The following is a 283,428-nucleotide window of genomic DNA, read 5'->3' on the forward strand; positions in this document are numbered from 1 at the left end:
GGTGTTCAGGGGACCATATGGGATGCTGGGAATCGAACCCAGGTCGGTCGCGTGCAAGGCAAACAAACGCTCTACCCACTGTGCTATCACTCCAGCCCCAAGAGAACTCGGGCTTCTTCAAGGGCTAAGAAAGCCCCTACACACACCCCAGCATTAGATAGGAAAACATAAAAGTACACGTCTCAAGAGAGATGCTGGCGACACATGTGCTCAGACACTGCATGTACTTGGCCACGTGGGCGCAAGCAGCACACAGGTTGGGGCAGCATATACGCACCCTTCCTTTGTTCACGGTGGCTTTTATAGGCTCTTTGTGGGTTGTCTGGGCTGGAGCGATAGCACAGCGGGTAGGGCATTTGCCCTGTACGTGGCTGACCCGGGTTGGATTCCTCCATCCCTCTCGGAGAGCCTGACAAAGTACCGAGAGTATCCCACCAGCACAGCAGAGCCTGGCAAGCTCCCCGTGGCTTATTTGATATGTCAAAAACAGTAACAACAAGTCTCACGCTGGAGACGTTACTGGTGCCCACTTCAGCAAATCGATGAACAACGGGACAACAGTGCTACAGTGCGGGTTGTCTTGATCCGGAAGATCTGGAGTCTTCTCAGGGCTGAATCACTAAAGTTAGTTAATCGGATTAAAGGAGAGGTCTGAGGATTTTCAAGAGAGGAACTTCATGGGAGGGGTCCAATCTCCTCAGGGTCTGCTGAAGGTCCTATCTGGTCTCTGTTTTCCATATCCACAGAGTGAATCAATCTTAAAATTTTCCTTCCCAGAAGTTTTGTTGACCTAAGTTTCATTGCTGAGGGCCTTTCTCTGTCTACCTGCCTACATCAGTAGGACGCAGGGATCGAAACCAGGGTGCAAGACAAGTACCCAACCCATTGCACTATCTTTCCACTACACTTTGTTTGAATTTTAACTAATGTTTCTCCATGAGAAAAATGGTTTTCAGGTAGCTAAGCTTTGTTTTTTGCCCCATAAAAATCAGATTTCTGGGCCGGAGTGATAGTACAACAGATAGGGCGTTTGCCTCGTATGTGGCCAACTCAGGTTTGATCCCCAGTATCCCATGTGGTCCCCTGAGCACTGCCAGGAGTGAATCCTGAGTACAGAGCCAGGAGTAACCCCTGAGCATTTCTGGGTGCAACCCAAAAAGCAAAAAAAAAAAATCAAATTTCTCTAGTCAGATAATAAAAATCTAATTTTTAGATCTGGAAGTAGCTCAGTGGTAGAATATTTGCCTTGCATGGGTGAGGGGCTGGGTTCAACTCCTGATGCCTCATAGTCACCCTGAGTACCAAGAGGTGTTGCCAAAAAATTTTTTAAAAATTTATTAATGTTTGGTTGTGGGGCTAGAGTGATAGCACAGCGGGTAGGGCGTTTGCCTTGCATGTGGCTGACCCAGGTTCGACTGCCAGCATCCCATATGGTCCCCTGAGCACCGCTAGGGATAATTCCTGAGTACAAAGCCAGGATTAACCCCTGTAGTGCCTCTCCGGGTGTGATGCAAAAAGCAAAAAAAAAGAATTTAAAAAAATGCTTGGCTGTAATTTTTAGCTTAAAAAGAGTTTAAGAGCAAAAGAGATACTACTAGGAGTAAAGTAGTAGCTTGCATGCAGCTCAAAGCCTTCTCTTGGGTTTCTTCTCCGAGAGAAAAGAGAAGGGAAAAGCTGAGATATGAACAGAGTACTAGAACAAATGCACTGGCTGTGCATAGCACCCAGGTGCCCCTTCTGTCTAGAATCTTCCATTGGACTCCCCCAGCAAGCAGGGGGCTCCCAGCCCCAAACCCTCCTTGAGTGATGCCATCCTTCAAGTTCAGAGTTCAGGGCTGGGGAGACCACTCCAAGGGGCTGAGCCCAGGCTTTGCATGTGGGAGCTCCAGGTTTCATCCCCAGCACCACCCTATGCAGTGAACTGGCCCCAGCACTGCCCATTGCAGGCCAAAATTTAAAAAAGAAATCACAGCAACTATTCTACTCCAAAATAATTGTGCAAGGCCAAGTTGTAGTGCGGAGGTCAATCACATGTCTTGAAAGTAGAAAACCTGGATTTGATCCCTGAGGCAAAAAACAAACACAAATAAACAAAAGAGATTGTAACAAGAAATAGGGAAGCCTGGCTTTTGAAGTCCCTTACAGATTTCTCATTTCCACTTTCTCAGGGATGAGCCTTCAGCTCCTCGAGGTTTAAGTTCATTGTCAGGTAGCAGAAGTGAATACATCAAAATATCTTTTGTTGGGGCTGGAGCGATAGCACAGCGGGTAGGACGTTTGCCTTGCACGCGATCGACCTGGGTTCGATTCCCAGCATCCCCTGTGGTCCCCTGAGCACCGCCAGGAGTGATTCCTGAGTGCATGAGCCAGGAGTACCCCCTGTGCATCGCTGGGTGTGACCCAAAAAGCAAAAAAAAATAAGTCTTTTGTTGTTTGGGGAGACTTTTTTGTTTGTTGGGGTTTTTGTTTTGTTTTGCTTAATCTTGGTATTGGGTCACTCTCAGATGTGCTCCAGTGCTTAGCCTTGACTTTGTGCAGGGATCATTTCTGGTGGGTTTTGGGGACTCTAAGGGGTGCCAGGGATCAAACCCAAGTCAACTGTGTGCAAGGTAAATGCTCTACGCACTGTACTTCCGCCCACTTCATAATATCTTTTCACACAGTCCTTGGTCACTTTGGTTGTTGTTTTTTTTTTTTAGTGAATCACCCTGAGGAACAGTTACATACTTACAAACTTTCATGCTTTCGTTTCAGTCATACAATGATCGAGTACCCATCCCTTCACCAGTGCCCATTTTTCACCACCAATGATCCCAGTATCCCCCCCTCCCCACCCCGCCTCTCTTTTGTTCTCTTTTTCCTTTTGGGTGTTGTAGTTTGCAATAGAGGCATTGAGTGGCATTGAGTAGCCATTTTCTTTGGTCTATAGTTTACATTCGGCACTCTGCTCCCAACCCAAACGGGTCCTCCAAACACCCTTTACTTGGTTTTCCCTTCTTTATCTGAGCTGTTTCCCTCAGCATTTGAGGCCAGCTTCCAAGCCATGGAGTAAACCTCCTGGTCCTTATCTTTATTATTCTTGGGTGTTAGTCTCCCATTCTGATACGTTATATTCCACAGAAGAGTGGAATATAAAGTGGAATCTTTCTATGTCTGTCCCTCTCTTTCTGACTCATTTCACTTAACATGATACTTTCCATATTGATCCACTTATATGCAAATTTCATGACTTCATCTTTTCTAACAGCTGCATAGTATTCCATTGTGTAGATGTACACTTTGGTTATCTCTTACATCCTATTTTGTCCTCTATCTGGTTCACCTTTGTTTTGCTAGCATTCTCCCAATAAATCAAATCAAGTGGAACATTATTTATTCTAGAAAGGGACTCTGGGCAGTAACTAAACAACTGTGACTGTGCCAGTATATCTATAAGATTCCCGTCTTGTATCTTGTCAAGGTTCATATGCCAGGTGACTGCTGATACCAACAGAGGCCCATCACAGCCTTCCTCCTGTTACCCATCCCCTCTTCATTCCCGATTTGTGTGTGTGTGTGTGTGTGTGTGTGTGCTTATGAACCACAAAGAGCTGGAGTTAGTTCTGAGACATGGGTACTTTATGCACAGATAAAAGTCATGAACAAGTTCAATGTTTGGGGGCCAGAGTGATAGCACAGTGCGCATTTGCCTTTCATATAGCCAACCCGGGTTGGATCCCCGGCATCCAATATGGTCCCCTGAGCACCACAAGGAGTGATTCCTGAGTGCAGAGCCAGGAGTAACCTCTGAGCACTGCTGAGTGTGACCCAAAAACAAAATGAGCAACAACAAAAAATTTCTAAAAGAAAAAAAAGAGGTTAGATTCTGGAGGAAGACAAGAAGCTGCCTTTGGGAGGTAGAATTTCAGGAAGATGGAGAGCAATTGAGAGACAACAAGCCACAGAGCAAAGAAAGGTGAAAGGGATCAGGATCTTGGCTCAGTGCCTTGGTGGTAGGGCATTTGCCTTACGAGTTTTGAGACTCTAGGTTCCATCCTGGAACTAGCTTTTGTTGTTACTGCTGCCAGTTTATTTTAAGGTGGGGAAATGGTTCAAAAGGTCTGGGGGGAGGGTCCAAAGAGATAGCACTTGCTTTGCATGTGGAAGTCCCAGGTTAGATCCCTGGCACCACGTGGTAACCCAGCATCGCTAGGGACTGTCCCCAAGCATTGCAGGTATGACCAAAAGAAGACGGGCGGAAAAAAACCTGCCCTGTCTTCTGTTTTCTTGTAGCCTTCGAAGAAATTAGTAGAAAGAAGCTCAGAGTCTTGGAAGATGGCAGAGTGAGTGCTGGTTTCTAAGTTAGGACCCAGTGCCATACTGTCTCTGTTCCCGGTGCACTTCAAGCAGACATTTAACTGGAAGACATTCGGGAAAACTCTCCAAAATACAAAGAATGAATCATTTTTTTGGATGTCACAGTTCATCTTGATTCCATGTTTCCTTGTGGGAAACAGATTGCTCCACGTCCCACGGACAAAGTCTGCAGAACCATCAGGAAGATGAGTCAGGGAGCAGCCGGTTCCCCCGGCTGGCTCAGGCAGCAGCTGCCCGACCCGCAGGCTCACAGCGCCCCCTGCTGTTAAACCGCAGAGGTCCCGATGCGGAACGGAGCCCTCCGCAGAGTTCCAGAAGGGAACAAGAACTGAAAAAATTCAGAATCAGCTTTCTTGCAGAACCTTAGGAAGTGCTAAGATATGGCAATAAGAATGAAGCAAAGTAAACCTGTGTAAATGATTTTTTTTCATTTTCCGTTTCTCCAAGCGGAGTGGAAATCCCCCATTCTATCCACAGCCAGGTTCCAGAACAGGAAAAATAAAACAAAAAAAACCTTGTTTAGCACCATTCATAAAAACACGTGGACACAGTTGCCATAGAGATTGAGCCCAGAGTCACAGAAAGGGGGACACAGTCAGGTTTGGAATTACATGGAGGGAACTGGGGGGGTTCCTGTTTTGAACTACAGAAGAAATCTCTTGTTTTTCAATTACAGCATTATAACATGTGTACCAGTCCTCCGAGAGGTAAAATCAGAGACTGCGTTACAATGGAAGGGTTTCTCTTCTATTTATAACTTGCTTATTTAATCCTTTTTTGCTTGCCAAAAGGCACCAGACGGCTTCAAGATCCTTAAATGGCCCCGTCCTAAAATCACATAGTAGTTAACTGCAGGAGAGATGCTCTTTCATAAAAGAGGAACAAGATGTAGGCCACATATAATTGGGATAATCTTTTTGTTTTTGTCCCTGGTGGTACTCAGGGGCTACTCCCCCAAATTTATGTTCTTTTGCTCTTGGCCATTCTGAGGGGGAGCCAAGTTCTGGGTTCTGGAGATTGAACCCAGGACTCCTGTCCCGGCCCCGTATAATCTTTGGGAAAGTACGGTAACAGACATCCAGGAACCACACAGCACTCCGGAGCTTGGAGGCTGCGTCTCCCTGCTGAAACACTGCCCGAGCTTCAGGCTCTTGGCCCGAAAGTAGACTATGAATTCACATCTACAGAAAGCAGCAATGTTCTGAAGTAACTCAATTAGGATGTTTTTGAGTCACTTATGCAAGAAATCATTAGTTGACAAAGAAAGGGAAAGAGAGCCACAGTCTGGGCACTGTGGTGTCCCTCACGCCTGCCCAGGGCCCTGGTTCAGTGCCCTAAGGAGTGAGGGGAGCAGCGGGAGAACGAGGGGGCTCATGAACAGGGGAAGGGCTAGGCCTTCGCTCTGGAAGTTCACCAGAAACCCAAGTGGAATGAGACGAGTTATGCCTTAGGATACTATTAAAGGAGCCTACGGGATGATTAGCCCAAAATGAGTGTTTATGCACACACCCACATAGAATATACATTCTGGAACATTCCTTTAACCCCCAGAGAAACAGTGAGAAGGGGCACCCTCTGGTCTTTAAGGTTTGATCAGGAAAATACCCATGGCTGCTTAAGGTGTGCAAGCTGTGGTCAGGCAGAGCGGGGGTCCCTGCGGGCCACGAGCACATTTGATGTGGACGACACATTCACAGGAATCGGCACCTACTGACCCAAGCCCACCCCCTCCCCTTTAGTCCCAAGTGGCTGCCCTGCCATGCCAGAGGCCACGTTGCTCCCTTAATAAGAGCTTAGATGATTAAAGAAACTCCAGCCACCCTAGAAACACAGCGGGTACCACACCCTCCTCAGAAACACTCCTGCAGACAGCGGCTATCTCCTGCCCCTTCCGGATCTGTCCCAGCTCTAACCACAGCACAGCCAGGGTCACTCAGGAGAGTGATAGGGAACTTTCCTCCTCTTTTATTTATTTTTTGGGGTGGGGGTAGGGCCACACCTGCAAGTGCTCAGGGGTTACTCCCAGCTCTGCCTACATGGATCATTCCTGTTGGGGCTTTGGGAACAATCTGAGGTGCCAGGGATGTATTTTTTTTATTTTATTTTTTTGCTTTTTGGGTCACACCTGGCAACGCACAGGGGTTACCCCGGCGGTGCTCAGGGGACCATATGTGATGCTGGGACTCAAACCCGGGTCGGCCGCATGCAAGGCAAACGCCCTACCTGCTGTGCTATTGCTCCAGCCCCAAGAGGTGCCAGGGATGTAACCTGGGTCTGCCAAATACTAGGCAAGCACCCTAGCTGCTATACTATCACTCCTCCACGCCTGTTAGGAGTGATCCCTGAGCACAGAGCCAGGAGTAAGTCCCGAGTACCACCATGAAGCCTACCATACCCCCCAGCAAAAAATAAAAAGCAAGTTAGTGTGCGTTTGCCGCCCCGGCCCACGGGCTGCCCGAACACATATTGCCCACATCTCCCCTCTCGAGATGTGGACTTCCATATCTAATGCTAGGATGTGTCCTGGGGCTCCCAGTCCACCCTGGAGAAGCCCACACTCTCTATACTCTCTCTTGAGCATCTCTCTCCCTGCCACCCCCAGAAGCCCATGTTCTCTCAAGCATTCACCCCTCAGAACTTCCAAATAAAGTTTTTACTTTAAAAAAAAAAAAGCAAATTAGAAACACTTCCTTTTCCCTTTTTGGTGGGGGAGGCCTGACAGGGGGAGTTCAGGGTTCCCAGGACCCCTCCCTGGGATTCCCGGCCCACCACAGTAGTGGTTCAGTGCCAGGGCTGGAGGATGTGGGCCTGCAGGATTGCCCAGGCCACCCAGGGGCCCTCGGGGCCACACTCAGCAGTCCTCTGCATTGTGATGCCACAGAGGGACCAGAGTTGGCCCCAAACAGGGCAGGTGCCTTAGCCCCGGGCTATCTCACCAGTCCCTCACTTTCTTCAGTCTTATCCTCTCTTGATGCACGAAGCCCAAAATTCTACTCAAGTCCATGATAAGTCCAAAGCCTCCTCTCCTAATCTCGGGACAGTGTGGTCTCCTGTTCTACCCACTGTTCCGAAGTGCTGGGCACCCTCCTCCCTGGACTTCCATCTCCTTTCAGACTTGACAATGTCCGTTATTATTTCTGTGGTGCCAAGGATCGAACCCAGGGCCTCCCAGGTGCATGGCAAATCTTTCCCACTGACAGATTCCGTCCCTGGCCCGTCTTGAGTCTATTTCAAGTATTTGTTTATTGGGGTGGGGGCGGGGAGGCGGGGGCCCTGGGAAGCTGATGCTCTCCCTCTGAGCTACATCCCAGCCCCCCTCGTGTGTTTAGCGGTTCTGAGATTGCAGCAGAGGGAAAAGGATCTGGTCTTCCTCTTCCTTGGGCCATGCAGTCGGGAGCTCTCCTCTCCCGCGGGGCCCGTGTGCCCTGGCATCAGGCTCCCCTTTCAATGCCCCCTGGGTGAAGCTGGAGCCTCTGTCCACTTGATAAGTTTTATGGCTTCTTGATCTATTGGCAAAGCTGCTGATACTTTTTGGGTCTGACACACAAGAATAGAAAACAAAAGACAAAAAAAGAAAATTAAGTTAAAAAAAAAGAAAACGAAAGACAAAAGGAGATATTTTCTTTTAGTAGATGTGAGGAACAAAGATTCCCTCACCCACGGAAGGAGTCTAAGGCTGGGGCAATATGCAGCCAGGCCCTGCATGCTCCTCGCCCCCCCCACCCACCAAGTCACTGCCTGTCGCAGCCCCACTGAGCCTGTCCACACTCCAGGCTCCTCCTGGGCCTGAGGCAGGCCTCAGAGGGGCCGACAGAAAGCCGGCTATTTACTCCCTACTTGGCGCACTCTGGAGAGCGGCATGAACTGTTCCTATGTGGCCCCACGCCAAACTATTTTATTGTCCGAGAGACTGTGGGTCCAGGAGGCCCGTCCACGCTCACTCCTCGGAGCTCTGCCTGCTGACGTAGTCCTGGAGAAGCGCCTGCACTTCCGCCCGCTGACTCATCCTGGTGGCCTTGCCCTGAAAGCGGCCTTTCTTGCCCGCACCTTTGCCTTCCAGGATCTCAGCCACCCTGGAATGGAGAGAGACAACCGGGTCTAGGAGGGAAAATCCGGGGCCAGTCCTGACTCTTCCCCGGGGGACCCGGGAAGGGGAGGAGAAAGGCAGGTGGTTTCTAAGAATCCACGTTAGAGACGGTTGGCAGGGGGCCACAGTGAGGGTACAAGGGTTAAGGCACTTGCCTTGCATGCAGGCTGCTGATACCTGTTTGATGCCTGGCACCATAGATGACCCCTTTCCCCCCACCCCTGCCGAGGACCACCAGGAGTGATCCCTGAGCATAGAAGCTGGAGTAAGCCCTGAGCATGGTGGGCTGCGGCCCCTCCCCCCAGCACAACAATACTCGCATTAGAGTCCCGGATTGGATGCCCAGAAGCCATGAGCCCGATATCTGCCAGGACCCACCCCAAAGCGCCAAGCCAGGGGTAGCCCCGAGCACCCCAGCTAAAAATGTGTGAACATCACAGCTAGGCATGACCCCAGCCACTGCAATAACCATTACAAAAGAAGATGAAGAGGGGGAGGAGGAAAGAAAAATAAATAAGTAACGCTATAGTTTTGGTTTGGGAGGCCACACTTGGCAGTGCTCAGGGCTTACTCTTGGCTCTGTGCTCATGCTCAAGGATCACTCCTGGCAGGGCTTGGGGGGACCCTACGGGGATGGTAAGAACGGAACCCGGGTTGGTCGTGTGCAAGGCAAGCATCCTGCCCACTGTGCTGTCTCTCAGGCAGCCCAAAATAACACTATTGGGTTTCAGAGATGGCTGAGATCATGGACGTGGCCTCTCCCTGGGAATGGGCTATTGGTGAGGTTGCCTGGCTCCCCCACCCAGAAAAGGGGGTCCCCACAGATTACCTGGGTCCCAGGGTCTCCACGGCCTCTGCGGGCCCAGCCAGGAGGAAGAGGCCTGCGCCTCTCTCCTCGCCCACGGTCAGGAACAGGAGGGTCCCCTAGGAGGTGACACAGGACGAAAGCCCTACGCTGAAGGCTTTCAGTGCCATCACTAAGCCTTCAGGCAGCCTACACCCACCCTATACCCCAAACTCTATTCAGTCTCAAGAACGGATTTGTGGGGCTGGAGTGATAGCACAGCGGGTAGGGCATTTGTCTTGCACGCAGCCAACCCGGGTTCGATTCCCAGCATCCCATAAGGTCCCTGAGCACTGCCAGGAATAAATCCTAAGTGCATAGCCAGGAGTAACCCCTGTGCATTGCCGGGTGTGACCCAAAAAGCAAAAAGAAAAAAAAAAAAAGGAACAGATTCGTGTTCCCCTAAGCCGTGAGTTTCCTAAAGCAGCTCATCCACGCTGGTGCCCCCGAGCCAAGAACCTTCTCACACAGGAAGAAGGCAAAAGCTGCTAACCCTAACCAGCACAGGAACTTTTTATTTTATTTGGGAAGGGTCACCCCCAGTGGTGGTCAGGGCTTACTCCTGTCTCTGCACTCACGCATCACTCCTGGAGGTGCTCGAGGGACCATAACCAATATGGGGAATCAAACCCGGGTCAGCTGTATGCAAGGCGAGTGCCCTACCCACTGTACTCTCTCCCCGTATTTGTATGTTTTGGGAAAGGGAGTATTCCCAGATGGGCTTGGGACAGAGGCTGTTAGGACTATGTTGGGAGGTGTCTGGGGAAACGTCACGTAGTTCCAGGGATGAGCTCGAGCGCTGAGCTGTATCTCTCCCAGCCCCTGTCTCCAGCTTTGCTCATTCGAAGCCAGAAACCTCAATACACATGGCTGTCCCCCAGGAGAGCCATTCCACGCTGCAAGGAACAGGAAGAATAAACAAGAAGAGAGGGCCCAGGCGATAGTCCAGCGGGGAGGACACTTGCCTTGCATCGGGTTCGATCCCTGGAGTCCCATATGGTTCCCCAAGCACCTACCAGAAGTGATTCCTGAGTGCAGAGTCAGAAGTCAACCCTGAGCATTGCTGGGTGTGATTCAAAAACCAAAGAGGAAAAAACCAGGAAGCGAGAAACAGAGGGACCAGAGCAGGCATCCGAAAGGGGTTTCTGAGGTCAGTGCCATCACTAAGCCGCAGGGATGTGGCAGTCCCAGTTGGGGCCAGAGGCAAAGGCAAAGGGAGTCACTCCCGGCAGGGCTCAGGGGGCCATCTGGGGTGCTGGAGTTCAAACACGGGTTGGCTGCAGGCAAGGCAAACATTCTGAACTTCTTCCTTCCAGGGGCCTGGTGAGCCCCAGAGTCCTAAAACCAGGCCCTTGGCACACAGACACTGGGACCTCAGCCCGGGTGGCGCTCCAACGCCGAGAAAAGGATCTGTGGAAAAGGCACGGCCCCCAGCGGGCCACAGCACAGACCTCGCTTCATCCCTACACAGAGCTTGCTTCATGGGCAGATCTCAGGCAGTCATCCTGGGGACGCGGGGATGCCTCACAGGGTCAGAGCACATGAGTGCCAAGGGAGGGGCCTGGACCCAGTCCCCAGCACACACCAGAGGCAGTCTCTGAGCACCAGGTGGAACCCCCAAGATTATATTTTAATAAAAAAAAAAGTAGGGTAAAGAGAAATAGTACAGTGGGGAGGGTGTTTGCCTTACACGCGGCCAACCCAGGTTCAATCCCCAGCATCCCATATGGTTCCCCAAACACCACCAGGAATAATTCCTGAGTGCAGAGCCAGGAGTAACCCCTAACCCCCGACCACTGCCAGGTGTGACCCAAAAAGCAAAAAAAAAAAAAAAAAAGGTAAGAAATTTCTAGTCGTGGCTTCAGCAAACCTAACCACCCCCGCCTCCCTCTCCCCCACGCCGCCTCACTTAGGCCGCCAGCACGGGGAACACTCCTCTTACCTCTGACCCGATCTCGTTGGCGATGATATTCATGAACTCGGAATCACCCTCCTTCCTACAAGAGACAGACGGGAACAGGATAGTGCTGGGAACAGGAAGCCGCAGCAAGCCCGGCACCTCCAGGGGGAAGCTGGTGTCCAACCACTGTCTCTGGGCAAATTCCCCAGGCCCTTAGCAGAGAGAGAGGCCAGCAGGGACACGCCAGATACCAGAGGGTGGGCGCCTGCCTTGTGCCTGGCCACGCCAGGAGCACTGCTGGGTGTGAACCCTCCCCGCCACCCCCATCAAGAGAATAATACGACGGGCCAGCAGGGTCCCTTTGGGTCTCAGCAGTCAGCAGCTCCCGACAAGCTTTGGGCTTGTTTCTAATGTGCCTTGGGCACACCAGTTGGGCACTGTGCAGGGCGAGGCCCCCCTTACTTGTGCAGCATGACCACCCCGCCCCAGTCCGGGCTGCTCCTGAGGCTGCGGGCAGTGTGCACGGCCAGGTCCCGGAGCAGGCTCAGATTGTTCTGGAAGAGACATGGGAACTGAGCGGCCAGGCACGACTCCCCCACAACTCCTCCCTGCTCCTCACCCTGACCAGCCACAGCCTGGGGAGGGGGAGTGGGGGGTCCACGTCCGGGGGCCCCTCCAGGCGAGGCGCCTGCGCCCTCCCTCCTGCCCTCCCCCGCAGAGCGGTCACCTTCTGCAGGAGCTTGGTGGAGTTCTGCAGCTTCTGCACTGCGTCCACATGCTCTTCTGGTCCACACCTGCAAGAGAAAGGTCAGTGCCGGGCGCCGCAAGGGGCTCTGGGAGGATCAAAGCGGTTCAGTTGCCTTATCAACAATTTTAAAGAGAAAAAGCAGCACGGGAGAAAGGGGAGAGGGGGAGAAATCGCTAAGGGACCGTGCTGACAAAAATGCTCAGAGTCCCAAAGGTAGAGGCAACACAGTAGAGACTGGACACACTCCATGCACAACACACCCAGGAAAGCCACAGGTGCCAGCAGCCAGCAGGTCTGGGACACAGGGCCAGCCGGAATGACTCTCTCAGTGGTAGGGTGCAGACTTCACAGGCCTGAGACCCTTGGTTTGAAAGCCGGAATCAAAATTAAAAAACCAGAGCAAATGGGGCTGGAGCGATAGCACAGCGGGTAGGGCATTTGCCTTGCATGCGGCCGACCCGGGTTCAATTCCCAGCATCCCATATGGTCCCCTGAGCACCGCCAGGAGTAATTCCTGAGCGCAGAGCCAGGAGTGATCCCTGTGCTTCACCGAGTGTGGCCCAAAAAGAAAAAAAAAATGGGGCAAAGAGATAAGTGGGTAAAGACACTTGCTTAGCACACGACTGGCCCAGATTTGATCCCTGGCACTCTATATGGTCCCATATAAGGAGCACTGAGCCACAAGTAAGTTCTGAGCACAAACAGGTTTACTGCAACCCCTGCTCCCTCCCCAGCCGCCAAAATAATAATAATAAAAAAACAAAGAGAAAACAACCACAAAGGAGGAATCCACTGAGGGCTGCAGCGCTTCTGTCTCCCTGAGCAGTGAGGAAGCCAGACCCCTGGGGTTCAAGATGGGAAGAAACGGCCCGAGAGGGACATACTTCAGCAGCCCGGTCAGCACTTTCTCAGTCCCATGGCTCCTCTCCATCCACTTCAGAACGCGGTTCCCAGCCAGAAATACCAAGTTGGTCTTGTTCTTTTTCCCCTTCTCAAGTCCCAGGATTTTAATGACCTACAATGAGCCCAGTGAACAACCGACGCTGTCACAGCCGTGAAGCAATAAAGGAGTGATTTCACTTAGGGACACCGCAGCTGTGTCCACTCCCAGGCCTGTCATATGCACCCCCCTCCTCTGGCACCAGCCCCGTACCTGGAGGTCACTGAGATTGTTCACGTGGGTGCCACAGCACATGTTGGAGTCAACGCTCTCGATGGTGACGACTCGGATGGGCCCAGCGTGGTCATCTGGTAAGCCCCGGCCCCTGACCTGGCAGTTTTGGAGAAGGGCTATCTGCGTGCTGGCCAGGGGCCCTCGGAGGGGCCGTTCCCACGTCCCCACCCCCTGGGCTCTCTCTCTCACCTGCTCCACCTCGGGATCGTCCAGGCTGAGTTCTCGAACTGTCACCGGCAGCCTCGCTCTGATTTTCTCGTTGACGCTCCGCTCGATGGCAGAGACTTGCTCCGCGGTCACAGAGGGGCTGTCCAGCTCCACCACGCATCGCAGTCGCCCTAACTCCCTATCAGGAGAGCAGTCACCAGACACTGGAGGCAGCGGCCCGGGAGCACCCTCAGGTCCTGGGGGAGCCTCTAGCCTGTGGGGAATCCTGGTCTCTGGGCCTGGCCCACGGCACACAGACACGGGAGCTTCATACCCGGCTGTTGTGTGAACCATGAACGTTATAAACATCCAAAGGGCCCTGGGCAGAAAAAAAGGTCCCCCACCCCCGACAGAAATGATCCTACTGGGCTCAGAGAGATACACAGCAGGTAGGGGGCCTGCCTTGCATGTGGCCGAGCCAGGTTTGATCCCTGGCACCCCATAAGGTCCACTCAGCAACACCAGAACCGATTCCTGTGTGCAGTGTCAGGAGTAAGCTCTGAGCACCACCAGGTGTGGCCCCAAAATAAAAACAAACCAAAAAATGTTCTTACCCTCAGGCTGGAGCTGCGGTATCGAAGGCAGGGTGCTTGCCTTGCACACCGCCAACCTAGGTCTGGGGTCGATCCCTGGGACCCCATTCTGTTTCATTCCCCGAGTCTGCCAGGAAGTGATCCCTGAGCACAGAGGCAGGGGTAAACCCTAAGCACTGCCTGCTGTGGCCCAAAAATAAACAAACGCACAAAAAAGTAATGACCTGACTTCATCCTCACTCACAAACCCTCAGAACAGGAGCTGCCATTTCCATGTTAGAGTTGAGAGTGAGAAGGGAACATGACCAAAACACAAGGCCACAGACTCTGACTCCACATTCCATATTCAGGCAAGAACAGGAGTACAGCAGGTAGGAAAATAAAAAAGTCAGGTATATGGGGCTAGAGCAATAGCACGGTGGGTAAGGCGTTTGCCTTGCACGCAGCCAACCCGGGTTCGATTCCCAGCATCCCATATGGTCCCCTGAGCACCGCCAGGGGTAATTCCTGAGTGCAGAGCCAGGAGTAACCCCTGTGCAACGCCGGGTGTGACTCAAAAAGCAAAAAAAAAAAAAAAAAAAGTCAGGTATGGTTCCCAAACAAACAAAACAAACCCCACACTAATTCGGCAGCAAGGGCTCTCCTCTCCTCTCCTCCTGGTGCTTCCCCTGGACTCAGGCTTATCCGGCCACTGATGGAGCTCACAGCCAATGGAGAACAGGACCCCCCCACCCGTCACTCCCCACCTTGGAGCTGGTACTGGGCGGGGGGGAAGCCTGTCCCTGGGTGGCCTGCGCCCCTACTCACCACGATGTTGTTTTCAGCCCAAACAGACTGTCGGCCACCGCGGTGATGAGATGCTGGCCTGGGCGGGGGGAAGGGGCAGGAGGAGGCTGAGAGGGTGGGACATGCCGCTCTGACGCCCTCTCAGAGACACAGCACAGTGGGGTCTCGGGGGCCTGCCAGGCACCGTGCAGAGGAGCTGGGGAGATGCTTAGAGATTCTTTTCCCATTTCTGTTGTTAGTGTCACTAAAGGCTGGAGAGATAGTGCAGCAGGTAGGACACTTGCCTCGAATGCAGCCGACCGGTTCAATGCCCAGCACCCCATGTGGCCCCTGCCCAAGCACCATCAGGAGTGATCCCTGAGTGCAGAGCCAGGAGTAACCCCTGAGCATCGCTGGGTGTGGCCCAAAAAGCAAGAATCCCTGAGCCAGGAGCCAGATGTCACAGGGCAGAGGTCTGGACTCACCTGCCATGCAAAGGCAAGTAGAGTCATGAGTTCATGTCCCCAGTGTGGGCCAGAGAAAAAGTACAGCGGGTAAGGCCCTTATCCTACATGCAGTCGACCTGGGTTCTATCCCTTTATTTATTTATTTTTTGGCTCATACCAGGCAATGCACAGGAGTTACTCCTGGCTCTGCACTAAGAAATTACTCCTGGCAGTGCTCGGGGGACCATATGCGATGCTGGGGATTGAACCCAGGTTGGTCTCGTGCAAGGCAGATGCCCGACCCGCTGAACTATTGCTCCAGCCGCCCCCCCCACCTCCCCCGCCGTTCAATCCTTGGCACCCTATATGGTCCCCCATGTCCTCCAGGAGTGATTTCTAAGTGAAGAGCCAGGAGTAGCCCTGGAGCACTGCTGGGTGTGGTGACTCCCCCCCCCCGCCACCCCCCCAAAAAATATAGCAACCAATGAGCAACCAATACTTAAATTCAAGTTGCTCTGACACTTTGTTTTTGCTTGACACTTTTACTTTACTTGTTCATCATTACCATTCTGCCTGAATCCAAGCTGATTCTATGTGTGTGTGATTTCATGTTTTGTTTTGGGGCCACAACTGCCAGTACTCAAGGGTTACTCCTGGTTCTGTGCTTAGGAATCACTCCTGACAGGGCTCGGGGGACCATATGTGGCGCCAATGATCGAACTCGGGCTGGGTTTGAGCAAGACACTTTGCCCACTGTACTCTCTCTCTAGCCCCCCACACTGACTCTAAAAGGCTAACTTCTAACCACCCAAACCGCATTTCCAAGACAAGGCAATGGCCCCACCTACCTGAATGCTGCTGCATGTGGTCAAACCTCCGGTCCCAGTCCACCCGGACCTGGACCTTGCTCCCAGGGGTCAGGGGGGTCAGTGTGAAATGATCAGCCTGGGCACCCCGACGGGTCACTCTCAGCACATTGATGTTATCGATTGTACCATGGTCATCAGGCTGGGACAAAGAAGTGAAGGAAATCAATGGGGCGGGCAGGGCGCACCCCAACTTCCTAAAGACCGTGCAGGGGGGCCAGAAACATCATATAGTGGACAGGGCACTTGCCTTACATGTAGTTGACCCACTTTGATCCCCGGCATCCCAGATGGTCCCCAGAGCACTGCCAGGAGTAATTCCTGAGTGCAAAGCCAGGAGTAACCCCTGAACATAACCAGGAGTCACCCCTGAACATAACCCAGTCACTGTCATCCCGTTGCTCATCGATTTGTTCGAGCAGGCACCAGTGTGACCAAAAAAAAAAAAAAAAAACCACCAAAAAGGTTTTCACGACCCTCATATTCAGTTACACTACTCCATGTGGGCTGGCAAGCACAGTTGGCAAGAAGCTAGGATCTACAACATGCCATAATATGAAAAGTTATATTTTCCAGGAGGTGCTCGAGGGAATGAAACTTAAAGAGTCTTAGAAAAATCAAGGACGACTTCCTGAAAGATGTGATGAATACATGAGACTTTCTACAGATATTAAAGGTCATGGGTGGGGCTGGAGAGATAGCACAGCGGGTAGGGTGTTTGCCTTGCAAGCGGCCGACCCGGGTTCAAATCCCAGCATCCCATATGGTCCCCTGAGCACAGCCAGGGGTAATTCCTGAGTGCAGAGCCAGGAGTAACCCCTGTGCATCGCCAGGTGTGACCCAAAAAGCAAAATAAATAAATAAATAAAATAAAGGTCGTGGGTTTCCCTTTGAAGTTCTGGAAGCCTCCCCTTTTAGGAAATCCAGTTACTAGTAATGGATAGTGATGCAAAACAGGCACCTCCTTACTAGCAAGCTAACTGAACATGTTCTTTGCCTAAGCACCTCCGTTAAGGGCTCACCACAGCTTCTTGAGTGAAGTCCACAGCCGTAAAAGTCTCCTTCAAGGTCTTCTGACCCTGCCCACTGACCTTCCCTATGTCACCTAAATGGATCTTCCCCATCTAATGGAATTAGTTGTAGTTAACTAGACTTCCTCGATGCTTTCAGGCCCCCCAAACTTTCTTTGGGCCATTATTCCTGCTAGAAAGACTCTTTGGGGACTGGAGCAATAGCACAGCGGGTAGGGCGTTTGCCTTGCACACGGCCAACCCAGATTCAATTCTCAGCATCCCATATGGTCCCCTGAACACCGCCAGGAGTAATTCCTGAGTGCAGAGCCAGGAGTGACCCAAAAAAGCCAAAAAAAAAAAGACCCTCTGGAGTCAGCACAGCAGGTAGGGCATGTGCCTTGCAGGTGGCCAACTGGGGTTTGATCCCCAGCACCCCATATGGTCCCCCAGTCCACCAGGCACGATCCCTGAGCCCAGAGTTAGGAGTAATCCCAGAGCACAACCCGGTATGGGGCCTCCTCCCCCCAAAAAAACTCTCTCCGCTGTTCACATTTGGTGGTATTTCCTTTCCTAGTACACACTGGACCTAGTCCCTCCCAGTCAGCTTCTGTGCCTCATCCAGCTCACCTAACTCAGGAGAAACCATTTCCGTCCCAGTCAAATACCATGATTCCTACCTCAGGGCGTTTGCACTTACCATTCACCCCTCCACCACCTGGCACTAAAACATTAGCAGCAGCTCGCCCCTTCACTGCTGTTCCTTTTATTCTTATTTTGCTTTGTTTTTGGCAAAAAGCAATAGCCTTGAGATGCTGCGGGCTACTCTTAGCTCAGTGCTTGGGGCCCCTCCCATGATGCTCTAGGGAATGCCAGGCAAAGCAAGTGCTCTAGGTCCACGGAAAGACCTAGAGAACCCCGCCCCCTCACATCTTCACACCTCCCCCCGTCCCACCCCCCTCTCTGGCTAGGTACACGCTAAGCGACGGCTGGGCCGGACCGGTACCTGCCCGCCGCCCTCGGGGAAAAGCAGCGTGTCTTCCAGCACCACGTGGAAGCCGCTCAGCACCTCCTTCTTGCCGTGGCTCCCTTCGCTCTGCAGCTCGGCGGGCCGGCACGAGACCACGGTGGTGGTGAACTGCGGGACAGGGGGAGGCGCGTGAGCCGGGGCGGCCACCTGCCCCCCGCGTGCACCTGCCCCCGCGACCCCAGCCCCGGGACCCCGCCCGCCCGCCCGCCCGCCCGCCGCACCTCCCGGGCGTAGCTGTCCCTCTGGCACTGGAACGCCATGGTCCGCAGCTCCCAGACGCACAGTGGCCGCGGGGCGGACGGAGAGCGACGCGGGACAATCCTCCTCCTCCTCCCGGGGGCGCGCGCGCGTGCGCCTCTGCGCAGGCGCGAGAGACTGGAGCGAATGGGGTGTGGTTTGAGCCCGAAGGTGGTGAGAACGCCTCTCAGTTTTTCCTGGGTTTGGTTTTGTTTGGGGGTCCACCTCTCGCGATGCTCAGGGTTACTCCCGCCTCTGCACTAAGGAATATTTCCCCTGGCAGCGCTCCAGGGGAACCACATAGGATGCTGGGGATCGAACCTGGGTTGATCGCGTCCACAAAACAGTGGGTAGGGCGTTTGCCTTGCAAGCAGCCAACCTGGGTTTGAGCCTCGGCATCCCATATGGTCCCCGGAGCACCACCAGGTGTGATTCCTGAGTGCAGAGCCAGAAGTAACCCCTGATCATTGCTGGGTGTGATCCAAAAAGCTAATAATAATAATAATAATAATAATAATAATAAATAGTTGTAGTATTCTTAAAAGCAGCAGCAGCAGCAGAAGCCTGAACACCGAACAAAAAACTCCCAAACAGACTGGACAGAGAAACATCATCACCCGAAGACAAGGTCCACGCTGCCTGGTCCAGTGTTCGCATCCTAAGTCTTGTCCCTTATCATCTGCTTGCCTCCAGTGTGCAATGACCTGGTCTTGTCCCTATCCCTTTCTCTCTCCAGTGTTGCTTCCTAGTCTGAAATCTTGCCTCTGGGCCTCTCTATACCAGTGGTTCCCTGTTGTCCTTAGTCCCACCACAGCCACATGCACATGGGTAAGATCCCTGCTGTCTGACCGAGCCACTGAGCGTAGGTGAGTGGGTAGAGGGAGCGCACCAGCCCCATTTTAAGCTGTTGTCTAAATTATTCTCTCAAGAGTGCCCATACCCACATCTCAGTTTTGTACTCTGTATAATAAATCTCTCTGCTGTCATCTAAAAATATATATATAAATAATAAATACAACCACCCATTTATTACTTACATAAATTTTAATTTTTAACGAATCGTTTACTGTGAGGCCAAGAGCAATGTCTGGGCATGGTATTTACATCACTCTTCTACATATTAGGCACTAAAAACAGAATGAATGGAGCCGCAGATGAAAAGAGTATACAGACATAGGCGAAGGGAACCAGCAGAACAGAACAGAACAGAACAAACATGTAAGAGATTTCTTTTTTTCGTTTGTTTTTTGCCACTCTCGGTGATGTTCTGGGGGTTCAGGGGACCATATGGATGCCAGGGATCAAACCTCGATTGGCCAAATTCCAGGCAAACCCCCTACCTGCTGTACTATCACTCTGATCCCCCAAGCAAGAGATTTCTGGAGTGTGCAAGAAGCTGAAGAAGATTTCTGGTTGGTTCTAAGGAGCACAGCATTAGGCAGAAAATAAAACACTGGTTTCTGCTGAGAAATCAGGGTGAAGATCTGTCATGGGGAAGGCCTCGTGCTCCCAACATTTTCTTCTTCTAACCTCAAAAATGATCCATAATACAGTGAGTAAGGCATTTTCCTTGCACATAGCCAACCTAGGTTCATCCTCCAGCATCTTATATTGTCCCCCAAGCCCAGCAGGTGTGATTCCTGAGTACAGCAGGAGTAGCCCCTGAGCATCACCAAGTGTGACCCAAAAACAAAAAATTGAGGGCCAGAATCTCAGACACCCACCTGCCCCTTAACAGGAATCTGAGAGAGAAGGAAGTTTGGCCTCCAGGAGGAAGAAGAAAGAGACAGGACAGTTCCTAGAGATTTATTGACATTTATTGACAAAGTGCCGCTTCTTTGGCTGTTGTCTTGTATACATAACCACATATAGAGGCTCCAAAAATGGAATTGAGCCCTGAGTGGCCCTAAGGCCATGGCCAATCTGTAGGGAGTCGCAGCCCCCCAGTGTGCTGCTCTTACGCAGCAACCATAGTCAAACACATCATGAAGGAGAGCCCTTCACACACATCTCTGAGTTCTGCGGCCCCACTGGACCCTGGAGCACAGTCAAAGAGCTGGCAGGGAGCCAGACCAGAGCTTCAGAGTGACTAGAGGACAGGCGACTTCCTCCGGGTCCTCTCCAGCTTGTCTCTGCAGCCACCAGAAGTTAATTACTTGTTGCTCCTGCACTGTCAGAATCATCCTAAGGGAGAAAAGACAAAACTAACTGTAGAATCTACAGAGAACAAACATTTTGGTTGACAAACTCGGCTCCCTGCATCCTAATCTTCAAGCTCTCTTTTGGGATTTCCTGGACCACATGACTTTTTTCTTCTTTCTTTCTTTCTTTTTGGGTCACACTCAGCAGTGCCCAGGGGTTACTGGCTCAGCACTCAGGAATCACTCCTGGTGGGGCTCAGGGGACCATCTGGGATGCTAGGGATGAAAAGCCGGTCAGCTGCGTGCAAGGCAGCACCCTACCCTCTGTACTATGTCTATGGCTCCAAGTGTCATTTTTATTTGATTTTTTTGTTTGTTGTTTTGTTTGTTTGTTTTGCTTTTTGGGTCACACCTGGCGAAGCACAGGGGTTACTCCTGGCTCTGCACTCAGAAATTACTCCTAGTGATGCTCGGGGAACCATATGGGATGCCAGGAATCAAACCCAGGTTGGCCGCTTGCAAGGCAAATGCCCTACCCTCTGTGCTATCACTCTAGCCCCAGTGTCTTATTTTAAAGACCAACAGAAAAAGTAAGGGTTGAGGGATAAACTTTACTTACATCCAGGTCGTCCATGGCAGGGGGAGGTTTCTTGGTGCTGACCTTGTTCAAAAGCTAGTAGAATTTAAAAAAAAAAGTAATCATAAATGAGAGGGGTACAGGAAAATCAACCTGCATATTAACGGGCCAACCAGACAACTGCCTCATCTTTAATGTCCCTAGTTAATACATCACTGGAATGAAGTAGAGAGAAATCAAAACCTATTTTGTTTCGACTTGGCACCACACCGTGTGCTGGGGATAAAATCCAGACCTCCCACATAGAAAGCATGCACTCAGCCTGTTAAGCTACCTCCAATGGTGCTCAGGGATTATTCCTGACTCTGTGCTCAGGAGTAACCCAGATGACACTCAAGGGATTTATACAGTGCTGGGGAATTGAACTTGGGTCTGCCACCTGCAAGGCAAATAAATACCTTACCCTAGTAAACAGTATCTTGTAAGTAGCAGACTCCAGTTTGATCCCTACTAGCACTGCATGGACCTCCAGTAGGAGTAAACTCTGAGTACAGTTGGGTGTGGTTCAGGCCCTCCCCCTAAAAAAAATTTTCGTGACGTAACAAAATTTAGTTACATCTGATAGTGTTTTTCTTTTTTTCTTTTTTTTTTTTCTCTTTGGGTCACACCCGGCAATGCACAGGGGTTACTCCTGGCTCTGCACTCAGGAATCACTCCTGGCGGTGCTCGGGGGACCATATGGGATGCAGTTCGGGTCAGCCGCATGCAAGGCAAACGCCCTATCTGATGTGCTATTGCTCCAGCCCCACATCTGATAGTGCTTTTGAAGCATGAATAAATAATAATTGGGGGCCGGAGTGATAGTACAGCAGGTAGGGCATTTGCCTTGCACGCAGCTGACCCGGGTTTGATCTCCAGCATCCCATATGGTCCCCCAAGCACCGCCGGGAGTAATTCCTGAGTGCAGAGCCAGGAGTAACCCCTGAGCATCGCTGGGTGTGACCCCAAAAGCAATAAATAAATAAATAAATAGTCATTTTGGGCTTTTTTAGTGTGTGTGGTGTGGGATCCAAGCCAGAGGAAGACAGATTCAGAGGAAAGTGTGCTATCATTATTACATCCCCAGCCCAGAATTTGTTTTCAATTCTGAAACCAAATAATGTATGGCTAGGTGCTATTTATTTGAACCAGGAGAGAGATAGAGACAGACAGACACTGATTGACTGACAGAGACAGACAGACAGAAAGACAGACAGAGAGACAGACGGAGAGACAGACGGAGAGACTAATTATATTCAAGAAGGAAAAGAATTTTCCCAACAATTTTGTTTATTTTTGGGTTTTGGTGACACCTGGTGGTACTTGGGAATCATTCCTGGCAATCCTGGATTGGGGGCTACCTTACAGTGTGAGGACTCAAAACTGGGGCTACATCATACAAAACATGGACTCCAGCCCTTTGAACCCTATCTCCAGACTCAGCTTTACCTCTTTTATTTGTTTGGGTTTTGTCATTGTTGTTGTTTTGAGGTCACACCCAGTGATGCTCAGGGGTTACTCCTGGCTCTGCACTCAGGAATTACTCCTGGTGGTGCTCAGGGGACTATTTGGGATGCCAGAGATCAAACCTGGGTCAGCCTCATGCACAGCAAACACCCTACCCCCTATCTATTGCTCCATCCCCTTTCCTCTTTTTTTTGGCCAAGAGGCTTGGGGCCACACTTAGTGGTACTCAAGAGCTATTCCTGGCTCTGTGCTCAGGAGTGACTCCTGGTGGTGCTCCAGGGACCATATGCTGTGCCTGGGATCAAACCGGGGTCAGCCACAGGCAACGCAAACACCTGACCTCTTGCACTATATCTCTGGCCCTCACTTCTTCTTTTCTTTTTTCTTTCTTTTTGGGTCACACCCGGCGATGCACAGGGGTTACTCCTGGCTCATACACTCAGGAATTACTCTTGGCGGTACTCGGTGGACCATATGGGATGCTGGGAATCGAACCCGGGTTGGCCGAGTGCAAGGCAAACGCCCTACCCGCTGTGCTATCGCTCCAGCCCCCCTTTCTTCTTTTCAAAACACCTCGAATCAACTCTGAATAATGAGTGAATCTAAGTATGCAATATTACTAATGGAATATTCATTTTGGGGCCAAGAATGTAGCTTAGACTATAGCACAGGCCTCTCATGCATGAGTCCCTGAGGTCAATAACCGACCCCACACACAGAAAAGGATACTCATTTCTTTCATTCTTACTAAGGAAACATTGCAAGAAAACAAGTAAAGAATATCAGCACAAAAATAAACACACAACATAAAACAAAACAAATAAATAAGCAAAAGAATATCCGTGCCACTGAGTAGCTGGCCTAGAGAGTTCCCGTGTCTCTGCCTGACCCTGATGACGGATGTCCAGAGGAATATGTGCAGTCAGACAAAAAATGATGCTGACAAGCAGAAATGCGTTACCTCTGCATAATGTTCCACCTGAGCGAGCTCTGCCTCTTCATCTCCCTCCCAGTCTCTCCAGTTATCAAAGTCCACAGACAACCACACTGGCTGCAAGAAAAACAGTCACAGTCAGGAGGGCAAGTGGCCAAAGTACACAGAATAACGTTCATAAGAATGAGCTGGAAGGGGCGGAGGAGAGGGGGGCGGTCAGGTTGGGTCCCTTGACAGAATTCCTTGCTATCATGTCATCTTCATCATTTACAAAGACCTACGAGAAACTCAAGTGCCCAGGCCAATGCCAAGCATTGAGGAGCCTGGTATAGCATTATTAGTCTGCCTTGAGCCAGAAAGGGCTGAAGAAGTAGTACAGTGGGTATGGGCCTTGTATTGCATGCGGCCTACCCAGTTTGATCCCTGGCATCCCAGAGCACGGCCAGGAGTAATTCCTGAGTGCAGAGCCAGGAGTAACCCCCGAGCATTGCCGGGTCAGGCCCCAAAATAAAAAATAAACACAGAAAAAGATAACACACGGTTAAGGCACTTTTCTACGATTGCGGGCTGACACTGAGACCCTGGGTGGAATCCTGACACCCCACATGGATCCTCAAGAACCGCCAAGTGTGAGGGCCAGAGTGATAGCACAGTGGATACAATGTTTGCCTTGCGCATGGCTGCGCCGGGTTCAATCCCTCAATCCCCAGCACCCGTATAGTACCCCAAGCCTGCCAGGAGTGATCCCTGAGTGCAGAGCCTTGAGTAAGCCCAGAGCACAGTTCGCTGTGCTCCCCACCCAATGAAAAGAACTGCCAGGTGTGGTCCTAGAGTATACACCAGGTGTGTCCCCCCTCAAAAAAATATTAGGGGTTAGAGGGGGCTGGAGCGATAGCACAGCGGGTAGGGCGTTTGCCTTGCACGCGGCCGACCCGGGTTCGATCCCCGGCATCCCATATGGTCCCCCAAGCACCGCCAGGAGTAATTCCTGAGTGCAAAGCCAGGAGTAACCCCTGAGCATTGCTGGGTGTGACCCAAAAAGCAAAAAAAAAAAAAAAAAAAAAAAAAAAAAAAAAAAATATTAGGGGTTAGAGAAATAGTCCAGGAGGTAAGGTGCTTGCCTTGAATGCTTTTGGTTTTGTTTTTTGGGTCAAAAAGCAAAATGGGCTGGAGTGATAGCACAGTGGATAGGGCATTTGCCTTGCACATGGCCAACCCGGGTTTGACTCCCAGCATCCCATAGGGTTCCCTGAGCACCGCCAGGGGTATTTCCTGAGTGCAGAAGTGACCCCTGTACATCACCGGGTGTGACCCCTCGCCAAAAAAAAAGCAAAAAGCAAAACATAGACTCCAGCTCTTTGAACCCTATCTCCAGACCTGGTTTTTTTGCCTCTTTTTTTTTTTCTGTTTTTGGGCCACACCTAGTGATGCGCAGGGGTTACTCCTGGCTCTGCACTCAGGAATTACTCTTGGTGGTGCCTGGGGGACCATGAGGTATGCTGGGGATCGAACCCGGGTCAGCCACGTGCAAAGCAAACCCTCAAACTCTTTGTTACTATCACTCTGGCCCCTCTTAGAGTTTCTTAAAGTGGAAGAATATCAAGATTGAAATATGTGCCTTACATCATGCAGAAAGCAGAGAGGGGAACCATGAATTGGTAATGGGGCTAAAAACACACATCTCACCCAGTGATTGGAGGAGGCCTGAATGAGGATGAGACGATGAATTCATTAAGGATGTGAAGTAGGTAGGACAGGGAGAGACTGAGTGGTGGTGGGAGAGGAAGCAAGGTGACCCCAGAGCTGACCCGGGCACCTGGGCACGCAGGGAGAGCATGCAGAGAAAGAGCGGCCCCTCCTCACCTTGTTGTCCTCCTTGGTGAGCCGGGGCCAGGCCACCTTCTCCTTCCACTTCCTCACAAAGCACCGAATGGAGCGGCCAGAGCGCTTATCCTGTGAGTCCTGCACATAAAGAGGCTTCTTAGGGCCTGAGGTTTCGGAAGAGCCTGCAGTTTCCCTGGGCGGCCCTGCCATCCCGCCCTCTGTCCCCACCCATCCTACCTTGCAGTTGACTTTGGCATAGAACTCAATCTCATTGTACAGCTCCACTCCATCCGCGTTCTTGCAGCTGAGGATACAAAGCAGCAGCTGCAAGATGGGAGGCTGGAACTGGGGGCCTCGGGGAGAGAGGGACAGCATCCCAGGAAGCCAGATGGGGGAGGCGTCAGCGTTACCTGAACACGATACGATGGTCTTCAATGAGCACCTGGACATCGGTGCTGTCCTCGACACAAAACTCCATGTACACGTACTTGGGGCGGTCATACCACAAGGTGGGGGCATGCTGCCTGTGAGGAGTTGAGAGGGAGCTTCGTGAGCAAGGGAGAGGGAAGGCGGGGCCTTTGGGAAAGGTGGAGGAAGGGGAGATGGAGGGATGTTTAATGCTACAGCCAGCCAAAGTGAGACAAATCAGAGGGAAGGAGAATGACTGGCGTGGGTATGTGCGGGGCCAAGGGTGAACTGGGGGAGAACGGAAAGTGAGAGAGTAAAGGAGGAGGGAGGAATGGGCTGGAGTGATATACAGCGGGAAGGGCACTTGCCTTGCACAGAGCCCATCGAGATTTGATCCCCAGCATCCCAAAGCCCCCTCTAACCCCCAGCACTCCAGAAATGATCCCTGAGTACAGAACTAGAAATAAGCCCCAACCATTGCCCGGCCTGGACCCAAAAACAAAAACAAACAAAAAAACAGGATCAGAGCAATAGCATAGCAGGTAGGGCACTTGCCTTGCACGCAGCCAGCCCGGGTTCCATTCCTGGCATCCCACATGATCTCCAGAGAAACCCCCCCCCACCCCAGGAAAGGTCCCTAATGCAGAGCCAGGGGTAAGCTCTGAGCACTGCCAGGTGTGGCCCCCGAAACCTAAATAAATATGCTTTATTAATGTCATCGTTTCCGGGATATCTAAAAAATAACAAAACATGCTAATGAAGTTGGGAGTTATGGAGAACATTCAGGCCGCCCCAAAGTTAGGACCTGGGGTGGGGTCTTGTTGTTTTTCATAGAACCTTACAGACCCTGAAGTGCCCTGAAAACTTGAGGGGAGGGCACTTCCAGAGAACAAGGCAACTTACCTTGCCATGGCGGCTCCCCTCCTGCTGGCTGCCCGCTGCCCGCTGGTTAGAGCCAGAGGGACACATGGGTCGCTATCTTTAGACCCTGGGGTACGCCCCCCGCAGCTGCCTCTCCTTATATGGAGGGGGGAAGGCGTGCTTGGAAGGAGGGAAAGGTAGTCAATGGATCTGCATTCCCCAGAGACTCAAGAGAGCATAAACCTTGAAACTTTTTTGAGATCTGGGGCCGGAGCGACAGTATAGCGGGTAAGATGCTCGTCTTGCAAGCGGCCGACCCGGGTTTGATCCCTGGCACTCCACATGGTCCGCCACTCACAATCTTGGAGCCCAGAACCAGGGGTAAGCCTGAGCACCACCGGGTGTATGATCCCCAAACCTAAACTTTTCAGGTCTCCGGATTCGAGAAGAGACGACCCGTCCGAGGGGCCGCGATTGCGATTCACATGCACAGATTTATTTCGCGCTTCATTCATCTGTGTCTCCAACACTGCCTGATTCACCACCGACCGCGAAACTCAGCTCCCAGGGGAAGGTCGGGCCTCGGTGACAGCTGAGCCCCGTGACGTCAGAGCCCCGCCCACCCGCTCCAGCTGGTTCCCAGGCGGCGGGCGCTGTTGCCATAGCAACGAGGGGGCGCGGCTGACGTGCGGCGGCGTTTCCGGGAAGATGGCGGCCGCGGGCGCAGCTGCCGAGCCGGTCCCGGCGACGACGGCGGCGGCGAAGGACGACGAAGAGGAGGAGGAAGAGGAGTCGCTGCCGCCGTGCGAGGCCGTGCGCTGGGCCCCGGTCGGGGCGGTGGCGGCGGCCGAGGAGGCGGGCGCGGCCCCGGGCTCCCCGCCCGACTCGCCCGGCCGGACGCTGCGGCGGCTGCGGGCCGAGCGGCGGCGACTGGACTCGGCGCTGCTCGCGCTGTCCTCGCACTTCGCGCAGGTGCAGTTCCGCCTGCGCCAGGTGGTGCGCGGGGCGCCGGCCGAGCAGCAGCGCCTCCTGCGCGAGCTCGAGGACTTTGCCTTCCGCGGCTGTCCTCACGTCCTGGGTTACGGGGGACTCGAGGACCCCGCCGGCGACGAGGGGGACGGGCTGCCGGGGGACCGGCCACGGTGGCGGGGCGAGGAGCAGGTGAGCGGCTCGGAGCGCTGCCCGGGGCGGGGAGGGAGTCCGCGGGCTGAGGGGAGCACGCGCGCCCACCGAAACCTGGCAGGGCGGGGACCGGCGACCCGCAGAAGGTGTGGGCGGACGGGGTGTTAGGAGCAACCGAAAGCCTTGCCGCTGCCTCTCACCTTGCCACCATCACCCCTGAAGTGCCCGTGTCCCGCCTGAGAGCGTTTGCCGACGAGCAGCCCGACCCCAGGGGTTGAGAAAGCTGACAGGGGAAGAGCTAGCCGATGTCCCAGGGCTGCTGGGATCCAGCGGAGGTCCGAGATCCAGCGGAGGTCCGAGATTTTTCCTTTCGCTTGTCTGGGTGAGAGCTTTCGTCAGCCTCGGGGTCGCTTAGTAAGTGAAAGAAACACCACTCCCGACAGTTTCTAATTTCCTAACGTTGCAATTTTTAAAATTACTTTTCCAGCCTGCTTACTAGCCAGGTATGCTAAGCGAGGTCCTTAGGGTTACTTACAGCTCCATCCAATTTGCCCACATTGAAACCATTTGCCCGACCACGGCAAATGAGTCTCTAGAAAATTGTTGGAGAGAGGTCTTTTCTCCACCTTTCCCAACTTCAAGTTAGGATCAACACAGGGCTTCCTTTTTTTTGTTCATAGGTGGGGTTTTTTGGGGGTGGGGTTTGGGGGTGCACATCCAACAGTACTTGGGACCTATGTGGTGCTGGGATTGGATCTGGGTCGGCTGTATGCAAGGCAAGCACCCTAACCTCTCTATTTAATAATCTCTCAGGTCCAGTGTAGATTGATTTCAACCCAGAAAGCTTGTCAGTCGCAGATACTGACTCGTCTATTTCAATCTGTAATGTTTCCAGTGCAGTCCTGTGTTCCCTGTTCCAAGTACCCACAGCTCTTTGCTCCAGGAGCAGCCACCTCACATCACTATACTTTTCTTTTCTTTTTTTTTTTTTTTGCTTTTTTTGCATTGACGATGCACTGGGGTTGCTCCTGGCTCTGCGTTCAGGAATTACTCCTGGCAGTGCTCAGGGGACCATATGGGATGTTAGGAATCAAACCTGGGTCAGCGCATGCAAGGCAGAACGCCCTACCCGCTGTGCTATTGCTCCAGCCCCACCATACTTTTCATAGAAAAGAGAATTACTGTGGCCCCACCTTGTTGCAGAGTGAGGAGCACCCAAGGTTTACATGGATGCAGGCCTCTTTCAGCTTATTTTTCACTCTCAGAAACAATACAACTTTTTAAAGTGTACAGCTCAAAAACATCCAGAATGGTGGGGCCAGTGGGTAATACAATGCAGTGGGTAAAGCTCTTTACATGTGGTCAACCCGCTTCAGTCCCTGGCACCCCATGGTTCCCAGAGCAACCATGAGCACAGCTAGGAGTAGTTCCCAGCTCACCAGTTAGATGTGACGCATAATACACACACATACACACACACACACACACACACACACACACACTGTCACTGTCATTCCATTGCTCATTGATTTGCTCGAGCAGGCACCAGTAACGTCTCCATTGTGAGACTTGTTGTTACTGTTTTTGGCATATCGAATATGCCACAGGTAGCTTGCCTGGCTCCAATAGTATTGGTAGCTTGCTAGGCTCTCAAGAGGGGGTGGAGGAATGGAACCTGGGTTGGCCGAGTGCAAGGAAATGTGCTACCCGCAAACACAGTCTCTGTCACTGTCATCCCGTTGCTTCATCAATTTGTTTGAGCGGGCACCAGTAACATCTCTCATTGAGAGACTTATTGTTACTGTTTTTGGCATATCAAATAGTCCACGGGTAGCTGTCATTCCATTGCTGTGCAGGTGTGATACTCTCGGTAGCTTGCCGGGCTCTCCAAAAGGGGCGGAGGAATTGAACACAGGTCGGCCACGTGAAAGGCGAATGCCCTACCACTGTGCTATTGCTCCAGTCCAAAAGCACAGTAATAAAAAATAATTTTAAAAAATCTGTAATCTTGGGGCTGGAGTGATAGCACAGCAGGTAGGGCATTTACCTTGCACGTGGCTGACCCGGGTTCAATCCTCAGTATCCCATATGGTCCCCTGAGCACTGCCAGGAGTGATTCCTGAGTGCAGAACCAGAAGTAACCCCTGAGCATCACTGGGTGTGACCCAAAAAGCAAATACTCTGAGGTACATCTTTGGCCCTTAATTTCAAAAATGCTTGCACTGAATTTAGTGCTAAAAAAAATAATAATAATAATAAATTCCCATTTCGTGCCTTGTGCCAGAGCTTCCTGTTCTCGCCTAGCAAGCGTATGTGTCCACACTCCAGGGATGAGCGGGCTGCAGCCATCAGAGCAGGGGAGCTTCGTAGATACAGTCGTGGATGTAGTTAGAATGCATCGCTGTTTTCTTCCCTGGTTTCATAAAAGTTAGGGTACACTTAAGACACAGAACATGTCCCTGTTCTGTCTCCTTTGCTTCCTTATAAACTCCCTCTAGTCAGAGTTCATTACTTAAAGTGGGTTTTTCTGATACACTGTCAGATTCATTCGGTAAGGCACTAAGAATGTGCATTGAGAGCTTACCCTGTGCCAGGCTTTGTGATCAGCATTGAAGGCACCTACTTAAGGCCTTGACCTTTTAGGAGCTCAGAGACTGAGGAGACCAAATATTAAAGAATTATAATGTGGCATAATCTAGAGTTGGGGTATGTACAAAATACAGAGGACTGGATGATCACTTCCACCTGAGGAGGTAGAGGAGACTTCCTGCTCAAACATAGTTAAGTCTTAACTAAGACAGGAAGGGGGACACATTCTAAGGGGGAAAACCACAAAACTTGGAGAAGAATGGAGAGAGTATCCAGAAAAAAACTTTTATGTTATACAAAACTAAAGCAAAAGGATTGTTTTTTTAAAAGCCTGAGCAAGGGGCTGGAGCAATAGCACAGCGGGTAGGGCGTTTGCCTTGCACGCGGCCAACCCGGGTTCGGTTCCCAGCATCCTATATGGTCCCCTGAGCACCGCCAGGGATAATTCCTGAGTGCAGAGCCAGGAGTGACCCCTGTGCATCGCCGGGTGTGACCCAAAAAGCAAAAAAAAATAATAATAAAAAAAAATAAAAAAAAAAAATAAAAGCCTGAGCAAAAAGTTAATTTTTTCCCCTTTCTTACCCATACCTTCTGGAGGGCTTGGTAAGTACTGTTATATGGTTAAAATTAATCTTTAGGGGCCACAGCAGGTGGTGCTCAGGAGCTACTCTTTACTCGCTCAGGAGTCATTTCATGGGGTGCTCAGGGGACTATGCAGTGCTGGGGGTCAACCTGGACCTCGTGCATGCCCTCAGCCTGTTGAACCTCTCTTCAAACCTCTATAATTCCTTTTAAAATTCTAATTTAAATTGTAGTCTTGGGGGGCTAGAGTGATAGCACAGCGGGTAGGGCATTTGCCTCGCACACGTCCAACCCAGGTTCGATTCCCAGCATCCCAAGGGTAATTCCTGAGTGCAGAGCCAGGAGTAATCCCTGTACTTCACCAAGTGTGACCCAAAAAGCAAAAAATAAAATAAAATGCAGCCTTGGGGAGTATGTGCTACTGTTGAGTAGAACATATGACTCACTTGTGTGAGGTTCAATCTCTGGCACTGAAACTGTATCACTGTATCACTGTCACCCTGTTCATCGATTTGCTCAAGCGGGCACCAGTAACGTCTTCATTGTGAGACTTGTTGTTACTGTTTTTGGCATATCGATTACACCACGGGTAGCTTGCCAGGCTCTGCCATGTGGACGGGATACTCTGGTGGCTTGCCGGGCTCTCCGAGAGGAATGGAGGAATCAAACCTGGGTCGGTCGCATGCAAGGCAAACACCTACCCGCTTTGCTATCTCCCCAGTCCTGGCACTGAAAAAAATGTAATAATTGCAAATAATAATAAAGTTACGGGCTGGAGAGATAGTACATCAGGTAGGGTGTTTGCCTTGCACATGGTCAACCCGGGTTCAATCCCCGAACCCCATGTGGTCCCCATATGAGCCTGTCAGAAGTGATCCCTGAACACAGAGCTAGGAGTAAGCCCTGAGTGTGGCCCCAAAACCAATAATAATAATAGTGCACCCTTAGAGCCAGAATGATAGTACAGTGGGTAGGGCACTTGCCTTGCACATGGCCAACCCAGGTTTGATCTCCAGCACTCCATACGGTCACCGAAGCCTCACCAGGAGTGATCTATGAATGCCAGCCAGGAATAAGCCATGAGCACCTCTGGGTATGGCAGTCAACTCCAGTGTGTCCTGAATTGTCCTTTTCCTGTGAAGTAGACTCAAGTATTTTCTTCTCTCAGAGTGAGCAGGAGAAACAGGAACGCCTGGAAACGCAACGAGAGAAACAGAAGGAACTGATACTGCAGCTCAAAACCCAGCTGGATGACCTGGAAACATTCGCCTATCAAGAGGGCAGTTATGACTCCTTGCCACAGTCCATGGTCCTGGAAAGACAGCGGGTGAGCAGGCACCTGAGGTGGCCCCACTGCGCCCCCAGGCTACCGCGCCTCTTCAGCAATCACAGGGCAGTCTCCCCAGCCTGCTGCTCGCTAGCCTTAGGGGGGGCCCCTTTGCTGTTACGTGAGACCAGGTTTTATTTCCATATAGAATCAGATGTTCCAAAGCCATGTCATATGATGAATAAGCTCCCTTTCTTTTCCCCTCCCCTAAGCTCCCTTTTTAAGGTACTGTTAAGCACTACTACAATATAGTAGTACTTTATATTATTTAATAAATTCTTATTGTTGATTGTAATTTATTACATAATTTATTGGCCAAATTTTATTTAGTCATTAAAAGTTTTACATGGGCACATCATACAATGTAGACTAAATTTTTATTTTGCCACCCACTCTCAGATTATACATTTTCCAGGAATCCAGGTTAACCTTAATATAGCCTAATGTTACATGTTGGGGGCCGGAGATAGGGCATTTGCCTTGCATGCAGCCAACCCAGATTCAATCCCCAGCATCCCATATGGTCCCCTGAGCCCTGCCAGGAGTAATTCCTGAATGCAGAGCCAGCCAGGAGTAACTCCTGAGCATTGCTAGGTGTGGCCCAAAACTAGAAAAAAAACATAATAGTAACCCAGAAATGTTATAGGTCACTTAACATTGGGAACACATTTTGAGTGTATCATTAGACAATTTTACTTTTGTAACTATACATACCTAGAAGTATAGCTAATATATCCATCTGGGCCTAGTTTCTTTTTTTTTTTTTTTTTTTTTTTTTTTTTTTTTTTTTTGCTTTTTGGGTCACACCTGGCGATGCACAGGGGTTACTCCTGGCTCTGCACTCAGGAATTACCCCTGGCCGTGCTCAGGGGACCATATGGGATGCTGGGATTTGAACCCGGGTCGGCCGCGTGCAAGGCAAACGCCCTACTCGCTGTGCTATCTCTCCAGCCCCTGGGCCTAGTTTCTTAAACTAGATTTCAACCCCCTATAGTATAGGGATTCAGATACTTTATTATCTATAAGTTTGATGTATTTCTATTTTTCTATATCTATGTCCTGGGTTGCATAAAATTAGATGTGAGACTGGAGAGAGAGTTTGGGGGTTAAGACATTTTCTTGCATGTGGCTGAGTCCAGTTTGATCCCTAGCAATAGTGCATATTGTCCGAGCCCCGCCAGACTCGGACAGGGCTGAATGATCTCTGAGCACAGAGCCAGGGTTAAGCCCTGAGTACCTCCAGGCATGTCCTCCTCCCCAAAAAAAACATTTCTCAGCCATAAAGGACTCAGAAGTGGAGAAGATTGAGGCCAGAGCAATAGTACAATGGGTAGGGTACTTGTCTTACATGTATCGAGCCTGGGTTTGATCCCCAGAACCACATATGATTCCCCAGCCCTGCCAGGAGTGATCCCTGAGTGAAGAGCCAGGAATAAGCCCTGAACACAGCCAGGTGTGGTCCAAAAACAAAAAATTTAAAAATAAGGGGAAAAATAAACAAGTCTTTTGGCACCAACGTGTATGTGCACCCCATCCTTGATGGAAACACTATTAAGATTAAGGGATACACAACTGTAGGATATTCATTTTTTTGGGGGGGGCGGTTTGGGTCACACCCAGCGATGCACAGGGGTTACTCCTGGCTCATGCACTCAGGAATTAATCCTGGCTGTGCTCGGGGGACCATATGGGATGCTGGGGATCAAACCTGGGTCGGCCGCGTGCAAGGGAAACGCCCTACCCGCTGTGTTATTGCTCCAGCCCCTAGGATATTCATTTAAATAAACCTGAGCGGGCAGGTAAATCTGCTATCTGAAACAGGTATAGCCTCTTCTGCCTCTTATTCTCACCCTGTGATTTCCTGGCTAGGCTGTATTTCAAAATGTTCCTACAATGTACATTGATTGAAGTGGGGTGTGGGGCAGCAGGGGCTGGATTTCAAAATGTTCCTAACAATGTGCATGGGGGGGGGGGGTTGTTTGTGTGTGTGTGTATGTTTTGGACCACACCCGACCATGCTCAGGACTTATTCCTGGCCTTGTGCTCAAGGCTCACTCCTGGTTATATTTGGGACTCTATGTTGTACTGGGGATTGACTCCAGGCCTGCTCCATGCAAGGCAGAAGCACATTACCACTTGTACTATCTTTCTAGCCCCTGAAGAGTTCCTTTTTGGTTTTGGATTTTTGTTTATTTGTGCTGCTTATAATTGAACCTAGAGCTTCACACGTGTAAGATTCTACTGAACCACATCCCTGACATAGTAGAATTTCTCTAGTTTCTTTTTTGTTTTGCTTTGGGGCTTGCACCCAGTGATACTCAGGACTCCTGACTCTAAGCTCAGGGATCACTCCTGATGGGGTTTGAGGACCATATGTGATGCCGGAGATAGAACTTGGGTTGGCCGCATGCAAGGCAAAATGCCCTACCCACTATACTATCACTCTGGCCCAATTTCTTTAGTTTCTTAAGGTAAGAAAGGATGAGAAGGATTAGAAACTAAGTAAAATAAGTGTTTATTCTCTCGGAGGCCTTGGTAGAATGGCTCTCTGAATTATCAGCCGTTTGGGATTATTCACACGGTTCTCAGTGGCAGCTGCCTGGTCTGAAAAATAATTTTGTAGTAAAAAAGAGTCATTTCTGTTGGGGAACATTAATGTATTCTTTTCACTTTATTTTTTCTGGGAGGGGGTGTCTTGCACTCGCCTTTGCTCAGGACTGTGACTGCGCTCAAGGGTCACTCCTGGGAAGGCTCAAGGGACTATATGGGGTTCCTTATTGACCATATTCAAGCAGGGATTAAATCCAGGTTGACTGCATGCAAGGCAAATGCCTCACCCACTGTCTTATCTCTCCTCCCCTCTTCTCACTCTTAAAAGAAGCAAGAGGTCTGTGCCCTCACCCTGATCGTTGGCAGGAGCATACGTTCCCTCAGAAACGGAGTTCTCTGTGTACTTGATTTCAGGGTAGTAAGCAGTAGTTCTCCTCCTAACCTTCATGAAAACTCCAAAGGTTGTACTTATTGCATACGGTCTTGCTAGGTGATCATAGATGAGCTAATAAAGAAACTGGACATGAACCTGAACGAGGACCTCAGCTCACTGTCCACAGATGAGCTTCGGCAGCGTGTGGATGTGGCTGTGGCACAGATTGTCAACCCTGCCCGAGTGAAAGAGCAGTTGGTCGAGCAGCTGAAAACTCAGATCCGAGACCTCGAGATGTTCATCAACTTCATCCAAGGTCAGAGGAAGGGTTGGGAGAGAAGGGTGGGCAGATGTTATAATTAAATGTGTTCAGAGTACCTCAGGGACCAGTTGGTTTTTTTTTTGTGTTTTTTTTTTTTGCTGTTAGGGGTCAAACCTGGCTATGCACAGGGGTTACTCCTGGCTCTGCACTCAGGAATTACTCCTGGCGGTGCTCAGGGGACCATATGGGATCCTGGGATTTGAACCCGGGTCGGCCGCATGCAAGGAAAACGCCCTACCCGCTGTGCTATCGCTCCAGCCCCACCAGTTGGGTTTTTTTTTTTTAATTATTTATTTTATTGAATCACCATGTGGAAAGTTACAAAGTCCTCAGGCTTATGTCTCAGTTATACAGGGACCAATTCTGATGTACTGGTTACTTAAGAGGATCAATACTCAGTAAGGGAACCAGATCACAGAGTGGGGAAAGCATGGGTTTAAGAGCCATACGGGAAGGCCTGGCTCTCCCACTTCCTGTTCTTGATTCCTTGGGCAGATCCCTCACCTCTCTGCTTCCACTCCCCTTATCCAGTAAGTAATGATGCATACTGTTTCACTCAGTAAATATTTAATTAAGCCAGATCCTATGCCGATCACTGTTCCACACAATACAGACTCTGTATGTAGAAGTTTTGCCATGGAACAAACACTAGTAAATAGTTTCCCTTATAAATATGCCATGAAAAGGTTCAGTATCTCCTCCTTGTAATGTCTTTGCAGATGAAGCAGGCAGCCCTGTGCCATCAGAGGGTGGACACTGTGAGTGCAGGGCTGCAGGGAAGGCAGCGAACGGTGCCACCAGGACTGGTAGCAGACGGCCTCCAGGAAATGGTAAAAGTAAGTCCAGCTTTCAGAGGAGAAAGGAGATTTGTAGTGACATCAGGCTGGGAACTTGGGCAGAAGTGTCGAAGAGAAAATGCTGGCCCCTGGGACACTTATAACAGTGAATAAACTAGAAGGATTTTACATTGTTTATGTACATTATTGGACTGGGGGACCCTCCCAAACGGTTCTGAGGAGACCAAAGGCCAATCCCAGCAATATTCAGTTTAGGTGTGTGGCCAGAAGGTTGTGTGCACTGTCCCCAGCTACGTGGTTCCAGGCATGGAACTCAGGGCCTAGTGCATGCAACACATGTCCTTTAACCCTTTGAGCCATCCCCCCACAGTCCCTGCTTGTACAGTTCAAATGATTGTATTTTTTTTCTTTTTGGGTCACATCCGGCGATGCACAGGGGTTGCTTCTGACTTTTGCACTCAGAAATTATTCCTGGTGCTGCTTGGGGAACCATATGGGATGCTAGGAATCAAACCCAGGTCAGCCAAGTGCAAGGCAAATGCCCTATCCACTGTACTATCACTCCAGCCCATTGGTTGTATTTTCTATTCATCTATCTCAGTGCAACTATCAACAACTCACCCCAAAAAGACAAGTCAACCCATTGGTTGAAGGAGAAGGGTACACTGGTGGTATTGGAATACTAAATGCTTGAAATAGCTATGATTGATGAACACCTTTGTAAATCATAGTATGTTTAATTTAAAAAAATAGAGAGAGGGGGCCGGAGCGATAGCACAGCGGGTAAGGCATTTGCCTTGCACACAGGCAACAGTACCTCAGGGAGTACAGTAGGTTCCATTCCCAGCATCCCATATGGTCCCCCGAGCACCGCCAGGAGTAATTCCTGAGTTCAGAGCCAGGAGTAACCCCTGAGCATCGCCGGGTGTGACCCAAAAAGCAAAAATAAAATAAAATAAAGTTTATTTAAAAAAAAAAAAGAATAAGTCTGGAATTGAGTGATAGTCCAGCGGGGAGGGCATTTGCCAACCTGGGTTTGATCTCCAGCATCCCATATGAGCACTACTAGAAGTAATTACTGAGTGAGAGCCAGGAGTAACCTCTGAGCATCACTGGGTGTGGCTCAAAAATCGAAAAAAAAAAAAAAGCCAAATAAATCAGCAACATTCTAGAAGACTCTTGGCCACCTCTGAGACTCATGCTATAGTTCGGAAGCGAGTCACAATCTCAGCTTGTGACTTGATTGGCCCTCTGCCTTTGTTGAGTGTCCCTCTCACTGACTCTCATCATGTTTCTGAACAGCGAAGGCAGACGACATGAAGAGGGCACAGGAGACTGGGCTGCATCTGATGCGCCGGGCGCTGGCCATGCTCCAGATCTTTGCCGTTAGCCAGTTCGGTTGTACCACTGGCCAGATCCCACAAACCCTGTGGCAGCGGGGCCAGGCCGACACAGACTACTCGCCCTTACTCAAGAGACTGGAGGCGTCCGTCGACCGAGTGAAGCAGCTGGCCTTGCAGCATCAGCCACACGGCCACGTCATCACTTCAGCCAACCTCCAGGACCTCGCCCTGGGAGGCAAGGACGAGCTGACCATGGTCGTGCGGAAGGAGCTGACGGTGGCAGTGAGGGACCTGCTGGCCCATGGGCTGTACGCCTCCTCCCCAGGGATGAGCCTGGTCATGGCCCCCATTGCTTGTTTGCTGCCCGCCTTCTCCTCAGCCCCAGAGGCCATGCATCCCTGGGAGCTCTTTGTCAAGTACTACCACGCTAAGAACGGCCGTGCCTACGTGGAATCCCCAGCCCGGAAGCTCTCCCAGTCCTTCGCGCTGCCTGTTGGAGGAGGCACCGCTGTGACCCCCAAGCAGAGTCTGCTGACGGCCATCCACATGGTGCTGACAGAACACGACCCTTTCAAGCGCAGTGCAGACTCCGAGCTGAAGGCCTTGGTGTGCATGGCGCTGAACGAGCAGCGTCTTGTGTCCTGGGTGAACCTCATCTGCAAGTCAGGGTCACTCATCGAGGCCCACTACCAGCCCTGGAGCTACATGGCACACACAGGCTTCGAGAGTGCCCTCAACCTGCTCAGCCGCCTCAGCAGCCTCAAGTTCAGCCTCCCTGTGGACCTGGCTGTGCGCCAGCTCAAGAACATCAAAGATGCTTTTTGATGAGAACACCCTGGCCCTGGCTCAGCACCTTGCTCAGTAGGGACACACAGTCTTCTGGGGTAGGAGCAGGGAGGAGGGGAAGGGCATTTTTCCTTTGCCAAATGACTCAGTCTATTTCCCCCACCAGCTGAGTATCTTAGGAAGATACTCTGGGTACGCTCTTGTTAAAAGATTCTGGCCCAGTGTGTCATCAGCGCACTTGTGGGCACAGATACTTGGACCTATGGAAAGAAAGCAGTCATTGGACACAGTTAATACACCAACTCACCCCATGACTGTTTCTTACAAAACCTAGTCACTTTAACTGTTTGTGGCAGTGAATGACAATATCAATTGATCTTGAATATAATCAATTTCAGGCTCTGGTTATTTCAGAGGTATCTTCCCCCACTTGAAACAAGTATGATAGCACCCTAAGGCCAGAATTTAAGTTCCTTTTATGAATACTGAGGCTCCTTTTTTCCTGACCTATGTATAGCACTCTTTAATTCGTTCCCTCTAAAAGAAGAACTAGGGGGCCAGAGAGATAATACAGCAGGTAGCATGCTTACTTTGTATGCAGCCTACCCAGGTTTGATCTCCAGCATCCCATATGGTCCCCCGAGCACCACCAGGAGTGATCCCTGAATGCAGAGCCAGGAATAAACCCTGAGCATTGCCAGGTGTCACCCAACCCCTCCTTAAAAAAAAATAGGAATGAGGGTTTAGGAGAGAGCTCAAGTGGTAGAACCCATTTGTAACATGGTGAGATCCTGGCCTCCTAAGGACCGCTGGGTGAGTCCACAGGGAGGCTGAACTTGAGGCCCATCAACAGAACTTCTAAGGTAGTTAACCACAAATCCATTTGAATAGGAGCTCTCTTTCACATACAGGTGAGAACTGAAATCTAGGTAGTTCCCTTCTCATGACACAGATCACAGTCTGGGAACTGGTGGTTTATGAGGAATGACAACCGTGGTCTGTAGCATGTCCTTTGGTGAGGACCCTTTCCTCTCATCACCTCCCAGGGTGACGGATACATCTTACCAGAAGTAAATGTGTTTTTGCTAAAATCAGGAGTAAATGTGTTAGAGGTGTACCTCTTGAGACTACCCTTTCCCCGAAGTCAAAAACTGAACAGAATGCACACTGGTGATGCAGTGACTCCAGGCACACTTGCCTGGAGACTGGAGACTGGATGATGGAGGAGGAGGTGTGGGTCATGTGGCAGGAACTGCAGCAGATCACTGGGGACAAGGGTCTTTGTCAAACTGAATCTACAATCCATCCTACTTGATAAAATCTTTTGGGATTTTAGCCTAAGATGTTCTTATTTGTCATTCAGTTTGCGTATTGCTCCAGGACTGACCAAAGATAGGCAGAAGGAAAACCAAATGGGCTCTGAGCATTACTGAGTATTTGTGTGTTAAGTTGCCAGCTGCACTTTGTGTCTGCACCATTACATTTTAGTGCATTTTAACTTAATTTTGTCAAAATGTTATTTAATATGTATAACTGATAATTCATTAGAATTAGGTCTGTATGAAACAGGATGAATGTAAAATGTTGTGAGAAATTTTGTAAATATATGTGGTTGCCAATAAAAACATAGTATTTTGTGTAGCTTCTCTGCAGAGACCTTAGTGACCGTTGGCTTTGGTTTATAAGTCAACCTGGGCATTATCAACATCTCTCTGATCCACATCACAATTTCCTTTCCCTCTTCTATACCCTCTAAAATCAGGTGTAAATGTCTTAGATCAAATCAGTGTAAGTGGTGATTTTTGCCTTGAACGAATTTACTAAAAAGTAAATTTGGCATTGTTTCCTCACATAGTCCCTCCCACAGATCTCACCACAAATGCTCTGGTGTCAGCCCTGGTAAATCTATTTGACATTTAGGGTGGGTGGTCACTATTGTAGCCTTACGACATCTGACATAGCCCTGAATCACCACGGCATTATCTTTCTAGATGTTTTTTTTTTTTTTTTTTTTTTTTTGCTTTTTGGGTCACACCTGGCGATGCACAAGGGTCACTCCTGGCTCTGCACTCAGGAATTACCCCTGGCGGTGCTCAGGGGACCATATGGGATGCTGGGAATCGAACCCGGGTCGGCCGCGTGCAAGGCAAACGCCCTACCCGCTGTGCTATCACTCCAGCCCCTAGATGTTTTTATTTGGAATGAAGCAAAGTTATAAAACCCAAACCCAGGTCTTCACACATGCAAGGTGGCAAGTGCCCCATCACCGCGCCACACTGTCAGCCCTCTCCCAGCACTGTTTATTCTTTTATTCTTTTTCTTTTTCTAACCACTGCTCTTCAGTTCACAGAAAACCCAACATTCTAAGCATCAGAAAAGGTAATTTATATATATATATATATACACACACACACTATATTGCCTTTTGGGTCACACCCAGCGATGCACAGGGGTCACTCCTGGCTCATGCACTCAGGAATCACCCCTGGCGGTGCTCAGGGGACCATATGGGATGCTGGGATTCGAACCCAGGTCGGCCGCGTGCAAGACAAATGCCCTACCCACTGTGCTATCACTCCAGCCCCAGAAAAGTTAATTTATATTAAAGCTTCATGTTGGCATCATGTGAAGCATTTGTTTCATTCTAAATTTTTTGGTGGGACACCCAGGTGCCCAGGGGTTATTCCTACCTGTGCTCAGGAGTGGTCCCTGGTGTACTCAGGACCATATGCAGTGTCAAGGATTTGAACTGGGTCTTCTACATGCAAGGCAAGTTCCTTCCTGTACTAATTTCCTGGGCCCTGGGTTATTCTAATTTAATTCTTACTACTCATGAGGCAAGTATCCCCATTTTACAGCTGAGGAAACTGAGCTACAGAGAGGTTAAATATTTAATCAGGGCTTCCATGATGGAAGAACTGGGATTTAAAGTCAGGATAATGGGGTCAGGGCCAGAGCAATAGTACAGTGGGTAGGGCATTTGCCTTGTACTCGGCCGACCTGGGTTCAATCCCTGGCATCCCATATGGTCCCCTAAGCATCTCGAGTAATTCCTGAATGCGGAGCCAGGAGAAACCCCTGAAGATTAGTGAGTGTGACCAAAAAAGCAAAAAAAAAAAAAAAAAAAGTCAGGATACCTGAATTCAAATCCTGTAGTATTTATATTCTAACATTTTACCTCAAGGAAGGTAGCTCAGCAATAGAGCTGCCAGGCTGGAGAAATAGTACTGGGGTTAAAGGTGCTTGCCTTGCACTGCCAGGGCCATCTGAGTAATGCTTGGCACTGCAGGGCCAGAGAAGCATCACATCCTTGGACACTGCATTATACCACCAGCCCAGTAAAACCAAGACTCATCAACTGGATCAGTAAAGGAACAAGTGGGAAAGGATAGAAAAGTGAGGTTTAAAATCCCTGAGGGGGAGGGGCTGGAGCAATAGCACAGCGGGTTAGAGCAGTTTGCCTTGCCCGTGGCCGACCCGAGTTCGATTCCCAGTGTTCCATATGGTCCCCCGAGCACTGCCAGGAGTTATTCCTGAGTGCAGAGCCAGGGTACCCCTGTGAAATGCTGGGTGCGATTCAAAAAGAAAAAAATCCCTAAGGGGGTGCGCAGAGGGAGTCACTTCTCTTGCACACAACTGACCTGGGTTCCATTCCCAGCACCTCATATGGTACCCTGAGCCCACCAGGAGTAATCCCTGAGCACAGAGGGAGGAGCATTGCTGGGTGTGGCCCCAAAACAAAACAAGCTCTATGGCAGCTAGAGAGAGAGTATAGCAGGAAAAGATGCTTGCTGATATGGCTGACCCAATTCTATGCCAAGCCTGACCAGGAATAAGCCCTGAGCACAGCAGAGTGTGATTCAAAAAAACCATAATAGTTCTAAGGTAAGAAAAGTACAGGAAGGAAACCTTTTCCTTGAGTGCAGCCCACCCTAGTTCCAGTTCCAGCACCACATGGTTCCCTGAGCAATGTCAGAGGGGCACTCCTGAACACTCCAGAGCTAGGAATATCTCCTAGGCATCACAAGGTGTGGCCCAAACCCCTCTTATTCACCCCTCCCTAAAAAAAAAGTGTGATGAAATCATGTTTTTTCCCCACATTTGGCCCAGATCAATTTGGGGGGAGGGGTTGGGAGTTTACACGCAGCTGTGCTCAGGGTTTACTCCTGGCTCTGTTCTCAAGGACCACTTCTGGAGAGCTTGGGGATCATTTGAAATGCTGGAGATAGAACCCTGGTCAGCCACATGCGAGGCAAGCACCCTGCCCACTGTACTATCACTCCACCGCATGCTTCCATCAACACTATAGGATTTTTAGCTTTAAAATTTTTTTAAAAACCTGTAAAATGGACCTCCAATAGCTAAGATTTTTTTTTTTTGGCTTTTTGGGGTCACACCCAGCGATGCTCAGGGGTTACTCCTGGCTTATGCACTCAGGAATCACTCCCGACGATGCTCGGGGACCATATGGAATGTTGGGAATTGAACCTGGGTGGGCCGAGTGCAAGGCAAATGCCCTACCCGCTGTGCTATCGCTCCAGTCCAGACCCTTTTTTTTTTTTCTTTTTGGGTCACACCTAGCGATGCACAGGGGTTACTCCTGGCGGTGCTCAGGGGACCATATGGGATGCTGGGAATTGACCCAGGCCGGCCACGTGTAAGGCAAACGCCCTACCCGCTGTGCTATCGCTCCAGCCCCAAAATCTTTTCTGAATTTCAAATTCTTCATGTGTAAATAGGATGAAAATTAAAACTCAGGAACCAAAGAAATAGTTACAGCAGATAGGGCGCTTTCCTTGAACGCAGAAGACCTGGGTTTCCATCCCTAGCACATCATGCGGTTCCCTGACTCCTGCCAGGAGCACAGAACTGAGCACAGCCGGAGCACAGAACTATGTCAGTCCTGAACACAGCCAGGTGTGCTACCCCCACCACTAAAAATAAAGTAAAAATAAAGACTCAGAGTTGGAAGCGTAAGTAAACCGACTAAAGTGCCCGGCATCCTGCCTAACACGGTGTCATATAGTGTTATATGCTTGTATAGTGACGGAAATGTGGGCTCCGGAGCTGGGATGACCGAGTTCCAGCTTCGCCAATGGTCTTATTTATTCACTGCAAGCTAGTTTGGAATGGAGCGACGGTCCATTTCCCGGTGCTGTTTCGAGGGTCTGATAAGATAGTATCCACTAACTCGGCGTCGCAGAGTAAACTCTCATCCTTCACCTCCCCGCTCATCTACTCAGAAATGTTACGCTGGAGCAAATACCCTTGTTTGATACTCGTCTCTCCCTCCTTACGCCTAATAGTGCATATAATGGGAAGTAATGTCCTATTTTGTTTCCCGAATCTCCCGAAGGAAGTGGGGGGGGGAAAGGTAGTTTTAGATTGCGTCTTTCGTCCACCTAAAGACAGGCGAGAAGCTGGGTGAACAGGCTGCGCGCAACTGCCCTGCTAGCCCTGCTAGCGGCAACCGGAAGCACTCTGTGAGCTTGTTTACGGTGGAAGCTGCTAATAAAGTTTGATTTGGAGAAACGCGCTGCCAGGCCCAGCTCTTCCCCTCACCGGCTTCTTCCGCCAGCAACTGAAATTCTTGAGCGCCTCCTAAAAAGAGTATGGCGGGGCGGGAGAGCGGAACCGGAAGTGAGCTCACTTCTCCGGGGGTGAAAGGTTAGCGGAAGTGCCGGCTCTTCCTTTCTGCTGTAGGCCGGAGTGGTTGCTGTCGGTGAGTTGAGGCTGGGGCAGGGTCTTCCAATCCGCCGCCATCCGCGGCCCGGGGGGTTTGATTGCGCGACGGTGCTGGATATTTTCCATCCTCCGGTCTCTGGCGACTCCGACGTGAACTCTGCCCTGTAAGCAGGGCTCGTGGGCGACCTCAGCCACGACAGCAGTGAACTCAGTCTGAAGTCTCGCGACCACAGCCTGACGGACGATTAAAGGGGCTTTTTTTTCCTCCCCGCAGAAATGGGCAAGTTCATGAAACCCGGGAAGGTGGTGCTGGTCCTGGCCGGACGCTACTCGGGACGCAAAGCGGTCATCGTGAAGGTAAGGTCCGGGCCCCGCGAGGTCGGGCGCGTTCCCGAGGGCTGCAAGCGCGCGGTTCGAGATGGAGAATTCAGTGCGTTAGCACTGCAGCTGCGGGCTAGTGCATGAGGGCTTGGGAGAGCGAGTTGCAAAACGAAACAGACATGAATCGGATTCCGAAGACTTAGTGAGCTCGCCACCGAAGGGGTTTCTAAGTAATAATAGCGCTTGTGAAGTGCTTGCTTGGAACCCGTCTTTGCAGCTGGGCTCGACTTCTCACTTGAGTTGGGTAGTAAGTGATGCTGCTCCGGTTCAGTACAAAGAGAAATGGATCCTGGTCAGCGTGGTCACAGTGTTGTCGCCCTTAACTGTCAACTTTCCACTGTTCCACTGTTTTGCAGCCCGTAAACAGGCCCCATACTATTTGTGGGGACACCGGGAACCCCTGATTCCGTTTCCTCTACAAGTCTGAGAACCAGAGCTTGGCATATAGCAATGACTATGAATGTTGACCATGCTTAATTGCTTTTTTCTTCCCTGCAAGAGCCTTTGCAGATTCTTTCTGATGGGAAGATGCTCTGGCCTTGTGGTTTTCTTCCTATGTAATCGAGGTTTTGGAGGATGGGGGGCCCATCCTTCCTATCACAGGCCTTAAGAACATCTAGCATAGGAGCTGAGTGGGCCCTTCGTTGCTGACAGATTGATTATTGCTCTTTCAGAACATTGATGACGGCACCTCAGACCGCCCCTACAGCCATGCCTTGGTGGCTGGGATTGACCGCTATCCCCGCAAAGTGACAGCTGCCATGGGCAAGAAGAAAATCGCCAAAAGGTCCAAGATCAAGTCTTTCGTGAAAGTTTATAACTATAATCACCTTATGCCCACAAGGTGAGTATTTTCAAAAGTCAGGGTAGGGATCAGGGGAGATAAGCTAGGTGCTGAGGCTCTTGTACGCTGGTGATCCCTGTTCAGTTCCCAGGACCACGTATGGTCCTTTGAGCACAAAACCTGAGTGCAGCTGGGTGTGGCAAAAAAAAAAAGAGAAGAATGGGAATGAAACTGACTTTCTTTACCCTCTGTGCCATTGAATGAAAAAAATGACTGCAAGAGTCTCCTTTATAAAATGGCCATATAGTTTCCAAGTCCTTTTCATTTTGGACCCATGTTACTGTTTTCAGTTTGGCTTCCCTGACTTGGCCAGGCAGGGTTTTGGAAGTCCTTGAAAGAGGTCAGAGAACACCACAGACACCCCCCTCGTCCCCTGCCACAAATTTGGTTGGTTTTATTTGGGGAGGGCACGGTGGTGCTCAGGGATCACTCCTGGCAGTACTTGACAATATGGGGTGCCAGGTCAGTTGCGTGCAAGTACCTGTCCTGTTGTACTATCTCTCCAGGGCCACATTTGGGTTTTATTCTTTTAAGCATTGTTATATTCCTTTAAGCATTGTATACTGGTTTTGGCATATGTATATACAATGTTTAAAAGAATAATATGCCAAAACCAGTAACAATGATGGGTCTCATTCCCCTGACCCTCAAAGAGCCTCCAGTGTGGCACCGTTGGGAAGGATGAGTAAAGAGGGGCTTCTAAAAATCTCAGGATGGAGATGTTGCTGAGACCACTTGAGGAAATTGGACACCAATGGGGTGATGATGAAGCATTGTATAAAGATTGTTTTGTAGACCCTGTACAATAGTATAGCAGGTAGGGCACTTACCTGGCATGTAGCTGAGACTCAGGTATGATCACCAGCTTCCTTCTAACTTTCAAATATGGTGAGTCAAGAAAGCAAGTCTTGTGGCTAGAGGGTTAGTACAGCAGGTAAAGTGCTTGCTTTGCATGCAGCTGTCCTGATTCTATAGCCAGAACCCTTTATGTCCCCCCACAATCTCCAAGAGTGATCCTGGGTGCAGAGCCAGCCTGAGCACTACTGGGTGTGTCCTTTAAGTCTACCTCAATTCTATTCAGCTGCCAGATGCTTTTTAAATTCCTGATTCTTGGGGCTGCAGTGATAGCACAGCAAGTGGGTAGGGCATCTGCCTTGCATATGGCCAACCCCAGTTCAATTCCCAGCATCCCATATGGTCCCCTGAGCATGGCCAGATGTGACCCAAAAAGCAAAAAAAAAAATCCTGATTTGTGTCATAATTATGTGGTACGTGCAACATGCATGTGGCCCACAGACCATAAGGCCAGTGAAGTATAAGGCCCTGATACAGGAGTGGGCAGGTGCATGTGCTTCTTGTCCACCTGCCTATATTATTTGACCTATGAATGGTGTTATAAACACCCGTGCAGGGATATTGTTTCCCCGCCCGCTGTGATGAGACTGACCCTGTGATGGGTTATTGCCCTGATAGATGATTGTGTGGGCTGATAAAGTGATGGGTGTTTACCCCAACAAGTACTTGTGGAAAACTACAGAAAAGACATTTTTCCAGTGGATAAGATCGGAGGGAGCTAGAACTGGGGGATTTCAAAGAATATTAGAATTTTGACACAAATATTAGTGATGGGCCGATGGAGTCAAACTCTGACACCCCAGGCACCTAGGAGGGGCTGCATGATATTATGACTACACAGGCTGATGCTAGCTACATCCACATCGTTGTTTCCAGGTACTCCGTGGACATCCCCTTGGACAAAACCATCCTCAACAAGGATGTCTTCAGAGACCCAGCTCTTAAACGCAAAGCTCGGAGAGAGGCCAAGGTCAAGTTCGAGGAGAGGTTAGTAAGCTTTGGGGTGTTTAGGTGGGGTGTGGTTTCATTTTTTTCCCCGACAGGATTTTGCCTCCATATTCCTCTCATTGGTGTCCCTTTTTTTCCATTTAGATACAAGACGGGCAAGAACAAATGGTTCTTCCAGAAGCTCCGGTTTTAAATGTTTCAATCATTAAAAAGTCAAATCAAGATTGTGTCTGTCTTTTTCCACATCTGAGGCTGTTAATGCAGAATGTTTACATCACAAAAGATGTGGGTGGTGAATGAAAGGCTGTGGGAAGCAAAGATTAAGTCTGGGGCTGGAGAGACAGCACAGGGTTAAGGCACTAGACTTGCATGCAGCTAACCCCATTTCAGATTCCAGATAGTGTATAAGGTCCCTTAGCACAGCCAGGGATCACTTGAGCACAGAGCCTGGAATGGCCTCTGGTCACCCACTGGATATGGGGCGGGGAGCTACTTCTATAAACTAACACTCCCTTAATCTGCTGCCTTTAGGCAAGTTGCAGTCTATTTTCTCAAAAGTACCATTGTGTGACACCAAGATTGAATCTGTCCTCCCCATGTTGCAATGTGTCAGCCCAAGTCCTCTGGGTACTGTTTATATTGGGGGAGAGCCATTAGCTGGAGGTTCTCAAATTTTAGCATCCAGGTGGTTGAGAGCCCCACCTTGTGAGTTAGAATTTGCTGGAGAGGAAAGGGCATTTGCCTCTCGTGCAGCCAGCTGGGGTTTGATCCCCAGCGTCCCTGAGCATGATCGGGATGTGATCCACAAAAAAATTATTTCAGTGAAAACTACACTAGAGATTTGTCTGTATGGTGGGCTGGTAAAGGGTAGGGTTCAGGGAGCGTGGGTACTGTTGTCCCCACAATTCTAGGCAAGATGCTTGCCAGTTCACTCTAGATTGTTAACTGCCACACTGATGACGAGCTCTCAGGCCCAGCTGGTATGCCACTAAGTGGAGTAGGATTTAGACAGGCCTGTTTCCCAGATCACAGCACTCTTGTGCTAAGAATGAGACAGGAAAGAGGGCTCAGCTTTTCTTCACTGAGTCCCACACTTTGTCACTCGAAACCCAACTCTGCCTCAATACAGCAGGAGCTTGAACACTGTTGAGTGACATCCCCAGACCCAGTGAGTTACCTGAAGGATCCTAAACTAAATGAAAGCCTTAGGGAAGAGTCCCTGGGCAGAATTCTCCCAGACCCCACACAAGGTCGTCTTGGGCACCCCAGAGGGGGTGGGTGAGCCTAGCCCCTGCGCAGGCAGCCAAAACCCACATTCCACGATTGCTGCCATGTTCCCGGCTGGACTCTATGAGCCTCATCTAGAAATTAACCTGTTGAAAAACAGGTATGCAGGTTCTGTTGTTGAAATCTCTTTCATGGAAACAGGGATGGGCTACCTCCCCTATCTCACTGTACTTATGGAAGTCCTATCAGTCACACACATGCCCCAAAGCTGCCACCCACTGTTCAAGTGTAGCTCCAGCTGTTTGATCCTGTCAAAAAATTTGGAGCACACAATAGCATTCACGGCTGAGTGACATCTCAAACTTGACACCACTGATAAACCAGGAATAGCACACCAGAGTGGATAGGATGTAATATAGAAGGCAACCAATCTTAACAAAATATAAACACAGAAGGCTTAACTTGTAGCAATATCTTAGTAATCTCTCCCCTAAGGGCTTAATGGCTCCATTCATTTTTGATGATCCTCTTAGCAAATTATAGCAAGTAGTATAAATTATTGAGGGCCTGCTATGGGGGCAGGCTTAAGGGGTGATTGGGAAAATCAGAAATAATGGTGGTGAGATTGGTATTGGAATACTGAATGTAACTAAACTGATGACTTAATAAAGTTATAAAATCAGGAAAAAAAGGAAACATGCCCTGAGCTTTATACATTTTGTATTTAATTGATTCTTAAGTACTGTGCATTATTATTATTATTTTTGCTTTTTGGGTCACACCTAGCGATGCACAGGGGTTACTCCTGGCTCTGCACTCAGGAATTACTCCTGGCGGTGCTCAGGGGACCATATGGGATGCTGGGAATTGAACCCGGGTCGGTCGCGTGCAAGGCAAACGCCCTACCCGCTGTGCTATTGCTCCAGCCCCAAGTACTGTGCATTATTGAGATGGGAAAGCTTGTCCAGTTTAACCACGGTTTGGAACAATTTACATCCCTTAGCTGAGCATTGGAGTTCTTGTGCCAGGAGAAGAATCCAAAGAGCTAAAATACATGCTTTGCATGCCGGGCCCCAGCACTGCATGGACCTCAAAACAAAAACTAGCTCCTTCCCTCTTAGATGATTTTTATAGCCTCAAGGCCCAGGTTCAGATGCTGTCCTAAGACTTGGATATGACCAAACTTCTAGTAGTGTGGCCTTGGCAAGTTTCTGCACTTCTCTTTACCTCAGTTTATAATCTCAGTTACAAGGCTGGAGTGGGTAGGGTGTTTGCCTTACGTTTTGGTTCAATCCCTGGCAACCCATATGGTCCCCTGAGCACCCATAAAACAATTCTAAAATGGGTTTAGCTGAGATGACCTGAATTAATAACTGACTGGTGCTGAAAGCCTAAAGCTGGAGTTTGCTTATTGGTAGGTTCTCCTGAACTTGAAGAGGTTCCCAAGTTTATATGGCTACCGCCCCCTTTTCAGAAAAAGAAAAAAATTGATCATTGATATCATAGCCCTCACCCCTCCCTAACCCACACACACACACTTTAAGGAAACAAACAGCTTTTTTTTTTTTTTTCTTTTTGGGTCACACCTGGCAATACACAGGGGTCACTCCTGGCTCATGCACTCAGGAATCACCCCTGGCGGTGCTCAGGGGACCATATGGGATGCTGGGATTTGAACCCGGGTCGGCAAACGCCCTACCCTCTGTGCTATCGCTCCAGCCCCAGCAAACAGCTTTTGAGGCTACTATAGACACCCTGGGAGGTTCCAGCCCTGACCAGAGGTGGTGTCACCCACCTTGGGAGGCTTCAGAGCTAGAGGAAATAAAGGAGGGACTCAGACTCCTCCCAGGGGTGGAGAGTGGCTGAGAGACTGGAGCCAGCCCCGGAAGGCAGGCTGTTTCCCAGAAATGAAAGTGGAAGTGAAATTGAGATCAGGGCCCTGCTAAGGGCCGAACCTCTCCGAATTTACCAGAGCTGAATCCCGGTGACCTGTCACTTGGTGTTTGAACTCTCGGATCTCACCAAACAACTGCTACTCATGTCAGCAAACCACGATGTGGTAAGTGAGGAGAGTGGGGAGGGGAGAAGCGCAGGAGCACCCCTCTAGCCTGAGAATCGAGCTGTGTCTCCTCTGCCTTGTGGAGTTGGTCCCCTAGCCAACCCCTTGCTACAAAGATTAATACCCCTAAAACCTACACCTCCAGAGCTTGTGAATTCTGTGATAATGTGCAATTTTGTTCAAAAGTCCATAGTTTCCCTTAGGTACTCAGGATTCTATGACTCAGAATTGAAGAATTACACACTCTAGGGCTGGAGCAATAGTACAGCATGTAGGATGCTTGCCGTGGTCACTGTGGATCTGAGTTTTATGCCCAGCATCACACAGGGGCCCTCAGGCCCCTCAGGTGTGAAATCTGAGTACCTCCAGGTGTGGCCCTAAAGAGGGAAAAAAGCACTCGGGACCCAGAGAGAGAGAGAGAGAGTACAGGGGTTAGAGTTAAGGTGCCTGCTTTACTTTCACTGAGCAGACTCAAACTTCAGCACCACATGGATGCCCAAGGGCCACCTGCAGCTACCCCAGAGCACAGAGCCTGGGGTAACCCTCAGTGTCACTGGCCCCATAAACCCCAAGATAAAAATTAGCATAACAGGAGCTGGAGCTATAGCACAGCAGGTAGGGTGTTTGCATTGTACTGGGTGTGACCCAAAAAGAAGAAAAAAATCAGCATACCATTAAAAATGACAGGGGAATGGGGCTGGAGAGTTAATACAGAAGGTAAAGTGCTCACCTTGCAAGCACCAAAGGGGCCCAATGCCCACACTCCATGTGGTTCGCCCAAGCCCCACCCGTATTGATCTCTGAGCCCAGAGCCAGGGAGTTAAGCCTTGAGCACTGCCAGGTATGTCCTGAAAATCGAAAGATTAGATAAAAGTGAGTCAGAGATAGTATGGCAGGTCCAGCAGGTAAGGTACTTGCCTTTCATGTGGCTGACCCGGGTTTGAGCCCCAGCGTCTGCGGGACTCACCAGAAGTGATTTCTGAGCACAGAGCTAGGAGTAAATAAACTACTGGGTGTGACCGCCTACACCCTCCCCACCCAAGAAATAAACCACCCCACCTGGTTCCAAGTCCCGGTTCCTTAATTTTGTAACTATGGAAAGTTATTAACCTCTAATGTCCCATTTCCTTTTCTCTATCATGGGGATGATAATGACACTTCTCTCTTTTTTCTTTTTTTTTTTTGGGGTCACACCCGGCGATGCACAGGGGTTACTCCTGTCTCTGCACTCAGGAATTACTCCTGGCAGTGCTCAGGGGACCATATGGGATGCTGGGAATCGAACCCGGGTCAGCCGCGTGCAAGGCAAACGCCCTACCCGCTGTACTATTGCTCTAGCCCCTGATTGATTTATAACTTTTGACCCTTTTTATTGTTGTTCTTTCTGTGATGATGGGACTCATACACACTTGGTTGTGGTGCTTTCTGGAGGCCACACACTGTGTGGTGTTGGGGATGCCAAAGAGCAGAGCTGTTGAATTGCAGTTGGCCACATGTGGTGTTGCTGGGATGAAACTGGTGGCCTCATGGGTCTCACCTCACCTCACCTCACTTCATAGAGCTTTCTCCAGGCCCCCCAAAATAGAAAGCATTTAATGTAAAACTTATACGTACCAAGTACCACTGCTCCAAATAAAATTATATAAAGAGGAAACCTGTGATTATGCCCATTTTACAGATGAGAAAACTAAGGACAGGTAATCATATAACTTACCCATGATCTTCTGTAAAGGGTATATGTCCTTCGGGGTTTTTGTTTTTGCTTTATTTTGAGTGGCCACGCCCAGCTATGATTAGGTTTACTCCAGCCTCTGGACTTAGGGCTGACTCCTGGTGATGTCCTGGAAACTGAGAGGAATAAAACCAGAGCCAACTGCATGCAAGACAAGTGCCCAGCCTCCTGTACTACCTAGGACCTTAAAGCGCCTTCTTGGTGAGATAGTGGCCACATCGGGCTGTGCTCAGAGATTCCTCCTGGCTCTGTCCTCAGGGATAATTCTTAGAGGTGCTCGGGGATCGTCTGGAGTGCTAGGATTGAACTCCGGTTGGCTTCATGCAGGGCAAATGCCTTACCCGCTGTACTCACCAGCCCCCACCTTAAATTCTGTTTTCTTCTCACCTTAAATTCTTAATTTACCCTTAATTATTGACACCAGTGCTGCAGCTTGTTTTAATGAAAGCCACATCCAAGTGTGAGCCACCAGTGGCATGTGCTGCTGTCGATCTGTTTAGGTATCTAAAATGTATAGTCTCCCAGTCATGTGCAAGGCAGATGGCCTACCTGCTTGTAATAATCGTTCCAGCTGTGTATTTTGGATTCTGGGTGGTGCTCAGGGATTACTCCTGGTAGTATTAGGGAAGATCACGGAAGAGCCTGGCAAGCTCCCTGTGGCGTATTCCATATGCCAAATACAGTAACAATAACAGGTCTCATTCCCCTGACCCTGAAAAGAGCCTCCAATTGTTGGGAAAAATGAGTAAGGAGAGGCTGCTAAAATCTCAGGGCTGGGACCAGTGGAGACGTTACTGGCGCCTGCTCGAGTAAATCGATGAACAATGGGATGACAGTGATACAGTGATAGTCTCCCAGTATTCAAAGTTGTATGGATCACACTGGCTTGCCTTTACAGATCGTGTTATCAGGAGGTAAATATCTAGCGTATCTACTATAAATACTTGAACTCAATAAGGGGCTACTGTCAGCCTGTAATGTTCTAAGAATCTCCTAGAAGAGCAGGTAGGGCACTTGCCTTGCACAAGACTGATCCAGGTTTCGTTCACGGAACCCCAAATGGTCCCCCCAAGCCCTGCCAGGAGTGATTCCTGTGCTCAGAGCCAGGAGTAAGCCCTGAGCACCGCTGGGTATGGCCCCAAAATCAAACAACAACAACAAAAAAGCTAGAATGTGGCTCAGCTGTAGAGCTCACGCCTCCAGTGTGTGATACCTGGGTTTGATCCCGGTAGTCAGATAATCAAATATGACATAAGAAGAAGAGGATCCTTTAAGACAGAGTTTGGGAGTTGGTGACAGGACGATCATGGAGTTAAACAAACTCTCCAATGCTGAGTCTGTAACCCTGGCATCAGTCTTCAGGTCGTTCTGCTCCGTCTCCATGAAACACACAGGCATTGAGGCTGCAGCCTTCCCTGTGAACACCAGCTCCTTTTATTTATTTGTTTTGGGGCCACACCTGGTTGTGCTCAGGGCTTATTTTTGGAATCACTCCTGGATCACTCCTCGTGGGCTCTGGGGACCACATGGGGTACCAGAGATCAGCCATGTGCAAGACAAGCGCACTACCCATTGTACTATCTCTCTGGCCCCAGAATACGAGCACTTTTGTGCTCCCTGCTCAAGACTCAGGTCCGATCCTGACAAATCCATGGATATAGAAGGAGAAGCCCAGATTTACTTCCCTGACTCCACATTCTCACATCTCCTACTTATCCTGCCCCAATAGTCAGACTAATAATCTCCTTAAGCACTCTACCACTTCATTCCCCACTCTAGAAATCTTCCCTCAATTGCCATTTCCTGCTGGTATCAAAGCCAAATACCTCTGCTCGGGTACTTCTTAAAAAAGATTCTGCTATGAGGCCAGAGAGATAGTACAGGAGGTACAGTGCCTTATATGCAACTGTATCAGCTGTGACATTCATTTGAATCCCTGGCACCACATATGGTCCACTGAGCACTGCCAGGGGTCACTTCTGAGCACAGAGCTAGGTATAGTTCTTGAGCATCTCCATTGGGACCCTCAAACACACCCCCTCCATAAATAAGATTTAAAATCTAGGACTGGAGTGATAGTACAGCAGGTAGGGCGCTTGCCTTGTATGTGGCTGACCCAGGTTTGATCCCTTGGCATTTCATATGGTTCCATAAGCACCACTAGGAGTAATTCCTGAGTGCAGAGCCAGGAGTAACCCCTGAGCATTGTCGGGTGTGGCCCCAAAACAAAATTAAAAATCTACTATGAAAAAATAATTAAATCTGCTATAGTGGTTGAGTATCAAAGTGCTTTAAAAAAATATCTGCTACACTGGTGGAGGGATGGATGTTTGATCATTGTGTGATTGTAATGCGGGCCGGAGCAATAGCATAGCGGTAGGGCGTCTGCCTTTCACGTGACCGAGCCATGTTCGATTCCTCCGCCCCTCTCAGAGAGCCCAGCAAGCTACCGAGAGTATCACGCCCGCACGGCAGAGCCTGGCAAGCTACCCGTGGCATCTTGGATATGCCAAAGACAGTAATAATAAGTCTGTCAATGAGAGACGTTACTGGTGCCTGCTCAAACAAATCGATGAGCAACGGAATGACAGTGACAGTGACAGTGATTGTAACCCAAACATGAAAGCTTATAACTATCTCACGGTGATTCAATAAAATTTTTTTTAATTTAAAATTTTTTTAATTAAAGAAAAAAAAATAGGGGCCGGAGTGATAGCACAGCGGGTAGGGCGTTTACCTTGCACTCGGCCGACCCGGGTTCGATCCCCGGCATCCCATATGGTCCCCCAAGCACCACCAGGAGTAATTCCTGAGTGCAGAGCCAGGAGTAACCCCTGAGCATCGCTGGGTGTGACCCAAAAAGCAAAAAAAAAATATATATATATATATATATGTATATATGCTATGGTACTGGGGAGATTGTACAGGGATTAAGGTGCTTGCCTTGCATATGACTGATCCTCGCTTGATCCCAGGCACAGAAGAAGTAAGCCCTGAGCACCACCAGATGTGGCTCCCAAATCAAACAAAACAAAACAAAAAGTTTCTACTTCAGGCTCTGGGGAATGATTCAAAGAGCTGGCGGGTTTGCTTTGCATGTGAAAACTCCATATTTGAACCACTGCTTGGTTCCCCTGGGCATCAAGCTGAGAGTAGCCACTGAACACAGCTAGCTATGACCCCCCTACCCCCCAAAAAATATTAAAAATAAGTAAATTAAACTCACTATGGTCTGAGATGTGACTAGCAGTACAACACATGCTCTGCATGTGTGAGGCCCTGGGTTTGATCCCTAACACTAGGAAAAAAAATTAAAAAGCTGAGTTGTAAAAATTGTATTTGTCTCGGGGCCGGAGCAATAGCACAGCGGGTAGAGCGTTTGCCTTGCACGCGGCCGACCCGGGTTCGATCCCCAGCATCCCATATGGTCCCCCAAGCACCGCCAGGAGTAATTCCTGAGTGCAAAGCCAGGAGTAACCCCTGAGCATCGCTGGGTGTGACCCAAAAAGCAAAAAGAAAAAAAAAATTGTATTTGTCTCAGGGCTGGAGCCATAGTACAGCGGGTAGGGCATTTGCCTTGCACGTGGCCGACCTGGGTTCATTTCCCAGCATCCCATATGGTCCCCTGAGCACTGCCAGGAGTAATTCCTGAGTGCTAAAGCCAGGAGTAACCCCTGTTGCATCTCCAGGTGTGACCCAAAAAGAAAAAAAAAATTGTATTTGTCTCTAGGGTGGGGAGTTGGGCCACATTCAGTGGTATTCAGGGTTTACTCCTGGCTCTGTGCTCAGGGATCACTCCAAGGATTCTCAGGGGGTCATATGCAGCACTGGGGATCTATTCAGAGTTGACCGTGTGCCAGGGAAGCACAATAACCCTGGTAATATCTCTCCAGCCTTATTTACTTCTTTAAAAAGTTATTTCCTTTTTTTTTTTTCTTTTTGGGTCACACCTGGCAATGCACAGGGGTTACTCCTGGCTCTGCACTCAGGAATTACTCCTGGCGGTGCTCAGGGGACCATATGGGATGCTCGGAATCAAACCCGGGTCGGCAGCGTGCAAGACAAATGCTCTACTGACTGTGCTATTGCTCCAGCCAAAAAAAAGTTATTTCTTAAATAGCATTTCCGGGACTAGATTTTTCAAGTAATGAGCGTAATTAGACCAAGAGTGAAAACAGATAGGCCTGGCCAGGAAGATGTAAGAGGAGGATGTAGGGTGCTGGAGCCATGCTCCCCTTTGGCAGAGCTAGGTAGAGCTGAGATGAGGTTGCCACTTTGTGGGGTACGTCTGTTCTCCAGCATGTCTGTCTCCCCACCATTCCCAGTCTACATGGGCCCACTGGCTCACCGATGGCATCTAACCGGCACTGAGAAGCACTAGATCCTCAACTTCTTGGTAACTAAAATTAATCACTTCTCTATTTTTTTCCCCCCTAGTTTCGGGGCTGCTCTGAGTGCATGTACGACAGCACACTTTTTAGCTTCTTCTCAGTTTAAACACAGGCTTATGTAATTTTGACAAGTAGGATATCTTCAACAGAAGAGAAACTTAACACTCAAAAGAAATCAGGAGGGGCTGGAGCGATAGCACAGCGGGTAGGGCGTTTGCCTTGCACGTGGCCGACCTGGGTTCGATTCCCAGCATCCCATATAGTCCCCCGAGTACCATCAGGAGTAATTCCTGAGTGCGAGTGCAGAGCCAGGAATAACTCCTGTTCATCGCTGGGTGTCACCAAAAAGCAAAAAACAAAACAAAACAAAAAAACAAACAGAAGAAGTCAGGAAATTTTTCTCTTCGGCTGCCTCCTGGCAAATCGCCAGCAACTTGGCTGATCAAGGCCCACAGTTATGCTTTGGAGGCCTAAGGCAGGGAATGCTGCAGGTGTGAGTAGCATGTTGTCCTTGAGATAAGACTTCAACATCTAGGGGCTAGAGCGATAGTGCAGCAGGTAGGGATGCATGCAGCCAGCTTGGGTTCAATCCCTGGAACCCCATATGCCATCCCCCACCAGCTCTGCCAGGAGTGATCCCTAAGCACACACCCCAAAGCAAGCCCTAAACTTATGGGTGTGGCCCATAAGCAAAACTGGTGGGTGAGTACCTTTTTCATTATTATTATTTTTTTGGCTTTTTTGGGTCACACCTGGCAATGCACAGGGGCCACTCTGGCTCTGCACTCAGGAATTATCCCTGGCGGTGCTCAGGGGACCATATGGGATGCTGGGAATCGAACCTGGGTCGGCCGAGTGCAAGGCAAACGCCATACCCGCTGTGCTAGCTCTCCAGCCCCTGAGGTACCTTTTTCAGTATCCACCAGCTAGTTTGGGTTTTTTTGTCTTCTTCCTTTTTTCTTTTCTTTTCTTTTTTTTTTTTTTGTTTAACCAAAAGCAAAACTTAAGGGTTCCTCCTGGCTCTGCACTCAGGAATCACTCCTGGCAGTGCTTGGGAGACCATATGGGATGCCGGGGATTGAACCCAGGTTCTGCTATGTGCAAAACAAATGCCCTACCTTATGCACGATCAGTCACTCCGACCCTCTGTTGTTTTTATTTATTTATTTTTTGCTTTTTGGGTCACAACCAGCGATGCACAGGGGTTACTCCTGGCTCTGCACTCAGGAATTACCCCTGGCGGTGCTCAGGGGACCATATGGGATGCTGAGAATCGAACCTGCATTGGCCGCATGCAAGGCAAATGCCCTACCTGCTGTGCTATCGCTCCAGCCCCCCTCTGTTGTTTTTGTTTTGAGCCACATCCAGCTGCTGTGCTCAGGACTTAATTCCTGGCTCTGTGCTCAGGGACTCCTGGACTTGGGGAACCAGGTGAAGTGTTAGGGATTGAACCACAGGTTGGCCATAGTATTTTCTTGGCCCCTAAGTTGTAGTTTTCTTCTGCTTAAATTCAAACTCACACTGTATTTCTTCAAAGCCCTCTGTCATATGCTCCCTACGTTTCATTCCTTCACTTCATTCGTTGACACAGGCAATACATATTTACTGAAGGTCTGTTTTGTGCTATGGAACAGAACACTGAGCATACAGAGATGACAGGACCAGTCCCCTCCTCCCAGTGGGCTCACACTTCTCTGAACAAACCTTGTTTGTCAGACGCCCTTTGCACAAGATGTCTTTGCTGGCCAATGTCCACTTCATGCCACAAAGGTGCCTTGACTCCTATCCCCTGTGTCATTCTACTGTCAGTTTTCATTTCTCTCGCTCTCTCTCTGCTCAAATCACACCCTGGTGAAAACCCACTTGATACAGAGGAAAGGAGGCAGTGAGGGGACGAGCTGGGAGAGGTGGGGTCAGTGACACCTGGTCCTGTCCACGATGATACACAGGATCCCAGCTTGGAGTCAGGCTGCCCAGAGCCCAGTGGTGTGTGCAGGTCACTGAGCCTATCCGAGCTCCCCATTCAGAAAACCAAGGAAGTGGCTATTTGTGTCCTAGGATTGGTCTGAGTCTGGAACGACATCGTCCACATCAAGGGCTGAAGGAGAGGTGAGGCCTTGCATGCAGCAGACCCCGGCCACTGCATATGGTTCCCCCCAAACACCACTAAGGGTCACACCTGAGCACAGAGACAGAAATAGGCTGGGATGGCTCCTGGGAGCATCACAGGTGGAGCCCAGCCCCACCCCGCGAAAGGGGGAAGGGCTTAGCCCAGTCCCTGGGATATAGTGTTTAATAAATGACAGACCTCGTGTTCACTGGTGCCCCTTCCCCGGGCTCATTCATGCTCTGCAAAGGGTGTCTCCTTGTTCCCTCTGTTCCAACAGGCCCTCAAGGCCCTTCGCCGGGAGCAGGCCAAGCTCCAGACGTGTCTCCAGGAGCTGCAGCAGAGACGCAAGGAGCTCAAAGACCTGCAAGACAAGGTAAGCCGGGTGCAGGGGTGTGGTCAGGGAACAGCAGGGGAGTTCATGTCACTCCTGGCTCTGTCACTTCCTGGCCCTGTGACTTGAGCATGTTGCTTCAACTCTCTGAACCTGTTGCTGCTCTGGAAGGCAGAAGAACTCCCGACCTCACAGCCTGAATAAGGACAGATCTGTGCAGTGGCTGCCAGGAGGGCCAGACTCGCCTCATGTTTCCAACGCCTCTCAGTCACCAGCCTCACGGGACTGGGACCCCTTGCCTTCAGGAGAGAGTCAGGGGATCGTCCATACCCCCTGAAGGCATCCTCTAACCATCCTTACTTCTAGGTCCCCTTTCCGGTGCCTGAGGTCCCCTTGGTGTTCCGAGGACGCACTCAAGGACACACTCAGCAGGAAAGGGAAGAGTCGAAGACTGTGATTTCTAACCCGAGGATATGCTACCCTCTGTCCGGGGGCTCTGCACTGGTCACCTTTGATGACCCCATGGGTGAGCAAAGGGACTGAAGCGATAGTATAGCAGTAGGGCATTTGCATTGCACACCGCCGACCCGGGTTCAACCTCAGGGACTCCATATGGTCCCCTGGCAATATGGTTATCTCCATATTGCCAGGAGTTATCCCTAGGACTGGAGTGATAGTAAAGCTAGTAGGGCACTTTCCTTGCATGCAACTGACCTGGATTCTGTGCCTGGTACCCCATATGGTTTCTGAAACCAACCAGGAGTGATTCCTGAGCGCAGAGCTAGCAGTAAGCCCTGAGTGCCACCAGGTGTGACCCCCAAACCACAAAAGAAATAAAAAAAGGATGAGTGGCTGGAGTGATAGTACAGCAGGGAGGGCATTGGCCTTGCACATAGCTGACCTGAGTTCGATCCCCAGCCTCTCATATGGGCCTCAAGCACTGCTAGGTAGAATTCCTGAGTGCAAAGCCAGGAGAAAGCCCTGAGCAGAGCCAGGTGTGAGCGAAAAAGACAAAAAAATAAAATAAGGGTGAGCTGGACGAAACTGGGGACTTCCCAGGACTCACCCTACCTCCTGCACCCCCAGTGGCTGAGCGGATACTGCAAAGGAGGGAGCACCAGATCGACCTAGAAGAATGCCATCTGCGGGTGCAGGTCGAGCCCTTGGAGCTGCCCCTGGTGACCTCTATCGAGGTGATGAGAGGCTGAACCCTGGGACAGGCAGGCGGTGCCTGCCCCTGCGCATGGCAAGTGCAGGGGTCCTGAGACCACTCTCCTGCCTCTCTCAGGTGTCCAGTAAGATGAACAGCCAGAGGGTGCTGGTCAGTGGCTTTCCTGCTGGACTCAAGTTGAGCGAGGAGGAGCTTCTGGACAAGCTGGAGATCTTCTTCGGCAAGAGCAAGAACGGGGGTGGTGATGTGGAAGCGCGAGAACTGCTACCAGGGGGGGTCATGCTGGAATTTTCGGAGGAGGAAGGTAGGGTCCCGGCCACAAGCCAGGGTGCAAGGGCCTCAGGTCTTGGGATGCCCCGGACGCTAACGGCTCCTGTCCCCTCCCCACAGTGGCCCAGCGCCTGTGCCGGATGGGTCGGTTCACGGTCCCACTGGGCACGCAGGAGGTGGCCCTGCGAATCTCTCCCTACATGAGTGGGAAGGTGGAGAAGGCCGAGGTAAGTGGGTGGGCAGCGGGGTCGGGCATCCTGGCTGCCGGGAAGGATGTTGTCAGAGTCCCCAAAGAAGTTGTCAGAGTGCTGAATCTCATGAGCCCGCCTAGCCAGTTTCTCCTGGCCTCCACTGCCCACCCTGGCCATCCAGCCCAAGTTCTGCCCACAGCCCGACTCCCAGGAGCCCTTGACTCTGTCCCCGCTCCTTTTCCAGATCCAGTCCCAGCTAGCAGACAAGTCAGTGCTGGTGCTCAACATTCCCGATGTCCTGGACGGCGCGGAGCTGCACGACATCCTGGAGGTCCATTTCCAGAAGCCCACTCGGGGCGGAGGGGAGGTGGAGGCGTTGGCGGTGGTGCCCTCGGGGCAGCAGGGCCTGGCGGTCTTCACCACCAAGTCAGGCTAGGGGAGGGGTCCTTCCCGCCCCCCCACCCCAGCCGGGTGGGGCTCAGTGCTGGCCAACAGCAGGCAATTATTCCAAATTGTGGCTTTTCGTTTTTATTTTGTGGGGGCCATTACATTATTATTTTGTCCAGGTCATTACACTGGTGGGCCAGGTGAATGCTCCCCAGTGAACCCAGTGGCTTAGGAGCCCGAGAAACGCTGACCACGGCAGAGTGCAAGCTTGGCCAGACCTTCCTCGTGAAAGAAAACTGGATAGGGACAAGGAAGGTGGCTGTGGGCTGGGATGAAACCTTACCTTCCCCTATCAGCTCTAGCCTCGAGCTCACCTTCCCCCCTGCCCCCACCTCCCAGCCCCTCCGGTCCCCAGGCAGCACCTAGGACCCAGGTTTTGGCTTTTTATTGACACAAACACAAAGGCAGCTTCGGTAAGTGGGATGGGGTACACAGAAGCGGAAATCGCACACTCTTAGGCCTCCTTTACACAAGGAAGGGGCTGAGCCTTCCCCCCACCTCCCGTTGGCCGTGCTTGGGGCACTGACCTTCCCAATTCCAGCTCACAGAGCGGGTGACAGCCCGGGTTCAGGAAGTCCCTTCCTTTCGTTTCAGGGGCTTCGTTCCTCACCACCCCCCACCTTGCTCCCCTGCTCTGTCTCCCCACCCATGTAAACAAAACGGGGTGCTGTTTGCCAAGCTGCCTCCCTGCTCCGAGAAGGCAGTGCCTGCCGGGGACCTGTGGGAATGTGCTTCGAGGAGTTTGACTTTGGTCCCAGAACCGGGTGGGGCGAGGCCTCTCGGAGTATGGTGGCAGGGGGCCCCACTTACCTGCGGGGCTGGGAAGGTTCCCCCCTGCCTCGTCTCCCTCACCTACCCCCTAGAGAAATGACAGCCCCCAGAGACAGGACCAGAGCCCAGAAGGCCAGGGGCTGCTCCCCACCCCACCACCCCCCCTGACTGGCACACACACAGATTTTTGGCAGTGTTGTGGGACTGGGGAGCAGCAGAGACCCCAGTTCCACCAGAACAAGGAAGGCACTGGGGGGCCCGGAGGTGGAGAAGGGGGTGCAGCAGAGACCAGGACCCCCGCCCCCCAGACACAGCACAGGTTTTTCACGGCTAAGGCACTGAGAACAAATCCAGAGAACTCAGTGGGGGAGGGGGGCGGGGGCACGAGCAGCCAGACGCCGCCCTTGGTGGAGAGTGGCCGAGAGCCCGGAGGTGGAGGAAACCCGATTGTGCTTGAGAAGTTGGCGCAGGAGAGGAGACGCGGCCAGTGTGCAGAGGTGGTGCCGGCCGGCCCCGGGGGGAAAGCAGGGAGAAAGGGACATGCTGGACTCACGCGCGTGGTGGCCCCCCCACCCTGAGCTGGCATCTCAGTTCTTTGGAGAAGGTGGCGGGGCCGGGGCGGAAGCACACGGAAGGGAAGGGAAGGGACTGGCTAACGTTGGCACAAAGCAGCACAGCGGGGCCCGGGGACAGGGCGGGGGCAGGAAGCAGCCCACCTCCCTCTGACCCTCCCTGTCCCCTTGCAGGGCCCAGACATCCAAGTGGTCACTTCCCAACCTCTTCAGAAGGCAGGAAGGCTGGGGGGGGGGGGGCGGGGGAGGGCAGGGGCTGGGAGAGGTCAGACAGGGAGACCCTGGGGGGGAAGAGGGCAGAGCGGATGGACGGAGGGTGAAATGCAACTCCAGAGGCTGGTGCCAACAGTGTGGCTTCCCAGCGCGTGCCCTTCCCGCACCCACAGGTCTCCCGGCCCCCACCCTAGTTCTCCTTCTCTAGCTCTGGGACCAGGAGGACTTTGCCCACATTCTTCTTCTCCTGCATCTGCTTCATGGCGTCCACCACCTAGGGAGGAAGACCAGACTCAGCTTCCGGTGCCCTCTGGCCCCGCTCCCCCTGGGTGCCCCAGCCCTGGGCCCGTGGCCGCCCCAGTCCTGCCCAGGCAGCCAGGTTGGCCCTGCACAGCCACACACGCACCTTCTCAAAGGGCCACACGGAGTCGATGTGGGGCTTGATGCGGCCCTCGTTGTAGAGCGTCAGCAGGCGGGCCACCACCGCGCTGACCAGCTCCACCTCGCCCTCCAGGTAGCCCAGGTGGAAGCCGCACACGGCGCGGTTGGCAGGCAGCAGCTGCAGCGCCGTCACGCTGAACTGGTTCCACCATGTGCGCGCCAGAGCCATGATGTTCCGCTTGGGGCCCGTCAGCAGGTTGGCCATTCCTGAGGGACAAGGACCCAGGTGACAGGCACATCCCTGTGTGTCCGCTCCCTGTGAGCCCCTTCCCTGTCTCCAACTGGTGCAAGGGAGTGTGGGGGGGGGGGGGGGGACATTGCTCTACCTGCTGGCCGCCAGGCCCAAACCAGCTCCGACTGACTTCAAAGTTGTCCCAAAGTTTTAATCTTAGATTTTGGTCGGGGCCGCACCTGGTTTTTGTATTTACCATAGCAGGTGGCAGGGACTGAACCCTGGTCGGCCATATACAAGGCAAGCGCCCTATCTATACTATGACTCCAGCCCCAAGATAGGTTTTTAAGCTTTTTTTTTCTTTTGCTTTTTGGGTCACACCCAGTGATGCACAGGGGTTACTCCTGGCTCTGCACTCAGGAATCACCCCTGGTGGTGCTCGGGGGACCATATGGGATGTTGGGAATCGAACCTGGGTCAACCGCATGCAAGGCAAACGCCCTACCCACTGTGCTATCGCTCAAGCCAAGGTAGGTTTTTAAAATGAAAATGCAGGGCTTAGAGACTGCATTAGAAACAGTACAGGAGGTAGGGCTTGCTTTGTATGCAGCTGACTTGAGTTCAATCCCAGACACCACATTTAGTCCCCCAAGAACCACCAGGAGTTGGGACTGGAGCAATTGCACAGCAGGTAGAGCATTTGCCTTGCACGTGGCCAACCCAGGTTCTATTCCCAGCATCCCATATGGTCCCCCAAGCACCGCCAGGAGTAATTCCTGAGTGCAGAGCCAGGAGTAATCCCTGAGCATCACTAGGTGTGACCCAAAAAGGAAAAAAAAAAAAAAACATCAGGAGTAATCCTTGAACCACCAGGAGTAATCCTTTTATTTTATTTTTTTTTTTTTGCTTTTTGGGTCACACCCAGCGATGCTCAGGGGTTACTCCTGGCTTTGCACTCAGGAATTACTCCTGGCAGTGCTTGGGGGACCATATGGGATGCTGGGGATCGAACCCGGGTCGGCCGCGTGCAAGGCAAACACCCTACCCGCTGTGCTATCGCTCCGGCCCCACCAGGAGTAATCCTTGAGCACAGAGCCTGGAGCAAACCCTGAGCACAGCTAAATGTGACCCCAAAATAAAAAGTAAATGAACTGAAATGAAAATGTAGCTTGCCCAAGAAGCCCAACACAGTATAAAACAGAGGAAGGCAAAATGGTTGATTCTATTTTTCCCTCAGGAATAATCTCCAAACAGGAACAAAGAATAAACACAGAATTGGGGCCAGAGAGATAGCAGTTAAGGTGCTTGCCTTGCAAGTGACTGACCCCAGTTGGATCCCCTGCACCATGTATGGTCACCTGAACACCACCAGGGGTCACCCCTGAGCACAGAGCCAGGAATAGTCCATGAGTATCGCAGGGTGTGGCCCCAGTGCTCCCTCATTCTTCAAAAAGAAAGAGAGAAAGAAAAGAATAAAAAGAAGGAAAGAAAGAAAAGAAGGAAGGGGAAGAGAAGGGAAAGGGAAGGAGGAAGAAAGAAAGAAGGGAAAGAAAGGGGGGAGGGAAGGGAAGGGGAAGAGAAGGAGAAGGAAAGAAAGACGGGAAGAAGGGGAGAAGAAGAAGAGAAGAAGAAGGGGGAAAAAAGAAGCAAGGAAGGAAGAGTTTGCTGAGACTTGTAAAGTTATGAGAGAGGCTGACAGGATGTCAGCGGGGAGGCACCAACCCCCAAGGTCACCCTTGCCTGACACACCTCTCCAGAGCACCTTCACTAAAAAGCCCCAGGGCTAGTCCCCCCCCATCCCGCCCACTCCCGACTAGCCCTCTCTGCCCCGGCCCACTGACTCACCATAGGTGATCACTTTGCCCATGGGTTTGAGGAGGTTGTAGCCCTTGGCAGTATCTGAACCACCCAGAGGGTCCATGACGATGTCCACCCCTGTGACAGGACAGAGAGATTCAGAGTAGAATTAGGAGCCGCAGATCTGAAGCCCCCTGCCCTGTCCTGCCCCTCGAAGCCCCTCCCCAGTGCCTGGCCCCACCTTTGGGGGAGATCTTCTTGATCTCATCCACGTAGTCAGTCGTGTGGTAGTCGATGGGATGCGTGACCCCGTTCTCCTTCAGCACCTCGTGCTTGCTGGCCGAGGCCGTTCCAAACACCGTCACATTCTCCACCGTGCGGCACAGCTGCAGGGCGGCCATGCCCACGCCCCCTGCGGCGGACACTTGAGTGAGCAGGAGCCACGCTCTGTTCCTGCCTTGCAAGAACACGGTCCACCCCTGGGCTCGTTGGAGGCTCTCTCTCCCCTTCTCCCTTGACCAGTTTCCATGAGTGAGAAATGAGGAGGGGGAGGGGCGGGGATGCTAGGCTGGGGCACCGTTGCTAAGGCTCACACACACCAGGCTGGACCGAATGCCGACTGTTCCCATGGCAACAGTGCTGCAGCGGCCGATGGGCCCACAGGCTGAGGCAGTCTAGTGTTGCCATGACAACAGACCAGAGAGGCCTCAGGGAAGGGCCTGGAAGGCCATCTGGGTGGGGCAGGCAGGGGGCAGAAAGAGAAGGGACATGTCACCTGCAGCCATGTGCACTAAGACGCTGTGGCCCGGCCGGAGGTTGCCGAAATCAAAGAGGACCATGTAGGCCGTAACATAATTGACCAGCAAAGCGGCAGCTTCCTTGAAGGACATGGCTTCCGGCATCAGGAAGGTCTGCACTGAGGGCACTGTCACCTCCTCTTGCCACATGCCTGAGCGGATCAGCACCATCACCCGGTCCCCAACCTAGAGAAACAGAAGAATTTCATTCAGTCACCCACAGGCAATTTGTGACCTATGTATACACAGTTTCCTCCCTGGCCATGGAGGGAGAAACGGCGGCTTCAGCAGTCAGGGTAATAGTAATAATCATATCATCATCAAAAGCAAAACAACCTGGGGTCAAGGAGACGTCATCGTGGGCTATAGAACCTGCTTTTATAGGTAGGAGACCCAGGATTTATTTATTGAATTTTTTGATTTGGGGGCCACACCCACCTGTGCTTAGGTATTACTCCTGGAGGGACTCAGGGGACCATATGGGGTTCCAGGTATCGAACCTGGATAGGCTGCATACAAGGCTTCATACACCCTCCCCATTTACTATCACTCCAGCCCGGGGAGATCCAGGTTTGATCCCCAGCACCACATATTCTTTTTTTTTTTTTTTTTTTTGGTTTTTGGGTCACACCCGGCGATGCACAGGGGTTACTCCTGGCTCTTCACTCAGGAATTACTCCTGGCGGTGCTCAGGGGACCATATGGGATGCTGGGATTAGAACCCAGGTCGGCCGCGTGCAAGGCAAACGCCCTACCCGCTGTGCTATTGCTCCAGCCCCAGCACCACATATTCTTACACCACCAGGAGGGACCCCAGAGCACAGAGCCAGGAGTAGCCCCTGAGAACCTCTGAGTATGGCACCAAAGGCAAACAATAAAAATTTCCCTTTACTGAGGCTAGAGCAATAGCACAGGGGTAGGGCGTTTGCCTTGCACGCGGCCGACCTGGGTTCAATTCCCAGCATCCCATATGGTCCCCTGAGCACCGCCAGGGGTGATTCCTGAGTGCAAAGCCAGGAGTAATCCCTGTGCATTGCCAGGTGTGACCCAAAAAGAAAAAAAATTTCCCTTTACTGAGGGTTGATTGAGGGTCCTATTGCAGGTGCTTTATGTATGAACACTTTAATCCTAATACAGGATTAAAGTGAAAGAAAAATTAACGATTTTGGGGCTTGAGCAATAGCACAGCAGGTTTGCCTTGCACGCGGCCAACCCAGGTTCGATTCCCAGCATCCCATATGGTTCCCCAAGCACCACCAGGAGTAATTCCTGAGTGCATGAGCCAGGAGTAACTCCTGTGCATTGCTGGGTGTGACCCAAAAAGCAAAAAAAAAAAAAAGAACGATTTCTAATTAAGCTCCTAATACAAGCTTTAGGAGACAGATACTATCCTTATCTCCACTAACAGATTGTACTGTAAGCACTGTTGTCCCTTTGTTCATCAATTTGCTCGAGTGGGCACCAGTAATGTCTCCATTGTGAGACTTGTCTCACAATATGCCACAGGTAGCTTGCCAGGCTCTGCTGTGAGGGTGGGATACTCTCAGTAGCTTGCTGGGTTCTCGGAGAGGGACGGAGAAATCGAACCCGGGTCGGCTGTGTGTAAGGCAAACATCCTACCCGCTGTGCTATCACTCCAGTCCACTTAACAGATTATAATAATTTAACAGATTATACTTCAGTATTGTGTAAGATCCCTGAGTGAATGAAGCTTAAAGTTAGAGCAGCATCAAGTATTGTTAAGTAGGTCAAACTGCTTCAGTTTAAAAAATAAATAAAAAATAAATCTAGGTTTCCCTAGATTACCGATGGTATGACCTCGATGAAAGAAAAATTAACGATTCTGGGGCTGGAGCAATAGCACAGCAGGTTTGCCTTGCATGCGGCCAACCCAGGTTCGATTCCCAGCATCCCATATGGTCCCCCAAGCACCACCAGGAGTAATTCCTGAGTGCATGAGCCAGGAGTAACTCCTGTGCATTGCTGGGTGTGACCCAAAAAGCAAAAAAAAAAAAAAAAGAACGAATTTTTTTCCTTTTTGGACCACACCTGTCGATGCACAGGGCTTACTCCTAGCTCTGCATTCAGGAATTACTCCTGGCAGTGCTCAGGGGACCATATGGGATGCTGGGAATCAGACTCGGGTCTGCCGAGTACACGGCAACTGCTCTACCCATTGTGCTATGGCTCCAGCCCCCCAAAAATGAATGTTTTTGAGCCTGCTTTTCTAACTGTAAAATAGGGCAATTATGGGTCAGAGAGATAAAACAATAGCGAAGCACTTGCCTTGCAAGGAGCCAACCCAGATTTAATAACCAGCACCTGGTCTGGTCCCCAACTCTGCCAGGAATGATCCCTGAGCACAGAGCCAAAGTGAGCCCTGAGCACCGCCAGGCATGGCCCAAACTTCTCAACCCCCCAAAGAGAAGTGTTAGCTAATAATAACGGTAACAATAATGACAATTCTTGAAAGGAGGGGAAGTCCCCAATCAAGTAACAGAAGGAGAAGTAAGTGTGTGGCTAGGGTCATACCAAAGTGAGGTGAGGCCTCTGCCTGGCTAGGGCCGGAGGCAGTCACCTCTGGACCAGTAACTGAGTCAGTGCTGGGGCCCAGAAAACACCTTCGCCCAGAGATGCAGGGAGGGGCAGGAAACAAGGAGGCCACACAATCCCATCCACTAGGGAAAGCTCTTCTTTCCCACTGAGTCACCTGCCTGAGAACCTCCTTGGCAGCAGGAAAAGAGGCAAAGAAAACAAAACCAAGGGGCCGGGCCTACAGCACAGTGGGGAGGGCGCTCACGTTGCATGCAGTTGACCCAGGTTCAATCTCTGATGTCCCATATGGTTCCCCCACACTGGCCAGGAGTGACTCCTGAGCCAGGAATAATCCCAGAGCACCTCTAGGTGTTGCTCCAAAACAAACAGGCAAAAAAAAAAAAAAAAGGAAAAGAAAAAGTCAAAACCTTAGGACTGGGGAGATAGTACAGTTGGGGAGATAATACAGTGATAGGGTGCTTGCTTCACTGTGGCCAACTGGAGTTCAATCCCTAGCACCCCACAGGGTCCCCCAGCCCTGTCAGGAGTAAATTGGGTGTGACCCTCCCCCCCTAAGAAAAGATAAGAAAACCGAATCTTTCCCTCTAGTTTACACTGGGGTCAAGAGCAGGGTAGGGCAAGGCCTGCCCAGTCCGCACACCAGGAGCGGTATGTGCTGGGACCGTCCCTGTTTGTCTCGGCCCCTGCCAAGAAAGATGGGAATTCTGTAGAGTAATCTGCTTTTTCATGTCCCTGGACTTTTTCACTGTATAAGAGGAGGAGGGCGGGCCAGGATCCTTCCAGAAAACACTGGCATGTGATGGGGTTCTGAAAGGTGGCCACTGCAGCGATTTGGAAATAACCCAGCAGAATTGGCAACAGACAGTGCTCCGTCACAATCTGAAACCAGAACGAGGCTCACAGTCCAGGCTAATGCCCAGCCCAGCACAGGGCAGGGAGGGCCCTGACCCCTCTGTAACCCAGAGATCAGGAGGGAGGGAGGCCTGTGCTCCCCAATCCAGCCTCTTACATCAGATTCGAGCCGGGACAGGATATCCTGTATTTACTGGGCGGAAAGTGTGGGAAGGGAAGGTTTGGTGGGTGGCCTTCAGCAATGACACGAAGTGCGACCCCCGCCCTCCCCCAAATCCCCTTGAGCACCCTCTTAAGAGTTGGACGATGGTGAAGGCAGAGGAAAGGGCGGGGCCTTGGCTGAACTGGAGAAGCTCTCAAGGAGGAGCTGTTCGGGGGCGCACCAGAAATCCAAGAATTTCAGCTCTGGAATCTGGGGTTGGCAGGACCTCTGCAACACAAGGCGGCCTTGGAGGGGCCTCTTGGACCCCGGCTTGATTTGAGAAGGAACCCCTAAACAAACGAGGTCGGCGTACAGGGTCTCCGTCCCGCCCCCCCCCCACTCTCGCACCCCCCCCTCCCGTCCCAGGTCTCTCCAAAAGTTGGTCATTTGGAAGTCTCGGGTGTCCGGGGCTGTGGCCGAGATCCGGTGATAAGGGAAAGGAGGGACAGACCGGCAGAGCTGGGCCAACCTGCTCACGTTGCCACACCCCCCACCCCAGTCTGAAGGGACAGCGCCGCGGTTCTTCCCCGCGCTGGGGTCCTCGGAGAGGAACGCGGAGGCGGTTCCTCTGGGCAACCGGGGTTGCAGCCCCGCTAGCTGAGTCACCGCAGGACGAGATACGGGGCAGTCACTGGTCACGGGAGACAAGGGAGCCCAAGACAAAGATCCGGAGACCCGGCCTCCCACCTCCGCCCCCCCCCCGCGCCGGCGGCCGGCGGGGTGGGGCGGCCCCTCTCCTGATGGGCGGGTCTGCTCCGGGGCCCCGGTCCACACCCCCACACACCACGGGGCTGCATGTGACCGGGACTCGGGCACGGCCACGCGCCCGCGCCCTGCTCACGCTCCCCCGGGGGAAGGGGGCACCGAGTGGCACTCAGGGTCACAGATCACGATTCCCTGGGGAGGGCTTTGCGCGCAGGGGACAGGTGTGGCTTTTTATGAAGGTTCTGGAGGGAGGGGTGGTCACTCTGCGCATGCGCGTGGACGCCTTATTGTCCCTCTCTCACCCCCCTATGCCTGCTCGGAGTCGTCGGACAACAATCCGGGCGACAGCCACAATTAAAAAATAATGATTACTATATATACACGCATACATACATATATAGGGGAAGAAGGCAGTAATACCATCTCTGTTCCCCTTTTGATTCAGTTCTCCTAGGCTGCTTTCCTGCGCTTTCCCAGCCCGTTTCCCCCCCGCACCCCACCCGACCACACCCCCGGCCCCGCCGGCCGCTGTCCCGCTCACCTTGCGGTCACTGACGCCGTCGCCCACGGCGATCACGACGCCCGCCCCCTCCATGCCTGGAGTGATGGGCAGCGGCGGCAGCCGGTCGTACAGCCCCTGCCTGGCCATAAGGTCGGCGAAGTTGAGCCCGCAGGCCCGGACGCGCAGGGTTAACTGGCCGGGCCCGGGCGCCGGGGGTGCGGCCGGCCGGCTCTGCAGCTTCACCTTGTCGTAGCCCCCGAAGCCCGTGAGCACCAGGCAGCGCAGCGGGGGCGCCGCGGCAGCCCCCTCAGAGGAGGCCGGCGCCGGCGGGCTGGCGTCGGGCGCCTCGGCGCTCGGGGGCTTCGAAGACGAGTCTTCCACAGTCCCGGCCTCGGCTGCCACCGCCACGGTGGCCGCCTCTGCGACCTCTCCCTCGGCGGACATGGCTGGAAATCTGGACGTGCGAGCACAGCTGGATGGAGCGTTTACAGCTGGGGAGGGCGGGGCGCACGTCCGGACAGCGACTGCAGAACTCGGGCGGGCGGGCGGGGCGGGGCGGGGCGGGGCGGGCGGGGCCAGGCTGCGGGGCGGGGCCAGGACGGGGCGGGGCCAGGCGGGGTCTTGGATGCTGACTTAAAGGGCCAGGGCCAAAGTAGGAGTTCTCCAAGAGCTCTGAAAATAGGTTCTTCGGAATATATGAGGACAGACCGGCGCGAGGGCGCTAGTGGGGTTATAAAGAGACTGCGATCTAGTTTATTCATAATGAAACGTATGTAAATTAAAAAAGTGTTGCTCTGGGCGCTGGAGCTATAGTACAGCGGGCAGGGCGTTTGCCTTGCACGCGGCCGACCGGGTTCAATCCCCAGCATCCCATATGGTCCCCCGCGCACCGCCAGGAGTAATTCCTGAGTGCAGAGCCAGGAGGAACTCCTAGCATAGCCGAGTGTGACCCAAGAGGCAAGAAAAGAATGTTACCTCTGAAGGAGCACCTGTGGAGCACGGGTTCCGCCGTGACCCAGATGATCCCGAGGCAGCAATCAGACCTCGGTCTTGCAGTGATTCAAGTGATTCAACTCCAAGCAGGAAGACCAAATCTTGAAAGCTTTCTATCAACCTTTGCCTGTTAAAACTCTGTGCCTCGTTATCTGTTCTGTGAAATAGTGATCTATTGTTTGCTCCAGTTATCTTTACAAGGTAAAGGTCAAATGAAATCCCGGATCCTTCAGTTAAAAAAAAAAAAAAAAAAAAAAAAGCACTTTAAGGGTCCGGAGCGATAATACAGTGGGTAGGACTTTTGCCTTGCTCGCTTCCACCCGGGTTCAATTCCTGCATCTCATGTGGTGGTTCTCCAACCACCACCAGGAGTAATTCCTGAGTGCAGAGCCCCGCTGAGCCCCTGAGCCCCGCTGGGTGTGCCTCCCCTAAAAAAAGGAGGACTTTTATTTCATTCTCTCTCTTTCTTCCCTTCAAGGTTGTTGATAATTGTTACTGTTATGACTGCAGAGGGAGTACTACCCCTGGCTGCTGTACTCCATAGCTTCAGCTGGGGTGTAGGCAGGGGGGGTCTCACATCAGGTGCAATACTCAAACACTTACTACCTGCCTCTTTCACTGAGGTCTGCACGTCCTTCAAGGCGGTGCTCACACACATACTCCCCTGGGGCTGCACATCTTTTTATTTTAGCTGTGATGCTTGTGGAGTGGTCCCCCTTTTTATGGTGCTTACACTCACCTGGCTACTGTGTGGCCAAAGACAGCTAATGGCAGTGGGGATCTCAGATATCAATCAGAACTGGGGCTGGAGCGATAGCATAGCAGGTAAGGCCTTTGCCTTGCATGCAGCCGACCTGGGTTCGATTCCCAGCATCCCATATGGTCCCCCAAGCACCGCCAGGAGTAACTCCTGAGTGCATGAGCCAGGAATAACCTCTGTACATCGCTGGGTGTGACCCAAAAAACAAAACAAAAAAAGATATCAGAACTGTCAGAAATGCTCCTAACACATGGGGGTACACAGAAATTTGCACTCATGACCACAAACTGGCCCCATAAGAAGCACTTTTACTCTTATTTTTTTTGGGGGGGGTCACACCCAGCAATGCACAGGGGTTACTCCTGGCTCTGCACTCAGGAGTTACCCCTGGCAGTGCTCAGGGGACCATATGGGATGCTGGGAATCGAACCCGGGTCGGCCACGTGCAAGGAAAACGCCCTACCCGCTGTGCTATTGCTCCAGCCCCTACTTTTACTCTTATTTTAATTATATGATCTTTACAAAGCTAGGGCCTCATATATACAAGATGAATATTCTATCACTGAGCCACACCCTCAGCCTCAAGAAGCACTATTAATTTATTATTGGGTTTTTGGTCACACCAGGTGATGCTCAGGGGCCACTTTCGAAAAAGAACTTTTAAAAGGGTGAAAGTTGTCATATAAATGCAGCACATTGATTTGATAGACTCCAGATAAAGCCGGAAGTTCTTTTAGGACTGTCACTTTGGATAGCTCTATGTGCCTCTTCTTTCTCCTCATCTTCCTCTCCCTGGACTTTCCACCAGAGGACGCAGCTCCCCCAAAACCCGTTTTGCTGAAGGAACGGTCCACTTTTTTCCTGCTAGTTCAAGCCCGCAGTGAAATCATCACAGCTCCAGACTAGGCTGTCCGTTGCCATGGAGACAGAAAGCCATGATGTCACCATTTGATGCGTGTGTTGAGAGCCCAGTTCCCTCAAATCCTTAAGACCCCCTGCGGGGAACATATGAGTGGAGGAGTAAGACAAACTCCAAAGGACTCTCTCCTTCCCCCACCGCCTGGCGCCCCCTCCTGTTCAGGAATAGATCAGCGGCCTCCTCGCGTGTCCGCACTGGCACACCGGCGTGCACGCGTGGAGCACGCAAGCCTGAGCCTCGCCCCATGCCACTTCCACCATACCCCGCCGAAGTTCGCCCGAGGGTCGGGGAGACAGTCCAGCCGGGAAGGCGTTTGCCTTGCACGCAGCCTACCCGGGTTCGATCCCCAGCATTCCCATATGGTCCCCCGGAACCGCCAGGTGTAATTCCTGAGTGCAGAGCCAGGTGTAAAGCCCTGAGCACCGCGAGTGTGGCCGGAAATTAAAAAAAAAAAAGAAAAAGGCGCCCGAACTGCACGGTATCCCATCCCACGGAGTCAAATCCGTCACGTAAGCCGGCCTGGGTCAGCCCCCAGGCCAGCAGAAGCCCCTTAGGTCACCCGGCACGCCAGTCCCCAAGTCCCGCGCCGCGGTTTTCCCCGGCTCCGCCCAAGTCCTCTGGCTCCGCCCAGCCAGCTGCGCGGGCGGGAGGCGTGGTCGGGGCGTGGCCTCGGGCCTGGGGGCGGGGCCAAGGGGGCCGCGGCCCCGGGCGGGGGCTCGGCGCGGGCCCGCGAGATGCCGGTGTCGGCGGCCCGAGCGGCTGCAGCTGCAGCGGCGGGGGAGGAGGCAACCGGGCCCGGGAGGGGGGCTGCGCCGGGGGCCGGCGCGTAGCCGGGACTATGGAGGGGCAGAGCGGCCGCTGCAAGATCGTGGTGGTAGGGGACGCGGAGTGCGGCAAGACAGCGCTGCTGCAGGTGTTCGCCAAGGACGCCTACCCGGGGGTGAGGGACCAGCGTCTGGGGAAACGCGCGCTGAGGCCACGGGAGCGGGAGAAGGGGGTCCGGGGAGCAGACAGATGTGGGTGCGGAGGAAAGCGGGGACCGGAGAGAGGGGTTCGGGGCGGGGCGCTGGGGGATCGGGAAGGACTGCAGAGATTGGGGTGGGAGGGTTTAGGGAGCAGGCTGAGATGAATGGGGTTTGGGAGAGCCAGAAGATCCCAGAGGGGGCGCTGAGGGAGAGCATCGGGGGTCCTGAATCCCCGGAGAGACGAAGAAGGGGCAGAAGAGGCCGGGAGGGGGTCTCGGAGCCCAGCAGAGATTCTGCGGAGCCAGAGGCTCCCGGACCTCGCCTGTGCCCAACATCAGACCAACTTGTACCCGGGGGCAGGGCTGGACCGGGTGTGGGGGTGAGGGTGTGTGTCGGGGTGAAGCCTGGGCGATCTCACCTGAACCCCTCCGTGTCTGCAGAATTATGTCCCCACCGTGTTTGAGAACTACACCGCGAGCTTTGAGATCGACAAGCGCCGCATTGAGCTCAACATGTGGGACACTTCAGGTAGCCAAGTCCCTCGGGGTCACCCTGACTTGCAAGACCCTTCCCCCCCACTCTGTGACTCCTTCCTTGCCAAGACCCTTAGGGTCCAGTGCACTCAGCCTGTCCATCCATTTCTAAATGGCAGAAAGATCAATGTTCTGCTTAAAACCAGGGAAACTGAGGCAGAGTTGCTGAAGGACAAAGCCCAGTGAGGTTCCCCTGAACTGGTTCTGCCTCGGGGGAAAGTTGGGAAGGATGGCTTTGATTTCTGAGGGGGGGAGAGAGAACTGGGGGGAAGCTGAGCTCCCGTCCACTGAGGGTGCTTGCAAGAAGCCCCTTGTCCCCAGCATCCCCCCAAGGGAGGAGGGTTTTAATTCTTCATGCATGGTGGGGGGCTTCAGATGTCAAAGCCCAGGAAGCACACGCCAAATTTTGAGAATGTTGAGGGATTTCCTGAGTTTCTCAAAGACTCAGAAAAAAATCGGTGCTGGAGTGATAGCACAGTGGCTAGGGCATTTGCCTTGCACGCGGCCAAACCAGGTTCAATTCCCAGCATCCTATATGATCCCTCAAGCACCACCAGGAGTAGTTCCTGAGTGCAAAGCCAGGAGTAACCCCTGAGCATCGCAGGTGTGACCCAAAAAGAAAAAACTAAGGATGGCTTTTAGAAAAATGCAGAAGGAAGTGGGGAACTATTTGCTACCTTTTCCCTCTCCTCAGCTCTGTCCCCTGAAGAAACACACTCCCCCTCTGTGGGCGTTAATAACTGCTCTCCGCCACTCTCTGCCCCTGCAGCCTTGCCCAGGATTGCTGGGGCCTCCCATTCCCTTCCAGACTCCCCATCTACCTCGGACCCTCGCCCACCACCCCCCTCCCTGTCTTCTTTCAGGTTCCTCTTACTATGATAATGTCCGGCCTCTGGCCTATCCTGACTCGGACGCTGTGCTCATCTGCTTTGACATCAGCCGACCAGAAACCCTGGACAGTGTCCTCAAGAAGGTGGGAGCCTGGGGGAGTAGGATAGTTCGAATGAGGGTGACCGGAAGCCATGGTTCTGACTCAGCATCACAGGAGGCTGGGGCCTGGCCACCAGCTAGAGAGTGGGGGGCTTTCACCCTTGCCCAACCCACTCTCGCCTCCTCCTTTCTAGGGAGGCACCTGGGGAGAGAGAGGGGTTGGCAGGAGAGGCACTCAAGAGATCACCTCTCAGCTGTCCCTATCTCCTTGGGCCCAGAAGAAGGAGATGAGAATATTGCTCCCGGAGCTCTGGAAAGCCCCATTTCCATGAGAAAAGCTCATGTGAATGGACAGAAGTCAGCTAAGGTCGCCCCAGTTCCCGGACTGGGGGAGGGGAGCGCAGCCACAGCTGGTCTGTTCCCAGGAACTAATTTGGGAAAGTGGGTAGGAATGGGAAGGTTCCAGTCTGGATGACCCTTCCTAGCCCCTGAGGTAGGAACGGGGGGCACCCAGGGGCCTGCTCTCTGTTCATACGGTGTATGCAGGGTCCCGAGTTCCAGCCCCAGCACTGCTGGGATCAACCCCTGAGCACTGCTGAGTGTGCCTCCCCCCGGAGAGAAACAGGGCACCCCACCCTACAGCCTCACCCCTGCCCTTTCTTCCCCCTTCTCCTGTCCCCCATCCTGCTTTCAGTCCCTGCCCAGCGTCCCCACCTCCTTTCTCACACCGGGTGCAGTTTTCCGCATGCGGTGAGGAAGGGTGTCCGGGCAATGAGGCAGGGGCTCCCCTCCCCCTTCACAACCATGTTTTCTTCCCCCAAATAGTGGCAAGGAGAGACTCAGGAGTTCTGCCCCAATGCCAAGGTTGTGCTGGTGGGCTGCAAACTGGACATGCGGACTGATCTGGCTACACTGAGGGAACTGTCCAAGCAGAGGCTCATCCCCGTTACACACGAGCAGGTGGGGAGCCTCGACCTCTGCCCTCTCCCAGCCTGGCCCTTGGCCCCTCTCAGTGTGTGATTGGAAAAGCCTCTACTTGGCTCACCCTTTGCCCTGGCCCCTGCCCTCTGACCTGAGGCCCAGGCCCGCGGAGGCCCAGCACTTCCTCCCTGCCTTTCCTCCCCAGGGCACCGTGCTGGCCAAGCAGGTGGGGGCCGTGTCCTACGTGGAGTGCTCCTCGAGGTCCTCGGAGCGCAGCGTCAGGGATGTCTTCCATGTGGCCACAGTGGCCTCCTTGGGCCGTGGCCACCGGCAGCTGCGTCGTACCGACTCGCGCCGGGGACTGCAGCGATCAGCCCAGCTGGCAGGTCGGCCAGACCGGGGCCCCGGGACCGAGGGCGAGATACACAAGGATCGAGCCAAGAGCTGCAACCTCATGTGAGGGACCAGGGTGGGGCCACGTGAGAGGCAGGTGAGGAAGGGCCGGTGACCTCCTGACTCTGCGGGGACTTCCGGGTGCACACAGGAACTGGAGGCAAAGCGGGGGTCACCCTGGCCCACAGCCTCACCCCTCTACTCTGCACGGGAAGTGAGGTGAGCTGGCAGGCCAGGCCTGGATCTCGGCCAAGAATGGGGCAGGGGGTTTCGGATGCTGCCAGCAAACAGTCACCTTGGCTGAGTCTCCATCCCCATGCCCTGCCCCCAGTCTCCTGTGCCTGGCTTCTGGCCTGCCAAGGAAAGTGCCCCGCTCTCACCCGCCCTCTGCCTCTCACTCCTCCCGATGAGCTTCTCGCTCATCCTAACCACCAGGCATCTGCACTAAATGACAAAGCAAGTTGAGAAGCCCCTTCCACCCTTGCCTTGCAGTCCTTGCTCCTGTCCTCCCTCTCTTCCCCCCCCCCCACAGTCTCCCCAATAAAACCTTTGTCCATGGAAAACAGCTATGGCTTTAGTTTTGTTGCTTTCTGAGCAATCCATCCCTCTCTGGGACCAGGAGCGTACATTAGACCTCAGGAGAGACCTGCTTCTCTCTTTTTTTTTTTTTTTTTTTGCTTTTTGGGTAACACCTGGTGATGCACAGGGGTTATTCCTGGCTCTGCACTCAGGAATCACCCCTGGCAGTGCTCGGGGGACCATATGGGATGCTGGGAATTGAACCTGGGTTGGCCGAGTGCAAGGCAAAGGTCCTACCCGCTGTGCTATTGCTCCAGCCCAGGGACCTGCTTCTCGGTGCCCACAGAACAGAGGAGAGAGCCAAGGGGAGGAGCAGTCGTATTTCTTTGGCTTTCAGTTACACCTGGTGATGCTCTGGGTCCATGCCCGTGGTGCCTGGGATACCATGTGTGCTGGGAATTGGACTCAGGCCTTCTAAAGGCAAAGCGCGTGCTCCAGCTCTTTGAGTCGTAACTTCGGCCGCGGCCCTAACATGTTAGGCTTCAGAGGTGGGGAGGGAAGGAGATAACCTGGGGAAGAGTCATTTCATCTAAGGAGCCAGAGGAGCCCACAAAGGCCATTAATTAATGGACTGGTTTGGGGGCCATGACTGATGATGCTTGGGGCCACTCCCAGCCAGAAGTTGGGGGTCACTCTCTTGGTACTTGGGAGACCATGTGGTGTCAAGGGATCAACTCCGGGCCCCCTGTCTGCAAAGCAATGTGCATCAGCCCTTTGAGCTATCTCTTGGCTGCAGGAGGGGGTTTTATGGCCTGGTTGTATTTTGGGGGGGTTACACCTGGTGGTGCTCAAGGAACCATCTGCAATGCTGGGTATTAAATTGGGATTAGCCATATTCAAGACATTAGCCCTGTGCTATCTCCAGGCCCCAACAGTTAGGGGGTTTCGTTTTATGTATGGGAGGCATTTCTGGTGATGCTCAGGGATGACTCCGGAAAGACCAATGATTTGAATCAGACTGGCCACATGCAAGGCAAGCAAGAACTTTACCTCCCTGTATTCTGTTCTGCTCCATTGAGGGGGAAGAGGTATTTTATTTATTTAGTTTTGGTTTGGGGGCCACAGTGAGCAATGCTCAGGGTGCTGGGGGACCATATGGGTTTCTGGGGATTGAACCGCAGTTGGGCTGTGTGCAAGGTGAACTATCTCTCCCCCTCCCCGCTGAGGGGCTTTGAACTGAGGTGTTAATTCATTGCCCAGTAGTGGGGGCCCTGCTAGAGTGGGAGAGGTCTGCTGAAGTGGTCCGGGCTGCTTGTCCACCCCCTATGCCCCCCTGCTAGGAATCTGCGGAGCCTTGGTGTGCAAGAACCTCCCAGCCACCAACACATGGAGGCAGGGGTGCTGGCTGGATGTTCAGATGGAAGCAGGGGCTTTTACCGTCCTAAGCTACACTGCTGGGGGCTGCTGGCATGAGCGTCAGCTGAGTATTCAGGGTCTCACCACCTTCCCTGAGCACGGAGCAGGCAAGCTGGTGGCGAGGCGCGCCCGGGCACTTGTTGTGCGGAGAGACAGTGCAGCTCTGTTTGCCCCGAGTCAGCTTTCACGGTGTCCTGTATTCTCTCCCGGGCTCGCAGCCCACTGGCCTCTTTTTGGTGACATTGTCCCCCAGGAACTATCCCTATCCTGCCCCTCCCCCACCCGCCAGCCAGTGGAGAGGAGACTGACCTTACCCTCCTGTCTACTGGGTCCCCCACCCCTGGGCTTGCCCCCTCTGATAAGTCACAGCCCATCCCTGTCGTTCGTTCACTCAAGGAAACACATACGGAGCACCAGCTGTGTGCTGCCCTGCCTTGAGATTCTGGAAATCTCTGTGCTCTGGAGGCCAGCCCAAGGGCCTAGAGAGATACCCCAGGTGTGAAGGTGTCTTGACTTTTTTCTTTTCTTTTTTTTGGGGGGGCACCAATCCCACTGATCTCAGAGCTGACCCCTGGGTCTGCACTCAGGGATCCTCCTGGCAGGCTCAAGGGACCATATGGGATGGCGTCAATTGACCCCGTGCAAGGCAAGAACCTTCCTGCTGTAATGTCATTCTGCCCCGGAGAGTGTCTTGACTTGGGAGCCAGTCATCTGGGCTGCCTCCTGAGGACAAAGAGGCCCAGGATAGGTCCCGAGGGTGGAGGTATACCCCCACTCCTGCCCCTGAGGGGCACGGATGGGGCATGGCTGCCTCACCAGGAGGTGCAGATGAGTCGGGAGGGCCCCCACGGGAACCAGAATTTCATCCTCCTGAGAATCTGAGGGGCCACCCCGGGGAGCTCGAGCAGAGCAGAAAGTGACCAGATTCGGTTTCCAGAGAGACAGTTATCACCATCTGAGGTCACAGAACTCAGACCTTCGTTCGGCTTTGAGATGCATCACTTGAAACAGTCTATTCTGACCCTGAACCAGGACCCAGTCCGGAGAGGGAACCCTCCCACCCCCCACACACTTACCTCATCAGGCTCCAGCTCCCACCCTCTCCCTCAGGGCCCTGGTCTGGGCCTCTGCCAATCTGTACCGGAATTTGGGGTCAGCGCCAAGGGCACCCTCTCTCCCGGTGACGGCTGCCTCCCAAATCGCCTGTAAGGATCCTGGGTCCCGGGAACAGGGTGCTGGGGCTCCCAGGCCCAGGGGGCAGCTCTGGGTCTAGTCCCAGAGGATTGACTCTGCGCCCCCTGCAGGGACCAGTCATACCTTCCATTTGGGCATTGAGGCCTTGTGACTTGTCTCCCGCTTTGCACTTTGGTGCCTACAGTTGCCTGGAGCCACCCAAGTGCAGAGCAGACAGACCCTCCCTCTCCCACCCTCTCCGGCAAGCTCAGGGAATGCGCAAACATTTCAGTATCTGCCTAAAGCAAACATAATTAGGAAGATAAATCAGCTGGAAGAGCCCCCAAAGTTTAATACATTTTCCAGGACCTTCAGGAACAAATTTTGGTCCACTCTGAGGTATGAAGTGCCAGGCAGTTTATTTCTGGGGAGAGGGCGGAGGAGCCCCATGAAGTCCTGGAGGAGGGAATGGTGTGACTCCCCCAGCCCAAAGGCCCCTGCAGGCTGGAGGAGGGGGAGCGGACTTTACCCCCACCAGCACCCCGAATGTAGGAGTCAAACCCACTTTCTCCTCTGCAGCTGTTTCCCCACAAATTAGACACTGTGTGGGAAACAATGAAACCTCCTTAATCATTTAATGAAATAAACAACTAATCACGCTGTGAGGCTTCCTGTTTCTTAACCTCCGCAATCAGCCCGCCCTAGAGGGACCGTTGGCTTGGGAGGGGGGTACCCCCCACGCTAGCTCTGTTGAAGCCAGGGGGGTTATTCCCTTGGGACTCAGGCAGTCAACCAGGTCCTGAGCCCGAGGTCTCAGCTCTGTCGCCTCCTCCCTGGGGAGCCTTTGGGGAGCCCCTGCATTCCTCTGAACCTGTGTCCACGCTGCAGACAGGGTTGAGTGAGTCTGGCTCCCTTGTTGGTGAGTCAGGAGAGAGAAGAAAAGCTGTCGGGCCCTTTGAAAGCCACCGAGACTCATCAAAACCTTCTGTTTTACAAGGTGCTTCTGAGACGGCCTGAGGGAATCAGGAAAGATTTTTCCTTTCTTATTCTTTAAAAATATTTTTTGGGGGGTGGGGTGGGGAGAGGGGTTACACCGGTGTCCCGGGCTTATCCTTGGTTCTGTGCTCAGGGATTACTCCTGGCAGGTGTGGGGGACCATTTGGCGCACTGGGAACTGAACCCAGGTGAGCTGTCCTCAAGACAAGCCCCCTACCCACTGTACTATCTAGCCTGGTCAGGAAAGGGTTTTCAAAGAGGCCATTAAGACTGCAGGAAGAGCAAAAGACAAAAAAGGGGGAGACCAGGATGCAGCTCAGAGGCAGAGGCAGGGTGCAAGCCTTGCATGTTTGTTTGTTTGTTTTTTTTTTTACCTGGCTATACACAGGGGTTACTCCTGGCTCTGCACTCAGGAATTACTCCTGATGGTGCTCAGGGAACCATATGGGATGCTGGGAATCGAACCCGGGTTGGCCTTGTGCAAGGCAAATGCCCTACCTGCCATGCTATCGCTCCAGCCCCAGCCTTGCATGTTTGAGGCCTGTTGGGGCCCTCCTTGACTGCTCCCCTCCCCAGCTTTGCTGCCTATAGCCCCATAAACAACAACAACAACAATAAAAAGGTTAGCCAGGGGGGACTCCTGGGTCCTGTCCCACAGAGCCTAAAGGCTAGATTGCTTTAGTGACTTTCACAGACACTGAGGTCCTTTTTTTTTTTTTTTTTTACACTGTGGTTCTTTGGTCTCTCTCTTTTTTTTTTTCTTCTTTTTGATTTTGGGCCACACCCAGCAATACTCAGGGGTTACTCCTGGCTCTGCACTTAGGAATCACTCCTGGCAGACTAGGGGACCATATGGGATACCATATTGGCCGTGTGCAAGGCAAGCACTCTCCCCGCTGTACTATTGCTCCAGCCCCTGGTCTCCACATTTCCCTCCCAGGTTTTTTCTGGGTGAGAAGCCCATGTTGCAATAGTGACGCCACCCCCACCCCTCACCAAAACACACCCACACTGGCGGACTGGTTCTGCAGGCTGAGGGAGGTGGGAGCAAGGGTCATGGCCCCAGGCTTCCTGGTGGCTCTCTCGCCTTCCTTCACCCTCTTCCCCAAGAAAGGGATTCAGCTCTTCATCATACTGTGCTCCTGCCAACAAGACCTTTCTTCTTTCTTTTTTTATAGTGGGGGGGGCACACCTAGAAGCAATCAGGGGTAATTCCTGGCTCTGCACACAGGAATATACTCCTGACAGTGCTCAGGGGACCATATGGGATGTGAGGATCGGCCACATGCAAGGCAGTGCTACTCACTACTCGATTTAGTCCTCTTTTTTTTTTTCTTTTTGGGTCACACCTGGCGATGCACAGGGGTTATTCCTGGCTCTGCACTCAGGAATTACTCCTGGCGGTGCTCAGGGGACCATATGGGATGCTGGGAATCGAACCCGGGTTGGCCGCATGCAAGGCAAACATCCTACTGGCTGTGCTATTACTCCAGCCCCTAGTCTTCTTTTTTTGTTTGTTTGTTTGTTTGTTTTTGGGTCACACCTGGCAGTGTTCAGGACTTAACCCTCGCTCTGAACTCAGAGCCTGGTGGGCCCGTAGTACCATATAGGGTGTGCCTGGAGTCAAAATTGGATCAGCTACGGGGCTGGAGAGATAGCACAGCGGGTAGGGCGTTTGCCTTGCACGCGGCCGACCCGGGTTCAAATCCCAGCATCCCATATGGTCCCCTGAGCACGGCCAGGGGTAATTCCTGAGTGCAGAGCCAGGAGTAACCCCTGTGCATCGCCAGGTGTGACCCAAAAAGCAAAAAAAAAAAAAAAAAATTGGATCAGCTACTTCTAAGCCTAGCACCTTACGCTCTATACTCTCTCCTGGCCCAAAGGCGGGGCTGAAAGACAGGAAGGGGACTTCTGGTCCAGGCCAGTCGGGTGACTTCTTGCAGCCACCCCCCTCCGCTCCCGCTAGCAGAGAGGGGGGAGGGACATGGACATATGTGCCCCTCCCCCCCAAGAAAATGCCTCTGCTGTTGACTCCTAAATAACAGATGTCTGTCTGCATATTAATGAGATTGGACGAATAATTGGTGAGTTTTTCATTCAGTGTCAGAATGAACCCAGAGGCCTTATGTTCATGCACACAGACACCCACTCACCCTAGCTCTGGTTCTCCCCTCCCCCCCAGAGCATAATGAGACAGGCGCAGATGCTGGCAAGCTGACCCACCATGGGAAGGGGCAGCCAGACAACGGGGTGGGGGGTTGGGGGGAGGCATCAGCAGGAGGGAGACCTCCAGGGCTGTCAGGCTTCTCCTTGTCTCCCAGCCTCCCGGGACAAAAGCGTGCATTTGAGAGATTTCACCACCATGCAGGAGGAAAGTGGGGCCAGAGGATGGGGGGTGGTGGCAGGGGTTGGGGGGAGTCAGGCATTACCTGGTGAAGGGCTGGGAGCAGAGGCAGTGGCCTCTCCTAGGCCTGGAATCCGGGGGCTCCCTGCCCTGCCTTGGCCCCTGTGTCTGTGGGAGGCAGGAGAATGGGGGTTTGCAGCCAGTGACCACTGGCCGGCCGGCCACTCCCATGCAGCAGAGCCAACTTCTCGGAGCTTCTTGATGGGCCCCACATGTCTCTCGGAGCACCTACCCCACCGGACTGAAGGCATGACATGAGATCAAGTGTGTCACGCGTCTGTCTTAACGTCTGACTTATAAATAGGCCACAACACATGTTTATTCTCTCTGCAGGGATCCTGAAGACACACCAAGATGGTTTCAAAGTTGCGGTTTCTCCTCCCAGGCCCCCCTGGTTAGAAAAGGGGATAATAAGAAGCTTAGTAATTATCTTGGCTGCCTGGAAACCAGGAGGGAGAGGTATAGAGAGGGGCAGGAAGAGAAAGATTAGCTGGACTCTGGATGGGGAATTGATGAAAGCCAAGGCCTGGCGGACCGAAGCCCTGGAGACTCAGGACTGATTGAGGCAGGGATGGAGGCTGTAGGTGAGCCCAGGGTTTCTCAAACTTCTCCCACTTGGAACCCCTTTCTGCCCAAGAAACACAACATGAACAGGTGCTACCAGAAATACCTCGGATTCACTACGCAGTTGATTTTGAATTAATTTTTGGTCATTGCATGTTCAGAAATCTTTTACCCTTGCAAGTACTTTATCTTTTTTTTTTTTTAAGTAAGTAAATTTTATTTAGAGGTTTCTGAGGGAAGGAGGAAGGGATAAGTGGGAGAGAGAATAGTAAGAATAACGTGCTCAAGAGAGAATGCGGGCTTCTCCAAGGGTGGAGGAAGCCCCTACACATAACCGAGCTTTAGACACAAAGGTATGAAAGCATGAAAGTACACATCTCAAGAGTGGAGATGCGGGCGACACATGTGCTTGGGCGACACATGTGCTCGGCCACGTGGGCGCAAGCAGCACACAAGCTCAGCAAGCAGCACACAAGCTCAGGCAGCATATGCGCCCTTTGCAAGTACTTTAAAACCCTTACTCCAGCTACTCAGGATTCCTAGCACCCACTTTAAGAAGTTAAGCTAAGGGCTGGAGTGATAGTACAGTGGGTAGGGCGTTTGCCTTGCACGCAGTGGACTTGGGTTCAGTCCCTGGCATCACATATGGTCCCCCGAGCACCGCAGGGAGTAATTCCTGAGTGCAGAGCCAGGAGTAACCCTGAGCAACTCCAGGTTTGACCAGAAGGAAAAAAAAAAAAGTTAGGCTATATGGGGCTATACACACAACTGAATCAATCCCCAGCATCCCACATGGTCCCCTGAGCCCCACCAGGAGTGATCCCTGAGTGCAGAGCCAGGAGTAAGCCCTGAGCACTGCTGGGTGTGACCCCCAAACCAAACAAAATAAAGAAAAAGAAATTAGGCTGTAGACCAGGGGAATGAAGCCTGGAATGAGTGAGGTGGGAAGGTGGATTCTGATGTCCCAATGCTACCTGTCACAAGTCACTGTTGAACTTTAATAAGTCTCACCCCCTCTCAAGCATCTCACTTTCCACATCAGTAAAATGAGGCGCTGTTTTTTATCCCCTAAGGAGAGTTCCAGCAGCTTGGGGGAGTGCAGGGAAGGGAAGGTGGGCTACTGCTCCCCGCCCCCTTGCTCCGGCCCATCCATCACTCTTGTTCTGTCTCCTCACTCCCTCAGTTCAAGAATCTGCTGCACCAGCAAACAACTGTCCATTGTGTCCTAATGAGGGACGAGCAGGGAAAACCAATCACTTATGATGCAAATGAGCGGCGGCTGCAGTGCTTAGCTTTCACTGAGGGCCTCTCTTCAGCCTAGGCCGGCGCTGGCCCAGTTGGGCCTTTCTCCACAGCCCAGTTCCCATCTGGTCCTGGAGGAGGAGGGGGCTAGGCCAGGACCGCCTTCCATTGTCACTTAATTCCACTCACTCCACTCCTGCTTGGAGTCTCTGTCTTCCTAAGCCTGCTCCCAGCTCCAGGGAAACTGATTTTTTTTTTTTTTTTTTGGTCTTTGGGTCACACCCAGCGATGCACAGGGGTCACTCCTGGCTCGGCGGTGCTTAGGGGACCATATGGGATGCTGGGAATCGAACCTGGGTCAGTCTCATGCAAGGGAAACGCCCTACCCGCTGTGCTATCGCTCCAGCCCCCAGGAAACTGCTTTTATTTTTTTATTATTTTTATTTTATTTATTTATTTATTTATTTTTGCTTTTTAGGTCACACCCGGCAATGCACAGGGGTTACTCCTGGCTCTGCTCTCAGGAATTACCCCTGGCGCTGCTCAGGGGACCATATGGGATGCTGGGAATTGAACCCGGGTCGGTCGCGTGCAAGGCAAACGCCCTACCCGCGGTGCTATTGCTCCAGCCCCAGGAAACTGCTTTTAAAGGAGGTGAAATTCACTCACATACCACTCAGTGAACCAGTTTTAGGTGAGCCAGGTCCACTTAATCAGTGTAAAGTGAGCCACGCCACCTCCGTGGGCTCGGGTGAGTGGGCCTCTGGCCTTCTCTGTGTCCACAGCCTTCAGGCGCTGGTGGGAGCTGCTGGCCTGGGGCGAAGGGCTGAGAAAAGCACAGAACTGGCTTGAGGGAAGAACTCTCACCCTTTAGGAGAAGCCAGAGAAGGCTTGGACTCTGGGAAGAGGGAAGAGAACGGCAGTCTTTGTCAACACGGCCTGAAACGGGCAGTCTTTGGGCAGTGGCTTCCAGAATTCCTCTGGGGGTTGCTTGCTGTGATTCTTTGCTGTGGGGTGTGCCAGGCACTCAGTGCGTGGGCTCAGAGGTGCTGGAGGCCACCAGGACTTCTGGTGCTCAGAGAACCATGCAGTGCTAGAAATCAAACTTGAGGCTGGGGCCAAAGCAATAGTACAGCAAGTAAGACGTTTTCCTTGCACACAAACTGGATTGATCCCAAATCAATCTTCTGTATCCCCTACAGTCCCCCAGCACTGCCAGGAGTGATTGCTGAGCACAGAACCAGGTTTCCCTGAGCACTGTTGGGTGTGGTTCAAATTTTTTAAAAAACAAAAACGAACTTTGGAATTCACACATATGTGCTCCAGCCCTTTATTTCCCGAGGCTTTTTTTTTTTTTTGTGTGTGTGTGTGTGTGTGTGTGTGTTATTTTGGGGACACATCTTATGCTACTTAAGGCTTATCCTATGCTCAGAGATCAATCCTGGTGGTGCTCAGGCCACTGTAAGTGGTGATGGGGATCCAATCTGGTCAGCGGTCAGCCTCGCTATCTTGCCAGCCCTTCTATGGAGACTTTTTTTTTTTTTGCTTTTTGGGTCTTACCTGGCATTGCACAGGGGTTCCTCCTGGCTCTGCACTGCAGGAATTACTCCTGGCGGTGCTCAGGGGACCATATGGGATGCTGGGAATTGAACCCGAGTTAGCCGCATGCAAGGCAAACGCCCTACCCACTGTACTATCTTTCCAGCCCCTATGGAGAATTTTTATTTTGTTTTTGGTTCGGAGTTTCTCCTGGGTCTGTGCTCAGGGGTTGCTCCTGCCTAAGGAGGTTTTCATCCCTCCTAATTTCTCTGGCATTGTTTGGAGGCCAGAGGCTGCAGCACCAGAATGCATTTTGGTTTCTGTGGCTTTCAGAGCCTCTCTGGGTTTGGGGATGGTCTCCCAGTAGGCTTCACCCTGCAGCTGGGGATATTTGGACACGACTTCTCAAATCCTTTTCCTTCAGCAGTCTTATCACCCCTCACCAGCCCCAAGGAATAAGCCAAGGAAAGACGTTGTTCTACTTGGCACCATTTTATTCCACAACTCTCCAGCCTAAAAGGTATGAAGGCCCACCTCTGTGGTCTTTCTTTTTTTTTTTTTTTCTTTCTTTTTTCCTTTTTTTTATTTTGGCTTTTTGGGTCACACCTGGCGATGCTCAGGGATTACTCCTTACTCTGCACTCAGAAATAACTTGTGACAGTGCTTGGGGAACCATATGGGATGCTGAGGACCAAACCCTGGGTTGGCTGTGTGCAAGGCAAACTCCTATCCACTGTACTATCCTACCAGCCCCTGTGTTTCTCTCTCTCTCTTTTTTTTTTCTTTTTGGGTCACACCCGGCAATACACAGGGGTTACTCCTGGCTCTACACTCAGGAATTACCCCTGGTGGTGCTCAGGGGACCATATGGGGTGCTGGGAATCGAACTTGGGTCGGCCGTGTGCAAGGCAAACGCCCTACCCGCTGTGCTATTGCTCCAGCCCCTGTGTTTCTCTTTCTAACATGCACTTCCATTTTGCAGTTTGAGAGAAGATGGCAAACATCTGCAGATCCCTGTTTCTATTACTTTCAGTTTCATTGTTTCTTTCATTTCCCTAGTCTAGACTTGCGGTAAAATTTGAACAACTCTTTTGGGATTAAGCAGTGCCAACTCTTATAGCACTGCAGGAAAAATCTTCACAGGATCACTGGCTTGTCTTATCTTTTCTCCCCGGCCCCTACCCCCAACTCCACTGGAGTTCACACACTTCTTCCTCCGCTGATAAAATGCAGTCCAGACAACGTAATGGCGGCCTAATGAATAGGGATTCCAACATTTGTCTCAGATCTGCTGTCAATTCACGGTGTGACCTTTGACAAGGCCCCCAGATCTTACTTTTAGGGCCTATAAAGTGGAGATAAGATCTTTGCTTTAGCCACCTCCCAGGGAACAAGTGAAGAGGGAGAAATAATGGTTATGCTGGTGCTTTGAACTCGCAAGGAGATTATCATGAACATCATAATTATTTCTCCAGCTATGGCGGCACAGTACTTTATCTGTCTTAGGTATCTAGCCTGGAGGAGGCTTTGCTGGAAGAAACACAGAAGGGAAACTGATGTTCTTCTGTCTGCTTGATTAATCACCAAGGCTAGGTTTCATGATGGGCAAGTGAATGAAGGACAAAAAGGTAGGATAAAAGAGGTAGAGCAAATCTTGGCCATTCAAATCTCTAATAGCATTTTGGGAATAAATCTGAGGAAGAATGGGTGGAAAGAATTGAAAGCACTCCTCCGAGAGATGGGCTGTAGCTGACTTTCCAGATGCTTGAAGGTGGAGCCAGCAGTTGGATAAACAATCCGGTGAGTCCATGCGTTTCATTCATCCTTTGACTCATTCATCAAATACTCATTGGGCATCTAACAAGCTGCCAGGCACAGAGCTGCTGAGTTATAACAAAGATAAAATGATACTAATTCTGGCTGGAGAGATAGTCCAGCAGGTAGGGTGCTTGCCTTGTAACGTGGCTCACCCAGGTTCAAGTCCTAGTATGCATAGCCCCACCAGGGGTGATCCCTGAGCAAGGAGCCAGGAGTAAGCCCTGAGGACCGCTGGGTGTAGCCAAACAAACACTAGAACATAAAGAAACAACAGAACATTCAGACATCAAAGGGGGAAAAAAGTCTGTTTGATTGGGGAGAATTTTCACTGGGTATGCTTGGCACACAAGAGGCTTGTGCTCTTGGGGCCGGAGCGATAGTACAGCGGGTAGGTCATTTGCATCGCACGCGGCTGATCTAGGTTCAATCTCCGGCATCCCATATGGTCCCCCAAGCACCGCTCATATGGTCCCCCAAGCATCATCAGGAGTAATTCCTGTGCACAGAGCCAGGAGTAACCCCTGAGTATCGCTGGGTATGACCCAAAAAGCAAAAATAATAATAATAATAATAATAAAATAATAATAATTAAAAAAAGAGGCCTGTGCTCTCCCCGGCATTCCACGGGATCAGAGAAATGCGTTCTTAGGAGAATCTCCCATCTTTTCTCTTTCTGGATCTGTTTGGATTCTTCCTCCCAGTTCTGGCAACTAGGAATTCTCTTTTATTTTTATTTATTTTTTTTTGCACACCCGGGGATGCACTCCTGGCTCTGGGATGCTGGGGATCGAACCCAGGTCGGCTGCATGCAAGGCAAACGCCCTACCCACTGTGCTATCGCTCCAGCCCCGAAGCTAGGAATGTGTACCTTCTAGAATTTTCTGGCCTCCTTGCCTGGCCAAATCATACCCAAATGCCTGGTCAGCTCTAGATGCTTTACTCAGAGGTTCCCACCACAGGCAGAGCGCCCCAAGAACTCCCGAACAAGAGGGCACAGTTCGGTAAGAGTCTTTGGCAACTTTCTTGCCTCCCCCACTTAATAGTTGTCAACCTGATGGCCAGAAATGGATCTTTTCTCCCTTCCTCCCACAGTCCTGGCACGGGTATACACAACACAGAACTGGGCGCTAGTGTCCCCTCAATCATTACCCTTTTGATTGCTCGCTGCTTTCTAGGACTGGTTCCCAGCACAATTTAGCTTCACACAAATCTTTGCTTGAATCAAGGCTTTGCCACCTCCTTTTGTTGTGTGGCCTTGGGCAAATTGATTGGCCTTTCCAAGTGTCGTTTTCCTCATTTGTCTATGTTGGGAAGAGTGCCTAGTACTTAGTAGGAATAAGGCCAATGCGTCAGGAAGGGTTGTTATTAATGTTGCTCAGGACATCATTTGGCTCACAGAATCTACGCTGGATTTCCCTTTTCCTTCCTTTTTAATTTAGTTGTCTTCCCCTTCTGTCTGCCTCGGCTGGTTCTCTCCTCCTGGCTCCTCCTCTCAGTAGACTCTGGGTTACTTGCCTTGCTCCCTCCAGGCCAGTTTCTCTTCTCCCCTGAGAGTGTGGGTGGGACTTCACGAGGGGCGGGTGTGGGAAGGAGAGGGGGAGGGGGTGGGGGGACGGGGTTGTCTCTGCCTTGCTCTCTGTCAGTCAATAAAGATAAATTACAAAATCATTTGTCTTATTTGTTCTTGTTACCTTGAGGGCTGCCTGAAATTGCCTTTCTTTAGAAAGCCACATTTACATATCTCTATGCTGAAGTCAAAGACTGCAGCCGTGGTTTCATTGCAATTTAAATATTAATAAAACCTCCTAAACCTCTAGCTTTTTTTTTTTTTAATTATTATTTTTTAAAGAAGTTTGGCCCTTCAGCTCCTAGATTGCTAATATAATTTAATCTTCATCCATTGCCTTGGAATTTTTGAAAGGGCTGTTTTGGAGTCACTAAACCCAGCTGCTGCAACCTTGTAGATAAGAACCACAAATCAGGGGCCAGAGCGATAGTTCAGAGCGATAGTTCAGCAAGGTGCTTGCCTTGCATGTGGTCTACCCAGGTTCGATTCCTGATATCCCATATGGTCCCCTGAGCACCACCGGTTGTAATTCCCGAGTACAGAGCCAGGAGTAACCCTTGAGCACTGCTGAGCAACCCTTGAGCACCGCTGGGTGTGACCCAAACCCTTCCCACCAAAAATACTCCCCCAAACCAAGAAAAAAACACTAACCACTAACCAGGAGATAGCACTGGGGCCAGGGACATGTGCTTGCATGCATGGGATCTGGGTTCAATCCCTAGCACTGCCCCTAAATATATTGCCAACGTATACTGCCTCCCCATCAAGTGTACACCTAGAAACCCCTCAGCACTGCTGGAGTGGGGATGGGGTGGGGGTCTTGCTGACTCCCTGACATAGCAGGGACTGAGCATTGAACTGTTCAGCACCATTGGTTGAGTATCGCCAAAAGTGGCCTCTGGGCCTTCTCAGCACTGCTTGGGAGCTTCTCACCCAAAACACCAAAACACTAATTAAACCACAGACTTTGTTTTTTCTGGAAACAAAAGAAAATACCACAGGCAACTTTATTCCGCTGTCCCCTTCCCCCCTCCATCCCTCCACCGATTTATTTAAACATCGTGATCCTAACCTGAATCCCACCACTACTGTCACCTTCTCTCCACCACTGTCTCCATTTTCCTAACCACCTCTTAAGTTGGCCCCTGTAGCAGGAGACAATATTTTATTTATTTATTTATTTATTGCTTTTTGGATCACACCCGGCAATGCACAGGGGTTACTCCTGGCTCATGCACTCAGGAATCACCCCTGGCGGTGCTCAGGGGACCATATGGGATGCTGGGAATTGAACCCAGGTCGGCCGCGTGCAAGGCAAACGCCCTACCCGCTGTGCTATCACTCCAGCCCCTCGTCCCATTTCTAATCGAATAGGCCTGGAGATTCTGGAGTCTGCCTAAGATTTCCCACCTCCTCCTTAATTATGAGAGGACTAGAGTGTGAGAATCCCGACACTAGTTGCATGATACACTGCCATATTTTATCCTGATTCTGGGGGGGTCCTGATTCTAGGGGGAGTTCCTCAAATTTCCCATTACTTCCAGCCCCTCTAACCATGAGATTGTCCTGATTACTCAGGCTCATTTCAAGATCAGCTTTCTGCACCTCCTAGACTGTGCTCACCACAGGAGCTGGCTGCCTCCAGTTCCTCTTAATTTTATATTTGCCCAGATTCATTTCTTTAATTTTCTCCTTGTTACGGGCAGATTTACAGACTGTTGGAGGGAGCTAAGCATCACTGAAGTATGTTAAAGAGGCCTCTGGCTCAGCCATTTTACAGCCTTTGATGAGCAAGTTTGCAAGCTCCCTGGTGAGTGAACCCACTGAGGGTTCATGGATAGAGCTGCCGTTTGCCCTCATGCTCCCCTTCAGCCTGTGGGCCTTCCCTTATCTGCTCCTCACAGGCTTCGCAGGATACATCCTGGGCAGCCTGGCTCCTGGGCTCCAGCCACCCCAATACTGATTCCTTTCTTTTCCTCCTGCATGTTTTTGAGCTGCTACTTTGTTGATGATTCTGGCTGTAGTTTTTTAGATAATCTACTCTAGGTCGCCTTCCGGTGCTTGTATAAAAATCCTTTCTTCCCTTGCTGCTCCTTTGCAGAAATTCCTTTCTTACAATGAGATAAAGGCAGTAGAGCCATTAGTTCCTCCAAATGCCACTGTGCCCAGCGAAGGCTAAGGATTGTGGGATGGGAAAAAATGGGAGCACATTTTAAAGCCAGAGGTCAAAGAAACAAGATTTACTCCATCATCAGATAAGACTCTTACAACTCAGCCAAGAATTATAAATCAGGGTCAGAAGTTGACTCCTGGGAAAGGTTATGCCACATTGAAGAACAGACGGGATATTTGCTGGGAGGCATTAGAGGAAACGTCATGTATTTTTGTTCCCCTAGTTTTCACCCATGAATCCCGGGAAGGTAACCTGTACTAAATTGATGTTGCCTTTTCCTATTAAGCAAGCAAGGATGGGGGCAGCAGGCTGAGGTCTGGCTCACCCCATGGGTCTAGTATGCCATGATTTGTCACTGGAAATGAGACTGTGGAACCAAAGACTGGGCCAATAGCTCTTCTTGTTTCCTGTCTTCCTTTATTGCTAATCCTGCCACTCATCAACTCTCCCAAAGGCAGATAAAGAGCAGGGATAAAACCTAGGAAGTCATACTGACAATGGGCCTGAACTTGGATTACTTTGTATCTCTGGACCACAGCCTGTGATGCTAGGTATCAAACCTAGGCCTACTGTGTGCGAAGTATATACCCCAGCCCATTGAGCTATCTCTCTGGTCCTGAAACAGACAACCAAGTGGTACGTATAGTTATCTATTGAATATACATTTGAATTATGGGTATGGGTTGGTTGAGTCCTTGGATGTGAAAGCCCTTGAATGTGAAGGGCCACAGATGTTATTTGGATTTTTGATGGATAATGCTGCTAATACTGCTTTGTTGGAGAATCCATTCTAATCTCAAGCTGTGAAGCTGAGAGTGGCAACAGGACATACCATGATCCAACCGTGTAAGTTCCTTTGCCTGCATCTGCTGCTTCCCCAAGCAAAGTTGCCTTCAAACTACAAACGTCCTGTCTTCTACAACCTTCAGAAAGAAGCTAGTGAGTTCCCTCACAACCCACAACTCTCAAGATGTTCCTTAGGGTTCAACTGTTACCTGAGTTAGACTGATGTAGATGGAGTGATAGATGATGGGATGCAAAAGACCTGGGTTCAGCTCTTCAAGTTTTGTTTGGGGGCCACACCCAGTACTGCTCAGGGGTTAATTCTGGTTCTGAACTCAGGAAATCACTCCTGGCGGTGCTCGGGGGATTGAGCCGAGTTGGCTACTTTGGAAAGCAAGCACCCTACTTCTTTTGCCCCATCAGGCTGTTAACTTCACATTGAGCAAAATCTTGAGTTCTGCTCAGGGGATCGATCACTTCTCACGGTGCTTTGGAGACCAGATAAGATGGTTGGGATCAAATCAGAATTGGTCATGTGCAAGACAATCACCTAAATCTTTGTACTATCTCTCCGAGCAAAATCTTTGCTGGAGGACCACACAGTACCAAGAACTATGGAACACTGAGCAATCTCTTGGGACTCTGAACAAATTTTGGTTTTGGGCTACATCTGGTGGTGTCCAGGGCTTACTCCTGGCTCTGCATTCAGGGATCACTTGTGGCAGGCTCAAAGATAGAACTATGTGGTGCCAAGGACCGAACCCAGGTCAGCTGCATGCAACGCAAGTAACATACCCACTGAACTATCACTGCAACCCCTCAAATTTTTTTTGGGGTGTGCATGTTACACTTTGGGCCATACCTGATTGTGCTCAAGGGACTTTATGTAGTGCTGTGGATCAAATCTGGGCCAGCCAAATGCAAGACAAGTGCTTTATATGCTGTACTATCTCTCTCGTCCTCAGTTCATATTATTTCAAATGAGGTGACAAATACTTCAATGGACTGTTGATGAAGACTGACTTTTCCCTCACTCATTCACTTTTATTTTTTTTTTTCTTTTTGGGTCACACCCAGCTACACACAGGGGTTATTCCTGGCTTTGCACTCGGAATCACTCCTGGCGGTGCTCATAGAACCATATGGGATGCTGGGGAATTGAATCTGGGTCGACCGTGTGCAAGCAAACTGTGAATTCCAAGAAATTATGATATAGACTATGGATCAGGCATATTAAATAGGAGTGATTGTCAGAATTCTGAAGACATGTCCCCCATTTAAACACAAATCTAGCTAATGCTTTGATGGGGACATTGAGGCTGTAATTAAGATTACTGACCTTAAGACCAGATCAGGGCTGAAGTGATAGTACAGCACGTAGGGCGTTTGCCTTGCATGCAGCTGAACTGGGTTTGATCCCTGGCATCCCATATAGTCTTCCACGCACCACCAGGAGTAATTCCTGAGTGCAGAGCCAGGAGTAACCCCTGAGCATTGCCGGTGTGACCCAAACAGGAAAAAAAAAAAAAGGATCAGGAGATCACCACAGATTACCTATCGCTATAATCTAATCACTTGAGTTCTTTTTTTTTTTTTTTGCTCTTTGGATCACACCCAGCATCGCTCAGGTATTACTCCTGGCTCTGTACTCAGCAATTACTCCTAGTGGTGCTTGGGGGACCATATGGGATGCTGGGAATCGAACCCAGGTCGACCGCCTGCAAGGCAAATGCCCTACCCGCTGTTATTGCTCCAGCCCCCACTTGAGGTTTTTTTTTTTCTTTTGGGGTTACTCCTGGCTTTGCACTCAGGAATTACTCCTGGCGGTGCTCAGGGGACCATATGAGATGCTGGGAATTGAACTCGGGTCGGTCTTCTGCAAGGCCCTACCCACTGTGCTATCACTCCAGTCCCCCCACTTGAGTTCTTAAGGGCAGAGACTTCTCTGAATTAGACAAGTAGCACTCAGAGATTACAAATGTGATTCATAACCAGCTATTTGCTGGCTTTGAAAATGGAAATAGGGGACTCAATCTGCAATACATAGGAACTACCCCAGGTGCAGTGCTCAGGAATCTTTTCTGGGGCTCCAGTATGAAAAGCATGTGCAGTAGTCCTTTCTGTCATTCCCAAGCCCATACATACATGTTGTTTCAAGTTTCTAGGTTTGTGACACTTTGTTATGGGTAATAATAGATACTGAAGTTTCCTCAATAACCCAAGGTGGATCACTACCCTTAATTTACAGATGAGACATAAATACAATGGAAAAGGTCTAAAAAAGACTGCAGGCAGAAGCTTCAAGAAGTCATACTTGGTCAAGTGTTTGCCACCAATTTTATTTGCAAGTGAACAGCACAACATTTACAAAATAAACTTTGTACAATCAAGTCTGTCCTCACACACTGGGGGGCTAAGGAAGACTACTTGTTCCTTCTAATAGCTATAAACAGGTCTGGATAATGAGTCTATGAAAACACTTTCTTTTTCTTTCAGCAAACAAAATTATTTATGAAGTGTACAGATCAGCAATAGGCAGGAAAGGAGAAAAAAATTACCTTAAGGAAAGCAACAGCCCCTTCCCTGGTGGGATCCGTCATTTTACAGATATGAAATATTTATATCAGAGATCTTACATTTCAAGAGGAATGGGTTACATGAGAGTGCAACAAGAAACATTTATTACTACTGTAGAATTAGAAGATTCTCTTTTGACATCCGTTCTTAAGTATTTTGTTTTATTCAGAACGAAGAAATTAGAACTAAGAAATTCCATTTGCAGAGGGTGGGTAGTTGGGCCACACCCAGCGGCGCACAGGAGTTGGGCACTACTCAGTCGGTGACATGCAGAGCAAGAGACAATCCCTGCGCTGTCTCTCTGGTCAAGTTATTTTTCCTTCCCTTTTTTTTTGCCACTCCTAGTGGTGCTCAGGGCTTACTCCTGGTTCTGCACTCAGGAATTATTCCTGGAGGTGCACAGGGGACCATATGGGATGCCGGGGATTAAACCTGGGTCAGCTGTGTGCAAGCTGTACGCCTTACCCGTTGTACTATTGCTTTGGTCCCATAAGAAATTTTTTTTAAATCCAGCAATTATAGCCTAGACTTTGGAGATCAAGGTCAGCATGACTTCCTCTTCTCTAATTAACACTAAGTTTCTTATTTATATTTAATAGCAACCTCTGAATTCCCTCTCCAATATCCCACTCCAATAGCTAACCTACCCAAGCATTGTTCTGATTTTCAGTCATGCATGCCTCAGATCTCCAAGTACTTGCCTTCCACTGACGGGTCTAACCCTTGGCCTCTACGAACACAGGTTTGAGAGGAACTAACTCAGAAAGCAGAGCTGTTCTCCCAAGACCATTCCCTCTGTGACTCCAGCTCAGTTGCCAGCCCCAGCACAAGGAATAGGTCTGATAAATAATGAATCAGCACCTCACTCAATTGGCAGATTTAAATGGTTTTAAAATCCTTTCAGGTGAAAAATTACCACAATTTTGTGTGCTCATGAAAATTTTGAACAGAGGCTTGAAGCAAAATAACTTTAAGAGACCCTTGCATAGCCAGAAGTTCTTTGCAGGCTGATTTACATAAAATATTTAGTAACTTGAGACTGGAAGGACTGGAGAGGAGCATTCAGGTCTGGAAATAGGTGATTTCTTTTCTTCCTTTTGTTTTGAGGGTCACACGGGGCAGTGCTCTGGGGGATCATGTGGTGTTAGGACAGAACACAAACCTGCATGCAAACAAAGCATGCATGCACTCCAGCTCTTTGAGTCATCTCTTTGTCTCCACTTTTATTTTTTACCCTTTTGCTTTTGGGCCAGACCTGGCAAGGTTCAGGGCTCTGTGCTCAGCGATAACTGCGGGCAGTGCTCCAGGGAACACACGCAGTACTGGGGAATGAACCAGGGTGAGCTGTGTGCAATGCAAGTGGCTCAATCCCCGTATTACTTCCAGCTCCGTAGCCCCATTTTTATTTCTCTTGTTTTGGGGCCATACCTGGTGGTGTGCTCAGGGCTTACGCTTGACTTTGCACTTAGGTGTCATTCCTGTGGGTGCTCGGGGATTGAGAGGCAGGGGATTGAACCTGGGTTGACCATGTGTAACACAAGCACCCTGCCTGCTGTATTAGTTCTCTGGCCACAGGCCCCAATTTTTAAGCTCATTTTTTTGAGTCGTCCGGAAATAGATCCTAACCACGTGGCTGGCTCGAAATCAGCAGCAACTCTAAGGGATCTGAGGAACCAGGTAGTTGTCCAACTGTTGGCATTGGCAGAGGACTACGCTGTCCAATACCCATTCCCGGATCACCACAGGAGCCTCACAAAGCTGCCCAATTGCTGGAGACAGAGAACACAAGCAGTTAGTGTCAGTCTACACCCCCAGACCAAATGCTAAGCAACATACTCCAGGGATCTGGTTGCTTGAATTGTTTTTTTCTTTTCTTTTTTTGGGGGGGATTCCACTTAGCGATGAACAGGAGTTATTCCTGGCTCTGCACTCGCACTCAGGAATTACTCCTGGTGGTGCTCGGGGGACCATATGGGATGCCTGAAATTGAACCCGGGTCAGCCGCCTGCAAGGCAAACGCCCTATCCCCTGTGCTATCACTCCAGCCCCTTCTTTTTTTTTTGGAGGAGGGTAACACCTGGTTATGCTCAGGGATCACTCCTGGCAGGCTCCTGGGATACCATCTGGGATACCAGGGAACAAACCCAGGGAGGCCATCTACAAGGCAAATACCTTCCCAAATATGCTGTCTCTTTGGCCCCTGGTTGTATGAGGTTTGTTTGGGGCCACATCCAGAGATGCTCAGGGATCACTCCTCGTGGGTCTCAGGTGACCATTTGGGATACAGGGGATCCCAGATCCGCCACATATCAGGCAAGCACTCTACTCACAGAACTAACACTCTAGTCTCTGAATGATTTTTTTTTTTTGCCAGGCGGAGAGGGAAGAGGGGTCGGGGTTACACACCCAGCAATGCTTAAGGGTTACTCCTGGCAGTGCTTGGGGGACCATATAGGATGCTGGGGACCAAACTCGGGTTGGCCTCGTGCAAGGCAAATGCCTTACATGCTGTACTATCTCTCCCTCCTGTATGAATTCTTCAGGCTACTAAAGTAGGAGAGAAGCTGTTGAACAATGCTCTAAGATATAGAACTTTACTCAAAAGCCTGAGGAGTACCTACTGGTGAAAGCTTACAGTCTCTTATTATAAAATTCCATTTTGCTAAAGGAAAAGTTACCAGTGCTGAAAATTCATGTTTAATCCCCACTCAATGAAAACAGTTCAAGCATTGCTCTTACATATATAAAATGAATACCAAGTTTAAAAGAACACTTCATCCGTTCATTTATTCATTCAATAAATATTACAAGTATTTTCTTTTTTCTCTTTTTTGGGGGAGGGCCATATTTAGCAGTGCTCAGAGCTTACTCCTGAATCAGTGCTCAAGGATCATACCTGGCAAGCTTGGGGGACTATATGGGTGCCAGGGATAGAACTTGTGTTGGCTGCATGCAAGGCAAATGCCTAACTCGCTATACTATCACTCTGGCCCTCAACAAATATTTATTAAGCACCCAGAATGTGCTAAGAACTTAAACAATGGGTCAAGTGTAGTGACAGAGACACACGCAAGTATCTTACCATGGAAGCCACTGTCCTCTGTCCAGGCATCTGGCTGCACAACCACAACTGGGTGCCTACCCTGCATCCCCAGGGAGGAAACAGCAGTTAGGAAATAAGAGCAGGATTTCTGGGACAGTCAGTTCATTATTTCTTACAGGTCTGCTGAAGCCAACTACTTTAGGGGCACCCACAGGAAGAAGGTAGAAGGGCACACGGCAATAAGGAAGGGCCAGAGGGAAAAAAACCTCCTTTCCTCAGGACAAGAAGTACTTGCATTTCCCAAATCCCCGCTTATCCCTTAAGGATGGGGTCTTCTGGCACAGGGAGGTGGTTAGAGAAGGACAGTGAGAAAAGAAACCTCTGAGGTTAAACAGGGGGATTCGGACTGATGTGTGCCAGCCTTGCTCAACTGCAGGGTTGAGCACTCTTCCACCCCCCTCACCCCCACAAAGGTCACCAACACTTACCTTGCTACGGGTAAAGGATGAAAGCTCTTTTACCACAGAAGCCCCACAGAGGCGCAACATCCACTCTAGCTGATCTAAATAGGACAAATAATAAATAGATCTCAAATAATCACATTAATCTGCACACTTAACCTGAGCCTTCTAGCCTCTACTTTTCTGAATGAAGGCTTATAGTGAGGCAGTCAGACTTGACAGGGGGTGGAAGTCTCTCTGCTACAAAGGGATAGAGAGGCCTCAAAGGAAAATGGAGGCCAGGGAGAGGTGGCTCGAAGGGTTGGAGGGCATGTTTTGTGCGTGGGGGCTCCAGGTTCAATCCTTGGCATTGTATGTGCCCCCGCACACCTTGAGGAGGCGCCACAAGCATGGAACAGCGGGAATCCCCCAGGTACCCTGTGGTGTGACCCCCTCCCACCAAAACTAATAAAAATCAATACCAGGAGGTATGGATTCAATGCCAATTTGCTTCTGATATACTAACTTCTCTTTATAAGAGAGCAGAGTCCCTGAACACCACTGGTAAGGCTCTAAAAACTCAAATCAGAAGGAAAAAAAGATTAATGGTCTCATAAATAAAAGTCTCCCCTTTTTTGAAAGGAAAAAATATCCAACACCTAATAACAATTACTTTGCTAAAATGCTGGCTAAACTACTGTGTAAAACACACCCACGTGTCTTCCCTCCATCCCTCCTTTGTTGGTAACTGATAATCACAGTCACCCTTACTGCAAATGTCAAGAGACAGGAAGATAATTCATTTAGCCAAAAAGTATATCTATCTTTCTGGACAGACTCAGAACAACTGTGGGGAAAGATAATTTGCTGCACTGAAGTCAACACACCTGAGGGAACAGAATCAGAAGAAATGACAGAAATGTCCTATTGCACCTGGCAAAACATCAGCACTGAGCAGCAGGTAGTTTTTGCCCCATTGCGGCTCTCTTTTCTATCAGTCATTACTGGGCAATGCTGAGGTGTTCCTCTCTGACTAAACTGAGGTCAGTTAACTCACCTCCAAAAGGATTCCTACTTAGAGACCTTCTTTCCTTTTCTTTGTTTTTTAAAGTCATACCTGACAATGCTCAGAGGTTACTCCTGGCTCTGCATTCAGGAATAACTCCTAGTGGTGCTCAAGGGACCATATGGGATGCCAGGGATAGAACCTGGGTCGGCTGCGTGCAAGACAAATGCCCTACCCACAGTACTATCACTCCGGCTCCAAGATCCTGTTTTTTTTTTTTTTTTGCTTTTTGGGTCACACCCAGCGGTGCTCAGGGATCACTCCTGGCTCTGCACTCAGGAATTAACCCTGGCTGTGCTCAGGGGACCATATGGGATGCTGGGAATCGAACCCGGGTCATCCACGTGCAAGGCAAATGCCCTACCCGCTGTGCTATCATTCCAGCCCCAAGATCCTGTTTGCTAACACACCAAAGAAGCTTCGAGAAATCTTTGAGTGACAGCTCATATAAATCCAAACAATAGCCAATAAAGAAGACAGAAGCAAAATTAGTCTGCCAGGTTATGTTGTTGCCGTTCCTCTGTCCCTGACCATGCCAAGGCTGTCTTCTGATGAGTAAGAGGACCAGTGTCCCTGCGGGCCAATCTGGCCACAGGAGCCAAAAGTAGATCACTTTCATTTTGAAAAGAACAAACCAAATCTATGTACCCATCATATCCTCAGAGTCACACAACTCCAGTGTTGAGTCTCAAAGCACTCCTAAACACATTATTACATTCAAAGTCAAATCTAAGTACAAAATCTTCATCAAGGGTCTTCCCCTGCTCTGGGCCAGTGTGGAGTGCCATCCATGCCCTTGGGAATTGTGCAGCTGCTCTCCTTTCTTTTCTGTATTAAACAAAGGTATCTAGAAAAAGGAAAGCTCTTTCCTGATGTTTATAAATCCAAAATGTCTCTTCTCCCTAATTTCTTACATCCCTTCTTTCTTGCAATGAAGGCAGAGACAACATCTTTATCCCCTCTGAACACAGAAAAACTAGGTCTTTTATTTGGATGTATGTGTGTGTGGGGGGGTTGGATCACACCTGGTGGTGCTCAGGGCTTACTCCTGGCTCTACACTCAGGTGAGCTTCATGGCTCTACACATGAAGTGCTGGGGATTGAACCTGTGTTGGCCACGTGCACGTGCAAGGCAAGTGCCCTCCCTGCTATACTACTGCTTCAGCCCCATATCCTAACTCTTCACTGTTCTTGCCTTGAGAAGGGGTGCGGGTGGTTTCTACCATAGGGTAACATGCCGGTAGTTTTGTCTGATGGGTGATGAAGAAATAATCTATAAAATACTTCACCAATCTGATAAACCTTGTAAGCAATGCCTCTTTCGGAGTATTATATCTAATACAGCACAATATAATAAAGTGATTAGTGTTGGACAGTATAATTCCAGTTTCTTACCTGTGGGCATGTTAGTAAAGGGTCCATAGCAACAAATTTCTAAGTCTCTGAAGATCTGGGAGAAAAGAGAAGGAATGGAAATAAAGGAATACTAGTTATAAAATAGTATTTGTATTTATATGGGGTTTTACAAAGGACAATATAGAGAGACTCTCAAGTATGAGAATTTTTCCTTTTTTTTTTTTTTTGGCTACAAGAGGCTGTACTCAGGGATGCTCCCAGTGATGTTTAGGTGGCCGTGCAAATGCTGGGGAGTAAAGCAAATACTGTCCACATGAGAGCATAAACTCCAGGGTTTAAGAGATGGTACAGTGAGTACCTGCCTTGCCTCTGGCACAACAGCTTGATCCCCAGTGCCCATATGGTCCCCTGGGTCCCACCAGGAGTGATTCCTGAGTGCAGTCAGGAGTAAGTCCTGAGCACAGCTGGGTTTGGCCCATATACAAAACACAGAAACAAATAAATAATAAAAGCATAAACACCAATTCTTTGAGCTGTTTTCTCTGATACATTCTCTTCTTTACCTTCTGACACCTAGAAGTGATCACATCCTATTTCTACTTTCCAGAGACAGCCCTATGTCCAGAACTAGTTGGCTTTTGGAAAATAATTTTCTCTCCACTGATGGAGTTGAGCCCAGAGCCTTATAAATTCGAGAGAGAGAGAGAGAGAGAGAGAGAGAGAGAGAGAGAGAGAGAGAGAAGAGAGAGAGAGAGAGATCCCTGCCACAGAGGCAGGCTGGGATGGGGTATGACGGGAGGGAAACTGGGGTCATTGGTGGTAGGAAATGTACACTTGTCAAGGGATGGGTGTTGGAACATTATATGACTGAAACCCAATCATGAACAACTTTGTAACTGTGCATCTCACTGTGATTCAATTAAAAATTGAAAAAAAAAAAAAAAAAAAAAAGACGTTCTCTACAACTGAGCTATGTTTCTGGCCTAGAAGACCTACAATGTGTTTATGTGGGCAACCTACTCTATACTCATATCTTGTCATTCAAGAACTGATTATTCCATCTAGACAATGATCAGGCCCACGTTCCTCCCTGATAAGCTTTTTATGGCGGTATCGTTACTTATTAAAGAAAAATATCGGTCCTTTAAAAAAATTTTTTTTGTTCGTTTAATAAAAGGCCTTGGTGGCAAGGAATTTAATATATTAGCTGTCATTTGAAGCTCATGCTGACTTGGCACATCAACATTAACAATGACCGTAACTGGCAGAGGTCTATGTTTATACAACAAACAGACACACAGACGTTCTGTTCCTTTTTCCTTCTTCCTTAGTCCCCAAATACCTGTCCCTACCTTCACACTGCTCTGCAAATGGTCATGTTCTTTCAGGTAATTGAAGTAGTATTTTTTTTTTTTGGTTTTTGGGTCACACCCGGCGATGCACAGGGGTTACTCCTGGCTCTTCACTCAGGAATTACCCCTGGCGGTGCTCAGGGGACCATATGGGATGCTGGGATTAGAACCCGGGTCGGCTGCGTGCAAGGCAAACGCCCTACCCGCTGTGCTATCGCTCCAGCCCCAGTATTTTTGTTTATTTGGGGCCATACCTGGTAGTGGTCAGGGGACCATGTAGTGCCGGGGAGCATACCTGGGTCTCCAGCACGCAAAGGATGTGCTCAACCCATTCAAGTTATCTCTTTGGCTCTGTTGTTTTTGATCTAGAAGTGAAGCCTGACTCTGTGGATCTTTCTGTCTGATTTCCAGGAGAGACAGATCACACTGTGCCTCCGAGGAGCCTTTTCTCACAGTGCTTGACAGCACTTTTCAAAATGATGGAAATGTTTTGTATTTGCATAGTAAGGTTGACTGGAAACACAAGTAATTACTGAACAACTGAAATGTGCTTACAGTAAGTGAGGTAGTAAACTTATTACTATTATTTTTTGGGGGGGCCACACTTTGTGATGCTCAGGAGTTACTTGTGGCTCTGCACTCAGGAATCATCCCTGGTGGTTCTTAAGGGACCCTTATGGGGCAAGTGCCTAGCCCTGCTGGAGTGAGTAAAGTGCTGTCCTTGCACGTGGCCAACCTGTGTTCCATTCCCCGCATCCCATAAGGTCCCCTACAACACTGCCTTAAGAAAGACACCACAGTGTAGCATAAAGAGCACAAACTATATTCGCAAGGTTTCAAACTCTAGCTCTGTAAATAATCAGCTTAGATTTGAATCTGGACAAAATAGCGGTTTCTCTAAATCTCAGAGTTCCTTCATCTTTAAAATGGAGTAATAAAATGGAGTAATACTTACCCGGTTAGACTGAGAGAACTAGTAAAGAACTTACACAAGGAGGAGGTTTTTTACCTTTCTGCCTTGGGATTCTCTTGCTCTCTTTGGGCCTTGGTGGTTTCTTCCATTGACAACATCTCCTTTGACTTCAAAATCATGCTAAAGGAAACCAAATCCAAACAGCAGGGGTCAGACAAAGAAAAGCCGCTGGCAAAGCAGAGAGATCGCCTGGGAGAGCTTTGAATCTCCCCCCACCCCAAATAATTCTTTTTGGTGGACTGAATGAAATGATTAGCAGCTCAGCTGCTGAAATAAATTCACTGAAGCAAATCTGTGGGCAGAAATGAACAATTGGCTTTTCACCTCACTGGGACTTAATTTATTTTAATTTTCAACATCTATCTCTTCTCAAAATGTTCACTTAGCATCTAGATTAAATGGCTAATAGTGTGACATTATAAAGAAAACTGGAGAATTCCTGATCCTTGAATTGCATATTACCATCTAAAGAAATTAACGCTTCCCAGATTCCCTTCAAAAGATTTAGTTACTAAAATAAAATATACATAAAAATACATACAATGAAGAGTTTTTGTGTTGGGGCTACACCTGGCAGTGCTCAGGGACAACTCCTGCTCTGCATTCAGGAATCACTCCTGGCGGGCTCGAGGGACCATCTGGGATGCTGGGGATCAATCAGATCTGGGTGGTTTCCATGTAAAACAAGAGTCCTACCCACTGTACTATCTCTCCAGTCCCAAGACAGAGAGTTTCTTTTTTTGGGCTACATTGGTTGTACTCAGGGCTTACTTCTGACTCAGTGCTCAGAGCTTATTCCTGGAGGAGCTCGAGGGACCACAGGGATCAAACATAAATTGACTGCACGTAATTCAAGTGCCCAACCTACTGTACTATCTCTCCAGCTCCAAGAAAGAGATTTTTCATAACCATGATTTTGACAAATTCAGAATGAGGAAATAAGGAGCAATGGAACTGATATTGGGGAAATTAAGTAAGAGTGCTTAGAAATAACTGATTGGGCTGGAGAAACAGTACAGCAAGTAAGGCGCTTGCTTTGCATGTGGCCATCCTTACTTTGCTCTTTAGCACCCCTTATGGTCCCTTGGTGCCATCAGGAGTGATCCCTGAGCACAGAGTCAGGAGTAAGCCCTATACAAGCCAGATGCAGTGCCCCTAAGGCAAAGCAAAACACAATTAAATAGTCTCCTTCTGATCTCCTTAATTAAAGCAGTCAATTTCTGTCTCTTGTCAGTAACTAGTATGATATTCTAAATACTTCTTAGAGTATGTAGATGTATCTATTTTTGGATACATATCATATGGGTGTTGGGCCAACAGTGCTCAGGGGTTACTCCTGGAAGAGCTAAGAGGACCTCATGCAATGTTAGGGATTGAACCGGGTAAACTGCATGCAAAGCAACATCTTCACTTTTTTTTTTTTCCTTTTTGGGTCACACCCAGCAATGCTCAGGGGTTACTCCTGGCTCTGCACTCACGAATTACTCCTAACGGTGCTTGGGAGACCATATGCAAAGCAAATGTCGTAACTGCTTATAGCTCTAGCCCTCAACACCTTCACTTCTATACTACCTCTTTGGTTCTGTAGTGGTATCTGTTTTGTTTTGGGGGCCACACTTGGTGGGGCTTGGGGGTTACTTATGCTCTATGATCAGGGCACCACGTGGTGCCAGGAATGAACCTGGACCCGCAAAGCATGGGATAAGTCCATTAAGTTCTTGTATCTGAATGCACTGCTTTTATTTTTGGACCACCCAGAGAACCCAGAAGAACCCAAAGGCTATTCATGGTTTTGTGCTCAGCAAACTATATGCAGTGTTGGGATAAAACTTTCTGCTTGAAAGGCAAGAGTCTTATCTCCTATACTATCTCTCTGTCCCTTAAGAATATTTTTATCTAGTCAAAGCCATCTACCATAAGCCCACAGCAAGCATTACTCTCAATGGGAAAACACCAAAAGCTTCTAAGATCAGGCGAGGTTGCCCTCTTGCCACTCCTATTCAATATAGCACCAGAAATACCTGCCATAGCAGTTAGGCAAGAAAAAGTATTAAGAGCATCCAGATAGAAAAGGAAGAAGGTAAGCTTTCACTATTTGCAGATGACATACTTAGAAAATCCTAGACTCTACAAAAAGCTTCCAGGAACAGTAAGTTTGTATAGCAAAGTGGTCAATTACAAAATCAATACCCAAAAGCCCATGGCTTTCTTATATACAAATAATGAAAGAGATATTAAAAAAAAACTCCATTCACAATTGTGCCTCAAAAAATTAAACACCTTAGAATCAGCTTAACTAAGAAGTGAAGGACCTGTACGAAGAAAAACTATGAAACATTACTTCAAGAGATAAAAGATGGAAGTATGGTGCCTCCCGAGCAAATCAACTTGTACCTGGGGGGCAAGTGCATCAGCAGCTTGATGGTACCTTCAGGCTTCCAGATACCCCAAAATTGCTGCTGTGCCTCTGGCCCTACCAACAACTTGGGACCAAGTTTCCCGAGAACTTAAATGGCCAAAACTTAGGTATGTGGGAGTCATGCCCACAAACCACCTTTGGTTCAGTGATACAAGCTGAGACCAAAAGCTGCAGTTAATCTCAGACCTGTGCAAGGCTGAACAGACCCACGGTAAATCAGAGGGGACAGGGTCAGCCTGGTGCCCGCCGAGGCAGAGAGGCAGCAGCCACTTGCTTCCACAATTCAAAATTGCTTCCACGCTCCCAGTCAAACCCCACCATCTCAAGATGGACCTTACTGAGATATAATCTGCTGAAAATTTGGGATGTGGGTTTTGACTGAAATCTCTGCTTTCTGGGGGCTGAGATGGGCAACTTCCCCCCACCTCCTTGTACTTCTGGAAGCCTTGGTAGTCACGTCCATACCTGACCTCTTAGTACCTGTATTGCAATTCATAAATGCACAAAAGGAAAGAAAAAGGGAAAGTACCTGCTATAAAGGCAGCCTGGGGTGGGGGTGGGGTGGTGTGTGTATGTAGAGAGTAGTGGTGGGAGTGGGAGGGAACAGGGGACTTTTATTTTGCTTTAGGGGGTCACACCTGGTGATGCACAGGGGTTACTCCTGGCGGTGCTCAGGGGACCATATGGGATGCTGGGAATTGGAATCCAGGTCAGCCACGTGCAAGGCAAACGCCCTACCTGTTGTGTTATAGATCCAGCCCCGGAAACAGGGGATATTGGTGGTGGGAAACATACTCTGGTGGAGGAATGGTGTTGGATCATTGTATGACTGAAACTCAATCAGACATGAACAGCTTTGTAATGGTCTATTTCACAGGTAGTCAACAAAAAATTTTAAAAAGAGACTTATTAAAAGGAAAAAAACAAGAAGAGTATCTTTATAGTATATCTCCCCTTAGAAGATTATGAATTTGTTGACATAGGGATCTATTTGGTTTACTGTTATATTCCTGGGCCAAGCACATAATAGGTTCCCAATAATATAAGTCACTGAACGTACATTGAACCAACAAAAATGTCATTTAATTATGAGTATGCTAAATAGTGCTTAATAGTTTAAAATTGCTTTCATTAATTTTATTTTTTTGATCTATTTGTTACCAGCAGCTCTTAGATGGCTCTGTTCTAAAATTATTCCTCCTCCTACACGCTATCTTATTTACCTCTCACTGTTCTCAGTAACATAAAGAGTAGCATCTCTTTGAGGGAATCTGATTTCTAAACAGTACATTTGCATATTAATATAAAGGATTTTTCTTCAGGAGTGAATGATCAGTTTTCAATAAAGGTATACGCATATATATAAGAAGTGAGTCTGTTTCTTATGCTTATGAGTATTTTTTTCCCTGAGGTCTGAAATTCCGTTCTGTCCTCTGACCAAAGGATTATTTCAATGGAAACTTAGAACAAAAAGTAAAAACAAATTTTCCTGATTTGATTGTCTAGCTCTTGATGGAAAACCTGTAGAAAGTGGTGTAAGTGGTGTAAGAAAGGAAGCAGAGAAACTGAATAAGTATGTGACTCATTGGCACCAAGTACCTACCTCATCCAGTATCTTTCTTTCTTTAATAGACTTTGTCACCCCTAGGGAGATTAGAGAAAAAAGAGGTCACATGGAGCAGAAAAACATGCTTCTTTTATTTAAAATAGACAGCATTCCCTGTAGTGGTGGTGGGTACATGCAGTACCAGGGGTCAAACTCAGTACTATTACTGAATTAATTATCTTTGGACTCAGACATGCTTATTTCTTTCTGGGCCACACCTGGCTGTGTGTGGGAGCTCACGTGGTTCTGGGAATCAAAGCAGGGTGGCTGCATGTAAGGCAAGTGCCTGAACTCCTATAATGTCTCTTCAGCCCAAATATGCTTTTGTTGTTGCTGTTGGGTTGCTGGTGGGGGGGGGGTGTTACACTCTGCAGTGCCCAGGGCTTCTTCCTGGCAGGGTAGGGGGACCCTATGGGCTTGTCATGCATGTAACTGACAAGGATTTGATCTCTAGTGTTTCATTTATACTTAAAAAACACTGGTAGGGCATTTGCCTTGCATACAACCAACCCATATTTGATCCCCAATACCCTATATGGTCCTCCAAGCCCTGCCAGGAGTAATCCCTGAGCACAAAGCCAGGAGTAAACCCTGAGCACTGCTGGGTGAAGCCCCTAACCCCCCCGCAAGAAAACAGAGTAGGGGCTGGATATAGTATAGCAGTTACGAAATTTGCCTTGCCTGTGGCTGAGCCAGATTCAATCCCAGACACCCCATATGATTACCTTAACCACACCAGGAATGATCTCTGAGCACAGAGACAGGCGTAAACTCTGATGACTGCTGGGTATGGCCCCAAAACCAAAAACTAAATAAAAACAAAAGTAGATGGCTTCATTCACATAAAAGCACAACATGAATGACACTAAGAAGAATTCTTTCTATAAAACCACCACTCTAGAGCCAGAGCGATAGTACAGCAATAGGGCATTTGCCTTGTATGTGGCCAACTGGGGTTCAATCCCCAGTATCCCATATGATTGCGTCAGTACCACCAGGAGTAACCCCTGAGCATCTCTGGGTGTGACCCAAAAAGAAACAACAACAACAAAAAACCCAAAAACCACAGCTCCTTAATAAGGTAGAGAGTTCCTTCCAGACTTCAGCTGATGCTTAAACAAGTGATTGTTGCACAAGGATTTCTGCCTATTAAATAAAACTCCTAGTCTATATGCTAATGTGGCTGGGAACAGATTAGGTTCTATTAATTACAAAAAGAAATCCATTTCTGCACACCAGCAGCTTATCTGAACAAAGAGATATGCATTTAAGATTAAAGCTTGTTAGTGTTACCATTAAGGATCTTTCAGTAATTCAGATTCAGTATCAACAGAAACCTAGGTGTTAAAATGTTAGGTGTAGAAATGTAATCCTGAGGTGTTAAAGGGAGGAGGAAATTATATTGTACTTACAAAAATAGCTAACTATCCATTTTCCTCCTGCAATTCCCAGAAAATATTTCAGTGTCCGTTCACACACAAATTCAGCATCTATAGAACGAAAAATATCTGAAGGATTAGTAAAAGTTGAAAATAAAAATGAGGAAGTGCTGTCATAAGAAGCTAAGCAGAGTCAGAGATAGTACAGGGGTAGGTAGTTTGCCTTGCATGTGGCCAACCTGTGTTAAACCATGACAACCCATATGGTTCCCCCAAGCACTGCCAGGAGTGATCCCTGATCAGAGAAGCCCTGACTACTGCCAAATGTGGCCCCCCCAAACAAAACAATCTATGGAAACTTGCCACAAGTCAGGGAATGAAGTTAGGACAGAAAAGGGACCACTATGACAATGACAGATGGAAATGCTCACTCTGGACAAGAACTGAGTGCTGTAGGGAGGTAAAGTGATATACATGATAGAGAGAAAACCTTCCAGTACCTCTACTGCAAACCACAATGGGGGGGGGTTCGGGAGGGAGGGATGAAGAGAAAGGGGTGGAGAGAGACAGAGAAAGAGAGAGGGGAGGGGCAGAGAGAGGGGAAGAGAGCACGTGCATAAGAGAGACAAAGAGTGATACCTGCCATAGAGGCAGGCTAGGGAATGGGTGGTGGGAGGGAACCTAGGGACAGTGGTGGTGGGAAATGTACAATGGTAAAGGGTTGGATGTAGGAACACTGACTGAAACCTAACCAAGAACCACTTTGTAACTATGTATCTCACCATTCAATAAAAAAGGGGGACACAAATCTAAAGCAGGGATGGAGGACTATTTTGCAGGAAGGAAGCTCAGATTCAACCCAGGGACCTCATGGTACCCAGAGCACCAAAGGGAATGATCCCCAGCACGGGGCCAGGAGTAGTTCCCACTACTGCTAAGTGTGGCCCCAACATAAAATAAGAAAAACTTTTAGTAGTCCTGATTTCAGTAGCACTAATGCAGGTGGACAGTGAAGGTCTATTTAGTGGACAGCAGTAAACTGAAAAACAACAACTAAAACAAACCAAAAGGGGCTGGAGCAATAGCACAGCGGGTAGGGGTTTTGCCTTGCATGCAGCCAACCTGGGTTCAATTCCCAGCATCCCATATGGTCTCCTGAGCACCGTCAGGGGTAATTCCTGAGTGCAGAGCCAAGAGTAACCCCTGTGCATCGCCGGGTGTGACCCAAAAAGAAAAACCAAAAACAGAAACAGAAACAAAAACAAACCAAAAAGGGGCTGGAGCAATAGCACAGCAGCTAAGGTGTTTGCCTTGCACGCGGCCAACCCGGGTTCGATTCCCAGAATCCTATGTGGTCCCCTGAGCACTGCCAGGAGTAATTCTTGAGTGCATGAGCCAGGAGTAACCACTGTGCATCGCCGGGTATGACCCCCCCGCCAAAAAAAAAAAAACAACAAACCAAAAAAAAAAACAAAAAACAAAAAACAAAAAAAAACCCAGTGTTGCTGAAAGCCTAAATTTAAAAAATTAAAGTGATAAATTTTTACTCCCAGGCTATATGTTTGAGGAATCCTAATCTCCTAATTTCCCTGAGCAACAGGAAAATAGTCTTCTTTTTTTGTTTTGTTGTTTGGGCCATACCCAGTGGTGCTCAGGGCTTACTCCTGGCGCTTTACTCAGAGATCATACTTGGTGGTGCTTAGAGGACCATATGTGGTGGTGGGGATAGAAGCAGGTTGGCCACGTGCAAGGCAAATGAAACACCTAGTCACCATACTGTCTCTCTGGCCCCTCAAATGACACTTCTGGATTACCTTTTCCCCATCCTCATCAGATACTTCTGTAAAGATCACTGTCACTGTCATCCCGTTGCTCATCAGATTTGTTCCAGCGGGCACCAGTAACGTCTCTCATTGAGAGACTTATTGTTACTGTTTTTGGCATATCCAATACACTACGGGTAGCTTGCCAGGCTCTGACGTGCAGGCGCGATACTCTCGGTAGCTTGCTGGGCTCTCCGAGAGGGGCGGAGAAATCGAACACAGGTCGGTGGCATGAAAGGCGAACGCCCTACCGCTGTGCTATTGCTCCAGCCCTCTGTAAAAATATATTTTTTAATTAAGATTTTTATTTTTCATTTTGGGTCATACCCAGCGATGCACAGGGGTTACTCCTGGCTTATGCACTCAGGAATTACTCCTGGCAAGGCTTGGGGACCATATGGGGTGCTGGGAATCAAACTTGGGTCGGCTGCGTGCAAGGCAAACGCCCTACCCGCTGTGCTACTGCTCCAGCCCTGTAAAGGTATTTTTTTAGTTAATGTTAGCTTAAAGTTCAAACTCCTGGAGGTCTCCATCGTCACAGGTTAGTCAAGTCTGAGTGAAGACTTGTTTTTACTCTTTTCCCTCTGGGGCACACTTCTTGGGCTAGAATTTGGGTTTCTCCTTACCAGAAAGCCTTTCACAGCACAACCCAGAGTAGAAAAGAAGCAGCTCTTTGTTCTGACTCACCACTCTCCAAAGGGTAACCCGAAAGAAAAGGTCAGAAGGTGGCAAAGCTTATTTTCCATAAGATGAAAACTGAATTACTACTGGAAGTTTATCATCCATAATATGCTAAAGGAACAGGGGCCTGGGGAAATGGCCCAAGGGGCTGAAATGCCTGCTTTACAGGCAGGAGCCCTGGGTTGATTGTATGGTACTCTAAGCACAGCAGGGCGTGGCCCCAAGTCCAAAACAAACAAACAAAACACCATGAGGTTTTATGCAACACATTCTGTAAAGGTTTTTGAAATACCTGTTTTCATAATGACATGAGTAGTCTCTTCGGTAATGACATTAGTTAAAGAGAGGTGGTGTTTTCTGGCAAACTTACGCACAAGCATCTGAAATCAAACCAAAGACTTCATTTTAATAAATAATCTCTAGTCTGCAGCTTGGAGTATTAGTTATACTAGCTTAGAAGTCTCTATTTTTTTTTTTTTGCTTTTTGGGTCATACCCAGCGATGCTCAGGGGTTACTCCTGGCTTTGCACTCAGGAATTACTCCTGGCGGTACTTGGGGGACCATATGGGATGCCGGGGATCGAACCCAGGTCGGCCGCGTGCAAGGCAAACGCCCTACCCGCTATGCTATCACTCTGGCCCTAGAAGTCTCTATTTTTCTTAGAAAAGCAACATCCTTTTTATTCTTACGTGCCTAAAGACTTCAAATAAATAATAAAAACGATGTACACATTAGAAAATCAAATTCTGAGATAGTTCAGACTATCAGATGTGAAATTACAAGCAAGGATTCAAAATACTATCAATTTACCCTACAGTAACATGTATCATCTGATTCTCAAAGACTATTTCTTTGCATACTGACAGTCTATATAATTTATCATCCTATTCTTTATAAACCAAGAGGTAACTAGTTGGTAGAAAAAGTTATGCTACAAACATGTGGCTTAAAACCAAGGTTCAACCCTCTGTTACAGTCAAGATTCTTCTAAAGGTCAGTGCAAAAACTACCAATTTCTCTTAAAAAGAACGGAAGAAAGCTCCATTCTTCTCCCAAAAACTAGAGTCTCCTAGCTATTATCAACCAAAAAAAAAAAAATCAATAGTCAGTAAAAGAAATGAACTACATTCATTATAGGGACAGTTGACATAATTAGCAGCTACAGTTTGGTAAATAACTTTGTTTACCAGGGCATATCACTACTAGCCATTGCCACCCACACCAGTATTTATGTGCTACACAATATTCCAACTGAGGTCAGGTCATCTCTCTTTCATGCTGTCTTACTTCGCCCTGCCATACAGACTCTGAAAAAGGAAGGCTAGAGAAGCTAATGACATCCTCCCCCATTTGCTGCTGCCCTCTGCCAGGATCATTAGCAATTCTGAACTGATTAATTGCTGAATCCCAGCCTTGAAACTGTATTCAGTTAGAGGAACAACTGCTGAAAAAGATCATCTTAATATGAGCTTCAGAATTAATCATGTGCAATACAGTCAGCAGCTTTCATAATAAATTTACCACACTTCAGCAAGTCTGAATAGAGCTAAAAACTTTTCTTCTTAGCTTGTTTAAAGACAACATGTACCCAAGCCACTTATAGTCTAATCTGTACCTCAGTACTGCCCTTGGCAAGAAAGATTAAATTATTTCAGCCTTCTTTGAAAAGCTGAACTCACTATTTTTCAAAAATAAATGTTAACTCTAGGTATGTAGGTAAATGATCAAGAGCAATATACATAATATAGATTCTCAAAGCAAATAACTGGTATAGCTTGTGGTTGTGAGATGAGAATTCTAGTATCACTGTTGATAATTTATTCTTTGTATCTACTGGGGTAGATACAACTTACTTGGCATTTTAAGCATTAGGGGCCAGAGAGACAGTATGGAGAGGTGGATAGTACGAGGCCAATCAGAGTTCGATCCCAAGCATCCTGTATGATCCCCTGAGCACTGCCAGTAGTTTCTGCAATACCGAACCCCTCCCCCCACAAGACTTGAAATACATTATCTTGAGCTGCTACCTATAAAAGTTAGGATAAGAAATGATCCTGCTGGGCCGGAGTGATAGTACAGCAGGTAGGGCGTTTGCCTTGCATGAAGCCGACCAGGTTCAATCCCTGGCATCCCATGTGGTCCCCCAAGCACTGCCAGGAGTAATTCCTGAGCTCAGAGCCAGGAGTAACCCCTGAGCATTGCTGGGTGTGACCCAAAAAGCAAAAAAAAGGAAAAAAAAAAAGGAAATGGTTCTAATCCTACAAAGGGTACACTGAGAGGGACATAATGACTGAATCATCTCTGATTATGATTAATGGCACCTAATATGAATTCCATTTTACAATCTGGTGGTATCTAATTACCGTTTTTGTTTTGTTTTTGGGTCACACCTTGCTGTGCTCAGGGCTTAATCCTGGTGTGGTTGGGGTACCAAATATAGTGTTGGGGAGTGAACCTAGGTCAGCCACATGCAAGGAAAGAGCCCTCCCTACTTGATATACTATCTCTCTGGTCCTCTAATTACAGGTTTAAAGAAATATTCCACTTACCTGTTTAGAGAGGTGTTGACAGAGTAGGCTATAGGATAAGTATTAAAAACTAGGATAGGCGTCAGAGATAAATACGACTAGGGCACTTGCCTTGCGTGCTGCCAATTTGGGCTTAATCATTACCAGGCATCCCATGTGGTCCCCTGAAGCTGCCAGGAGTGATTCCCAAGTGCAGAGCCAGGACTAACTACTGAGCACTGCTGGGTATAATCTCCCCCACCTTCTAGCTAGGATAAAGACACACACTAAAAGAAATGTCACTATCTGGTAGTATTCTTGGAAACAGTTTGGATTTAATTCACATTGTTGGCAAATTTATTCATCTGAATTTAGCAAATTAAATTACTTGTTGTAAACTTACTAACAAGTGATCATCTACTTTACCTGTAAACTAAAGTAGGAAAAAGATGTTGTATGGGGGCTAAAGTGATAGTATAGAGCTGTATAAAATCATGCTTTTCTAGAATTAAATTTCCCCTCATGGGCTATTCATTGATCGTGCCTATTCAAAACTCTCTGGAATATATCAAGAAAGTCCCAGTCATTAGGGAGATACATCAGGACACACTTACAAATTCTTTTGGGGTCAAGCCTGAAGCCACCATAGATATTTTTTTGTTGTCTCTGTTTGTTGAAGATATCACTTCTGGGTCCTTCCCGCTTTTAGTTTCTTCCTTTGAGTGGTACCCAGCAGTATTAATAGTATGAGCATCAGTCAGAGTCTTGGCAGATTCTGCAACTTGACCTTGGGGTGATTTCAATGCAGAAGTTGAAGCTGGCAAGCTGCAAATATGAGCTGGTACTGGAATGCCAGCTTCTGAAGGATCAGACTCAGGGTGATCAGAGAAGAGGCTGATTCCAGATTTTAGGTAAGGGGTTCCCTCTGAAAGAAATGGGGGTAGGTATAAATTTAATCCACATGACAATGAAGCCTAAATTACAAGTCTAGTTTCTGACATGAATTAAAAAAGAAAAAAAACTGAGAGGAAAATGGGTGGGGCCAGAGAGACAATACAGTGGTAAGGCTCTCTCATTTTTTTTTTAACATTTAATTTTATTATTTTTTAAGGTGCACAATAATTTGTTACATTGAATATTCAAACACCAATCCCACCACCATTACTTCAAATTTTCCCACCACCACCCAAACCTAATCCCAAAGCAGGTCCTGAGTAATATATTTTATATTGCCTGTTATGAATAACCTACTAAAAATGACCCAAAAGTTTCCTTAGAAGAAATCATGTGAAGATTGTTGCTCACCCAGGAGCCATTATGCTCGTGTATTAAGAGATTACTAATATGTTGTTACAGGCTGAGCCCTGTGTACTAACATACACACATGTATTTTTTTATTGAGATGAGATCAGCTGCCTTCTACTTTACAATCCATTCCTATCTTCTACCTTTTCTTGGTACATGAGTGGTGTAGAGTATGAACTCTAAAAAAAAAATTTTTTTTTTCTTTTTGGGTTACACCTGGCAATGCACAGGGGTTACTCCTGGCTTATGCACTCAGGAATTACCCTGGTGGTGCTCGGGGGACTATATGAGATGCTGGGAATCCAGCCCGGGTCTGCTGCATGCAAGGCAAATGCCTTACTCACTGTGCTACTGCTCCAGCCCTGGAATTCTAAAATTTTAGTAGTAAGGCTCTTGTCTTGCATGCAGCAGACCTGGACTTAATATGTTTAAAATCTTAGTTAATAATTATAGTTTTAGAAATGTGTAGGTATTTTATGAAAATAAAGACTGGTATGGAGTCCAGAGAGATAGCTCAATGGGCTGACGCGCATGTTTTGCCAGGATCTGAAGATACAGGTTTGATTCTGAGTACATTGGTCCCCTGAGCACAAGTCCAGAGCAGTAGGGTGTGGCCCCAAAACAACAAGCCAATACAGATATAATAATTGCAATAATTTTAAGTAAACTACGATGAACATTCAAGCAATTTTTAATGCATTCATGATAGGCTTGTGCGTTGAAAACCTGATTAACCAGAGTATCTTTAGGTAAGATTCAAAATAAGATGTTTTCTACATCATAGCAATTGAAATATTACCTAGATCTTGTCTTGGCAAATTAGACTGCTCCATTAAATTCTGGTCCCAAGACTTTGTCAGCTGTTGCTCCTTCATGTCATCAATCTTAATGAGCTCCTTTTGAGATGTGCAATTTCTGTTCTGGTTCCTTGAGGGCCCATGCGTGTATGACCTATTAGCTAATAACTGGGATTTAAAAGGGGAAGACCTAGAAAAAGGGAGGGGAAAACATAAAACAAAATAAAACAACCATCACCATAGTCTGTGAAAGAATTGATCAGACTTCCTGGTCAGTCAAAGAATAAGGGAAACATCTGTCGGAGAGATTGGGAAAGACAAAACACAATGATGGCCCAGGAGCCAGGCTTCAAACTGTCTCATAACTTGTCATGGCTGACGTGTAACATCTCCCCGTAGGGGCTCATCTGAGGCAGTATGTCTCCTAGCTTTTTAAAAGCATGTCAGCAAATTTCATCAAATTATTTACTGCCACTCACTCAAATTCTATGGTATTCCACTTGAGTTATATGAATATGAATGTGTTGAATAAGATCTCTCAAGAAAACAAAAAGATTAATGTTGACATCTCTACACTTATTCTACCTAATTTTAGCAAAATTTGTAGAACCATCCCTATTTTCTGCCTTTTCAGTATCTAGAATCATTCTAAAAAAAAAAAAAAATCAGTGATGATACAGGGGTCTAAGTGCCTGCTTGCTTTGCATGAAGCTGACCCAGGTTTGATACTCAGCAGTGAATATGGTCTCTAAGGAGTACTGCCTTCTGTGGTCCCAAAATGGGGTGGATGTGCAGTGTGGCTGGACCACAGAACTTATTTTAAAAAAAAAAAAAAAGAAGGGGGGCTGGAGGGGCTGGAGTGATAGCATAGCGGGTAGGGCGTTTGCCTTGCACTCGGCCAACCCGGGTTTGAATCCCAGCATCCCATATGGCCCCCCCGCCCGAGCACCACCAGGAGTAATTCCTGAGTGCATGAGCCAGGAGTGACCCCTGTGCATTGCTGGGTGTGACCCAAAAAGAAAAAAAAAAACGGGGGGGGGGGCGGCTGGAGCGATAGCACAGTGGGTAGTGCATTTGTCTTGCACGAGGCCGACCCGGGTTCGATTCCCAGCATCCCATATGGTCCCCTGAGCACCACCAGGGGTAATTCCTGAGTGCAGAACCAGGAGTGACCCTTGTACATTGCCAGGTATGATCAAAAAAAAAAAAAAAAAAAAGGAAGAAGGAGATAGGGAGACAGTTCAGGTGGTAGAGGGATATGCCTGGTATGTACAAGAAGGTCCAGATTTGATCTCAGCAACACATCCCTGGCACCTCAGGAGTTACCCCAGTAGTTCTTAGGGAACCATTCATGGTGGCAGGGATTCAAACTGGGGTCTGAGGAATGCAAGGCCTTATCTCCTGTACTATCTCTCCAGTCCCAAGAAGGAGACTGAAAGATAATGTTTCCTGGCAAATCCATTGTTTAATTTCCTAGCAAGGCAAAAACTTCAATCAGGGCAAATGCTGCTTTGGAGAGCATTTGTACCATCAATCAGCCTATAGGTTTACACTTAGGCTTCATTTCTGTATTTTTATTCTGTCCTTCAGAAGACTGAGATCTCCCATACATTTCTCGTACACTGGTTTATGCCTTGTATGGGTATAGAAAGTCTACACACAATTCAATGAAAGGAGTGCCCTAGAGCAATGAGAGATTATAAATGTCTGTGTACAAATACAGAAAGTATGATAGGAGAAAAAGTAACAATAAGAGTGGAATATAGGCCCAGAGCAATAGTACAGTGGGGAGGGCATTTGCCTTGCACATGGTTGACCCAGGTTCAACCTCTGGCATCCCATATGGTCCCCCAAGCACCACCAGGAGAAATTCCTGAGCTCACAGCCAGGAGTAACCCCTGAACATCACTGGGTGTGACCCAAAAAGAAAAAAAAAAGGAGTTGAATATAAGTAAAGGTGTCATTAGATACACAACTTAACATTTATTGTTTCATCTTGCACTTTGGGGGATAAAGCACATGTGAGATATGTGCTTTTACCTTTGAGCTATACCCTAAGTCAACAATTTTTCTTCTTTTCTTTTTATTTGGAGGTGGGGAAGGAGGGCATAGGGAGCCATACAGGTGATGCTCAGAAGCTATTGCTGGATGTGTTCAGGAGTGACCCCCAATAGTAGTGCGTAGGGACCATACTGAGTTGCAGGGGGAAGGAACTAGGGTTGTTACATGCCAGCCAATTGCCTGACCAGCCCACGTCTCCAGCCCACGATTACATTTTACCTTTCCATTCCTGGCTTCTTATTTTCACCAGTGGAAATTTTCAGAGATACTTGAAACTTCTCAGTAGAAAGGCTTTCTGTATTCTGTCTTGTAGGACACTCACAACATTTTGCTGAAGTTAATATTGCTTTAAATAGAATGGGGAAAAAAAATCTATTTTACTGCTTTGTCCTGATGGTGATAATTCAAGTAAGGATATTGATTTTTTCAAAAGCAACAATCTGTAACAATCAAACTGGTTTTTAAATGAGTAGATCAGATACAATTTTCTGGTTTGTTTTTGGTCTACAACTGGCAGTGAGTGCTTAAGGGTTGCTCCTGGTGGTGTTTGGGGAACATATGGTGCCAGGGATCAAACCTACATGCACCCCAGCCCTTTGAAAAATTGCCTTAGCCTTCAGACAGAGTTTCACTAACACATGTGATATAGGACCGAATGGAAATAAAAATAATAATAATGGGAATAAAAGAACATATTGAAAAGTGGATAAAGGGCTTGAGAGATAGTTCAGTGGGTGGGGTGCTTGCCTTACACATGGCTGACCGGATTCTATCCCTGGCATCCCATATGGTTCTCCAAGCACCACCAGGTGGCCCAAAAAACCAAAGAGTGAGTAAAGGCACTCAGTTGAGACAAGGCTAAAAAAACTCACAAACTTAAATATAATTCTTTTTTGGGCGTCAAAATTTTGTCTTTTTTGGGGGGAGTACACACGGTGGTGTTCAGGAACTTGGGGGACCATATGGGGTACATCAACATTGATCACTTGCAAGTGTCCTACCTGTCGTACTATTTCTCAGGCCCCTGTACATGCAATTAGCGTGAGATTCATTCGTAGCGGAGCTTGGGGATCCCAACCTACCAGGTGTTGGTGATGGGAAGCATTCAACAGCCAGGATTTCACCCAGATCTCTACACAGCATAGGCACGAGCTCTTATATCCCAAACCTCCATATGTGTTGGCCTGAATGATAAAGAAACAAGGCAAGGGCCCTACCCACTGTACTATCTCTCCAGCCCCAGTACATCCTATATATTAGTTTTTCCAAATGAGGGGCTGGAGATATAGTATAGTGGGCAGGATGCTTGCCTTGCATGCCGCCAAGCCAGGTTTAATTCTCAGCACCACATATGTCCCCCAAGCACCGCTGAGTGACTCTTGAGTGTAGAGCCAGGAGTTGTCCCTGAGCATTGCCATGTGTGACCCCAAAAATCCAAATAACCCAACCAACAAAAAAAGTTTCCTCCAAATGCAATGCTGTGCCCCTCTGTCCCAGGAAGAGACAGAAATATTGAAAAGCAAAGATATAAATTTCTGGGGGCAGAGAGATAGTACAGCAGGGAAGGTTCATGGCGTGCACATGACTGAGCCTACTCCGCCCCCCAAAAAAGTCCATGATGGTATCAGGCATGTTAATGATAAAGCACTTGCCTTGTATGTTAAAGATGATTGGGTTTGGTCCTTGGCAGTATTGAAAAAAAAAAAAGCTCTGGGTCAGAGCAAGTCAAATGCATGCCTTGCATATGGCTGACCCAGAATGGATCCCTGGCACCACATATGGTCCTCTAAGCTCACCAAGAATGACCCCTGAGCACAGAAACAGGAGTAACACTGAGAACAGCCAGGTGTAGCCCAAAAACCAAAGTCCTGATGACTAAAATTTATTTTGAGCTTTTATTAAAAAAACTAAAATCCATAAATTGTGGTAGAAAAATTTAAACAAAGAGCTGCATTAAATTTTGAAAGCCGACATTGTGTAGTCTGGGGAAATAATCATTGATTTCCGGAGCTAATCCTTAAATGCATTATTTATTCTTTCCTTTGTGCTTATTTTTTCTGGAAACTATGGTATCTAGGAACACAAGAAGACCGTCTGAAGATACCAGCTGCTGGAAAATAAGCAGGATCAAGCTATAAACCAACAATATGTTTGTTTTGCTATACCCAGAAGTAATGGGGGTTGGGGTGGCTCCTGGCCTGACACTGGTTTGATTTTCCAGAAACCATACTGCTTTGGGGATCAAACTGGGAGTCTGGCATGCAAAACATGTACTCCAGCCTGTTGGTACATTTCCCTGGCTTTTCCCAAAAATAGATGCTTATCCCTCCCCACACACGACCACCTTTTGTTGGTTTTTTTTGAGCCACACCTGGCGAAGCTTGGGGGTTACTCCTGACTCTGCACTCAGAAATTACTCCTGGCAGTATTTGGGAACCATAGTGGGTGCCGGATAATGAACCTGGGTCAATCAAGAGCAAAGTAAGCACCCCAACTGCTGTACTATCACACTGATCCCTTTGAGCCTGCCAGGAATGATACCTGAGTACAGAGCCGGAGTATATCCCGAGCACAGCCAGGTGTAACCCCCCAAAATAAACAAAAACAAGGGGGGCAGGAGGGGAAGGGAAAGAGGGAAGCCTTAAACACAAACATAAATATTAAGAAGTGCTTCTTTTTTTCTTTTTGGGTCACACCCGGTGATGCACAGGGGTTACTCCTGGCTCTGCACTCAGGAATTACTCCTGGCGGTGCTCGGGGGACCATGTGGGATGCTGGGAATCGAACCTGGTTGGCTGCGTGCAAGGCAAATGCCCTACCCACTGTGCTATCGCTCCAGCCCCTAAAAAGTGTTTCTATCACCTCAACATTTAGCATATTAGGTTCCTCTTTTCATTTCAATGGGGCTCAAGCTATGAAGAAAATAAGGTAACCTTGGAACCCCACTTCCCATTTTTTGGGTGGCGTTGGGGGAGGCCCCAGGCATCCCCAAGCACTGGCAGAAGTGATTCTTGAGTGCAGAGCCGGGAGTAAGCTCTGAGCATTGCTGGGTGTGGGGGCCCCCAAACAAATCCCCGCCCCCGGCAAAAAAAAGGGAAAGAAATGACAAAGCAGGGAAGCTGGAGAGATGTATTATAGGCTGAGTGTAAGCTTTATATGCTGGAGGCCTTGATTTGATCCTTAGCACTGATTGTCCCCTGAGCACTGCTGGAGTGACTTCCAAGCACTGAGCAGAAAGTAGCCCCCAGAAGTGACTGATGTGGCCAAAAACAAAAAATGACAAACTATCAATAAAATAATAGAATATAAAACCTATAATGAAATTCAGCTTTATAAATAGCATAAGCCACCCATCCCAGCAAATTTAGAATCTCTAGAGAAATCCTTAATAAATAACCTCCGAGGGACTGGAGCAATAGTACAGTGGGTAGGGCATTTGCCTTGCACGTGGGTGGCTGACCTGGGTGGGCAGCTGACCCGGGTTCGATTCCCAGCATCCCTGAGCACTGCCAGGAGTCATTCTTGAATGCAGACCCAGGAGTGACCCAAAAAGCAAATAAATAAATAACCCCCCAGGGCGGGAGTGATAGTACAGTGGTAAGTGTGCTTGCCTCGCATGTTTGATCCGTGGAACTCCATTGGGTCCTAGGCCTGTCAGGATTGATCCCTGAGTAAGCCCAGAGCACTGCTGGGTGTGGATCAAAAACAAGAACAAAAAACTGGTAAGATACAAATAAAATGAATTTCACTCATAACTAGTAATATACAAACACTGCTTTCTTAGTTCTCATAAAAGTTCCATAATAATCTAAGATGACAACCTAAGGGGAAACTGAAATTAGGCTAGGAGGAGAGTTCCTGTAACATTCTACATTAACATTACCACTCTTCTAAAAATTACTTCTAAAATTATTTCAAAATAATAAAAAAATGTTAAATTAAAAAAAATTTAGGGGCCGGAGTGGTAGCACAGCGGGTAAGGCGTTTGCCTTACACGAGGCCGACCCGGGTTCGATTCCCAGCATTCCATATGGTCCCCTGAGCACCGCCAGGGGTGATTCCTGAGTGCAGAGCCAGGAGTAACCCCTGTGCATTGCCAGGTGTGACCCAAAAAGAAAAAAAAAATTCACACAAAAAGTTCTTACTAAATGAAACTTACTTAGATGTGAGGGGAGAGTGGAAATGCATGTTCAAGAGAGAACACAGACTTAAGAGGGAAAGTTAAAAGGTTTATTTTTAAAAAGAAATTAGACTGGGGAGTACAGGGGTTAAGGTGCATGTCTGGAGTATGAACAACCTGGTTTGATTTCTGGGACCACATAATCCTCCGAACCTGACAAGGCCCATCCCTAGAGGTCCCAGAGCTCCTCCAGAGTGGCCCGGGTAATCTCTGGCACTGTAGGGTCAGAGCAGTATTGAATCTTGAAGCCCCAGCATTGAACTGCTTGCCTAATCAGTTGAGAATCACTGGGAGAGTCCCCCAAGCACTGCTTTCTTCCAGCCCCAAGTTATTAGTATACATGAAAGTAAATAATATTCCTTTTTTCGGGGCTAAGAAACTTACAGTTGGGCCAGAGCAACAGTACAACAGGTAGGATGTTTGCTTGCACAAGGCCGACCAGGGTTCGATCCCTAGCATCCCTTCATCCTTTTTTCCCCTGGGGGGAAAAAAAAAGAAGAAACTGGATAATCTAATGGGGTGGTCTTGTGACCCCCTGAACACTGCTTGGGAGGCCACCCCCATCACCAAAATAACCTTGCTCGAACTTTAGTAAGACTAACACTAATTAAATAGGGAAAAAGTCTTGAGTTGGTATTAAATTGGTACCCACAACAAAGCCACAAAGAAACATTTTGTCTATATATTTTCAGGAAAAAATGAACACATACATTCTCCCAAAGATAGTAAATTTACATACAAATTCAGACAGTAACAGTTCATATCTTGCGCCTTAAAACTGAAAGTCTAGTCTGTTTTTATAGTGAAAGCACCCCCAAAGAATGCAACTGTACTGAGAAGAAACTTTGGGCTTCATTATCTGGGAAATAAACTAAATGAAGATACAGTAACAAAGCAAGCATTTAAGGAAATACATTTTGAACCACTGCCATAGCAACAGAATTCTTAGCCTCTCATGTAGAAGCTACTGTTTCTCCCTGAACATAAAAATACTGTAATTCTGGCTCATGGACCGCTCAGTGGCAAAGGTGCCCATCTTGCAAGTTTAAGGCTTCAAGCTGGATCCCTGGTTCTACCTAGATACACTCAGCAGCTGCAGTGATTCAGAGTTTGGGACCTTCAGGGCTGAAAGAGTTCTTTGGCCTACTGTAGCCTGGTGTGTGCAAGTACAACTAAAAGTGTGACCCTGTGACCATGTGTGAAGTAACCCCCAGTAAGCACTACAACCAGAATGCAACTAAGGAGTGCTCTTCCCGGGGCTGGAGAGATAGCACAGCGGGTAGAGCGTTTGCCTTGCACGCGGCCGACCCGGGTTCAAATCCCAGCATCCCATATGGTCCCGTGAGTATGGCCAGGGGTAATTCCTGAGTGCAGAGCCAGGAGTAACCCCTGTGCATTGCCAGGTGTGACCCAAAAAGCAAAAAAAAAAAAAAAAAAAAAGGAGTGCTCTTCCCAGCAAGTATGTATAAAAAGCACTGCAACCAGATGCCTGATTCCCAGCCAGCACCATAATCAAGTGTGTATGTAATCCCATCATCACAAAAACAAAATAAAGGGAAGGAGAGGCTTGCTCGTAAAGCCAGTATCTCCCAAGAAGACATATCTGAGTTTGTTTTGTTTTTTTTGGGCCATCCGCGGTGGTGCTCAGGGCTGACTACTGTTGACACTCAGGGACTATATGGGATGCCAGGGATTAAACCTGGATTGGCCACGTCAAGCAAGCGTCCTACCTGCCATACTATCGTCCTACCTGCCAGACTATCGTTCTGGCCCCAAAATTTTAACCCCTATCTCATTTTTCTTCATTTATGTAACACTATTTGTCAGCTAAGTACTGACTTTTTCTTTTTTGGGGCCACTCCTGAGTGCTCAGAGGACCATACGTGGCAGTGGAATTCAAACCATTATCACAGTCCCAAGCCAAATGCAAGGCAGGTGCTGTAACCTCTGTCCTTTGGCTCAATACTCACTTCTTTTGAAAATTAGTTTGCAACAGTGCCACATGCTTTGTTATTACTACTTCCTTTTTACTGGTCTTACTGATAGCCTACACAGGTATAACGTACCTGACTGCACATAACTGGGTATTTTTGTGCATCAAAGTGGAGTTGTTAGAAAGTACAGAATCTCCCTCCTTAGATGGTTGACCCATGGGATTGCCTGATCTCTTGAGAAAAACAGTAGCAACCCCTGGCATAGAAGCTGGGACTACCCCCAAACACTGCTGGGTTAGGTTCAAATCCCACGCCCGCAAAAAACTACAAAACCAACCAACCAACCAAACAACCAACCAACCAACCAACACCTCCACGACTTAGTGAACTGACACCAGTGTTGTGTCTGAATGTTTTCCTGTAAGTTTTTGGGTCACACTCGGCAATGCTCAGGGGTTTCTTCTGGCTCTGCACTCAGGAATTACTCCTGACATTACTCGAGTACTATATGGGAAGTCAGGGATTAAACCTGGGTTGGGCATGTGCAAGGCAAGTGCTTTACCTCTATTATCTTTTTCACTCCATAAAATTTTTTAAAGTAATGAAGTAATGTAGGACCATAGAGATAGTTCAGCAGGCAGGTCACTTGCCTTGCATATGACTGACCTGGGTTCAATCCCCAGAATCTCATATAGTTCCCAAAGCCCTGTTAGGAGAGATTTCTGAGTGCAGAGCCAGGAGTAATCCCTGAGCATTGCCAAGTGTGACCTGAGGCCCCCTCCCCCACACGGAGCAATTTATTACAAAACCTTCCCACTATACTTAGCTTTCCTATGAGCTCTCTATGACATCTCTTCATTGTAGGTGACTCAGTGAAACTGAATGACTATCTTGTGCCCCTCTCAATAGCATATTATTTCTGAGCAGGGCTCAAATCAAGGATCTGAAATTAGCCACAAGTCGCTGGACCAGAGGGATAGTACAGGGATAAGGTGATTGCCTTGAACATGGTCTTCTATGGCCAGATGATTCCCAGCACTTCTAAGACTAAGTCCTGAGCATCACTGGGTGTGGCCCCAAAACAAACACTTAACAAGTGAGGTAGTAAATATATACTAAGTAAATGTCACATAATGTTGAAGGTGGTAAACCAATGTTATATCAATAAAAAAAGTTAGGTTTATACTTTCCAAGACTTAGAAGTTAAAAAAGGGGAAGAATTTTGTTTACATTTAGTCAGTATTACAAACCTTTGTCTGATGTGTTTTGTTCTGGATTTAGCAGATCCTCAGGGGAATAAGGATCAGCTATGGGAGAGGAGCAGCGAGAAGGTTGGTTTCCATGTTGCTCCAACACAGCTTCTAGTTGGGCCATTTCCTTCCGGAGCTTTATCAGGTTATCTTGCATGGTATCCTTCTGCTGCAAAAAAAAAATAAAAAAGATTCACTCTTAGAAACCTGGCAGAAGCAAAATATATCACACCAATTAATTTAAACATGGAAATTGAAATCACCTAGTATGGAATTGAGTTCTGGCTGAATACCTTTTAATCCAACCATATTCATACAATTAATGCCCATGAAATTATTTCAGGATGAAGTTGAAGGAAAAGACAATCTCCAAACTCTCATATTGATTTGAAACTCGTTATTTTAAAGCTAGTGAATGAAAAATAATCAAGGTATCTAATACTTTCGATATTTAAAATTAGTTGACTTAAAATTATTCTGTTAAACTTTTATACATCTGTTTCAAATATTTGGTATTGTGGAACTTTGGAAAATTTTCAGTTATTATACTGTCCTAGTGCAGGGAATATAGCCACCCTGGTCCAAATATTGTTTTTTGGTTGTTTCTTTAGTTTTGGGGCCAAACTCAGCTGGACACAGGGCTTACTCCTGGCTCTGTGACCAGGAAGCAGTCTTAGAACTGTTAGGGGGACCATGTGTGATGCTGGGTTTCAAACCGTCAGCTGGATGCAAGGCAAGTATCTAACCCACCTCCCCCCATACTATCTCTATAGCCCCACAGTCCAGCTATTCTAGAAGGCATCAGGGTACTAGAGAATACCATGGGTAAGAACCCAGGAGGGGGAACGATCCAATAGAAAAAGCTTTGTGTAAGCCTATTAGGACACTTACTGTTTCCAATTCAAAACAATGAACTCTTCTAACTTACTGGGCTTCCGGTGATAATTACTCCATTTCAAGAAGTCTGCTAAGCTGAAGGTTTTGTGCAGTGCTTAGGATTTACTCCTGGTTCCACACTCAGGGATCACTTCTCTTTTTTTTGGTTTTTGGGTCACACCCAGCGATGCTCAGGGGTTACTCCTGGCTTTGCACTCAGAAATTACTACTAGCGGTGCTGGGGGACACCATATGGGATGCCGGGGATCAAACCTGGGTCTGCTGCATGCAAGGCAAACGCCCTACCCACTGTACTATCGCTCCGGCCCATGGGATCACTTCTAATGGGTCTTAGGTTGCCAGAGACTGAACCGGGATCAGCCACATGCACAGCAAGTACTGTGACTGCAGTACTACCTCTCCTGCTCCTCTAAGATTTTTGATAATAAAAGAATTGGTACATGAGGAGCTCTTTAAAACAGGCCTTATTTTTATCCCTTTCACAAGAAATATCAATGGTTGTCAGCAAACCATGGGGAAATAGATTATTTCACCTTCTGTTTCTTCTGATCTTGAAAGTAATTTTGTTCTCTCTACTAAAAACAAGTCATTGACCTTCTTCTGCTACAGTGATTTCATAGTTTTCAGAATTTATGACCAGAAAACACGAAGACTTCTACTGCTGCCCTGAGTCGGCTTTGCTGCTAACCTCTGCAGCAGCGCTGTTGCCACCTTGTGGTGTTTGTGAGTAGCTGTGACGCCAATCAAACCCCAGTCAAGGGGGAGGAGGAGATAGCACAGCAGGTAGAAGACTTGGCCTTGCAAGCGGCCAATCTGGGTTTGATCTCCAGCACTTTGGTGCCCCAAGTCTTGCCAAGGAGTGATCCCTGAGTGCAGATTGAGGAGTAAGCCCTGAGCACCGCCAGGTGTGGCCCAAAAAGCAAAAATGCAATTGGAAAATTTTAGTTAACAACTTTATTTTGGATATCTCCAAAGGAATAACTTTTATCATTTAGGAAAACTCCCCTGTTGACGATTGGTCAAATACCTTTGAGAAAATAAAACCAAATAGGTTATCAAGTGGTCTTGATTGCAATTATTCCTTGCCCCTTTGTTGCTGCTGTGATAATGAGGCATCACAGACTTGGCTGTGGTACTTGAACCTTTGGGTGTGTTTGGCAAGAGTAGCACTCTTAGCCCAGGTGTTATGAAGCTTATTAGAGGATGCAGTGCTCTTTTTTTTTTGGTTTGTTTTGGTCATACCCAGTAATGCTCAGGGGTTACTCCTGGCGGTGCTTGGGGGACCATATAGGGCGCCGGGGATTGAACCCTGGTAGGTTGCATGCAAGGCAGCCTACCCAGTATACTATCACTCCAGCCCTGGTAGTGTACTTTTTTTTTTGGAAAATTTTATATTTATTGGCTCTTCTTTATCTTTTTGTTTTGGGGCCACACCTGGTAGTGCCCAAGCATACTCCTGGCTCTGCACCCAAGAACTCCTCCTGAAAAACAAAAAACCAAAACTACTCCTAAAAGTATTCAGGGGACAATATGGGCTGCCAGGGATTGAACCTGGACCAGCAGTGTGCAAGGCAAATGCCCTATTCACTATACTTCTGTACCAGCCCCTGATCTCTTGTTTTAACACAGCTATGTTATGTGAAAGTTCCCTGAATGTCTAGTCTTTCACCCACAAGAACCTTTGTAGTATACCGCTGCTTAGAAAATTTTGCCAGGGGCTGGAGTGATAGCACAGCAGGTAAGGCATTTGCCTTGCACGCGGCCGACCCGGGTTCAAATCCCAGCACCCCATATGGTCCCCTGAGCACCGCCAGGGGTAATTCCTGAGTGCATGAGCCAGGAATGACCCCTGTGCATTGCCGGGTGTGACCCAAAAAGCAAAAAAAAAAAAAAAAAATTAAAAAAAAAAAAAAAGAAAATTTTGCCAGAACACTATTACTACTCTCTAGTTTTCTCAAGATAAAGATCAAATTCTTTAACACTCAAAGGATCGGTTTTACCTTTGTATCTACCATTTTGCCCCAATACCACTCATATGCCTCCCTGTCCAGTCACAAAGGATAATATTGTATTTTCTCTGTATTTCATACCTCTTTGTATTCTTTATGCCTTTACCTTTGTTGTTGGCCTTCCTGATCTCCCAATAAACTTAAAAAAGATCAGGGAGGGAGACAGAGACAGTGCAGAGGGTAGGGCAATTTGCTTTGCACGTGGTTGACTAGAATTCAATCCTGGCACTCTACTTGGTCCCCCAAGCACCACCAGGAGTGATCTGAGTACAGAGCTAAGCCCCCAGCATCACTGAGTGTGGCTCCCAAAACAAACACAACCAAAAAAGCCATTTACTATCTGTCAAAGATATATCAAAAAATGTATGAGAAAAAAGGTATGAGAAAAAGCAGTCACAACAGGATGATTTAAGGTAGTCAGCCACCTCCATTTTATGTGCATATTAATTTTCAAAGGAGGTAAGCAAACTGCTTACTACATAGCCAGTTACTGAACACTCAAATATTACCACCAACAATCATTGCTATTCTGAATAAGCTGAAATGCCTGAAAATTTTTTTTTTCTTTTTTGGGCCATACGCAGTAATGTTCAGGGGTTACTCCTGGATTTGGACTCAGGAAATTACTCCTGGCAGTGTTTGGGGGAACATACAGGGTGCCAGGAATACAATCTGGGTCAGCTGCATGCAAGGCAAATTTATCGCACCAATCTCAGATGCCTGAATTTTTTAAAAAGGAGTACTTGGGAAAATTTTGGTGCAACCTCTATAAAACAGAAATTAGGATACAAATAGAACCAGATTCTATGAGGAAGTCAGTTTTAAAAGCTGTCTCTGAAGGGGCTGGAGCGATAGCAGTGGGTAGGGCATTTGCCTTGCACGCAGCCGACCCAGGTTCGATTCCCAGCATCCCATATGGTCCCCTGCGCACCACCAGGAGTAACTCCTGAGTGCAGAGCCAGGTATAATACCTCTGAATCACTGGGTGTAACTCCAAAACAAAGTCACCGAGCAGTGCCAAGTGTGCATTGCCAGGTGTGACCCAAAAAGTAAAAAAAAAAAAAAAAAAAAAAAAAGAAGTTGTCACTGAAAATGCTTTGCTATTAAAATCTTTCATACTAGGGATGGAGAGTATGAGGTAAGGGTGCTTGGTTGCATGTAGCTGACCCCTATTTGAATACCCTGCACAACATATAGTACCCTCCCCTAGCACCACCAGGGGTCATAGACAAAAACAGTCACCGAGGAGTTGGAGCGATAGCACAGCAGGTAGGGCGTTTGCTTTTCACGCGACTGACCCGGGTTTGATTCCCGGCATCCCATATGGTCCCCCAAGCACAACCAGGAGTAATTCTGAGTGCAGAGCCAGGTATAATCCCTCTGCATCACTGGGTGTGACTCCAGAACAAAGTCACCGAGCAGTACCAAGTGTCCCCACCCCCCCCAATAATAAGAAAAAAAATCATTCAAGGGCCAGAGAGGTATACAGTGTGTAGGACAACTGTCTTGCAGGCAGCCAACCTGGGTTTAATTCCTAACACCACATATAGTTCCCTGAGCACCACCAAGAGTGATCCTCAGGATCACTGAGACATGCTCAGGCACAGAGCCAGGAGTAAGCCCTGAGCACTGCCAGGTGTGGCCCAAAAACAGACCAAAAAAATTATTCAGGATTACTGTGGAAATCTGGGCTGGAGCGATAGCACAGAGGGTAGGGCGTTTGTCTTGAAAGCAGCTAACCAGGGTTCAATTCCTCCACCCGTCTCGGAGAGTTCGGCAAGCTACCCATGGCGTATTTGATATGCCAAAAAAAAAAAAAAAAAACCCAAAAAACAAACCAGTAACAAGTCTCACAATGGAGATGTTACTGGTGCCCGCTCGAGCAAATCGATGAGCAATGAGATGAGTGACAGTGACTCTGGAAATCTAGCTTAAAGTGCTTACTACCAAACAACTGCACCCAAGGTCCCCTTGGATTATTCTAGTGCCCTCCTCCCCCCAACAGTGACCCCCACCATACTCAGAGGGAATATACCCCTCTTTGGGAAAGACTGGTATAGTAAATCTAAGGAGGAACTTATCCCACTGAATATGTAGGACATTACACACACATATCCAACACATGTTTTTTACCTGAGTGGTTAAAATAGCACTCTGAGAGGACAGCTCTGAAGAGTCTTCAGAGAAACTTGTTTCACTCACATACCCAGAGACTGCTTTACCTTAAATAAGAGATTCAGATGTAAAAACAAACAGCAAATACCTCAGCTTGCTCTATTTGTCTGTTACTTCCCAGTGACACAATAAATTTTACTTTCATGCCACACCAAATGATTATTCTCTTTTTTGGGACAATCAGTGATATTTTCTTAGAAATCCTAACCATGAAAGCCTTGATCATATCCACCAACATTCAGGGCATTGAATCTCAATTCAAATAGAGAAAATATTCCAGCTGGTTAGGAATAAACCCATGTTTAATGCCTAAGAAGCAGTTACTCTAATTGTACTTGGAAACTCATAAAAATGTGCTCCCCAAAAGATATTAAGCCCATTTTTTTGTCTTTTTGTTTTTTTCTTTCTGTAGTGCTGGGAATCAAACTTAGGGCGCCATATAAATGTAAAGCAATGAGCTCAACTGATGCGATCTATAAACTGGGACACACACACACACACACACACACACAAATTCTAATACCTAAGTTTGAATCCTGCTCTTCTTGATTATCCTCTTCCAGGCCAGTTTCCATTTCTTCATCATCTGATATGAACTCGTCATTCAGAACTTCTTGGTTTTTAGAGTGATATCTCACTTTGGAGGGAGGATCCAACATCAAAAAAGGATCGGATGTGTTTGTATTAGCAGTCAACTCTTCTAATGCACTATGCTGGGAAGAAAATAAACTACTAGAAAATTTTGGTTCCTTGCTATGGTGATATTCCTGGAATGCCTTTGATGTAACCTGGTTGCTGCCATCAGATAAATTATTTTTCAATGACTCTAAGTTCTCCTCTGTTTTCTTAGATGAATTCTCTGAGACAGCTGAATTATCCCTGGAGGACTGAGGTTTATTGGCTGCATTACCAAATAGTAAGTGTTGAAAGCAGGGAAGCTCTTCATCCTCACTAGTCATGTCTTCTTCGGAGGACTCTAATTTCCTGGATTGTCTCCGGTGAGTCTGAGCCAAATCTGTATCATCTAAAGGGTTAGGCCTCCTTTTGAATTCTCTTTTCTGGACACTTTTACCAAAAACAGCAGACTGTTCCTTAATATCACTTTCAGCAAAGCTTATTTCTTTGATTTCATCATCATTTACCAGGTCATCAGGAGTCTCAGAACAAGATGAAGCATTACTACCCATTAAGTCTTCCGGATTGTCTGAAACTAGACATGGAGAAAAATCTGTTGTAACAGCCTGAACAACTCCCTCATTTTCTAGTTGTCTCTTTATTTCAGGATGTGTACAACTGCCTACAGGAAGACTTAGGTTATTGACTTCAGGCTGCATAAGAACTGATCTGAGAATTGTATTTAACTTATGTCCTCTGTTTCCACCAAGTTCAGCTTTCACATTTTCACCACTGGAACCTATTTCATTAACACTAGATCCTATTTCATTGGTACTAAAACCTACTTCATTGATAGTGCTTGAGCTGACTTCTTTACAAGCATTTTCTCTATTATTTTGGCTAATTGTGCTCACTGTATTTTGAATAATGCTCCCATTTCCCATTGCTTTTTCGGATGAAGGTGAACAGTCCTCAAACATTTCCTCTGGCAAGTTTTTCTTACAGAGAGTTTTAACAGATGACCTATTGGGAGAAAATGATGGTACTTGTGGATTTTGTAAATTTAAATTTAGATGGGTGAGTTCAGCTTCACTGCCTCTAAACTCAGATGAATTACAAAATCTAGAGACTCCTTTTATGCTACATTTGGCATAATCACCAGGACTACTTTTTGGACAAGTCCCAGGAAAGCTTAGAGTTGTATGTATTGGCTGCAAATGCTTTATTTTAGATTCTTCTGGTCCACAACTTTCTTCTTTTTGTTCACAGCCCAGTGTACCTTTTGGACTTTGTTTCCTTAAGGACCCAGAGTGGGCAAAGACTGTTGAACATTCCCGTCCTGAGTTTCCTGGGTTTGAAAGTAGGGAAAATGAGTGACGGTTTGAAGCCTTGAAGGTATTATGTAAATACTGTGTATCAAGTTCACTCTCTTCTACACTTGCCTCCACAGTGTGGTTATCTTCATATTTCAGCTGACCTTTAGAGTCCTCTGTGTCATTTCTACAATCTTTAGTACAACCACGGGTAAGTTTCTTTGGGTTTTCAATCTGTTGATCTAGTACTGTTTTGGGCTTCTCCAGGGTGTCAGTCTCCAGTAATGAGATACTATCCTGACTACCATAATCGGTATCAGGTGCCAATGAAATACCAGTATTTTCAACATATCTTTCAATTTGCAAACCTTTTCCTCGACTTAATCTCAGATCTTTGGGATGATTGGACTCTTGAATTGTTCCTATGTTTTCTTCTAGTTCTTTTTGAGGGCTAGGATTGACAAACTCTTGAAGTTTATTAGCTCTTGAACAGTCATTTACTAAATTTAGTTCTGAAAAAATATCACCAGAAATTCTTGTATTTATTTGCTCATTTTGTTCATTGCTGTTGATGGTTCCAGTTGATAATTCTTTGTCTTCTGTGAGTTGAGGCTTTTTACTGTGCCTGACTGGAATTTGATCAAAATTTTTTTCCTTTACCTCTTCACCGCTCGAACAACTATCAATCTGCAGTTCCATATGATTATGTGGACTTGGATTTTTACTGACTACCAGTTCAAGTGCATGAATATGCCTGCTGGAGGACTTCCTCCTTAGTCTATTCTTCTTAGATGTTTTAGAACTGTGAATATTTAATTCTAGTTCCATATTGCTTATACTGCTACTTATACATTCACCTTTATGTCTGAAAGCACTTTCTTTTTCTGATGACTCTGTTGGGTTAGTATTTTTCCCTTTTTGGGCATAATCAATTTTTGTTTCACTCTCACCATTAGTAGTAATATTCATCACTTGGCCATTTTGATCAGTTTGGTCACTCTTCTCGATTACCTTTTCAGGAGTCTTTTGAACAACTGCCAAATCTCCTTTCTTGATAAAATCTTCAGGACAAAGGCTTGATGTCATGCTTCTTTTACGTTTTAATTTGTTTGTGAAGGGTTGCTCTGGTGCTATATGAGGCTCTAGGATAGATGATCCTAGTATTACATCTTCCGTTATGCGGTTTAAGTTAGGGAAGCTTGTTTTCCTCCGATAGGTTTTCCCAAATATTTTATCTTCAATATTACTCTCTACTGGTTTGGAGAGGGTTCTTCTACTTTCACTGGCCGTTAAGTCTATTTGCTCTGAAGAACCAGAAAATTCATCTGCTGTACTGGAAATTTCTATTATTTCAGCTACTTCAGTATTTGATTCCAACCCTGCATCATGGAAATCATCAGAAGATAATACATCATCACTTCTGGAAAACCAATCATTAACTTTTTGTATGCTACTGTTCTGAGTTATCCAAGTCATCTCTTGGGAATCTCTAGAGCTGCCAGAGCATGGCAATTCCTGCTTATTAGGTTGTTTTCTCCCAGATAGGGGATCAGCACTCAGATCTACCTTCTTCTCTGCACTGGAAGTCTGCCTATCATATTTTTCCTTACTTTCAGTCCATCTGTTCTGTTGGCTCTTTGCTAAGCTAGGCTGTTTGCTTTTATGACAACATTCAGCCTTTTCTACATACATTCTGTCTTCAGTGAGTAATAAACTGCTGTTCTCAGGCTGTAATGAGCTGGCACGATTATCTGTGCCACATGGCTCCACGTGCAAGCTTGAAACAGAAATACTCTGATACTTCTCTGTATCCTTCTCAGTTGCATGCTTCTCGGTGGTGGTCAAATCTTTATTACTAGGTTGATGTTGTTCAATATCTGTAATGTCCTCAGAAAACTCACAAGCAGCTGAAAGTACACAAAAGTAATAGGGCACTTAAAATGTAATTATGAAAACATATGTAATACAACTTAAGAGAAGAAATGAAGCTATGGCTATTTTTTTTTTTCTTTTTGGGTCACACCCAGCGATGCACAGGGGTTACTCTTGGCTCTTCACTCAGGAATTACTCCTGGCGGTGCTCAGTGGACCATATGGGATGCTGGGATTCCAACCCGAGTCGGCCGCGTACAAGGCAAACGCCCTACCCGCTGTGCTATCGCTCCAGACTCAAAGCTATGGCTATTTTAAAGATTTTTAACTCTAAAACTAGAAAGTATTTTGAAGCTAGAGCTCATGTTTTTTCATGTAATTTTTCTATATCTATACTCTTATCATTTTTGCACTAAAATTAATTTTGGGACCAGAGATGTAGTACAGCTGTTAAGGCACTTGTCTTGCATATGGCAAACCACAATTTAGTCCCTGACATCACATAAAGAATATGGTCTCCTGAACACCAGCAGGAGTGAACCCTGAACAACGAGCTAGAAGTAGCACCTAAGTATGATCAGATATTGCCCAAACTCCCCCCACCCCCAAAATAAGTCAAACAGTAATTTTAAAATTATTTTTAATTATAGAATTCCCTCCCCCTCCACCTCACTTCCTCATGCAAAACATCCACTTTACAGTTGGGTCACATTCCGGGCCTCTCCTACTATTTCTCTATTCTCTAACAGTGAATTAAAAAGTAAGCTAAGTATAAGACCCACAATGCTGTGTTTCAGCTTCAGATTCATGTCACTGAAATAGATCAGAATATAATATGACATCAGAGAAAGAAAGATATTCTAATCCTGCCATGAGATGTTTTGAATTATAGATTCTGTTGTGCTGGGACTCAAACCCAGGATTTCACATGTGCAAGGAAAGTGGTTTACCATTGAGCCACATTCCCAGCCCCAGATGTGAGTTATAAAGGTCCAAAATGATCTTCAGAATAATTCGGTTTCAGAACTGTATATACTCTCTTCTCTTCACTCAATTAAGTTGGAAAAACTTGTCATACCGTTTTTTGCAGAATTCACACTGGTTTCAATATTGGCTTCATGAGAGATGATTTGTAACAATCCATCGTCTCCCAAACTATAGGGAAAAGGGAAAATCCCCAATGAGAAACCTACTTACAAGGCTCTTCAAAATGTCAAATGAGCAAGATCAAGTTTTTTGTTGTTTAGATATGATCAGCATGATTCACTTTTTGAAACATGCACTTTCCTTTAGTAATGCATACATCCTGGCACCCCAGAAGTGATCCCCGAGCGCAGAGCTAGGAGTAAGCCCTGAGCACTGCCAGGTATATCCCCCAAACCAAAACAAACCAACAAAAACCTGAGGAGACACAGTCATAAAAATAATAGTAAGTAAACAAACAAAACCAAAAAATTCTTCCCAATTGAGAGATTAGGAAAGTTATCTGTAAGCAAAACTTGATTGGTAATGATACTACCACAGAGCTATTACAGATCTTAAGTTCATACAATAAATCCAAAGGAAATCAATTTCATAAGTAACTAGAACCACCAGGTGTGGCCCAAAAATAAAAAAACAAAGAAAATGGAATTCTCTGATATTTTCATCATCTATAGTTATCACTGTGTCAATATCATTCATTGTACATAAGAAACTAGAGAACCAATAAAGTCTGTGAAGAATTATAATAAAAGAACAAAATGGTTGTTTTCCCTCACTCCTAGCCAGCACCATTGGTCTGGCTCTGGTGATTCCAGGTACATCCTTGGGCCTAAGAACTTAACTTTATTATTATTATTATTTTTTAATCATGTAGGAGTACTGCTATTTGTTCAGCCATTGATTAAGCTGATTGAATTGGGCATGAACTCCACATTATTATTATTATTTTTTTAATTGTATCACTGAAGCATTGTGTTGACCAAGACAGCCAAGAATTGCCAGAAGGTCCTCTTACCTTCCTTAAAAAAAAAAAAAAAAAAATACAAAAAAACCCCCACAAACAAAACTCATGCACTCCAGTCCCCTACACCACCTCCCAGTCCAAAAGGAGATAATTTTAAATATCTGTTCCAATACTATAATCCTAAAGAACATACCAATCCTTAATAATAATAAACACACCAGCTTCATAAGACAAAGGTTCTCTTTCACTCACCTGCAATAACTTGCCTTATTAAATGAATCTTCAGAAGAATCAGATCCTAAAAAATTTCCCCAAATACCCCCACATAACAAATCAGTAAAACATTTTTTGTAAGAGAATTAAGTTCATAAGTCTTTTTTTATAAGCCAGACAGTCATTTAATTAAGTACTGAGCACCAATATTTTGCACAATTACAAATATATCAGGCATCATGAAATAGTGGTTAAATAGAGTTCCCAAAAAGGCATTGTAGGTTTGAACCATAGCTCTGCCACTTACAAATTTTACTATCGTCACAATTTTCTTAACCTTCTTATATATTATTTTCTTCATGTTTAAAATACGTCTAATAATAATAATAAATCTTGGCTCATCATGCATCTTAAATGAATTAAACAAATAAGATACACAGTATCAGATAACATTAAATGGCTCTATGTCATTTGCTATTATGATTATTTTTATGACAAAACCTATTGTCTTAAAAAGTTTTTTGGGTTTTTTTTTTTTTTTTTTGGCCTTTTAGGTCACATCCAGTGATGCTCAGGGGTTACTCCCAGCTCTGAACTCGGAAATTACTTCTGGCAGTGCACTGAGGGCCATAAGGAATGTTGGGGATCAAACCCGAGTTGGCAGGCTGGGATAATACCTACTGTACTATCACTCCAGCCCCAAAACATTAATTTTTTTTTTTTTTTGCTTTTTGGGTCACACCCGGCAATGCTCAGGGGTTACTCCTGGCTCTGCACTCAGGAATCACTCCTGGAAGTGCTTGGGGGACCATACGAAATGCCAGGATTGAACCTGAGTTAGCTGCATGCAAGAGAAGTGCTCTACCCGCCGTGCTATCGCTCTGGCCCCTAAAACATTAGATCTTGGGGGCTGGAGCGATAGCACAGCAGTAGGGCGTTTGCCTTGCATGCGGCCGACCCGGGTTCGAATCCCAGCATCCCATATGGTCCCCTGAGCACCACCAGGAGTAACTACTGAATGCAGAGCCAGGAGTAACCCCTGTGCATCGCCAGGTGTGTCCCAAAAAGCAAAAAAATAAATAAATAAATGAGAATAAAATAAAATGAGGGGATTGGGAAAATTTAAAAAAAAAAAAAACATTAGATCTTAAGAGAGGAAAAGACCAGTAAATGTATAATTTACAAGATAATCTGGTAAATGTAATTTAAGATAAACATATAGTGGTGCTTAAAATTTCAAAGGAGGACCATTCTTACCATTTAAATACTAAAATGTAAAACAATAAGAGCCATATAATCAGGGCCGTAGCAATAGTACAGCAGTTAGGGCATTTGCCTTGCACACAGCTGACCCAGGTTTAATCCCTGGCATCCCATATGGTCCCCCAAGCACTGCCAGGAATAATTCTTGAGTGCAGAGCCAGGAGTAACCCCTGAGCATTGCTAGGTGTGACCCCAAAAGAAAATAAAATCCATATAATCTGTGCTCAGGTCTTAAAAGACTTTCGAGGGTCAGAGCAATAGTAGAGCAGGTAGGGAGCTTGCCCTGCATGCAGCCGAGTTGGGTTCAATCCCCAGCCAACCGAGGTTCTATCCCCAGCATCCCATATGGTCTGCCAAACACTGCTAGGAGTAATTCCTGAGTGCAGAGCCAGGAATCACCCCTGAGCATCACCAGGTGTGGCCCCAAAACTAAAGAAATAAATTAATCAATTAAAAAATGATCAGGATTCTATGACTGAAACCTAAAAAACAGACTCCGTAGTCGAAGACAATTTACTTGGCTCCCTCTAAATGCTATAACCAATCCATGTTTTTTATTGTTACCCTTTACTTTTCCAAAATATATTTAAACGTAACTACAATCAGAGATCCTTTTTTTTTGCTTTCTTTAAAATAAGCTTCTTCATAGATAAGAGTTCCGTCCAATTTATTATTTTTCCTCCAATTCATTATTTATAACACATCCTGGGCTATTAAAGTTATTTTCACTTCCCAAAGCTCTACATTGCATGCAAAAATGAGCAAAGTTTTTGATAAGATCAGAAGACAGAGAATCCAGCAACCATTAATCTATACTTAGAAAGTCTGAAATTCTTACCCAGTTCAATGTAGACAGACTTTTTATGGGACTGTAGCTGCTGCTTTGTCTTCAGAGATCTCACAATTCCAGGGTTAGAAAGTTTGACACTCAGACTGGATTCGTGCTAAATAGTACAGTAAGAATAATTAACGAAATGTTGGCTTGCCCTGGGTTTTTTTTTTTCCTGAGAGAAACTCAAGGTCATGAACAATAGAAATAGATCATAATCAACTAGCTAAAATTTATGCACCTGTAAAAAATAATTGGTATGGTACACACCAAAATGTTTGAATTACATGTAATCAGAAAACATTTTTCCTTTCTCTGTTGCTTCAAAATTTTCAAAACTGACTATTATTTATGGAATTGTTTTAAATATAAGAAAAGCATCTTAGGGGCTGAAGAGAGTACAGTACAGAAGGTAGGGCGTTTGGCACATGGCAATGCACATAGCTAACCCAGGTTCAATCTCCAATACCCCATTATAGTCCCCTGAGATTTTCTAGGAGTGATCCCTGAGCACAGAGCCAGGAGTAAGCCCTGAGTAGCATCAGGTGCAGCCCAAAACCCAGAAAACAAAACAAAAACCTTAAAGTTAATGCAGTAAAAATAATGTAAAAGCAAATGGATTCATTTATACACTTCAAATTATGTCTGGTAACAGCGCTAGCAACTAAGATAAACTTGTAAAGAGAAAAATGAAAATAATAAAACCACAGAATTCCTAAAAACATTTTCTTGTTTTGTTTTCTGTGGTCAGGAGTCACTCCTAGAGGAGCTCACAGGACCATATGTGGTGCCAGAGATCAGGGTGGCCATGTGCAAGGCAAATGTATTAGCTGCTGGACTATCTCTCTGGCCCATGAATAGTACAGAAAAGAGCATTTTAAAGCCCAAAACTACTCTGACAAAGCTCAGAGTAATGAATTTTATCTACTCACTCTGAACCACTCAAGCATGCTGAAAACTGCTAATACCATGAGAGCCATATTTTTTAAGATCTCCATTATTCAGTCACATATAAATAACACCAAATTACTGAGCAAATAATTGTATTTTCTTTAACAATTACAGCTTCTAAGTTGAAATAGTTTTCAAATACTAAAAACTGCTATTTTTTTTCCCCAAGCAACTTTTCAGAGGAAATAAAAGATATTCCCTTATGCTTAGAGAATTGCCATTAGATAATTAATAAAAGTTAGCCAGTTTGGGGGCCAGATACTATAGCTGGTAGGGCACTTGTCTTGCACAAGGCTGACCCTGCTCTATCCCTGGCATCTCATATGGTCCGCAGAGGACTGCCAGAGATAACTCCTGAGTGCAGAGCTAGAAGTAAACCCTGAGCACCACTGAGTATGGCCAAAAAAAAAAAAAAGTTAAAATAATCAGTGAGGGGCCAGAGTGATAGTACAACAGGCAGGGCGTTTGCCTTGCATGCGGCTGACCTGGGTTTGATCCCTGGAGTCCCATATGGTCCCCTGAGCACCATCAGGATTAATTCCTGAGTGCAATCAGGAGTAACCCCTGAGCATCAACCAGGTGTGACCCAAAAAGAAAAAAAAATTAATTTAATTAAAAAAATTTTAAAAATAAAATCACCAGTGACCTTGTGCATCAAAACAAAGCATTAAAGCAAGGGAAGGGCCCAAAATGTCTTTTTTGTTTATCTGGTTTTGGGTCACACCCAGTTATGTTCAGGAGACCGTATGTGATGCTGGGCTCATGCAAGGCAAGTGCCTCACCCACTGTACTATCTTGTTTCTACAAGGTCTCTCTTGTCCAAACAATATGTGACCTTCCTCAATATCTCTCTTGTGCATTAGAACACTTGACCAGCCACTTAATTTACCATCTAGCTTGTTTACTTTCTTCGGAAACCCATGATCACCAAGCACATCATTAACTCAATGCTCAAAAAGAGATATCAGAGTAAATGAAAGGGGCTTTACCGGGGTAGGATTGTCAGTTTCAGTCTGTCGAAGTTTTTTGCCACGGTTTCGGTAGCCCATACTTTGGATAATAGAAACCTCCTCCTTTAGATGTTCAGTAGCATTATTTTCCTTTTCCAAAAAGTTGTAACTGTTTGCAACTAGAATAGTTAGAAAAACATATTAATTATAATCAAAGAACCAAGATAAATCCTTTGTACTTTGTGCATTAAGGCAATGCATCAGTAGGGTCAGAGACAGTACAGAGGGGAGGGTGTTTGTCTTGCATGCAGTCAACCCAGGTTTGATCTCCAACACTGCATATGGTTCCCTGGGCACTACCAGGAATAATACCAAGTGCAAAGCCCTGAGTAACCCCGAACATCACCGGATGTGGCCAAAGGGAGGGAAAAAAAGATGCATTAAGTTACAATTTTAAAAAAAACCCATCCTAAAACTTCGGACTTAGAAGATAGTACAAGAGTTAAGGCACTTGCCTTTCGTGTGATCAACCTCTATTTGATCCTTGGCACCACTTAGTCCTCCAGCACCAAGGTGGGAGTCTGGGGGAACCCACCCTTAAAATGTAGCTCCTGAGCACAGCTAGTGCTCAACCTGAAAAATAATCAACCTAAAAAAATAATCAACTTTGGAAATTCTACTCCTAGGAAAACACAGGCTATCAGTTCTTTTTACTACTTGGGATCAGGGGATGGCACAGCAACTAAGATGCATGCCTAGCACCTATGCCTGGGTTTGATCCCTAGCACCAGACAGTTTCCCCAAGCATTACCAAGTACAGCCCGAGAGGTCCCCAACACTTCAGGGCACAAATAGTACTATATCATTAGGTCCTAGCATTGAACCAGTGGCCCACTGCTGAGCATTGTTGGGAGTGGCTCCTGAGCATCACTTGGGAGGCCACCCCCACAAAAATTCTTTTTTTTCTGAAGTGGGGTTTGGTAGAAAGGATTGAATAATCAAGATGTGCTTTATCACGAAGCCACATCCCCATCTCTGTGGTTTATTTTTTCCTCACTTCAGTAACAAATTTGTCTATAAATATCACAATTCGGCTTAATGATACGAACCATGTAAGATGCACCATTATTTTCTGTAACACTAAGAAAGCACACAAAATTAGATAATGACACATCATCAATGGTAAACTCTTTCCAATTTTAGTGATGCCAAAATGTAGAAATGTGCATCTTAGTACCTATAAAATGACACACTGGTAGAAGTGATCTTGAAGATGGATTGTAGATAAAGAGCTTAACCAAGACCAAAAAATCCTATCACCTATTCACCGAAAACAACTGTGCAGTGGCCCTGTGGACTGCTAAGAGGCTTTAAGTGCCTTCAGTGCAAGCATAAGACAGCAGGTTCAATCCCTAGTGCTATCCACATGCAAAACACCTGTGTTTAGTGACTGTTATCTATGACTCCCAGTGCTACAATGGTGTGATCTCTGAAGCACAGACAATTATGGGTAAGTCCCACAACTCAAGTGTGTGACCTTCTGTGATCACACTGCAAAAAAAAATCCATAAGCACTTGGGTTAGATTTCTGACACTGGGTAAAAAAAATATGTGAGCACTATAGCCAGTGTGACCCAAGTGAGCCTCCATATGAGTATCACAATAACTTCCAGTGAGCAAAACAACCAGAATATCTGTGAGCATCACAAAATGAATGCTGACCCCAATAAGCACAGGCAGAAGCACCAAAAGTCAAGTGACAATCCTGGGCTGGCGAACAGTACAATGTGTAGGGTGCTTGCCATGCATGTGGCTGTCCTCAGTTTGATCCCTGGCTCCCCACATAGTTCCCCAAGACCTGACAGGAGTATCCCTGAGTGCAGAGCCAGGAAAAAGCCCTGATACCACCAGATGTGGTCAAAACACACCCCCAAAATAGAAAATAAAGTATACAGTCCAGGGACTGGAGCAATAATATAGTGGGTCAGGGGCTTGCCTTTCACGTGGTTGACCCAGGTTCGATCCCAGCATCCCCTATGGTCCCCTGAGCACCGCTGATGGGTGACCCTCCGGTCCCCCACAAGTGTACAACCCACACAATCACCAAGTGTGTGAGCACCACAACCAAATGTGTGCAACCTCTAATCATTGCAACAACATAAATAAAGGAAAGGAAAGGGAAAAATAATTTGTAAAACTTAGATATTTTAATGGACTAATCATTGGCCTTAGGGGTTATATAACACTTACACTGTAATCCAGTGTCAAGTTCAAAAGCCTGAATGATTTTCAATAGTTCTTCAACAAGTTGACTAAATCTTGTACTTTCTTGCAGACTCCTAAAATTGAGAGGCATACGTAGCAAAAGATTAACTTTTTAAAAACTAAAAAAGATATGGAAACAAAAACAACAGTAGAAAATCTAAACTCACGTAATAGAGCTATTAGAGATATTACATTATAATCAAAACCAGAGGGGCGGGGGGCTGGAGCAATAGCATAGCGGGTAGGGCATTTGCCTTGCACACGGCCAACCGGGTTCGAATCCCAGCATCCCATATGGTCCCCCGAGCACTGCCAGGACTAATTCCTGAGTGCATGAGCCAGGAGTGACCCCTGTGCATCGCCGGGTGTGACCCAAAAAACAAAAAACAAACAAACAAAACCAGAGGGGCGGGAGAGAGAATATAGATAGCAATTAAAGCACTTGCTTTGCACATGGCAAACCGAGTTTGATCCCTGGCACTATGTACGGTGCTGAGCAATGCCAGGAGTGAGTATTGCTGGTAATGCTCAAAAACTTTGAAAAACACATATACACACAAACACACAACAACAAGACAACCAAATTAACTGTGGTAATACTGTTTTTACACTTACACACGCACGCACACACACACACACACACACACACACATACACAAGTGCCCACCCAAGCCCACTTGTAATTATCTGAGGTAGAACGCTAGGATGAAGAGAACATACAGGGGTAAAGGCACTTGCCTTGCACACAGCTGATTCTAGTTTGATCCCCGGCATCATATGTGGTGATCATATAACCCTGAGCACTGCTAAGGTAAGCTCTGAGTCCAGAGCCAGGAGTAAACACCGAGTAATGCCAGGTGGGGCCCCAGCCCCTCTCCTGCCAAATAAATTAGTTCTCTCCTTCCTTTCCCTTCTTAAAAGCCTCCAAAGAAGAAATACAAATGGCCAAAAGGCACATGAAAAGAAAAGCTCTATAGCACTCACCATCAGGGAGATGCAAATCAAAATAACAATGAGATATCTGCCACTACAGAGACTGGCACACATCAGAAAGAACAAGAACAACCAGCGTTGGCACAGATGTGGGAAAAAGGGACTCTCACTGCTGGTAGGAATGCCAAATAGTCAGCTTTTCTTTTGTTTTTCTTTTTATTTTTTTGGGCCACACCCAGAAATGCTCACGGGTTACTCCTGGCCCTGCACTCAGGAATTACTTCTGGCGGTGTTCAGGGGACCATATTGGGATGCCGGAGATTGAACCTGGGTCAGTCGTGTGCAAGATAATCACCTTACCTGCTGTACTTTTGTAACTGTGTATTTCAAGGTGATTCAATAAAAAAAAGGAAAAAGGAGAGGAAAAAAAGAATTAAGTGCAAGGAAGAAATTAGTGCAAGGAAGAAAATAAAGAGGACCCCGAGATATCAAGAGACAATGCGAGCAGGATGGTAGAATACTATCTTTAGATAAGTCTCCAGTCTTACATCATTCAGAAGCTTTAGAAAAAGAAAATTGCCAACATCTGTTTAAAGCAGACATTGACATTCCATGTAACCTAAGGGAAAATAGCTTTAGAAATAATTTGTCCGTTGGGTCAGAGTAATAGTACAGAGGGCAGGGCGGTTGGCTAGCATATAGCTAACCTGGATTCAATCCTGGGCACCCATACTCATTAGCGAGTCTATCAGGAGTGATCCTGAGCTCAAAGTCAGGAGTAAGCCCTGAATACAGCTAGGCGTGGCCCAAAAACAAAACAAACAAAAAAAGAATTTGTCTGTTAAATGTACAAAATTGTATACTTTTTTTCTGCTGATGAATAATCTGATGGAAACACCAACCATCTTATTAAGGAATCTGCTTTTTCCCCCCTGCTTTTGTTGCCTCAAACCTCCCATTGTAACACAAATTATATACCTTTTGGTTATATCATTCTTACACAAAGGACACTGTGAAGGTTCTTTCTTCTGGTTGAGAAGTTTCAACATACAGAATCTATCAATTATAAAGAATAAAAAGAACAAGTTCAGTTATTTAAAAAAGAAAGAATATTCAAAAAGCAAATAGCCATGAAAAGATAATTTCACAACTGGTGTTAAGAGCCATTTTAAAGATAATGAGAGGTAAATTACAACCAATGGTTTCTTTAATTGTTTTTAGATGCTGCATAAGCAGAAAACCAAACTACATAAGCAATGATCTATGAAAATGAAACTTATATGCATATGCCATACTGTTATGGTCAAATAAAACTTATTAAAAAGTTAATCTAGCATATTTAATGATATATTCATAATTATTTCATGCTGTATAATCAGACACAAATGGTAAGCACTTCTTGTAAAATGATTGTAATTAGTTTTAAAAGTCAGCATCTCAGGCCAGAGTTGTAGTGCAGAAGATAGGGTGCTTCCCTTGCATGTGGCTAATTCAGGTTCAATCCCAGGACCCCATATGGTTCCCCTGAATCTGCCAGAAGTGATTCCTGAGCATAAAGCCAGGAGTAGGTCCTGAGTACAATGGGTGTGTTCCAAGGCCCTTGCCCCCAAATTAATAAAAGTCAGCATCTTGGGTCTGGGAGATAGTACATGGTCTCCTGAGGATTGCAGAGGAACCCTGGAGGTAACCTGAGTACCACTAGTAGTGGCTCTAAAGGTCCCTGCAGGTCTGAGTAATCCTCAGGAGCAGCACTACCTCCTCAGGCCCTTTCACTGAATCACAGGACCAAAAAATTGCTGGAGCTCCCAGATCTCCTGAGCACCCCCCAAAAAATCAGCATTTCACAACTAAGGTACAACAATCAAAACATTGGGTTACTGGCATAAGGGTAAACATAAAGAGCACTGAATAGAATTAGTAGTAGAGAAATTAAAACTAAAATATACATATATAAATATACATATAATTTTTTTGATTTGTTTTTCAGCTACTCCTGACAGTACTCAGGTCTTACTTCTGGTTCTGCACTCAGGGATAATTTCTGGTGGAGCTCAGGGGACTATATGGGGTGCAAGGGTTGAAACCCAGGTCAGTCCTGTACAAAGCAAGTGACTTCCCTGCTGTACTATCTCTCTGGCCACTAGCATCCATATTTTCAGATATCATCATCTAAAACTATCTTTCTCAGTCAGGAGTCATATGGTCCCTATGAGCCTTCTAGGGTATTCCAAGGGGGCTGCTGATGAGACCAGGAGGCCAACCAGTAAAAGGGACAGGGTGGGGGTACCTCAGAGGATGAGAACAGAATGGTAATCTAGTAGCTCTGTCCATCACTCATCAAACCTGATTTTGATTTATCACTTATCCGATCTCTTTAGTAAGCTGACCTCAAGATGTCCATATAGGAGCTGGAGCGATAACACAGCGGGTAGGGCGTTTGCCTTGCATGCAGCCAACCGTTCGATTCCCAGCATCCCATATGGTTCCCTGAGCACCACCAGGAGTAATTCCTGAGTGCAGAGCCAGAAGTAATCCCTGTGCATCGCTGGGTGTGACCCAGAAAAAAAAAAAAGATATCCATATACTTTTTCATACATTGCTTTTATATACTGTTCTTGAAATAAGTGTATGGAAAAGTCATCATTCCAGGGGCTGAAGCAACAGTACAGCGGGTAGGGCATTTGCCTTCGATGTAGTCAACTCAGGTTCAATCCCCAATATCCTATGTAAGTCCCCCCAATCACACCAGGAGTAATCCCTAAGCACTTGGGTATGCCCCTCACATCCCCTTAAAAAAAGGAAAAGTCACTGTTCCAGAAAACTGCTTCTCAACTTTAAAGTGAGTAAGAATCTGAGGCCAGAAAGATAGTATAGTGGGTAAGGCAGTTAGTCACCTTGCAGGTGGCTGACACAGATCCAATCCCTGGCACCCCATATGGCCCCCCCCAAGCCCAGCCAGGAGTAATCTTGAGCACCGCTAGGTGGCCCAAAAAGGCAGGAGAGGAAAAAAAAAAAGAGGACAGGGCCAGCTTTCCTTCTGCTGGGTTGCACATAAGCCGACATTGCAAGATTCGAGCTGACACCCAACTCTTGTGACATCATGGTGGCCTACTGTCAAACAAGCTGGCCTCAGCTACACCTGCTACTCCCAGATCTGAGCAGAAGCAGTGAGGAACATGCTAAAGACAGAGTTCAAGGCCAATGTTAAGAAATCTTCAGGTAACAGCATGAAGATTGTGAAGGTGAAAAAGGAATGAGCTGTGAGTGAATGGCCTAACCCTGACAAGAGGCTGAAATGCTGCAATTTTCAAGGTTATGACAGCCTGAAAGTGAGTTGACTCCTTTAAAAGAAAAATGCCTGCCTTATTTGAAGATTGGCAAAGCCAATAAACTGAGCATGGCTCATTCTCAAACAAACAAATAAAAAGACATGGATCAGGATTGGAGAGATCGCTCAATGGCTGGAGAACAAGCTCTGCATGCAGGAGGCCCAGGCTTGATACCAGGTACCCCCGATCCAGGAGCAAGATCATCAAAGCATGGGATGGGAACAGTCCCTGAGCATCACTAGGCATGGCCCAAAACCAATAGAGATTGATCATTGTTTCTTGGAAAGGGGGAGATAAGATAATTGGTAGGATAGGGGAATATATTTTACAGAATATACCTCATCTGTGCTAGCAAAAGTTATCAGACATGCTTGTTTTTGAAATTAAAAACAAACAATATTAAAAAAAAAACAAATTAGTTGGCAAATAAGCAAGTCTCAATTGTATCAACCGTAGTTTAACATTAGTTTGGGTTTTTGGTTGTTTTTGTTTTGTTTTGTTTTTTAGATCATACCAGGGGTTACTCCTGGCTCTGCACTCAGGAATTACTCCTGGCGGTGCTCAAGGGACCAAATGGGATGTGGGGATCAAACCTGGGTTGGTAGCATGCAAGGCAAACACCCTACCTACTGTACTCTGGCCCCTTGTAGTGTAACATTAGGGAAGGGAGAAAATTTACTTGTTCCATTAAATTACCCTGTTTAATCTGAAATTCTTCTAGTAGGAAATAAACACTTTCATTTCAAGGGACACAATCCTGAAGTATGTAAATATAACCTGCAAAATATCTATTATAAACTCATCAGATCCTTCCTTATCTTCACAAGAATTATGAAATAGGAAAACACAGAACCTTAGAAGGGATAACAGAAGGGCATACAGAAATGAACAGAAAGGAGAAATTAGGAAGGGTGAAACATGATTCACTTATTTCACAATTGCATACAATCTTCTTTTACTTGTGGACATACTCAACAAAACAAACAGCAAAATGAATTCATATGCAGAAGCTGGAGAGACAGTAAACCAAGTAAGGCACTTGCAACCCATACAGGTCCCAAGTCCCACCAGGAGTAATTCCTGAGCTCTGTGTGCCAGGGTAAGTCCTGGACACAGATGGTTGTGGCCCAAAAACCTTTAAAAAAAAAAAAAAGTGAATTCATATTCCTGTAGATAAATATGCTAATTTTTAAAAGGAATGTTCACACTTCCACTTCAACTTACAATGACTTTCTATGTCCTCTCAAAGGCACAATGAAATAGCACTAAATTTTTCTTCTTAGTTGAAAAAGCTAAAGCTTTTAAACTTAAATGTTTCCAATTTTATGAAGAACCAAAAATTTAATAATGTAACACATAGGATATTCAAACTTACTTGCAGAATATGTGGTCACACTTTGTGGAAACAGGCTCTTTGATCAATTCCAGACTAGAAGGACAGGGAAAAGAGAATATTAAAGGAGGGCCAACAATTTAAGAATCAACACATTCTGATAGACAGTACAGCAGGTATGGAGTTTGCCTTGTTTAACTTGCCAGTTTGATCCATGGAATGTAGTTCCTGGAGCCTTGCCAGGAATAATCTCTGAGCAGAGCCAGGAGGAAGCCAGTTGTGGCATCCCCCGCCCCCAAATAAACATATTCTTAGAAAAATTCAACTTTAAGTTTCTATATCTGAGTCACAATAATGTTTAAACGCTGTGTTAGGAGCCAAATCTATAGCAGAGAATATGATCCTTATCTTCATTGGGCTTTGAGACATAAAAGCTAAATATGTAAATCTTTGAAATACTTTATTATCCTTAGCATTTGCAAGGTTAGCTGATATTATTTCAGATTAGTTTTCTTTGGGCCACAGACAGTGGTGCTGAGAGAGTACTCCTGGAACTATGCTTAGGGAATCAAACTGGAGGTTGGCAGTATGCAGGTATCTTACCTGCTGTACTGTGTCTCTGGCCCTAACATTCAACTTTAAGAATCATCACCTTCTGGAGTCTTGTTTCATGAATATTAATACACACCCCAAACCCAGATTATTTCCTAATTCCAATTGTCACAATGTTTCCTCTATATAAAAAAAAAACATGAATTACTCCAAAAAATAACTTCCTGAATACATGTGTGCAATAAATACTGCAATTTCACTAATTAGCCAACAAAAAATTTAAACAATCATATTTACTTAAATCAGAATCCACACATGGAGCTGGAGAGATAGCATAGCAGGTGGGGCGATTGCCTTACATGCAGCAGACCCAGGTTTGATCCCTGGCATTCCCTTTAGGTCCTGCAAGCACTCCCAGGAGTGATTCCCAAATGCAGAGCCAGGAGTAAGCCCTGAGCACTGCCAGGTGACCCCAAACAAAAATGAAACAGAAAAATAATACACTCGGGGACTGGAGTGATAGTACAGTGGGGAAGGCACTTGCCTTGCACATAGCTGGATTCAATCCCCACATCCCATACAGACCTGAGCCCCACCAGAAGCAACTCCTGAGTGCAGAGCCAGGTATGGCCCAAAATAAACAAAAAAAAAAAATTAAGTCACACATAAGGTTGAAAAATTTCCTACATTCTGGATTTTGTTAATTGCAATCCTGATGTGGCTTAACATGTTCCTCTAGTCTCTATTTCCTATAAAATAAAAGATCAATCAAATTCAGGCTCCATTATTGCCAAGAATATTTGACAGGTTGTACTGTGTACTTGCATTATAACATTTCAGGAGATAGAGAATGCTTGGTTTATCACTATTTTGTTTTTAAAAATATATAATGAAGATCTGCAAAATAACCAAACAAAAAAATTTAAAAATTTAAGAAAAGAAAATATATCACAAAATCCCCATCTCTGCCTACCTAAACATAAAACCATAAAAACCCAGTGTGGGGGCCTAACCCAGCAGCTCAGGGATCAAGGGTATTCACCCAGTGGCACCAAGGGCATCAGGCAGTGTTGGAACTGAACCATCCTGCATGCAAAGCATGTGCTCAGTCCACTGAGCTATCTCCTTACCCAAATCAATTATCTTACTAACAGAACAAACATGTATTCAATAATCTACTTTATGAAAGCACTCTTCCTAGAGATCAAATTACAGGTGTGGACAAAACAAAGCCTGACCAAATAGAAACTACATTCTGGGGCTGCAGCGATAGCACAGCGGGTAGGACATTTGCCTTACACGCAGCCAACCCGGGTTCTATTCCCAGCATCCCACATGGTCCCCCGAGCATCGCCAGGAATAATTCCTGACTGCATGAGCCAGGAGTAACCCCTGTGCATTGCTGGGTGTGACCCAAAAAGAAAAAATTCTATTTGTAACAATTTATAGAGAAGAGAACAAAACATGTAGAAACAGGTGATTAAAAAATAATAAATCAGGGGGCTGGAGTGATAGCACAGTGGGTAGGGCATTTGCCTTGCATGCGGCCGACCCGGGTTCGATTCCCAGCATCTCATATGGTCCCCTGAGCACTGCCACGGGTAATTCCTGAATGCAAAGCCAGGAGTAACCCCTGTGCATCGCCGGGTGTGACCCAAAAAGAAAAATAAATAAATAAATCAGGGAGACTAGGGAGATAGTACATGGCTGACCTGGGTTCAACTCCCTGCACCCTATATCGTTCCTGAGCCCTGTCAGGAGTGATCCCTGAGCAGTTAAGTATGCTCACCCCCCTGCACAAAAATTAAAACAGAATAAGGGGGGAAAGGAGCATATTGAGTATATGGGTGGATGATACTAGGTGATTAGGAAAGGTCTCACACGGTTACAGAGGGAACAAATGTGAAGAATAAGCCACAATAAATGGGAGAACTTTGGGGCAGAGGGAGCTGAGAAAACAGATTTTGCATAGGACTGTGCAGAGTACCTGCAAGGATGAAAGGATCAAGGGGAGGGGCTGGAGCGATAGCACAGCGGGTAGGGCGTTTGCCTTGCACGCGGCCAACCCGGGTTCAAATCCCAGCATCCCATATGGTCCCCTGAGCGCCAGGGGTAATTCCTGAGTGCAGAGCCAGGAGTAACCCCTGTGCATCGCCGGGTGTGACCCAAAAAGAAAAATAAATAAATAAATCAGGGAGACTAGGGAGATAGTACATGGCTGACCTGGGTTCAACTCCCTGCACCCTATATCGTTCCTGAGCCCTGTCAGGAGTGATCCCTGAGCAGTTAAGTATGCTCACCCCCCTGCACAAAAATTAAAACAGAATAAGGGGGGAAAGGAGCATATTGAGTATATGGGTGGATGATACTAGGTGATTAGGAAAGGTCTCACACGGTTACAGAGGGAACAAATGTGAAGAATAAGCCACAATAAATGGGAGAACTTTGGGGCAGAGGGAGCTGAGAAAACAGATTTTGCATAGGACTGTGCAGAGTACCTGCAAGGATGAAAGGATCAAGGGGAGGGGCTGGAGCGATAGCACAGCGGGTAGGGCGTTTGCCTTGCACGCGGCCAACCCGGGTTCAAATCCCAGCATCCCATATGGTCCCCTGAGCGCCAGGGGTAATTCCTGAGTGCAGAGCCAGGAGTAACCCCTGTGCATCGCCAGGTGTGACCCAAAAAGCAAAAAAAAAAAAAAAAAAAAAAAAAAGAAAGGATCAAGGGAAGAAGGGCTAGAGGTAGAAATCCCAGATAGCTGGGAGTCTGAGCAGCTAAAAAGCTAAAAGAAAAAACTTTTTCTTTTACTATAGCTGATGTATTTACAATGGTGTTGGTATTTATGGTCTTGGAGTACAGTTACCCCATCACACCACCACTAGTCATCCTCCTGCCACTGCCAGTCTATACACTACTTTAGGTATCTTTTATTATGATTAAGTACTTTAGAAACTGATTTTTGTAGGAAAAACACCTTATTTTTTTCGTAAAGTTCAAGCAAGAAACCAAAACCCAGGTAACATGTGTGGCAAAAATGTGGATCTTTTTCAGAAAAGGGTCACAAATAAAGCAGGGGGACAATAGACTCCTTGTAAAGGGTTTGGTAACACAATCTTATAATCAGGAGGTTTCTGACGCAGCACAGGACAATGGAAAGAAAAATATCACAGGAGGTTAGAAGGCTAAGTTCTCCCACAAGACCTCAGACTAGGTACCCTACCTGAACTTGTTTCCTTCTCTGTCTCTTACTGAGAGAACACTATTAAATGCTACACGGGAAAATGTTCTTAACCAAAGATGACTTTCACTAACATTATTATTATTGGGATCAAATATGATTTTGAAAAGAAAAGCAACCCAACAAAGAGCACTCTTTCATAACTAAATCACTCTGTAAGTTAAATATCAAAGAAATTCTTAAAGAAAAACTGGATTTAGTTATGATACCAGATGGCTTTCATTCTCACCACTGACTCAATTCTGAAATAGTTATATTTCACTCTAGCAATTACAAGCCAAGCTATATAAACAAACTATACACACAAATTTTTAACCAGCTGAAAACTTCAATATGTAAAAATGCAATAAACGTTGAAGAGCTTGAAAAGGGAATAGTAATGAAAAGGTCAGTGTCCTTTTTCTAGGTTCTGATGAGAATAATTATTATAAAAAATATATTAAACTTTTTTTTTTTCCCGGTAGGTGCTAGGGGTGAGGGAATGTGCCCACACTTGAAGTGCTCAGGACCTATTCCTGGATCTGCACTTGGGGATTACACTTGGCAGGGATTGGGGAGACCATATGCAATGGTGGGGATAAAACCCAGGTCTATAACGTGCAAGGCAAGTGCCCTACCCACTATACTATCGTCCTGGCCCTTAAAAGCTTTTCTAAGCAGAAAATATCTTAGGCTTACCATGGAATGATAACACAGCAGGTAAGGCGTTTGCTTTGCATGCGGCTGACCCAGGTTAGATTTCTCCGCCCCTCTCGGAGAGCCCGGCAAGCTACCGAGAGTATCTCGCCTGCGAGGCAGAGCTTGGCAAGCTCCCCATGCATATCTGATATGCCAAAAACAGTAACGTGAAGTCTCACAATGGAGATGTTACTGGTGCCCGCTCGAGCAAATCGATGAGCAACGGGATGACAAGTGACAAGTGATGGAGCAATAGCACAGCGGGTAGGGCATTTACCTTGCATGCGGCTGACCTGGGTTCGATTCTTCAGTCCCTCTCGGGGAGCCCGGCGGGAAGCTACAAGAGTATCCCGCCCACATGGCAGAGCCTGGCAAGCTACTCGTGGTGTATTAGATATGCCAAAAACAGTAACAAGAAGTCTCACAATGGAGACGTTACTGGTGCCCGCTCGAGCAAATTGATGAACATGACAACAGTGCTATAACAGTGCAGAATGTTTTTGAGCTTCTAATATGTGTAACCTAACCTAAAAACTCAATTACGTGAAAAAGAACTTGGGACCAGAGAGGACCCAGGTTCCACCCCTGGCACCCCATATAGTCACAAGCCCTGCCAGAAGCGATTCCTGAGTACTGAACCAGTAAGTCCTAAACACAACTGGGGTAGCACCCAAAACAAGCAAACAAACAAAACCCACCATCTACCACGACACACATCTAAGTAAATTTTACTTCTTAAAGTGAAAGTTATGGACTGGAGAAATAGTACAAGAGGTTAAGGGACTAGCCTTGCATGCAGTCAACCCTGGCTTGATCTCTGCCATACTGGGTCTTCAAAGCACTGCCACCACCACTTCTTACCGCCAGGGGTCACTCCTGAACACAGAGCCAGGAACAGTTACTGGCATAAACATCTACACCTGGGGGCATGGGATGGAGGAATAAAAGGCTAGAGGTGGGGTCAGCAGGCCCAGAGCTGTAGTACAATAGGCAGGGTGCTTGCCTTGCACATGGCCAACCCATCAGGTTTAATCTCCAACATCCCAAATGGAACCTCGAGCACTACCAGAAATAACCCCTGAGCACTACAGGGTGTGGCCCAAAAACCAAAAAATAAGGTGCACGGGGTGTGTGCGTGTGGGAGCCAGGAAAAGTTTGTACGACTGGTAGGGAGATTATGTGCAAGCAGCCAACCCGAGTTTGATCCCTGACATCCCATATGATCCCCCCACAGCTCAACAGGAGGGATTCCCGAGTGCAGAGCCAGGAGTAACCTGAGAGCTGCCAAGTGTCACACAAAATTTTAACATATTTTTTCATGTTCGATAACATTTTAATAACTTAATCATAATAGATATGAACTTTTTCTTTTATATAAAATCAATTCTATACGCTCTCATAAGAGATACTTATATAAGCAAGAATCTCAATAAACGCATTAGTTGACTTACCAGATAGGACATTCTAAGATTTTCTGCATAGCATTAAGGATACTCTGTACTTCTTCAACTTGATCCATGGGTAAATCCATTTCCTTCTGTCCCAATGAATTTTGTATATAGAAGACATGAAAAGGAGAATCACTTAAATTGTCATTTTTAAATAACAGGAACATAAGACTGGAATGCTTTAAACATTATGCCCAATGTGGCTAGAGAGATAGTACAGCAGGTAAGGTGCTTGCCTTGCAGGCAGCTGAACTGGGTTCTGTCCTAGGCACCCCATATGGTTTCCAGAGCCCCGCCAGGAGTAAGTGCTGAGCACAGCTGGGTGTGACACCCCCCAAAAACAAATACTCAAGGGATTGGGGCTAGAGTTCAATAAGCTGCATATACTTTGCATGCAGGCCTGGGTTCCATGCACAGAACAGCGTGGTCCCCAGAGAATTCACCAGCATTATCCTCTGAGTACTGAGTGGGAAGCAGTTCTTGAGCACTTGTTGGATGTGTCCTCAAAAAAAAAATTTTTTTAATGATATTAACTGTGGAATGACAAAAACCTTGTTTGTAAAATGCAAGCAAATGTGGACGTTACTTTTAAAATGTGGACGTTACTTTGAAAATTAAGGTCACTTAAATTCTCGTTTTCAGACAGTCTCCCATCCTTTCTTTCTGGTCTTTTTAGAAAGGGAAGTCAAGGGCTGGAATGATGGTACAGGGTCTTGCACACAGCAAATCTTGGTTTAATTCAAAGCATGACATAGGATCCCCCAAGCCAGGCCAGGAGTGATCCAAAAACCACCATCACAGGAAAAAAAAAAAAAGACAAGAAACAGGTGGGAGTGAGGGGTGGGTGAGCAGCAGTAGCTTCAGATGTTTCCAGTTATCTTGGCTGAGTGTTGCTTCAAACCAAAACCAGCAGCAAAGAACGCCCCCCACCCCTCCCTGACATTTCCGGATTCTCCCCAGCGAGCGCTTTCTTAACAGCAGCAGCTGCGACTGCAGTCGCTCTCCCTCCACTTCCCTTCCCAGAAAGGCCTGGGATTTCAATCCCTAAGGGCATTCACTCCCACAAGACTCCGGTCTCACCTCTTCCCGGACAAATATTCGCTCCGTCTGTATTCTATCATCAGCTCCTTTGGTGTCCCCCGACACTTTCCGATCCCCATCAACAGGATAACCCCTCAGACACACCCTTACCCTAAGTACCCCACTTCCTTCACAACTTTTCCCAGTCAACCCCCCCCCCCGTCCGCCCCAAACAGGAGTCCCCTCTCCCCAACTCCCTTCCAGTCAGGTTCTCACTCGCCTGTACCCTGAATAAAGCGTCTGGGTCTCCCCGATCTAGGGGTCAAAATACCTACCAAGCGCGCTCAGATCGTGCTCGCTCAGTCTGGAAAGCCTCGGCGGGCTTTTGCCGCGCAGTCGTAGTTGCAATTTTTCTGAAATTCCCGCGCTTTCCTGTCACCACGGAAACCGGCGGCAGCCCAGTGTGAGCCTCTCAGAAAGCTACCTCAAAACACGTTACGGAAGGGCGGAGCTGGCGAGAGGGAGTCTTTGGAGGCTCCCGATTGGTCAGCCCTTTCTTTTCCCCGCGTGACGTCACTACCGAGAGCCGGAAGAGGAAGATTTCTACGAGGCGACCGCCCCTTCACCTCTTAACACTTTCGGTCGCGATTTATTATGTCACAGTGATTGCTGTCCTGGGGTCATTAATCGCTATCTGAAACTCGAATATGAGCGCAAGATAGTGCCTAAAACAGTAGCAAGAGGCAAACTCGTTTTCTCACCCTTTCCGCCCCAATGGAAGCCTACAGTTTAGGTAAATAAAGATTGTGGAGGAAGAAAAACTACGTCTTCCAGCATGCCTTGCGGTTCGGAAGACCTCCGCAACAGTGTTCCTTGGAAACCGTAGGCTTATGGAGAGGCGTTTCCGACACCGGAAGCTGGCACGATTTTCATGGCGATTCACTTGACAGATTAAAGAGCTCCGTGTTCTTATACACGTCAACAGATATGGATTGGAGAATTATGGTTTCCTATCTTAAGAGCGGAGAGTAAAGAACCCACAAGTCCTAGGAAGACTACAATTCTATCCCTTCGCGCGAGTCTCAGGCAAGTTTTCCTCTAAGGCGTCCGACCTAAGGGCACGCTGGCGGCGCCGAATTTTACCTGGGAAGAGGAAATCGGTCCCGGCCCACGGCTGCGCACTCGGAGTACCGCCCCTCCGCCCCTGTGTTTGTTATTGTTGTGCGGTTCGGGCTGCTTCTGCTCCGCCTCCGCCAGCTCACCCTGCACCAATCAGTAGTACGATAGCTTTGAGGGACATGTGATTAGAGCCAATCGCGTTATCGGAAACTTAGAGAAACAGACGACTGGACCCCGTCTCTCTCCGCCATGTTAGATTCACCCGGCTGGGGATAGCAGCAGAAGTGGCAGCGAACGGTTCTGGCACTGGCCTTTGAAGCAGGCGCCCCCCGGGGGCGGGAAGCTGGTAAGAAATTGCTGTGGTTGCCTAGAGGTGAGGTAACGTCGCACTGAAGGTGTTTGGGGGGGAAACTCTAAGGGAGGAGGCCTGCACAGAAAAAAGGTGACTTTTTTCGAGTCGGGGCAGAGGATCGTGTCAGTGACCGGATGAGAGAGCCACTCGTTTCAGGAGGCCGACAGGCTGTAAAGGCGCCGGAGTGATGGGTCCGTGGTTCGGAACTCCGGGCTTCTTATAGAAGGCCGAGATTCCCGAGCACAAAGAGGGCCTTAGCAAGTGAAATCAAGAATTATCGTCCTGGGGTGGTGGTTGTCTTGGGGAGTTTTGAGAAGCGATAACTGGGCGACTCAGACGAAGTTTTCAAGGAACAAAAGATGACAGGACTATCCTCACTTCACCCCCATCCCCCACCTCTGTTTTTTTGAGAACCGTAAAAAAACGCCTCCGTGATCACAAGCTCTTGTACTGGCAAATCACCGTTTATACTTTTTGCGACACATTGTAAGCCACACATTTGAAAGCCCTGGATAGCTTGTACAGATCTCTGGTGGAGACTGGAATCGCAATTCGGGTTCCTGTCTGCTTCCATTTATGGTATCCTGAAAAAAAAAATCAACATAGAGGAAAAGAGGAAAAGCTAATTTGTGCCCAGTTAAAGGTCAGTGGCACGAAGAAAGCCAGTTATGAAAGCTTCAAGGCTTTCCAGCCTTGACATTGTAACCGCCTTTAAAACCACTGGGACAGATGGAGTTAACTTAAGCTTTGGTATTTCCACAAGTTTTAGTTTAATGCTCTCCCTGAAAGGATTTTCACACGGCAGCCAGCGAAACGCAGTTTTTTACGAAGACCTGGATATGGTCCAGCTTGCTCGAATTCCCCCACTTCCTGTTTGCTGCTCTTCTGACTGAGCGGGATGAACTCCAGAGTATCTAAACTAATTTCCAGTTGCATTACTTGAGAAAAGGGAAAGAAGATTAGTTTTCTTCAGGACTCAAAAGTGTAAAAATAGTTTCTCAGAAGTTGAAAAGTGAGATTATGATTTAGAACGTCCCACTTTTGGCAGTCAGTTTCTATTTCCCTTACATTTTTTTTGCCCAAGATTCTGGGCAGTTAAAAGGAAATCTGTCCAAGATGTGACAACTCCAAGAATCGTTGCGTGCCTCATGAATGAATTCTAGATAAGAAGGATTGGTGATGATACCGGTTGTTAGTATGTTAGTGATGAGCTTGGACATAGGTGGAAAAATCTTGGAGGATAATTTTTGCCCAGGGGTACTCAAGGGCTAAAACTAATTTAGTGCTGTGGAATGGGGGTGCGGGGTAGGGGAGTCGCTCATGGCAATGTCCAGGACCATGCAGGACAAGGAAACCAACTCAGGCTTCCTGCCTGCAAAATGTGTATTTTAGAGGGCCAGAGCAATAGTACAGCAGGTAGGGTGCATATGGCTGACCTGGGTTTGATCCCCAGCACCCCAGGTGGTTCCCCAATCCCATCAAGAGTGATCCCCTAGTGCAGAGCCAGAAGTAAGCCCAGAGCACCACCGGTGTGACCCAAAAATCAAATATATGCTCCAATTGCTTGATCTATCTCTCCAGCATGGAGGATAATTTTAATGACAGTTACATCACTAAGTGGTGGATATACATACAGTGGGAAAACTATTTTTCATTGTAATGAATGATTTTCTCTTGGGGGACGGGTTGTTTTGGGGGCCACACCTGGCAGTCCTTAGGGCTTACTCCCGCTGGGACTGGGGGACCACCATATGTGGTGCTGTGGATCAAATCTACTTTTGCTGCAAGGCAAGTTGCCATGTCCACTGTACTCTCTCCAACCCCAAGATTTAGTAATTATAATAATTTTTTATATTTGAGGTACTTTTTAAATGCATGCACAGTTTAATTTTATCTTTAGATGGCATTGTACAGTAGGTTAGGCAGGGATACTAGGTCCATTTACAGAGACTCAGGTTAAATGACTAGCTCACAGTTGTGTGGCTAGTAATTTGCCAGAGCTGCGTGTGGAATCTTAACTCTTCTCAACTTTTGTTTTCCCTCATCATTTATAAGTTTCTAGGAGAACATCTCATTCATTCCTCTCCTACGTCTGGAATGGAGTATGACTTTTGTTTTTATTTTGACCTTTGTTGTCATGGTTGCGATGAGTAGGTCACATTCTTGGATGTGTTACTTGCATGCTTTGTGGTTTTTTGCACACCTGACCGCAGTGTGCCCGTGACTGCACACTCTGTTGTGGCTCTGGTGGGGTCACACTCAATGTCCAGCAAAGCAAGCAACTCTTATCAATTGAACTATCCCTGGCCCCGCAATATTTTTCCAGATGCTTCTTAAAATACTTGTTAATGTGGGGCCGGAGCGATAGCACAGCGGGTAGGGCGTTTGCCTTGCATGCGGCCGACCCGGGTTCGATCCCCGGCATCCCATATGGTCCCCCAAGCACCGCCAGGAGTAATTCCTGAGTGCAAAGCCAGGAGTAACCCCTGAGCATCGCTGGGTGTGACCCAAAAAGAAAAAAAAAATTTGTTAATGTATGTCTTAAAGGCTAAACATTTTGGGGCCAGGGCTGTGGTTCAAATGTTTAGACCGTATGCCTGGAAGCATAAAGCACTGGATTTGGGGCTGGAGTGATAGCACAGCGGGTAGGGCGTTTGCCTTGCACAAGGCCTACCTGGGTTCGATTCCCAGCATCCCATATGGTCCCCTGAGCACTGCCAGGAGTAATTCCTGAGTGCAGAGCCAGGAGTGACCACTGTGCATTGCTGAGTGTGACCCCCCTTCCCCCCAAAAAAAAAAAAAAAACACTGGGTTTGGTGTCTCGAACTGCATGCCCCGGTCCCTAGGATAGCCTTGGTGGGCCTGTGAGCCACCAGGCCTGCATGAGTACTGGCAGGTCTGGAACAGCCCAGTAAATAAAACTGAGGTGGGTTTGTTTTGTTTTGTTTTATTACAACTTAAATTTCTATTTGTTTTTTTTTGGGGTGGAGTGTCCAAATAACAAATGTTCCGGACCTATATGCCTGAGCTCTTGTGGCACCTGCATTTCCCCTCTTGAGATGTGTACTTTTGTACTTTAATTATCTGATGCTGGGATATTTGTAGGGGCTCTCTCCGTCTTTGGAGAAACCCTTGTTCTCGCTCTTTTTTTTTTTTTTTTTTTTTTGCTTTTTGGGTCACAGCCAGCGATGCACAGGGGTTACTCCTGGCTCTGCACTCAGAAATTACCTCTGACGGTGCTAAGGGGACTATATGGGATGCCTGGAATCCAGCAAATGCCCTATCTGCTGTGCTTTTTCTTTCCCCCCACCCCGTTCTCTCTTGAGTGCATGACTCTCTTTCCCTCCTTCCCTTTCCTATAAACCTCAAATAAAATCTGTTTTTACTTTAAAAAAAAAAAATGTTCAGGCTTAAAAAAAAAAAAATGTCCTAGCCCTGCTCAGGGGTCACTCCTGGTGATGCTGGAAATCATATGCAGTGCCAAGGATCGAACAAGGGTCAGTTACATGTAAGGCAAGAACTTAACCTCTATACTCTCTCTAGCCTCTTTTTCTTTTCTGTTTCTTTCTTTTTTTTTTTTTTTGGCTTATTTATGGCTTTTAAACCACACCCAGCGGGGCTCAGGGATTATTCCTGACTACTTTGGGTGACTATTTGGAGTACTGGAGATCAACCCATGTCAGTCATGTTAAGGCAAGCACCCTACCTGCTGTACTACTATCTCCAACCCCCTAGCCTCTTATATTTCTATATAAGTGAACTTTTCGTAAATTCATGACCAACCTAGGAATTCATCAATAGATCACTCTATCACTGTCATCCCGTTGTTCATCGATTTACTCGAGTGGGCACCAGTAACATCTATTTCTCCCAGCCCTGAGATTTTAGCAGCCTCTCCTTACGGTCTTTCCCAACGACTGAGGGTTCTTTCAGGTCAGGTGAATGAGACCTACTGTTACTGTTTTTGGTATGTCAAATCCGTCACGGGTAGCTTGCCACGCTCTGCCCGTGCAGGCGGGATACTCTTATGGTAGTTAAAATTAAAACCCTATGATGTATGGTAGCTCTCCAAGAGGTGGGGTGGGTGTATACATATATATATATATATATTACTCTATTTTGTTGCCTGCTGCTGAATTCCATCAAATATGGTGTGGTAATTATGGAAGATGTAGGTAGGAAGTGTCTTAAAATGTGTCTGGAAAGTGGCCTGGAGCATGGTGGTGGTTGGGTAGTGGAGGTTGTCTGCCAGGGCTGGGTCCCTTGGAATGGGGAGGGTTCTCACCTGCCCCAGCTTAGCCAGCCTAGCACTGAGTCCAGACATCAGTAGATAAAATCCTTGATTAGGGTCTGAGAGTACAATGGGTAGGTCACTTCCTTGCATGTGACCAATCTGGGTTCAATCCCTTAGGTGTGGTCCAAAAAAGAAAAAGAAAAGAGATCAGAATAAATAGATAGGGGGAAAAGGATTTGTTCACTTAAGCATAATAATATGGTGTGTTTACATAAAGCCCTTATCTTTTGGAGATACTCTTAGAGGTTTTGCTTTTTGGGTCACACCCCGTGATTCACTGGAGTTACTCCTAACTCTGCACTAGGAATTACTCCTGTGCTCAAGGGACCATATGGGATGCTGGAGGTCCTACCCACTGTATTATAGCTCCAGCCCCACTTAGAATTATTTTTAAAGATGAAATGATAATTGTTTTTCAAATAATCGAGTAAAGAACAAATATTTGTAACAAAATTGTCCTGAATTGATAACTATGGGAACTAAATAGTCTGTAGGGGTTCATTATGTTTTTAGCTATGGGTTTAAATTTTCTCCAGATCTTCATTTAGTTAAAACAGTTGACCGGTTACTCTCCTTATAGGAGTTGCAGAGGTATGGATTAAATGAAATTTATCTTGAACTGATTGTTACAGTCTGATACCCATTACTTTCATTTTGTTTGTATGTTTGAAATTCTCTGTAAAGGGGGGGAAAATACTGACCAGGGCTGTAGCTCAGCACTAAAGCAGTTTCTTGGCATGTGTGAGGTCCTGGGTTTGTTCCCCAGAAGAACCCTGTGTGGGTTTTGGCTATTGTTTTGGCCCCTAGTTTTTATTTTATTTTGTATTACATTTTTACGGTACATTTTTAAAAATTAAAACCCTATGATGTACAAAGTTGTTCCGAGTTGGGCTTTATTTTATTTTATTTTATTTTTTTTTGGTTTTTGGGACACACCTGGCGATGCACAGGGGTTACTCCTGGCTCTGCACTCAGGAAATTACTCCTGGCAGTGCTCAGGGGACCATATGGGATGCTGGGATTTGAACCCGGGTCGGCCGCGTGCAAGGCAAACGCCCTACCCGCTGTGCTATCACTCCAGCTCCCCGAGTTGGGCTTTAGACATAACCATGTTCTAGCACCAATCCCACCACCAGTATCTCCTTCCCTCCACCAGGCTTCTCAGGTTCCCCCATCCCAGCCTGCCACCTTGACCAAGATCAGGCATATTTAAAGTTTGGTTGTTGGGGCTGGAGAGAGAGCACAGCGGGTAGGGCGTTTGCCTTGCACGCGGCCGACCCGGGTTCAAATCCCAGCATCCCATATGGTCCCCTGAGCACGGCCAGGAGTAATTCCTGAGTGCAGAGCCAGGAGTAACCCCTGTGCATCGCCAGGTGTGACCCAAAAAAGAAAAAAAAAAAAGTTTGGTTGTTGTGGTTTGGATCTCTTGTTTTCAGCGTTGTTGACTCTGTGGTGTGAATCATTTTTTACTTTTTCAATTGACCGAATAGAAGGCCAGAGTTACTCACTTCAGGAAAGGGCTGCTTTTTCAAGAAAATTGCCGCGTGTCATGTTCAAGTTAGAAAAATAAGCTTTGAGGGGCTGGAGTGATAGCATAGCGGGTAGGGCGTTTGCCTTGCACGCGGCCGACCCGGGTTCAAATCCCAGCATCCCATATGGTCCCCTGAGCACCGCCAGGAGTAATTCCTGAGTGCAGAGCCAGGAGTAACCCCTGTGCATCGCCAGGTGTGACCCAAAAACCAAAAAAAAAAAAATAAGCTTTGGGGGACTGGATTGCTTGCTCTGTACATTCTGTACCAAGCACTGCTTGGGGAATTTGGGTGGCGAGAGATATAGCTCAGCACTAGAGGGTTTGCCTTGGAGATGTGAGACTCTGACTTCAGTCCCCAGCACACACGCACACTTAATAATAAAGGAATGTTGTATGGGCCATAGAATCATACAGCGGGTATGGTGCTTGACTTGGGTTTACCTGACCTGAGTTCAATTCCCAGCACTGCATACATTCCCCAAACTCCACTAAGAGTGATTCCTGAGCACAGAGCCAGGAGCACAGCTGGGTGTAGCCCAGACACCTTCCCCACAAAAATTTTCATGTAGCTGAATTATAAATCTTTATGTGTTATACTTTGTTTGACCGTTTTTAAATTGTTTTTTGGGCCACACCTGGCTGTGCTCAGGACTTACTTCTGGCTCTGTGCTCAGAGCTTACTCCTGGCTCTGTGCTCTGGGATCACCCCTGGCAGGCTCAGGGTTAAGCAGCATGCAAGACAAGCACCTTACCCCCTGTACTACCCTCCCGGCCCCTATATGGTATATTTATAAAAGCAAGAGCATCATTATTTCATTCACTACTGTGTCCACCAAACCGTGCCCATTTTTAAAATTTATTTTGGGGTTTAGGGTCATCCCGTCAGTGCACTTAGGAATTACTCCTGGCAGGCTTCAGGGACCATATGGGATGGAACCTGGGTCGTTATCACCACCTTGCCCATCATAGGCCCTTGTCAGTATTGAATGAGTATTTATACAATGTATGGTGTCCTTTCTAACATGTTTTCTCTCTCTCACCTATGCTTTCTATTTTAGCCCCACAACACACAACATGGAACCACAGGTTACTTTAAATATAACAAAAGGTTACTGTGTCTCACCCGCCCAGTCAGCTCTAGCTGCCCAGCATGGAACCACTGGTTACTCCAAATATGATTACTCTAAAAGTAAAACTCAAAGCTTTCTGGTTTCTGACCCAGAAATTACAACTTGGGCTGATGTTGAAGCTATGGTGAGTGTTACTTTGTTTCGTTTTTTTACTTCTTAAGCATATGTTTTCCAAATACAGTTATTTTGGTTTCATAGCTGTACAGCTTGTCATATTTACCATTTCTGGATCCTTTGGAAGTGTTTGACCAGGGGTTAGAGTATTCATAATAGGAGATATGACCTAAGGAAGGGTACCAACTAATTCCTTTTTGAAGAACCTAGGAAGGGAAAACTTTTGAGTGAGATAGGGCTCAGAAAGCTTATTAATCTTGTAAACAGTCTGCGCAATGAGTTGGTATGGACCCTCTCAGGCCGCTCTTTTAAGAGCTGTTCCATTAGTGTGATTTGTGAACAACTACAAAATTAGAGTTTTGAGGAGTAAAAATCATTTTAGAGGTTGGATCCATAGCACGGCGGGTAGGGCATTTGCCTTGCACGCAGCCGATCCAGCTACGATTCCCAGCATCCCATATGGTCCCCTGAGCGCTGCCAGGGGTAATTCCTGAGTGCAGAGCCAGGACTAACCCCTGAACATCACCGGGTGTGACCCAAAAAGCAAAAAAAAAAAAAAAAGAAATCATTTTATCTCACCCCTAACGTTAGAGGTGAGAAGCTGAGTTGAACAGTAAATCATTCCTATAGATGCTTAGAAAGCAACTCACCATCAAGTTATTTTGTTGTTGTTGTTAATTCTTGTCCACCTCTTGGTTTGCCCTTTGTACTCTTCTGGATTTGTTTGATTTGCATCAGTAAATGTTTTACTTCCAGTGTTTATCTAGAGAAATTCTTTGGTAAAAACTGTTTCACCTAGTTACATCTAATGGTGGTAACTAAAAAGGAAAGATGATGAAGGGATGTTCCGCAGTGGTTATCCAAAGAGTTTGTCAGATTATGTGGGGAAAAAGTTATCTTTCCCTAGTATGTCTTTATACATTTTCTTATTTTCCCCCTCCATTCCCTTTGTTGCTGTGATGACCGGAGTTTGCACACATGGCTGTGCTTTCCAGAAATGGCACCCTTTATTGTTGTGCCAGGGATCCCAAACAGCTGTGTTGTGGGGTTACTCTAGAGTATGTGGGATGAAGCCACAAGTTAAACTCAAGATCTCAAGCCTGCAAGGCAGGCCTCCTGTCACTGAGCTACCCCAAAACCTAGTAGTTGAAAGAACTGACAGCTTGCCTTGTATGGGGGGATGTTTACTTTAAAGTATAAAAAAGAGCAACTGTCATTTTTGGAAGTAAAATTATCCATATGTAGCACTGTAGCACTGTCATCTCGTTGTTCATCAATTTGCTCGAGTGGGCACCAGTCACGTCTCCATTGTAAGACATTGTTACTTTTTTGGCATATCGAATACTCCATGGGTAGCTTGCCAGGCTCTGCTGTGCGAGCAGGATACTCTCTAGCTTGCCAGACTCCCCAAGAGGAATGGAGGAATGGAACCCTGGTGGGCCGTGTGCAAGGCAAACGCTCTATCTGCTCTGCTATGGCTCCAGCCCATCCATACATAACAAAGTAAATGTCAACAGCCATATATGTTGTTAACCAAGTCTTTTTTTTTTTTTTAATTATAGTTTAGGTAAAGTGGCTATAGTATGTTACAAAGTTACTGGCTATAGTATATGCAAAGTTACTGGACACCCACTGCCACCAAAGTGTCCAAGATTTTAAAATTTTTTGGGGGGTCGGGGGCACACCTAGCAGTGTTCAGGCCTTACTCCTGGCTCTGCTTGGGGATCATTTCCTGGTGGGGCTCAGGAAACCCTATGTAGTGCCAGGAATTTAACCCAGATCAGCTACTTGCAAGGCAAATGCCCATCCTGCTCTACTCTCTCTGGCCCCATGCCGATGCTTTTGTGTTTTCAGATTTGTTGTGGCTTCAATTTTTAAAATATTTTTTTGGTAATGTAATATGTTTACAAGAGCAATGGTTGCAAATATAATTGCAGTCTTTTGACTTTGTATATGGTACTCTTGTATTGTTTTTAACCATATAAGTGTTTATAATTTTTTTGGTAGTGAAATATACTCATTCTTTCATGTCTTCTGGGTTTCTACTACTTCTACATTTTTGATATCTTGATCCTATAATTACAGGTAAAAGTTTCATTTGATCTGAACACTATACAAATAAAATACCTGGATGAGGAAAATGAAGAGGTAAAGTATATTATGAAACCTATTGCCAGATTCCCAGAATAGGGATTTTATTTCTCAAAAATGATGAATTCTTGGGGCTGGATAGTAATAGTACAGTGGGTAATAGTAATAGTACAGTGGGTTGGGGTTTGCATGTGGCCGACCCAGAGTCTATCCCCAGCATTCCGTATGGTCCCCCTAGCCTGCCAGTAGTGATTCCTGAGTGCATAGCCGGGAATAACTCCTGAGCATCACTAGATATGGCCTCCCAAAAGCCAAAAAAAAAAAAAGTTAAACTCAGAATAGTATTTCTCTCTTTTTGTGTGATGTTTTAAATGTAATTAATAATTGTGTTTTAAGTCGGCATGTGGAATCTGACATGACATCTCTATTTTTTCTTATTTATTTGTTTATTTATTTATTGCTTTTTAAGTCAGACCTGGCGATGCACAGGGGTCACTCCTGGCTCTACACTCAGGAATTACCCCTGGCAGTGCTGGGATGTTGGGATGCTGGGATGATGGGATGCTGGGAATCGAACATGGGTCGGCCGCGTGCAAGGCAAACGCCCTACCCGCTGTGCTATCGCTCCAGCCCCTGGCATCCCATTTTGTACCCTAAGCATTGCCCAAAGTGATTCCTTAGTGCAGAGCCTGGAGTGAAGCCCTGAGCATTGCTGGGTGTAAATACCCCCCCCCCCGAAAAAAAGATAAATTTTTTTTTAGAGAACCTTGATTCATAAAGTTATTGATAGTTGAGTATTAGGCATATAATATATTAGAACCGGTCCCACCACCAGTGTCAGTTTCCCTCTACCAGTGTTCCCATACTCCATATCCGCCCCCATCCTCCCGCCCCGACTGCCACTGTGACAGGCATGTTACAAAGTTCAGTGGTTGCAGTTTAGATCATCTGTTTCTTAAAATAGAAGCATTGAAGAAGAGAATCTGGTGAAACAGTTTTAAAGCAATGGTTTATAATAATACAAATGAAGTCAAATCTTTATTATTAATTGTAGTATCCTTGTACCAGGGATACTCCATTAGATACTTGATAATCTGTTTAACCCATGAGGTTACAGAGGCACAGAGAGAGGAAATCTGCCCAAAAGCTTGCATGTCGTGGCCTGGATATATACACATATATGCATACACATGTATATACATATGTGTGAGTATATAGCTCCCTCTTATGTACCAGAAACAGTGGTAGTTAAACAAAAAAAAAATCCTAATTATTCACAGCCAGTTGATGAGGAAAAGCTGAACCCCTGTCTTGATTTTGCATCTATTCTGCAAGACTGATCCTAGTAGTGGATATGTTCAATTGATGAGAAATTTATCTTCACTATTTTTTTCCCCTTTTCACAGGTTTCCATCAACAGTCAAGGTGAGTCCCTGAGAAAATCTGCAAAGCTTTGGGCCACCCCAAACAGTGCCAAGGCATTGTACTTGGTAAATCATATAGTGTCAGTGATCTAACCCTCCACATACAGAGCTTGCATTCCAGCCCTCTGAGCCACTCCCCCAGCCCCTACTCAGCTTTATTTAGAAGCCTTAAGCTGAGGGGGCTGGAGCAATAGCACAGCGGGTAGGGCGTTTGCCTTGCACGAGGCTGACCCAGGTTCGATTCCCAGCATCCCATATGGTCCCCCGAGCACTGCCAGGAGTAATTCCTGAGTGCATGAGCCAGAAGTAACCCCTGTGCATCGCCGGGTATGACCCCAAAACCCCCAAAAAATAAAAAAAATAAATAAAATAAAAGCCTTAAGCTGGGGCCGGAATGACGGTACAGCAGGTAGGGTATTTGGCTTGCACGTGGCCGACCTGAGCAAGTGCAGAGCCAGAGTAAGCCTTAAGCTGCTCATGGATACATACATTTCCAGTTGTGTGCCAGCCTTGCTATTGTGTTCATTTTGGAGTGGTAGAATTTGGTGTACAGTAGTTTGATACTGTTAATGGCATTAGTGACATAGCAGTTTTATTATATAGTAATTATTTAGGGTGGTACCTGGATAGATCAAAAGAATAACTTTCTTGGGCAGTTTTCTTCTACATAAGATGCCAATCTTCTGCAAATAAAATGGCTCTAAATTTAAGGTATTTTGATGACACATTTGTCCCCCTGACTTGATGCATAGGTTATAGCAACTTTAAATGATATTCCAAGATCTCATTTGTAAGAAATTTTAGTTGTCCTGAGATTGGAGTACATTTTCCCATAGAAACCTTGTTGAATTTATGTTTTACTTTGTTTTTGTGGTGCTGAGACTAAAATCCAAGACTTTACACATGTAATACGAGTGCTTTTCAGCTGCACTACATCCCCACCCCAGAATAGTATTATATTAGTCCCCAAAAGCTGATTTTAACCAGCTGTGAAGGACAATATTAGCACTATTCATAAACTTCCTTCAAGATTTATGAGCTTTTACTAAACCTATTATGAGGGAACAGAGTTGATGTCTCATAACTTCACAGTTGATGTCTCATAAATTCCAGTAGCTAAAAGGAAAGGGACATAAGAGGGAAAACTGAGTTGTAATAGTTTTCATTTAACAAAAGAATGAAGAAAAAGGCCTGAATGATACTACAGTTGGTAGGGCATTTGCTTTGCACACAAACAACCCAGGGTTCAGTCCCCAGCACCCTGTCTGATCCCTGATCTCTGCCAGGAGTAATCCCTGAGCACAAAACCAGAAGTAAGCCCTAAGTAAGAGAGGGAGAGAGAGAGAATATGAAAATTTATGAGCAGAAAGGTAGTAGCTGTTTACATATAGGATTTTTTGAGAGCTAGAGCTAGCCTGACACGTAACCCAGACCTGAGTACTGCTAAATATGATGCAGAAACAAACATGTATATGGATGTATAGTAAGCTAGGAATATCTTAAATGTTAGAATTAAGGGAAGAGAGGTAGTATAGGAGTTAAGTTACTTAACTGCCTGCACTTGTCCAGCCACATTTCAATTTCTGACACCGCATATGGTCCCCAAGCACAACCAGGGGTGGTTCTTGCAGAGAACCAGGGGTAAGCCTGAGCACTTTCATGTGGCCCATAAACCAAAAAAGTAGGATTGACTGTAAGTACAATCTCGTGACTGGTGAAGAAGTATAACAGTATGTATTTTTGTGTCCTTTCAGGAGAATATGAAGAAGCACTGAAGGTAATGGTTATTTTATCTTATTTTTGAAAAATGTTTAAGTTACTAAGTATTTATCTTATGCAGGGTATCATTATTTGTCCTGGCATTTAAAACTGGCGGTGGTGAGTAGAGGGGAAATCTCTGGAATGATGCTTCTTGGTTCATATTTTTTCATTTTCTTTTCCTCCACCTTGTTCCCCATGGAATATTACATAGTAAGGGGTTAGGGAACGGAAGATGTAGTCGTTTTAGTTACAGTCTTCGTTATAGAGCATTTCTTGGGATTGCTTTTTTAGGTATACCCACTTGTTTCATTACTCGAAGGTTGACTTTTTTTTTTTTTTTTTTTGGCTTTTTGGGTGACACTCGGTGATGCACAAGAGTTACTCCTGGCTCTGCACTCAGGAATTACTCCTGGCGGTACTCAGGACCATATGGGATGCTGGGAATCAAATCTGGGTCAGCTGCGTGCAAGGCAAACACCCTACCTGCTGTACTATCACTCCAGCCCCTCAAAGGTTGACTCTTAAATGTACATCCAGCCTAAGACTGAATGTTTCCATAATAATCACTTTTGAATACTTTTTTCCTTTTTTTTTTTATCTCACCCACACGGCAGACCCTGTCAAGCTCCCCGTGGCATATTCAATATGCCAAAAACAGTAACACAAGTCTCACATTGGAGACACTACTGGTGCCCGCTAGAGATAATCGATGAACAACGGGATGACAGTGCTACAGTGCTTTTATTGGGATAGGGTGGGTGCGGAAGTTGGAGCCACCTCTCTCTGTGACCAAGAGGGACTTCTGCTGGAACATACATGTGGATTAACTGGGATTGGCTGAGTGCATGGAGCCAAATGCCTTAACCTTCGTCCTATCTCTTGGTCCCCGTAATCACTTTTGGTTTAAAGAAGGGCAGATTTTGACTGGAGACATAGTACAGGCATTTACCTGGTATCTCACAGACCTTGGTTCAAACTCTTGGTGCTGTGATGCCCAGAGCACCACTAGTGGTCTCTCATGAGCAGTAGGTGTGTCCAAAAATAATAAAGGTTTAAAAATTTTAAATTGGGGCTAGTGCGATAGTAAAGCAGGTAGGGCGCTTGCCTTGTATGCAGCCAACCCAGGTTTGATCCCCAGCATCCCATATGGTCCCCCAAACTCACCAGGAATGACCCCTGAACATTGCCAGGTATGGCTCCAAAACAAAAAAAAGACAGGAAAAAAGCTCTTGCAGTTCTAATAATGCAAATTTTTTTCTCCATAGTGACATTCTCAAATCCTTTATAATATAATGTATAAGGATCATCAGAATATGATTTTATCTACCTCTTCCATATTACATCCTGTTCCATACTCCATTTGCTTATAACTTACCAGCCTCACTGGCCTTCCCATAGCGCTGTCTTGTCGCACTGTCATCTGGTTGTTCATCAGTTTGCTCAAGCAGGCACCAGTAATGTCTTCATTGTGAAACTTGTTGTTACTGTTTTTGGCATACCGAATACGCTACAGGTAGCTTGCCAGGCTCTGCTGTGGGGGCAGGATACTCTCGGTAGTTGCCGGGCTCTTTGAGAGGGACAGAGGAATCAAACCTGGGTCTGCCGTGTGCAAGGCAAACGCCCTACCCACTGTGCTATTGCTCCAGTCCAGGCCTTCCATAATCATTCCAAATTAGTTTGTTCTCTATTAGTATCTTTTACTTGTTTTTCTCTACCAGATATTTCTGACTCTTCAGTAAACTTGCATGTTCATTTTCATTAAATAATTATATTTCAAACAGTGTATATATTATTTTTGCTTGTTTGGGGGCCATACCGGCAGTGCTCATGGCTTACTCCTAGCTCCTCACTTCGGCATCATTCCTGGTGGTTTTCAGAGGACCATATGTGGTGCCAGGAATCAAACCCAGATCAGCTGTGTGTAAAGCAAACACCCTACCCACTGTGCTATTGCTCCGGCCCCAATTTTTTATATACACATATTTGTGTATATTATATGTGGGTACTGGAGAGATAGTAGGGATTTTAAGGTACTTGTCTAGGATGCAGTCAGCTCTGGTTTGATCCCTAGCACCGCATATGATTCCCCAGGGCACCACCAAAAGTGGTCTGTGACCAGAGGGCCATGCGTATTCCCTGAACACAGCCTTGTGTGGCCCAGACAACAACAAAATGGTAACCCAGTTCATGGAAACATCTCACCTGACAACTGCAGTAATAACCTTCCTAGGTAACATTATTGCCAAAGAATTACTTAACAAAACACAAATCCTGATCATTTCCAGCACTCTGGGTTTGTTTTAATTTGATTGCTTCGTTGGGTTTGTGTGTGTATGTGATTGGGGGGTTGTTTTTGGTTTTGAGGCCACACCTGACAGTGCTCCCAGCTTCGCCTCAAGGTTGCTCCTGGTAGTGCTTGGGAGATAACACATCCAGAATCAAAAGCTTATAAGCCCGAGCCCATTATCAGCCCGGTTTTTGGTTTTAGGACCGTACCCATTCATGCTTGGGACAGGGCTATCCCAGCGAGGTGCTCAGCTGCAGAATTGCTCCCTTACAGTGCTCCAGTGACCATGCAGTCCTGCGAATCAACCTAAGCTCGAGCCTCTAGCCTTTTGAGCTATTTCTCCCCCGTCTAACCACTGTTCTGTTTAAGTGTCTGAAATTTGCTTAGGGAAGGAGAAGCCTGATTTTATATCATAATGTTTGCTCTCAGATGGCAGTCAAACAGGGAAACCAGCTGCAGATGCAAGTCCATGAAGGCTACCATGTTCTCGATGACACCCTACCCCCAGTTACAATAGAAAAACGACCAGTTTCAAGAACAGGAAAGAAGCCACTTGCCCATTATTCTTCACTAGTGAGAGTCTTGGGATCAGACATGAAGAAACCAGAGGGTCCTGCAGAACAGGTATGAAGGGAATAGAAAACGTATCTGCAATTTTTCTTTTTTCTTGTGGGGTCAGGGGAGGAGGGGGTGGAGATGAGTATGAATGGGTAGGGGTAGGCACGTGGGTCATATCTAAAGATGCCCCAGGGTTATTTCTGTCTCTGCCTGCAGGAGTCACCCAGATGGTGCTCAGGGGACCATATATGGTGCCAGGGATTTTAGCCTGTCAGTGGGAAGGATTGTGTTAACACCCTGAACTGTCTTTCTGGCTTTTGTTTGCTTTTTTGTTTTTGGGTCCCACCCAGCACAGTTTAGGGCTTACTCCCAACTCTGTCCTCCTGGTTGTGCACTGTGCTCTAGACCTCCAGGCCCCCAACTCAATTTTGTTTTTTTCTTTTCACCGCTCCTTCCCCTCTTCGTTGTTGTTGCAGTGATGACTAGGAGTGGCACACACACCTGGCTGTGGTGCTTGCCAGGGAGGGACAAGGTTACCATGCTTGTGCATATAGTCATCAGAGGTGCACTCTTCTAGCCCTGCTCCTTGAACATTTTAGTTGTGGTGCTTGCCAGGAGGGACACCCCTTTGCGTGATGCTCACCCACATCTAACAACCAGAAATCCCTTGTAGCACCAGGATCACCAGGGATTTGAACTTGTGACCATATATACGCTTGCATGGCAGCTCTCTCAGCCCCTGTGCCGTTCCTCCAGGCCCAATTTTTAAAATTTTATGTATATTGTCTTTGGCCTAAGCTTTAAGCTATTCATCAAAGATTTGGAGTTATCGTGACTTTCTCTATGTTTGACTTTTACTCTGTTTTGGGATTATACCTGCCAGTGCTCATACCTTTCTCCAGACTCTGCACTCAGGAATTACTCCTCAGGGGTAATACACAGGGGACTATTTGGGGTGCGGGGATCAAACCCAAGTCAGCTGTGTGCAAGGCAAATGCCCTTTCCACAGTACTATTTCTTTGGTTCTTTCTATGTTTGACTTTTATTTATTTATTTATTTATTTTTTCTTTTTAGTGAAGCAAAAAAATTTTTAGACTTACTTGAAAGATGTAAAGGGTGAGAAAGGGAAAAGTACATGTTTGAGAAAGAACACAGGTATTTCCAGAGTGGAAATAGGCAGGCAAGAAAACAGACAAGCAAGCAAAATACATGTTCAAGGGAGAACACGGGCTTAAAGTGGAAGCCTATGTTTGACTTTGGAAACTAGTGGTTATTCTGAAAAGAGGGAGCAAGTCGGGTGATAGACTTTGTTTTCCCTTACCTCTCTATATTTAAGCTGTTTTTAAAAGTTGTTTGTATCATTTGACAAAAGAAACTTCAGAGTAATGCACTTAAGGAAAGTAAATTAATTTTTTTAACATTTTATTTTAGCTTTTTGGGTCACACCCAGCCATGCTCAGGGGTTACTCCTGGATCTCCACTCAGGAATTACTCCTGGCGGTGCTCAGGGGACCATATGGGATGCTGGGAATCGAACCCGGGTCCGCCGCGTGCAAGGCAAACGCCCTACACGCTGTGCTATAGCTCCAGCCCCGAGGAAAGTAAATTTTGGAGAGTAGGGCATACCTGGTGGTGCTCAGGGCTTACTCTTGGCTCTGCACTCAGGAATCACTCCTGGTAGGGTTCAGGGGGCCATATGGGATGCTGGGATTGAACCTGAGTCGTCTGCATGCAAGAGCTAGCACCTTAACCATTAAACTATCTCTCTGGCCCCAGGAAAATATTTTAAATAGAAAAAGTTACCTTGGGGCTGGAGTGATAGGACAGTGGGTAGGGTGTTTACCTTGCATGCAGCTGACCCGGGTTCGATCTCTGGCATCCCTTATGGTACCCTGTGCATGTGCACCACCAGGAATAACCCCTGAGCATCACCGGGTGTGACCAAAAAAGCTAAATAAATAAATATTATGCCTGTTCTTTTAAAAAAAAAAAGAAAGTAACCTTTAGGGTCTCTGATTGTGTTTTTTCATAGCAGTTACCACCTGCTCCCTGTGATGCAGACCAGCCCCACAACAAGCCCCCCGACTGGTTCACAAGCTATCTGGAGACAGTAAGTGTTTTCTTGGACTTGGGTTTTAGCATTAATGTTGGCACAGGTGGAAGAAATAGAACATCAACTAGAGCAGTCCTAGGCACAAAAGCCCTAACTTCTGCGATGAGATACCTGAAAAAGACGAAGTATAATTCTAAAGATGCAAGGAGAGGGACAGATCATTATGCTTAAGAAGAAAGAAGTTCAGACTGGAGCAGTTTTCAGTAGCTCTAGGTATTTGAAAGAAGTTCAAATTTACTTATCAAAAGGATTTCTTAGTCCTCATCATTGTAGCTTTGGTGGGAATTTGGCTATTTCTGTTTGTTTGTTTGGTAGCCTTTGAATATCTGTATGCCTTTTTATCTAAAAATAATCTGAGGATTTCCCTCCCTCTTTCGCCCCCTTTTACTTTGTATTCTAGTTTAGAGAGCAGGTCGTTAAAGAAACGGTTGAGAAACTTGAACAGAAATTACATGAGAAGCTGACCCTCCAAAACCCATCACCGGGTTCCTGTACCTCAGAAGTCTCAGTACCTGGGTCAGAAGAAGCACTTTTTTTGCCGGAAAATCAGTTCCAGTGGCATATTATTTGCAGTAATTGCCAAACAGGGATCATTGGGGTGCGCTACCAGTGCAGGTAAGCAAGTTCCTTGAGAATAAATTTGATAGAACTTAAAGCGGTGTCTTTGGAATTCTGGCAGGTAAAGGGAAATCAGGTATGCTCCAGCTCTGAGCACTAGATGTAGCAGTTTTTGATTATAAGCAGGCTGCTCTGCACTCATGTGAGGAAAGTTAACTGACTGAGGGGTAAGGATTGAGACTGTTCTGCTCAGATATGCATTTGGGTTAACAGAACCAGACAAAAATCACATTCCCTAAACCCAAATGAGATCACCAAGGATTGCCTCCCTATTCCAGATGGTTTTGTTTTATGCTCAGTCGGGGCTTACTCCTGGCACTGTGCACAGGGATCATCCTCCCAGGACCTGGGGAAGCCATGCAGGGGATCAAGCCTGCCTTGGCTGCCTACAAGGCAAGTGCCTTATCCACTGTACTGTCACTCTGCCGCCCCCTCCAGATACTTTTCTAGCTGACTTTGTATTGTTGATTGTCCTTCAACATCAAAATACGTTGTCTTTTTTTTTTTTTTTTGGGGTCTAATTTTGTTTGTTTACTGTGTAAAACGAGATTCTTGGCTTTGAAATTTTGCCAGGAAGGGTGATCACAAAAATGATTGGCAGAGTGTAACGAAGTAATCATTGAAAAGAACAAAGTGTATATTAGGGAGCAGCTGAAACCAGCTGAAACAGGCTCTGGGATTACAGTATTTTATTTTTATTTTATTTTTTATTTATTTTTTTTTTAAAGAAATATTTTATTGAACCACCGTGAAAACAAAAAAAAAATACAAAGCTTTCAGGTTTAAGTCACAGTCAAATACTGATTAAACCACCATCCCTTCACCAGTGCACCCGTTCCACCACCAAGAACCCCAATACACCCCCTCCCCACCCCACCCCCCATCTAAGTAGCTAATGATATTCCGATTATTCTCTATATATATTCATATTTCCATACAGAACTCACTATTATTGATTGGAAATTTTCCCCAACAATCAGGCCTGCTGAATAGGCATCATCTAATAATTTCTCTTCATTATAAGAGTGAAGACTTTGAGTCCACGCGGCCGCAATAGCGGCCGCGCAGTTTTGGGTTTCTAATATTTTAGCTCAGATCACAGTCAAAATGGATGGCTGCAAGAATCCGCTCTGGTGCCAAAATGGGTTAGGAGACCTCAGGATCACAGTCAATAGGCGCGGAGGCTCTGCTTCTCATGCCGTGGCTCTCGGTTCATCTCTGGGCGGAAGGCGCGCCGGGAACGCCCCCCCCTCCCAGGACCACCTACAGGCTACGTCACTAAAGAAAGTCCTACCTCCTGGTGGAGGCGTCTTAGAGGGTGGCTCTCACCGCGTGGCTGCTGCCGCTGCCGCCATTTTCGCTCAGAAAAATGGGGTGGAGGGGGAAAAAAATCCCTCCCCGGGCTGCACGAGGTTGTAGCTCAGTTCACAGTCAAAATGCATGGCTCAAGCATCCGCTCTGGTGCCAAAATGGGTTAGGAGACCTCAGGATCACAGTCAATAGGCACGGAGGCTCTGCTTCTCGTGCCGCGGCTCTCGGTTCATCTCTGGGCGGCAAAATACGTGAAGTCTTACCCTCATTTTATTAATGAAGAAAATTGAGACCTGTATGGTCACGTGGCATGCTTAGGTTATAGCCTTGCCTGGTAATAGAGGAAATACGGAAGTCTCATATTCCTCTCCCTCAGTACTTGCCATTGCTCTCTGCTTTTCCTCTTAGTCTGTGCCCGTCCTACAATATCTGCGAAGATTGTGAATCCGGGCCATACGCCCACGACACTAACCACATCCTGCTGAAGTTGCGGAGACCCGTGGCGGGTTCATCTGAACTCTTCTCTCACTCCAAGTTCTCTGCTCCTCGTTTGCCTGCCGCCCTGGAACAAGCCAGGTGAAACTATCTCATCGGGTTGGTTGGTTTCTTGGTTCTGGTAACAGAATGTGAATCACAAAAACTGCAAACAGCCTCTGTAGTTCCTTCCCACTTCCAGTTGACTCCTGTGCAGTGAAGGAGGGGAAAGTAATGAAATGTGAGAGCTAAAGAGAGACAGAAACTAGAAGCCAAGACTCATGGAAGCTACAAGTGTGTCAAAACGTGGTAAGATTTATTTGCAAGCTAAACTGTTTTAACACTTGGATTTATCCTCTCACAGGCTCCAGAAACAAGTTGACAAGAACTTTCTTAAGGCAGAAAAGCAAAAATTGAGAGCTGAGAAGAAACAGCGTAAAGCAGAAGTCAAGGAACTTAAAAAGCAGCTTAAACTCCACCGGAAGATTCATCTGTGGAATTCCATTCACGGACTCCAGAGCCCCAAGTCCCCTTTGGGCCGGCCTGAGAGCCTGCTGCAGTCTAACACCCTGATGTAAGCCCGGGGCCAGGGTGGACATTGAAGTCCAGCTTGTCAGATGAACTTTAGCCAACCACTCTCTTACTGACAGACAGCCGCTCATAAGAGCTTTGCAGTTTTTCACTCTCCGCTGATCTTAGCCTTTTTTTTTTTTCCTTCTCTCCAGTGCCAGGAATCAACCCTTGAGCCTCTCACTTATGAGGCATGCTCTCTATACTTTATCACTCCTGGCCTGAGATTTTTTTGTTTGTGTTTTTTTGCTGGGGAGTGGGCACACCCAACAAAGGTTAGATTTTACTCCTGCCTCTGCAGTTAGGATCACTCCTCGCAGGCCTCCACAAATCACATTGTAGTGCTGGGGACCACCCACAGGTGTGTAAGGCAAGCATTCTATCCCCTGTAGTATCATTCTGGCCTTGGCCCAAGACTAAAAAAATGGTGGGGGATGGGGATGTGTGTGCACATACCTAGTAGAGCTTAAGGGCCCATGTGGTACTAGGGATCAAACCCAGTGCCACCAACATGCATTCAACCTGTTGATGGATCTCTCCAGCCCCAGGACATTTTTTTTTTCCCCTCATAAGGACCACCACACCATGTGTCAGTGCCCAAGAGAGCTGAGCAGTGCCAGGGATTGAATTTAGGGACTCACATACGCTAGAAATGTCCTCTCCCACTAAGCTGTCTTCTCTGGTCTTTGTAACTATTTTTGGGTTTACCGGTTTTATTTTGCACGTGAGAACCTGGCAAGCTATCCATGGTGTACTCGATATGCCAAAAGCAGTAACAATGATGGTCCTCATTCCCCTGTTCCTCCTGAAAGAGCCCCCAATACACCATTGGGCTACACTAGCATGTGAGAGGGACAAATGGAGACGTTACTGGCACCCGCTCGAGCAAATCGATGAACAATGGGATGACAGAGATACAGTGATACTGGTTTTATTTTGAGTTGGAGGCCACACACAGTGGTGCTCAGGACTTAACTCCTGCTCTGCTCAGCGTCTCTCCTGGTGGTTGCTCAGAGGACCATATCTAGTCCTGGAATTGAATCCAGGCAGCCATGTGCCAGGCAAGCACCCTACCTGCTGTACTGTCAGCTCTGGCCCCTAGTAGTTATTTTTATACTGGTTTTGTTGCCTTATTTAAAAATAAGCAATAGGTTTATGAGCTAGGGTGTGACCTGACTTCTTCACTAGAATCATCGCACAGTACAGGTGACTGAATAGCTGTGTTTCTCTTCAGTCTCCCTTTGCAGCCTTGTGCCCCAGTTATGCCGACCCTCAGTGCAGCATTTGTGGATGAGAATTTGCCTGATGGGACTCACCTCCAGCCAGGAACCAAATTTATCAAACACTGGAGGATGAAGAATACAGGAAATGTCAAGTGGAGTGCAGACACAAAGGTATTTTTGCAGAATATGAAAATGAAGTGATAGGGAGTGGTAGTGTGCTTAACTGACAGTTTTTTTCTTGTCATCATTTTTTCCAGCTCAAGTTAATGTGGGGAAACCTAACATTGGCCTCTACAGAGAAGAAGGATGTTTTGGTTCCCTGCCTGAAAGCCGGTCATGTGGGAGTTGTATCTGTGGAGTTCATTGCCCCCACCTTGGAGGGAACATATACTTCCCATTGGCGTCTTTCTCACAAAGGCCAGCAGTTTGGGCCTCGGGTCTGGTGCAGTATCATAGTGGATCCCTTCCCTTCCACAGAAATGCCCGATGATATTGAAAAGGGCAACTCCGGCAAAGTGGATCATCTCACCTGCCAGCAAGAGGTAAGCGTTGGCAGCGGTGATTCAGACCAAAAAAGCTTACTCAGAACTGATAATTCTTGTAGAAATGTTTAAAAAAACTACTTAGGGGAACTAGAAACTGCCTTGCATGCAGCTGACCTGAGTGCAGTTCCTGGTACCCCCCACTAAGGTTCCCTGAGCACCACTGGGTACAGCCCCAAAGAACAAGAAAGAAAAGGCTCTAGCCCAGCTTTTATCAGAAAGCTGATGTTCTCAGGAGACTTTGGGTTGTTTTCTCCCGAGTCTCTCTTGGGTGTGTTTTTTTTATTTTATTTTATTTATTTTATTTTATTTTTTTGCGTCACACCTAGCAATGCACAGGGGTCACTCCTGGCTCATGCACTCAGAAATCACCCCTGGCGGTGCTCAGGGGACCATATGGGATGCTGCGATTTGAACCCGGGTCGGCCGAGTGCAAGGCAAACGCCCTACCCACTGTGCTATCACTCCAGCCCCTGGGTGTGTTTTTTTAAATAGTGATGAAGGAGCCAGAGAGTATAGAGGTTAAGGCACTTGCCTTGCATACAGCTGACCATGGTTTAGTCCTGGCACCACATATGATTCCCTGAGTACCTCCCAAGAGTAAGCCCTGAGCACCAGGGGATGTGGTCAAACTACCTCCTCCTCCCCAAAAGATAAGTATCAGTGAAGCCTGGACTCAGTTATTTCTTGGTGCAGTTTTTACAGCAGCTTACCTGTGTTAGTAGGTTTTCTGATTTTTCTTTTTAAAGAATATTTATCGCCTAAACTTAATCAGCATTAGTATCCTGATTTTGACCGTTGTGACAGTAAATCTGATTTGTTTTCACTAGGGGAAATTAGGTTCTCAAAACATGTTTTTGAGAACCCTCAGTTTGATCTCTAGCACTATATGATCACCCAAGCACTGAGCCAAGAGTAACCCCCAAGAACCACCAGTGTGACCCAAAACCATACCAGAAAAAAAAAAAAGTAAGGTTGGCGAGATGATACACAGGTTTAGGCACTTGCCTTGCACACGGCCCATCTGGGTTCGATCCCCAGCACCCTGTAGGGTACCTTGAGCACCACCAGGAATGATCTCAGCACAGCCAGCTGTGGCCCAAAACTCAGGGACAACAAGGACATGTCGCTGTACAGCAGTGTTTTTTGGTTAAGTTTTGGTGGGGAGGGGAAACCTCCCAGGTGGTGCTTGGGAGGCCTGGAAACCTTTCCATTGGCGTATTTGATGCAAGTACTGCTTTGGGCCCTGTGATACTGTTGGTTTCTCCAGCCACTCTCGAGGTACTTGGGGAATGTTTTTGGTTTGGTGGTTTGGGATGGGGGAGAAGGTTTCGTTGGTTCATTTTTGTTCTGTTTTGTTTTTGTTTGGGGGCCACACCTGGTGATGCTCAGGGGTTATTCCTAGCCTCTATGTGTACTGTGGAATTACTGCTGGCAGCACTCGGGACCATATGGTATGCCAGGAATTGAACCTGTTTGGCCGCTTGCAAGGCAAGCACCCAATGCACTGTACTATCGCTCTGGTCCCTATTGGTTTTTTCCCTTGTGTTTCGTATTTTTTGTTTGGGTTTTTTTCGGCCACACATGGGAACATAATGGGGTACCCGGAATCAAACCCAGGTAGCCATGTGCAAGGCAAGTACCTTACCTCCTGTACTATATCTCTCTGGCTGGATTTTTTTTTTTCTTTTGGGAACGGAGTGGTGGGGCACACTGGGCAGTGCCTAGAATTTACTCCTGGCAGAGCTCAGGGGACCATATGGGGTGCCAGGGATTGAACCTGGATTGGCTGCATGCAAGGCAGCTACCCTACCCCCTAGACTATTAGTCTGGCACAAGTTTATGTTTTTAGGGACACAGTTGTCAGCTTGCCTTTAAGCCTAAACTTTATCTTAATGGTTTGTCTCTACAGGAGGGTTTTCTTCTGGAAAAAGAAGAAGATAATCTTGATGAAGCAACTGCTCAGGCAGATGGTACAGGAACCTGTATCCCTCTGAAAACAAAAAACATTTCGAGAGAGAGAGAACTCTACATCCCTTCTGTCGACCTTCTAACTGCCCAGGTAAAAAAAAGAAAAATCAGCACTTACAGCGAAGGACAGAGAATGTTAGGGATGAAATTTTACCTCGTTGAAGTGAAGGTGGGATTGCTGTCTCTGGTGCCCAGGAGATTAGAAATAGTCTGCTTTGACCTAATTAGATGCGTCGAGTGACAAGATGATCACCTATGGAAGCAAATTTCTAAACATTTTCTCTTATTATCTCTTACTCTCTTATTTTTAAATTTGTTTGGTCTCTGGGCCATACCCTGCAGTGCTTCCTCCTGGCTCAGTGCTCAGGGATCACTCCTGATGGGAACTCAGGGGACCATAGGGAATGCTGGGGGGTGAATCTGGGTCGCCCATGTGCAAGGCAAGCTCCCTAGCCTCTGAACTATCTCTCCAGCCCCACATTTCCTCTTTTCATTGGGATCTCAGTCTTTTGCTTCTTTTCTTCTGGAGCACCTGAATCACCTTACAGGTCCCGTTAAGGCAAAACATAACTCAGGTCCCTTGTACACTGCAGACAACCTAACATTGTCGCTCATCTTTTTCCCTAGGACCTGCTCTCCTTCGAGCTGTTGGATATAAACATTGTCCAGGAGTTGGAGAGAGTGCCCCATAATACCCCTGTGGGTAAGCGTGTCATTTGGTCTACCTTGTTTATATTATTAACAGGCACAGAACTAATGCAATCCTGACTTCTGTAGTCAGTATTTTGTCCTGAGGAAATAGACAATAAGGATTTCTCCCACCGTGTGTTACTGAAGCTGCACTATGGATGGTTCATTTCCTTCCCTGTTGTTGGAAGCAATAATACAAATATGTCTACCATAACCGCAGTGTTTACATTTTTCTATATATCATTTTGCCACTTTGTTCCTTGACAGTTAGGGTGGCTTGGACGTGATACCCAACTATTTATGATTCCTCTTCTACTGATTGATCTGTCCAAGATGCTGGCACATTTAATGGTCTGGAAAGACTTTTTATAATAGGCCTTGAGGCATACCTGTTTTTGTTTGTTTGTTTGTTTTACCTTATTTATTTTTGGGTCACACCTGGCGATGCTCAAGGGTTATTCCTGGCTCTGTACTCAGGAATCACTCCTGGAGGTACTCAGGGGATCATACGGGATGCCAGGGATCAAACCCAGGTTGGCTGCATGCAAGGCAAATGCCCTACCGCTGTACTATTGCTCCAGCCCCTGGGTTAATTTTAGTCATGTGGGAGGCAAAAAAACCCGTGAGCCGCCGCTTGTAAACACTGCTGGTGATGTGATGCTTTTTCTCATTTATGGTTCTCCTGTTTCATTCTCCAGATACGACTCCCTGCATGTCTCCACTGCCGCACGACAGTCCCTTAATAGAGAAGCCTGGCTTGGGACAGATAGAGGAAGAGAGCGAAGGGATGGGATTTAAAGCACTTCCTGGTAAGGGGCTACATATTTGTGAAGTATCTACATACTCCCCTTCCATCCCACACTGTTTTTGCGTGTGCCCCCTTCTTACCTTCGCCTGTGAACAGCTTTTCTAAAGTTTCGCCTTCACGTGGAACAGACAGCAACTATTCCTCGGTACAGTGTCAGCATAGATTCATGACCAAAGGAAGTAGATGTAAACACTGTCCAGGAGAGGGTGCCCCATAGTAACCCTGTGGGTAAGAGTGTCATTTGCCTTAAACACGGTGAAACAAGGCACCTCTCTCTCTTTCAGATGCCGCAGCATCAGTAAAGAGGAGAGCTGAGAACATTGCCTCAGCGGAGGAGGTGGAAGATGACCTCAGTGGGACTCAGTTTGTTTGTGAAACTGTAATTCGATCCTTGACTTTGGATGCTGCCCCGGATCATAACCCACCATGCAGACTGAAGTCCCTGCACAGTGAGTGTCCCTGATTGTCCCCAGTTCTGGGGCGGCACACTGTGCTTGACAGAGTGGAGGCAGAGTAGTCTTTGTTAGATTTCCGTCATGGTTCTCTCTTTAAACACCATGTGCACTGCTTGACTGTCTCAATTATAGTGACAGGAGCAGAGCAGCCTCCATGACTCATGTTTGCACTTTTCTCAGGGGCAGAGTCACAGCTGCATAACACAGACGGGCAGCAGTCTGCTCTACCGCCCGAAGTCTGCAGTAAGGAATCTGCCCGTAAGTTGACAGCTTCTCACTGCTGAGTTGCCTCCTTTCTCCAAGATCACTGGTTACATCAGATTTCAAGATATCAGATACATAAAACCGGTGCCATGGATCTCAAGAAGTATGCCAAAAACTCAAAATTTAATTCAACTAAATATGGGGGAATCTCCGTTATAATGAAATTTGGCCTATATCCTTAGATGAGATGTTTTACCTTTGTTTGAAATAGAAGTCTATGTATTTTTCACACCGTGGGTATCTAACTGCGTAACACAGGTTTTGGAGGGACTTACGGTGAAATGTTCATGGTTATCTATATTAGGATTTTTGGTTTTGGTTTTTGAGGTTTTCATTTGGTTAGGGGGTGGTCATTTCCTGTGATATTCAAAGAACCGTGCAGTGCTGGGAATCAAAGCCACAGGCCCTACATAAAAAGTTTGCACTACAGCCCTTTGAGCCACTTCCCCAGCCCTCTAATAAGATATTTTTTATATGATTTTTCTGTCTTTGACTTGTTTGTCTGATTTTTTTTTTCAATTTTTAAAAAAAATTTTTTGCCTTTTTGGGCCACACCTAGTATTTCTCAGGGGGTTACTCTTAGTTTATTACCCACCAGGGGTTGCTCCTGGCAGTGCTCAGGGCACTATATCCCATGCCAGGGATTGGACCCAGGTTGGCTGCATTCAAGGCAAGCATAGTACCTGCTGTATTATCTCTCTGGCTCCTGTTTTTATGTCAGTGTTAGGTATGTGTCTGCAGTAGTCAAACCCAGGGCCCCACATAGGCAAGGCAAGTGCTCTACCACTGAGCCACGACATCCTCAGTCCCCAGTGTATCAGTTTTGATTTGAACTGTATCCAAATGTAGTGTCACATAAAGACTGGATGGGGGGCCAGAGTGATAGTATAGCAAGTAGAGACTTGCCTTGCACCTGGCCAACTCAAGTTCCATTCCCAGCATTCCATGTGGTCTACCACACCCAGCCAAGAGTAAGCCCTGACCGCTGCCAAGTGTGACCACAAAACAAAGCAAAATGAGATAGATCTTCCTTGTTTTTATTTATTTGACTTTTGGGGGCATCACACCCGGCAATACTCAGAGGTTACTCCTGGCTCTGCACTCAGGAATTACTCCTAGCAGTGTTCAGGGGACCATATGGGATGCCAGGGATCAAACCCGGGTTGGCCACATGCAAGGCAAGCACCCTACCCGCTGTGCTCTCTTCCTTGTACAGATCTTCCTTGTTGTTAGACTCATAAATATTTCTCAGAGGCCTAGCTGTTTCAGTCTACCTTGTCTTTTGTGAACTTTGAATCTATCCTGTCTGCACAGCCTCAGACTAAAACTATGGCACTGCTATAGTTCTAGGAGTAGCACTTACCTTTGTCCCTATTCTGTCTGGCTTTCATAATTCGAATTTATTACCCATAAGACTTCACCATCTAAGGACAGCCCCACGGTTGCTTTTAGCTTCTTCGACCTTACGAGTGGCTTTCATTCGCTTTCAAATTTCACATTTCCTCTAGTGAAATCTGCCTTGCCTGAAGAGGGACCACTTGGAGATGATAGGGAAGAGATTGTCCCTGTCGCTGAGGAAGAAGCCCCGGAGGAGGAAGATGAGCTCAGTGACGAAGTTCAGAGTCAGTCCTCTGCTTCTTCCGAGGACTACATCATCATCCTGCCAGAGTGCTTTGACACCAGCCGTCCCCTTGGGGACTCCATGTACAGCTCTGCGCTCTCACAGCCAGGCCTGGAGCGAGGGACTGAAGGCGAGCTCGGGGTTGAGGCTGGACAGGAACCAATTGAGGATGGAGGAGGATCCACTGGAAGGGAGAACCAGCCTCAGGAGCACAGCATCAACGACATCCTCATGACCTCACAGACTCTGGACACGGTGCCCCTAACCCCAGAGGTGATAGGACCTCCGCCACCGCTGCCCAGGTACCACCCATCCCCCTCTTTACTCGGCTGCTCCTCAGAGGTGGAATAAAGAGTGAGAGGAATCAACTTGATCTCAAGATCTGTTGGCTTTTTTTTTCTTTTTGTCATCAGTGAGAAAAGATTATTTCCCACAGTCAAGTCTGAATTTAGATGAATGAATAAAAATTGTGCTTCCAAGTATTTGTGGATTCTGGATTTAGAGAAATACTAATTTTAGTTAATGTTAATTAACTGAATATAATCTACGTAGGCATTGATCATTGAGAACTAGTTTTCAAATAGAAATAGCCCAGGCCTGCCTTCCCTGCTATAGCGACTTGTGACGAAGCAGCAAAGACTGGTTTTCATATTAACCCTAACAGTATTTAGAAACTCTGATCTTCAGGGACTGGAGAAATAGCATAGCAGGCAGGGCATTTGTTTTGTAGGCTTTGATCTCTGGCACCCATAAGCTCCCCTGAGCCCCACCAGGAGTGATCCCTGAGTGCAGAGCCAGAAGTTAAGCGTTAAGCCCTGAGCACCTCTGGGTGTGGCCCAAAATAACAAAAGAAAGTCTTCTATTATGACAAAATATATAGACACATCTCATTTTATTGCACTTTGCTTTTATTGTGCTTGCAAATACTACTCTCCTCACATATTGATGGTTTTGTGGCAACATGCATACAGCAAGCCTGTCAGCACCATTCTCCAGCAACTTGGATGATGGCTAGCATTCTGTTTTGTTTGGGGCCACCTGGTAGTCCTCAGAGCTTGCTCCTGGCTCTGCACTCAGAGACCACTCTTTGCAGGGGTTGGGAACCATGTAGGGTGATGGGGCTCAAACCCACATTGGACTCATGCAAGACAAGCGCCCTCCCCATTGTACCGTCTTTCTGACCTGGATGGTTAATATTTTTTACCTAAAGAATCTTATTTTTCTTAGTCCTGGATTGATAGCACAGTGGGTAGGGCGTTTGCCTTGCACGCAGCCAACCCGAATTCAATCCCCAGCATCCCATATGGTCCTCCGAACACCACCAGGAGTAATTCCTGAGTGCAGAGCCAGGAGTAACCCCTGTGCATCACCGGTGTGACCCAAAAAGAATCTTCTTTTTCTTTTTTTTTTTTGTTGTTGTTGTTGTTTTTTTGTTGTTTTTGGGTCACACCCGGCAATGCACAGGGGTTACTCCTGGCTTTGCACTCAGGAGTTACTCCTGGCAGTGCTCAGGGGACCATATGGGATGCTGGGAATCAAACCCGGGTCAGCCGCTTGCAAGGCAAACGCCCTACCCGCTGTGCTATTGCTCCAGCCCCAAGAATCTTATTTTTCTTAAGGTATAATGCTGTTGGCACACTTACTAGGTGATAGTATAAACATAACTTTTAAAAGAAACATACTGGGAAACAAAAAAAAATGACTTGCTTTGGGGCTGGAGAGATAGCACAGCGGGTAGGGCGTTTGCCTTGCACTCGGCCGACCCGGGTTCAAATCCCAGCATCCCATATGGTCCCCTGAGCACCGCCAGGGGTGATTTCTGAGTGCAGAGCCAGGAGTAACCCCTGTGCATCGCCAGGTGTGACCCAAAAAGAAAAAAAAAAAAATGACTTGCTTTATTGCAGCATTCACTATATCATGGTGGTCTGAATTGAACCCTGCAATATTGCTGGGGTGTATCTCGTCAAAATAGTGTACAGTGATTGTTTCAGTTCTCCCCTTTAAGTCTATGTCTTTGCTCTCATTACATGGGAAATGATGGAGCTTTGACCATAAACTGTTCTCCCAGATTTCCCACATCTTCCTTTGTCAGCACCACTTGATGTAGGTAGGAGTCACCAGACTGAAGCCGGTCTTTCTAGCTTGACTGAGGCTAAGCAGGGAAAGCAGAAGTAGAATGAGCCTTTCTCACCCATCCCTTCGATTCAGACACGTGACCTGGATCAGAAATATGAAGTTTCCGTAGAGAATTTGGCACTGCAGTGCTGTTTCTTGTTTCTCCACTGTTACCAAAGGTGCCTTTTCAACTCTCAATATTGTGTCTTTCTGAAAGGAGCCCTCCCTGTGCCCAGCATCACGGTTCCCCAGGAGTGAATTTACCAGTTACCATGCGGGAAGTTTCTTCAGTTCAGCTCAGAGGAGGTAATGGCCAGCCTGAGCTTTGTCTCTCCCTCTGCCCCCTTCTGATGGACATTAGGTAAAACAGGCACACCGCCGTGGTGGCTCTTGGCTCGTTTTAGAAACCAGCCCTTTCACTCTTCCTATATTCCTCCTTCATATACATCCATCTCTGGCTTAACATTTCATGAGCTCTCTTGAAAAGGAGGCGTTGTGTTGAAGGAGTAAGAACCACTTGCCAGACCAGTTTTGGTTCCAGCCTCAGCTCTACAACCACAGCTCTGTCCTCAGAATGTGACCTTGACCCAAGCCAGCAGCTGCATTAACACCAGAGTCTGTTTCCTTAAACTATAAAAATAAGGAGAGCCACACTTTGAAGTTGTCAGTAGTCTCCCCCCAAAGACACTCCCCCTCGTCCCCCCAAAGGAAAATCTAAAAATACTAAAGAACTTAATAAATTGGTGTGATAGGATTCAGGAATTAGTTTTTCTGATTTGGTTTAAAAAAAAAATTAAAGATCTTGCATTGTATTCTGGACAGTTTCTCCTTATCACTGATTTTAACCGCATGCAAAATTTCCCAAATACTTGAGCATACATTAAAAAAAAAAGACGTCAAACATTGGGACACTGTGATCAGATAGCCAGCTGCCTTAAAAGTAGCCATGCCAGGAGTTAGAGAAAACGCTGCATCTAACCATCGGCTCTTTTGCTTTTAGAGCCCAGAGGCTCATCAGGACTTATAAACAGCAGACAGAAGAGCTATGACCACTCAAGGTAACTGGACCTTGTGCAGCCTCTTCTCCAGAAGCAGGTGGATATCCTAGTATTGCTTCTGCTTCACAGAGCCCCTCAGAGCATGTCCCACCTACAGAGAGCAGAGAACCGTCATTCCTTCTTACTTCTCTTTCTCCTAACGCTGTGAGCCACGCTGAAGGGCTCAGGGTGACAGCAGAGGTTTAGCAGAGGGTAAATAAAGTTCAAGAGCATTCACGTTCCAGAGAGCAAAGCCCTCCAAGTCAACTCAGCATTAGTGCCGAGAAAGTAGAAAGGTCAGGCCCTCTGTGTTACTGCAACGTACCTGCCGCCTCAGGACAGAGTTCTGGGAAACTGCTCCCTAGAGACCCAGAAAGTCACACTGCCTTTGAGAGGGTTTCCCTGCAGATGGTGGAGCAGAAGAATGGCCAGTCCGGCTGACTATTCTTGACCAGATTAATTTTGAGCTAGGATTAAAAGCTGGCATGCTGGTGCTGAGTTATCATTGCTTATGCCTTTTATTTGGGGGCGAGGGGTGATTGGACCATACCTGGAGGTGCTCAAAGTCTTTTCCTGGCTCTGCTCAGGAGTGAACCCTGAGGTGATGCTCGGGGGACAGTACATGGTGCCAGGGATCAAACTGGGGTCAAGTTTGATCCAAGCCAGGCATACAGGTAACCCCTGTACCTCCAGCCCCAGTGCTCATAACTGTGCAGCAGTAGAGTGAGGGCTTAGGTTAAACTGGAACAGGAAAGCAGGTATAGTCTGTCAGGTTTATTTTTCTCTAAAGGAGATTTTTTCTCAACTTTTGAAGAAAGAAAAGGACTCTGTTTTCCGTTTGTTTAGGGAGATCATATGGTTTCCTCCACAGGCATCATCACGGAAGCAGCATTGCTGGAGGATTGATGAAGGGGGCGTTGTCTGTGGCTGCCTCTGCGTACAAGGCCCTGTTTGCCGGGCCACCAATCACAGCGCAGGTCAGTGTGTAATTTTTTTTCCCTTCAACCAAATCCAAGTAAACAGTGAAAGTGATGCCATCTGTCGTTTGAAAAAAAAGCATGTCAGGAGCCAGAGCAGTAGTACAGTACTACTTTGTTTGCCTTGCCTTGCATACTGCCAGTCTTCGTCCCCAGCATCCCATATGGTCCCCAAGCATTGCCGGAGTAATTCCTGTGTGCAGCGCCAGGAGTAACCCCGGAGGATAGCCAAGTGTGGCCCCAAAACAACAAAAAAAGTAGCATGGCATTGTAGAGAATATGAGCATTATATTTATTTAGTCTTGGGTAAACACACAACTCCTTCATTTTCTAGATGCATGACTTTGGCTAAAGTACTTCGGGGACAAAAAAAAAAAGACCTCATGTTTATTGAGGAACTACTATGTGTGAGGAACTAAAGCAGGACTGGTTCTGCAGATCAGTGAGATCCCAATTCCTGGGGTTACAGAGATACTTCAAAGGGCTGGAATGCATCCTTTGTGTGAGTGAACCCAGGTTTATCCCTGGCATTGCTTTGTTCTACAAGCTTGAACTACATCCTTAAGAACAAAGGCATTGGGGCTGGAGTGATAGTACAGCGGGTAGGGCATGTGCCTTGCACGCGGCTGACCTGGGTTTGATTCCCAGCATCCCATATGGTCCCCTGAGCACCGCCAGGAGTGATTCCTGAGTGTAGAGCCAGGAGTCAGCCCTGAGCATCGTCAGGTGTGACCCAAACACGACTCCCCCCCCCAAAAAAAAAAGAACAAAGGCATTATGGGGGCTGGAACAATAGCACAGTGGGTAGGGCATTTGCCTTGCAAATGGCCAACCTGTGTTTAATCACCAGCATCCCATGTGGTCCCCCCCCCAATGCCTGGAGTAATTCCTGAGTGCAGAGCCAGAAGTAACCCCTGAGCATCGCTGAGAAAAAAAAAAACAAAAACAAAGACATTGAGCTGGAGCAAGTAGGGGTGGGTAGGGCATCTTAATTTGCATGCTGCCAACCTGGGTTAGAGCCACAGCACCCCAGGTGGCTCCTAATCCTGCCAGAAATGATCCCTAAACCAGAAATAAGCCCTGAGTATAGCCAGATATGGTCCAAAAATAAAACAAAAGTTTATGCCTAGAAACGCAGGGAGATTGCTGAATGGACCAGAGCGTGTGTTTTTATGCCAGAAACCTAGATTTAAGTCCCCAGCAAGAAAAATAGGGGTGAGGGCTAGATATGGTACAGCAGGTAAGGCACTAGCCTTTCACGCGGCTGACCTAGGTTAAATGCCCAGCACTGTATATGGTTCCCCATTCCTGCCAGGGGTAAACCCTGAACACCACTGATGTGGCTGCCAAAGAAAGGGGGGTGGGGTGGATATTATGAAAGGGTGTTATGGATTCATTAGGAAAAGAAAGGTAAAAGAAATAAAGAGAAATGACCAAAATTAGGAACTGGTATTGAGACCAATATTAAGTGGGTAGAAGTAAAGGATAAGCACTTTTTTTTTTCTTTTTGGATCACACTCGGCGATGCACAGGGGTTACTCTTGGCTCATGCACTCAGGAATTACTCCTGGTGGTGTTCGGGGGACCATATGGGATTGCTGGGAATTGAACCCAGGTTGACCTCATGCAAGGCTAATGCCCTACTTGTTGTGCTCAGCGCTGAATAAACACATTTTTAAAAAAAATTTTTATATATATTTTTTATTCTTTTATAGAATCACCATAAGCACATTTCTTAGACAAGTCGTAGAGCCATTATGAAGAGAAGGCATGCAGGAAGGATGTATTTGGATAAAAGAAAATGGGGGTGAGGGCATAGAGATAGCACAGTGGCCAAGGGCCTTGCACATGGCCAACCCAGGCCCTATTCCTAGTCCCGTGTTATGGTCCCCAGAGTCCCGCCCAGAGTGATTCCTGAACTCAGAGCCAGGAGTAATTCCTGAACATGGGTGGGGAACCACCTACCCCTCGCCTCCCCAAGGAAAAGGTAAACAGTAGAAACCAATTAATTGGATGAGATTATCCAGGAAATACGTATAAAGACACCATCTTCAGCAATCGCAGAAAGAAGGAAGCCTCACCCTGAAGACTGAGAGCGGAGGAGAATTCTGTTCTCCAGCTTAGGGAAGAAAACTGTCATGAGAGGAACAAGGCTGAATGAAGGTGTTGGATGCTGGAGTGAAGTGTGAGCAGTGAGGAACTGAGGAGTTAGAAGTCTTCCCTGTTTCCAAAGAGCTGGGATAGAAAGAGAAAAGGGGTCAAGGCTGGGCTATGTAGGGCAGAGAGGGAGGCATGATGGGCAAGCCAGTCAGGGAGTTAGCAGTGAAGATGAGAGGCTGGTGAGTGGTGATGGTACTGAGGTATAAAGTACATGTGAGAGGATCAGCATGGGAAGGAGGACGGGCCGTGTGTTCTGAAGAGGAAGGGAGAGCGTGTCGGAGGATTGCTGGGTCCATCTGTGTATAGTTTCCCATCTTAATCTACTCAACCATTGCAAATGGGAAGTATTCTGTATCTGTTTGCTTAAGTAAGGACTTGATAGTTGACAGAGTAGGTGAGTAAACAGAACCAGGGTTTTCCAAGTGTTAGGATTTCAGAAGGTCACACATCTACCACAGGCTTTGACGCAAAAAGAAGTAAATGCAGGGCCAGGGATGTGCTTCTGTGGTAGAGCACTTGTCTAGTTTGCGCGTATCAGGCCCTGCACTAGATCCCTGGCCCTGTTAAAATAAAGAGAAAAAGAAATGAATTTTAGCTCCTCTTAATCTGAGTAGGCTGTGAAATAATAATAGGGGTGAGAGATCCCGCAAAGGGTGGAGCACGTGCCCTCCCCAGCCCTGTGTTGAGCCGTGGGGGCCACCCTCATTACAAGGCCTAAACATTGCTCACACAGTTGGGTCACCAGGATGGCCCCTGGGCCCCTGAGCACTCTGTGGAGGCCCAAAATAATCTTTTTATGTTGTCTCGGCCACATCCAGCTGTGCTCAGTGCTTGCTCTTCAGGGGACCCGGACCATGTGATGCCGGGGTGGGCGGCTTGCAGGGCAAGCCTCCTACTCACTTAATCATTCTGGTTTTTTTAAAAAAAAAAACAAAAAAACTTTTTTTTTTTTTTTAAGCCAAAGCTTCTCTGGATGATACGATTTCCCAAGTGTTTTGGTCTAGCTCTTTTGCATATATTTTTGTTTGTTTCTGACAAAATTAACTATACTGTCTTCCAGTGACATTCTTTTCTCTGCTTATATTTGCCTTACCATCATAATTACCTGCACCAATTTTTTTTTTTTATTTTATTGAATCACCGTGAAAAAAGTTACAAAGCTTTCAGGTTTAAGTCTCAGTCATATAATGATCAAACCCCCATCCCTTTACCAGTGCACATGTTCCACCACCAAGAACCCCAATATACCCCCCTCCCACACCCACCTCCCAGCCTGAGTGGCTAATGATCTTCACTTTATTCTCTCTCTACTTTGAATACATTCAATATTTTTTTAAATTTATTTATTATTTTTTAATTTATTTATTTTTTAATTAGTGAGTCACAGTGAGGGTACAATTACAGATTCACACATTTTCATGCTTGTTTTTCCCTCATGCAATGTGTGAGAGCCCATCCCTCCACCAGTGTCCATTCTCCACCACCAATGAACCCCCTATCCCTCCCACCCCTCCAATCCCATCCCCCCAACCCCACCCTGCCTCTGTGGCAGGGCATTCCAGTTTGATCTCTCTTTCCTTTTGGGTGTTACCTGCACCAAATTTTTAAAACTTGTTTGCATCTTTTCCTACATCTTCCTAAAAGATTGCTGCTTTTATCTTTTTTCCTCTTTGCAGCCACTCCTGGCAATGCTCAGGGATCACTCCTGGCTTTGCATTCAGGGATCATTCTTACAGGGCTTGAGGGATATATGGGATGCCAAGGATCCAACCAGGTCAGCCGTATGCAAGGCAAGCACCTTACCCCCTATACTAGGGATCCAGCCTCAAAAATTGCTTCCTAGTTTTAAGGATAGTTGATTAGTTGCTCATTTTCTCTTTTCTCCTCTTTCAGCACAAACACCCTCTGGTTTCTCTAATCCCATTAGAAGACCCATTAGTATCACGGGCAGGATTGCCACACTACACATGTATCTAATTTTCTTTTTTTTTGTTTGTTTGATTTTGTTCGGGGCCCACAACCAGTTGTGTTCAGGGCCTACTCTTGGCTCTGCACTCTGGGATTGATCCTGACCAGGATTGGGGACCCTATGAGATGCATGAGATCAAACTCGTGTTGGCCAGGTGCAAGGAAATCTCCCTACTTGCTGTCCTGTCTCTCCAGCCCCTCTGATTTTCTTTTAGTGAATAAATATGGAAGTATATGTCTGACTTACAAGGTCATACAAATGTATGAATTAATGAGTAAATTTCAGTGGCTAGGGCATGCAGCCAACCTGGGTTCAATCCATGGCATCCCATATGGTCCCCCATGGGACTGGAAAGATAGTACAGTGGAAAGGTGCTTGCCCTGAATGTGGCCAATCTAGATTCTATTTCTCACACCCTCCCCCTGCTGCCAGGAACAATCCCTGACCATTACAGGGTGTGGCCCCAAAACAAAATCAAATCTATACGGTCCCCTGAGCACCACCAGAAGTATTTCCCAAGTCCAGAGTCAGGAGTAACCCCTGAGCTTGCTGGGTGTGACCCAACCCCCCCCCCCAAAAAAAAAAAAACCTGTAAATTGATGGACGGGATTCTGCTTTTCTTTATTCTTCACAGCCAGTAGTTTCTGAGGAACAGAGGGCAGCCTTGATGGCCCATCTCTTTGAAATGGGATTCTGTGACCGGCAGCTGAACCTCAGGCTGCTGAAGAAGCACAATTACAATCTCCTCCACGCTGTGACCGAACTTCTTCAAGTCAACAACAACGACTGGTACAGCCACCGCTACTGAGGGGTGACCTTGTATTAAATAACTTTGCCTGCTGCTCAGAGATGATCTGTATTCTGTCGTTGGGGGTAGGGTAGGAGCCCTTGCTTATTTTTTAATCTGGTAAATCTGTAGAGCCCATCACTGAATTACAAGATAAAAAAAAAACTTTACTACAGTATTTTGGGGAGCAAATCAAAGAGCAGGACTTAAAATCTCACTATAGAGTTTGACTAGTAGGAAGATAATTTTTCACTTGATTTGGATAAAATTTCTCCAGGGCCCAGAGCAGTAGTACAGTGGGTAGGGCATTTGCCTTGCACATGCCAACCTGCGTTTGTTCCCTGGCATCCCTGTGTGTTCCCCTGAGCACCACCAGGCATGATCCCTGAGCTCAGAGCCAGGAGTAAGCTCCGAGCACAATGGGGCATGACCCAAAGAACAAAAAAAGCAAACAAAAAAAATTTTTCTTCATCTTAGTTCATTGAAGAATATAATTTGAACTTCCTGTTGAACTGCTTTCTGGTTTATGCTTCCCTGAAGTTTTCTTTTTTAAATGTGGGTCTTTGTTGTCATATTTTAAATGAAATTAACCTTGGACACTTCAAGAATTATTCTGACAGTTTCTCTTATCCTGCCCCCAAGCCTCATAGCTGTGTGGATTGAAGAGACACCCTGAGTGTGATTTGAATGTTGCTACTCAGAGTCTTTGTCCAGAGAAAGTCATTTCCCTGCAAGATTTAGTCATTGGTATTGTTTCTTTCTAAAGACCCCTTCAATGCACTCAATCCACTTTCTGCTCCCTGTCCTCTTGTGAAAGGAGAGGGGAGAGTGCCAGCCCATTGGCATTTGTTGAGCAGTTCCTGTTGTAATTTTACGTACATTTCTTTTTATTTAATGGGGGGAAATCTAAGTTTGGTAGTATGGAATATTTTGCTAATCCTATAAAGAAGAGGAAGACCCTTCTATTAAAGGGAAAGATAATTTTCACAGTTACTCTCTTTCTTACTGTCGGGACAGAATCTTACTGTGGAGTGGGGAGATACAGAAATGCAGAAAGTGCAAGGCAGGCTCCTATGTTAATCTCAGCCAAGGTCAGGAGAGGAAATGAAAGTATGCCAGGCGTGGGAAATCCTGGTGACTTCTTGAACTGTTGGAAGTCTGTTCACAGGATCTAGCCGTAGAGAGTCTAGGGCAGGGAAAGGAGGCTGAAGTTTTGCCCAACCCAGATAGGAAAAGACTGGGTGAAGTTTTTATTTTGACCCCAAGATACGTGAGAAAAGAGGGGGGTCAGGTCTGTTCATAGAGGGTCTAGGTACAATTAGTGAAAAAAGAAAAAAAAAACACTAAGGATTTTATTCATGAGAAAAAGAGGCCCAAAATGTAATCCTCCAGCCAGAGGGAAGGATTATTAAAATAGTATTATTTAACCTGGTTGGTATTTTAATGATGATTTTAATCAGTAGCCATAAGGATGTTTTATTTACAGTCTAATGTAACTCTCAAATGCTGTTAAGACAGGATTCAAACCACAAGCCAACCAGGCTGTGATTGTTGAAAAAAAAATTTTATCCGGCTTCTAGAAGGAGGCTGAGTAGAAAGGTGTAATTGATCTGTTGATACAGGACCTCTCGGTGTCTGAGTTTGTGGGTTCAGGGGTGGGCCATTCCATTGTACTTGTACCCAGCCACTTAAAGAATGATGAAATAAAGGTTTTATGAAATGCCTGCCTGTATTTCTTGGTCTTTGTGAAGTTGGGGGCCCTTTGAAGTGGTCAGGATGAGTCCCTGAGTGGGGTAAGCTTTCCCAGGCTCCAAATTACCGAATGGGGCAAGGCCCGGCACTACACACCCTCCATTCTGCAATTTCTGCAGTCTCTGGATATCCCCAGGCTAAGACACCCCTGGATTCCTCCCTCTCCCTCTGTGAGAGGTAGGGGACAAGGTCCCTGTCTAACCCTAATCCAAGCATACCAGGTAAATTTAACTACCAGCCTCCCTTGGGACTATGGTGGGATTTGAAATCCCTTATTTAGGGGAGCAGGGACAGGTGGTGGGGGACAGATACCAAACAGTGTTTAAGGCTTACTTTGGCTCTGTGCTTAGGGATTATTCCTGGCAGCTCGGGGGACCATATGGGATGGCAGGGATCAGACCCAGATGGCATGCAGATGAATGCCCTACCCACTGTATTATGCTCTGACCCCAGTATCTGTTTTTGGTTTGGGGCCACACCCACTGGTCCCAAGACTTACTCCTGGATATGCACTCAGGGATCACACATGGCAGGTCTCAGGGACCATATAGAGAGGCAGGAATTGGAGGCTTGATAGATTGTCTAAGGCAAGTGCCAACCCACTGCGCTATGCCCCTGGGACATGAAATTCTTACTGGACTTGACCTTAGTCCACTTTGCCTCAGGCTCATACATGACCCCAGAGTCAGGAAAGTAGGTTTATTCCCGAACTCGGGAGATTGATCCTCACTCATGTTCCCCTAGAGACCCTTCAGGGTGCATGCCTGAAATCTCTCCCTCATAGCTGAGAGATCCCTGGATTCCAAACCTGAACCAGGAGGCACCTGCCCACCTCATTCCACTTTGCTCGAGTCTGGGAGAAAATTGAGATTTAGCCTTGATGATTGTTTTTTGTTTGGGGGTCACACCCTGCAATGCTTAGATGTTACTCCTGGTGGTGCTCAGGGAACCATACGGGGTGCCAGGGATAGCACCTGGGTTGGCCACATGTGAGGCAAACGCCCTACCTGCTGTATTATTGCTCAGCCCCGCCTTGACTTTTCTAACGGACAACAGCGGTCCCTGCTTTCCTAACACAGCTATTCCTGTCCCTGGCGTTGCTCATCTGCCTGGTGACCACTCACCCTTGCCCTTTGCCCTGTTTACCTGCTCTGTCTCTGCAGCCTGTGGGCCTCAACTCCATGGTGACCTTCAACAAGGCCAAGATCTCCAGTGCCCAAAAGCTCCAGCCACACCCTCTGACAATATTTCTTGGGAACAACCCACGTATGGGAAACTAATGGCACCCGGAGGGTGTCAAAAACTTGGGGAGAAACTGGGCAACCACGGCCCTCACAGCAGATATGAAGTTGGGACTCTGCTCAGCTGGAAGTCAGAACCGGGGACAGAGAAGTCTCACTGTGGGGGTGACTGGGACTCCCTGGGTGGGCAGGACTGAAGGAGCCAAGGAGAGTGAAGCTGGATCTTGAGCTAGCTTGATGTCTGAGTAAAAGCTGACGCCCGGAGGGCCAGTGCAAGAGAGCACAGAGTTAAGTACTTGCCTTGCATCAAGCCGACCCTGGTTCAATTGGGTCCCACATGTGTTCCCCCAGCCCACCCCCAATTGCTACCAGGAGTGATCCCTGAGCTCAGAGCCAAGAGTAAGCCCTGAACACAGCTGGGTGTGGCCCCCAAACCAAAAAGAAATAGGACTCCTGACCCTGGTGCTCACCAGCTGACACCCCTGAGGGAGGGAGGGGGACTGAGGCTGGGTGACCCCAGTCAGTGTTCTGTGGAGAGGGCCACCCTCAGCCCTCCTTGCTTTCCTCCCCAGAGCATCCTGAATATCTCCAACAGCAACTCCTACCTGGTCACTGTGACCCAGCTCACCATCGAGGCCCTGCATGTGGCCCTGGTGGTGAGTCAGGTCTCCCTCAGCCTCTGCCTCTGCGTCGGCCCTTTGGCCACTCAACAGGTGACTCCCTGCTCCCTGGGCTGCCCTGAATACCCGTGTGGTTAGGAGAGGTGGGGCAGGAGGTGCGGGCGCAGGCTTTGGGGCTTACTGCCCAGTGGACCGACAGATGGACAGATGCAGTAGCGACCAGGATCACGCAGTGAGTACCCTTGCGGCTCTCCTCGTAGCCTCTCTCCTGGGATGGAAACCAGGCTGTTTTGGTTTGGTGGTGCTGGTGTTCGTCTGGGTTTGAGGTTTGGGTACTGAGCCACATTTCGAGGTGCTCAGGACTTTACCTTGCTCTGGGCTCGGGACTCATTCTTGGTGCTGCACAGGAGGCCGTGCACAGCCAGGGCTCCATCCCAGGTCTCCTCCGTGCAAAGCTGGCATGCCCTGGAATTAGCTCAGGAAACCCAGAAACCCAGTTTTTACCCCAAGACTCACTCCCCTTGGAGCCCGCACTGAGCCGCAGTCTCGGTTAAGACAGCAGTGGACAGGCACAGCAGTCCCCGGGGGCCCCGATAGGATAAAAAACAAACTGGAATGTGGTTAATCCTGAGAGAATGTCACCCGGGGACCTTCAGCAGGAATCTCGGTTTCTGCAGAGTGTGGGAGGGACACATCAGTGCCTGCCCAGACCCAGCAGGGCTTTGAGGAGTGAGATTACAGCAGGCGACAGGCTCAGGGAGACAGGAGGGGTGGGGAAGAGGCGGGCGGGAGAGGCACTTCCCCACCGCCCACACCCCACCCCCATGGTAGAAGAGCCCAGGAGTGAGCAGGCTGGGATCTGCAAGGCTTCTCCGCCTTGTGTCCAGTGAAACATGGGCTCATGCACGCTCTCTCCTCTTTCAGCAAAATCGGTTCCAGGCAGAAATTCAAAGTCCACCACGTGCTTTTGCACATCCAGTACGTAGCACACAGAGCTCTGTGGCCTCTTCTGTGGTTCCACTCTCACCTTGGCTCCCCTCGTGGCTGAAGTAAAAGTCATCCAGTCTCACCACAGGATTCTTTGTGGGTTCTGGTAATCATAGGTCTAGCCCACCTTGCTTTGAAGCTCTTTAGTTGGGTGCCCACCTACCCTCAGCATTATATGTGGTGAAGGGTGACCAGAGAGGGGATGGAGCAATAGTACAGCAGGTAGGGCGTTTGCCTTGCATGCAGCCAACCTGGATTCAATTTCCAGCATCCCATATGGTCCCCCAAGCACTCCCAGGAGTAATTCCTGAGTGCAAAACCAGGAGTAACCCCTGTGCATCGCCACGTGTGACCCAGAAAGAAAAAAAAGAACCAGGGGCCAGAGTGACAATACAGTGGATAGCACATTTGCCTTGCCCTCAGCCAACCTGGGTTCAATCCCTGATATCCCGTTATGGTCCCCCAAACCTGCCTGAAGTGATCTTTGAGTGCAGATCCAGGAGTAGACCCTGAGCACCATCATGTATAGCCCCAAAACAACAACAAAAAGAACCAGTAATGGTGGTGTTGCCTTGGGTGGGGAGTTCAAAAACCAAGTTCTGGGGCTGGAGCAATAGCACAGTGGGTAGGGTATTTGCCTTGCACGTGGCCGACCCGGGTTCAATTCCCAGCATCCCATATGGTCCCCCGAGCACCGCCAGGAGTAATTCCTGACTGCATGAGTGGAGTAACCCCTGTGCATCTTTGGGTGTGACCCAAAAAACCAAAAGAAAAAAATCAAAAACCAAGTTCTCCTGCTGATTTGTTTAGAGAAGCAGAGAATCACTTTCCAGTTGTCCCACTCACTCTCCCTCCGTCAGGGACCCTTGCCTCCCTTGCTATCCTCATACCCTCATTTCAAGTCTCACAGAGTCAACCTTTCTCTTGACTCTTTGCAGTAAGAAATCACATTTTATGAATGACTAGCTGCTGCTTCTCGGCACACTGCAAAGGTGATAGGAGTGGAGATGTCGCTACACGTGAGGTGTGATTGCTCCTCTGCTGGGCTGACGATTCTATTCACCATTGCTGTATGTAGTCTGTCGACTGGAAACAGATTACAAGAGGCAACACAGGTTAGAAGTCTCTGGGTAGGCTGCAACATTGTATTAAGCCTTTTGAGCCCAGGAAAATCAAAGTGAAAAGTTCAGTCCGAAAAGGTTTTCTGGTTCTTTGTAACTACATCTGGGGTTGTTTTTGTTTTTGTTTTGGGTCACACCCAGCTATGCTTAGGGGTTACTCCAGGCTCTGCTCTCAGGAATCACTGGGGGAGGCGGGGCTTGGGGAACCATATGGGATGCAAGAGATTGAACCTGGGTCAGCTGCAAGCAAGGCAAGCACATTCCCCGGTATATTACAGCTCAGGCCCCTCACACCTGTATTTTTATGTAATTATCATCTAAGGTTATGATCTAGAATCTGATGCCCTGCAATCAGTGGCTCTAAGCTAAACCTTTAATGACCTTGTGTTTATTTTTATGCTTTGGGGCCTCCCCCAGCTGTGCTCCGGGATCACACCTGGTTGTGCTTGGAGAACCATATACAGTTCCAGGGATATAACCAAGTTAATGGCATATAAACTAAGGGCCTTAACCCCTAAGCTAGCTCTTCTCCAGACTTTTTGAGTTTGGGGCCACATCCACCGGTGCTCCAGGGCTACTCCTTGCTCCATGCTCCATGCTCAGGCGTCACTCCCAGTGATGCTCAGGGAGCACATGACGCTGCCTCAGTGAAGCCAGGCATCCTGATGCAAAGTATGCATTCAGTTCAGTGAGCCATCTCTCCAGCTCCGTTGTTTCTCTTTTTAATTAAGGCGTGAGTCCTTGTGACATTTTGCTACTGTTATTTGGGCCACACCTGCTAATGTGAGAGCTACTTGTGGCTCTGTGGGGATAGTTCCTGGAGGTACTTGAGGAAATTGCTATGCTGTGGACTGAACCCAGACTTCCTGCAGGTAAACATGCAAATAATATACTCCAACCTTTTTTTTTTTTTAAGAGGGAGGGGAAGAGTTGAGTTGTTGGGTTTTTTTTGGGGGGGTTGGCTTTTTGGGTCACACCCAGTGATGCTCTGTGGTTGCTCCTGGCTTTTGCACACAAGAGTGCTCCTAGCAGTGCTTGGGGGACCATATGGGATGCCGAGGATCAAACCTAGGTCAGTTGCATGCAAGGCAAACTCCCTACCCGCTGTACTATGACTCTGGCCCTCAAGTGCTATTTTTTTGAGGAATGACCATATTATCTTCCAAAAACACTGGATCAGTTGGTATTCCCATCAGCAGTGAATGAAGGTCTCTTTTCCCCACATCCTTACCCACACTGGTGGTTATTCTTTGTTGGGGTTGGGGGGGAGGACATGCCCAGTGATGTTCAGGGGTTACTCCTGGTTCTGCACTCAGGAATTACTCCTGAGTGCACAGGATGCTGGAGAGCAAACCCAGGTCAGTTGTGTGGAAGGAAAGTGTCCTACCCCATGTACTATTTCTTCAGACCTATTTTTCTTTTTTTTTTTTTTTTTTTTTGCTTTTTGGGTCACACCCAGCGTTGCACAGGGGTCACTCCTGGCTCTGCACTCAGGAATTACTCCTGGCGGTGCTCAGGGGACCATATGGGATGCAGAGAATCAAACCCGGGTTGGCCGCGTGCAAGGCAAACTCCCTACCCACTGTGCTATCGCTCCAGCCCTCTATTTTTCTTTTTGATGACCATCTCCTTGGTGTCATGTGATATCTCATTGTTGTTTTGATTTGCATTTCCCTGATGATTAGTCATATAGAGCTTTTTTTGTTTTGTTTTTGGGTCACACCTGGCGATGCACAGGGGTTACTCCTGGCTCATGCACTCAGAAATTACTCCTGGCTGTGCTCCGGGGACCATATGGGATGCTGGGATTTGAACCCGGATCAGCTGTGTGCAAGGCAAACACCCTACCCGCTGTGCTATTGCTCCAGCCCCCACATAAAGCATTTTTATATGCCTTTTGGCCATTTATTCTTTGAGGAAATTTCTGTTCACCTCTTCTCTCCATTTTTGATAGGGTGAGAAGTTGGGTTTTGGGGTGCCCCCTGCAATAATCAAGGAGAGCTACTCCTGGAGTGACCCCCAGCAGTTGTGGGAGACCATATGCCATGGAAATCAAGCCAGGGTCAACTGAGTGCAACGGTGCCTTACCCTTGTTCTATGTCATCAGCCCCCACTGCAGCCCTTTGATCTATTGTGACACCATGATGAAAGAAAAAATACTATCTTTATGGATGGGGCAACTGAGGCTCTCAAATTAAATTAGGGCTGAAGAGATACTACAGCAGGCAGGGCTCATGCTTTGCATAGGACTGACCCAGGTTTGATTCCCAGCACCCCATGTGGTCCCTTGAGGCTTCCAAGAATGACCCCTGAGTGCAAAGCCAGGAGCAAGCTCTGAGCACAGCCTGGTGAGGCCTAAAGACAAAAACAAACGAAATCACACTCCCAAGAAGGGGTGATCAGCCGACCTCTGACCTCCTCTTGCGTCAGCAGCCTCTATCCGGTGAGCACTTAAAACAGCCCCCTTTAGGGACAGGCATGTGGCACAGTGTTACAAAAAGCACATGACTTGCATGCATGAAACCTGGGTTCAGTCTCAGCACTGCAAAAATACAGCAACCAGGGCTGGAGCCATCATAGGAGGGCATTTGCTTTACATGTGGCCAATGTGGGTTCTACTCCCAGCATTCCATATGGTCCCTCATGCACCACCAGGGGCAATATCTGCGAGCAGAACCAGGAGTAACCCCTGAATATCACTGGGTGCGACCCAAATATAAAATTTTAAATTTATATATTTATACATTTACATATGTATAAATATATATGTGTATATGTATGTGTACATACACACACACACAGAGCAAACCTCCCAAAAACTATTTCCTCCACTGGAGATTCTGAAACAGATTTTGATGCAGGAACTCCAGGTTTGATCCCTGCCCTACAGCCTGCCTGAAGTAGCACAAATATTAAAACAACCAGTCCGGAAAAAAAGAAAAAGCGAGTTGTCTTTTGTTGCCTTTTGTCCTATCTGCCCATATAGATTGTCAACTCTGCCCGTGCGCTACCACTGTCCCAGGGGTAAGGAGGGAGGGAATGAGCTGTCCGGAAGTAGCTGAAATGATCACAGGCCCTCCCCACTCCCAGCCCACAATCTTCTCGCAGCCCCCCCCCCACATCCACACTAGCATGCTCTCAGACCCCCAGGCCCCCAGCTGCCTTCCCCACTGTCTCACCGTCAGTTTGGGGCGTGCAGTATTCTCGAGGATAACTTGGCATGAATTCTTGAAGCCTGATGAGGAAGCAAAGGACACACCACCCACCTCCAGCTCCTGAGACTCGAACCTGGCACGGATGAACTCTCTTTGTCTTGTTGTTTTTGTCTTTGGGCTACATCTGGCGCTGCTCAGGGGCTCCTCCTGGCTCAGTGCTTGGCCCGTTGCTCCCGGCAGTGCTCAGAGAACATGCAGTGCCTGGAGTTCGGCCTGGCCCTCCCAAATGCAGAGCAGTTGCTCCAGGCCTGGAGTCATCCCCCAGCCCGACTTGCACCCTGTCCTTTGAGTCTAGGGGACAAGCAACAGCCCCCTACCTGGGACCAAAGTCCAAACTGAGCCCACTTGGAAAATCCTCAGGTTGAGCCGGGGCCTCCCGGGGCCGGGTGGATCTGCTGCAGCCGCCTACGGCTCTCGGTGGGCACACACCACACCGAGGAGGTAGTTCCCAGGGTGAACTGCGGGTGAGGCGGAGCAAATGGCTTCAGGACTATGGGGTAGTAGGGGCCGGGGCTCTCCTGCCTTTGCTTGCTCCTTGCCCTCTCACTTACTAGTCCTGGGGGAATTTGCTTCCCTTCTTGGAACCTACCATGAGCAGCGTTGAATACACCTGCAACATGTTGAGTCCCCATTGAGCCAAGCTGTGGGCCTGGCGTCGGGGCACCCTGGAGGACCTGATTGCTGGTGCATTGATTAAGGCCTTCAGTGCCTTGGCGCCTTGACTGCGGTGGTGGCTGGGGCGGCAGTGGTAGCTGCTGCTGGACCAGTGCTGGCGCTGGGTTGGGCCAAGCCTCCCTCCATGTGTGGGCATTATTCTCAGTCTGGCATTCCTCTCGGAGTCTTTTCCATTCCTGGAAAGAAGCCCAGTGATTGCCATCCAGCTTCTATCTGCCAGAGATCCAGGCAGCAGACCCTAGAGCTGGAGGGGCCCAGAGGGTCTCTGATCCTGGAGCAGGAAACAGAGGCCGCAGCCTGGACCCTCCCATCACCCTCCACAACTCCCAAGAACTTTCTAGTGCCAGTGACGCCCAGCATGACCCAGGAACCAGAAATCTCTGAACACTTACCTCCTAGCTTAGAACTGTGCTGAAAATAGTTCTCAGGGCAGTAGGATAATCCTTTATTTTCCCCCTTCATTTTGGGGATCACACTAAGTGGTGATCAGGGCTTATTCCTGGTTTAGTACTCAGGGACCATTCCTTGCAGGCTCAAGGGACCATATGGGATGCTAGGCATCAAACCCAGATCAGTAGCATGCATAGTAAGCGCCCTAACTATTGTGCTATATCACTCTGGCCTCTCAAGAATAATTTCTAGCAACTACTTTAAAAATAGGAGCTGGGCTGGAGTGATAGCACAGCGGGTAGGGCGTTTGCCTTGCACGCAGCTGATCCGGGTTCAAATCCCAGCATCCCATATGGTCCCTCTGCCAGGAGTAATTCCTGAGTGCATGAGCCAGGAGTAACCCCTGTGCATCGCCGCCGGGTGTGACCCAAAAAAAAGCAAAAAAAAAAAAAAAAAGGAGCTGGAGCGATATTATAGCGGGTATATAATATAATATAATATAATATAATATAATATAATATAATATAACTTGCCTGACATCCTGGCTTGATCCCTGGCATTCCTGTGGGCCCCTGAACTCAGCCAAGAGTGATCGCTAAGCACAAAGCCAGGAGTAAGCCTTGGATTTGACTGGGTATGGCCCAAAAATAAGAGCAAAGAAGAAACTAACTTTTCTGTATTTCCTCTTTCTTTTCTTTTCTCTTTTTCTTGTCTTTTCTGTCTGTTTTGAGCCTCTATCCCATAGAGCTTTATTTTTTTTCTTTCTTTCTTTTTTTTTTTTGCTTTTTGGGCCACACCTGGCAATGCACAGAGGTTACTCCTGGCTCTACACTCAGGAATCACCCCTGGCGGTGCTCAGGGGACCATATGGGATGCTGGGAATCAAACCCGGGTTGGCCGAGTGCAAGGCAAATGCCCTATCCGCTGTGCTATAGCTCCAGCCCTCATAGAGCTTTCTTAGGCCCCAAAACTGACTTTGGGGAGCCAGAGAGATAGTACAGCACTTATGGAGCTTGTCTTACATGCAGCCAACCTGTGTTCGACCCCCAGCACCTCATATCCCCTGAGCACCATCAGAAATAATTCCTGGGTGAAGGGGAAAAGAAAGAAAGAAAAAATTCCTGGGCACAGAAACAGAAATAACCCCTGAGCACTTCCAGATGTGGCCCCCACAACAAAACAAAACAAATTTTAATGATACTTTCTCTAACTTTTTGTGACCACACCCAACTGTGCTCAGGGATAACTCCTGGCAGAGCTTGGGGGACCATATGTGAGGCCAGGTATTGAACCCTGGTCAGCCATTTGCAAAGTGGGCACCTTATCCCCAGTACTATCTTTTCAGACCCTAATTTTTTGTTCTGTTTTGGAACTATATCCTCCAGTGCTGGGGGCAGGGGTCCTCAGGGGGTATGAGGTGCTTAGGATTAAACCCATGGTTCCTGCACTCAAAGCATGCTCTCCAACACCTGGAATTACCTTCCTAGCCCAAAATAATATTTTAACCCAATACTTCCTAAAGCCATTAATTTAGATGAACTATTAACAAGATGACTGATATTTTATGTTTTAGACTGAATGGCATACTTAATTTGGAAACCACATTTTCATCAATTTTTATTTATTTATTTATTTATTTTTGCTTTTTTTTTTTTTTGGCCACACCCAGCGATGCTCAGAGGTTACTCCTGGTTCTGCACTCAGGAATTACTTACTTCTGGCAGTGCTTGGGGGACCATATGGGATGCTAGGAATTGAACCCGGGTCGGCCGTGTACAAGGCAAACGCCCTACCCGCTGTACCATCTCTCTGGCCCCAAGTATGTATCTTTTTTGTTTGTTTGTTTGGGAGCTACACCTGGTAGGCTCAGGGGGCTACTGCCAGTTCAGTGCTAAGAGGTCACTCCTGGTGTGATCAGGAGACTCTGTGGCATCAGAAATCAAAGTAGGGCCAGAGCGATAATACAGCAGGCAGGACATTTACCTTGCACTCGGCTAACCCATGTTCAATCCCTGGCATTCCATACAATTCCCCGAGCCCACCAGGAATAACCTCTGAGCACCACCAGGTGTGTGCATGCAAAGGGTGTGCGTCAACCCTTTGAATTATCTCCCTGGCCTAAAAAAAAAAAAAAAAATTGGTGAGGCACTGCTTGGAGCATAGTCTTGTTTCTGTACTCAGGAATCAGGAATCACCCCTGCAGTGCTTGGGGAATTATCCAGTGCCAGGGATACCCAGGCATGCAAAGCACATAGATACTCAGCCCTTTAAATTCTCTCCAGCCCTCAAAAACATTTTATAAATATTTAGATCTCATGCAACTTATTGCTGAAAAGATAGACTCAGGGGACGAAGAAGGTATAGGGGTTAAGGTGCTTGCCTTGCACAGGGCCAATTCCCATTTGAGACATGGTACTAAGTATGCTCCCCTGTGTAATAAACTAAAGCTCGCTGAGGGGCTCGTGCACTCTCGGGCTCTCCGGGCAGCTCTGTTCACCACCCGCGTTCGGTGTTCTGGAACCGCAGTGTGAGGACTGGATCGGGATGGCCGTTGGCCAAGGACCGGCGAGGGAAGAACGAGGACCAACCTGGTTGCTGATTAGTTACCGTTTATTCAGTCTTCCTTCTTTCTCATCTCCTGCACTCCCAGCTCCATCCTCTCTCTGGATCAACTGCCGCCACTCTCCATCTCTCTCCTCCCTTTTTCCTCTCTCACCATTGCCCCTAGGTTACACACCGCCAGGTAGCAAAATCAACATAATAAAGCCCTTCCTGAGGACTGTCAGGTTTAAAGGTAACACAACCTAGGGGCGTTGCAAAGCCCTTCCTGACTGCCAGTAGGCAAAATACCTCTTAAGGGTTTTTTCTCTTCTCCCCATTCCAAACACTCATTAACATCTTAATACTAGTTATTTTTGCATGGACAGAGCAAGAGATACATTGAGGCTTGCAAGGGAGCTCTCCTGACAACATCTTGCCACTGGCTCAGACCACAGCACTCAGGCCAGATTAATCACTCCTAACCCTAGCAGGGTCCAAATCTAGTTATCACTGTTTGGATCATGACAACATTTGTCTATGATCAAGCTCTTAACTTATAGTTAAGCATTAGGCACTTTGGCCAGGCCCATCTCGATGCCAGGGTAGCACACAACTCATGGCTTGCCCTGGGTCTGTCTCCTCCCTTGGCGGGACCCTGCTTTTGGGGGTGCTAGGAAGTAAGGGCAGCTGAGGCTTAGGTCTAGAAAACAGATGCCCAGGAGGAAAATATCATGTAGAGTCAAATGACTCCCAGGTTACAAAAGCATAGCATTTGCTAAGTCTTCCTGTGTCCATACAAAAAGGACATTGCTTTGAATAAACTATGCAAAGGACTCAAGGAGAAGAGAAAAACAATATTTGCAAGTCAACAGAACACTAAGAAAGAAGTTACAAATAAACACAGAGGAGTGGGAGCACTGTAATGGGAGTAACCCAATAAACCTAAACTACCTGAGGCTATGTTATCCTACACCCCTGAGCACCACTGGGAGTTATCCAAAATTGCCACACATTGCTGAAGTGTGGCCAAAAAACCTTTTCCACAAGAAAGGGGGAGGGGGAAGTGCATTCAGATACCCAAGTTGTTTTAAAATTTAAAAGTATTCCAATATATAAACTGAGCAATTAAGATGTTATGTTTAAGGGGCCAGAGTGATAGTACAGCAGGTAGGGTATTAGCCTTACATATAACTGACAGGGGCTTAATCCTAGGCATCCCCCAGTACTGCCAGGAGTAATTCTTGACTTCAGAGCCAGGATTAACCCCTGAGCATTGCAGGGTGCCAATAAATATATAAGTAAAAATATGTTTAACGAGCAGGAGCCAGAGCCAGCTATATGATTTGGGGTTCCAGCAGTGCTTGCAACCATGTATCCAGACTGTGAACTAAGCTTTTGCCCCACGCCCCCACGCTGACTAACGGAGGAAATATCCTTCTTCCTTGGTCTCTCTTTTCTCCCGGAGGAGGAGGTGTGGCGTCCGACATTTTATGGGACCTTTGAGCAGGTATGAACTTGGTGGCTTGGAAAAAAAAAAAGTGTGCTTTGAACTTGAAACAGTGGGACGCCTGGGCAGTCTCGGGCCGGGGCCAGAGCTCGGGCTCCAGCCGAGATTCGACCCGGGTGGCCATGTCTTTGCACAGCCGAGTGGCTGCGGAACGAGCAGGAGCCAGAGCCAGCTTTATGACTTGGGGTTCCAGAGAGTGCTTGCAACCATGTATCCAGACTGTGAACTAAGCTTTTGCTCCATGCTGCTCCAGGAAGGGAAATGATTCAATTTCCAACTTAAATCTCCCTGGACTTAATTACTAAAATACAGAAATTGTAAACCTCGTGGCCGTGGTAGCGACTTTTTATTTCTTCATTCTCATCAGTGGAAACTAATTATCAAATATTTCCTTGTCAATAGGGCTGTATTCTTGGGGGATAAATTCCAACAAAAATAGTGAGTCTGTGTTGAAACTCCAACAACAATAGTGAGTTTTGTGTTGAAATATGGTATGTAATCAAGGTAAAGAGAAAAGGAAGTGAAATTTATCAGTTACGCAGGGGGGGTCTTTGGGGGGTGAGGGGTGGGATGTATACTGTTTTTTTTTATTGGTGGTGGAATATGGGCACTGGTGAAGGGACGGGTGTTTTGAGCATTGTATAACTGAGACATAAGCCTGAGAACTTTGTAACTTTCCACATGGTGGTTCAATAAAATAAATTTAAAAAATATATATGTTTAAGAGACCAGAGAGATCGTACAATGGATAAGATGCTTTCTTCGCACACAGCTGAGTTCAATCCCCAGCAGCCCATATAGTCCCCTGGGCACAGCCAGAAGTAATTCCTGAATGCAGAATTGGAAGTAAATCCTGAGTACCACTGCGTTTGGTCCCAAAACAAAAAAAAAATTTTTTTTAAATAAGTTAAAAAAAAAACACCTACCAGGCCTTAATCTCTTACCCATGCACAAAGTTTCCACACTATCGTAGAGTTGTAGCAAAGTTGCATTACACACACACACACACACACACACACGCTCCGGGCCTTCTCCAGCAAAGAACATTCTCCAGATTCCAGCTCCCGGGGTCTGGCTGCCCTTCCTCCCTGGCTGTCCTTGGGCTGATCCTGCAGCCTGTCCCTCTCACGCACCTGCTCTTGCTGCTGCTGCTGCCGGGCGAGGGCCCGCTTCCTCCGCTCCAAAACCATCTGCCTTCGCCGGGTCTCCCAGTGGTAAGCACTGCCCATAATAGCACGGGCAGTGGGGATGGCAGAAGATCCCACACAGGGCCAGGGCCAGCAGAGCCCAGAGGCTACCGCTGTTCCCCCCCCCTCCACCTCTCTCTTCACACCCACTCCCTATAGCCAGAACCACCTCACAATGTAGCCAGTACCAGGGCAACTGGGTAGGGCGCCCCTGCCTGGGGAGAACAGCGAGTGTTTGTCCCAAGCTACATGGGGCAGCTCTTTGCAGTAACCTGAGCAGGGAGAAGCCTGTCACTTTCACTCTGCATCTCAGTGAATCCCAGGGCCGCTTACAAAGTGACCAGCTTTTCTCTCTGCCTCTTTCTCCCAGTCTTGCCAGGATTCCAGGATCCACCTCTGGCCCTCTGCTTGCTTTTCCTCTCCCCAAAGGACTCAGGAATTACCTTACCCTTGGTCGCCACTCTTCTCTTTATATTCCAGTAACCCGGGGCTGGAGCAATAGCATAGCGGGTAAGGCGTTTGCCTTGCATACGGTCCTCTGAGCACTGCCAGGGGTGGTTCCTGAGTGCAGAGCCAGGAGTAACCCCTGTGCATCGCCGGGTGTGACCCAAAAAGCAAAAATAAATAAATAAATAAATAAATACATAAATAAATAATAAATTCCAGTAACCCTTTCTGGGGTCTGAAGAAGGTGGCTTCTTAGAGGAAAAAAAAACATTCCAGAGACCATAATACAGTGAGTCGGGTGCTTGGCTGGAACAAGGCCAATTTGGGTCCAATCCCTGGCACCCCGTATAGTCTCCCAAGCTTTCCAGGAGTGATATCTGAGTGCAGAGGCAGGAGTAAGCTCTGAACACCTCAAGGTATGTGAGAACCCCACAACTGGATATGACTCCACTCCAAGTGCACCTGAGCTAAATGGTAAGCATCACAATCAGAGATATGCACAACCCAGTCAGTAGAACATCAGTGCCAATAACGAAGGGAAGGGGAATGCGGGAAAGGAATAAAGACCACACGCAAAAAGGTGGGCAGGGAGATAGTTTGAAGGGATGGAGGGAACAGCAGTTTCCGTTCCAGGCACTGAATGGCCCTCTAAGCCCTAGCCAGGAATGACCCCCAAGCACTGAGTCCAGAATAGCCTCAGTACCCCTATGTATGATCTTAAAAAAACACCCAAAATGGGGCTGGAGTGATAGCACAGCGGGTAGGGTGTTTGCCTTGCACGCAGCCGACCCGGGTTCGATTCCCAGCATCCCATATGGTCTCCTGAGCACCGCTAGGAGTAATTCCCGAGTGCAGAGCCAGGAATAACCCCTGTGCATTGCCAGGTGTGACCCAAAAAGCAAAGAAAGAAAAAAAAACCCAAAAACCACCAAAAAACAAAAACACAAAAAAGTAATGAGGGATGGAGAGAAAATACAATGGGGAAGGTGCTTGCCTTGTTCGAAGTGCTCCAGGAGTGATCCCTGATCACAGAGCCAGAAGTAAATCCTGAGCACAGAGGGGTGTGGCCCCCAAACCAACAAACAAAAAGAGGCATTTGCCTTGCCTGTGACTGACCCTGGTTCTATCCCTGGCACTACATATTATCCCCAGAGCATTGCCAGGAGTCACTCCTGTACACAGACCCTGGAGTAGTCCCTGAGCACCCAGTCTCTCCGTTCCCCAGTCCTGCATCCTTCTGTTGCTGTGGGCCAGCCAGGGGAACAGCTCTCGGCCACCGAACACTCAAGTTTCTCATGCCACCACAATTTTTCCTTGGAAATTCATACTCCTGCGTTTTACTCTCGACTCAAATTACTCATGTTTTGGGGAATGTATTCATTCCCACAGTGGAAGAGGTGGTCAGCTGGTCTCCTCGATTACTTTTGATAATTAATGTAATAAAAAGAACTTGGGGCTGGAGCCATAGCATAGCAGCCAGTTCGTTCCTCAGCATCCCATATGGGTCATCCGAGCACAGACAGACGTCATTCCTGAGCACTGAGCCAGGAGGAGGCCTGAGTGCAGCCATGTATGTCAATCCCTCACTCCCCACCCCCCCAAAAAGATGAAAGAACAGAAATTGGTCTAAATACTTATATCTCTAGACCTTAGTTTTCTAAGATAAAGATGGTATCCTCAACTCATGAGAAAAGGGACAATTTCATCCATAAAGTTGGGCAGGTGGTTAGCCATCGAGAAAAAAATAGATCGGTATTTCATTTCTGGGGTTACTTGCATCCCAACTTCATCATTATCATCATCATCATCCCGTTGATGATCTAATTTCTTGAGCAGTCTCAGTAATGTCTCCATTTGTCCTAGCCCTGAGATTTCAGAAGCCTCTCTTTACTTGTCCTTTCCAAAAGGCCTTTAAAATGACTTCCATAGGGGCTGGAGCAATAGCACAACGGCTAGGGCGTTTGCCTTGCACGCGGCCGACCCGGGTTCGATTCCCAGCATCCCATATGGTCCCCTGAGTACTGCCAGGAGTAATTCCTGAGTGCAGAGCCAGGAGTAACCCCTGTGCATTACCGGGTGTGACCCAAAAAGCAAAAAAAAAAAAAAAAAAAAAAAAATGACCTCCATAAAATTGCATCCCAACTCGGGATATGTAATTTCTTACTTTCCTTTATGGGGTTGTAGGAGAAGTTGGTTTGCCCTTCCTCCCTGGCCGCAGGACGCTTGGGTTTGTTGATTATTTCCCCCAACCTGTCAATTACCTTTGTCTCCTGATCAGACTCTGCTGACTTGTAAATATTGTTTTTCTCTTCTCCTTAATGTCCTTTGCATAGTTAGTTACTTCAGAACAATTACTTTTTGCATGGACACAGAAGGACCGTTAAAAACAGAAGTCTGTAACTTGGGAGTTAATTGACTCCAGATAATATTATATCCGGGACGTCTGCTCTCTCTACTGAAGCCCCTACTTCCTAGATCCCCAAAAGCAGGGTCCCGATGAGGGACTGGATGGATCCAGGGCAAGCTGTGAGCTACCCTGGCAGCAAAATGGGTCTGGCCAAATTGCCATTTTAACATGCTTCACTACAAGTTAAGAGCATGGTCATGAACAAATTCTGTCATTCTAATAACTAGATTATTACTGCTAGGGTTAGGAATGATTAATTTGGCCTGAGCACTGTAGTCTGAGTCTCTGGCGAGATGTCCCCAGGAGAGTCGTCCTACAAGCCTAATTGTGTCTAATTACTGTGTCCATACAAAATGGTAAATAAGGGGCTGGAGCAATAGCACAGCGGGTAGGGCGTTTGCCTTGCACGCAGCCGACCTGGGTTCAATTCCCAGCATCCCATATGGTCCCCTGAGCACTGCCAGGTGTGACCCAAAAAGAAAAAAAACCCAAAATGGTAAATATTAGGAAATAGAATTATAGATTTTAATTAAGTTTCTGGTCTAAGGAGAGGAGAAACACACCTAAAGTGCTGTTTTGTCCTCAAGGGCTGCAGGTGGCCAGGAAGGCTTGAAAAACATGTTGATTGCACTTCCTGTGGGGAGGTGTGGGGAGAGAAGAGACAGAGGGCTTCGGCACTGGAGAGGGTGAGGGGGTTGAAGTGGCTGTGGGGGTTGAAGAAGGTGTTATGGAGCGAGTTAGAGAGAGCTGGAGGAGAGTTGGAGAGAGTTTGGGAGAGCCGTGAGAGTTGGAATATACGGCAACTGTTCATCAACCAGCTTGGCCTTCGTTTCTCCTTCGTCTTCCCAAGGAAGTCCCTGATGGGGAAGCGGCTTGAGAGCCGCCCGGAACATCCGTTAATGTGTGAGTACTCCTAGTGTCACCTGGGCAAAAGGTGTTTACAAAGCATGGGAAAGGAGTTTACACATGGGGTAAAATAAAATTAAAAACAACATTCCTGGATTGCAGAGATACCTGGACAGCAAAAGCACATGCTTTGCATACATGCCAGAGCCCTGTGTGATTCTGGCACTCCATAGTCCCCGGAACCCTTGGAAAGTAATGTCCAAACACTATGTGGAGAGTAACTCCTGCATTACCCCCTAACCCCCCCCACACACAAAGTGATTTTAAGAACTAGAACAAGGACTCAGGGAGAGCCAGGCTCAGGTGTTACCCTGATTTTCAAGTGCTTTGGTCTGTGAACATTAACATAAACCAGCTGAAGGGAACCACCACCAATTAAACACAAGATCTCGGGCAAGATGTTTAACCTGTGAAAGAGAGAGTAATATTCATTTCCCATGAGCCCTTTGCAGTAATAGAACATGAAAAGTCTTGCTTTCAGAAAACCTCGTTTGCTAGGGGGTGGACCACACCCAGCTGCGCTTAGCGCTTATACTCCTGACTCTGCACTGTGAATTACTTCCAGCAGTGCTCAGTAACCATAGGGGGTGCCAGGGACCAAACTCGGGTCGACCATGTGCAAAGCAAGGGTCTACCCGTGGTTCTCTCTTTCCGGCCCCCGAGAACACCTTGTTCTAAAGGGAAAAACACCTGAGAACCAGGAGTGAGGGCTCCCCTCACTGAGTCCATGCTTTGCACGAAGGAGACCCAGTTCCTCACCTGAAACCACAAGGTCCCCCAGGCACCGAGCTGGGAGTTGCCCTCAAGCAACTCTGAGGTGCCCCCCACCTCAAAGGAAAAAATAATAAAGCGAAGGAGCCATCACCTACCTCCTAGAATGGATGAGGACAGAGGGGAGTGTGTGGAATGTCTTTTGGGTATTTTGCTCCCCGCCCAGAGGCCCTTTTAAGGCACACCCTTCCCCAAACCAGCCAGACCAGACAAGAGCAGCAACAGATGCTGCCTCCTGGTGGCACGTCTGTCAGCAACAGCTTCCTGTATAAAAGTGGCCAAGCAGGGAGTTGGTGATTCAGGTGCTCCTGCCTCCCGCTAGGGCCTTGCCTGCATGTTGGGTTTACAAACAGAAAATCCAGCCTCTTCAGAAAACGTCTCATTTCTGGGCTAAAGAGGGTACAGCAGTTCAGGCTCCGTACGTGGCCTACCCCTGTGTGAACCCTCGGCACCACAGCAGGCCAGTGAGCACTGAAAGTGGTGACTCCTGAGCACAGAGCCAAACACAGTTCCTAAGGGGCCAGGAGACAGTACAGCGGGTAGGGCGTGTGCCTTGCTGACCTGGGTTCTGTCCCTGGCATCCCATACGGTCCCCAGAGCGTGCCAGAGAGCAGAGTAAGGAGTAAGCCCTGAGCAGAGAAGTCCTGAACACAGCCCTTTGAGGCCAAAACACCAAAACATCAAGAAGACCTGCTGGGGGTGGCCGCTACTGTCCCACCCCCCTGCCCCCCTCATTCCAGTCAGGTTCCCACACTGGGCTGAGGGCTTCCTTCAGGGTGAGGAGGTGGGGAAGAGCCTGCAGCCCTGTGGCAGTGTCTGCAGGGATAGGGTCCACAAGGGGACAGACGTCAGCTGGCATCAGGGCTCTGCCGCTCAGGAGGGGCTCGGGCGAGGAAGAGTGAGCCGAGCTGATGCGCGACTCGGAGCATTTCACGCAGCACGTGGCGCAAAACAGAACCCAAAAGGCACCTAGGGAAGAACTAGAAGAAGAGAGCTGGGGGAAAGAGACTCTCCAGTGGGGAAGGTGTGAGGGTTCCGGGACACTCTGCCTCAAAAACTCAGAAGCTGGGGCCACAGTTCCAGCACAGAGGTGAAGGGGCTTATGTGGCAGAAGGCCTGTCATCGATCCATCCCCAGAGACACAAACTGTTCCCGCAGTGGTGCAAGGGTGATCCCTGAGCACCGAGCCAAGAGCAGGCTTGGCTTGCTCTTGTTCGACAGAGACAAGAGAGAGGGAATTATGTGGTGTGACCAACCCTTAACCACCGAACTCTATCTGTAGAGCTAAACAAAACAAGCAAACAAAACATGGACTGAACAGGTTATGCTTGGAAGAACAGCTAAGGCAGATGCCGGACAGGGCAGCCCCCATCTCCAGGCGATTTAGCCCCAGTTTGCAAGGACAGAGAACGGCTGAACACCTTCACTGGAGGCCTCGGTGCCCAGAGCAAAACGTTGCTGCACTGCTCTCAGCTCTGCACTCGGGTCAGAGCCTCCCAGTTCACCATCGGGACGGGGCCAGCGGCCTCCTCATTGCTTCCCCTGTGATTGAGTTGGACCCGCATGGGGTCGATTCGCTCCACAACAATCACCAAGCAGCGGCCACAAGCCACGTGTCCGGCGGCGCCACGGGCGAGTGCCCGCTGGGATTACTTTTTCACTCGGAGGCATCCGCTTCTGAGCTGCCGGGGGTCCCCGCCCCATTTCCGTGAGGGGGGAGGGGAGTGGGGGAGAGAGGATGGACCCAAAGGGAAGGGCTGGGCTTGAGGAAGAGTGGCAGGGTGGGAAGCCAAGCCCCCCAGGACCCGAATGAATCCGAGAGGCCGAGGGGGCAGAAGGCCCTGAAGGGAAGGTTCGCGGCCCCGCAGCAGGAAGGCGGGTGAGGAAGAGGGGAAGGGAAAGGTCGTCCAGGCAGCGCGTCCTTCCGCGTGGCCGCGAGGGACTCGGGGGGCCTGCGCTGGTCCTACCCGCCGCGTCCCGCCGGGGAGCCTCGGGGGACGCTCGACCAGCCGCGGTCGAGAGAGGCCCCTCTGGCTGCGCTGCCCACCCCCCGGATGCCGCCTTTTCCTCGGTGGGTGCTAAGGAGGGGCTCCGCCCCAGCCCCGCCTCGGCTCCGGGGACACAGAGGCGGTCCCGACAGCGAGTCCCCGCGCAACGGCCTCGCCCCCGGTGGCGGGCAGGGGCGGAGCATGTAAATTCGAAAGGGCCGGCGGGCCCCGAGCGGCGGGCGGCGGGCGTGGGCCGGTTCGCGGCTCGAGTCGCGGGGGGCGGAGGCGCGCGCGGGAGCGGCGCGTGTCGGGCGAGTCGCTGGTCCGAGCTGGAGCAGCGCAGAGGCGGCCGCATGCGTGCGTGCTGGCGGCTCACCGTGAGCTGAAAATGGGTGCGGGGCCAGGGCAGGGCCGCTGGCGCAGCAACCGGTATCGCTTCTCGGCCTTTTGGCTAAGATCAAGTGTAGTATCTGTTCTTATCAGTTTAATATCTGATACGTCCTCTATCCGAGGACAATATATTAAATGGATTTTTGGAACTAGGAGTTGGAATAGGAGCTTGCTTCGTCCACTCCACGCATCGACCTGGTATTGCAGTACCTCCAGGAACGGTGCACCCCTCTGGGGGATAAACTGTTGAGTTAAAAAGTAGAAGGTGGGCTTTTTCTTTCCCTTCCTTGCTATTTTTTTGCTTTCGTTATTAACAAGAACGGTCGAACTCTTGGGCATTTCAGTGGAGAGGTGGCACATGGAGGAAAGATAAGGAAGGACGGCAGCTGAAGTGTTAGTTCTATGTTTTTCTGGTTGCTATCTTTTAAGGTAATAGCCACCTATAATGTTGGATGTATATATATATATATCCCCTCCCACCCAGTGTTATTACAACAGGTGGGAGACTGGGGGCCTTTCTTCTGTAGCAACCTACTGTCTGTTCGAGACCGATTTAGTCCCAGGTCCAGGAGAGCTTCTGACCCAAGTGCCGTGCAGGTTGTAAGGAGACTGTTAGCGGCCCAGAGCTCCTCAAATAACCGTGGCCCTATTGGTTCACCTCGTTGACTCATCCTGGCCACCGTTTCTGGGAACCCTGACTATGACACCTACAAACCAGGTAGAATCCCAACGAAGATTGATCCCGGTCTTCTGAGTCCTTGGTTTGCTTTGTGGGGCCACAGCCTTGGATGTGCAGGTCATCCTCCGATCGTGTATGTATGTGCTGGTGGAGCAGAAACGGTGTGGCTCCGGGGACCAAACCGCCGTGGACCTCGTGCATGACGAGCGTCTGTACCTGTACTGTCTCCGGCTCTTGTCCATGGGTGCTCACGGGCTTGCTCCTGGCTCTGCGCTCACTGGTCACTCCTGGCGGACTTCGGGGACCCTAGGGGGTGCCGGAGAACGAACCTGGATGTGTCAAGGCCTTCCCGGAGTTCTGTTCGGTGGGTCCCAAGCAGGGGCTCGGCCCCAGCCCCGCCTCGGCTCCAGGGACACAGAGGCGGTCCCGACGGCATGTCTCCGCGTGCGGCGGCGGGCAGGGGCGGAGCATGTAAATTCGAACGGGCCTGGCGGGCCCCGAGCGGCGGGCCGTGGGCCGGTTCGCGGCTCGAGTCGCGGGGGGGGGGGGAGAGGGTGCGCGGGGGTGGCGCGTGTCGGGCAAGTTGCTGGTCCGTGCAGGAGCAGCGCGGAGGCGGCCGCATGCGTACTTGCTGGCTGCTCACCGTGAGCTGAAAATGGGCGCCGGGGGCAGGGCAGGGCCGCTGGCGCTGCAGCCGGTATCGCTTCTCGGCCTTTTGGCTAAGATCAAGTGTAGTATCTGTTCTTATCAGTTTAATATCTGATACATCCTCTATCCGAGGACAATATATTAAATGGATTTTTGGAACTAGGAGTTGGAATAGGAGCTTGCTCTGTCCACTCCACGCATTGGCCTGGTATTGCAGTACCTCCAGGAACGGTGCACTCCCTGAGGGGCGAAATAATATGCAACAGGAGAACCTTATTTAAGGGTGCTGATTTGAGGTTGAGTTGGGCTTTGATACTTAAGTGATGGTTAGCTTCAGGTCGGTGGGAGCCATACGTTTTTGCAACATGGTAACTTTTTAGTTCTCCTTGGGTTCTTTAGAGCTCTTCGTAGTTATTCTTTAGCTTGCATATATTTTTCTCGTTAGTTAGCACGAATGCTTTTCAAAAATGGTGTAGCCACCCCACAAAGGGGTCAAGCTTATGTGTGGAAACACTACTTGACTGTGCAATAGTAACAGATATATACCTTTGCTTCCTTCGTATTTTGTCTAATTTTTTTTTTTGTATTTTGTCTAATTTTAAGTTAGCTCATTTATTTCTTGTAGGGCATTATCCGCTGTGGTCTTGACTGCTGCTCTGGTTCTTGCCGCCTTCCCCCCGCCCCATACCACCGCTGTGGCTTTTGGCCGGAGTCTAACTTCGAGTCTCGGATCCTTAGGCCTCAGTCCAGCTCTCGGCCGCCTGGCTCGTTCCCGCCTTCCCCGGCACGGTCCGGGGCGTGCGAGACACCACCGAGTCAACTCGCTCGGGAAGCAGGTCTTGAGGTGGGGCCCCACGCTCGGCTCACTCATTCCCCGCCCTGATCCCTGCTTCCCTCTGGAGCACTGTTCGGGCTTTGGTGGAGGGGGTCTCAGTCCCTCAGTTCCCCCTCCTCCTCACCGCGGGAATGAGGACTGACCTACATATGAACTCTGGCCCCCGCACGAGCCCCGCACGTCGGAACCCGGACCGGGGAAGGCCGCGGGGAAGCCCCGGACCTGGACCGCGTCCTCCCGGGCGAAGGCGGCGGTATGCGAGAGGGGCGGGCTCGAGGGGCTGGAGCGGACGCTTTGCCTGAGGGAGGCCGGGGCAGCGCAGTCTCGCAGAGCGCGAACGCCTTCGCTCGTCACAGCGGCCCCGCGTCTCCCTGCTCCCCTCCGGAAACACACCAGTGGCTCCATGGGAGTTCAGGCATTCGGCCTGCGACCGCGGGGCACGTCACCCCGGAAAGGGTCCTCCCGAGAAGGACGACAGCGGGCGCGCGGTGCCTCCCGCTCGGCCTGGAATACGGAGGGGGCGCAGATCGGGTCAGACCGCCCTCTCGGGGCTGGGGGTCCCTCCCGACTGTGTGGTGGGCGCCCGGGGCCATCCGCAGGCTGGAGGCGCGCCGCCACGGAGGAGTCTCGGAGAATCCGGGGCCCCCGGTGTGTGTGTGTGGGAAGGGCAGCGTGTCAATGTGACCCGCCCCCGAGTCTGTGGAGGGCTCCGAGGTCCGCGCCCCCCCCCCCCCCATACCCCTGGCAGTCCCGGGACGCCATTTGCCCGCCCAGCCAGCCTCGGATCTCTGCGCGGGACTCGTCCTGTCGACCGCGGCTCACCGGTTTGGACTTCCGGCTAGCCACATCGGTCTGGGGATTGGAGCCGCTGGCGGTGGCCCCGCCTCCCGGGGCGGGCAAATACCGGAGTATGCAGATTAGGAGCAGACTTGAGGTCTGGACAACCGGGGAAGAACCGGGCGCGCGAGACATCTCGCTTTCATTGTAGACGACCGAAAAATGTAGAAGCGAGGCTAAGTAGCATCCAGCGTCCTTTTAAAGGACGTCAAAAAAGCGGACATGGCAATGGTGTCTGAGATATGTCACCATAAATGTAAGGTGGGTGGCCGAGGTGGGTACCGGCGAGGGCTGAACAGCCTAGTATCGCTTCTCGGCCTTTTGGCTAAGATCAAGTGTAGTATCTGTTCTTATCAGTTTAATATCTGATACGTCCTCTATCCGAGGACAATATATTAAATGGATTTTTGGAACTAGGAGTTGGAATAGGAGCTTGCTCTGTCCACTCCACGCATCGACCTGGTATTGCAGTACTTCCAGGAACGGTGCAACTCTTCTCAAAAACCCGTTGACAAAAAGATTATCCTTAGTTTTTTGTTGCTTGATACTTTTTATTTTTGTTTTCCTTAAGATTAGCTTTCCGTTTTTACGGAACTTCTATACTTCTGTGTACAGTTTCTGTTCTGAAACTGTGTTGTTTTCAGGGTATTGTTTTCGTGCAATACCCTGAACTTCACTTAGTGTTTTGTTGTAAGGGGAACATTCTGGTTTCCGAGGTGTTTTTATTCTTGTTTTGGCCACACCTGCTTTGCTGCTCACGCGTCACGGGCAGCACTCCTCCACCGACGAGGCTTGGCCGCGTGCACTATATGTGCTCTATTGTTTATAGCCGCTGCAGGCGCGCGGATTCTTGACATACGGCCAAGATTGACAGCAAGAGACCAGAGATAGGAAAGGAATGCAGGGAAACTCTGCGACTATTTATGGCACGGTTGTTGGGGACTTAAGACTGTCAAGTACGAGGACCCACCGCAAGTGAACGGGTTTTTATTTTACCAGGGAGCCGTAGGTAAAATAAATTTTCCCTGAGTCCTTATTATTAACCGTTTAGAAAATCCTCATTCTGCGACTTGAATCAGATTTAGAACCACACACTGTCCGGGGACTGGAGCGATAGTACAGTGGGGATGGGGCTTGTCTTGCAATATGGCCAGCCCAGGTTTGATCCCTGACACCCCATATAGTCCCCCAACCACCAGGAGTGATTCCTGAGTGCAGACTCAGAAGTAAGCGCTGAGCATCTCCAGGAATGGTACAAAAAGCAAAAGAAACACATTGTATAGTAATCTACTAAGGAACACGTGAAAGAGGGCTAGTCCTGGGCCTGGGAAGATAGCTCTGTTGTCATGGGTTGCACGCCTTGCATGCACAGGTACTCATTTTTAATCCCCGGTTCCTCGTGCTCATTCACCACATCGCGCGAGCCCTAGCACTGACCCGCCAGCCCAGTTAGCCGAGTATCTGGAACAGTCCAGTGTGTTGATCACCCAAGGGAAGGCAGCCCTAGGCAGCTCCTGGGAGAACCCTGAGTGGGCCCATGTGAGCTTAGACCAGGGCCCAGTAGTCAAGCTGGGAGGCCCCACCCTTGCTGCTTCACATTTGTTCTCAGGAACCAGGTGAAGATTCCCAGATAAAGTTATGGATCTTTCATAGTGAGCCATCTGTTTGAAAGAGGACTTGTGACTTTATGAGACAGATAGCAATAAAGGATGCATATAAAATAAACTCCATGCTTTCACTCAACATCAAGTAGATTAACGTGTATTCTGTTAGGTCGTTTTTTGGCACATTCCAGTGGTGCTCAGTGTCTACTCCTGGTGTGGTGCTCTGGGAACCATGGAGTGCTGGGGACTAAACCTGGAGCTCCTGCGAGCAAAGTAAATACTACAGCTCTTCCAGCTATCTCTCTAACCCTTACTGAAGGTTTTTGTTTGTTTGGTCTTTGGGCCACACCCAACAGTGCTCAGGAGTTACACCTGGCTCTGCACTCAGGGATCACTCCTGGCGGTGCTCAGGGGACCATATGGGATGCTGGGGATCAAATCCAGGTTAGGCGCATGCAAGGCAAGCCCCCTACGCACTGTACTAACTCTGCCCCTGCCACTTAAAATTTTTTTTATATATATATTTATTTATTTATTTTTGGGTTTTGGGTCACACCCAGCAACACTCGGGAATTACTCCTAGCTCACGCACTCAGGAATTAGCCCTGGAGGTGCTCAGGGGACCATATGGGATACTGGGAATTGAACCCGGGTCAGCCATGGGCAAGGCAAACTCCCTAACCTCTGTACTACCACTCCAGCCTCCTGCTACTTTTCTTTTTATTTATTTATTTTATTATTATTATTTTTTTTACTTTTCTTTTTAAATCAAGAAATCTGAAGCTTCCAATTAGAGCCTCTCATTAGCACCACATAACTAGGTTGGCAACTTTGAAATCATAGAATGCGAGTAAACACAATTTATAAAAACTTTGTGTAATCTGCAAACACTGTGTGACTAGGTAAATGTTTTGTCCTCAGGCTCTGTATCATATGGGTTTGTAAACCAAAATGGGTACGAAGTTTAATATATGAAATAAAATTATGTGGCCCCTCTGTATTCAGAGGGGAATAATGCCAAGTTCTTAGAATGGGCACAGACAAATGCCAGATCACTAACCCTCAGGGAAGAATGTAGCAGTGTGTTGAAGGGACAGATGTTCCATGGTTGATTTGACTTGAGCATTGGTGGAAAAGGTCCAGTGTGAGGTCAGCTCCAGGTGGCTGGGCCAGGAAAAGGGAAGGCAGCTGCCCAGTGATGCTCAGGGGTTACTCCAGGCTTTGCGCTCAGAAATTATTGGCAGTTCATGGGGGACCAGATGGGGTACAAGCCAAATGCCCTACCGCTATACTATCTCTCCAGCTCCACTTCTTAGATTTTTTAATTCTTTGACGTGTTTATTTTGTGTGTGTGCATATGTGATCCGAGGGATTGAACCTAGGACCTCACACTTAGAAGCCTGTGCTCTGCTATTGAGCCATATCCCTTCCCTCCGGCCCCCACTACTACCACTTTATTATTATTATTATTATTATTATTATTATTAATTTTTGCTTTTTTGGGTCACACCCAGTAATGCTCAGGGGTTTCTCCTGGCTCTGCACTCAAGAATTACTCCTGGAGGTACTGGGCAGACCAAATGGGATGCCACGATCAAACCCAGGTTGGCCATGTACAAGGCAAATGCCCTATCCGCTGTATTATCACTCCAGTCCCAGTTCTCTTTTTAGACTTCATAAAAATCAGTTATACAGATTGGCATGGTAAATCTATTTGTTTTGGTTAGATTTAGGGTTATTATCATTCCTTATGAAAAGGAAGATGACTCAGAAGTTTGCTATTTAAATGGCTGTGTTCCATGCATTTCAGAAACTGCTCATTGTGGTTTTAGGTAAGACTTTTCTTGTCTGTCCTTGAAGTACTGGAGTTTTCTTCTTTGAAGAGCAAATAAATTGATTTTGGGAAGTCAATTATAATGAAAATAATGGAAATATAAGTATTCCTATTCTTTTAGTCACTAGATGCTTTTCAGAAGTAGTCTCAAATTTGTCCTTTGTGGAATCTGTGAAAAATAATTACAGCAATTACCCCCAATGTATAAACGTAGAATAGTTTAGATTGTAGAGAGTATTTGATCCAATTCTTCTTTCTCAATTGCTTGTCAAGCAGAATAGTATAGTGGTTATAAATTTCAGACTCCTCTATTTAAGTACTAACTGTCCCTTTTTTTCATTTTTACTTTTCTTGTTTTTTTGGGCCACACCTGCTGATGTTTAGGGTTTACTCCTGGCTCCTCAGTCAGGGACCACTGCTAGCAGGACTCGGGGAACCATATGGGGTGCCAGGGACTGAACCTGTGTTGGCTGCATGCAGGGCAAATGTCCTGCCCACTGTAAAAGCACTCTGGCCCCTCTGTCAAATTTTTAAAAGGCAACTGAAGTTCTTCTATTCAGATATGCAAAGGTATTTCTAAGCTGTAATTTTCTGAAAAAATTGACTTTGTCATTTAGCTTAACTTATGGGCAATATAATAAAAGTCAAATACTTAAAACATACCTAGAATTTAGCAATGGACAAAATATTCCAATTATTGCTACTATTTTCCTACTGAAGAGAAAACATAACTGAAATCAGATCAGGGTTGGTTTTCAGCACTGACATATTGAGTGGCTGTGATCCTGTGTAACAACCAACTATGTATTGTGAACCTTCACGGTGATTCTGCTGGGGCCAGGAAGACAGCTGAGAGGCCTCGTGCACATGCTGTGCATGTAGAAGGCCAAGGTTGGATTCCTGGCAACACATGAGTGTCCAGGAGCAAACCCAAGTACACAGCTCGGGAGAAGACTCTAAACACTTCTGGGTGTGACCCCCAACAACAACAACAACAACAAATAGTGGTCATACTATTTAAGATTTTTTTTTGTTTGTTTTTTGGGTCACACCCAGCGATGCTCAGGGGTTACTCCTGGCTTTGCACTCAGGAATTGCTCCTGGCAGTGCTTGGGGGACCATATGGGATGCCGGGGATCGAACCCGGGTCGGCCTAGTGCAAGGCAAACGCCCTACCCGCTGGGCTATCGCTCCGGCCCCTATTTAAAATTTTTGAATTTTCTCCTCTTACGGAATTTTAGAGTGCGATGAATATTACTGGCTATGCCCAAAGGAAACTGAATAGTCAGTAGTGAATCCACAAACAGAATTGCTCTCTTTGCTCTATAGCCCTGCGGTCTTCATCATCATCACCATCATCCTGTTGATTGGCTATTTTCTCGAGCGGTCTCAGTAACGTCTCCATTCATCCTAGCCCTGACATTCTATCACCCTCTCTTTACTTGTCCTTTCCAACGGTGCTGCATTGGAGACTCTTTTAGGGTCAGGGGAATGAGACCCATCATTGTTACTGGTTTTCGCATATAATATGCCACAGGGAGCTTGCCAGGCTTTCCCATGCGAGCAGAAAACTCTCGGTAGCTTGCCAGGTTCTCTGAGAGGGAGAACTAGGCTATTAAAAAGATAATTTTACATATCTTTAAGAATACTCTTTTCAGAAAAGTGTGGTTATGGTCATCTGTTTTAGTTTCTTTTGGTTTTAGGATCATATCTGGCAGTGGTAGCTATGCTACTCCTAGCTCTGTGCTCCGGGAACCATCTGGTGCTGGGATCAAACTGCAACCTGTAGTCTGCATAGCATGTACCCAGCCTAGTGAGATCTCTTTTGAGCCCAACTTCTTTTAATATCTGCACTGAAGCCTCAGCGCTTGGTGAGGTTTCCCTGACTCCCTAGCACCCTGCTCTACTTGTCTGTCTCCCATACAACTGGAGAGTCCTTTGGTACGAGAGACATCTGTGCTTCTGATACTCCCAATCATATGTTGTTTGGAGGTAGGAGACCAAGTACATTGAATAAATGAAAAGGAAATTCCCTTCTTCTCCAGGAACCCCTGAACCTCCAGCATTCTAGATGTTAACAGTTCTGCAAATATCTAAGGGAAGAATTTTCATGGGGCTGGAGTTTTAGAACATCAGGTAGTAGCTCTTGCCTTGCACGCAGCCAACCAGGGTATGATTCCTGGCATCCTATATGATACCCTGAGCACTGCCAGTAGTGATCCCTGAATGCAGAGCCAGGAGCGCTGCCAGATGTAGCCCTGCAGTCTTAGAGGCAGAAATTTTAAGTTGTCAGAGACCTTATATAGTTACATGAGTAGACTCTGGGTTGGCTTCAGCCTTGAAGTCTGGGCAAGTCTTCTAGTAAAAGTGAGTTCTTTGGTCATCTAGTAAAATTTCTATCAACTATAAGAACCTTTAAGAACCAATGGGGGCGGTGGAGCAGGTGGGATCAATCGCACAACATAGGGCACGCAACCAACCCGGGTTCGATTCCCAGCATCCCATATGGTCCTCTGAGCACTACCAGGAGTAATTCCTGACTACAGAGCCAGGAGTAACACCTGTGTATTGCTGGTGTGACCCAAAAAGCAAAACAAACAAACAAACAAAAAAACAATGGGAGCTTAAGCAGATGGTACTGGAGCCAAGGCACCTACCTAGCATATCCCTGGCACGGCATATGGTCCCCTCTAGCACCACCAGGGAGCACAGAGCCAGCAATAGCCCCTGAGTACCAGAGGATATGATCCCCACACCCAAATTATAAAAGAAATAAAAGAAGTGGGTTGGAGAGATAGCTCAGCAGACTGGGCACATTCTTGGCATAAAGGAAGCATAGTTTCAGTTACAGCTCAGCACGGCATTGCCAGGAGTGACTCCCAAGTACTAAGTGGGTAAAATTCTTTTTTTTTGGGGGGTCACACCCAGCAATGCACACGGGTTACTCCTGGCTCTGCAGTCAGGAATTACCCCTGGCAGTGCTCAGGGGACCATATGGGATGCTGGGAATCAAACCCGGGTTGGCTGCGTGCAAGGCAAACACCCTACCTGATATGCTATCGGTCCAGTACCCAAACTGGGTAAAATTCTTGAACACCATGAGTCTGACCCCAAAACAGAGAAACAAAAAGAACCAAACTTAATGTCTGCATTGAAAAGGAAAATGTTCTTATTTTATGATTTAAAACTAAAATTATTGGAGGGGCTGGAGTGATAGCACAGTGGGTAGGGTGTTTACCTTGCACGCGGCCACCCAGGTTCGATTTCCAGCATCCCTTATGGTCCCCCAAGCACCGCCTGGAGTAATTCCTGAGTACATGATACAGGATAACCCCTGTGCATCACTGGGTAACTGAAAAAGCAATAAATAAATAATTAAATTAATTAATTAATAAAATTATTGGATGTATAAAGGAAGTACACACCCAGTATCATTGTGCTCTACCTTCATAGAAAGAACATTTTAGACAATAATTTTGAATTGGTCCTTGTTAACTTTATTTCAGAAAGTGGTAAAATAGCTGTGGAATATAGGCCTTTGAGGAACTCACTGTTGCCAGAACTGAAGGACTCCGTGATATAATTCAAAGTATGTGAAGAGAAAAATGTAAGGATGACATACATTGGATGGCTGTAATTCAGAATAAAGAGCAGATTTTGGAAGTTTTTAGCATATGTAGTCAATTCTATCATCCGCAGAAAACTATAAAACTCTAAAACTGTATTTGAGGGAATTTCTGAAGTTTTTCTGAAGTCCTGACCCTTGGTTCTAAACCCTTATTTGAAATTTGGAGAGTTCTGAGTGCCCTCTGAGTTCTGTCAGACAAATAACTTTTTGAACTCCCCTTAAAAAGAATCCTAGTGATTTGGGGCCTTAAATGTGATTATGTTAGAGCATTTGAAAAGTTACGTTTTTTTTTTCAAGTACTTAGAGCTCAGCATCTCATGCATATCTTACATGAAATATTTTATGAAAGAACCTTTCTGTTAAACAATTGCACTGTGTTGCAAATTAGGAATTAATTTACTAATTTCCAGGAGAACACATGAATGCACTATTTGAATGTGTGTTCTAGTGATGGGGGTGTGGAGGGGGTGGAACAAAATGTGTTTCATATCATTGGTAACAAATTTGGAGTTGGATAAATGTAATTAACTTGGCTCATAGTCAGAAAATTTGTTTCCAAGGTTAGGGAAAGAAAAGGAGAGAAAAGGTGGTTGTGTTCCTCTTGTTGAAATTTTTTTTTCTTTGTAAAATAATTTTTTGTGTGTGTGGGGAAGGTAGCGTGGCTCACACTTGGCAGTGCTCAGGAATTACCCAGCCTGGCTCTTTGTAATAATCACTTGTTGTATTGCTCAAGGGACCAGGTGATGGTAGGGAGCAAATTCAAACCTTTCTCATGCAAAGCATGTGCTCAATCTTTTGAACTATTGACCTAGGTTTGAAAAATAATTTTTAAAATAGTTTAAATCAAACCCATCAAGAAAACCTCAAACGCCCAAAATTGGGTCTTAAGAAGATTAGCTTATGAGTCTGAGACACAGTTCGTCAGGCTGAAGCATGGACTGTGCGTGAGGGAGACCTGGGTTTGATACCTGCCACTGCATGGCCTCCGGAGCACTGCCAGGAGAAACCTCAAACACCTCCAGGTGTGGCCCCCAAACAAACAAAAAACATCCACCTTACTATGAAACATGAGAAGACATTTAGTTCTAATGCCAAAGAATTCAGAAAACTAACATCCATCCCTAAATGAGGACTCTCTTGGAACCAACTCCATTCAAAGGTCTCTACTCAACTAGACCCTGGGAAGTAGCCCCTTCTCATAGAATGTTTATTCTAGAAGTCTGAGATAATGAGAACTGAAATCCATGAGAAGAAGGACTGTGAAGAAAGTTAAATGGGTGCGAGTCACAGTATTGCAAGAGAGCCTTGTTACATTCTGACGTTAAGGTCTTCAGTGGTCTCTCCAGGAGTGCTAGACAGGCAGGCAGCCCTCTAGAAAGGGGCTTGCTACTTTTTCTCTATGAATTAATGTTGAGCTCCATGCAAGAAAGGGGGATTTGCCCCAGGCCGGTGTAAAGGAGTGTATATGAGTGTTCATTCGTTTATGGTCGGTCTCCCAGAATAAACTGTCTATGGCCGCAGAGCCCTCCTTCAGAAAATTTTGGGTCAGTGATTCCATGCTATCCCCTCTCTCAGGGACTGATAAATAATCAGAGATACTGAGAGTTTAAAGGAAATGAGAACATTTGGGAACCCCCATCCATCCTAAGTAGTGCTCCTTTTGCAGGTTAGCTAGCTTTCTTGGAAGCAGGATGGCCCAGGGGAGGAAGAATGTGTCTCGGATTTCAGTAGTGAGGAGGACGCACCAAGACCACCACAACTGGACTAGTACTGTTGAATTCGCCAGTGTTCCCAATGGGGGACACACTGTTCCTTCCCCTCCCCACCCCCACCACAGGGTTTGGCTCAGAGTAGTTGGCAGTCCCAGTCCTGTTTGGCTGGCAGGGGTGGGGAGGGGAGGCTGGAGTTGGGCAGAGGAGGTGGGAAGAGGACCTGATTGGACGTCTTTGGTGCCTTTCAGGGAGAAAGGAAAGCCTGGGTCCTGCTGGTTACCCAATAAGGGCTGCATCAAGGCAGCATAAAGGGGCTGCGGGGGAGGGGCGCGGGGTTGCTAAGGGTGTGTCGTTGCTAAGGTTGCACAGTGCATAAGGGCGCTCGCCCGCCTATCCTGGCTGCCACAATGGCTGGCCGCAGGGTAGGATGCCTGCCCTCTAGTCGCTTGGACTTGTCCTGGCCACGAATTTATATAATATCTGTGTTAATAGGGCGACCAGCGTGGCTGCTGGGAGCTCCGATCCTAACGCAGATTCTGCACCCCGTCCTGCTGATCCCCGACCCGTCCGTCCCCAAGCCCTGGATTTCTCCTTCCCGTGCTCCTGCACTTGAATCCCCTCATGCCCTTCAACCCCGGGCCAAGTCCGGGTTTTTTGATCGTTTCACCTCGACTGTTGGCCGGATGTTGTTCCCGCCGCAGAAGTTTAAAGGTTTCATTCCCATCCGGGATGAATACTCAGGTAAAGGGTTGCCCTCTGCGTCCCATCGATTTGCCCTTCCACACCAGGGATTGAATGACCAGCCGGCAACACATCAGAGGCTCCCAGTTGATCCAATGATAAGATGGACTCAGGATCAGAGTCCACCTCTAGCTTTGTCTCCTAGAGGGACAAGTACAAGTCCAACTTCAGGTCTAGATCAACCTGAAGATCAGACATCTGAAATGCCTGCTCCACCTCTAGGTGGACAGGTTCCAAAACTACTAAACTTTATTATTTCTCCTGCAAACAGGAGGGAGGGTCTAGTTAATGTTGGGTCCGGAGCCGCAAGAAGCAGAGACGGGCCAGTCTTGCAAGACAAAAGTTTATTCAGACCAACATGCGGGGGCTGCACCTCTAGTAGATGCAGCGGTTTGTGCTAGTTAGGGCAGCCTTTTTATAGGGCTTGTGTCCTCCAGGCCAGTCACGTTAGTCACGTAGCCTCGCCCGGAGCCACTATCTTGGGATTCGTGTGTCTGGAGACATTCTTTCATTCTTCTTGCCCTTCGTCAGGAGTTACTTTCTGTAGAGCCCTGGGACCGGAGTCACTATCTGGGCTCTGTGTCAGGGGCCGGAGTCACTATCTACTGGGCCGGATTCACTATCTGCTGGGCCGTGGGACCGGAGTCACTATCTGGGCTCCTTGTTCTCAGCAACTCCTTCTGTGAGCGGGTCCCTATCTTTTAGGCACATACGTGAATTCCAGCCCAACCGACAGGCAGATGTCAGGATGTATGTGACAGGACCCAGGCATAGTACATTATTATATACAGTTCAGGGTCATAAGCATGGTTACAGAAGCAGAACAAAGCGAGGTTACAAAGGTCAAGAGTGGGCTTTAACACAATATAATTTCTTTTAACTTAACAGTTGGAACTCCCAGAAAATCTAAGAAACCTCATCATCGACCACAACAGATGCAGGATGAGGACTTAGATTCCAGTATGGATATCTTTTATCCCGAGGGGAGAGAACCCTTGGATGTACTGGGAGATTCAGAGAAACACCCACAGATCCCTCACAAGACTGAATCCTTTTCACCCCAGTCCCAGCATCCAGAACCCTCTGAAGAGCTAGAACAGCTTCCCTTTAAGGCCCTGGAAGCTGAAGTTTCAGCAAGCACACAACAGACCCCAGCTGCACTTCCAGGATCTCCTGAGGAATCGAAACCTTTAGTTCAGGACTTAGATTTGCTGTCCAGTACCCCTGAAGAGGGTGATACTGCTTCAGTCCTGCCAGAAATCCTAGTTCAGCCTACATTGGGTCCTGAGGAAATGGGGTCTTCAGTACCTCAGGAGGTGGAAGCTCAGTCTTCAGAGTCAGGTCTGAAAGCTCAGTCTTTACTGCATCATCAGCCAAATGAACTGTCTCCAGTCCAGAAAGAAGCCCATCTTTCAAATATATCTACTGTCATCATCAAACCTGCCTATCTGCAGATTACCGGAACTCCAAGAGTCAACAAGCAGGATGAAATTTCAACCCAGCCAGAAACCCTAAGTCTAAGTCACACAGGAGAGACCCGTGAAGAGAATGAACACTCTCTAGCTCAAGAGGTGGCCCAGTCTCAGCCTCTAGAGAGCCCTAAGGGTGACTCTGCCACACAGCAGGAGGCAGTGGCTCAAGCTCCAGAGATCCTTGAGGTGACTGAATCTTCTATCCAGCAGGAATCCCTAGCTCAGCCTCCTGAATCTTCTATGGAGTTGGAAGCTCAACCATTTCTTCATCCTGCGGAAAATCTTCCAATTCCAAATCAGAATGGAACTTCACACTTAAACTTGCCCCATGTCACTGCTCAGCATTTGAGTGTGACATTTTCCATTTTTTCAGAGGTTGGTGATGAGGTTGAATCTTCTCCAGTGCCACAGGAGGCCCTGGATCAGCCGTCTGAGCCATCTGAGGAATCTGTCACTAATCCACCTCTGCATCCCGAAGAGTTTATTACATCTTCACGTCACAATGAATCCCCAAGCTTAAATTTGACATATGTCAGTGCTAAACCTATTGGTGTGACATTTTCCATATCTACAGAGATCAGTAATGAGGATGAACCTTCAGTCCAGCAGGAGATGCAGGCTCAGTCTCCTGAGCCATCTGAGGAATCAGTCACTCACCCTTTCCCTCATTCTGAAGAAAATATTCCATCTCCAAGTCACAGTAAAGCTCCACACATCAACTTGCCCAGTGTCACTTCTAATCCTAAGGGTGTGACTATTTCTGAAACTACAGAGGTCATAAATGAGGTCAAACCTTCAGTTCAGCAGGAGGTCCAGGCTCAACCTCCATCCCAAGAGGTCCAGGCTTCATTTCCAGGCCTCTCTGAGAACATGGAATTATCTGGCTGGCAGATTGTATCATCAACCATTTCTGAAACACAGAAGTTCCAGAGTGAGATGGTAGCTCTACATTTGGGTCAGACTCTAACTCAGCTTTCGCCAGACAAGGAACCTGCTGAGAAAATGGAAATTTCTTCACCTGTGCAGGAGACCCTCACTCATCTTTCAGAGTTACCAACAGATATCGTTTTGGCTCAGGCTTCAGAGCATTTGGAAGGACCACTTTCAGCATCAACTCGGCATCCATCATCAGTCCGGGTCACGACTCTCACGGCAGAACCAAGTAGGGAGAGTAAAGCTTCTACGACCCTGAAGAAGACTACCGCTCCCACAGAGCACACTGTGACAAAACCAACAGGGAATGTGCGGACTCATTCAATCGCCACTAAGATTTCAGCTCTACCCAGTCTGGGGGTTTTGAAGACAGTACCTTCTCCAACCACACAAAAGACTACAGGTCAGACTTCTCATCAAAATCAACCTTCTACACACCAATATATAACTGTAACTCCGGAACGCACTGTGAAGACTAAACCCTCGACAACCCTGACAAGTACCAGTGCTACAGAACACTCAGATGTGACACCTATCACACCATCTCTGAGTCCTCATTCAAACCTGAGTGAAGTCACGTATCCACCTATAAACAAGGACGTTCCTGTCACTGAAGGCAGGTCAGTTACAGCTCCAACCATGCAAGAGACTGGAGTTCCGTCTTCAAAGGCCCCAAAGAAAGCTGAGGTAACAGTTTCAACAAGTACCACTCTGACAACCCCCACAGAGGGATTGCTGTCAGAACAGGGTCAGCATCAACACACAGATCTGAGTGAACAGACATCTATAACTTTGGACGAAACGCCACAACCAGAAACATCAAGGACAGCTTCCCTGACTCACTCTTCAGCCCTATCTTCTGGACGATCTACTTCCGAAAAGGCACATGTAGATTTCCCTGAGCAACTACAACAGAATGAACACATGACCTTCAACATATGTGAGCTTTGTACCTGCACAGAGGATACCCTCTCCTGCACCGGTCTCAGTCCAGAGAAGAGACTCCGTAGAGTGCCTGTGCCAGGGCCCAACATCAACAGGACCTTCACTATACTGTAAGAATCACCTTTCCTCTCATCTCTGCATTCTGCCTATTGACGTAGCAAGCCTTTGCTTCAATGTCTTCCTGTATCTGCCTCATCCCCCATGGCCACGTTAAATGATTCTCTCTCTTTTTTCATCTTTTGTCAGTCAAAAGATATCCTCATTCTTCTTATCTGTTGTTTCTTCTTCCCCAGTCTTTTGCTTATAATTGTTCATACTCTCTTTCCTTCACTATTTTTATCTCACCCTCAACCTATCCTTCATCCCATCAGCTGTTCATTTAATTCCTTAACCTTTGTTTTCTCTTTACTCCAGCCTCTTTTTTTTTTAACAATAGTATGTTCTCCTTATCTTTTATTGCTCGTGTCACAACGTGTGCTATGGACATGATTTCTGGAGCCAGACTACCCGAGTTTGTCATTTGTTAGCTTTGTTTATTTAGCTCTGTGACTCAGTTCCTTTTTCTTTACGTGGAGATTATGGTAAGTTTTCACCTCCTAGTATTTTGATACTTGTTCATTTTGATACTTATGAAATTAGTACCTTTAAACAACTTTCACATTAATCCCTATGGAGATGAGGCCAAGGTGGTGGAGAAGGGTTGATTGTGAGATCTAGCCAGCTCCAATGGCAATCAAAGTAATACTTAAGAAATCTATGTAAATACTTTGGGCCAGAGTGATTGTACAGTAGGTAGAGCATTTGCTTGCACTTGTTCCAACTGATCTGATTCCCCAGTGTCCCATAGGGTCCCCTGAGCACCACCAGAGGTGATTCCTGAGTGCAGAGCCTGGAGTAACACCTGAGTATTGCCGGGTGTGGCTCCCCACAAAACTATAGACTTAAATTGGGAACTAGCATATACATGAATGCTGTCTGTTATTGTTACTTAATCTCTCATTTCAGAGTTAAATTTTTTACATCGACTTTTCATAGAAAGCATCCATTTCCCCCAACCTAGCCACAAGAATATGTCATCAGCTCTTAAACATGATGCTGTTGGGGAGAAAGGGAATACACACAAAAGGAAAGGCAGCACCAACAGAGGCACAAAAATGTACAGTGTCTCCTCAGTTGGGGAAAGCTGCAGAGAGCTGACATGGAGCAACTTTAGCTGGGAATTAGAGGTTGATGGTAATTTGTTAAATCAAGTGTGTGGGGGTGGGGGAAGGGAGAGTAAAGTCTAAGAAAAAGCATAGCTCTAGAAAGTTCTGGGATTTAAAAAACAGGCAGACTAATAAATATCTGTTAGAGGCTGGAGAGGTGGTACACAGGCTAAGGCATTTGTCTTGTATGTGGCAATGGCAGCTACCATGGTTTGAATCCCAGCACCACGTATGGCTCCTGATCATCATCAGATTGTGGTTCCTGACCACTGCTGGATGTGCCATGCCCTGCAAAAAAAATTGAACTGAGTTAGGAAGTAATGAAAATATGCTTGTGAAAAATCTGAAGTATCAGGTATGGGGTTTGAAATTTGCATTGTGAGGTATAGAGTGCTATTGAAAGTTTTCAAGCAAGAGAGATAAATAAGAATCGTTTTAGATTCTATATGTAGAGAAATCTAAGAGGAAAGTCGGTTGAAAAAAGACCAAATGTGCTCTTAATAAACTCTAGGAGTAAAGTGAGAAGGGGCTGAATAAGCGATTGTAGCAAGAGTAGAAAAACATCCTGGATGGGGGAGAGAGCTCAAAAGGCTGAGCACAGGCTGTGCATGTGGGAACCCAGGGTTTGATCCCTGGCACCTCATGGTTCTCTGAGCACCACCAGAGTGACCCCTCCAAAGCACTGAGCCAAGGGTGGTCCCTGAGCACCAGAGGCTGAGCCTCCCCAAAGCCCAAAAAGATACAAAGAAAATCCTGAGGACATTACAAAGAAAGAACCAATCAAAGTTAGTAACTGCCCAGTTGAGGGAGAAGGAAGGAGAAAAATCCAATATGATTGAAGTTTGTGTTCTTATTGAGAGAATGATAATGGTGTTAAGGTGGAAATATAGTAGGTAGGAGGGACAGCCAGTCTGATGAGACACACTGAGTTCCAGGCATTTTTTTTTAAATATTTATTTAATTTTATTGAATCACCATGACAAAAGTTACCAAGCTTTCAGGTTTAAATCCCAGTCATATAATGACCAAACCCCCATCCCTTCACCAGTGCACCTGTTCCCCCACCAAGAACCCCAATCTACCCCCCTCGCTCCTCCCCCGCACTAAAGTGGCCAGTGATCTTCACTTTATTCTCTCTATAATTTGGATACATTCAATATTTCAACAGAGAACTGACTGTTATTATTTGGAATTTTCCCCCAACAATCAAACCTGCAAAAAAGGAACCATTTGATAGTTTGTATTCCATTGCTGAAAATGAATATTATAGGATCTCGCGCAGCCGCTTTCGCGTCTAGGCATCTTTTTTAGGTTAAAAAATGATTGATGTGCTTGGCCTATGAAAAACGGTGCATGTTAGGTATGACTTATGTGTTTGGAGATAAGTAATATACCTGTGAAACAGTTACTAATCTGTGCCTTAAACAGATCCCTCAACTTGTGGCCTAGGCATCATAAAGCAGCCAGAAGATTTGATGGAAATGTCCACTAGGTTGATGGCACAGGTTTCTGTTTCAACATTTTCACCTGAAAATGTGTGCATAAACTTATTAGGTTTATATTTGGATTATATACATGTTTGCAGTTGATATACACATGTTGCTGGGGGAAGTTGACAAAACTAGATTCAAAGTGATCCACAGAGTTAGTGGTTAAAACTGAACTCAGGGAGCCAGAGTCACAGCACAGTCATACCAAGGGCTCTTGCCTTGCATGTGGCCAACCCAGGTTCATCCCAGGCACCCCATATGGTCCCCCTCCATCACCACCAGGAGTTTAATTAAAAATTATTGACACAGAAAAAAAATGATAGACCCTGAGTCCAGAGCCAGGGGTAAATCCTGAGCACCATCCCCTCCCCCACCCCCACCCCACACTCCCACCAACTGCATTCATCTATACATGTGTAAATTCATGAACATATTCTCTTTGTTACAATAGGTCAGTAAAGTTAACAGGATAATGCGTGAAAATCCCACTTTCCCACTCTACCACCTGTGTGACTACCGCACAGTAACTCCTGTTACCATCTTGGGTTTTCTTCTACTCTCTTTCCTGTGCATTTTCCCCGCACTGAAGGTCATTCTTTGTGATTTGTTCTTTTCCTGGTGAAGTATGTTGAATATATCTCTCCTCACTAGTCCCCCTCATTTTCTCATTTCCCTAGTCTCTATCTAGAAATTTCTACTATCTCGAAATTTCAACAGAGAACATTGACCAAAATCTTTGGTGGTCTCTGGCAATATTTTTAAATATGTATTTGCTGGTAATTTTATTCATTTCTCTGTATAATTATGAAATTAAACTTTCTCTATTGATTTACAGGAGGAGTTACAATAGGTGTGAGCTTGGAAAAATGACTTACATGCTAACTAGCTGGCATTATTGAGCTACTCCAGGAATTAGGAAGTTCAGATTGTGAGATATTTCAATGTTTGACCAGTGGCCCCACATCATGTCTTTAGTTGGGCAAAATGGGAAGCTGATAGCTGTGGAAAGAAGCTGGTGTTTTCTGTGTTTCCATGATTCTTTTACTTAGCCTGTTCATTCTTTTCCTACCTTTTCAAGACTGTAAACTGTGTTTCTTCACAGGAATTTCCAAGGAAACTCTATTTCTTCCATTGATGGAAATACATGGAAGGCATACCCTTGGGTTGAGAAACTGTGAGTATATTCTCTCCAAATATGAATATTAAAAAATAATTGCACCATAAATCCTCCTTAGTGGGACTGGAGCGATAGCACAGCAGGTAGGGCATTTGCCTTGCACGTATGTGGTCAACCAGGGTTCGATTCCCAGCATCCCATATGGTCCCCCGAGCACCGCCAGGAGTAATTCCTGAGTGCATGAGCCAGGACTAAACTCTATGCATCGCCAGGCGTGACCCAAAAAGAAAAAGAAATCCTCCTTAGTATACAATTTAAGATTAATACCTCTGATAAAAGGTATTCTCCCCTCATGTCCCAAAACAACCTCTGTTAGTTATAATGGTTTTTTTCTTTTAAAAATTTTAGTTTACCAAGATCCTATTTAAAATGTCTTTTTGTTTTCCATTCTATAACAAGTAGAGTTAATTTTATACACACACATACATATGCATATATAAGAATCAGAAAACAGACCACCAAAAAATGATTGATAGCAGTTATAAGGTTTTTTCTTTGAGTATATTAAATATCGCATGCAATATCTTTAGCCTACTTCTCCCTCTGGGAGAAACTGGCAATCTTCTGAGAGTTTCCTGCCCACATGGGACAGCCTTGCAAGCTTCCCATGGTGTATTCATATGCAAAATCCAGTAACAAGCTAGATCTCATTCCCCTGACCCTGAAGAGCCCCCAGTGCAACACTGTTAGGAGGGCCGAGTCAAGATGGACTTCTAAGATCTCAGGGAAAGGTCGAAATGAGATGTTACTGAGCCCACCCGAGAAATCGATGATTAACGGGATTTTGTGATTCGTCATATTAAATAATACATATTGGTATATCTAACAACCACCTGTATGTCTAACAACTAACTTCAAATTTTTGATGAAAAACCAAAAGTTTGAGATGTCTATAGTAAATGCAATGTGAAAAGTATCTATGGTTTCTATTAGAGGCCAAATGAATGATATTGCTAATCTGTCATTGTCGGTTGACATTCATAATGTGAGAAATGACCATTTTAGGGCCAGTGCGATAGTACTGCGGGTAGGGTGTTTGCCTTGCACGTGGCCTACCTGGGTTCACTCCCCAGCACCACATAGGGCCCTCCAGCCCTGCCATTAGTGATCCCTGAGCACAGAGCCAGGAATAAGCCTTGAGCACAGCCAGGTGTGAGCCAAAATCAAAACCAAAACCAAACAAAGACTGTTCCAGTGTGTTTATTTTCATCCAGTCTATGAACCTTAGACCTAGAGAGAAAGTCTACAAATAGAAATCGCTTGCATACTTTGCTAAGTGTTAAAAAAGTGGAAATTCTGGATTTTTTTCTTTTTCTTTTTTTTTTTTTCAATTTTGCTTTAGGGCCACACCAGTGGTGCTCAGGGGTTACCCTTAGCTCTGAAAGGTGGAATTTTCTAAACAAAAGGGGACATTGGAGCAGGGAATCCAAATCACAATTGGTAAGAACTGTAGGTTTCCATCATGGGAATCCCCCAACAGACAGTAAGAGCTTTCCAGTTCTGGGGCCAGGGATGGTGGCAGACAGTGTGGTGAGACGCCCTTTGACACTTGATGGGAAGGGAAGCCGAATTTCAAGTCTTTGTTTGAAAATCTTGGTTAGCTTTCCTGTCCTCTGGTCCTGCCTGTCCAAGACAACCCAAGTCCATGGACCAGGACAAACTCTGCCTCTGGAAAGGCTTCTTTGCTTTGCAGACTGCTGATCAGAGTTTGATCCCCAGCACCCCATACGGTCCCTTGAGCAGCACCAGAAATGATCCCTGAGTGCAGAGCCAGGATTAACCACTGAGCACTCCTGGATGTGGCCCCAAAACAAAACAAAGCACCAAGTAAACCCCAAAATAACAAATGCTCATTAAAGTCAGGGGCGTGTGACAGAGGAGGGTGTGATTGGTAGGGCCACACTAGGGTCCTCTATGAAGCTGTGTTTCTTGTAAGGAATATGTCTTGGGGCCTTTGCTTTACTGTTCTTTCGTGTTGGGGGGTGCACAGCCACTGGTTCTGGGCTCAAAGTTTACTCCTGGGGGATCATATGGTTGCCCGGGCTGACCCAGGTAAGCCATGTGCAAGCCAAGTACCCCTCCCACTGTACTATTGCTCTGGCCTCAATAATTCTTGAGTGTTTGTCATGTGCATTTTGTGCTCATTTTAATTCCCAGAACAAAAAAAATTAATGGTGTTAAGTTTCAAAGGGTTTTCTTTACAGACTTAATTTCATTCTTCATGGGGTATCCAGAGTAATGTTTGGGAAGAGAGGAGGGAGTGGCAATTCTGTGGTTCTGGTGTCACCCAGAATTTAGATCTGACATTTTGTGACCTAGAGAATATGCTTTGTAGAGGTTATTTGGTGAGAAGAGTCAATAGCTATGTTCGTGTGCATGATGGATAGATATCAGTGAGGAAAAAGCAAAGAGCCTAAACAGAGATCACTATCCCCAAGTTAAATAAGAATTGGGATCTTTAGAAAGCACCATTATTATGTGTAAGAATTAGTCCTATGTAGTAAATAGTCATAGTTATTTTGCATTTTGGTCCAGAAATAATTTTTCCATTTCTCAGAATCCTCAGTGACAATTCTTTGACTGAATTACATAAGGATTCATTTGAAGGCCTGCTATCCCTCAAGTACTTGTAAGTTAATCATTTATTTATGAGTTTCTAGATCTGTTGTTTATAAAACAAAGGGTGTACAAGTTAATCTTTTTTCTTCCAGCAATACAATTCTATAGTTTTATGATTCTAGCATTAAAAACCTTTCATGTCATTTCTGGCACTAAATTACATTTGCATGTACATATATATATAAATACATATATGTACATATATAGAAAAAACTTTAGGCTTACTCTTCAAGCCCATGTTCTCCCTGGATCATGTACTTTTCTTACTTGTCCCCATGACTCTTTGCTTTTTCTTCTCTGGAGAATTCCAGGTTATCTCGTGAACACATTCTTTCTCTTTCCCACCCCTCACATCTAAGAAAGTTTCTTTCAGTATAAACTATCTTGCTTCACAAGAGTTTTTTTTCAAACTTTACTATATAAACCTAAAGTAAGTGCTAATTTACCATCTCCTCTATGTCCATGTAGAGTTCCTTTATGTCCCCTGAATCCAATCCAACACATGGTCCTGTTTTACATAGCCCATTAACTTAAGAATTGTTTTTGTCTTTAAACTTTAATAATAAATGAAAAGTACTTATATTTGCATCACCCATGTAAACTTAACTTAGAGTGCTAGTATACCATCTCCTCTATGTTAATATAGAGTTCCTTTATGTCCCCATGGATCAAAACCAATGCATGGTCCAGTTTTACATAGCCCATTAACTTAAGAATTGTTTTTGTCAGCTGGGGAGATTGCACAAATGTTGAGTGTGATGCTTAGCAACAGGAGGCCCAGGTTGGTTTCCCAGCAGAACGAGGTTCTGGGCTCCGCATTCCCTGACCCCCCAGTAATGTCCCTGAAGTAGCCCCTGAGCACTACTAAATAAAAACAAAGATCTATGCAAATATGTTCATGTTTTTATTTTTTAATTTTTACTTATTTATTTATTTATTTATTTATTTATTTATTTATGTATGTATTTATTTATTGTTTTTTGGATCACACTCAGTGATGCTCAGGGGTTCCTCCTGGCTCTGCACTCAGGAAACTCAGAAATTACTCCTGGCAGTGCTGGGGGGACCATATGAGATGCCCGGGATCAAACCCGGGTCAGCTGCCTGCAAGGCAAACGCCCCACCCACTGTACTATCGCTCCAGCCCCATGTTCTTTTTTTTTTTTTTTAATTTTGTGTATGAAGCAAGACAGCTTTTATTAAAACTTATTTAGAAAGATGTGAGGGAGAGAAATTAAGAAGTATGTGTTCAAGAGAGAACACAGGCTCTCCAGAGTGGAAATAAACAAGCAAAGGAACAGAGAAAGAAGCAGGTGAGATATTCAGGGCTTGAAGAGCAAGCCCTGAGGACTTTCAGGAGGTGCTTTTATTCAATTCTTCCAAAAGGGTTGTTCTTTCCTGGAGTTTTGCATACTAAAATTTAGGCTGGGTGTTGTCACAGGAATGTCTTGCACTGTTGATGTTCTCTTTATAATCTCATGGATTCTTGTGTAACTTCTTTTCTGGGGGGACCAGCCTTTTCTGGGTGGGGCCTTGGATTTTTGCATCCTGGTGGTACCTCAGTTTCTCTTCCAAGAATTCAGGATTTGCATTTCAAATGATGTGATCATCAAGCCCTTGAGTTATTTTGGGGCTAGGGAATTTCTTCTTGAGTATTATTATTCCCCCAAAGTACATCTGCCAGCCTGCACCAGCAGGAAAGGGAAGGCAGTCCCAACCTCATCACAGGCATCATGGGTCCACTGCCTGTCCCTTGCAGGAAAGAACTTAAAGAGGTGCAACAGTGAAGCAGGTTAGTTTTTATTGAATGAAACGTGCTGAGGAAGATGTGGGAGGAGAGAAAGGAGGGCGATGTTGGAGAGAGAGCACCGGCTTTTCCAGAGTGCAAGTGAATAAGCCAAGGAACATAGACTCTACAAGCGAGACACACGGGAGAGCACAGCTTGAAGAGCAAGCTCAAACTATGCTTGTGTTTATAAACTTGATGTTTGTGTTTTTCTGCAAATGAAAAAAATCATAAAAATATGCTCTGCAAAATCTAGAATATTATTATTTTTAAATTTCTAGCCTTTATAGAAAACTTTAAAAAGTTGGCTTAATAAAAAAATTATTTAAAAAATGAAAATAAACCTGAATTATTGAACAAGAAAATAAAGAACTTGAATGCCATTAGCCCAGATTTTTTTTAAAAAAACTTTAGTTTTCTCATTGTGATTTGCAATACAACATTCTAACACCCTATGTCAGCATATTTCCAAATTATCTAGAACTTAAACAAACATTTAAATATGAAATACTTGGCTAAAACAGTGATTCTATAGCAGTAGTATTAAGAACATGGGAGATTATCACGAGGAGAGTTCTGTTGTAGGAATTGTTGGGCTATTGTCAGACAGACATCTTGGACAGAATCTTGTAAAAAGAGAGTAGGAGAAAGGTAGAACACAGGAAAAACACCACAATGCTCTCAGAATACCAAAAAAGAGGGTAGACACCTAGACCCAGGAGTTGTAAGCCAGGGCTAGCATGCAGAGCTCCCTCGTGCCCACCTGCGCTGGGTCACTCAGGCCTGCAGTAGATCACTTGGAGGGCCTGTTAACCCCCCACCACAGTTCCTGCTCCAGCTGATTTGGAGTAGGTTGATTGGAGAACAGGCATCTTCAATCAGCTCCCAAGTGAGACTGGTGTTTGAGAACTATTTGGAAAGTTAATATATGACGGTGTGCATTGTGGGTCAGAAAAGGAAAGCCTGGGACTGGAGTGATAGGACAGGGGTAAGGGGCTTGCTTCTGCACATGGGTGACCCAGGTTTGATCCCCAGCACCATGCAGGGTCCCCTGAGCCCCCCCCCCCCCCCCGAGTGATCTGAGTGCAGTCAGAAGTGAGCCCTGAGCACTGCCAGGGAAGGGAAGGAAGGCAAGAGGAAAAAGAGGGATGAGCTAGAAGATAGTTATACGCATCTTGGTCATATGTGAAAGAACTTAAGTAGAATTCATAGATATAAAACAGTCAACTGTAATCAAATAAAAATTCAGCACTGTGATGATTTTGTTTGTTCCACCACTGTACAATGAAAGCAGTGAAATTCATGGAATATTCAGAAAATATAGAACCAAAAATTCAATTTCTATTATGATAGAAAAGTTTAATTCTAGGGGCTGGAGCAATAGCACAGCAGGTAGGGCATTTGCCTTGCATGCAGCTGACCCGGGTTCAATTCCCAGCATCCCATATGGTTCCCCGAGCACCGTCAGGAGTAACCCCTGAGCATAGCTGGATGTGACCCAAAAAAAGCAAAAAAAAAAAAAAAAGTTTAATTCTAAATTAAGTTCTGGCTGAAAGGAGTAACTTCATTTCAATTATATGAAAATGGGCCATTTTTTAGCCTAGAAAGCAGCTAAATAGGAATGCATATAAACGTGAGATTATTCATATGAATATTTGAAATAATTATATTAAATATAGAATTTTACATGAAGATAAAAAATTGAACTCCATCTGTCATTGAGAACATAAAAATCACCGAATCAATTCTCTGCTCTGAGAAAAGTTAAAGTCCAATATTAGAACCAAGTAATCATACATTTTATTCATGAAGATTTGTGGTTGAACTGAAAGCAAGGTTAGGAGTTCTGGAACATTCAAATCTACTCATTCAATATTATTTTGACTTCTACTGGTTATTCCTAAAATTAGATATTTGGTAGTTAATTGAAGAAATATTTTCCTTTTCCTTTTCCTAGAGATTTATCCTGCAATAAAATACAGTTTATTGAAAGGCGTACATTTGAAGAACTACCATATCTGCAGTATATGTAAGTTAAAAATATGCTTCATTATTTTTGGAATTTTTAGAACACTTAAATGTCAGATTCTGTTATTCATTTGAATATTATTAGAACATTATAAATAGCTATGAAAACTGTACAGCAAATCCATTTTGCCTGTAAGTAAGGATTACTATGAGAATTACTAGTCAGAGCAATGTGAACAATAGAACCGTGGCCCTCAACCAGGATGATTTTGTACCCACATGACCCTTGATAGTGCCTTGAGGGTTTTTTTTTTATTGTTTTAATTGTCAGATCTATAATGATGCTGTTGGTACCTAGTGAGCAGATGCCTCCAGATACACTGCTGAATAGCTACAATGCACTGGACAGCCCCCCCATAACTATCCAGCCCCCATGTGGCAGTAGTGCTGAAGTCATGAATCCCTGTTATAGAGAAATTAATTAAGTATTTGTTAAGCATTTGCTATTTTGTGTCTAATGCCCCCACAGCATCATAATCATCAAAGAATAAACCTTAAGCTTAGGTCTTCCACAGTGATGTTTAGCGCATAAAATGTTGTGGTTCTGTGAATTAAAAGTAATACTGGGTGTGACCCAAAAAGAAAAAGAATATTATTTCTTCTCTTCTTCCTCCTCCTCCTCCTCTTCCTCCTCCTCCTCTTCCTTCTTCCTTCTTCCTTTCTTTTTCCTTCCTTCTTCTTTCTCTTCTTCTTCCTTCTTCCTCTTCCTCTTCTTTCTCTTCTTCCACTTCCACTTTCTCTTCTACTTCCTCCTCGCTTTCTTCTTCCTCCTTCTTCCTTCTTCTTTCTTCCTCTTATTCCTCCTTTTTCTTCTTCCTTCTTCTGTCTTCTTTCTTTCATGTTCCTTCTTCTTCCTTCTTTTTTTTTTTAACTTTTTGGGTCACACTTGGCGACACACAGGAGTCACTCCTGGCTCTGCCCTGAGAAATTACTCCTGGTGGTGCTCAGGGGACCATATGGGATGCTGGGAATCAAACCTGGGTCAGCCGCATGTAAGGCAAACACCCTATCTGCTGTGCTATCGCTCCAACCCCTTCTTTCTTCTTTTCCTCCTTCCTTTTTCTTCTTTCTTCTAAAAACTGCTGCTGCTTTTATCTTTTTTTTCTTTGTTTTCTTTGGTAGGAATCTTAGTTGCAATTTAATCACCGAACTGAGCTTTGGAACGTTTCAGGCCTGGCATGGAATGCAGTTTTTACATAAGATGTAAGTCAAAAAGCAGATAAGTATACATAATAACACTGTGCATAAAAGCATCATGCAGTCATTATTGCCTGACTGGTATAAGGCCAGTGTGAACTCTAGTAAGTATGTCTTGAGATCCAGTTCTTTTTGTTCAAATGAAGAAACTAAGGTACAAAGAGTCCAAGAGATTTGCATGACACCTGGCATGCTTTGCTTTTTTTTATTAATGATTATTGGAGCGAGCACTAACAGAAACGTATTCGTTAGCATTGTCTTGTGATTCCCACTGGTACGGCGCTGAACTGTGAATGAGGCTTTAAATTCCCAGTTTAATTCCAACTTTGGTTCCTGTTCATGTGCAAAGTTCCTAACCACTTAAATGTATGCAACAAAGAGCCGGGAAGAAGTAAGTATAACAGTTTTTACTGGGAGTTGGCTGGGAAGGAGAGTTATGGATTTATTCCTAGCTGGTAGCTTCTTTTACATGGTGAAGCCAAAGGGTTCCTGAACATCTATCTTAGCATAGTTCCCTCCCTAATACTCTAGAACATTCTTTTGAAGAAAAAAATATATATGAATATATACATAAAGTGAATTCACTGTGGTCACTATAAAGCTTTTTTTTTTTTTTTTGGTATTTGGGTCACACCTGGTGATGCACGGGGGTTACTCCTGGCTCTGCACTCAGGAGTCACCCCTGGCGGTGCTCAGGGGACCATATGGGATGCTGGGAATTGAACCTGGGTCAGCCCCATGCAAGGCAAACGCCCTACCCCGCTGTGCTATTGCTCCAGCCCCGGTCACTATAAAGCTTTGAGCTGTGGTAAAAGGTGGTAAAAAGCTATGGTAAAAACACTCCATAGACTTCGCACCTGGCAGTGCTGGGATCCAGGATCACTCCTGGCAAAACTGGCATCACACTGGCCAGCTGAGCTAGAAGGCGGCCATGGGAGGCACCTGGAGTTCTGTGGTGTGGTGGGATCAAACTCTGGGTTTATACATGGCAGACATGTGCTCCATCTCTGAAACTATCTCTGTGACCCCAAAAGTGTTTGTGTTACATCAGAGTGAGTGAAAAGCATTCATCAAACATACATTGCTGGGGGCTGGAGCAATAGCACAGCAGGTAGGGCATTTGCCTTGCACGCGGACGACCCGGGTTCGATTCCCAGCATCCCATATGGTCCCCTGAGCACCGCCAGGATTAATTCCTGAGTGCAGAGCCAGGAGTAATCCCTGTGCGTCGCCAAGTGTGACCCAAAACGCAAAAAGCAAAACAAACAAACAAAAAAACCAAAAACCAACATTGCTGTTGTCTAATTTCATTATACTTACTTTTCTAATTACTCGTGTGTAAGAAGCGTGTGGTTCTATACCCTTTGGGTGAAAAGGTCCCTCTGATTTCTCTCTGATTTGATGTAACACAAGCAGATCAAAATTCAGATCAGAGGCTTAAAGGGAATTCTGTACTCAAGCGGAAGATCCTCCTTTCAGTCTGACTTTGAAAAAGGGTCTTCACCTGCTTGTGTTTCAGAAATCCAGTTTTACACAGCTTCCTGCAGATTAGATGAAGGAAGGGCAGGAAGGCAGCTCGGTGATTCTGCATGGGTATAAACCTGAGTTGATCCCCCGGCAGACAGATTTGATGAGGCAGGCGAGGGGTTGGAATGTGTCTGGGTCGGGGTCACGGTTCCTGCACGTGCCCACCTGTAGCAGCTCCCCTTCACCAATCCTTAATTGACTGACAATGTGGGAAAGAACCCTGAAGACCAGTTGTCTTTTTTTACTTTTTGGGTCACACCCGGCGATGCACAGGGGTCACTCCTGACTCATGCACTCAGGAATTACTCCTGGCGGTGCTCAGGGGACCATATGGAATGCTGGGAATTGAACCCGGGTCGAACACATGCAAGGCAAACAAACGCCCTGCCCGCTGTGCTATCTAACTCCAGTGCTAACTGTGCTAACTCCAGCCCAGACCAGTTTTGTAAGAAGCAGGCTTTGAGATTATAGTCACCTCAGTGCCTTTAATGCCACATTTTTACTAAGCATTTTATTATACCAAGCATCACAAGAACCCCAGTTTCGGTATAGTTTTGTAGGAGACAGTGGGGGCAGGGGGAAAATGGCATCTTAGTTCATAAAAATTAAGACATTCAAGAACATTCACAGAGTGCCATTTCTTCTGAGTGTCAGGCCTATCTATATGGAAGAATAGAGCAGGGTGTTTGTCACCAAGAACCTTGAGTACTGGAAGAAAGAAGACAGATGCTGGTGGGAAAACATGAGAGCCCTACTGCTAGTGCAGACAGCAGGGTAACAAGATAGTGGGGTGACACTGGAGATAATGGTGGGTGGTGTACTGAGAAGGACTCATCATGAATGAGGTTGAGGAGACAGCTCAGAGAGCTGGAGCCTGAGCTTTGCATTGCCAGCAGTCACTCCCATTCACACCTCCAAATGTGGTCCCCAAACAATGAGAAGAAAACCCAACGAATTTATAATGGAGAAGGTGATGATTTACTTGTATTGCATATATTGAAATTTTACTCTCAAATGAGAGAAAAAGGTAATGAAAGAATCATAGATACCTGGAAAGAAATGATCATCCCAGTCATGTGATTTAAATAGAACTAACTCTTAAGATTAATTCAGTCACCTCAGCAGATTGTCATGGAGTCTGGGGAGATGGTGCACACTCTAGGTGCTGGAGTCCCAGGTTCAAGCCCCTGCACGACATGGTTCCCCAGCACTGCACCGAGTAAGCCCCAAACACCAAGTATGGCACTACCCACCCACCCCAGCACCGAATGTGTTGGGGCCCAAATGTGTTGGGGGGTGGACTCCTTTCTTTGGGGCCCAATCTTTCCAAATGACCAAGCTCATTCCTTTCACATACAATTTGCCTGCGTGATCAAAACTCTGTGTCTGGAGCGCAAGTACAGTGGGTGTGTGACTTGCCTTGCACATGGCTGACCTGGGTTCAGCCTCAGCACCCCACATGCTCTTCCTGAGCACAGCCAGGAGTAAGCCCTGAGCACCCTGCTATGTGTGGCCGAAAAACAAGAGGAAATAATGTTACATCTCTTTCCAAAGGCAAGGGATGCTGGTCCTTCAGTTAGGTCTTTTTATTACCTATCTGACAAATGACTGGGTTGATTGGAAACTGCGTTGATCATAATTTACTCCCTGCATTAAATAGATCTGGGGAAAGGTCGAAGTGAGAACCAGATAGAGCTCAGTGGGCTGAGGGCATGCCAGGTGTAACCCAAACCTAAGCACAAACAAAACAAAAAGACCCATCTGAGGTGAATTGATAAGGAATTAAAGGAAGCTGAACTCCAAACCTTACTTGCAAGATCTCAGGGAAGATCCCAACAATTTTTATACTCATAATTTTGCATTTTATTTATTTTGTTAAACAGAATTTTGATAAACTAGATGAAATTCAGGGCCCACAAAAACCTTAATTCTTCCTGGGTTCTGGGTAATTATCACTCAGTGAGTTTCTTGAATGAAACATCTATATTAATAAACATTGAGTGGTGAGTACATTATCAGTTGAATGAAAAACAGATCACCTTCAATATGCCATAATAATTTGTAACTGTAAATTAATAAATTTTCCATAAACTGTCAAAATATTAATAAGATGCCATTGTTTTTGAAAGGGTGATAATCACATCTCTTACAGATGAAATCAGGAATGAAGTATGTTATGGAAATCCTACAGTGTTTGCTAATCCTAAATGTTCAGTATCTCTTTTTTTCTTTTGTTTTTATTTTGGGGCCATACCTCCATGCTCAGGGTTTGTTCCTGGCTCTCCTCTCAGGAATTACTCCTGGCGGTGTCTGGGGAACCATATGTGATGCCAGGAATTAAACCCAGGTCAGCTGTGTGCAAGGCAAATGCCCTACCTGCTGTACCTGCTGTACGATTGCACCAGCCCCAACTATCTTTTTTTTCCCCTTCTGAATTTCAAGTGTTTCTTCATTCACCTACACAGGTCTACACTGATGACTTGTTTAAAAAATTCTTTTAGTCATTTCATCGGTACAAGTTCCATGATGGTAGCAACTGCAGACTTGACAAAGTAGAAAGGCGATGCCTTACTCAGACAGAGCAGTGGACACTCTGGCTTGTTTGTGGAACATCAGTATTTTGCCAAGACATAAGTACTAAGAGAGAACAAAGGAAACCCAAACCTTGTTCCTACTGACCGCTTGACCCCACTGTGGAGATTGTCAGTGAGGTGGGGAGCTGCACTGTGAAGGCAGACGGAGCTGGGGTCACAGCGAAGCCCTCACGCTCTCCCAGCCATATAGCATAATGGCCTGTCTTTAGATGAGTGTCCACACGAGAGCTTACTCTAAGGCATTGTTATCACTTTGGGGTATGTACTGAAATCCTGGCAGCAGCTTCTCACCGTTCAAAAGCTTCTACCTTAAAGAGGAAGACCGCTCAGGACCTTGGAATGGTTTAGGGGTGACTGATTTCTTTGTTATTGTTAGAAAATTAAGTTTGTCACATTCAGCAAGAACTGTCTCCCAAGTGTGTCTTTTCCTTCCCATCCTTATAGGGAGATATCTTCTATTTCAACTTAGTACTGCTGCTGGAGCACTGTAGGGGTCACACCTGACCATCACCCAGATGTGGTCCAGCTGTTCCCTTTAGTCTTCCGCTGCCGCCCCCCCCCCAGCCCCAAACAGGTTTTACCTTTCCTCCTCATCTTTATTGTTGCGAGATGTCTGAGGGTCATACACCCTGGCTGTGATGCTCATATTCAGTTGCGGTGCTCACCGGAAATCCTACATCAGGGCCAGGCATTTGCCCCCTGGGCTGATGTTTGCTAAAGGCCTCTGTGCTTTTGGGGGCGGGGAGCTCACACACACAGCCACCAGGGGTCGCTCTTCTATTCGTGTACAAGAACATTCTAAGAGCAGTGTTCACACCTGTGCTTGTCAGGGGCGCCACTTCTTGGCATGGTTCTTGTGCACCATTTCTCTTTTATATCAAAGATCAGCAAAGACCTTCGTTGCCTGAATTTCAAAGTGGATTCATGTGTCTCTTGGGGGTCTTGCTTTTCCTGAGACTGAACTCCACCGTGCCCACTGGCAGAGAGCCATCTGCTCAGCCACAGTGACCTGGGATGGAAGCCACTACAGGGTCTGTGGTCCCTAGCAAGAGGACAGTGTGACTCTGTCCCCAACTAAGTATCCATGTTCATTCAGGTATCCTGGGGGATTGGGGGACAGACATGAAGTCCACTGTGTGCACATCTCTTTTTTTAAAATATATTTAAAGAACCACGATTTACAAAGTTATTGAGAGTTGGGGTTTTGTTTGTTTCTTATTGAATCACTGTGAGCTACAGTTACAAACCTTTCATATCTGAGTTTCAGTCATACAATGATTGAACACCCATTCCTCCACCAGTGCACTTTCTCCACCATCAATGTCCCCAGTATCTTCCCTCTCCACAATCCCAATCCCCTCCCCGCCTCTATGGCAATGTTCCCCATACTCTCTCTATACTTTGGGGCATTATAATTTGCAATATAGATAATGAGAGATCGTCGCATTTGATTTTTTTAATCTACTTTCAGTACACATCTCCCATCTCGAATGATCCCTCGAACCATCATTGACTTAGTGATCCCTTCTCTATTCCAGCTGCCTTCTCTCCCAGCTCATGAGGCAGGCTTCCAACCCAGAGCAATATTCCTGGCCCTTCTCTCTACTCTCCTTGGTTATCAGTCTCATGTTATTTTATATTCCACAAATGGGTGCAGCCATTCTTTGTCTGCCCCTCTCTTTCTGACTCATTTCACTTAGCATGATACTCTCCATGACCATCCACTTATAAGCAAATTTTATGACTTCATCTTTCCTAACAGCTGCATAGTATTCATTGTGTAGATATACCAAAGTTTCTTTCACCAGTTGTCTGTTCTCGGACACTTTGGTTGTTTCCAGATTTTGGCTATTGTGAACACTGCTGCAATGAACACACAGGTGCAGATGTCATTTCTACTGTGCTTTTATGTACCCTTGGAATATATTACCAGAAGTGGTATTGTGGGCTCGTATGGAAGCTCAATTTCTAGTTTTTTAAGGAATGCCCATATTGTTTTCCAAAAAGAGTGGATCAGTCGGCATTTCCACCATGGTTGTTAGGTTTTAGGCATACAATATTTTGACACCAATCCCACCACCAGTGTTCCTACACTTCCCTTCACCAGTGTTCCTACACCCAATCTGCCACATTGACAGGCACATTTCAAGGTTCAGTGGTTATAGTTTATTTGGGGGGGGGCAGGGGAGTACACCCAATGGTGCTCAGGGATTACTCCTGGCTCTGTACTCAGGGATTGCTCCTCACAGGCTCAGGAGACCATATAGGTTGCTGGAGATTGAAGCCAGTTCAGCCATGTGCAAGGCAAGAGCCTTACCTGTTGGGCTGTTGCTCTGACCCAGTGGTGGTTCTTTAAGGCTCATGTTTTCAGTATTGAGCCTGTGCTTTGGGTAGAGAGCTATACCACTTTCCCATATCATTGGTAAAATAAAGCCCTGGCCCTTGTTCCGCCCTTTATCTTCTACCACCTGTTGATTTCTTTGCTTTGCTCTCATTCTCCTCCCTGTACTCTGGGGTCAAGACTGATCTAGCCATCCTCTTCTACTGCATTGCATTCCCTCATCCAGTTATTCTATCTACCACAGAGAAGTGAGATCATCCTTTATCTATCCTCATCTGACTTCACTCAATATGATGTCTTCTGGTTCCTAGCAGGTTGCAGCAAATTACACGATTTCATCGTTTCTTGCAGCTGCATAGTATTTCACTGCATATCTATTCCACATCTTCACAAACCTGTCGTTGGACACCTACGTTGATTCCGTATCTTAGCTATTGCACTGAGTGCTGCGAAGAATGTGTGTTCGTGTGTCCTTTTGAATGTTTTTCTATCCTGAGGTAGCATACTCAACAGTGTTTCCACACCTTTTAGTAGTGTTGCCTGCCAGGGATTGGGCCTCTTTTGTTGTGATGTTAAGGTCCTTCTGACTGACTGCAGTGCAACTGGTAAACAATTGCCAGGGACAAGGAATGGCAGAGCTGCAAGACTCAGACCCCCCCAGAGCTGCCAGGAATCTCACTCAGCCAATGTGGTGACACGGGGGATTGAATTCCAGGCTGAATGCTTGCAGTGAGGGGGTCAAGCCGGAGTCCCCAGATAAGATCTATTTCAAAAGGGCATTTGAAGTAATACTGCCTGGGGCCAGAGAGATGGTACAGTTGGGAGGGCACTTGCCTTGCACGTCACTGACCCATATGTAATCCCCAGCACTGAATGTGCTCCCCAGAGCACCACTGGGGCTGATCCCTTAGTGCACAGCCAGGAGTCAGCCCTGAGCACAGCTGGGTGTGGCCCAGTAACCCAAAGAAAGGTTTTTAGTCACTGAAAGAGATCAGTCTTTTTTACTGTTTTTGGACTATACCCTGCAGTGCTCATGGGGTGCTGGGCCTTGAGGGGGTGCTTGAGGGGGGCCATGTAGTGCCATGAACCTGCCCACCCCACCCCCTTGGGCAAGGCATTTACACCAGCCCTTTTTGGTTTGTTTGTTTGAACCCTCTTTTTGTTGATTTTTAAATAGGATTCTCCAATAATGTCCAAAGGACCTAGGAACCAATTATGGTGGTGCTCACGGATCTGATTATACCAGGAGTCAAATTCAGCCCCTCGCAAATGCCAGGCATCTGCTCTGCCACTTTGAGCGAACTCCCCAACTCAGTCATGCCCTCTGAGATTGATAAAAACTGTTGCTCCTTTATTTGCCGGGCTGGGGATAGAACCTCAGATTTTATTCCTGCAAGACAAGTGTTTTACCTCTAAGTCATACTTCTTAGTCCTTTTGCCACAGTTTACTCCATAAAGCATAAAGATAAGGTCATGAATATAAAAGAGGCAATGAATGAGCTAGGCGTGCGCATACATTTTAAAATGCAGAAGAAGTCAGCCAGAGAAAGTACTGATATGCAAAGCATGTGCTCAGGTGCCCCTTCCATTTTTCGACTATGAATACTCATTTTTGAGTATTTACACGTTTCCATTTTTCTTGGGCACATATCCAGGTATTACATTGCTGAGTCTTTGGTAACTATGGCTAACTTTTTTGAGGGACCATCAAGCTTTTCTGCAGTGCCTCTTTTTATATTTTCACCAGCAGTGCATAAGGATTTCAATTTCTCCATCACCCTGGTTGCACTTTTGTCTGCTTTTAGCCATCTTACTGGGTATGAAGTAGTATCTGATTGTGGCTTGGATTTATGTTCTGCTAATGGCAAGACATTAACTATCTTCTCATGCTTATTATAGTCATTTTAAAATTCACTTTGGGAGCTGTGAATTTTAAGTGCCCTACTCACTGTACACCCATCTCCCCCACTCCCTCCCCCACGCCCCCTCTGCCCCTGTACCAGGCGCTTTCTCCAGCCATCTCATTGTCCTACTGTTCCCCTCACTAACTTATCTCCCACCTCTGCCCCAGTGGCAAGTTTCCTACTGAAGATCAGTTCAGCTCTTTGTTTCCGTGGCATTGGACATTTGAGGTTCCCCTACAAAGTTTGAGATAGATGGTTCTGAGTCCGTTCCTCTCCCTCTGACTGATTTCACTCAGCATGAAACTCTTCAGATCTATCCACATTGCAGCAAATTGCATGATTGTATCTCCTCTTATAGCTGGGTAATATTCTATTGTGTATCTATACCATAGTTTATCCAGTCATCTGTTTGTTGGTATTTGGACTGTTGCCATATTTTGGCTGTTGTATATAGTGCTGCAATGAACCTAGGAGTGCAGACGTCTTTTATGCATTGTGCTTTTGGGCCCTTAGGATATATTCACAAGAGTGGAATTTCTGGGTCATCACTGTATCACTGTCATCCCATTGTTCGTCGATTTACTCGAGCGGGCACCAGTAACGTCTCTATTCCTCTCAACCCTAAGATTTTAGCAGTCTCTTCTTACTTGTCTTTCCCAATGATTGGAGGCTCTTTCAGGGTCAGGAGAATGGAACCTATTGTTACTGTTTTTGGCATATCGAATACGCCACAGGTAGCTTACCAGGCTCTGCCCAAGTGGGCAGTATACTCTCGGTAGCTTGCCGGGCTTTCTGCGAGGTATGTATATACTGTCATCCCATTGATCAATGATTTGCTTGAGTGGGCCCAGTCACGTCTCCATTCATCCTAGTCCTGAGATTTTAGCAGCCTCTCTTTACTTGTCCTTCCCAATGGTGCCTCATTAGAGGCTATTCAGGGTCAGGAGAATGAGACCCATCATTGTTACTGTATTTGGCATATGAATACGCCACACGGAGCTTGTCAGGCTTTCCTTAATGGCAGTAAACTCTCAGTAATTTGCCAGGTTTTCCAAGAGGGATAACTAGGCTATCAGATGTTGTGTGATTGCATCTGCACGCTTCAGAAAGCTTGGTTTTATATTCTCTGGATGTTTGCATTGAAGGGATTACATGGTGTGTGTGTGTGTTGGGGGAGATTTCTGGGTGTGACTGTCTAGCTACTGGAAAATGGAGAATCTGGGTGCAAGAGGCCTAGTCCCGATCCGAGCAGCCTTGGAGATCTAAGCCCCGGGTCCCGCACACCTGGGTTCCTCTGCCAGTCATATGGAAGTTTAATTCTTAGTGTTTTGAGGAATGTCCATATTGTCTTCCCAAAAAGGCTGGATCAGTTAGCATTCTCACAGCAGTGAATGAGGGGCCCTGTTCCCCCAAATGCTCGTCAATACTAGTTATTGTTGTTCTCTTTGATGAGTACCAGTCTCTGTGGTATGAGATGATATCTCACTGTTGCTTTGATCTTCATTTCTCTGATAATTAGTGATATAGAACCTTTTTTTCCATATGCATTTTGGTCATTTGTATTTCTTTTGGGCTGGGAGTTGGGCCATAGTTGGCCATGTTCAGGGCTTACTCCCAACTCTGCACTTAGTAATCACTCTTGATGTTGCTTGGGGGGCCATATGGGATGCTGGGGATTGAACCCAGGTTTGCTGCATCCAAGCAAGCACCTTACCCACTATGCTATCTCTCGGTCCCTGACCATTTGTATTCTTTTTTGAGGAAGTTCCTGTTCATCTCTTCTCCTGTTTATCACTTTTTATGCCCCATGCGCTTGGGCTGTGCCTCACCTATGAGCAAACATATTCCTGGATTGTGCAGCGGCAAAAGTGGCAGCACAACACGTCATAAAACACTTCCTACCCATTCTCCATAATTACCACACCACATTTGATGGAGTTCAGATAGTAGGCAATAAGTCATATGGGGAAATATGGGGAAATATATATATGCATATATACATATTTTCAGATATGTATACCAAAGTTCACACCACATGCTAGTGATATCCTCCAGAATGTCTTAATGGTTTCTGCCAAAATAGAACAATGTTCACACTGTTTCCTATATGAACACTTTTTTGTAAGAATGCTCAGCAGTTCTTCATAACAGACAATACAAAATATATTACTTCGGTTGTGCTTTGTGACAGGGTTCAGGGCTTGGGATGGAAACATCCCAAATTTGGTGGAGGGAAGGTATAATGGTGGTGGCATTGGTGTTTGAATGTTGAGTGAAATCAAACATTGTGAACTAACTTATAGAATTAAAAAATTTTAAAAAAAGTAATGTGGAGCTAATGCCCAATTTAATCAGCTTAATCAATGGCTGAATAACTAGCAGTACTCCTACATTATAAATTTTTTTTAAAAAAAGAAAAAGAAATAATATTTGCTGCAGAGCAAGGACTTCCTGCAGACATCATCACTCCTCGGGTTTTCTTACTTCTTTGGGGGTGATGGGAAGACACACCCAGTGGTTCCCAGGGCTTACTCCTGACTCTGTGCTCAGGGATCACTCCTGGTGTGTTCTGGGGCCTATATAAGATTCCAGGGATGAAACGTACAAGTCAGCTGCATGCAAGGCAAGTGCCCCACTTGCTGTACTATTTGGCCCCTATTCCTAGGGTTTTCAACTTGGGAAAATTTGTTAGCATATATATTTTTCTTTGGTAGATTTGTTTTGTTTCCCACTCCTCCCCACCCACCCCACCCCCCGTTTCCCCTTTACTTTATCATCTAGAGACTTGAGTGTTTCCCAAAGGGAGAATGCTTAGTGCTGGAGAAATAGCACAGCAGGTAGGGCGGTTGCTTGGCACACAGGTGACCCGGATTCAATTCCCAGTATCCCATATGGTCCCCCAAGCACCACCAGGAGTAATTCCTGAGTGCATGAGCCAGAAGTAACCCATGTGCATCACTGGCGTGACCAAAAAAGATTAAAAAAAGGGAGGGGGAATGCTTTATGGATTCTAAGTGTGATTATAGATAATCACAGAAAATAATGTTTTTTACCTTCAAGTTCCATGCCAGTAAAATAAATAAAAACTTCAATCCTACTTACTGATTATGCAGATAATTTTCGTTTTATTGTATTTTTTTAGAATTCTCAGTCATAATCCTCTAACAGCTATTGAAGATTCATATCTTTTTCAATTACCAGCATTAAAATATCTGTAAGTATTGTAATAGCTTTGTAGCTCATATGATTTCTGCTATGATTTGCTGTCTTTATTTTTCTCCATTTCTGTCATAGATTATGTGTCTTGCATTGAATTTCAAAGTTATATTTTTAATTTTAATACTGGATTGTTGAAATGAGATTTCTTTTCAAAGGAAAACATTAAGAAAGAATGTACATGGGTAACAGCCAAAAGAGGAAAAGAGCAATGTTGAGTACATATAGATAAGAAACATACAGATGCGTGTAGAAGTATTATTTATTCCAGAAAATAACGAGTAATAATGTAAACATTATTTAAAAAAGAAAGTAAATAAAAGAGGACCAGATAGGTGAGTGGTTGGAGCCTGTGCACTGGGTGCTGGAGGCCTGGATTCAATCTCTGGCACCTTATGTGTTCCCCAGAGTTCTACTCAGAGCAACCCACAAGTACAGCACCCAACATATCTCCCAAGTACTGCCAGATGTGGCCAAAATCCAAGGCCACCCCCAGCTCACATGAAAAAGAAACATTAAACGAAGTAGATGCAATTTAGAAAGAGAAGTCTAAATTGACAAGAGAAGGAAGAGACAAGAGAAGGGAGGGAGGAAGGAAGGGAGGGAAGGAAGGAAGGAAGGAAGGAAGGAAGGAAGGAAGGAAGGAAGGAAGGAAGGAAGGAAGGGAGGGAGGGAGGGAGGGAGAGGAGGGAGGGAGGGAGAGGAGGGAGGGAGGAAGGAAGGAAGGAAGGAAGGAAGGAAGGAAGGAAGAAGGGAGGGAGGAAGGAAGGAAGGAAATTTATTTAGTCTACCAAATTGTCATGAATTTGATGATAGAGAAATCTCTTATTTCTGTAAGAGCTCTCTGGAATTATGGTCTAGAGTAAGCAGTTGACCTGGCTTTACAGCGAAGCCAGAATCAAAGTTATGCCTCTTTAATCTCATCTATTTAACTCTAGAGTTTCTGTATTTGGATTCTCATCATGCTTGTGCTTTCTCCCTCAGAGACATGGGAGCAACACAAGTGTCGCTTGGACCAGTCCAAAACATCCTCATGATGACTCTTGAATTGGAAAAACTGTAAGTTGATTTTTCTGACATTTATTTTCACTTTGTTTTTTAAGACTTTTTATTTTTGTTTCTCTTTTTTTTTTAATGTAGGAGTACTACTATTTATTCAGCCATTAATTAAGCTAATTCAATTTGGCATGAACTCCACATTACTATTTTTTATTCAGAATGTTAATTTAATTTTTTAAATTTTTTTTAATCACCGTAAGATACAGTCACAAAGCTTCCCTGTTTGAGTTTCAGTCATACAGTGATAAGACACCCAACCCTCCACCAGTGCACATCTTCCACCACCAATGTCCCCAGTATCCCTCCCAGTCCCACCCGTCCCCCTGCCTCTGGCTGACAGTCTCCCCCATGCTCTTTTGCATTGCTTGTTATGAATAGTATAAGATGTCATACGGCCACAAGAGGGCTGTGTGCTCCTGGAATTCTAAAAGTTTAAATAATTAGGGTGTGGAGAAATCTCTGCAGAGAGCTGCTCAGTTCAGAGATTGTGTATCTCTGGATCATGATCATTAAAGAGCTTAAGTGGCAGCCGAAGGCAGTTTGTGGGCATGACCTCCAGGTTCCCACGGGGACTCGGGGGCATGAGAGGGACAGGCCCATCCCCTATCCCTTGAGGCCTGGAATTTGCTGTCACTGAACCTTCGTACCTGCACTTCTCATTGGGTTCTGGAAGTTGGTGGCTGTCGGGGTTTTTAAGGGGCAGGTGGAGGGATGACGCCTGCCTCTGTCTGAGGCTCCCCAGTGAAGTTGGCCTGGCTTAAAGTCCGGAGGCATCTCGCAGAGAGCTGCTCGGTTCAGAGATTCTTTTGTGTGTCTCTGGATCGTGGCCCTTGTTTCTATCTTTTCCAGAGAAATAAACTATTGGCATATGCTCTGCAGGGTATGCCGGCTTGGCCGTAGGGCGCCTCACGACCAGCCCTAAGTGCGGCTTTTGATCTCTTTTTGAGATTTATGGGTCTCTGAAATATGGCCGGTAAATTAACTTGTATAACTGAGCCAGAGGTGTTTTGTGGGTTGGCTCCCACATACCAAACTTTTGGCTGCTTAGTTTCTTGGTAAACTTGCCCTAAGTTGTTGGAGTTCAGCCACAGGTACATCAGCAATTTTGGGTTATCAGGAAGACAGAAGGGTCCATCTGGCTGCTGATGCACTCGCTCCGCAGGTATAGACTGACCTGCTGCTGGCATCATACCCCTGCTTGTTTATTTTTCTTAAGCTATGTTTAATTGAGGTGTAATTTTATTTTTTTTCAATTTTTTTTAATTAGTGATTCACAGTGAGGGTACAGTTACAGATTCACACATTTTCGTACTTGTTTTTCCCTCATGCAGTGTTTAAGAGCCCATCCCTCCACCAGTGTCCATTCTCCACATTCTCCACCACCAATAAACCCAGTATCACTCCCACCCCACCCCCAATACCATCCCCCCCACCCACCCCACCTCTGTGGCGGGGCATTCCAATTTGATATCTCTCTTTCCTTTTGGGTGTTGTGGTTTGCAATAGGTGTATTGAGTGGTCATCCTGTTCAGTCTCTAGTCTGCTTTCAGCACGCATCTCCCTTCCGAGCAGGATCTCCAATCACATATTACTTGGTGTTCCCCTCTCTATCTGGGATGACTTTCCCTCAGCATGTGAGGCCAGATTCCAAGCTATGGAGCCAACCTCCTGGTATTATATACTACTGTTCTTGGGTATTAGTCTCCTACTCTGTTGTTCTATATTCCACAGATGAGTGCAATCTACCAAGTTTCTTTAACCAGTCATCTGTTCTCGGGCACTCGGGTTTTTTCCAGATTCTGGCTATTGTAAACAGTGCTGCGATGAACATATAAGTGCAGATGTCATTTCGACTATACTTTTTTGTTTCTCCAGAATATATTCCCAGTAGTGGTATTGCTGGATTAAATGGAAGCTCAATTTCTAATTTTTTGAGAAGCGTTCATATTGTTTTCCAAAGGGGCTGAACCAGTCGGCATTCCCACCAGCAGTGTAGAAGGGTCCCCTTCTCCCCACATCCTCTCCAACAGCGGTTGCTTTTGTTCTTTTGGATGTGTGCCATTCTCTGTGGTGTGAGGTGGTATCTCATGGTTGTTTTGATTTGCATCTCCCTGATGATTAGTGATGCAGAGCATTGTTTCATGTGCCTTTTGGTCATTCATATCTCTTCCTTGGAAAAGTTTCTGTTCATTTCTTCGGCCCATTAAAAAATATTTTTAAATTGAGATACTCAAGAGTCACTTTTGGTGTCTCATGGATACTGGGGATCAAACCCAGGTCGACCATGCTCAAAGCAAATGCCAGACCTGCTACACTATACTATTACTCTAGTCCCTGTTTTTTTTACAGTCTGGAAAAGTGCTTTCAGATTTCCCCAGGTTATAACTGGCATTTTTATGTTATCGTTATCTGGGAGCTGGAGAGATAAGATAGTGAGTTAGGTATTTGCTTTGCATGTGAATAACCCTTGTTCAGTCTTTGGCACTGTCTATGCATTCTCTGCCTGCAAGGAATGATCCCTGAGCGGACTGCCAGAGAAACCCCTGAGCACCACCAGATATGACTCAAAAACAAAACTCAATTTTCTGAGGGCTGAAGTGATAGTAGAGGAGTTCAGGTACACACTTTGCATGCATCACCTCCCAGTTGGGTTCCCACCACCACCGAGTTCGAGCAGCGCCTCATCCATGGTTCTCAGGAACATTTTGAATAGCTGCACGGTGGCTTTGGCTGCCTCTTCTACCTATTACAGTAACCCCTTTACTCTGCACTTATTTCTCTGTGTTTTCATTCATAGGATCTTACCTAGGCATCTCACCTGCTGCCTCTGCCAATTTAAGAATAAAATAGACTCTGTCTGCAAAGTAGTCAGACTACATTGTGAATGTACCAGCAGCACACACTGTGGTGAGTCTGAATTGCCTGCTGATAGCTTTTTAATTTATGTTTCATTTTAATTTTAATCACTGATGGTCCATTTTAAACTGATTATGCAGTTGCATTATTTTTATTCAGAGTTCAACTCCCTATATTTCTAAGAACGATTTCCCTTGGTAAAAGTCTGCATCTCAGTCACATCGTTACCTTAACAGTCTATGCATGACCTGAAGACAAGAGGAATGGAAGAAAAGAGATGAAAGTGGGGAAGGGAGCTAACACTAATGGTCACAAATGAGGGCCAGACTCTGGGCAAGGTACTGGTCCTCCAGATGAGAGCTCAGCCACAGAATGCAGTTTGTAAGCAGATTTTATATAGAACAGATCTCAAGAGCCCTTTTCTTCACAGGACAGGTGTAGGTATTTTATTGCATGTGTTTTTGTAATTTTATAGGCAAGTACAAGTCATACTGTCTTATGAAAGTTTTGCTTAGAGACTGAGAATTTCTGGTTTTCTAAGCAGAGGTTGCCACTCAGTCCTTCTAAGGATGTATGGTCTCCTGGATTCTTAGACCATCCCCACCTCTGAGACTTTTTTGAATTTTAACCCTTCCATCTACAAAGCACTCAGGTGCTCTTAAGTATCTTTCCACACAGTAAGTTTACTGACCTTAGCTTCATAACTTCCAAAATGTGCTTTTAGGAAAATAGATCAATAGGTTGCACCACATGCTTTTCATGTGGGAGGTGTGGGTTCAACCCCCACAAAAGTCTCCCAAGCACTGCTGGGAGTATCCCTTGGGCACCGCTGAGTGTCGCACATTCACACATGCTCACGCACTCACGCGCACACACACACACACACACACATACACACACACATACACATACCCCGCCCACAAAAGTGTTTTCACGCTGGGATATTATGAATCAGATTCGCTATCAGCAATTGGGCACATCAAATCACTTTGCTTCTTACACAAAGCTAGTGTTATTTTTAAAATCAACTTTTAGAAAGTCTATTACTCCCTTTTCAGAGGTGGGCAGAAGAATCATTTAGGAATCACCTTTCATAAGATGAACATCAAACCTAGTGGGGTGGCGGGAAGAAGAGTCAGACTGGAGGTGCTGTACGGACCATGGTGTCTCGGCACTTCAGCGGTGGTCCAGGGAAGTTCACTTTGTACATGGAAACCAATTGCATTGGTACTATTATAACCACGTTACCCCAATTGCAGTGATTTTATTTAGAGAATAACTAAACCAAGCAATCAAAATTCAGAATACAATACTAATATTTTTTTTTTTTAGGTGAGGAACAGCAAAACTAAAAGTGTTAAATGTGCCTAATGCCTACATCGTGTGATCCCAGTCTGGGACTCTCTGCAAGTCCATGCTTCTTCCTCACTTCCTTTAACTCCCCCTCTAAACTTCACCACCACCAAAAGCATTTCATTAAAGTTTGGTTGGAGAGAGTCTAGCAGCTAGGGCACTTGCCCTCCATACAGTAGACCTCGGTTGGATCCCTAGCATTCCAGATGGTCCCCAATTACTGCCAGGAGTGATCCCTGAGCACAGAGACAGAAGTAACCCCTGAACATTTCTGGGTTTGGCCCCACTTCCCCCCAAAAGAAACCCAACTGTACAATGTTATACTTGATCTTCAAGCAGTCAGAAACTTTGTACGGTTCCCTAAAGTAGAGCTGAAAATAGTAGGAAGTAGGTAAAGGCAAAATACACATCTAATAAGAGTTGTTTTCCCCAATTTTGGGAGCTCCAATATTATTTCCGGGGCCAGAGAGATAGTACAGTGGGTAGGGGACTTGCCTTGCACACAGATGACCTGGGTTCCATTGCCGGCATCCTATACAGTTTCCCAAGCATCTAGATTTTCTCAACATTGCACATTGACATATACTCTGGCAAATCCATTAACATATCCTTAGACATCTGCCCAGATTCAACAATATGAGGCTAAGGGCTAATCAGCAAAAGATTTAGTGGGTAGGGGGAGAAAGGGTGCATTCAGATGAGGACCTGATTTCTGGAGGAATTTCTTCTTCGTCTATGATGGTAATAAGAATATTAGCACCCAAAAGAGGTAGAGAGAAAAGTCCTCTCTCTTTATATGGGCAGGACAGGATAAAGGTATGGGAGTATAATAAATCATAGTTGAGGGACTAGAGAGATGGTATAGTGGAGAGGGTGCTTGCCTTTTTTTTTTTATGCTTTTTTGAGTCACACTTGACGATGCACAGGGGTTACTCCTGGCTCTGGCAGTGTTCGGGGAACCATATAGAATACTGGGATTCGAACGCAGATTGGCTGCATGCAAGGCAAACAACCTACCTGCTGTGCTATTGCTCCAGACGGAGGGTGCTTATCTTTCATGCAGTCAACCCAAGTTTCCTTCCCAGATTCCCATGTGGTCCCCCAGGCACCACCCAGAATAATTTCTGAGAGCAGCACTGTAGCACTGTCGTCCTTTGTTCATCGATTTGCTCGAGCGGGCACCAGTAATGTCTCCATTGTGAGACTTGTTGCTATTGTTTTAGGCATACCAAATACGCCACAGGGAGCTTGCCAGGCTCTGCCATGTGGGTGGGATACTTTGGTAGCTTGTCAGGCTCTCCGAGAGGAATGGAGGAATCGAACCCGGGTCAGCCAGGTGCAAGGCAAATGCCCTACCTGCTGTTCTTATCGCTCCAGCCTGGTGGCCATAATTACCAAAAAAAGATTTGTTGATTAATTTTTAATTTGCTTTTGGGAGCAACACGCATTAATGCTCAGAGATTACTCCTGGCTCTGCACTCAAGAATTACTTCTGCTGGTGTTCAGGGAACACGTGGGATTCCAGGGATCAAATCTGGGTTGGACACATGCAAGGTGAATGCTTTACCTTCTGTACTCTCTCTCTAGCCCTGCATTTATCTACTTTCATAAGGTGGTTCTAGATTACTTAAAAAGTATGCTATCAACAATTATGCAAACAAGTATATGTAATAGACACATGTAAAATTTAATTAAAGTAAAAATTTAACCATTATAAAGATGTTTTCTCTTGGGCTAGAGATAGTAAAGCGGGTAAGGTGATTGCCTTGCATGTAACCAACCCGGATTCAATCCCCAGCATCTCAAATGGCCCCCCAAACACTATCATGAGTCATTTCTGAGTGTAAAACCAGAAGTAACCCCTAGGCATTGCTAGGTAGCCCCCCAAAAAAAACCTCAATTATTTTTCAAGTGTAGTTTATCTTTTCGATGAATTCTGAGCACCAAGTATAAACTTTATCATATATCTTTTTACATATTTGATTAGTACATATTATGATCAAGATCAGGCTAGTTTTATTAAACTTTTGTCAGACACGTGATAATTGTGAGCCATAAGAAAACTAACTAAAAATGATTATTTTTGTAGTCCATTAAACTATTCAAAGTTCTTGGGCTTATTCTTATGCTTCTCTAACTCAGGGTTGAATTATCTAATAACTCCATTATTATATCTGTAAAATTTATTAAATAGTTTCTCTGATAAACCTAAAGAAGAGCCAAATATATGTGATTTGTTTGAAGTACCAGGAACTAATCCCGTTGCTCTCCCTGTGATACATTATGTAAAGTTTTCAAATGTTAATAGTGATTGATGGTACTATTTTTCAATTAGCTCATAACAGTGATAAGATAAACTCTAACATGGATTTAAGTATTAAATTGGGTTATTAAAAGAGTAAAACTATCAGCATAAAGAATAAATTATTAAAGTAGTTCAATGTTTAACTCTATATAAACCAATAAGCATTGAGAGCAGGTAGACATTAAAATAGGCATTTTTTACTCAAAAAATGTAGATTTTAAAACAGAATTTGGAACTTGCGCAGTTTTAATCTTCAATTTTATCTATCTAAAACACTCCGCCCTAATCATAGAGGAAGGTCACTTATCTCTAAGATGCATGTTATTTAAGTCATCTGTGCTTCAATCCTGTGTGCTGTGGCTGAATCACAAACCCAAGGTTAGTTAGTTTTTAATGATCTGAAATACCTTCAGATTCACAGAATACAGTTGGAAACAGATTATGTTGAATTCAAAATTCAATTCTAAATTCCTAGAATTCTAAGAGCAGAACCAGGAGCAACCCCTCAGCATGGCTGGGAATGGCCAAAAAATAAAACAGAAGTCATAGTTGATCTGTAAAGAGTCTAACTGAGCAGCAAATATTTGTCTTGAATTCTGGGCACTTGATCCTTTGGGACCAGTAGAATAATCATATCATTATTGTTTCTGTGTTTGTTTGTTTGTTTGTTTGTTTGTTTGGGGGCATACTCAGGTGCTCAAAGTTTACTCCTGACTTTGTGTTCAGGGGTCAGGCCTGGTAAGGCTTGAGGGACCCTATAGGGTGCTGGGGATCAGACCCAGGTTGGCTGCATACAAGACAAATATTTATCTGCTCTTCTGTCACTCTGTCCCCCAGTGGAATAATCCAAAAGACATGTACTGAACTTCATACCCTATTTATTCTGAATCAATAGCGATGACCACTTTGTTTCTCCTTTTGTTGTTGTCAATCATAGGTGTCAATTTAGGGTTTCCCTGTGCCTCCCCCCCACCAATACAGCACTTGTTTACTGATTACTCATTTACTTGCCTGAAATTTATGTCTGTAGATGCTCCCAAAATATTCCCCAGTTATCTTTCATGATCAAAAGCAAGCTCTTCCTTTTTGACAGATGAGGAATCCATAAATAATATAGAAGGGGAGTTCATGGAGACTTTACAGGCCCGAAAAAAGAACACTAGCACCGAACTGACCATAGAACCGGACAAGGCCTCATCAGAGAGAGACAGAATGTCCTTTTTCATAAATGAGCAGCTGGACTTCAATGATAATGATATGATGAATAAGCTAAATTACATAATGCCTTTTTTCCAGGAAGGTAACATAAAAGATGTTGAATCAACCTTGTTACCCTTCCTTAAGCTCCTTTTTAAAGATGTAAAAGACAAAGCAAATCCTGGGGTTCATTTGAAGAACAGCACAATTCCGATGTCTCTACAGCTTGAATCCAACAATTCAACATACAATAAGTTGAAAAGTCTCCATTTTCTGAAAAGCTTGATAAATGCAGCAACTCAAGCAAAAGTCCACAAAGCTAGGAAGAGAGAGAAAACTGCCACGCTGGTCCGTTCCATACTTTTCGGGCCCAAATTGAACCGTCAGATCTTTCCGAAGAAATTGAAAACTGTCTGGCCAAAGAGAAAACACTTAGGGAAGGTGGCAGAGAGGGAGAGGAAACCACTGCAGATGAGCAGCGTGCTCAAGGACCCCGGGGGCCTCCAGAAAAAAGAGCTTCCCTTAGCGGGGAGGCCCAGGAAATGGGTGGAAAACCCCTTCAATGAGGAGTCAAACTCCATCCAGGAGCACAAGGCGGTGTTCTCCATGCCCCTGGAAGAATTCTCCATGGGCAGGCCATCTGCTGCCACTTCTAAAGTCCCACCCGAGAACCCCAAAGACCTAAGAGACACTTTCCGCGTTTTAGAAGACGCAGATGCCAGGGTTCGGAACATGAAGTTTCCCAGCCCCGTGCCACACAATAAAATAAATTATAATTTTCAGAAATCTTATTCTCACCTGGGAAGCAGAAGGGCTAAAGCCAGCGCGAATAGAGACACGAAAGAATCAGCACCCGAGAGGCCGGTGCGGGTCGCCAAGCGGCCTCCTTTCGCTGCGGTGAAGAGCCTCATCAAGTCCCCGCCAAGAGAGGAGTCTCTGTCTTGGAGAGATCAGAACAAACCTTTGCTCCAGTCCTTTCAACCTTCACACTCATCTGCAGGAAAGAAGACCGCAGAAAGCACGCATGCTGCAAATGGGGCGAACACCAGAGGCATCACGGTGCAAGAGAAAACGGTCGGTAGCAAAGGCACCTCCCATGAGAAGGACGCCCCGATGGTGGACAACCTCACGCCGACTGTCAAGCAGTCCAGCGAGATGCAGTGGGAATATCACAACGTGGCCACGGACATCGTCTCTGCCACACAAAGACCAGACCCAGGAGACAAGCTGGAGATGGAATACATCCAGCAGCTGCGGTCCCTTATCCCCAACAACAACGTGAGGAAGTTCATTGCTCACTTGATGCGGACTCTCAAAATGGACTGCTCTAAGCCCCAGGTGCAGGTGGCGTGTGCGAAGATCCTCTCTGAAACCGGCCTCCTGATGAAGCTTCTCAGTGAGCAGGAGGAAGGAAAGGTTCCCAAGCCAGAATGGGATACGGAACAGTGGAAGACTGAGAACTACATTAGTGAGAATACCGAAGGCCAGAGTGAACAGAAACAGCCAGACGAAAGTGAGGTGAGGACAGACTTTTTTTTTTTTCATAGAGTCTCACAAGTGAAATAAGTCAGAAGAAGGACAAACGTAGAATGATTGCACTCATTTATGGGATGTAAAAAAAAATTAAAACTTAGTATGAGATTAACACCCAAGAACAGTTAGAAACAACAACCAGGATGAATGGTCCACAGTTGAAAGCCTGCCTCAAGGGCTGGGAGAGAGGCAGCTGGGATAGAGAAGGGATCACGATAACAATGATAGTTGGAAGGGATCGTCTGGATGGGAGACGTGTGCTGAAAGTGGGTAAAGGATCAAACCTCTCAGTATCTGCATTGCAAACTATAATGTCCAACAGGGGGGTGTGGAGTGAGAGGAGAGAGGAGACAGCAAGAGAGAAGGGAGAGGGAAGAAGCAGGAAAAGAGAGAGGCGGAAAGAAAAGGTGAAAGAGAGGGACAGAGAGGAGAGAGAGAAAGAGAGAGAGAGAGAGAGAGAGAGAGAGGTGGGTTGAGGGTGGGGGGAGGTGGCAGGAGGGATACGGGGATGTTGTTGGGGGGTAATGTACACTGGTGGAAGGTCGGGTGTTGGAGCACTGAATGGCTGAAACTGGCTGGCTCACAATCAGGAAAGCTCTGTAACTGTATCTCACAGAGACCAGGCTCAGGGGCTTCTGGGGCTCTCAGGCCATGCCATGAAAGAACACGAGCAGGAAGACCAGGGTCTCTTGGCTCTCCCTCTTTTACTTGCTCGCTCTCTTTTTTTGTGGCCACACAATTTTGACTACAATAATGATGGTCCCTGTGCTCATTTATAGAAAGGTAGCACTGTTCCAAGGAGAGGTGTGAGAGGACCTAACACACCAGATAAATAAATTGTAGAAGGAAAGGCTACAGACAAGATGGTGTAACATATCTGGTGTGCTCTGTAAGAACATATTGGGGCCAAGGAAAAAGTTCAACACGAGTGCCCCTGAGCACTGAGCCAGCAGTAGCTCTGAGGACCCTGGGAATAGGCTGAAAACAAAAACAAAACAACCCTAAAACATACAAAACAAAAACCTATAGTCCACTCATATGAGAGAATGGGGTTTTAGACTGCATAAGAATAATTAGTCATTCTTTAGAATAGGTTTAAGAATCCTTCCCATCTTTTTGTCTAATTGTTCTTGGGTGCTGGAGCAATAGGATAGTGGGTAAGCCTCTTGCCTTGCATGCCGCCAACCCAATTTTTTTTTTTTTTTTTTTTTTTTTGCTTTTTGGACTGGAGCAATAGCACAGCGGGTAGGGTAGAGGGTTTGCCTTTCACGCAGCCGATTCCTCCATTCCTCTCAGAGAGCCCGGCAAGCTACTGAGAGTATCTCGCCCACACAACAAAGCCTGGCAAGCTACCCATGGTGTATTTGATATGCCAAAAACAGTAACAAGTCTCACAGTGGAGACATTACTGGTGCCCACCCAAGCAAATCAATGAGTAACGGGATGACAGTGATACAGTGATACAGTGCTTTTTGAGTCATACCCGGCAATGCACAGGGGTTGCTAATGGTTCATGCACTCAGAAAATACTCCTGGCGGTTCTCAGGGGACCATATGGGATGCTGGGAATCGAACCTGGGTCTGCCACGTGCAAGGCAAACGCCCCACCCACTGTGCTAACGCTCCAGCCCCCTCGCCAACCCAAATTCGATCCCCAGCATCCCTTTTGTTCCCCCAGGAGTGATTTCTGAGTGCAGAGCCAGGAGTAACCCCTGATCATCGCTGGGTGTGGACCCCCAAAAATAATGCATAAAAAAAATTGTTCTTTTTCTTTCAGCTCACAAAAGAAGTTCCAGGATATGGCTATCATGATGGCTATCATGAGGCCAAAGCAATCGTGGTAATATTTGTGATTGTAGTCGTGATGATATTGATTATAATTATCGGTCTCATTGAGGTAAGAACAGTTTATTCAGACTTCCAAGATGTTTTTTTTTTCTTTTTGGGTCACACCCAGCAATGCACAGGGGTTACTCCTGGGTCTGCACTCAGGAATTACTCCTGGTGGTTCTCAGGGGACCATATGGGATGCTGGGAATCGAACCTGGGTTGGCCGAGTTTAAGGTAAACGCCCTACCCGCTGGTGCTATCGCTCCAGCCCCAAGACTTCCAAGACTCAATCTGTCTTTACAATCGATTCAAGGGCTACAAATGGAAAATAAATGCCCCTTTTCCTCCTACTGAGGCTTGATTTTCCTCTTCAGTCTTGAGGTGTGTTTGCTTCTCATATTGCAAAGATGATCCCAGGGCTTGTCAAAGGAACCTGACTCCCTGGAGGTCCCTGTGGAAGTGAAACCAAAATAAGAAGCTCTTAGATAATTTTGAAAAGTTAAGATAAGAAAGCTGGAGCTGAAACAAAAAGCAGTCTTCCTGTGTGCAATCTGGAGACTACACCCTGCGATGTTCAGGGCCTACCCCCAGCTCAGTGTGGAGGGGGGAGGGGGTGTCACTTCTGGTGGTGCTCAGGGGACCTTGCAGAGCTAGGGATCCAGCCTGGCCCTTCTGCATGCAAAGCATGCACTCTGACCATTCAGCGCTCTCTCTGGTCTCAACATAGACTTTTTTTCTTTTTAATTCAAAAGAGATTCTGGGGATCAAACCTGAGTCAGCCACATGCCAGGCAAACGCACTATCCCCTGTACTATTGTTCTGGCCCCATGTTTTTTATGTATAGTTCCCTCACCTCTGCATCACAAAAACATCCAAAACCTTGACCAATGCCCTTAGGTCATGGCCTCAAAAGATTTGGGGGCTTGAGATAGTACAATGGATAGGGCATTTGCCTTGCATGTGGCTGACCAGAGTTAGAACCCTGGCACTCGGTATGGTTTCCCAAACCTGCCAGGAGTAATGCCTGAGCACAAAGCCAAGAGTAAGACCTGAATCGCCCCGGTTCCTCAAGCCCCATATTGGGTTCATTTAGACTGTAACAGAGATAGTTCGGGTGATAAGGCACTTGCTTTGCATGCTGCAGCCAACCTCAAGTCAATCCCCAGCACCACGTATGGTCCCCAGGCACAACGAGGAGTTGCTCCTGAGCACTGAGCCAGGTACTTGAAACTGGATATATTAAAGAATGCCTTCCAAGGCTCTCAAACTTTTGGCAATCATCAGAATGACCCAAAGAACTTGCTGAAACACAAACTATTGGGATCTAACTGAATTTCAATACTTTGTTCAGTACATTAAGTTTGAGGTGAGCAGGGTATTTCGCACTTTTCAAAAGTCCCCAGGAGATGGTGATGTGCTAGCACAGGAATCACAGACTAAGAACCAATCTGAAGTTAACGATTCTCCCCCTCCTAAGCAGTGCTCGGGGCGGTGTTGGGGCACTCCCAGCTATGCTTCTCTAAGCATGTTCGGGACGGAGGATATAGAACTTGTGGTGGGTGCCGTGTCGATTGCACTGGGGCACCATGGATGGAGTGGGTGTTCTCTCTCTGCCTACTCCAAATGAACCCCTGGCAGTCACAAACTTTTAGAAGAAAAGCACAGGTACACGGAACCAGAGACTGAAGCCTCCAGGCCACAGGGGGCGGGGACTGGCTGGTCCTTCCTGACTCCCGCCCTTCGGGGTCCTGGCTCTCAGGCCCACAAACTGCCTCCGGGAGCCACTTAAGAACACTAATGGCCTTGGGGGCTGGAGTGATAGCACAGCGGGTAGGGCGTTTGCCTTGCACATGGCTGACCCAGGTTCAATTCCCAGCATCCCATATGGTCCCCGGAGCACCACCAGAAGTTATTTCTGAGTGCATGAGCCAGGAGTAACCCCTGTGCATCACCGGGTGTGACCCAAAAAGCAAAAAAAAAAAAAAAAAAAATGGCCTTGATCCAGAGACTCACAAATGAATCTTGGAATGGATTCGCTCACTGTAGAGGTGTCTCCGGACCCCAATCATTTCCAAATTTAGAATTCCAGGAGCACACAGCTGCTTTCGCAGCCATGCGACATGTCATGATATTCATAAAAAGCAATAGAAAATAAACTATCTAGCATCTGCCTGTGGCAGGTAGGCTTAAGTAGTGGTGGGAAAATTTGAAATAAGGATGGTGGGAAGATGTAATGGTGGTGGGATTGGTGTTGAAATACTGAATGTAATCAATTCATGTGAACAACCTTATGAAAGTACAATTAGAAAAAAAAACTGTTGGGGGCCTACAGTGCTAAGGATCACACCTGGTGGGGGTGCTCAGGGACCACATGTGGGGAAGACCCAACACAGGCACCTCTAACTGCTGAGCTATCTACCTGGCCCCAGTTAATGGTTTTTATTTATTTTATTTACTCTTTTGCTTTTTATATGGTTCCCTGAGCACCACCAGGAGTGATTCCTGAGTACAGAGCCAGGAGTAACCCCTGAACATCACCGGGTGTGACCCAAAAAGGAAAAAAAAATCATTAAAGTCAGCACTCTGTGGGTCTGGAGTGATAGCACAGCGGGTAGGGCGTTTGCCTTGCACGCAGCCAACCCGGGTTCGAATCCCAGCATCTCATATGGTCCCCTGAGCACCGCCAGGAGTAATTCCTGAGTGCATGAGCCAGGAGTGACCCCTGTGCATCGCCAGGTGTGACCCAAAAAGAAAAAAAGAACACACATAAAGTCAGCACTCCGTAAGCATGTGGCCCAAACTATGTCACTGTCACTGTCATGTCACTGTCATCCCGTTGCTCATCTATTTGTTCGAGTGGGCACCAGTAATGTCTCTTGATTGTGAGACTTATTTGTTACTGTTTTTGGCAAATCCAATACGCCACGGGTAGCTTGCCAGGCTCTGCTATGCGGGCGCGATACTCGGTAGCTTGCCGGGAGGAGGTGAGAGGGGCGGAGGAATCGAACAGGGGTCGGCCGCGTGAAAGGCGAACGCCCTACCGCTGTGCTATTGCTCCAGCCCAAACTATAATAAGTAAATTAAAAAGCAAAGCATGAGTTTGCAAAGGAAGTGGGGTGGATAAAGGGACAGCCTCAGGTCTTGATTAGTGTAGGAATGTTGACACTAGAGGGGGCTTTGGAGTTAACATTGATATTGCCTTAAACTCTATTATTAATGGTTTTACAAATCACAATGTCTAAATTTTTTTTCACCAGTAATTTTTGAATTGGCTCTAATTACCTGAGAACTATGTTAAGTCATTATTTTTACTGTTTTAAAAGGTACATTGCTATGGTCTTTAAGGGAGAATTAAGGAAATTGAAGGCAGTTTTTTATTGACTATGAATGAGGGAAAAGTACAAAAATAAACATGTGTAGCACTATGACAAGCATACATATTTTCTTTCAGTGTTAGATGTATTTCTGTTTGATAAATACAAGGTCAGCAGATTTTTCAACTAAAAACTTGGATTTGCTTAGACTGTACACCAAAGAACAAAAGAGTACCTTTATAGCATGAAAGGTATCATGTCTTCTCATCAGTGTAGCTGACTCTTTTAATGATCTTCTTCCTAGTTATAATTACTAATAGCTAAAACATGGAGTATTAATCTCTTCTCCTTTTGTTTTCAGGAAGCAGTTACTATACTTATGTCATTTCCCCTTTGCCTTGAAAAAACAGTTTAGTTCTGATTAGAATATAGTTTATTTTTCAGAACCAGAGTAATAGCACAGTGGGTAGGGTGTTTGCTTTGCACACAGCCGACCTGGGTTTGATTCCTCTGTCCCTTTTGGAGAGCCCAGCAAGCTACCAACAGTATCCTGCCTGTAGGGCAGAGCCTGGCAAGCTACCCGTGGTGTATTCAATATACCAAAAACAGTAACAACGAGTCTCACAAAGGAGATATTACTGGTGCCCACTCAAGCAAATCAATGAACAACGGGATGACGGTGCTACAGTGCAATTCAAAAGAATGTCAGTGGTTTGATGTACTCACCACTCACTGACATTCTTCTACTCATTGATTACTTTCCTTGTTGACTGGAAGGATCAAAAATGTAGAGTCTCCACCCTCCTGGGACTGAAAGATAAAGGTGTTATCTTGCTGATCCAGTGCAGTAAGATCTCTTTACTTTTGTTTTTTAATTTATTTTATTGAATCACCATGTGGAAAGTTACAAAGTTCTCAGGCTTATGTCTCAGTTATACAATGCTCAAACACCCGTCCTTTCACCAGCGCACATATTCCACAACCCCCCCCAAAAAAAAACCCGATATACCTCCCAACCCCCCACTCCCCAACTCCCCACCCCCCTAGGTAAAGAGAAAAGGAAGTGAAATTTATCTCTTTAGGTTAAAGCGCCATCTCAGTAGATGAAGTTAAAACATTGCAGCTAAGACTGGGGAGATAGCTCCCTCCAAGGGCTAGTTTCATGCTTTGCGTGAGGAAGACCTGGGTTCGATCCTCGGCAGTACACGCCCTCACCCCTAGAGCCACCAGGGCCACCAAGAGCTACTCCTAAACAGCAAATAAAATTGTTCCTGCATATTGCTGGGTGGCTCCCAAACCAAACATACCCGCACTGCAGCCTGAGCCCGCGCTGGGCTACTCTGATCATGGCAGGCGAGCGGTAGTTACTCCAGGAGCTCGCCCACATCTGTCTTCTGTTCAAGTACGCACCACTGACTTTTCCCAGCAGGCTCATTAAAAAAGTGATTTGAGGGCCAAGGAGATGACTCAAAAGACTAAAACTTCAACTCACCTTGCAAGTGGGAAGCCCAGGTGCTAGCCATAGCGCTACCTGGTCCCTGAGCACCACCCCAGAAGTAGCCCTCCCGCAAGCACCAACTGCCAGGGAGAGCCTCAAAAAATAAACAACAGCAAACTGTGATTGAAGGGGTTCGGGATCTAGGTTAGTGGTGTTGCACTTGTCTTGCGTGTGTGAGGCCCTGGGTTCGATCCCTGGCACCACCACAACAACCAACAAAGAATTAGAATAAATTAGAAGTGACGGTGCTGAGGAAGAGCTCTCTGAGCCTTTGATACGTGTAAGCTGCTCGTCTGTGACATCACCAGCAAGCAGCACTGATTTATGCCAACCACAGTACAAGGAGTTTCCTATATGTTGTCTGGTTTAATCCTCGCAGTCCTCTAAGGGCAGCATTAGCATCCCTCCATTCTTGCTGTTCTTGTCATGCTGGGTACCAAACCCCCGTCTCCTGCATGCAAGGCAGGCATTCTCCCACTGAGCTACCTCCCCAGCCCCATCATCCCACTTTCAAACATGAGGGTCACATGCAAAGCAGCCCGTGCTCCTTATTCCACTGTTCCATTTTATCTCCTTAAGGACAAAAACACGGAAATGTTTAAAGTATTGAAAGTTCAGTTGAAGTCGCTCTAACAGTTGACATATTGATTTACTTATTTATTGGGGGCCACAGCCATCTGTGCTCAGGGCTTATTCCTGGCTCTGCTCTCAGGGATCACTCCCAATGGGGGCTGAGGGAACCATCTGGGGTCCTGGGATTGAATCTGGGTCAGTCACGTTCAAGGCAAGTGCCCCACCCACAGTGTGATATCTATAGCCCCAGGAATCAACATATCTCCTAGAACCTTTATTGGTTTTGGTTTGTTTGGGGAGGAATCATTGCAAATGCAGCCAAGTTTTGTCTCCCGTAAGACTCGACTCTGCGCGCTGCATTGATGAGGACTCCTCACGGGGGATAATAGCGGCGATGGGAAAGGCATCAGACTGGTTCTTGGCATTGTTTAGAACACAGTCACTGTTAAAAGGATGTTTCTGTGTTTGGGGCTTGGCAGATACTTTTAGTTTCCTACTTCATAGTTTTTTATCCGGATTAATGTGCTGAATTTCTCTAAAACAGTCACTAAGCTGTATTCCTAACTGTGCCCCTTAAGTCATGCCCAGGGACCATTGAACAGGAGAGAACTCCTGCTCTTAAAAAGTGATGTCAGTGGGTAGGTACAGCAAAAGCAATGGAATTAATAAGGTTGTATAGAGATTGGTCACCGCGATAATCATGATTTTTTTTTCAAAACAGATATATGGTCAGAGACGAAGAAAATTTAAAAATGGAAGATCCAGGTAAATATTAGTCTGAGAACCTTTCATTTATACTGGAGTGTCCTCCCCCCGGTGCTTGGGGACCCTGGAGCCCTTCCGTGTGCTACTTGGCCCTGTGACCTGGGCCTGAGTTCAGTGTTAGTGTCTTAGGGCCCCACAAGGCCAGGCTGCTCAGTCCCCCATGTGGGGTGGCTCTGCTCTCAGGGATCACAGCCCACCTGTGCTCAGGGAGGCCATACGGTGCCATCGGCCAAAGTTGGAGTCTCATGCCCAAAAGGCCCTTTTAACTATCTTTCCAGTAGCTCGGGGCTACTCCAGCCTCAGTGTTCAGTGTGGTGCCAGGAATTGAACCCAGGGCCTCACACATGCAAGCCTCACACATGCAAGTACTTTACCATTGAGCCATATCCCCCAACCTCTATCTCTAGCTCTTATAAAAAGGAACAGAGGGAAAATGGAAACTAGGCAAGGCCCTTGGGGGTGCACTGCTGGTGAGTGGGAAAGAGCATGGTCCCTGTCCCTTGGGACCTCTCCATTGATGACCAGAGTCCTTGCGCTGGGAGCTCCGTTTCTTGCCTATACTCAGCGCCCTCTTGCTCTGTACACACGCACTGCCTGTAAAGCGCGAGACTGCTCTCTCTTCTGTTCACACTCAAAACCCATCGCCGTGCCTCAGTGTGGTTCCTGCCTTTGATGCTGATACCTGTGGCTTCTTTGCTCACCGGCGATTGTCTGCAGGATGAAAGCTAGTGTGCTAAAGAACTTGGCTAACTGCACACAGGCATTTACTCTACTTCAGCATCTGGGATAAAGCAGCTAGGACGATAGAATCACCTCCCCCAACGCAACTTCCGGTAAAGGGTGCTTGAGAGACTAAATTCAGAGGCGACCAGTGGAAAGGCTTCTGGACAGACTCTAGTGCTTTCTCTCAGTGTGGTGGGCAGTTTGTTCTTTGCACACAGCATTTGCTGGGGCCACGGTGGTGAGCAGAACTAAATATCCTGCCTGTTTTCCAAGCCAGGCTACATATCAAGGTCTCTCAAGAGACAATGGGGTCCCTTTGGATGGACCCAACAAATGTCTAAAAACCGCCACAGGTATGCATGGAATCTCTCTCAAGGTGTCAGGTCATAGTGGTTGGACTCATCATGGCTCCAGACCGAGGTACCCATGTTGTTGTCCTAACAAGACCAGAGACCTCCATCCTAGGAAGCATGGGAAATGGGTGAATGACGAATGATGTGTGTCCGTGTTTTCCTCCAAGGCCCTCTGGAAGTTCTCATAAGAGAGTAGAAAGAAGAAAGAGTCAGGTAAGCACAGGGAGGAGGGGGCACTGAGGCAGGACAGGAGTGGACCGGGGTGCAGAATCATGAGCTTCCCTTGCCTTTTCCAGGGGGGCTTCATCTGGCGAAGGTGGCCCCTGTGCGTGAGAGACACATACCGGCCACTCAGTGTCACACATAAGAAAAGCAAAAAACTGCATGACAAGGATTCCTCTGATGAGGACATAATTTTCAGCAGATATCCAGGGTAAACAATGGGGACAGTTCCAATACCTGCCTGAAGTCAGGAAGTGATGCAGAGGGGGCAGGTCCCTTGTGAGAGCTGACTGTATTCTTCTTGTTCCAGGGAGCTCAAGGAGGTCATAGTAAGAAAAACAACGGAATTGACTCCGGAGGAGAAAGCAGCCAAGAAGACCAAGGCAGCCAAGAAGACCCAGGGAGCACAGGAACCTCAGCGCCCCCCAACACGTGTCCCCCTGGCACGACAGACCGGCAAATCTCCACTTGGAACCCCGACATCACAGACACCCCAGTCACAACTGTCCATCAAGGCTCCACAGGCCCCCCATGCACTCGAGTCCTTCAGATCCCAGGAGATCCTGTCATCACAGGAGATCTCAACTCAGATTGAGGAAGTACAGGACTCCTCAAAAGGAGCCACCGTGTCCGAATGAACGGCTCCCGCCTCAGACCACCTGGAAATTTGTCTTTCATAGTGAAAGACTCCATGCTCTTCTAATAAAATCACGACGAGCCACATCCAAGTACTGTACTAATAAGTTCTTTACATGCTTGGAATTTGAAACCTCATAACAACCCTATACTTTATTACAAAACAGAGGCTTGGTTAGGTTACATAATGTCCCATATTCTTACTACTTACAATGCCTAGATCTAAATCTTTGAAATGACTGTCTATACTCATGATCAGTATTCATCCTTTTTCTTGTCCTTTGCTAGATCTCCAATCAAGTCTCCTAAAACATTTTTTAAAAATCATCTTACCAATCATCTTTTTTAAAAATCATTTGAAAAAAAATCATCTTACCTCTGCCTGCTTCCCCCAATCTTATCGACCCAGGGGTCACACCCATAAGCCACCTCCTGTAGGCACCAGATAATCATCTCATCAGCCACTGTCCAGAATTCTGCTGCTTCTCCTGGAAGGGAGAATAAAATGAGGCCTCCCGTAGCCATGCTACCGGACTCCTCACCAGGCTGTTTACATTCAGGGGTGCACAAGAGGGGCGCAGGTGAGAGCCCTCCCCACCCCAAGGGTCTCAGCCCTGGCAGCCGACCTCCACTACCCAACCGCCGCCATACTCTGAGCCGCTTTTCACATGCTTGGGCCGAGCCTTACGCATGAGTGGACATATTCCTGGATCTCGCAGCAACTTGATGGCCGTGTGACACATCATCATAGAGGGAAATTTATGTAAATGCCTCTTGGAGAGCCCAGCAAGCTACCAATAGTATCCTGCCCACATGGCGGAGCCTGGTAAGCTCCCTGTGGTGAATTCAATATGCCAAAAAATAAACAATAACAGGTCTCATTCTCCTGACCCCAAAAGAGCCTCCAATCATTGGGAAAGACAAGTAAGGAGAGGCTGCTAAAATCTCAGGGCTGGTCGAGTGGAGACGTTACTGGCACCTGCCCAAGTAAATCAATGAACAACAGGATGACAGTGATGCAGTAAAGAGCTTCTCAGCAATTCCTATAAAATACTTATTTTATCATTTAAAAATGAATATATGAGTAAGTCCAGCAATGGACTTGGGAATTAAAGCTAAAAAAAGAGGTCAACATTCGTGTAACCAATAAAGGCCATTGGCAGGATGCAGGACTGGAGCTGGAATCCCTCCCCTAGCAGGGATGAGGTCCGAGAGGAATGGGTGGGATGGGAGGATGGGAGCCTCTCCTCATGCCCCCAGAATAATCGTCCCTGAAGAGCTGTTAAAACCACCATCCTCCAGCAGGGATGAGTATTAAAGCAAAACACAGCCAATCCTGTCGTTCTCTCCAAGGGCTCCCCAAGTGCCACAGCAGTTAATGACAGCAGACTCAACTCCTGCCCCTACTTATGGGGTCACTCTAACGGGCTCTTGAAATGACCAGAACTTTTGCAGCAGTGTCTATACCGCTGTTGATGCTAAGACCTGTCTGTTTTCCCAAACTCTCAAACTTATCCACAAGTGCATGCCTGTAGGATAACATAGCCTCTGATAGTTTAGATTTATTGGGTTACTCCCGTTACGGTGCTCCCATTCCTCTGTGTTTATTTGTAGTTTCTTAGTATTCTGTTGACTTGTAAATATTGTTTTGTATTTCTGTTCTCCTTGAGTCCTTTGCATAGTTTATTCAGAGCCATGTCCTTTCTTGTATAGACACAAGAAGACAATATTATGCCTTTGTAACTTGGGACTTAATTGGCCTCGAATATTATTCCCTCCCGGGCATCTGCTTTCTCCAGTTAAACCTCAGTTGCCCTCAGTTCCTAGCACCCCCAAAACAGGGTCCCGATGAGGGATGGGATGGATCCAGGGCAAGCGGTGAGTTATGTGCTACCCTGGCATCCAGATGGGCCTGGCCAAAGTGCCTAATTCTTTTTTCTTTTTTTTTTTTAATATGGAACTCTTCGCGAATTTGCGTGTCATCCTTGCGCAGGCCATGGTAATCTTCTCTGTGTCGTTCCAATTTTAGTATATGTGCTGCCGAAGCGAGCACCAAAGTGCCTAATCTAAACTATAAGTTAAGAGCTTGATCATGGGCAAATGCTATCATGATCCAAAAGTAATGACGAGACTAGGACCCTGTTAGGGATAGGAAAGACTAATCTGGCTTGAGCACTGTAGTCTGAGATCGAGATGGCTCCAGGAGAGCAATTCTATAAGCTTTAATACATTTCTTATAGTGTCCATACAAAATGATTAATATTATGAATGCTTATATGCTTGCTAGATGAGGAGAAGAGAAACACACTCATGGGTCTCCGCCCTTGGGTGGATCCTCCTGCTGAAAGAGAATCAGTCCTAGGAGAAGCATCCCCTGAGGGAAAGGAACCTTACCCCTATTGATTGTGACCACACCTCTGTGTAAGCCCCAACCCCCTCATGCTGGGGGGATTTAACTAGGCTGTAAAAGTGGGTTGGGGGGCCAGATCCACAGATCCAGGGAGAGATCTAGAACTGGGACAGAAGCAGAGAGTGAGAATGAAATAAACTGATCGAGCAACCAGTTTGGCCTTCTCCTTCCTTCGCCAGCCCTTGACCGACAGCCACACACAGTGGTTCCAGAGCACCGAACGCGGGCAGTGCGACAGAGCTGCCCGGAGAGCCTGCGAGTGGCACACCCGACAGCGTGCCTTAGTTTTTTACACATGCCCTATCTTGGTACTGAAGGTTCTTCTCCCTTAAAACCTAGCAGAAAATTCGCTTGGGGTGTTTTGTCTTGATTTTCTTTTTAAAAATAAACAAAACAAGGCCCTGCCCTCCACGCAAAGGGGACCCTGAGCAGCCGCCCAGGATCGGCTCCTCCTCTCCTGATCCCAGAGTCACACAAACCAATCTCAGAACGCAGCGGCTGCTGGCAGAAATCCCTCTGGACTTAATTACTAAAATACCAGAAATCCAAAAAAGACATCATATGCACTTCATTATCAGCAATCGAAAGCAAATGATTTAATGATGCTTTTTCGGCACGTCTGATTGTTGGGGGGAATATTCCAAGTTATAGTGGATTTTCTGTTGAACATTGAATGTAAACAAAGCAAAGAGTAAAGTGAAAGTCATCTGCCACACAGGCAGGGTGGGGGTGGGAGGGTATAATGGGATTCTTGGTGGTGCAATATGTGCACTGGTGAAGGGATGGGTGTTTGATAATTGTATGATTGAGACTTGTAACTGTTCTCACGGTAATTTAATAATAATTTTTTTAAGTGTTCAAAAAAAAAAAACCCAAAAACGTAGTTTTCAAGGCTGGATAATTAGCCCTTGCCTTACAGGTGATCAACCCATGTGTAGTGTAGCCCCAGCACCACCTCTGGTCCCCCAAGCCCAGTTAGCAGTCGCCCCTGAATACAGAGCAATGAGTAGCCCCTGACGACCACCAGATTGGGCACCAAGCCCCACGTCACCAAAAACTAAACAAGCCAAAACCCCTCAGTCCTCAGTGAGCAGGATGCTGGGAGGCACAGAGTAAAGAAGAATGTGTGAGCAGTAGTTGACTAAAATGGCCTTTCTCCACCTCGATTTCAGAAAACATTGGTGGAGGGACAGGAGTAATAGTACAGTGGGTAGGGCACTTGTTTTTCACACAAGTGACCTGGGTTTGATCCCTGATCCTACAGTATGATGCCCTGAACCTTGCCAGTAGTGATCCCTGAGCACAGAGCCACGAGTAAGACCTGGATAGGTGTGGCCCCAAAATACTGGAAAAAAATTAAGAAGAGAGGGGCCAGACAGATAGTACAGTGGGGAGGGCGGCTGCCTTGCATGCGGCTGACCTGATTTGATCTCTGGCATCCCGTATGGTCCCCAAGCATGGCCAGGAGTGACTCCTGAGTGCAGAGCCAGGAGAAACTCCTGAGCATCTCCAGGTGTGGCCCGAAAACCAAACATTTGTGCAGCCAGGTACTGTCTGAGGTTCTTCTGGACCCACCAGACTTATCCCAGCCGCAGGCACCCCACCTTCCTTCCCTGCCTGAGACAGATCCGGGGTAGCAAGAACTGCAGCAGCAGTGGAAGTAGCACAGACCTCCTCCTCCTCAACAAAGATAATCATAACCTTTTTATACTCGAAAATAATTGTCTTCAGGGGCTGGAGCAATAGCACAGCGGGTAGGGCGTTTGCCTTGCATGGGGCTGACCCTGGTATATTCTTCGGGTCAGTGTGATCAAATTTAGCTAACTACTAATTTTTCTCACTAATGTATTTAACTTTTCCTGGCTTACTAGTGCACAAGGTGACATGTCATTGACGATTTTTTTGTCTTTTTGGGTCACACCCGGCAATGCACAGGGGTTACTCCTGGCTCTGCACTCAGGAATTACTTCTGACGGTGCTCAGGGGACCATGTGGAATGCTGAAGATCAAGCCCAGGTTGGCCATATGCAAGGCAAAGGCCCTTCCTGCTGTACTATCACTCCAGCCCCTGCTCTGCATTTTAAGTGAACTTCTACATTTTTAGGTTGGGACTCCCAACAGTCCCAACAGTCTCAGAAGACTCTGTAGATTCCCTTTCCAAACAGCTAATACCTGCCACTAAGATGTCATTTGAAATGGATATGACTGTCATGACCAAGGAGAGCCCAACAAGAAGGTTGTCAGAACAGCGTAGCTTTGATCAGGGAACTGCATGCAGTTGAAGATGAGTTTAAGAAAAATAAAATTCAGTGTCACAGTTCTTTTAGAATTAATTAATCTGGCAGGTTTTCTGATTCTTACCAGAAATTCCCCACACCTACACCCAATGCAAAAAAAAAAATAGAGAGAGAGAGATTTGCCATCAGAGGTCCATAGCTTCCCCACAGCCCTTCTCAACTTTTCATTGGCCCCAAGGACCAGGGCACAAGCCAGCTGCTCTATTGAGAAGCCTACAGCTCTTTGAGCCCTTACTGAAGTTTTTTGTTTGTTTGATTTTTATTCTTTGGGCCACAACCAACAGTGCTCAGGAGTTACTCCTGGCTCTGCACTCAGGGATCACTCCTGGCAGTGCTCAGGGGACCATATGGGATGCTGGGGATCAAATCCAGGTCAGGCGCATGCAAGGCAAGACCCTATGCACTGTACTAACTCTGCCCCTGCCACTTTAAAATTTTTTTTTATTTTCATATATTTACTTATTTGTTTGTGGGTTTTTGAGTCACACCAGGGAACGCTCAGGGGTTACTCCTTGATCGTGCACTCAGGAATTAGCCCAGGAGGTGCTCAGGGGACCATATGGGATGCTGGGAATCGAACATGGGTCAGCCACGGGCAAGGCAAACTCCCTAACCTCTGTACTACCACTCCAGCCTCCTGCTACTTTTCTTTTTAAATCAAGAAATCTGAAGCTTCCAATTAGAGCCTCTCATTAGCACCACATAACTAGGTTGGCAACTTTGAAATCATAGAATGCGAGTAAACACAATTTATAAAAACTTTGTGTAATCTGCAAACACTTTGTGACTCGGTAAATGTTTTGTCCTCAGGCTCTGTATCATATGGGTTTGCAAACCAAAATGGGTACGAAGTTTAATATATGAAATAAAATTATGTGCCCCCTCTGTATTCAGAGGGGAATAATGCCAAGTTCTTAGAATGGGCACAGACAAATGCCAGATCACTAACCCTCAGGGAAGAATGTAGCAGTGTGTTGAAGGGACAGATGTTCCGTGGTTGATTTGACTTGAGCATTGGTGGAAAAGGTCCGGTGTGAGGTCAGCTCCAGGTGGCTGGGCCAGGGAAAGGGAAGGCAGCTGCCCAGGGATGCTCAGGGGTTACTCCAGGCTTTGCGCTCAGAAATTATTGGCAGTTCATGGGGGACCAGATGGGGTACAAGCCAAATGCCCTACCGCTGTACTATCTCTCCAGCTCCACTTCTTAGATGTTATGATTCTTTGACGTGTTTATTTTGTGTGTGTGCATATGTGTCCGAGGGATTGAACCTAGGACCTCACACTTAGAAGCCTGAGCCATATCCCTGTGACACTTGCACACACACACACACACACACACACACACACACACACATACATACCCCTCATTTTAAGAACAGCTTTATTGGGCTCTAAGTCACCAATTAAAGTGTAGAATTTAATTTTTAAATAGACTCACAGGATTGTGTAGCCATTACCAGAGTATTAATTTATTTTGGTCCCGTGGCCACACCCACCGTCACTCAGGCTGCTCCAGGATGTGTATTTGGCAGCACTTGGGGGCTCAGAGCTGCCAGGAATACCGCCTGGGCCTCCTGTGTGAAAAGCCAGCTCTGTAGCCTGCTGAGCTGTCTCTTGAACCCCACAACTCAATTTTAAAACCTTGTCATCCCCTGCTGAAGGAAACACCGATCCCTGTCCAGTTCTCTGCTCTTAGCCTCTGGCCATCCCTCAGCCACTCTGCTGGTAGTCAGGCCTGTTCTGGAGGGTCACGTTAATAGTGGCATGAACCACACAGCTTGTCCTGCTGTCACCCTATGACAGGCTCAGCCTTGGAACAACATCATTCCCTTTTGTTGACTGACATTCCTGTGTAGGTGGCATTGTACGGCCAGGTTCCATTTTATTTATTACTGGCTGATGGACTTTGCCCTGTCTAATTTGCTATTATATTTGTGTCTATGTATTTATTTCTCCTCAGTTCATGCAAAGTGCAATTTGTGGGGAATCCAGTTTAATTCCAGTATTAACCTTTTTTGTTTGTTTTGGTTGGGGAGCAACCAGAGAGTTGCTCAGGACCTACTCCCAGCTCAGTGCTCAGGGTTGGCTCCTGGTGGTGCTAGGAGTTGGGGCGTGGATGAGACCATCTGCTGCCAGAGATGGAGCCTGCATCTCCCAAGCATGCACGGTGTGCCCCAGACTGTTAAGCTCTCCCTCTGGTCCCTCTGTTTAGTCTCTTGTTTAGTACAACCGCATTGTTAAAATCTAGAAGGTGCAGTATGTTTTTCCACATCTTCACCACCAATTTTGATTGTCTCCTCTTTTATTGCTGCCAGCCTCCTGGTGAAAAAGGAGCTCACCTTGGTTTGGGTTTGGTTTTTTTTTTTTTATTTAACTTTGATTTTTAATTTTATTTTCCCTTACCATATATAGACACTGTGGTCTACAAAATCGTTCATGATGATTTGTTACAGACATTCAAACCCACCACCATTGCACCTTCTGTCCACTATGATCTGCAATTTTTCCAATCATCTCTTCCCCCAGAGCAGATCCTCAGTAATTTACTTTATATTGCCTGTTTTGATTTACTAAAAGAAGAATGAAAAATATTTCCTCAAAATAAAATTAGTGAAGATTGTGTATCTCACCCTGTAGCTATTAAGCAATTGTACAAAAGATTGCTAAGATGTTCCAGGTTAAGCCTTCTATGTTGGTACTTTCCTAATCAAGATTGGATGCCTTCTACTTTACATCCCATCCGGTCTGGTGTGCTGCTCCTTGTTTATCTTTGTTGTACAGTTTGAAGTGTCACGTGGCTGCAAATGCCCCTGCGCATTGCAGTAAGTTCAGTTTTCAGCGGGATGACAATAGGTGCAGTTACTTTCTTTTCTTTTTGGGTCACACCTGGCAATGCAGAGGGGTTACTTCTGGCTCTGCACTCAGAAATGACTCCTGGTTGTGCTCGGGAGACCATATGGGATGCTGGGAATCGAGCCCCTGGTCGGCTGCATGCAGGGCAAACGCCTTACCACTCCAGCCCCAGTGCAGTTAAATTTTTAACTGCTCATCTAGCCAAGGCATGCAATTTGGTACCAGGGCTTAAGAATGAGGTCCTTTTGGGGCCGGAGCCATAGTACAGGGGGTCGGGCATTTACCTTGCACGCAGCCGACCCAGGTTCGATCCCCAGCATCCCATATGGTCCCCCAAGGACCGCCAGGAGTAATTCCTGAGTGCAGAGCCAGGAGTAACCCTTGAGCATCACTGGGTATGACCCAAAAAGCAAAAAGAAAAAAAAATAAGAATGAGGATGAGGTCCTTTTGGGCCAGAGACTACCATTGTGACCTGGTGATATTCAAGTAGGGCTATACCCAGTCATGCTTAAGAGAGGATCACAGGACTGGATCG

At 47.0% G+C, this 283,428-nt stretch overlaps 10 protein-coding genes, 4 non-coding genes and 1 pseudogene across 18 annotated transcripts; 10 read left to right on the top strand and 5 right to left on the bottom strand.

Annotated features, from left to right (window-relative positions):
- Positions 1-7,964: 7,964 nt before the first annotated feature.
- On the bottom strand, positions 7,965-18,307 carry AARSD1 (alanyl-tRNA synthetase domain containing 1). Its single transcript, XM_004608816.2, has 12 exons — positions 18,188-18,307; positions 17,943-18,074; positions 15,909-16,068; positions 14,657-14,714; positions 13,299-13,455; positions 13,089-13,205; positions 12,820-12,950; positions 11,915-11,981; positions 11,650-11,741; positions 11,230-11,284; positions 9,273-9,367; positions 7,965-8,429 (listed from the first exon to the last, which is right to left on the bottom strand). The coding sequence occupies exons 1-12, from the start codon at positions 18,224-18,226 to the stop codon at positions 8,294-8,296; spliced, it is 1,239 nt and encodes a 412-aa protein (XP_004608873.2). The 5' UTR covers positions 18,227-18,307; the 3' UTR covers positions 7,965-8,293.
- Positions 18,308-19,250: 943 nt separating this feature from the next.
- On the bottom strand, positions 19,251-27,056 carry PTGES3L (prostaglandin E synthase 3 like). Its single transcript, XM_012932799.2, has 7 exons — positions 26,497-27,056; positions 25,596-25,709; positions 25,423-25,489; positions 25,225-25,323; positions 23,389-23,478; positions 20,964-21,017; positions 19,251-20,387 (listed from the first exon to the last, which is right to left on the bottom strand). Exons 1-7 carry the CDS (start codon positions 26,502-26,504, stop codon positions 20,352-20,354), a joined length of 468 nt encoding a protein of 155 aa, XP_012788253.2. The 5' UTR covers positions 26,505-27,056; the 3' UTR covers positions 19,251-20,351.
- Positions 27,057-27,147: 91 nt separating this feature from the next.
- Positions 27,148-39,901, top strand: RUNDC1 (RUN domain containing 1). The gene is made up of 5 exons (XM_055130978.1): positions 27,148-27,615; positions 31,916-32,074; positions 35,115-35,313; positions 36,039-36,155; positions 37,419-39,901. Exons 1-5 carry the CDS (start codon positions 27,163-27,165, stop codon positions 38,282-38,284), a joined length of 1,794 nt encoding a protein of 597 aa, XP_054986953.1. The 5' UTR covers positions 27,148-27,162; the 3' UTR covers positions 38,285-39,901.
- A 3,993-nt stretch (positions 39,902-43,894) lies between these two features.
- Positions 43,895-47,180, top strand: RPL27 (ribosomal protein L27). The gene is made up of 5 exons (XM_004608819.2): positions 43,895-43,967; positions 44,205-44,287; positions 44,986-45,155; positions 46,887-46,997; positions 47,103-47,180. The coding sequence occupies exons 2-5, from the start codon at positions 44,207-44,209 to the stop codon at positions 47,149-47,151; spliced, it is 411 nt and encodes a 136-aa protein (XP_004608876.1). The 5' UTR covers positions 43,895-43,967; positions 44,205-44,206; the 3' UTR covers positions 47,152-47,180.
- A 2,930-nt stretch (positions 47,181-50,110) lies between these two features.
- Positions 50,111-60,945, top strand: IFI35 (interferon induced protein 35). Its single transcript, XM_004608978.2, has 7 exons — positions 50,111-50,244; positions 58,755-58,850; positions 59,175-59,334; positions 59,895-60,001; positions 60,097-60,283; positions 60,370-60,476; positions 60,685-60,945. The coding sequence occupies exons 1-7, from the start codon at positions 50,224-50,226 to the stop codon at positions 60,874-60,876; spliced, it is 870 nt and encodes a 289-aa protein (XP_004609035.2). The 5' UTR covers positions 50,111-50,223; the 3' UTR covers positions 60,877-60,945.
- A 311-nt stretch (positions 60,946-61,256) lies between these two features.
- VAT1 (vesicle amine transport 1) lies at positions 61,257-71,007 on the bottom strand. The gene is made up of 6 exons (XM_004608820.2): positions 70,507-71,007; positions 65,629-65,836; positions 65,095-65,265; positions 64,902-64,991; positions 62,850-63,091; positions 61,257-62,717 (listed from the first exon to the last, which is right to left on the bottom strand). The coding sequence occupies exons 1-6, from the start codon at positions 70,909-70,911 to the stop codon at positions 62,634-62,636; spliced, it is 1,200 nt and encodes a 399-aa protein (XP_004608877.1). The 5' UTR covers positions 70,912-71,007; the 3' UTR covers positions 61,257-62,633.
- Positions 71,008-73,849: 2,842 nt separating this feature from the next.
- RND2 (Rho family GTPase 2) lies at positions 73,850-77,446 on the top strand. The gene is made up of 5 exons (XM_004608821.2): positions 73,850-74,079; positions 74,545-74,632; positions 75,501-75,610; positions 76,393-76,527; positions 76,694-77,446. Exons 1-5 carry the CDS (start codon positions 73,978-73,980, stop codon positions 76,946-76,948), a joined length of 690 nt encoding a protein of 229 aa, XP_004608878.1. The 5' UTR covers positions 73,850-73,977; the 3' UTR covers positions 76,949-77,446.
- Positions 77,447-95,411: 17,965 nt separating this feature from the next.
- Positions 95,412-156,827, bottom strand: BRCA1 (BRCA1 DNA repair associated). Its single transcript, XM_055133209.1, has 19 exons — positions 156,798-156,827; positions 154,638-154,723; positions 148,763-148,816; positions 145,037-145,114; positions 143,111-143,199; positions 140,900-141,039; positions 138,969-139,074; positions 136,907-136,952; positions 135,785-135,861; positions 134,628-134,741; positions 130,865-130,953; positions 125,826-125,994; positions 109,320-109,397; positions 107,905-107,945; positions 103,919-104,002; positions 101,597-101,651; positions 99,184-99,257; positions 98,735-98,795; positions 95,412-97,421 (listed from the first exon to the last, which is right to left on the bottom strand). Exons 2-19 carry the CDS (start codon positions 154,715-154,717, stop codon positions 97,309-97,311), a joined length of 1,548 nt encoding a protein of 515 aa, XP_054989184.1. The 5' UTR covers positions 154,718-154,723; positions 156,798-156,827; the 3' UTR covers positions 95,412-97,308.
- LOC129403634 (ATP synthase subunit epsilon-like protein, mitochondrial) lies at positions 147,157-147,315 on the top strand (annotated as a pseudogene).
- Positions 156,828-156,966: 139 nt separating the features above from the next.
- NBR1 (NBR1 autophagy cargo receptor) lies at positions 156,967-195,745 on the top strand. Of its 3 annotated transcripts, XM_055133211.1 has the most exons (22): positions 156,967-157,119; positions 164,009-164,204; positions 166,280-166,342; positions 167,692-167,710; positions 169,464-169,486; positions 172,187-172,381; positions 174,349-174,426; positions 174,830-175,044; positions 176,767-176,934; positions 177,197-177,406; positions 178,637-178,796; positions 178,883-179,167; positions 181,080-181,229; positions 181,766-181,841; positions 182,527-182,637; positions 182,921-183,085; positions 183,272-183,349; positions 184,864-185,278; positions 187,309-187,397; positions 188,092-188,149; positions 189,000-189,105; positions 193,869-195,745. In XM_055133211.1, the coding sequence occupies exons 2-22, from the start codon at positions 164,025-164,027 to the stop codon at positions 194,040-194,042; spliced, it is 3,018 nt and encodes a 1,005-aa protein (XP_054989186.1). In that variant the 5' UTR covers positions 156,967-157,119; positions 164,009-164,024; the 3' UTR covers positions 194,043-195,745. The 3 variants fall into 3 exon arrangements, with proteins under 3 accessions (XP_054989186.1, XP_054989187.1, XP_054989188.1); XM_055133212.1 differs by lacking the exons at positions 187,309-187,397; positions 188,092-188,149; XM_055133213.1 differs by lacking the exons at positions 156,967-157,119; positions 164,009-164,204; positions 169,464-169,486 and having other exon boundaries at positions 166,320-166,342.
- A 20,462-nt stretch (positions 195,746-216,207) lies between these two features.
- Positions 216,208-216,398, top strand: LOC129403718 (U2 spliceosomal RNA). Its single transcript, XR_008629414.1, has one exon. It is a non-coding gene; the product is annotated as a U2 spliceosomal RNA (small nuclear RNA).
- A 1,146-nt stretch (positions 216,399-217,544) lies between these two features.
- LOC129403720 (U2 spliceosomal RNA) lies at positions 217,545-217,735 on the top strand. The gene has a single exon (XR_008629416.1). It is a non-coding gene; the product is annotated as a U2 spliceosomal RNA (small nuclear RNA).
- A 1,735-nt stretch (positions 217,736-219,470) lies between these two features.
- On the top strand, positions 219,471-219,661 carry LOC129403717 (U2 spliceosomal RNA). The gene has a single exon (XR_008629413.1). It is a non-coding gene; the product is annotated as a U2 spliceosomal RNA (small nuclear RNA).
- Positions 219,662-228,329: 8,668 nt separating this feature from the next.
- On the top strand, positions 228,330-277,898 carry LOC129403284 (leucine-rich repeat-containing protein 37A3-like). Of its 3 annotated transcripts, XM_055129923.1 has the most exons (13): positions 228,330-228,684; positions 229,573-232,144; positions 235,832-235,903; positions 238,464-238,535; positions 242,269-242,340; positions 243,462-243,542; positions 255,045-255,116; positions 256,103-256,177; positions 258,975-259,084; positions 263,785-265,406; positions 267,199-267,318; positions 273,358-273,401; positions 275,010-277,898. In XM_055129923.1, the coding sequence occupies exons 1-13, from the start codon at positions 228,351-228,353 to the stop codon at positions 275,335-275,337; spliced, it is 5,574 nt and encodes a 1,857-aa protein (XP_054985898.1). In that variant the 5' UTR covers positions 228,330-228,350; the 3' UTR covers positions 275,338-277,898. The 3 variants fall into 3 exon arrangements, with proteins under 3 accessions (XP_054985898.1, XP_054985901.1, XP_054985899.1); XM_055129926.1 differs by lacking the exon at positions 267,199-267,318; XM_055129924.1 differs by lacking the exon at positions 238,464-238,535.
- Positions 277,284-277,388, bottom strand: LOC129403839 (U6 spliceosomal RNA). The gene has a single exon (XR_008629499.1). It is a non-coding gene; the product is annotated as a U6 spliceosomal RNA (small nuclear RNA).
- Positions 277,899-283,428: the final 5,530 nt, after the last annotated feature.

This window comes from Sorex araneus, chromosome 3 (assembly GCF_027595985.1).
Source record: "Sorex araneus isolate mSorAra2 chromosome 3, mSorAra2.pri, whole genome shotgun sequence".
NCBI lineage: Eukaryota > Metazoa > Chordata > Mammalia > Eulipotyphla > Soricidae > Sorex > Sorex araneus.

Excerpts from the sequence above, each read along its gene's own strand:
- AARSD1 (XM_004608816.2), bottom strand. The coding sequence starts at position 18,226 with ATGGCGTTCCAGTGCCAGAGGGACAGCTACGCCCGGGAG. Across the intron at positions 12,951-13,088 it reads ACAATCTCAGTGACCTCCAG|GTCATTAAAATCCTGGGACT; the intron begins GTACGGGGCTGG and ends GGCTCATTGTAG. Across the intron at positions 11,285-11,649 it reads GGGGTGGTCATGCTGCACAA|GAAGGAGGGTGATTCCGAGT; the intron begins GTAAGGGGGGCC and ends TGTCTCTTGTAG.
- PTGES3L (XM_012932799.2), bottom strand. Across the intron at positions 25,324-25,422 it reads ATGCCAAAGTCAACTGCAAG|GACTCACAGGATAAGCGCTC; the intron begins GTAGGATGGGTG and ends CTTTATGTGCAG. Across the intron at positions 23,479-25,224 it reads TCACCAAGGAGGACAACAAG|CCAGTGTGGTTGTCTGTGGA; the intron begins GTGAGGAGGGGC and ends TTTTTCTTGCAG.
- RUNDC1 (XM_055130978.1), top strand. The coding sequence starts at position 27,163 with ATGGCGGCCGCGGGCGCAGCTGCCGAGCCGGTCCCGGCGACGACGGCG. Across the intron at positions 27,616-31,915 it reads GGTGGCGGGGCGAGGAGCAG|AGTGAGCAGGAGAAACAGGA; the intron begins GTGAGCGGCTCG and ends TTCTTCTCTCAG. Across the intron at positions 36,156-37,418 it reads GCCTCCAGGAAATGGTAAAA|CGAAGGCAGACGACATGAAG; the intron begins GTAAGTCCAGCT and ends GTTTCTGAACAG.
- RPL27 (XM_004608819.2), top strand. The coding sequence starts at position 44,207 with ATGGGCAAGTTCATGAAACCCGGGAAGGTGGTGCTGGTCCTGGCCGGA. Across the intron at positions 45,156-46,886 it reads AATCACCTTATGCCCACAAG|GTACTCCGTGGACATCCCCT; the intron begins GTGAGTATTTTC and ends CGTTGTTTCCAG. Across the intron at positions 46,998-47,102 it reads AAGGTCAAGTTCGAGGAGAG|ATACAAGACGGGCAAGAACA; the intron begins GTTAGTAAGCTT and ends TTTTCCATTTAG.
- IFI35 (XM_004608978.2), top strand. The coding sequence starts at position 50,224 with ATGTCAGCAAACCACGATGTG. Across the intron at positions 59,335-59,894 it reads CACCTTTGATGACCCCATGG|TGGCTGAGCGGATACTGCAA; the intron begins GTGAGCAAAGGG and ends CTGCACCCCCAG. Across the intron at positions 60,477-60,684 it reads GGAAGGTGGAGAAGGCCGAG|ATCCAGTCCCAGCTAGCAGA; the intron begins GTAAGTGGGTGG and ends CTCCTTTTCCAG.
- VAT1 (XM_004608820.2), bottom strand. The coding sequence starts at position 70,911 with ATGTCCGCCGAGGGAGAGGTCGCAGAGGCGGCCACCGTGGCGGTGGCA. Across the intron at positions 63,092-64,901 it reads GGGCAAAGTGATCACCTATG|GAATGGCCAACCTGCTGACG; the intron begins GTGAGTCAGTGG and ends CTTGTCCCTCAG. Across the intron at positions 62,718-62,849 it reads CCGTGTGGCCCTTTGAGAAG|GTGGTGGACGCCATGAAGCA; the intron begins GTGCGTGTGTGG and ends CTTCCTCCCTAG.
- RND2 (XM_004608821.2), top strand. The coding sequence starts at position 73,978 with ATGGAGGGGCAGAGCGGCCGCTGCAAGATCGTGGTGGTAGGGGACGCG. Across the intron at positions 75,611-76,392 it reads TGGACAGTGTCCTCAAGAAG|TGGCAAGGAGAGACTCAGGA; the intron begins GTGGGAGCCTGG and ends TCCCCCAAATAG. Across the intron at positions 76,528-76,693 it reads TCCCCGTTACACACGAGCAG|GGCACCGTGCTGGCCAAGCA; the intron begins GTGGGGAGCCTC and ends TTTCCTCCCCAG.
- BRCA1 (XM_055133209.1), bottom strand. The coding sequence starts at position 154,717 with ATGGATTTACCCATGGATCAAGTTGAAGAAGTACAGAGTATCCTTAAT. Across the intron at positions 148,817-154,637 it reads ATCTTAGAATGTCCTATCTG|TCTGGAATTGATCAAAGAGC; the intron begins GTAAGTCAACTA and ends CTGTCCTTCTAG. Across the intron at positions 134,742-135,784 it reads TGTGAATTCTGCAAAAAACG|CTGCTTGTGAGTTTTCTGAG; the intron begins GTATGACAAGTT and ends GTGTACTTTCAG.
- NBR1 (XM_055133211.1), top strand. The coding sequence starts at position 164,025 with ATGGAACCACAGGTTACTTTAAATATAACAAAAGGTTACTGTGTCTCA. Across the intron at positions 185,279-187,308 it reads CCTCCGCCACCGCTGCCCAG|GAGCCCTCCCTGTGCCCAGC; the intron begins GTACCACCCATC and ends TCTTTCTGAAAG. Across the intron at positions 187,398-188,091 it reads TTCAGTTCAGCTCAGAGGAG|AGCCCAGAGGCTCATCAGGA; the intron begins GTAATGGCCAGC and ends TTTTGCTTTTAG.
- LOC129403284 (XM_055129923.1), top strand. The coding sequence starts at position 228,351 with ATGGCTGGCCGCAGGGTAGGATGCCTGCCCTCTAGTCGCTTGGACTTG. Across the intron at positions 235,904-238,463 it reads TACCCTTGGGTTGAGAAACT|AATCCTCAGTGACAATTCTT; the intron begins GTGAGTATATTC and ends TCCATTTCTCAG. Across the intron at positions 238,536-242,268 it reads CTGCTATCCCTCAAGTACTT|AGATTTATCCTGCAATAAAA; the intron begins GTAAGTTAATCA and ends TCCTTTTCCTAG.